This window comes from Homo sapiens, chromosome 10 (assembly GCF_000001405.40).
Source record: "Homo sapiens chromosome 10, GRCh38.p14 Primary Assembly".
Taxonomy (NCBI): domain Eukaryota; kingdom Metazoa; phylum Chordata; class Mammalia; order Primates; family Hominidae; genus Homo; species Homo sapiens.
This window is the reverse complement of record NC_000010.11, coordinates 117991142-118276654: the sequence shown is the minus strand read 5'-3', so window position 1 is coordinate 118276654 and position 285513 is coordinate 117991142. Positions and strand designations below refer to the sequence as shown.

Genomic DNA, 285513 nt, shown 5'->3' with positions numbered 1-285513 from the left:
TGCACGAGGTCACCTACAAGGTCAGGCCACCTCTTCCTGGGACCTTGCTCAGGTTTTGGTGTCTCAGAAGATGCTGCATTACCAACCTTTGAGGAGAAAACCAAATGGGCTTGTCACAAAGAAATACAAAGTGTGACTCAGAGCAGGGAGCAAGTGTGGAGGGAAGGGCCTGGAGAGGACAGTGAGTGGGAGAGCTGCCATTTGGGCTGGTCTGGCTTCAGAACCCTGCTTTGCTTTCTCTCCTTTTGGCTCAGGAGATGATTGCACATGTGGCTCACAGCTGACTCTTGCAGGATCTCAGATAAATGATGAGAAGACAGGTAACACCTGGGCAACTTTTTCTCATTCTGTGTGGATAGAGGTTGGGGCCAGATGGCCTCTCTCCTCCTCCCCCATTATTTATGGAAGGCTTCACTTACTTTCCAACAGGAAGAAGCAGGAAACACTGGGATTATGTGTTCAGGGACAGAAAACAGTGTGTACAAGCACGCGGGTTCTGGTAAGCCAATGAGTGTAGACATGGTTACTGCCCCCCAGTCGCCACTCTCTTCCAAAAGCCCTCGGCTTGGGTCTGATTAAGGACTCTTTGAAGGTCATCATAACAGATAACACTCCCACAGCATTTTCTCTGAGCCAGGCGCTCTTCTTAGGGCAACACACAGCAATCTTTTGAGGAAGGTGTGCTACTATTCCCATTTTACAGGTAAGGAAACTGAGGCACAGAGAGATTAAGAAACCTGCCCACGTGTATCCAGCTATGTAAGTGAAAGAACCCAACATGTGGATCTAGAGTCCATGCTGATAACCTCCACTCTCCAACACTCTGCAGAGCAGAAGGACCCTTGCGGTCATCTCACTCAGCGTTTCTCCAAGGCCACTCTCTTCTAAACCACCTTCATAATCTCTGCAATATCTGTAGTTCCACCTCTAATGTTATTTACTTAAATTTTTTCTTTTAATAATTCACTATGTTTACTTGAATTCATTTGTTTTAAAAGGAGTCTTGATATTCCTGCTAGAAATGAAAAATCAGCATTTGCCATAAATAGAAAGGAAAAGTCAAAACAAATTCAGTGAGAATAAGGCTATTAAATGTTTTCTAGATCCTGCTGCTCACCAATGTCCCAAAGCCCTGGGCTCCTAGAAGGAGGGATGAAAGAGAACAGAAAGGGGCATCGCACTTGCAGACTTGATTCCATGGTGTCCTGCGCTCTCTCTGGGACTTTGCAACTGCCTTGCTTGCCTCTGACGTTGTGAGGAAGCTGGGTGAGGCCAGTGCTCTCTTCTCATCACCAAGAAAACAGGCTCAGAGAGGGGAACTGCTATGCCCAAGAGCATGCTAGTGGCCAAGCCAAGACCAGTACTCAGGGCCCTGACTCCCAAGCCTTATTGTCCCCCACACCCATTTGTAGACATTTTCACACAGGCCTCACCTACAAGGTTACTCCTTGTAGGGTTAACTGGTCCCCTACATCTTGACTCTGGCTCGGCCACCTCAGCTTGCCCTTGGGATCCCACATTTCCAGAGTAATTATAAGCCCCTGCTGTCCCGGCTGTCACCACCCATTCTGCAGATAGCCCCCGGCCACGTGTGATGGGAGTGGGGCACTGACCTTGAAATCAGGACCTCTCGACACTGCAGAGGCTGCCTCTCACTGTGGCCTGAGGCAATTAGCTTCTTCCAATCTGCCAACCCATCTATAAATTGAGGCTGATTGCGCTTTTTCTGCATACTGCTGAGGGTTGGTGTTAGAATCCAGGTGAGGTCATCGATTTGAAAATGCTTGGGTAATAAACATGCCCTAAGAATGCAAGTTCTTATTCACTCTGACACTCAGTTATCTGGCATCCACAAGTGATGAGACCCATGAAGGAAGGAAAAAGGCATTTGGATAGACAAAGTAGATATATCCAAGTTGATCCATGCATTCCTGGGGCATCTTATCCTGCCACGTTGTGTGCCAGGTGCTGGCTGGGTGTAAGGAATACAACTAGGATCCCCTGTGGCCTCCCACTTGGAAAGATTCACAACATGTAAAACACAAATGCAGCGTATAAAAGTGACGTGCTTCTTCATGGTACACCCTAGCCAGACCCAAATCTAACAGGTTTGGTCATCTGTTTTTCTAAATCACATGACTTCACAGCTAACACATGAGGAGGAGGAAGAGGCTGTTTCTGGGGCAAGGCAAAACTGCCCTGCTAGAGAAGATGGCTGACTTGGAGGAAAGAGATAAGTAAACAAAGAGTCTGGACTTTGTGCATTGAAGTCTGGGGTCATTTAGTGGAGGGGCACAAAACTCCCACAAAAACTTGCAAACTTCATAGGCTCCGAGGTTTGCAGCTTTTCAGATTATAGTAACAAATAACCCATATTCATAACGATCTCCTGAATCGAGGGCTTTGCACTTGGTTTTCCCTCTGTCAGCCCGACTCCTCCCCTGCTTCAGGCCTGTACTCAAATGACCCCAATCTCAGTGAGGCCCATTCTGACCACCTTGTTCTATATTACACCCCACTGTGGCTCTAGGAGCACCTCTGTTTTTGTTTTGTTTTGTTTTTTCACAGCACTTGTTATCTTCTGACACACTATTGTTATCTATCTATCTATCTATCCATCATCCATCTATCCAGCTCTATCTCTCCTACCATCTGTCTGCCTATCACCCATCTCTCTATCCACCTATCATCTATTAATTTATCTATCCATCCATCCACCTATCTATGTGTCTATCTATGTATCTATGGATCTATCTATATCTATCATCTATCTATCTATCTATCTATCTATCTATCTATCTATCCATCCATCCATCCGTCTGCCTATTTATCCATCTATCTATGCTTTCATCCATCCATGTTTCTATCTACCCATCCATCTATTATTTATCCATCCATCTATCCATTCATCCACCCATGTATCTATCTATCTATCTTCCATCCATCCATTTATCCATCCATCTATCCATTCATCCACCCATGTATGTATGTATGTATGTATGTATGTATGTATGTGTCTATCTATCTATCTATCTATCATCTATTATCTATCATCTGTCATCTATCTATCTGTCATCTATCTATCTATCTATATCTATCTATCTATCTATCTATCTATCTATCTATCTATCTATCTATCTATCATCTATCTAATCATTTACTGTGGCTTTTGTGTGACTCCCTCACATTTTTGCTCCATGAGGGCGAGGATTTTTTTTTTTGTTTTTTAGTTTTTTTGTTTTTTTTTTGCCTGACAGAGCCCGTGGCCTGAGCATGACGTGAACTCTCTCATCTTTACACCTCTGCACCAAGCCAGGGTCTGGCACATGGAAGCCCCATTTCTTCCAGGCCTGGCCCCTTCTCAAGGATCTCTTGAGAGAATTTCCCACTGAAAAGCTTCTAGAAAAAACAGGATGAATTTGGTTTTTATTTTTTTTGTCATTTGTCCAATTTTCTTTGACTCTTTTTCTATTTCTTAGTGAATTCTTTACAAAGTCATTTACAAGATAGTCAGGATCCCTATGACATGAGTGACATAAAGAGGAAGAAAAGAGTTAGTATTGCAATTTACTCATCCATATGTATCTGTTTTAAAAAACTATAAAGGCAAAATTTAAAATTAGCAAACAAAAATGCCCCACATAACTTCAGCACCTTTTAGAAATACTGTTGCCATAGCAACTTGAGGCCGATCCTGGTGGTCACTTTGTGCCCAGTTCTATTGAAGCTGAAAATTACCATGGTCTTGTACGTATGCTCGGCCAGCACAGTAAAGACCAGGTTACAGAAAATTAAAACTTTTAGGTAGTGAAATTACTTTTTCGGGAAAAAAGGAAACCTCTCAAATCTAAGTGTTTTTCTTCTTTAAAAAAAAAAAAAGCATAATTTGTCGGACATTAAAATAACAAAAGGGCTTTGAGAAAGGATTATGGGTTTCTGATGTCTCACCACTAGAATAGATTTACTTTCTATCCGACTGATGTTGTAATCTTGCATTCTGAGGTAATGTTTTAGCTCTTTCTCTTCACATAAATAAAGATTTCCATGATAGCTCTTCATTCCTTTCTGGAGATTTCCTTTGGATTCCGCCCCCTCGGACTCTCAGACTTGTAAACTGTTTCACTGGGCCGGCGCACAAACTGGATGCAGAACTTGTCTCGGGCAGGGAACTCATTACCAGAGGTTTGTATGGCTACAAGCTTCAAATGAAAAAATGCTGAAAGTTTGGAGAGCTTGAATGGAGACGCTCGGCATCGGATGCTTTTCCTAACCAGGGGGAGGAGAAATTCAGTTTTTGAAATGGAGAGTTCAAAGTTCTGTTCTTAAACCAAAAGGCGCCTGGCCCTGGAATTTCTCTAAGCTCGAGGCTGCAGATGAATACTTTCTTGCGGGCAATTCCCATTTCAGAAAGAAAGCGCCTATGTTTACAACCCTGGCTTGCCTGCTAATCACATGCGCCTCTTTTCCCCCTTGGATCTCAGGCTGACTCGCCTGCAACTCTCTCCGGGCAGCATAGATTTAATTGGGGCTCAATCTCTTTAAAAATTCACATATATATTCCTTTCCATGTAAAGCAACTGCAGAAACTAGCTGGGCTTTGAATATCTTTTGAAGCCGAAACAACTGTGTGTAAATAAAGGGCTGTTATTTACCAACAGGGGAACAAAAAGCCCTGGGTACACCCTCAGCTCCCAGCTCGCGGAGGACTTCTCTCCCCAGCAACTTCATACTTATTAGCTTGATTGCCAACTTGGGTTTATTATTCACAAACTCACCCTGAGCTTGGCCTTTGAATGCAAAGAAAAAATGGTGTTTATGTTCCAGATTTTTTGGCTTTATTCTCATGACTGAAGTAAATGATGAAGTATTTTCTGCCTCAGCAGAAGCAGCAGGGAGGAAGTGCATGTTGTAATTACCTTAAACAAGCAGGCCATGGAGACGGCTTTTGGAACTGCGTGGAGGGGGCCCCAGAGGAGGTGGGGGACACCAGGCTGTTGGGTCTACACCCAGCCTTCTGTGTCTCTGCTCACTTGGACAGTAAAGGAGGGACTGCCTTGCAAAGGTGGCCTATGCCCAATTTAGTGACAGAAACACTTTCTCCAACCAGCAAAACACATCGTATTAATTGGGTGTTACTTGGGTTATTTTTAAAGAGAAATAAGATCCCAGCACTTTGGGAGGCTGAGAAGGGAGGATCACTTGAGGCCAGGAGTTCCAGACCAGCCTGGGCAACATAGCAAGACCCCCATCTCTACAAAAATTAAAAAATTAGCTGGCATGGTGGCCCATGCCTGTAGTCCCAGCTCAGGAGTTTGAGGCTGCAGTGAGCTATGATTTTGCCACTTCAGGCTAGGTGGCAGAGCAAAGCCCTGTCTCAAAAAAAAAAAAAAAAGAGAGAGAGAAGGAAAAAAAGGAAATGTTTAAAAGAAAATAATTTGTATTTGACCAACACAAAATGACAGGGGTAACTCCTCTAATTTTCCAAAAAAATTTCTATTACAAACTCATCACAGTAAACACAAATCTGAATCAAAAATATCTTTGGATAAATACTTGGATCAGAAAAAAATCAATCAGACAATTATCAAAAGTACAAGTAGTATTCAATGTTTGACCTCAACAATAATCTCAAATTCTGATTTGGAGTTTGGTTCCAATATCAACTTCCCCCATAGTCACTAAAAATAAATAAATCAACTATGTCTTCATTTTATTCTCAAAAGCATTTGCCCTTGGAACTTAGGCTTAAAAAAATATTTTTTACTAAACACAGCCTACAAAGCTTCTCTAGCAAATAACGATGGCTGGCTGGCGTTGTGCAGCCAGTGACGAGTACCGGAGACTTCGGCCATTGCTGTACTCCCCTCCCCTCCAGATGGTGCTGAACTTCGTACCCCAGTGCTCTCTCCTTGTTGTTTCTCCCCTTTGAGAGGGGTGGCAAATGTGTTTCTCTTAGTTCCTCCTCCACCAAGTGTGTGCGGTGTTCCTTCTACTACTAATTAATGTGAGAATAGAGAATCAAAGAGGGTATTCCTCCAAAGAATTGTTTTTGAAGGGTGACAAATTAATCCCCTCGGATATGCCTGGAGACAGGCAAGATATCTTCGGTTTTATTTAGCAAAATTCTGCAATTAGATGTGCAGAAGTTCCATTTTTAGTAAAGATTTTGTTGACAAATTTCATCCACTTCAGAACACACACACACACACACACACACACACACACACAGTGCCAGGGAACAGTTCTGGAAAGAATATATTTTTGGACAATTGAAAAATGACTGCACCAAGTTCTGCTTTTTGCCATGCCCCCCACTACCCTCTCCTACCCACCACCCCTAGCTGCCCTGGCTGCTGGGCCCCAAAGTGAGAAATGGGCTCAGGGACTCCTCAGGGTGAATGCTGCTTTAAAGACAGAATGCGGGCATCTTTTCCCTCATTTGAGACCTAAAATAACCCTGAGAGGTATTATTATTGCCCCCATTTCACAGATGAATAAAGTATGGCTCAGAGTAAACCACTATGGCACTTAAGTGGTTTACTCAAGTCACACGGAGAGTAAATGCTGGAGCCCGAATTCAAACACAGATGGTTTCAATCCAAATCTCAACCTCTTTCCACCGGTTCTCCTGACTTCGTGCAGATTTCATGGAAATGAGAATGAAAGTTGGACCTTGCAACTCAAAGATCAGTATATGGAATGGAAGATAATTACAGGTAATGCTTTAAAGTTAAATACCTCGTTTTTGCTTAATGCTCACAGAATTAGGACATTAGTTTCTCATAGATCAATGCCCTTCAATCAATTATGCTTTTAGAAATAAACCCTGGGAGTAAGCCATAATCAGGTGAGCTAAACATGCTAGCCACTGAGGTCTTTTTTCCCCACTTAAAGAAGGCAGCTTACTTAGGGCAATGTCATTGAAACTGGAACATCTTTGTGCCTTTCTTCCCACTTCACGTTGTGCCAACCGCCCCCTCCCCAACCTTCCTGCTACCGGTTCAGAAACTGGTGCCCATGGCATATAATTTGCTTTGTTTTTGCGCCAGTTCTTTAAATCACGATACTTTGGCCAGACTGCATCAAATCACATCAAGATGTGCTTTTTGTCTTGGAACCCTCAGGGGGAAGGGAGAGGAACCGACATCGCCTGGGCCTTCTGCACATCAGGCACTGTGTACTGAGTTAAGGTGCTCAATCTTCCCAACAGTGCTGGGTGGGAGGAATCGTGATTCCTATTTCATGGATGCACAAATCCAGTCTCCAGGAAGTTAAGAAATGAATGTGCTGAGGGCACAGAGTGAATGAATGCAGGACTGTCATACCCTTCCAGCCTTCCACACAGCCACCCTACCAGCAAATCAACAAGTGCATGCAATGAGGTGCTTGAACAAAATGTTCTCGAGAGAAGCTTGGCTGCTACAATCTTGGAAGACAGGCACTGTGAGCAGTAGTCACTAATCCCTTCGTCAAGCCTGTTTTTCAGGTGGGAAATCTGCAAAAAGGCAAGTGATATACCCAAGGTCTCTCTACATTTCCTTAGTAGAGAAGGCAGAATTCACGCAGTGGTCCCTTTTCTTTCATTCCATGCTCTTTACACGTAATACAGATTGAGCATCTCAGATTCAAAAATCCAAAATCCGAAATGCTCCAAACTTCAAAAGTGTCTGAGCCCTGACACAAGGGGAAAATTCCACATCTGACCTCATATGACAGGTCATGGTCAAAACTTTGTTTCATATACAAAATTATTTAATATATTTTATAAGATTACCTTTGGGCTATGTGTATAAGATGTATATGAAACATAAATGAATTTCGTGTTTAGACTTGGGTCCCATTCTCAAGATATCTCACTAGGTACATGCAAATGTTCTAAAATTCAAAAACAGTCTAAAATCTGAAACACTTCTGGTCCCAGGCATTTCAGTGAAGGGATACTCAATCTGTACCGTGTTTCTGTCAATATCATTTAAATTCATTACAGTCAGGTGGATTAAAGAATAACAAGACTATGGCTGAAAATGAGGGGTATCTATCCTATGAATCCAGCACCAGCAGAGGAAAAGGAAGATGTTTGCAGATCTTCACTTAACACTGAAGATTTAGTATCAGTTTCTCACGGATCAAAACATCAGTTCCTTCTTTTGTAACCAACAGTCCTGTTGAACACTGGCTGAGTCCCCACCTGCAGCCGCTAAAATTCTCTTAGGGCTTTATACATTTCTTTATGTCACATCGTGGGGTGTAATGCTCTAGTCTTCTGTTTTTTTAGTGTCTGTGTTTGAGCAACATGCAAGAGGAAGCTGACGGGGTACTTAGCCAAAGACATGACACTTTTCCAGGTCCAAGTTGTTCCAGGCTCAGCCAAGCCTGGACATCAGAGGATGACCGGAAATGGGACCAGAGCATTTATGTTGTCCAGTGGTTGCACTCTATCTTGTCGTGTTCAGTGAAAGGACAGTGATGTGTGGGAATGTGGGGCACCGCCTGGCAGTCCTGGCATCCATGCCTGGGGCATTTCTGCCCCAGTCAGGCCCCAGTTGGTTGCCTCTGACAGCCAGAATACAACTTGCAAGATTTGAGGTGATCCAGGTTTCTGTGTGATGCCCTTCCCTGTAAACCTTCTCAGATCCCCCTGGGGTCTCCAGAATTGCTACCTGGCCACACTCCAGTGTTTTGTGGCCTGGTCCTCTTGGGCTGTGTGAATACCAAATGTGATGATTAACAGCAAGAGCTCTGGATTCTGGAAAACCAGGTTTGATTCTTAGCCACTTAATTGCCTTGTGATCTTGGACAAGACACTTAACATTTCTGAATTTTAGCGTTCTCATCTGTAAAATGGAGATAATGAGACTACTTATCTGGCAAGGATTATGTGAGATCACATATATAAAGTACTCAGTGCCTGGCACATAGTAAGTGCTGAATAAATGCTAGATTATCATTTTTGTAAGCTGTTTATTTTGAATATATGGCTTAAAGAATATTAGGCTTAAAATTGTGTAAAGTGTACATGTTACAACATGGCGAACCTTGAAAACATTAGACTAAGTAAAACAAGTCAAACACAAAAGACCACATATTATATGCTTCCAGTCATATGAAATGTCTAGTACAGGCAAATCTATAGAGACAGAAAGCAGATGAAAGGTCTCCAGGGGCTGGGGGAGAGGAGAATGAGGAATGACTGCTTGATGCGTACAGGGTTTCCTTCTTGGGGGGTGAGGAACATTTCTGAAATGAGATAGAGGTGACGGTTGCACAACACTGTGAATGTCTTAAACGCTGTTGAATAGAATACTTTAAAATGGTTAAAATGGTAAATTGTATGTTATGTATATTTTGTCACAACTTTCAAAAATTGTGCAAAGCAGACCCACTTCATACATACATTTCTCTGATTCCCTCTTCTCTTCGAGATCACATTATTTTCCTTGAATTCATAGAGGCAGGATAAATTTCTGTATCACTTACTCGAAAGGTTAATGTATCAGAATACAAGGATTTTGAATTTTGAATGGTGCTTTATCCTTTATGCCCACATTAAACCATATTCCTCACCATCCTGTGAGGTGAGTAGCAAGTGACATTGTGCCTGTTTTGTAGATGAGAACCTTCAGGAGCAGAGAAGGTAAGATCAGTCGTGGTTGTTAGAAATGCTTTTTTTTTTTTTTTGAGACAGAGTCTCACCCTGTCACCCAGCCAGGTTGGAGTGCAGTGGCACTATCTTAGCTCACTGCAACCTCTGCCTCCTGGGCTCAAGCGATTCTCATGCCTCAGTCTCCCCAGTAGCTGGGATTACAAGTGCGTGCTGCTACGCTTGGCTAATTATTATATTTTCAGTAGAGATGGCGTTTCACCATGTTGGCCAGGCTGGTCTCGAACTCCTGGACTCAAGCAATCCACCCACCTCGGTGTCCCAGAGTGCTGGGATTATAGGCGTGAACCACTGCGCCTGGCCTGGATCAGTGCTTTTAACTTCATTTTACATGACACAGATTTCTTTATAGTGCATTTTATATTACATATATTACCCTGTTTCTATGTTATGTTGATTCCTGGCTGACTCACGGGAAGCAGAGATTGTAGCTGGGTAGAGGAGTTTGCATTTGGATTGGTGGCTTGCTTTGTTAAATGAAAATTACTGCCTTCACTAGGGTCCATTAGCACATCAAAATGGTGCTTGTTGAGTCAGGAAAAGTGATACATTATGCTTGCATTTATTCTTTGGTCCCCAAAGACTAATTGTTGGTTTGTGTTTTTAAACACCCTTTCAAGTGCTTAAAGCCCCTAATGAGTTAAATTAGCAAACCATTAGGCTTAAGAATAGTGGTGTCACTGTGGACACAGTGTTCCAATTATTGATGCCTGACACCAGGATGCCATGGTGAATGCAACACTACAAATCCCTCTATTTCTAATGCTACTGGACACTTGGCAAAGTGTTTACCCTGCATTGCTGTGTGGTCCATATGTCAATCCTTTGCCATTTTACAGATGAGGACACTTAGAAGCTTAGAGATGTGAAGTGGTGTGCCAACTCAGAGCTAGTAAGGGACATTTGCACGTAAGCTTTGAAACACCAGAGTCCCCACATTACCCTAGAGAACACCAGTTTTGCAGATGGCACTTGGTTTGGTTGTGGGCATACGCACACTTTTTGAATTTCTAATATAAACTGCCTGGGGCCCACCTCAATACTGGCTTGAAAGTGAGCTATCATGTTGCCTCTTAGAGATCGAACTTAGCTGCTAAGGACAATCTCTTCATGCAACTCAGGGACTCCAAGGAGACCATTATAAGGACCATAGGATGTTGTTAAAAGAGATGCCCCTAAAATCTGATGAGGTGCCCAGCTGCTGTCTTTGAATGGATGGAAACCCAACCCCATTGTGCAGGGATAATGCAGCTGCGACACTGGGAACATCCAGAGACACTCTCTAAGTGAAACTCTTCACAGGGCCCTAGCATACCTGTTTCAAGCTGATGTTACTAATCTTAATTATCACTATCATTTTAGCTTCCTTAATATTGGATGCTTAGCAGTTCAATTAAAACATTTTCTTAAAATACTTTAAATATGTATTTAAAACATCGAATCATCTCAACTGTCATATGAGGACAGTACTATTATTTTCCTGCCTTGCAGCTGAAGATGTTGAAGCTCAGTGCAGTCGAGTGGTTTTCCTGAAGTCAGAGTGGCCACTCCTCACACGGTCTCCCGGGGCACTTTGCCTGAGATGTCTCGGCTGGACCTCTCCTTTGGGTCGTTCGAGCTTTATTGCTTATCTTCATGATCTTGTGCAGTCAGGTGAGCCCCAGATGTATCAGATTCATCAGACCTTAGCAAGCCAGGACCAAAGCTTACCCGAGATGGCCAGCAAGAATGAGTCATAAGGAGGTTCAGGTCACTGACATGGCCTAAATCAACCACAAACAGCCCTTGTATTTTAGGACAGTGGGGAAAGGAGCCAGGAATCACTCAAAATCAAGGGCTTCTACTCTGTGGGACGTGTGTTTCTGTTGCCTTTCGTAAAATGAGTGGATCCTGTCTGAAGTTTTCTAACTAAAGTCTAGCTCCCCAAATTCAGCCTCAACACCACCTATCTGCTAGTGTAAGCAGCACACCGCTAATGGGAGCTGCTTGCTGCTAGGGGAATTTGACTTCTTCTTAATGTGGAATAATCACTATTACCTCTCAATTACTTAACAAATAGAGAAGCACAGGGCCACGTTATTTCAAAAGAGCCTCCTGAGAGTAGGGCTGGAGATCTCCAAATGTTACCCGGAATTAGCTAGGAGAGGGCAGGTGATCAGATCTTTTAATATCTACCCAGGGGAAAATGCACATATTATGTACTAATAACTCAGGCAGCGCCTTAACTATTCCTCACCCTCTCACTTTAAGCGTAGACCTGGGAAACACCCTGCTCCTTCTCTTCCTGCTAAGAAATAGTCAAATAGTAAGTAAGAGGATTCATCAGGTCCCTTCGGTTACTAGCAGTGGGGGTGGATGGGCTGTCTTCCTCTCAAACTTGGTAGACCCACTTCCTGGCTGGAAATCAAATAGCAGTTTGGTAGAGATGTAAAAAAATGAGAAGATGCTGACCTTCCCTCCACTATTGTCCTATGACCCTGCCAAATCCCCCTCTGTGAGAAACACCCAAAAATGATCAATAAAAAATAAATAAATAAATAAATAAATAAATAAAATGAGAAGAAAAAAAATCAGTAAATTAAGTAGTGGGGGTAAAAAAAAAAAAAAACCAAGTTAAATGGGTTGGTATTGTGCAGACAAAACCCACCACCCTGGGTTGTAAGCCATCTCCCTATTCCCTTTGGAACTATAGTGACTATCTTCTATTTGGGGGTTTCTCATAAGTCAATATTGTAAAAATTCTATGAAAAGCTGTTTTGGGTGAGTTAAACATAGTCCATTTTCTTGAAAAATACATTCTTTCCCAAGGCAATTTTTTTTAGCATCTTAAACCAGCATTGTTTCCTATGAGACAGTAGGAGCGAAAATAGAGCTTTAGGTTTATTTCCAAGATTTGATTAAATGTAATGTAGAATTGCAACTTTGAAAGGAGCTTCGGTTTTTCTGGTGGCATGAGAACTAAAATTAAATTTGAGTTTAGCTAAAAGTAAAAAAAAAAATAACTCAATGTGTAATGAGGATTAAATGTTAGGGACCAGTTTGCCCATGAGACTTTCGATTTCACTCTGTTCAGCATCTCTGAATGGTCGGAGCAGAAGGCATGCTTTACATTTACAGGAGCATGGAGACTTCAGGTATTCTGCTCACTAGCTTTGCGTGGGTCTTTATGCTGAGTGAATAACTGTGCATTTGTTGTAGAATCAAGGACTAAAGAAGTAAAGGGGAGAGGAGATTACCCTTTCAGAACCCCAATTCCCACTAAACCAAAGGTAAGCTCTTTGTAACTATTGATCAGGAAATAAATCCCCTTTTATTATTCCACAGATGCAGGAAAACCTTTTCTCCTTCTGCTATTTCCCAACTCTTTCTACAAATACATAGTTTATACTGACTTTGCATTTCTTCTTACAGACCTGCTAATTCTGAACATTTATGACCTCAACTGCTTAGTTCCACTCCCCGCCCCACCCCAGGAAAATGGCAAGTGGAAATACCCCAGCTGGTGAGTTAAACTTTGTCATCAAAAAATATTCCAAACAATTTACTATTTTCAATTCACCCAATAAGAAAAACAGGGCAATCTAGGTCAAGTCATTGCAGCCTCCAATATCTCACATTCGTCATCTAAAACAATGCTTTTAATTACATATGGGGAGTAGCGATGTAGGTACTTCAGATTTTTTTCTATTTGAATTTAGAGATTATGACTCTAGATGGGTTCTACACACTTTTTGAGGAAATATAATTTTTCTTATCAATGCTTTGCATAGCAGCACTCAACTTCGCTCAACTTACAATAAGTCTTTGTTGATGGTTGCTAGTGATCAACTACTGTAGGGGCTGGGGGATTGATTAGCACATATATGTTTTTGTTATTTTAGTAGAATATCCATATGCCATTGATAATGAATTAAGGTTAAATGACAATTTTTCTTTACAACCACTCTTGTCATATAGCCTGTGAACTGAAAACTGGATTAACCTTTAATTACCCTCAGTGATCTCTCAACCCCCAGACAACATTACCACTCCTACCAGTAGTATTTGCATATACAATTTAATGAGAGGAACATCTGTTTGCATATTTGGTATCATCAATATTATGCAGATGAATAGATATTCACAATGTGATAGGCATTTGTGCTAACATCTCATTTTCTTCCTTCATTTCTAGTCTTTCTTCCTCCACCCACTGATGCAGCTGAACTTGTATTAATTAGAATTAAGACTGTCTGGAGCCAGCAGTCTTATGCAGAATGCACAAATGCAATGTAATCTGTGTGCCTGCAAAGCCACATTTTTTTCAACTGGGGAAAAGATACAACTGCTGGGTCTTATAAAATGTACTCCGCATAGGCTTGCATGCAGTGTGTGTGTGTGTGCATACGGCCGTGCACTCTTTAAAGAAAACTATGTTTTCCACTCTTCACTTCAAATTTTTTAAACAATCCTTCATATGTCTATTTTTGGAAACACTTGCTTTCACACATAGCTTTCCCCTGATGGCTACATCAAATGCTTCCTACACAGAGATTGACAATTTCAGAGCTCTCACAACCCTTGAGAGTCAAGCCAATTGAACCTTTATTTTCCTCACTGAAGCCTGACTGGGTTAAACAAATTGCCCGCATTCGCCTAAGTGGTTAGTGGTCTGGGTCTGGGCATTTGCCTGAGTAGCCATGTCTGGGTCTGGGCCTCTGGACTCCAAGACTAGTGCTCTTTTGACTGAGCTGTGCTGCTTCTCTCTCTGAGTGAAGTTTGAAGACATTTACAGCAGCAAGTAAACTGATTTTATACAATTTCTTAGGAAATTTATGTGGTTACCAGTTAAAGCCATCATTTTAAAGGTGTACACATATGCATTGCACATACAAGATGCATACTATCTATACAATATTTATCACCAAACATTATATTTTGTGTACATGTGTTTTGATTCCTGCATATGCAAAGTTTTGACTTCTGCATTGGTTCAAAGATAATGACAGATTCCTTAGAGATTTTCAGGGCTTTAATTTCATGGTACATTTTTCAATACTTCTTTCAATATGAAAAAAGAGGGCTGCTTCTTTGTGCTGTATAAAGTAAAAAATTCTCAGTTCTAACTTAATTTCACCCCCTTCTGATCACAAGCCTTGAGCCAGGCACCACCACTTTTAGCACTTCCAGCTTCTCAGCATATGCCATGGAAATTATTTTATAGAGCTACTCCCCATGACTGTATTGTCTCATCAGAATGAAGAAAATTCTTGGCTTTCATTAGTGCATCTATCCTCATTAATTCAAACTAAATGGTGGTAGTGGTGAAGGGGCAGCCAGATTAACTAGCGAATACTTTGAACCATAGAAATTTTTTATGGGAATGTACTATTGTTACTTACGTGGATGTTCTATAATTAAAGCTGAGCCGTGACTCCAGAGGTCTTTAGGATACATGATTAAATCAATTGGTTTGTGATTTCATATCCATTATTTGTAGGCAAAGGTATTTTATGAAACTATTGGGAGCAATTTGTTCTCTGAGTATTTTCAACATCTCCTAATTTATACACGATTCATTTACATGATCTATAAAATAAAAAGCACTTCTTTAAAAAAAGAGGGAGCTAGCTCAAATAGCATCTGGGTTAGAATCATTTCCAAATAAGTAAGATTTTTACCATATTATCCAAGTAGAAATGAACATAATATGACAATTTGATTCAAAAAGACATTTGAACACCTGCTGTAGAAAGAGCACTGATCAAGGATTAGGTTTCTATCTGAAGTACACTTAATTTTTGCAATCACTTTAGATTCCGTCTCCTGCTACTGTCATGCAAGTAACATTTTAATATCAAATGAAAATGTGTCCCATCCAATTGTGACTATAAATTCTGTGTATGAAGCCTGACACACAGGAGGCATTCATTCGGTAACAGTAACTATTTGTTGGATGGATGGATGAGTGAATAGGTGGGTGGATGGATGGATGGGTGGGTGGGTGGGTTGTGGCAGCATGAGGCATCCTGACTCTCTTAGCCATTTCTAAAATCTCAAAGAATGCACTGCTGCCAATGACCTAAGTATAGATTCTAGTCCTAGGGCAAAATTTGCAAAGAGAAGTGTCACTCTAATTCATGGCTTCTAGCAGGAGTGGATCTATCCTGTATCTTGTGGAAATCCAATATGGGTTCCTGATCACTCTAGAATTGTCAGTAGACCTTGGGTAGTAAAGTTAAGAGTGTGCGTGTGTGTTGGGAAAATTCACAAAGAACTTATGGAAAAGTGAATTTAGTAGACAATTGGCAAGTACAAATTAGCTTCTCGCTTCATTGAGACATGTATGTTCTTATTGTTCTTTTCATTTTATATTAATTGACCTATATACATATTAATGTGACCTATAGGTATTGGTATTTTATTTATGGCTGTGTTCTAGGCTCTAGAAGCTATTGTATGTACTCTCAGGGGTGTTGACTTTCGGGTCATGAATGCATTCACTTCAAGAGAGGAGGGAGAAGATGTTAGAAGATGCAGGACCAGTTTCCCCTGTGGACAGAGGCCGTGGACGGCATGTCTGCTGACCCACTAGTTGGGACTGCTTTGGCTCTTGCTGAAATTGCATTTCACTTGTTTCTGACCTAATTAGGTCTGAACTCTTGGAACGTGGTCAAGCTTTTGCTTGCATGCGGGAGTGCAAACACAGATAGATGCCTTACTGAGATGGACAGGAAGAATCTCTGGGGCAGAACTTGGGCTTCCATGGGCCCATCAACTTTGGGGTGTTTGCACTGTCAACAATCCACTGGGATGAGAAGAAGATACTAGAACTTTTCTGAATATATTTTGGTCAAAACGGTCAGAAAAGGTACGAAATTAAAAGAAGCATGACTAGTACTTAATATATATAGCTTGAAATCAATACATGTATACAATTTAATCATGACTATTCATATACCAGGGATGATCAAATCATTTAGGGATGGGGATACATGATCAAAACAGTTTGACAACCTCTAGTCTATGGGAAGACGCACAGTGTTTTCCAGGGCAGCTGAGTAGAGCCCTTGCTCACCCTCCCAGAGCTGCTCCAGCTCCTTCCCACTCATTTTCCTGTATTCCTGGACAGTCTGGATATTCCAAACAGCTGCCAGCTCTCTGAATGTGCTCTGCTGTTGTGTGCCCTGGGGTCTTTTCACCTGCCATTTTCAACTTTGGATCTCTTTCCCTCTGCTTAGTAAACCTTTTTTTACTTTTGTAAACAGTTTACTGTACTTGCTGGACAACATGGATCTGTCAGCCCTATTACTCTCTCCTCATAACTCTGTTATTGCTTTACAAGTTTGTCACCCTTTTATTTTTGGAGCAGCTGAAGGATAAAGCTTGTTCTTTTACATTTGTGTATAAACGTCTGTAGAATGAACAAAAGAATGAAGTTAACAAACCTAGCCTTCATTGATGACTAGCTGTAGGGTTTACACCCTGAGATTTGTTTGGGTCACCAGGAGGGGTCGCTGTTGGCACTTCCTGTAATGGCCAGCGCCTGGCTGGTGGCTCTTTTCTGAGCAGTAGGTTCTCTCCCAATATAGCAGAGTCTAACTTATTACCTCCTTCCCTCACCCTTCCTCCACTCACTTTCTTGAAAAGGGGACAGAGGCTGAGCCTAGAAGACAGGACACAGCCTCTGACTTCATAATAAAACTTTGTGTGCGAGGGGTTCCCCAAGAGCCCCCAGGATGAACATGTTGCTGGATGGACTCACAAATGCTGCTGGGGAAATTGTTGATGCTACCTTGCTTCTTCTAGACCAGAGAGCTATTCTGGAACAAGCAACAGTACATAAAGAGGCTTTTGAAAATGTCAGTGGCTGAGAAACTGCAACCAGCAGCTATGAGCGGATTTTGAGGGGCATAAAACCACACAGCTCCTGAAAGCAGCTGGACGTTCCACTGGCAAGCTGGACAGAAAAGTGCACCAAACTAGGCGAGATCTTTTTATTAACCACAGTGTCAGAGAATGGCGAATACATGGCTATTTGACTGTAATTATGAAAGCACTGGTACAAATAAAAAAGGAGTACAGAATGTCTTAGTCCCATTCTTTAAGATTTCTGTTAATTTTTAAACTGTATTTTAATTTAAGGACATTTTTATACCTTAGTAATAAATTAACATTTCAAAAGTACTTTTACCTGCTGAGATGGTTCATTCCGCTAATATGGGTAACGCTGTGGACTCAAATAATTAGTGTAAATTGCCTTTGAATAACACAGAGCTGGGAACAACTTTAACTTGCTAGGGCTTAATGCCCCTTGCAGTACAGGATGAAGAGTCCTTAATGGGGCCTGGAAAAACAACTAATACCTACAAATCAAAGGAGAAAAGCCGTTTTTGATGCATTTGTCTGAGAGTGTGAGTTTTAAACTAAATTGTTAACACTTCCTCCCCGCTGAGGGTCATGGATTAGCTAGGCTGGGAGATTCTTTGAGAATCTTTCACACTGACCAGGGGAGGTGGGGGGTTCCAAATACAAGTGTTTTCTTAACCTTAATCCCTACCTCCCTGACCAGGACAGCTCTGCATTTCCCTCTAATTAGGTGAAGAATTAGGAGGTGGATAAATGTGTTCAGGGATGAGGATAAAGTGATTAGTTCACTCCAGACCATGATAGTGATTTCTAGGCGCTACTTAGTTCCTTTCAAGATAATAACTTTTCTCTTTTTTACAAAAACGTATTCAAGCAAACCTCAAACATGTATTTATAGGCAATGATAATTATCTCTGGGCAAGTTAGGGACAGCATATTGACAAACTATTTTTACTTTCTTCTGCATTTGTTTAATTTTCATAAGTTTTTTATCCCATAGAGGAATATCTAGAGCAATTTCCAATCTGAACCATGTATTGTAATTATTTGTGCAATCTGAACAAAATTTAATAACGTAACCCAAAAATGTATTCACATTTAAATGATCCTTTCAGTGACGAGGGGAAAAGACTTGTTGCTTAGTAGCTGTCTGAGATAAAACCATTTGACACATTTTCTGCATATGAATAGATTCTACTGTGTATGCATTTTTAAAAGGATCTTATAGATATTCCTTACTGACCTGTAATTTTAAATTTCAAGTTGATTAAAAGCAGTTACTGAATAGCTGTGAACTTGGTGATATTAGCAAACTTTAGCCAGGATGAATATCCCAGAACTGCCCTGACCTCTAAATCAGTTTCTACACAAAGAAACCCAGACAGATATCAGAAAGAACACGTTGTCTTTTGCGCTCAGACATCGGTTCCAGAATCGCAGGGAAGGTTTCCTCCGCTTTTGCCCTTTTAGCTCACTTGCATACCATGAACACATTGCTTGCTGGTCTTACCTAGTAAAGGTCTATGTGCTATGAACGCATAACTAAAATAACCTCAGGAAAAAGAAGAGTGATAACTACAAAAACAAAACATAATGTTCCTCCACCTCCTTTCCGAGGGCATTTGAAGGCCCAAGGCATTAGTCCTCTTGGTCCTTTTTGAGGGCTCATGTTTGGGAGTTTCAAAAGGCAGTGATCTAATTGTTAAATTTTGGAACAAGTTCTCCCAGTTTCATCCTTCTTGGACGTTCATCTCTGAGGATTTTAATGAGCCAGAGCAAGACAGAAGTGCAAACATGAAATGCGTCTCCAGGCTAAGTTGACCAGGATTAGACACTGCCATGGCCAGCCTCCTCCCTCTGGAAGGCACATCACATTATTATTATTTTAAAAATCAAACTTCTTTTTAGCTGAAGTAAGTTTCCTTTCTGCTCCTACAAATATCATGGCTGGTTTAAGGTTTGATGTCTGCTTAATGCCCAATTATGCTATACAAGACAGATCACACTACATTAGCCAGGATTATGTTGCCTCTTGATCTTATCAGCTTTGTTTCCTAAACTACAAAAAGATCTAACACAGTACTGGTTAGCAGTTTGGCTTAGACAATCTCTATCGTCATCCATCACTGTCACCAGTTAGCAGGAGGCATTAGGCACAAAGCTAAGAGACAGGATGCAGAGCTGACACTCTCTTCCCAGGCTAACACTCTAATTCCACATTTACGCCAGCTCTTCCTAGGCTCGCCCTTCCTTACTATGGAAGCTTTCTTTCCCTTGCTTATTTTTGGAAAAGGAAATCTATTCCCGTAAGTTGTTTGCTTGCTTGGTCTTAAATTCTTTGTAAGTATAGACAGGAGAGGGAGTAAACGCATAAGGAAAATTAAAATATATATTCCTCAGCTAAAATGAGGGTTGTAAAGTCAGAGATCTGAGGGAGAAGATGGAGACTAATGGATTGAATCTGACCGTTCCTACCTCTCAGGGCTGACTTGGGAAACTCCATGAACACAATGGGAATTCTCAGCGGCAAGGTACAGCTGGTCTAGCAACTTGTATTTAGCATTTTCTTTTCCATCATATGTGGGATGACTCCAAATGTGTCCATGTCTGCCTTAAACTCTGGTTGTTTTAAGTCATGCGGGATTACTCCCAATTTGTCCACATCTGCCTTAAACTCTGGTTGTTTTAAGTAGCACCAGGAGCAAGCCAGGACATCTGGGTTCTAACCCATTCTAAGTCAGAGCAGATACCATCTATACTGGGCACTTGTTTTAGTTCAGCAGCCTTCACGGGAAGCCTCACACAGAGACACGAAAGAGCGTGAGATTTCAAAACAGACTCCATTACCCCATTTGTGGTCAAAATCTGATAGAATCAAGAAATAGGAATCCCAGTAGGGATATCTATGTGTCAAGTGGTAAACTTGATAATCGTAAGAATACATTTAATGCAGCAGGAGAGAATACCAACCAGAAGATTAACATTTCTGTTATATAATTACAAGTTCAAGGAGTTCAGCCTCTTATCACTTTATAGTGAGCATAGGAAGTAGGAGTGATCCTCTTTAATTTGTAATTATTTAACTGCAATGTGAGGTCCAGCGGCCTTATTCTTACCCTTCTGGGCTGCAAGACATTGGTATGCAGAATCCATGCGAGAAGGCGCAGAACACTATCAGAAGAAGACATGTTTGATTATTCTTTAAAACCAACTAAGAGAAGTTAATCTCATTGAACTTCTTTTTATTCAACAAAAGAGTTGGATGTTTCCAAGTCTAATGTGACTATAATGTTCATTAAATGGACTTCTTTACACCTTTAAATGGATTAACTGCACATCTTTACAGTCTAATTATTATACACGTCATTCAAAAAAATCACAGATCTAATTCAGGGGATGATAAAGGCCTTTCTTTTGCGACTATGGAAGAGACATTGCAGTAAATGGATGTGATTTTTATCAGTGCCATATTTAAAAAAGGGCACATGTTGCTCCAAGGAGGTGGGAGGGAAGGACGGGACTGGATGTGCTGAATTTTTCTGCCCTGGTAATTTTATTTCAGAGATTTAGGATCTGACCATGCTGGTGCTTGCTCCTTCCGGGCTCGCTGTGCCAGGCACCTTAGAGGTTCCTCCCGCCTAAGCCTGCCCGGCTAATGACTTCAATCTGTCCAAGACAGCTCTTAGTCAGATAAGCGATAAATTATGGACAGCCCCCCTTCAGTCCCAGGCCTTTGGGGATCCTCTGAGTTCTTTTACCCAGACCTTTCTTGAAAACGAAAGACACTCTCTCACCACGCTTCAAGAACATACCAAATCAGTTTGTTTTTTTTTTTACAAATACATTTGCCATTATCTCTCTTTGGGCCTATACTTCTCTCTCTGTCTCTTTCTTTCTTTGCTGGGGGAGCATTACATTTGGCATGCGATGGCAGTTCGCTGTGTCCTGAGGATGTCAGAAGCCTTGCTTGGCTCAGGCATGTACAGATGCCCTAGAAGCTATTGAGAGATGCAAGGACATTTCTGTCTTTGGAGAAAGGAGCTCTTGAGGGGAGGACCCTGGAAGGCCCCCAAGTAATAATTCAGGCTTTTTCTGTTGGAAACTGAAGAAGGCACAGATTTGTCTTCATTCATTTCACTGATATTTGTTGAGAAGTTATTACAGGTCACATAGCATGTGTAGTCAACCAGATGCAGCCCAAAGTTGAGCAGACACAATTCCTACACTCAGGGAGCATTTGGTCTGAGAGACATTAACATAAAACTTTGTAAATTGAAGGAGGCTCCCAGTTTTCCATTAAGGAGGGGCTGAGAGTTGGCAGTCTAGTTAGAAGGCGTGTTTAGAGCTTGGAGTTTGTGCTTGCTCGGCAAACTTAAGCTATTTTTCCTGATGTTGAACCTACATGGGGTTGCTTTGGAGTGGTGAATGGGGACTTGAGGGAGGAAATGAAACACCCAGCCCGTCTCTGGACACTCCCTCGGAGCCAGTCAACAGTCCCCACAATCCCAGTCCTGGCTCCCCCAAGCGAGAGGCTAGACCACAGGCAGAAACATGAGGCGCCTCTGTCTTTGGAGTGTCCTCATGGCACCATGGAAGGCGTGCACATGGTGCCAGGCATGCACATGGAGCCAGGCAATGCTGTGTGGAAATGCCAGCACTGCCATTTCCTAGAAATGTGACCAACAACAAGTTACTCAACCTCTTTAGCCTCAGTTTCTTCATCTATAGATGGGGATAATTACATCCATCTTTCAATGTTCTTATGGGGACTTAGAAACAACAAATATATAAAGGGACTAGCACGATGCCTAATGCCTAATAAATAGTAAGTGCTTAATCCATTCTAGGCCCCTTGTCCTTCCCTATCAGTTTCCCTTTCACTGCCTGTCTCCCCTCCCCTCCCCAGTGTGCCATTCTTAATCCTCAGTCGTGTCCAATTAACTGGGACTAAGGTTTTACCTCATAAACAAAGTGTAACAGCTCAAAGCTTACCTGTACTAGTGGTCTTTGCCTTTTGGAAGGCAAATCCTAAAGCACTGAAAATCCTAAGGAGTAGTGCAGTGATGGCCAGTGGAGTCGGTATTTGGCACATGCGGACATCCCCTTGGCATGGGAAGCCACAGAACCACATGACCGTAGACTCTCTCAGCCAGAAGCCCCCTTTCAGGCTCCAGGGTCTCACTCTCAGCCTGGTGCCTGAAACTCCATCTCCAGCCTGCCTAGCATCTGTACTTCCAGTTCTGGATGATGCACAAGGCCTGGGTGGCAGTGGGCTAGCATGTGCTGTCCCTGTCTTCACCCGCCTTCTGGTCTCCTTCATTCCTTGAATTCCCCAGTGCATGGCAGCAACGGGCGAGGTTACTTTCAGAGACGCCTGTCTTGAGGCAGAAAACTCTTTCATAAATAATTTAAGGTCCATGTTGTACTAACATCAATTATCAGAATTAATTGCTCCTTAAAATGTAAAGAATTGTGCTACAAAGAGTCAACATTAGCTCGGGAACTGTAAGTCTCTTTCTCAAGTCTTCTGAAGGCTCACGAGGCAGGTACTGGGGTAAAGCAAACAGCAGCTCTTTGTGTGCTAGGTGCTATGTCCCCGTTTCCAAACTAATAAATACTGAATGAGTAAATAATTTTGTTTTCCCTCTGTGTTATAAAGATTCAGTCGTATTTGGCCAAGTAACTTCAGGGAATATCATTAAATACTTTTCAAATAGTGCTTTCTTTAAGCCATATTCTGCTCTTGGAAAATGTCTACAGATCCACTTAGAAAGCGGAGGTGGAAGGAGGCCTACGTGGGGTGTGGGCTCAGCTATAAAAGGCTCCTCAAGATTGAGACTTGCCACTCTAAGGAGAGAAACCAACGGTGGGAAGCGCCTATTGTTCATTCATTCACTCACCCACTCACTCATTTGTTTTCTTATTAATTCCAAATGGGCTAGGGAGTCAATGGTGTACAATGGAATATTAAAAAGAATTAAAATCTTACCCAAACAATAAATTTTGTAAATAATAAAAAGCCAGAAAAATTTAGTTATAAAGATCTGACTTCAGAATATTTAAGAATACAATGTTAATATTTCATTATCTCCGTATGCAGCATATACAGGGATATCATGTTTATAATATAAATGTGTTAATTATATATAAATAATATGCATGTTACATATGAGATGATGTTAATTCCAAAGGCATTAGCCATTAATATCATGTAGGAAGACATACATTATTACTTCAAGATTTTTCTCTACCAATGCACTCTGCGCTGATCCTATTTCCATCATAGAGTTATTTGATCTATGAGACAGGAAGAGTAGAACAGCCTCATTATTTTTTATATTAATTTTATCTGAGGCTTATCAGGTAATAGACAACAAGCATTTGTCTTGTTTGATTTGCACATAGTCAGAGACCTGACACTAGCTTCGGTGCTTGGGAGGGAAACAATCTTTGTTCAGAAAGTTATTTATTGGACAATTAACATGTGGAAACTATACCAAACAGAATGTGAAAATGGTAAGTTCACGTTGAATTTCCAAAGGGCGGAGGCTCATTCTTCTTGTAGCAAGACCGTGACAACTCTTGCTGATGGAATAAATGGGATCATTATATTTCAGTCTCCAAGTAATTATCAGAAATGAAGTTTTGTGAATCATTTCCTGATGGGGCCCCATCACCCTTCAGTCTTTTGTGTTTAATGGCATTTTGTTTTTGAAAACCTGGGCCTGAATTTAGCTCTTCCAAATGTTAGGGACTGTGTCCTGACTCCGCCCTATCTTGCTATGATGAATAGATATATCAGCTGGTTTTCCATCCTCCACCCAACATGTGATTTTATGTGTCCGAAGTGCTTGTGGCAGGTATGTAACGTTATAGCGAAGCCAGGTGTTCGACCATAATTGTTGGCTCGTTGGTGGATTTGATGGCTGACACATCCGTGGGGAGCGGGGGCTGGACAGTAATTTACTCACCACGGCCTCACCTGGCTGCCTGCTGAGACCCAGGGCTGGAGCATGGCTCTGTGCGGGCCATGGTCAGGAACCTGGGGCTTCCACGACCTTGCTCAGGCCTAAGCCAGAATGCCAGCTCCACATCTTCTCTGCCGGCAGTCTGGCTGCATGTGCTCGAGACTGGCTCTGAGGCCAAACAGAGAATACAACTTGGCTCCAAGGTTGCTTATGTGACTCATAGGCTCTCAAATACCCAGCTGTCTCCTGAACCTCCGGTTGATTATTCAAGATTTTTCTCTACTAAGGTATTCAACCACTGGCATCATAGATTTGCTTGACCTGTGATATAGGAAGCGTTAACTTCATTGTATTTTATGTTAATTCTGTCCTAGTCTTATCAAGTAATAGGCAACATGCTTTTTTTTGTACATATTCAGAGAACTGGCACCAGTTTTGGATGATCAGGAGGAAAAAGGATCTTTGTTCAGGTGCTTTCTAGTTGGACAATTAACATGTGGAAACCATACCAAACAGTGTGTGAAAATAGTAAGTTCACGTTGAATTTCCAAAGGGCGGAGGACTACCTGTTCCTTTTCTCACTGATCAGGAGGTTGTATTGTTTGGTTCAGTGATATCTTTAAATGGCCGATGTTCTTCCAGAGCACTGGGTGACCCTCCGGAGTGGCTGAGGCTTGGCAACCGCTAAAGATCCACTAAAGATCTCTTTTAGTGGGCAAAAGAGTGTAGACAGAGTACCAGGTCCATAAGGAAGTGGCTTGATAAAGTACTTTCATTAGATTGTGCCTTCTGTTGAGCTCTCTAAAACAAGGAGGGAAAAGCCTTGAATGTCTTTCTCATCTGAGTAATGATGTGAAAGTGCTTTTCAGGGCTTGGGGGTGAAGGTGGGAAATAATATTGAGTCCAAGTCCATGTAGTCATTGCACCTGGGCCGTCTGAACACCTTCCTTACCTGGGGAATTACAGTCCTAAATGTCTGTATGGATTGGGGCTATAATATTTCTGGGAAATATAATTTCACACTGTTTTGGACTTCTCACAACCTACTTTCTGAAAAATTCAGATTTGCATTAGTGTTGCAAATTTTAATCCATAATCAAAAGTGGTCACTACCAATACAGGAAGAATTTCCCAATACTCTTATATCAACAAAATACTTTCTACACCAAGCTGGACCCAGTGAAAGTACATGCCAAATTGGCATCTTAACATAGTTAAGTCTTGAATTCTCTTGCAAGTGATGGTTCTTTAGAAACATCCCCAAACCTCCTTTCCCTTCCTAAAGCTTGACAAGACACGGGCCTATCAACACCTGAATGGCTGACCTGAGCCGAGCCCTACCATCTTCATTTAACAGGTCATGTGATTCTGACCACAGCCCCCAAGTTGACACCTGTTGAAATAATATTGGAACCACTTTTGTAACTAATTGCAACCAAGATGTCAACTCAATTAATCTGACAATAGAAATACTCAGGAGAAGCTGCTCATGCCCAAGCTGCTGCTCCCAGTCAAGTCCGGGCTTGTTGTCTATTACCTGACAAGCCTAGGACCAAATTAACACTAAATATAAAGTAATTTAATTAACTCCTCCTATCCCAACAGGCAGGTCCCAGCACCCCGGGTGCCCCAGGCCTTCTAAAACGGAGGACTGTTGCACCCCCAGTGGGTAAACACTTAGATGGTGCTTTTATTACTTTATGTGAGTGATTTGCAACCAAAGATCTCCATGAAACTCCTTTGGCCACTAAAGCAAAAGCACAGCTTTTTAAAATCACCCTTAAAGACATGGTAATAAATTGCATGAAATTCACTCATAGGAAAACATAACTTTTAAGAGTCATTATCCTTCAAGGAATACATGCGCTTCCTGGACAGAGGGGAGAGAGAGGGTTGGGCAGAGTCGGGGGTGAAGAGAATGGAGAGAGAATCTGATTTAAAAGCAACAACAACAACAAGAGGGCAATCGAAAAGGCCCAAAAAATAAAGAAGCCATAATAGATATAAGAAAAAATACACTTTGTGGAATTGTCTTATTATAAAGATATTTCTTGAGCTGATATTTTGCAGGGACACAAAGGCATCTTTTATTTCTAAATTAAAAAAACAAAACAAAACAAACAAACAACAACAAAAAAGCACTGGCCCTTAACTTTCTCATCTTCAGTGAACTGAACATCAACCCATTTAATTATTCTTCCCATTTCCTCACTTTCCAAGATGAAACCATCATAAAGGACATAAAGCAACAGGTTGTAATCCTTATGGTTGCAAACCAAACTGTTCAGTCTGCAAAGGTAAAGTAGACAAGTGGAAAGGCTGCTGGGCAAATGAGACAGCTTATGGCTGTAAATGTTAGCAAGTGGAGTCCTTAACTTGTGAAGATTGCCCCTGAATGTCCTGGGGAGGATGTAAGCTTTTCACAGTCAGGTTTGTGGAGTGGGAGAACTGCCTGAGAACTTGTGCATGTTCTCTCCTGGGCCTCCTGGTGATGAGAGATGGCACAGGCTGAAGGCTGGCTGGGGCTTGGTTTGTGTGGTTGTGGGACAGAATTTTTCTCCATGTGAGGCCAATTAGATTAGACATCAAAATGATAAGGAGGTTGCAGCACATTTTCAAGTGTAGATGAAATAGGTACCTGGGTCAGGAAATACTAGGTCAATAAAAGCCTGCAGACATCATGAAAAGGCAGATCAGTGGGATGGACCAACACCGTGAAATGCTTTAATTTGCAGAAAGGAAATGAAAACTCTGGGAGAAGCCTGTAGCCAATGGAAGTGCCAGCCCAGGGTTCTCTGCTTGGTGATCTCGGGTGATCTTGGGTGTTCTGGGCACCAATTTCCTTGTCTCTTTCTTGAGGGAGTTGGAGTGGATGATCGAAATTTATCACAATTCCATTTAGTACTTGACAACTCAGCACTGAAGACAGCTTCAGCAGCTGCTTCACAGCCACAACTGCACATTAGAATTACGTAGGGACCTTTTAAATATCCCAGTGCCTAGGGTGCATCTGGACCAATTCAGTCAAGATCCCTCAGGGTGATCCCAACATGTTGCCAGGATCGAGGACCAACCAAGCTCTTGTTTTCCCCAGTAAAGAGGAACCAGGGACATTTCCCTGCCATCCTTGAGAAGATGGGGAGGGATCAAAGGACTTGTGCAATCTCTCACTCCATTTCCTGGAAAACAGCTCAGGACAAATTTAAATCAGTGACGGATAAGAAGTGGAGACAGCAAACATCACAAAGTCCTGCAGCTGCCCCCTTGGCTTGCTGGTGGACAGACCTGGAGAAAGCTGCGTGGGGCCCTCCCAAGCTGGTGTGTAAGGCATGGGTCATTGTGGAGCACCTAGAGCTTCTTGCTTCTTTGACTGGTGCTCCCAGCCTGCACTGAGACACAAGCAGTGCCTCCCAACCACGTGCTCTCTGCAAAGCAGCTATCATAGTGTACATAGGCCCTTGACCTCTCTCCAAGGGAATAGGGATGGGGGAGAAAACTGAGACCCATAAAAAATAGTCAGTGTGAAAAATAGATTAAGGGGTGCTCTTTTAGAAAACTGCCCTGGGTTGAAGAGTGTCCTCCCCCAAATTCACATCTTTCCCAGAATCTCAGAATGTGATCTTACTTGGAAATAGGGTTATTGCAGAGGCAATTGGTTAAGGTGAAGTCACACTGGAGGAGGGTGGGTCCGTCCTTCCTTCCTTCCTTCCTTCCTTCCTTCCCTCCCTCCCTCCCCCTTCCTTCCTTCCTTCCTTCCTTCCTTCCTTCCTTCCTTTCTCTTTCTTTTCTTTCTTTCCTCCCTCCCTCTCCCTCTCCCTCTCCCTCTCCCTCTCCCTCTCCCTCTCCCTCTCCCTCTCTCTCTCTTTCTTTCTTTCTTTCTTTCTTTCTTTCTTTCTTTCTTTCTTTCTTTCTTTCTTTCTTTCTTTCTTTCTTTCATCTTGCTTTGTTGCCCAGGCTGAGTATAATAGCATGATCTTGGCTCACTGCAACATCCACCTCCCAGGTTCAAGCAATTCTCCTGCTTCAGCCTCCCAAGTAGCTGGGATTACAGGCACATGCTATCACGCCTGGCTAATTTTTGTATTTTTAGTAGAGATGAGGTTTCACCATGTTGGCCAGGCTGGTTTCAAACTCCTCATCTCAAGAGATCTGCCCTCCTTAGCCTCCCAAGTGTTGGGATTATAGGCATGAGCCACCATGCCCAGCCAAGGGTGGGTCTTATAAGAAGAGATACAGACACACAGGGACAGTGCCATGTGTATTAGTCTGCTAGAGTGGCCATAACAAAACACCACAGACTGGGTGGCATGAACAACAGAGATTTATTTCCTCACCGTTCTGAGGGCTAGAAGTCTAAGATTAAGGTGCTGGCAGGTTTGGTTTCTCCTGAGGTCTCTCTCCTTGGCTTGCAGATGGCCAGCTTCTCACTGTGTCCTCCTGTGGTCACCTTCTGTCTGTTGTTTGTGTCCTAATCTCTTCCTACAAGGATACCAATCATATTGGATTAGGGTTCACCCTAACAACCCCGTTATAAATTAATTACCTCTTTAAAGGCCCTGTCTCCAAATGCAGCCACATTCTGAGGTATTAGGGTTTAGGACTTCAACACATGAATTGGGGACTAGGACGCAGTTCAGCCCATAGCACCATGTGACGATGAAGGCAGAGATTGGAGTGATGTGCCTGCAAGCCAGGCCTGCGCTTGTGAGCCCCTGACTCTCTGAAATCTGTCTCTGCAGCTCCAGCAGCTGCCTGGCATGGACAACCAGACGGGTGCTGGTTTATTCATTCATTCAAGTTACAAGTCGAATGAATGAATGAATGAAGGAATGAATTTAATGAATTCATTGAATGAATTGAATAAATGAATGAATGAATGAATTTAAACTGGGAAGTGATTTAAACTGGAAAGCAGCTCTCACAAGGCAATTTTGCACTCAGCTTTCACTCCTCCAGGTAGCTGCAAATCATGAGAACACAGCGTGTGCACAGTCCAGTGCCCGTCTGACAACACTGCTCGTAGGAGGACTCAGTTTAAGAAAGATTTCAAAATGTAGGAGAAGGGAGAGAAGGGGCAGAGTGCAGCAAGGGGGCTGCAGAGTGCAATTAGATCAGCGAACAGCAGGCAGCCTTTGTCCCCGGTGGGAAGCACCCAGCAAGGGACCGGTGGCAAGGAGCCGCTGAGAGGTGCCTGCTTTTTAAAGGGAAATGTAATTTGTAAACAATCAACATCTTAACAAGCTAAAAGCAATCAGCCCTGACTTCTAGCAGATTTACTGATGCTTCAGTGACTAAAATTCACAATGTTTTTCCCACCCAACTTTGTTAATTTGTGGCCCGTGTTCATTAGGACGATTCCCTGGGGATGGTTTCCAGCCCGGCTTCCAATGTAATGACGCCAAGCCAGGGTCCTGATCATTTCTCCAGCATGGGTGCCGGCCCAGGGCAGCCCAACCCTGTCTTTCTCCCTTTCTCACCGTGTAATAGGCTGGCCTGGTAACTAATAGGATAGGATATGTTTGTTTTGTTTGAAAATTCTAGCGTTTCAAAAATCACCCATCATTTATCACTCATCCGAGATGAGCAATTGTGGGTTGATGCTGGCTGGATGCTTTTCCTCTGAACCCCTCCTCTCTCTACCTCCTCCTACCTCCCACCCCCCGGGGGAAATCAAGAAAAACAAGATTCTACTTGTCCAGGCCCTCCGAGACTCCTCGGAATTGCTGGAATCGTCACAATAAGTGGTAGTAATAGAACCATATACAGGATTGTAAATACAAACTGCTGCATGGAGTGGCAAAAAATAATGAAGTAATTAGGTGAACTATTATCAGCACCTGTGACTGATGGGTACAAGCACGTTTCTGGCTTTATTCCATTGTTATTTGTCAGAAACAATGCAGATTCTGAAGTTGCCTAACTTATTGTCCTACGCCCAGCTTCCCTCTCCCGAGAGCCTCAGTCACCCCAGGTGGGTCGATGCCCGGGTCCAGCCTGCGGAAATGCACAGTGGGGAAATGAGAGTGCTACTTTGCAACCCATTAAGGGGTAATGCCATTTTAATTAGCAATTGATGTGAGCCTAAGAGGTGCTATTTCGTGCATCATTTCTAGGCTAAGCATGGGGCCCACGGACACACAGACCAAGCCGTGAGCCCATTTCGATGGGAGACAATTGAGGGGATGGGGACTTGCAAATAAGTCACCGTTGATTCTCAATGGAAGTGGCCAAACGCTGAGCCTGCATTCTTATACGGTGGATGGCCCTGTCTCCTCACCGAGATTTCTGAACGGAAGTGCCCACTTGCCAGAAATCATGATAATTGGATGATGATAATAATAAAACTTATCATATCAGTGTGCACCAGGCGCTGCTTTAGGCACGGCATTTGTACTTCCTCATCCATTCCTCACAACAACCCAGTGAGAGATACTCTCATCATCCCCAGTCGACAGATGGGGAAACCGAGGCACAGAAGTTAAGTGACTGGTCCTAGGTCACAGAGCTGGGTTTCCAACCCAGGCAGTTTGGTGTCAAAATGTACCCTTCTCATCTTCTGTTCACTGGTCCTGCTTGGTGTGTGCCTTCCAGAGCTATGGACCAAGGCATGTTGACACGGTGGCTGGAACAGGCTGAGCACCAAGAAGGGAAGTGAAGAAGAAGAAAAAGGGTTGTGCTAAAACAAAACAAAACAAAACAGAAAAACAAAAACAAGGCCAGAAGACGATCTCTCACAGGCTTACCCATGGAGTTGGGAGGATCCAGCGCCTTCCTGGAGCAGGTACAACCATTATGCACACGGAGGTATGGATCACAACTCCCATCATTCTCTAGAGAAATGCATGACGTGGACAGGGTAAATCCATTTGCTGAGAGCCACACACACACAGGCTTCTTCTAAGGTTCCTTCCACCCAAAACCTCTCAGGGCCCACACACTTTGACTGGCTGGTTCCTGAAGGATTTGCGTTTTAAACCAATAGAGTTGGTTGAATTGCTAGCAGGTGATTGTGTTTTGCAAGTTCCACTTCCCCCAGCAGCCTGGGTCTTTACTTCCCTCATCCAGTCATCATTTCCAGGCTGGACGCGGTGTCTCACGCCTGTAATCCCAGCACTTTGGGAGGCCGAGAGGGTTGGATCATGAGGTCAGGAGATCGAGACCATCTTGGCTAACACGGTGAAACCCCGTCTCTACTAAAAAAAAAAAAATTAGCCAGGGGTGGTGGCAGGCACCTGCAGTCCCAGCTACTTGGGAGGCTGAGGCAGGAGAATGGCGTGAACCTGGGAGGTGGAGCTTGCAGTGAGCCGAGATCGCGCCACTGCACTCCAGCCTGGGCGACAGAGCGAGACTCTGTCTCAAAAAAAGAAAAAAAAAAAAATTCCAACTTTGCTGGATGACCGAAGACAAGTTACCCAAACTCCTGCGACCTCAAATTTCTCATCTGTAAAATGGAAATAATGACCCCACCTGTGAGGATTAAACGAGTTAATGTTAACTGCTAATTATCATTATTTTAAACAAAAGGAGGATTGTCTGAGAAGCTAAGGAAGCTTAAGCTTCAGGGCCCTGTCTTGCAAGTTCGCTCCCTCAAGGCTCTGTATTCTGTATCAATAATTTTGTTTTCTTTTTCTTAAGGAGAGCATTGCTCCCCACCACCCCTCGGATTGTATAAGCTTCAGGCTCCTCAAACCTGGATCTACCCCATGGTGATTAAGGCAAGGAAGCACGTGGCTGGGCTAACCGCTACAGCTCTGCCTAGCTCAAACACGCAGAGCTTCTAGATAGTAGATCTGAAAACACGTGTGAAGGTCTCGGCTTTGTGAATAGGGGCACACACTTCTAAGAAGATGAGAAGCCATAGAAGACAGTATGTGCTAGATTCATTATAGGGTGACCAACTTGTCCCTGTTTGTCCGGGACTATACTAGTTTAAAAGCTGAAAGCACCATGTCTTGAAAATCTCTTCTGTTCTGGGCAAGCTGGGTCAGTTTATCACCATCCTTGTTGAGAAGCATGTCACTACTATTCACCACAGGGCTCCCGGCTAGCTGAGTGCTTGGCACGTGGTAGGTGCCCAGTAAATATTTGTTGAATGAATGGAGTGTAAACCAGCCATTGGTACCTCACGGGCTCAGAGGAGGACGAGTACACAGTGATCTAAGGTGGACAGGTAGATTTCCTGGAAATTTAACATGAAAAAATAAGCTTGTGATAGTGAAGTTGGATCAGAAAACCACCATTATTGAAAGGAAGGTTATGGAATGTGATGAGGGAATCACCCAAATGCAGGGGGGCTTCTTATACCCCAGGATCATTTCTGTTTACTTTTGTGTACCTGATAACAAACAGTATGTCTTCTATTAGAATTTCCACATCATCATTTTCTCAGCTTGGAAACAATGCCTGTGTTCAAGGCAGAACCCTGAATACAAGCTGAATCTGGTGTGTGTGTGTTTGGTGGGGGCGGGGTGGGGATAAATGGTGCCCCAGGCAGGTCGGCGGTGGGCTTTGGGCATGAGGGTGAGCTGCTCAGGACCCAATTCCACAGGCTGTGTAGACTCCAATTATCCGAGGACTTAGAGATCAAACAGCCCAACTGTGCCTCACAATAAAGGAGGAGGTCTTAATTTTACTTCACGCTACACCCTTCCAGCCAGATCTTGCAAAACAATGCATTGCATTTATGTCTTCCTGAGCCCCAAACCTCTCTGAAATTGTCTCAGGCTATCCCAGCAATATCGCTACAAAGTGGACAGAGGAGAGAGTTAGATGTTCTAAAGAATCATGTGATTTCTACTGGACTGGTCAGAATGTCACGGCAACCACAGATGGCTTGATCAAAATCTCACCCTTCTGCTTTGTTGAGGACAGAGCACTTTTACATGTTATTTATTTTTATTTTTAGGTATATTTGTAGTGACGACATGTTGGCTTGTGGGAAAATAGTTTGCATTAGTCCTCAGCTGAGCTTCCCATACGCACAGGGGACTCAATATATAGAAAACAAGAAAGCCCGGAAAATGCCAATGGCTAGAGACTGGAATTCTGCAAATTTTATTTTTCTCCACTCTCACAGTAAAGACAGGATTTGTAGTAAGGCACAATACTGCCAAAATTAGTCTGATTTTCTTTTTAACAATAACATCAGCTAATAGGTAAATATTCTAGAAAATGTAGTCATTTTGAACATTTGAGATTAAGAAAAGCAGAAAATCTGGAATATTTTTGTAGACATCTAGATATATAGGCAACGACAGAGACCCAAGACCGTAAATCCGGTTTATTTTTACATATTAGCATTAAAATATCTGTCTTGCTTTCAGACAATGAGTTTTTAAAAATTAAGAATAGTGCATCAAAATGATGAAAAATTTTAGGATTTTTTGATATGTAACTTAACCCACAGAAAACCAGATTATTCATCTTGCTACTTGTTTATAGCCCTTTTTAAAAAATGAATATTTCAGACACCTTAAATTGATAAATGTTTCTCTGAAAATAAATCGCTCTTTGATAAAGAGAGTGGAACATAAATGTTTGAGATGTAGCTGAAGCTCTATCACCATTTATGGATCACGATTATAGTTCAAAACGCAAAAGCTGGTATCTTTTGAGGTCGAGCATTTTATACTGAAAGCATATATTTATAATGGAAGTTAACCTTAACATGAAGAGGAAATGATGTTATAGGATTTTCTATTTTGGAACTAATAAGCTATATCATTTCTTATTTGATGGTCTTAAGAAGCAGTTAACATGACTTGAAAGCAACATTTTTCAAGTACTGTAAACATGCTACCATGGAAAACCAGAGAGGAAAAATTTTCCTGTCTGTGAGATTCCTAAACAACTTAATTTGAGTTGTTTACTCTCAAATACTGAATGTTCTTCCCACTGTTCCGCTGTAGTCCGACACAGTGTATTTAATGATTTTTTGTGAAATTTACAACCTAGTGACTTATCATCTTACTTTGAATTGTCTTGAAGATACTTAATGCTGATACTTAACACACACACACAAAAAAACCCCAAACTCTTAGAGTCCTCACTCTGTTTTGAACTAATTAACTTTACAGGAACAAACCTGGAGATACTTATTTTTTCCACTACTACTTTTGGATTTATTATTTCTTTTTATTATAGTAGTCCGAGGTTAGAAAGCTAAAAATTAAAATGGTTGATAATTGTGAAATATATTGTTATTCATGGCAAAATATCACGATTATGCATATGTGTAAGAATTAAGATGTCTTAGGAACTAGCACGGAGTGAGCTGGATGAAATGCGGCACCTGCCACAGAATCTTTCCCCTGTGCTTTTCGGTAATGCCAGGCAAGTCCTCCGGGTTGTAGAAGTCATGGCCAGGTCATGGATTTCCGCACACAGCGATGGCTTCTGTGGGACAAAAAGCAGTGAATATCACGCTACTTACCTTGCTTTATACCACAACCGTTGCAGGCAAGGGTGTCTCCGATGGCGTCTTGGTTTTGCTTACCTGTGTTCCAAAAGAAATCTTTTCCCTGACCAGTTAACTTCTTGGTTGTTCCTTAAGACACAGGGATTTTGGGAAAGACTGTGGCATGCTTTCCTCAGTGGTTCTTCTCAGTTTAATGCCTTAAAGATGGACAAATGTTCACTGGCTGCCCGATAGGCACTGAAATTCGGAGCAATCCAACTTGTTCCAAAAGCGTTTCCCACGGCATATGCACAGTTTCACGGATGGCCACTAGATGGCGTGTGACAACCATTTGTGTCAGCCACACGCAAAGGCTTCCCATTCATTCTCCATAAAGGTATCAAAGGCGTCCTCCAGCAATTCCTCCAAGACAACTTCACTATTACGTTGTTTTCATTTCGATCCTTAAATGGTACCGGTTTACGTTTTGGAAGTAGGGGGACATTTTCAGTGGACGAGCCTAAATCAGAATGTGTGCTGTTGTATTTACGCATCACCGTTAATAAACATTAGCACTTAAAGCTGAATTAAGGCACATCGTTAAATGTCAGTGTGTATCTACCCACTTATCTACGAATGTTTCAACAAACATCTATTAAGTGTCTACTACTATGTGCGAAATGTGACTCGTTCTTCTAAAATACTGAAAGGACGTTTTATTACCAGAAAGTAATACAAGTATCAGAAAATAAAGACATTTTACGTTGCACAGTTGGGTCATTGATATAATGTTAAAATTAAATACATTAGCTCTTTCTTAGCTGAGGTTTTGTTTTCTGTGGTTTCATTTACCTGTGGTCAGTTGTGGCCCCAAAAAATTAAATGGAAAATTTCAGAAATAATTCATAAGTTTTAAATTGCATGCCATTCTCAGTTGCATGCTGAAATCTCTCATCCTCTGTCCCACCTGGGAGGGGAATCTTCTCTTTGTCCAGCATATCCACACTGTCTAAGCTACCTTCCTGTCAGTCACACGGTAGCCATCTCAGTTATCACATAGACTGTCACCGTTTCCCAGTGCTTGTGTTCAAGTAACCCTCATTTTGTTATATAATGGCCTCAAAGCATGAGAGTAATGATGCTGGCAATTTGCATATGCCAAAAAAGAAGCCATAAAATGCATCCTTGAAGTGAAAAGGTGAAAGTTATCAGCTTAATAAGGAAAGAAAAAAATTGTATGCTGACATCTTTAAGATCTACAGTAAGAAGGAAACTTCTACCCACGAATTGTGATCAATTAGTTGTAAACACCACTGCACTTGGACCAGCTTACCCATGAATGGTAAGGAAAAAAAGAAATTCATGCATAGTATATGTAGGGTTTGGTACTATTGCAGTTTCAGGCATCCACTGGGGTCTTGGAAGAATGTATCCCCCATAGATAAGGGGGGAAGTTGTATGCTCCTGGAATTTCAGAAGCTTCTCCTTTTTTTTTTTTTTGAGACAGAGTTTCGCTCTTTTTGCCCAGGCTGGAGTGCAATGGCACGATCTTGGCTCACTGCAACCTCCGCCTCCCAGGTTCAAGAGATTCTCCTGCCTCAGCCCCCTGAGTAGCTGTGATTACAGGCATGTGCCACAAAGCCCGGCTATTTTTGTGTTTTTAATAGAGACGGGGTTTCTCCATGTTGGTCAGGCTGGTCTTGAACTCCTAACCTCAGGTGATCCGCCCACCTTGGCCTCCCAAAGTGCTGGGATTACAGGCGTGAGCCACTGCACCCGGCCCAGAAGCTTCTTTTCTTGATATAGAATAAATCTGAATGTCAGGGGGAAAAATCACATGAAACACCTTGCAAATTATCTTTCCCCTTATAGCAAAATATGATTCTCCTTGCCTTAAAGAATGTAAATTCCTATAAAGAAAATAAATTAATAAAACATACAAGTCCTATAGTGGAATCACTTTTTCTTTCATGTCCATTGTCACCGAGTATAGAAATGAGGTATTTTATTACATAATTTTTACAAATCCGTATTAAGACAAACCTTAATAGGAATGACTTTATCACAAAGTGTTCAGAAAGACATGAGAAAACATCCCCAAAAGTTAGTTCCATATCTGTGGAGAAAATGAAGCAATCTCTAAGATCATTTCCACTTTTAAAAGTCAGCGGTTTTAAAAAAACTAGTGGCATTTGAGTTATTTCACCCTTCTCAAAATAGGTGTGATATTTCTTCTAAGCCAATCTCTAACTGAAAGAAAAGAATGGTCTCATTTTTAGAATTACTGGCTGTTTGTTTGAACTGAAGAATTAGTTGCATTTCAAAATAAGGACATGCCTAATGAAATGATTAAAACATACAGAACATTAAATTATAAGCAGATGGGGGTGAAACCAAGGGAGGGGGGAGGTGAGTTTGCTGGAAACCTGAAGTCCAGGGAAGCTGACAGCTTTGGGTTTTCCTCAATAACACAGAAGATGATTGTTTAAGCAACAGAGGGTAAGAAAACAACCTTTGGAAGACAATCTCTCTCTCTCTCTCTCTCTCTCTCTCTCTCTCTCCTGTCTCTTTTTTGATAGGCAGCACCTTACAAGAAAAGCCAGAAAAGAAAACCCGTGTGTATTGTAAGAGTTTAAAGAGACAGCCACTCCAAAAGAAAATGGACATTCACATTGACGCCTGGAAAAGAACCAGGAGTCACCATGCAAATGTGTCATAGCAGCGAGAAGTCCTGTGAAAGCGAAGGAGATCAGCCAGGCTCCCGTGAGTCACGGTTCAGGATTCAGATCTTCATCTTCCTAAGACACTGATCTCACTGGTCCCAGTTATTCCTGAAACGCTGTCCCTCCTCCGTTTTCCCTGAAATTTATCAATTAAAGTACGGCTCTGTATAGGTAAAAGATAAGAGTTTGATGAGACAGAGTTTACAACAGCTAAAAAAGAAGCTTAGTGGATGGGAGTGGTTCACAGATGGTGCAAATTGTCTGCTAAGTGGCACTTTATGGATGGGCAGAATCCATGAGAGTTTTATCTTGAATTTCTATCAGGCTGCATTCAGCAGAAGCTGGTTCCCTGGAAATTGGCATTTTAAAAAAAATCTCTGTCGTGTGTCTATCTTTCCTGGATATACAATGGCAGTTTCGACCCATTCGAGCTGGCTTCCTGAACAGTGGCAGCGATTGTCTCTGAGTGTGGGTTAATGGATGTAGGTCTAGAGATAAAGGAAATAAACCCTCTAAGATGTTGTCTAATTTTTAAAAGGCATCTCGCCTTCCTCAGCTGTGTATCTTCTTTGTCTTAGATGTCTGCAAGGGAGAGGACAGCATCACTGCAGTGACTGTGGCTTGCACCCAGGGCCAGGGCCAGGCTCCAAGTGAGGGCGAGGGTCACCTTTAGAATGGAAATCGTTTCTTGCTTTAATAGCAGAAAGAACACCCTGGACATGAGTCGGTGTGTGTGCACACACGCACACAACACACACAGACACACACACATACACACACACAACACACATACACACACACACAACACACAGACACACACACAACACACACACACAACACACAGACACACACAACACGCACAGACACACACACACACAACACACATACACACACATACACACACAACACACACAGACACACACATACACACACAACACAGACACACACATATACACACAACACGCACAGACACACAGACACACACACACATACACACACACACACACATTCTTCCCATGAAGGAATTGTCTGCTCTCATTCTCTTTCAGGTAAGACCCCTCTCCCCATTCATCTAAGCTCCTCCGTGTGTCCACCGAACTATATCACATCAGCACTTCCACATCTGTCCTCATGGCACTGAGCACTTCTCTGGAAACTGACCAGTTATTGCAGAGCCTTGTTTCCCCAGCATCATCCTCCAAGAGAAGGTACAAGCTATTGATCTCGCTCTACCTCATGCCTAATTAAAATTCTCAGAGCCATCTCTTCCAGGTAGCAATGGCTATGTGTTCAGGAATTGAAGGATGGGTCTCCTTCCCAGATGATTTGCCCCATTTACCAGGCAGGTCGGGGTTCAATGGAATGCTTAGCTGCACCAATCACACTGGCAGATTAGGGAATAGTGTTGCTCCCTCCTACCTTCCCCACCCAATCACAATATGATCTTAAACTTTTCTCTTTAACCTTTAAGGTTCGTTGAATATGTCCTAATGTAAGCCTCTTTCAGTCTTTGGAAAGAAAATGGGCCATAAATATATACATTTAACACTTGTATATAAAAAAGTATAAGTAGCATCTACTGAAATTCCACCTTTAGGGATGCACTCTTTGGAGACTTGAAGGTATTCTCATCGCTTTATGAGAAAAGAACGTGCTTGGGGAGGTTATCACCCGAAACCTTTCTTTATGAGCTACTGACCAGAGTGGAAGCTGGGGGACCAGAGGCTGGAAGGGACAGGAAATTACTTAGCAGCCAATCAAAAGCAAAGCTGATCAAGGCGTTATGAGGAGATAAGACAGAACTGACCAAGGTGGGGCCTGGGGTGGGGAGAGTTGGAGATGGGGAGGAGTCAAAGGCACATGTGAGCCACTCTCTGTACCCATGTGACCCACACACTTTCCTGGTCTCTCCAGGATCCTACAGGAACAAAGGGATGCCTGTGGCTCTGCAACTGGATTGGAAGGAGCCAAAATTCTCCTGATTTGAGTTTCTGGTTCTGCTGCAGTCAGTCACACGTCCACAAAGACCTCAAATTTATGTCCTCTAAAAACTCATTGAGTAGTTGCCATCATCATCACGGTCTTCATCATGGTGGTAGAAGTTAACGGGAGCAAGTCACTCGCATTATGCCATTGAGACCTCCCCATCGCCCTGTGAAGTAAGCACCGTGTTCACCCCAAGCTCTGGTTGGAGCAGCAGTTGGAGCATAATAAGAGCTCCAGGAAGGGCAGTCACGGCGGCATTCTGTGCGCAGCACTTGCATGGGAACAGTCCCTTGAAAGGGAAAATAAAAAGCTCTATGGCCTTCTAGGTGCTAAGGAGTGATTAATCCACACTAGTCCATTGAGCACCTATTCCATGTCCTTGTGGAAAACACGGGGATGCTGGGTTTGTAGGCGAGGCTATACCTGGCATGCTATGTTGGGCATGTAAAGGTTTGCCAAGTCAGCTGATGGGGGTCTTGGAAGTGTGGATGGACTACCCCTTGCCCTTGAGAAGCTATCTTTGATGATGAGGGGAGGATTTGCAGCGTGGCACAAGGTATGAGGACGAGAAGCACAGAGCCTCTGCCCAGGACATCTGCCTTCCACACTCAGCTGCCAGCAGCGTTTCTCCACCTTCCCTGGCCCAAGGAGCACCTGAGGGAGGTGGATAAAGATGCAGACATCTGAGCCCTATCCCCAGATATGTCGCTTTGGTGTGTCTGGAGTAAGCCAGGGAATTTGCATTTCTACCAAGTTTCCCAGGCGATCCGGATGCTGGGGGCCCACAGACCTTCTGCTGAAGAACAAAGACCTAGAGGAGACAGAGATCCGAGTGGACCAGGGTGCTGTCGGCAGGGGCTGCCTAGAGGAGGGGGAGGTGTTGAGTGGGCCCTGACCTTTATCACAACTAGGACCATTTACCCCACTGGGGGCCCTGTACTTCTTCAGGACTGGGTGCCTAGAAGGGGAAGCACAGACAAAACCAACTCACGCATCCTACCTTGGGAACCCATGCTTGGGAAGATGAAACAAGCCTCAGATTAGCTCTGAGGCCCCCGGAGTGCAGCTCAGGGCCCTGAATAGCCAGGAGGAGGCTGAGGGGCGCCTTACTCAGCTTTGTGTCCAGCTGCCTGGATGGAAACAGCTGAACTTCAAAGGAAGCATGGGGTTTACCCAAGGGCAGCTTGGATGTGTGGGTGGGTGGGGCGCCAAGGGGAGCTGAGGAAAATACTGGAGGAGAGAGAGAGAGAGAGAGAGAGAGAGAGAGAGAGAGAGACTGAGATTCCGGGAGGAAATTAACAGCCTTGCATTTGGGTTTTATTTACGAGATGAGGTGGCTGTACTTGGGATTGTCTTTCACTTGTGTGTTTTAATCAGCACTGAATAGTAAACTCACCCTCATCATCTCTTGAATATCCATGCAGAGAAATTGTTTCATGGTAATTCCGTCTGAAATCCTTTCCTGCACGCATCCTTTAAGGACCACCATTAAAACTCCCTGGGAGCCAGAAGGTGAAGAACTTGGGGCATCCACGTCACACCCAGCGGATGCTTTTGTGAGTTTATTTTTTTCATGCGATGCAGTGATTTTAGAGAGTTTGGCTAAAGGATGTTGAAAACTTCAAACAAACAAAAGCGAGCCACTCAGGATTTGGAAGACTGAACGGTTAAGAGCCTGAACCATGTTCTGTCTCAGGAAGACAAGGGAAGACAGACAGGGCCCCCTAGCAGTTTCACAATAGGTGAGAAGATGTTATCGAAGGAATCGCTTTCAATGGCTTAAGTTACAGGAGGGAAAACATGGGCTCAGAGCTTGAAGAAGTTAAAACAAAACAAAACAAAACAAAAACCAACAACAACAAAAATCAGGGATTGTGCAGAAAAAAAGAACTAGCAAATTAAGGGAACGAACTGCCAAAAAAAGTGGAATTTCCATCCCTGGAGCTATTTTGAGTGGGAGGAGGGACCTCTTTATTACAGGTTGTTCAGAGTAATGAACTCTATCCCACCACAATGCCTGGGAATGAACTAAATGACCCAGGCGAAGTTCCTTCCAGCCCAAACAACTCCATAATTATTGACCCAGGTGGCCAAGGGTTTGTCTCATAGGATGAAGAGTCCGTTTTCCACTGACTTGCAAAGGCTCTGTTGCCAACAGTGCTTTGTCATTGACTGGATCGTTTTCAAGTCATTCCGTTCAGCGAAATCTCCAATGGGGAGTCCGTAGAGTAACCTGCTAAGCACTTGCTGAGGACTCCGAGGCCTCAGTCCTTTCTGGCCAAATCTAATTCCCAGTCGCATTGCGCAGACTCAGGAAAGGTCCTAAGGTCTGCTGAAGAATTCTGCATAATTTCTCCCAGGAGAAATGGAAGTAGCAAATACCCTCCGTGTTTTCTCTTGCTAGAAATTTCCATCTATTTGGCTCTAAAGCTGGTGGCTGGAGTCCTCCCACCCCCCAAGGATTGTAGAGCAGAGCCTACCTCCAACCTGTTTTCAGTCACATGGATGTGAAATTACTCTGCCTTTTGCCTCTTTTCTCACCCACGGGCTTGGCATGCGGATATCCTGTCCTCAAAACACAGTCAGAAAAGACTCCCAACCCATTTTCCACTTCTACTTCTCCCTTCATCTTCTGGTCTCAGGAAGGTCATTTAAAAAGGGGTTTTAGAAAACAGTTTCATTGTTTTACGTCCTTAGGCAATACATACTTTTTAATAATAATTAAAAAAAATAAAAACACGAGCCTTAATTTTCTCAGGCTTTACCAGCTTGAGGGAGCAAATGGCCCCACGCTAATGAATAAACCACACAAGACCTTGCTCCTGTCCCACCTACATAATACCTGGGGCCCCTCAGTGTGCAGCTCCATCTGGGGGACCTCAGAGGGTTTTTGAATGAGCTCCCACAAACAGACACAGGCAGTCCACTCTGGCTCCTCTCCCCAGGGGTCACTCTGAAGGGGAAATTCATCACTGTCCTCCACGGGCAGGACTCATAGTGACAACATGGATTTCCAGGCTAGAGCGCTTATTCTAGATGGTTCCTAAGTGGCCAACCCAGAGGCTGCAGCAGAGCTGTGATTCTCGGGCTCCTCCAAATGCTGACAACACAGGTTCAAGTCCTGCTGACACATGGTGATACGGTTTGGCTGTGTCTCCACCCAAATCTCATCTTGAATTGTAACTCCCACAATTCCCACGTGTTGTGGGAAGCACCTGGTGGGAGGTGATTGAATTATGGGGGCGGGTCTTTCCTGCACTGTTCTGATAGTAAATGAGTCTCACGAGATCTGATGGTTTTAAAAATGGGAGTTTCCCTGCAGAAGCTCTCTTTTTGCCTGCCGCCATCCGTGTAAGATGTGACTTGTTCCTCCTTGCCTTCCGCCATGATTGTGAGTCCTTCCCAGCCATGTGGAACTGTAAGTCCATTAAACTTCTGTTTGTCATTTACCCAGTCTTGGATGTGTCTTTATCAGCAGTGTGAAAACGGACTAATACACAAGGGGAAGACCCCTGACCCTCAGCACCCATCTGTGAGACTCAGACACCAGTCATGGGGCTTAGCCAAGGTGCTAAAACTTGGGACAGATGAAGCCCTGCCCATTGTCTTCCCCTACCAAGGATCAAGAACAAAATTCCCTCCTGTTTTGCACTCTCAGTGACCCCATCCACCAGACAACCAGATATGAATTCAGTTGTGCTTCTTGCAGTCATTTTCCAACTCCAGAGACCGTCATACTTTTTCTTAAGTTATGCCTGTTGACCCAATAATTCTGTCTGAGTCATTTTTTTCTAGGGAAATATTCTGAGTACAGAAGAGCTAGTATACACAAAGATGTGTACAGAAGCATCATGTAGAACAGTGAGAAATCAGAAATCACCAAAATGTTCAACCATTAAATAATGGTTGGATAAATTATGGTCTATCCCTTCAAAGGAATAGTTCATGGCTGTGTGATGCCTTAGAATGATCTTTTTATATCTCTCAGTTATCTAGTTAATAAGCTTTGGTCTTATTAACAATTCTTTATATTAAATTATCTCTGTTTAAATAGCTGGAGTGACTTCTGTCACTCAGGTAAGATTGCAAATTTCCAACTGCAAATACCCCTGAACCCTCACCATGCTACTTCTTTTACTTCACAGAAAAAGTAGACGCCTTCAGCTGAGAATTACCCATTTCTCACAATCCACACATATAAATGTACCCACATCTGTTCTCTTCTCTCACATCCTTTTCTGTTTTACAATAATTAAAGCCGTCTCTCCTCCTGTTTAAAAGGCTGTCCTAACTGTGTGCTTTTGAGTCCCTCTTCCTCCTGTCCTCTGAGCAAATGCACACTATTGACTAATATCCATTTCCTCTCGTATATTCAACATTTTCTCAAATGGATCCTGTCTATTGGATTTTAAATATGTGCAAATCTCACGGAATAAAAATAATCCATCCTGAATTCCCACCCCCCAACCAGCTACCATCCCCTCTGAACAACCAAACCTCTTTAAGAGATGTCCCTTGGGAGGCTGAGGCGGGTGGATCACTGCCAGGAGGTCAGGAGTTCGAGACCAGCCTGGCCAACATAATGAAAACCTATCTCTATTAAAAATACAAAAAAATTAGCTGGGCATGGTGGCGGGTGCCTGTAATCTCAGCAACTCAGGAGGCTGAGGCAGGAGAATCGCTTGAACCCGGGAGGCGGAGGTTGCAGTGAGCTGAGATCACGCCACTGCACTCCAGCCTGGGCAACAAGAGCAAAAAACTCTGTCTCAAAAAAAGAAAAAAAAAGAGATATCCCAACTCATTGTCTCCATTTTTCCCCTTTCCACCTAGTCCTCGGTCTACTGCAATCCAGTTTCTGGTCTTAGCAGTCTGCTCATGCACCCATGGGTCACATGCAATGGTTATTTTGAGGGAAGTCTTCAGTGTTTCTGCCTCTCTGGCTGCCTCAGACACTGTGGCTTGTGTGGCACAGGCTATCTCTAGTCAGAGACACTTCCCACAGGTAGGATTTTACATTTACACCTGGGGTTGATGGGTTGATGTTGGTCTCCCCACAAGTTGTATGTTCCAAGCAATCAGGGCGTGTACCTACCTTGCTCTCTGCTTCAACTCTCAGGGCCTGTCTCTTTCTTAAGATAGGTAAGCATTTGTTGAATGAGTGAATTAATGAGTTTGAACTGGGGACCACTGCTCTCGGGATGTTACTCTCTCAATCCCTTTACACCAAGTTTGGGCCATAATCCTGGAAGATATCACTCCAAACTCCATAATCCCAAATATTGGAATCCTGAAATATCAAAATTCCAGAAATACAATTCAGAAAAATAAAAATTTCCTTAAAAGATGTTCATTTACATTTTTGAAGGGGGATTTATTTGAGAAAAATATAAAACATGACAATACTTTATACACCACTTTAAACAGTAAAATAGTCAATAATAACATATATATTTTTGCAAGCATAAATATTCGAGTGCTAAAGACAGTCACATGGATATAACAGTTGCGAGCAGATGAACCATATTCATAAAGGAATAGGTCAAAAGGAAAATGTAAAAACCCAATTGCACCCAGCTTTGTAACTGCAGTCATCTGAAATACCTTGACAACAACCTAAGTCTTTGACAAGATCAAAAACCGCAAGGAATCACTACCGCATATGCAGTCATCTAAAGAGATGAGACATGGAGAAATTTCATCTTTCACAAATGCAGATGTACAAAAAAGACAACTCTTCATTTGTTGAGGAAATTTCAGTGTTTTTGCGCACATACATAATGCTTACACACAAGGTCAGTATCATGATGATGCACTTTCATGGAGTCAAATTTGCAAAAATTGCATAAAGCAAAGTAGAACTCTAAAAGTCTTTATAGAGTTTATACCTCCAGTATTGGAAATAATGCCAGGATGAAATACATAGCATAATGAGTTATAAAAAAAAATACCAACAATTTAAAATAGTGGTGGGGGGGGGGGAGGGACAAGAAAATAACACAACCCCTTTCCCCAAAAACTAAAAAGAAAATTTGACATATGCAAAAGTGCATTACAGGGATAGGTTATGGGCAATTAATTTCAGAGGTAGTCCATAAAAACTGGCTGGTGTTCATGATCATTGACAATATTTTGAAGGCTTATATCTTGATGAATAGCTGCTTTTTCCTTTTTAGGGCATGGGTCCTCAGAAAATATGTTCCCATCCATTTTCTATGTAGCATTGCTCTTTTTGAAATTCTTCTGTGATTCGATATACACTGACATGAAACTTCCCTATTACATTTTCCCATTTTTTGTTCTATGCTTCTATGTTGTTTTGTATGTATGTATCTACGCATGTGGAAATCCATTCCCCATGTTCTTGTATACAGGCCACAGATCTGGCAGAAACGATACAGGTGATGGGACGGCAACACCATTGGGAAAGTCACTTCTTATCCTACCAAACACATAATTATTTTCCAACCAGTTAGTAACTTTGTTGTCTTCTTCAGGCAAATGCAGCTTTAGTTCATCAGACAGCTCCCAGAACTTCATCAGTTGGAAGGAATGCCAATGCAGATAAATGATGGCATGACATCCCTTTGTTGGTTGAAGCAGTCATAGAAGCCATATGGATTTAACAGAAGGGAACAGTAATTCTACTTCTGGATGTGAGGAGGGCGATAAAAGCTTCACTTCAATGTATCATAATCAGCTACATCAGAATTATTATCTTTCAATGCTTTGAAGTATTTTTATTTTTATGTATGTATGTATGTATGTATGTATTTATTTATTTATTTATTGAGACAAAGTCTCGCTCTGTCGCCCAGGCTGGAGTACAGCGGCGTGATCTCGGCTCACTGCAACCTCTGCCTCCCGGGTTCAAGTGATTCTCCTGCCTCAGCCTCCTGAGTAGCTGGGACCACTGGCGCGCACCACCATGCCTGGCTAATTTTTTTTTGTATTTTTAGTAGAGACGGGGTTTCACCCTGTTAGCCAGGATGGTCTCAATCTCCTGACCTTGTGAGCTGCCTGCCTCGGCCTTCCAAAGTGCTGGGATTACAGGCGTGAGCCACCACGCCCAGCCACTTTGAAGTATGTTTTTCCTCAGATTTTATTTCTATTTAGGGTAAATACTGCCTATAAATATAATTGATCATTATACCATAGAAGTCTTCATGTTCTTACAATAACATCTAAAGATTTAATAACTCAGAAGTGTTTATAGCAATCACAGCAGGCCATTGAGATGGGAGGTAAAGTAAAAAGAACAGAAGGGGTAGCAATATTTTGTGATTAATGTGTCCTAATAGCTAAAATATAATGACTCCCAGCAAGTCGTGGACACTCAAAGAACATCTGAAATGGAATATTATTATTAGTGTTTCGATCTCTTCTGTTTTCATGATTTCTTCTCTGATGCTTCTTTTCATTTTTGAAAGTTGTTGGGTTTTAATTGGTTTATTACTCAAATATCATTCTTTCGTCTTACAGCTTTATCAGCCCTTTCCTGTATTTTTAAAAATTAAACTTTTAATTTTGAGATAATTCTAGATTCAAATGAAATTGTAAAAAGTCATATAGATACCTTGTACCCTTCGCCCAATTCCCCTCAATGAGAACAGTTTGCAAAACTATAGTACCATTTCACAAAAAGGATATTGACATTGATAAAGTCAAGATACAGAACATTTTTAACACCGCAAGGGTCCCTCACGTTGCCCTTCTATAGCCACACCCATCTCCCTCCCATTCCACCACTCCTTAACCCTTGGGAACTACTCAACTGGTCTCTATTTTTATAATTTTGTCATCAAGAGTGTTACCCAAGGGAAATCATAGAATATGTAATCTCTTGGGACTGGATTTTTTCACTAAACACAATTCTCTGGCAATTCATCTGGATTGTTGTGTTTTATGAGTTCATTACTTTTTATTGCCAAGTAATAGTCCATGAAATGGATGAACCACAGTTACCTGTTGAAGAATATCTGGGTCGTTTTCAGTTTTTGGCTATTACAGATAAAACTACTATAAACATTCACTGACAGGTTTTAGTGTGAATCTAAGTTTTTATTTCTCTGGTGTAAATGCCCAGGAGTGCAATTGCTGAAGATGGTAGTGCATGTTTCCTTTTTTAAGAAACTGCCAAATGGTTTTTCAGAATGGTTGAATGGTTGTACCATTTAGCATTCCCATCAGCAATGTATGAGTGACCCAATTTCTCCACATCATGTCCAGCATTTGGTGTTGTTATATTTTAATTTTAGCATTTTCCATCTGTATGTCCTCTTCAGTGACATGTCTATTCATGCCTTTTGCCCATTTTCTATTTTGATTGCTAGCTTTCCCACTGTTGAGTTTTGAGATCACTTTATATATTCTAGATATTAGTCCTTTGTCAGATATGTGGTTTGCATATATTTTCTCCCACTCTGTAGCTTGTCTTTTATTCTTTGAACATGATCTTTTGCAGAGCAAACGTTTTTAATTTGATGAAGTATAATTTATCAAATTTTTCTTTTATGGAATGTGATTTTGGTGACAAATCTAATAACTTTACCTACCCTAAATTCTGAAGATTTTCTCAATTTTTTCCCTAAGAAAAAACCCCTCAAAATCCATTTTGATTTTTAGTTTTACATTTTTAATTTTTGAGGCAGGGTCTTGCTCTGTTGCCTAGGCTGGAGTGCAGTGGCATGATCACAGCCCACTGCAGCCTCAACCTTCTGGGCTCAAGCAATTCTCCCACCTCAGCCTCCTGAGTAGCTGGGACCATAGGTGTGCAGCACCACATACAGCTATTTTTTTTTTAGATTTTTTTGGGTGGGTAAAGGTGGTGTTTCCCTATGTTGTCCAGGCTGGTCTCAAACTTCTGGGCTCAAGAAATTCTCCCACCTTGGCCTCCCAAAATGTCAAGATTATAGGCATGAGCTGCCATGTCTGACCTGGTTTTATCTTTTATACTTAAGTTAGTGATCCATTTTGAGTTAACTTTTGGATGAGGTGTGAGGGTTAGCTCAAGATTACTTTCCCCCTATGGTTATCCAGTTGCTGTAGTACCCTTCATTGAAAAGGCTGTCTTTCATCCATTGAACTGGCTTTTTCACCTTTGTCAAAAATCAATTGAGTATATTTGTGTGGGCCCATTTCTTGGTTCTCCATACTATTCCATTGATTTATGCATCTATCCCTCTGCATATATGACAGTCTTGATTATGGTAGCTAGATAAACAGTCTTGATATCTAGTACATTGATTCTTCCAAATTATTTTTTCTCTTTCAAATTTGTTAGCTGTTGTAGCCCCTATGCCTTTCCATATAGATTTTAGAATAATCTTTTCTATATCTATAAAAGTCCTGCTGAGATTTTAATATGAATTATGATAAGCCTGCATATCAATTTGGGTAGAATTGGCATCTTTGTTATGGTGAGTCTTTCAATTCATGCATGGAATATGTTATACCATTTATTTAGACCTTTGATTTTTTTCATCAGCATTGTGTAGCTTTAAGTATACAAGCCCTGTACATGTATTTTTACATTAACAATTCAGTATTTTATTTTTTGAAATGGAAGTAAATGGCATTGTATTTTCAATTTTGCTGTTGTTCATTGCTGCTATATAGAACTATAATGGATTTTTCCATATTTATCTGGTATCGTGTAAACTTGCTGAACTCCTTTATTAGTTCTAGGAGTTTTTTTTTGTAGATTCCTTGAAATTTTCTATGTTGACAATTATGTCACCTGCAAATAGGGACCGTTTTATTTTATTTTTCCCAATTTGTGTGCCTTTTGTTTTTCTTTTCTTGCCTTATTCCACTGGCTAGCAATTCCAACACTATGTTGAATAAGAGCAGTGAAAGTGGACATCCTTGACTTGCATTCAGTCTTTCACCATTAAATATAATAGCTGTAAGTTTTTTTTACTGATGTTATTTATCAAGTTGAAGATGTCTCCTTGATTTCTATTTTTCTGAGATTTTTGTTTTTATCATTAATGGGTGTTGAATTTTGTGAAATGCTTTTACTGCCTCAACTAATATAATCAATTGATTTTTCTGTCATAATAAATTACATTGATTGACATTCAAATAGTGAACCTGCCTTGTGTCCTTGAAATTATTTCCATTTGATCATGGTGTATAATTCTTTTTACATGTTGCTGAATTCTATTTGTCAATATTTTATTAAGGATTTTTGCACCTCTACTCATGAAGAATATTAGTCTATAGTTTTCATTTTTTTGTACTGTCTTTGGTTTTGCTATAAGATTAATATTAGCTTTGTAAAATAAATTGGGAAGCATTTCATTCTTTTCTATTATTTAAAAGATATTGTGTAGAATTGATGTTAATACTTAAAACATTTGGCAGAATTTTCCAGTGAAACCATCTGGGTTGGAGATTTCTCTTTTGGGAATTTTAAAATTATGAGTTCAATTTCCTTAATAGTTACAGGGCTGTTTAAATTATCTATTTCATATTGGGCAAGTTGTAGTATGTTTGTTTTTTCAAGTCATTGGTCTGTTTCATCTGAATTGTGACATTTATGTATGCAATGTTGTTGCTGTATTCCTTTACTACCCTTTAGATGTTTTCAGGATCTGTAGAGCTATATTCCATGTTTCATTCCTGATACTGGTAATTTGTGTCTTCTCTTTCTCTTTGTCAACCTTGCTATAAGTTTGTCAGTTTTATTTATCTCTTAGAGAGTCAGCTCCTTGTCTCATTGATTTTTCTCTGTTGTTTTTCTGTTTTCAATTTCATTGATTTTTATTCTTGTCTTTGCTTGCTTTGGGTTTAGTTTGCTCTTCTTCTAGGTCCTTGAGATGGAAGCTTAGATTATTGATTTGAGACTCTTCTTTTTTTTTGAGATGGAGTCTCACTCTGTTGCCCAGGATGGAGTGCAGTGGTTGATACTATCTTGGCTCACTGCAACCTCCACCTCCTGGGTTCAAGCAATTCTCCTGTCTCAGCCTCCTGAGTAACTGGGACTACAGTTTCACGCCACTATGCCCAGCTAATTTTTGTATTTTTAATAGAGATGGTGTTTCACCATATTGGTCAGGCTGGTCTCGAACTCCTGACCTCGGGTGATCCATTTGCCTCAGCCTCCCAAAGTGTGATTTGAGACTCTTCTAAAGTAGTCATTTAGTACTAGAAATTTCCCTCTAAGTTCCACTTAATCTGTGTCCCACAAATTTTGATACAGTGTATTTTTCTGTCATTTAGTCCTATGTATTTGTTGACTTCCCGTAAGATATCCATTTTGACCCATGGATGATTTGGAAATGTGTACTTTGTTTCCATGTATTTAGAGATTTTTCTTCTCATTTCTCTGTTATTGATCTCTACTGGTCAGAGAACACCCTCTGTTTGACTTCAATCTTTTAAATTTGTTTGTTTTATGGTCCAGAATGTAGTCTATTTTGGCGTATGTTCCAATGGGCACTTGAAAAGAATGGGAATTCTGCTAATGTTTGGTGAAATGTTTTTTAAATATTTATTAGATCGTGACAGATGATGGTGTTGTTGAATTCTTCTATATCCTTGCTAATTTTCTGCCTAGTTGTTTTATAAATTATTGAGAGAGGTGTTAATGTCCAGTGAAAATTGTGGATTTGCCTAGTTCTCCTTTCAGTTCTATAAACTTTTACTTTACATATTGCAGCTCTATTGTTTGCTGCCTATGCATTTAGGATTACTATGTCTTTTTAGTAGATTGACTTTTTCATTGTTATACAATGTTGCTCTCTGTCACTGGTAATTTTCTTCACTCTGATTTTCTTTGATTAATATTTGCATAAGATATCTTTTTTCATCCTTTACTTTCAACTTACGTACTTTGTTATATTTGAAGTAAATTTCTTATGGACAAGATATACTTGGGTGATATTTTTAAATCTACTTTGCCAATGTCTGGGTCTTTTAATTGGTGTATGCACACCATTTACATTTAAAATTATTATTGGCTTATTAGGCATTACATTTGCCACTTTATTTTATTTCTGATTCTCCCACTGTTTTTCATTTTTGTTTTCTGTTTCCTGACCTCCTGTGTTTCACTTGAACATTTTTTTGGAATTCCATTTTGATTTATCTGAAGTGTTTTTAATATATCTCTTTTTATGGCTGTTTAAGTGGTCACTCCAGATATTATATTATATACACATAACTTATCAGTCTACCTGTGTGATCTTTTTACTAGTTTAAGTGATGTGTAGAAACATTATTTCCCTTTATGTCCATTTATCCTTCCCCGTATAATAAAATTGTGTTAAATATTTTCTTTAGTATATTTGGGACCACATTAGACAGTATTACAATTTTTGCTCCAATCATCAAACATAATTTAAAAGACTCAAAAAGAGAAATGAAGTCTCCCATATTTTTGCTTTTCATAATCTTTCCTTCTTGCTGATAGTCTAAGAGTCCTTTATCATTTTCTTTCTGTTTAGAAAACTTCTGTTAGCTATTCTTTTAGGGTAGGTCTGCTGGCAACAAATTCTCTTAGTTTTTCTCCATCTGAAAATGTTTTGATTTTCCCTTCATTCCTGAGGAATATTTTTTCTGGATATAGGATTCTGTGTTGACAGTTATTTTCTTTCAGCAGTTGATCAAGGTTATGCCACTTCCTTCTGGTCTCCGTGGTCTCTGTTAAGAATTTCATTACCACTAGCATTGTTTTCCTCCTATATGTAAGGTATTGTTTCTCTCTCATTGCTTTCAGGATTTTAAAATCTATCTTTAGTTTTAAGAAGTGTGACTATGATGTGTCTTGATGTAGATTTCTTTGGGGCCCTTCTGTTTTGAGTTCACTCTGTTTCTTGAACATAAAATTTATGTGTTTAGCCAAATTTGGGATGTTTTCAGTCAGTCACTCTTCCAGTACTTTTTTTTTTTTAACTTCATTCTCTTTTTCCTGTCTTTCTGGAATTCCAGTGGCACAAATATTAGATCTTTTATCAGTGTTCCATATGACTCTGAAGCTATGCTCATTTATTTTCTGTCTAATTTTTCTCCTTTGTTCAGGTCAGGTAATCCTATTGTTCTATCTTCAAATCCATTGATTCTTTCCTCTTTTCCCTCATTTTGCTTTTGTGCTTACCTATAGAGTTTTAAATTTGTTATTATATTTTTAGTTATGAAATTCCCATCTGGTTTTTCTTTATATTTATTTTGTATTGCTTGGCCAAGACTCTATTTTTTTATTCATTTCATGTTGTTCATAATTGCCCAGCAAAACATTCTCATCATGGCTGCTTTAAAATCTTAGTCAGATAATTTGAATATCTTTATCATCTCAGTGTAGGCATTTAATTGACTTTTTTCACTCAGTTTGAGATCATCCTGATTCTTGGAATGATGAACCATTTTGAAGAGAGGGCCTCACCTCCTATTGGTCAGGTAGGGGTGGAAATCCAGTTCCCTCTTGGCCTCTGTTGATACCCAACTTGGAGGGGAGAGGTTCCTTGTTAGGGCTAGTATGTGTGAGAGTTCTCATTCCTCATTAGGCCACTATTGACACCCCAGGGTGTGGTGGTCTCCAATTCCTGATTATTCAGGTCCCCTCTGATACCATTCCAATGGAGTCAGGGAATAGGGGCATTTCATTACTCTTAAGTGGGGGCTAAAGTTCAGGCTTCCCATATGGCCTTCACTGATTTCACATGGACATGATGGGGTTGGGGGTGGGGGAGCTCCTTATCACCTGGCAGGGATGAAAGTCCCAGCTACATAGCCATCTCTAACACCACTCCAGTGGGGATGGGGGTGGATTTTGGGTGTTTTCCTTGCAGCCTGGTGGGAATGGGCCCCATCCCCATCCATGACAGCAAAGGCCAAGTGGTAAACCTGGACTTCCACGTTTTCTGTGATGCTGTAGCGGAGTGATTGTTCACCAAAAGTGTTCTTTCTTGGTAGGCCACCCCTTACCTTGTCCGTTTGCTAGAGACAGCAGGTTTTTGCTAAGGCTTTTTTGTCTGTACCTATTTGCATTTCTAGGTTGCTGGCTTTTCCAGCATTCAGTCTGGGATACATGAATCAAAAAGAAAATCCATATAGCTCATCATTGTGTTGTTCGTCAGGTCTCCTGGCTCCTGGCCCATCTTCCTCCCTCCCCATCCACCTTTCAGAGCTTTCTGATATTTGTTTTGTATATAATGCTCAGGATTTTTAGTTGTATTTAGAAGAAAAAATAGGGAAAAGTACATCTGCTTCATTTTTCTAGAAGCTGAAGTTCCCACTTATCTTTATTTTTAAAGAAAATAAATATTTTACTTTCAATAATAATTTCAAAGATGCAGGTTGCACAGAAGTAAAACAAATACAGCCAAAATAAAGTGAACTTAGATGTGAGGGATGGAGATAAATACTCAGCAAATTCTTTTAAAGAGGTCTTCAATCGTTAAGACTGTTTAAAACCCTTACTAAATAAAAACAATGCTCCCTTATATTTAGAGTTCTTTATAGTTTCTTAAGTAATTCCTCATCTGTTATCCTATTTGATCCTACTAGGAATCTTGCAAAGGAGGTAAGGCAAATAACCTTATTCCAGTTTTACAGAAAGGGAAATGGTACTATAAAAATCAGAGTATAACATAGGCTCTACTAAAAATTTATACTGAGCAATTGCTATATTTGTTTTCCTACTGTGAAATAAATAATTGTCTTTTATTGAAAATATTGAAAACTAATATTTTCAGAAGGCTTTCTTCCCTATCATCTAAAAAGAGAATAATTTACCTGCTATCATGTTTCTAGGTTCCAACCATGAGAATACTAGTTTGGAATCAATGAGATGATGGGAATTTACGGCTTCTCCACCCGCTTCAAAAATATCACACTGTAATTCCTCCAACCCATGAATCATCTTTTGAAAGCCTTGAGTTATATTCTGAATCCTCATCTGGACCCAAGCTGGAGAAATGGCATCTTCTTTGAATTTCAGATTCCTTCTGTGCAATGGAGGCCAAGCCCTGCAGTGTTTTCCCTACCTGCCTTCACATGTGTAGCATGCTGAAACATGGGAACCATTTTGAGGAACATGTCATAATGAAATGAGATGATACCTCTTCTGACCTTAAATTACAGACAAAGTACTTCGTAGCTGAATTTTTCTCGGGCACAAAAAAGTCTCACATGATGGAAAAATTCCTTGGACCTGAATCTCAACCATCTGCCTGAATAGTTCCACAAGTGGCAGAAAGCATAGAGGAACTAACTAGTCATAGGGCTTTCTCTTGGAGATGCGGCAGTTTAGTTAGGTTGTTGTGCAGATTTAAGAGATCTGCAGTAGATACAGAATCTACTAAAGAGGAGAGTGAAGCAAATATGCATTAAAATAGGAGATATCTTTTATAAAATCATGGTAAGAAAGGAAATGTTTGAGAGTAAGGAATTGAAGCGTGGCAGAGTATGATCCTGAGTTAAGTGAAGTGCTCAGTAATGGTTCCCGAAATAACTGAAGCGGTAACATGTCTTTAGCACCCACTTAGCACCTCCTCATCTTCTCTTCACTAGGTCTAGCCTCCTCAACTGGATTGGAAGCTTCTTGAAGGCAGAGGATGAGTCTTCTTGACCCCAAAAGTTGCCTTATTCAGAGGTGATGGGCAACAGGTAATTCCTGAGAATGAATAGGAAAGCCAGACCTTGGCCTAGTTGGGGAAATGGTATGGGGAAATGCTCAACAGATCCAAGACATTATGGCATGGAGAAACCATTTCCCCACCGAAGTCAAGGTCTGGCTTTCCTGTTCATTCTCAGGAATTATCTGTTGCCCATCACCTCTGACTAAGGCAACTGCTGGGGTCAAGAAGACTCAGCCTCTGCCTTCAAGAAGCTTCCAATCCAGTTGAGGAGGCCATACCTAGAGATGAGAAGATGAGGAGTTACTAAGTGGGTGGTAAAGACATGCTACTGCTTCAGTTATTTTTGGACTCAGTTGGCCCTATGAAGTAGGCCAGAGATGTAGAAGGGGAAAGAGATTTCAGCCAAGGAGGAGAAAGGAGGAAAAGCCGGTGGGTCTCCACTTTATTTTGAGGGACAATGAATGGAAATGCCTCTAGGATCACCACTAATAAGAGGGCTTTAGAAGGACATGGTGAAAAAGAAGGCCCAAGAGAAAGGACAGGTGAGACCAGGACTTTAGTTGGCAAGGAGGGAGAGCTCCTAATGGTCAGTGGGGGAAGAAGTAACTCACAGAAGGAAGTATTTTAGAAAGATGAATCCTGCAACGGAGTATAGGATGGGTTGCAAAGAAGAGACTTGTACAAAGTGGTGACAGGTCATTTATTTAGAAAGAAATGTTTCCTTTTTGTTTAAACAACAAAACTTCATAGGGGAATAATTAATTTGCATCGTCTTGATTTGTTTACAATAAGTATGGTCAAATAAATGTCTAAAATCCAAACTCAGCCAAGTTCAAGTTTTCTCAACCCTGGGGATTTCCCTGATGTAATTGAAAAGCTATTATTCAACATCCTCTGAGCATCTTCTGAATCTCTGCACTGGATTATACTCATCATCTAATTTATGATGCAGGACTGAGAATAAAAATCTTTTTACTCATCAAAAGGAAAATATTTCCCAATTTTGAAAAGCTACATTTACCCAAAATTATAAAAATTTGCTTCATGTTTGTGTAAACATGATTCAGATCCTTTGGGGCATCAGCTGCCTATGCTTGATGGGAAAAGTTAAATAATTCAAATGGTAAAAACAAAACAAAACAAAACAAAAAAAACCCACATCCAACTGAAAAGTTTACGTAAGATTCTATTAGAAAAAGGTTGGTTAGTTTTGTCTTAGCATTCAGAACTAGGAATGCCCTTTGAGACCACATTTTACAAACTTTCACTTTATAGGAGAGGATGTTGAGGACTAGAGGGGTTTCAGGGCCTGTCACCTGTCTGATGAGTGGCCAGGCAGGACTGTGCTGGACACAGCCCACAACTTCCCTTTTGATGTTCCCTAGGATGCATGTTTATTCTAAATATCTTCCATCTCAAATGCATTACATATTTTCCAGGACAGAAGAGGAATATCTTTTTTCCTTCCTCCTGGAAATCTGATTTAACAAAGTTTTTTTTTTTTTTTTTTTTTTTTGAGACGGAGTCTCACTCTTTCGCCCAAGCTGGACTGCAGTGGCGCTATCCCGGCTTACGGCAAGCTCCGCCTCTTGGGTTCATGCCATTCTCCTGCCTCAGCCTCCCAAGTAGCTGGGATTACAGGCGCCCACCACCACTCCCGGCTAATTTTTTGTATTTTTTTAGTAGAGACGGGGTTTCACCGTGTTAGCCAGGATGGTCTCGATCTCCTGACCTCGTGATCTGCCTGCCTCGGCCTCCCAAAGTGCTGGGATTACAGGCGTGAGCCACCGCGCCCGGCCTAACAAAGTTTTTTGAGAGGCTACTGTGTGGGAAGAATCATGCTAAGTGCTGAAGAGGTAAGTGAGAAGGGCCCAGCTGCCCTGAAAACAGTGGAAAGGGGAGGAGACAAGTACAAAGCTCTTACCGTCCTAGGCAGAGAGTCAAATATGGGCGAAATGCTAACCCAGGCTGATGCATGCCCATAGCACCAGGTAGAGTTGCCCTGGGAAGAAGCAACTGATTACAAACCAGCATGAATCTGGGGCACTTTACACCTATAACTTTTGGGTTCAAGGTTTTTGAAACCACTGTTTGTTTGTTCTTGAAATGCAGGCCACATCACTCCCCACTGGCAGCCACACTGGCCTCTCGTGGTACCCAGTTTGGGTTACTCTGAAGAGTAAAGACACTGGTCGAGTCCCATCCCAGGCTTCACTACAGTGAGTCTCACATAGGACACATGCTCCATAGTTCAAGTCAAAATTAAGTGAAAAATCTAAATTAGGTGAAAAATGAAATCTAAATTAAGTGAAAAATCTCTCTAGCCATTTTCTTGTGATGCTTTTGTAGAAATTTAATTTTATTTCAATAAATGTTTGTCCTATTTCTTTGAGAAGGAAGATTAAGGCAACTAACAATGATTCAATGGGATCACCAAAGTTAAAAAGCAAGTGTATACCTTTCCTAGGGCTGCCATAACAAAATACCACAAACTGGGTGGCATAAGACAATGGAAATTTATTGTTTTCTAGTTCTGGAGGTGAAAGTTAGAGACCAAGACATCAGCACAGCCGAGCTCCCTCTGAAGGCTCTAGGGAAGAATCCTTGCTTGCCCCTTCTTAGTTTTTGAGGGTTCCTGGCATCTTTGGCATCCCTAGGCATGTGGCTGCCCCATTCCAATCTCTGCCTCCGTTGTCACAAGGCCTTCTCCCTGTGTCTCTCTGTGTGGCCTCTCCTAGTCATAGGGCCCACCCCAACTTGTATGACCTCATCGTATCTAATTCTATTTTCAAAGACCCATTCCCATCACATTCTGATGTTCCATGCGAACAAACATTTTGAGGGGGGATGGTATTCAGTTCACTACAGTAAACAAGAACATCAGGAACAGTACAAGGAAAAGAGCTTGCCAAATAAAACCGAGGGTGCGCCTGGGCACAGTGGCTCACGCCTGTAATCCCAGCACTTTGGGAGGCTGAGGCAGGCGGATCACTGGAAATCAGGAGTTTGAGACCAGCCTGGCCAACATGGTGAAACCCTGTCTCTACTAAAAATACAAAAATTAGCCAGACATGGTGCTGGGTGCCTGTAGTCCCAGGTACTTGGGAGACTGAGGCAGGAGAATTGCTTGAACCTGGGAGGCAGAAGTTGCAGTGAGCTGAGACCACACCACTGCACTCCAACCTAAGTGACAGAGTGAGACTGTCTAAATAAATAAATAAACTAATAAATAAATAAAAATAAAAATAAATTAAAAAAAAAACCCACAAAGGTGCTATGGTCTAAATGTGTCTTCCTGAAATTTATATGTTGAAACCTAATCACCAAAGTGACAGTATTAAAAGGTGGGGTCTTTGGAGGTAATAAGGTCATAAGGGCTGTACCCTGTGAATGGGACTAATGCTGTTATAAAAGAAGCCCCAGAGAACCTTGTCCCTTCCATCGTTCGAGGACACATAGAAAACACTGTCTATGAGGGACGGCCTCTCACCAGACACTGAATCTGCTATAGCCTTGATTTGGAACTTTCCAGACTCAAGAACTGTGAGCAATACATTTTTATTGTTCATAAATTACCCAGTCTAAGGTATTTATTGTAGCATGCTGAATGGACTATGACAAAGGAGAAGGTTGATACTCAAGATGCCTGCCACAGGGTATTCCACACACGATTAGAAGGTAGGCTGCAAATTTGTCACGGCAATTTCTTACATAGTAAAGTTGCTATGATTAAGAGCTCGGCCATTTGCTGACTTGCTTATGGTTTGAATCCTGGCTGATTTCACCAGTGTTATTTGGAGAGAATTACTTAACTTCCCTGTGCCTCAATTTCTTCATCTGTAAGATAGGAATAATGGCTGGGGGAATAAAATTAAATAATACATGCAAAGCACTTGCCACAAGTCAGTTCTTGCCATGGAAATGTTCGGTATGCAAGGTCTAGAAGGCAAAAAGTAAAGGAAGCTTCAAAGTTATGGTGTGGGAGGGAATTTCAAATGAATGATAAAATCTGGCTAGGGAGTTTAGAAAAGGCTTCGTGCGAGGAGTGGCCATTAGAACAATTTGTACACTTGGAGATGGGTGGGAAGATGCTTTTTCCAGCCGGTCTGGTTTTGGGGGAACAGGGACCAGTCTAGTTTGGCTGGAGCATAGAAAACAGAGAGGAAGTGTGTGGGACTAATTGGAAAGATGGGCAAAGCCCACCTGCGGACATCAGGGTGAAGAGGCTAACCCAATTGGCACAAGTGATCGTGTCCTCTGCCCAAGTTCTGACATCTGCATTGGCAATGGCTCTCCCAGGAAGAGGGACATTCCCTGGTCTCTGGAGAAGCCTAAACCAGCCTATGCCCTGCATCTCTGCACTGCTCCACTGCTGTTCCTCCTCCTGTCTGGTGGTTTTCAACCTGCTGTAAATTTTGTGGTTCTGTTTTGATGTATCTCACACCACTCCTCATTGGTAGAAACAGAACTGCCCACTGTTAGGGTTTTACACTTAACTCAGATGTTTTATTCCAAACTTGGAGTTTTACAATCTTGTACTGCATGTCTCTCCACCCCCTCACTTCTTTATCTATATCCAGGGTTATATATGTGACTCTGTGTCTGGTCCCCCGTGACCCCTGGATCATTTCCATGCTGTCTCTGGGATCCACAGGCATTCTAAATCTTATCCTGACCTAATTCGCCTCTTCCTTCTCTGCAGGGCACTGCAATGCGCTCACATAGTACTGCTCTGTATCAGAGATGTGGCAAGCTGCTCTCCCCCAGTCACAAACCATAAAATTAAGAAGGGCAAGACTCTCCTGATTAATTTCATTTGTCTGTCTTTAAACCCATTAAAGAAAATGCCTGTTTCAACCATTCTTTTGCAAGCATATTTGTAAATAATACTTAAAAAACACTTCATCTAATTATTCTTACCACAGCTGAATGCTAACAAATTGAAGATGAGATTTATGTTTAGACAGCTTTAAGGTACTAATTTTTTCACAACAATAGGCGCTGCAATTGACAAAATTAAAAAAGAAGATGTAGACCAACAAAAATTAATTTGCACCAGGCTTAATAGTTTCTCTAAGTAAATCAGCCTCTCCTCGGCTGCCTAAGAAAAGCCATAAAAATTTCTGAGAAGAATCTGGAGTTTAGGATTCCACACTAATTGCTTTCTCTCCCCTTTTACGTCACCTCCTTTTCTTGTTCATCTTGACTGCAAGGGGACACGCAGTTTCTATATTCAAAATGCCTTCGGCTCTGCTGGGGTAAGGAAGTCAGGGGGAGGAGGGGGCAGGCCAGGGAACCACATAAATAAATGGGAATTTCTACATGGACATGAGGATTTTCTTCTTCATTTTAAAAAAATGAGAATAAGGCACGAGTATAAATTCCAAAAAGAGCAATTTATTTAAGTCTATCATTTTTGGCAACACAATAGAACGCAGTTTGGGATGAACAGTCACAAATCACTCCCCTTCCCACTGTCTGTTTTCTCCACCATATGTTGTGGAGAATACAATTCACATGCTGAAGCTTCGCCTCCTCTCCATGTGAGAAAGCACATTGTGCTATCAGCGGCCTGGTCACTGAGCCAGTGTTTTTTGGAGTGGTGGGGTGGGAATAAAGAGAAAGTAAGGAATACAGCTAACCCTCCAGTCAAATATTTTTCTTTTTTCTTTTCTTTTTTTTCTCTGAGATGGAGTTTCGCTCTGTCACCCAGGCTGGAGTGCAGTGACGTGATCTTGGCTCACTGCATCCTCCACCTCCTGGGTTCAAGTGGTTCTCCTGCCTCAGCCTCCCAAGTAGCTGGGATTACAGGCGTGTGCCACCACACCTGCCTAATTTTTGTATTTTTAGTAGAGATGGGGTTTCACTGTGTAGGCCAGGCTGATCTCAAACTCGTGACCTCAGGTGATCTGCCTGCCTTGGCCTCCCAAAGTGCTGGGATTGCAGGTGTGAGCCACCATGCCCAGCCACCAGTCAGAATATTTTTCAAAACCCCAAGAACTTTAAAAATAGTTTACTTGGCAGCAATATGGACTGGCCTGAGCTGGACTGGGTACTTTCGATGATAACTTTCATCAACTCTCAGAACTTCTGAGCAGAAGACAACTTGAGGGGCCACCAAGCAAGCAGGTGGCTTTGATGACCTATCGATCTCTTTCTCAGTTTGCTGTTTTATACAGAGTGGTCGCTCTGCTTCCCCAGAACCAGTGAGATGTGAATCGGAGGTATTTACTTAGTAGAAAACGTAGGTTTTGATATTTGCCCATGCCCCCCATGGACTCTCCTGGTCCTTCCCTGATGGATTGAAATGAGAGAGCAGTCATTGGTGAGATAAATTAAAAGTAACTGCCTGGCATACCAACTATTGCAAACTCATTAGTACTTTGTTGTAACCTAACAAGCTGACACATCGACAAGGCATCTATACACCCAGAGACAAACTAAAGCTATACAAGATCCTTCAATACCAGTCTCTTCATCACGACAATGACTGTTGGACGTTCTCTGTGCCATAACTTTCATAACTCCACATCCATGTACAGGGCACAGATGGCCCTGATGAAACAAGGCTTTCTAGAGACATTCTAAGCTGACTCAGTATGAGGTCAAGTATTTTATGAAGCCCTGCTCTTTCAGATGTTTAAAGAGGAAAAAAAGAAAAAAACCCAACCCTTGTGTTTTCATTTACAGCATGACAATTTTGAAACACTATTTTAACAGTGTTCTAATCAATTACAAAATGAAAGTTAACCTTCATGCGACGTTATGAAAAGCAAGAAAAATCTTGGGAGTTTTGAGAATCACAGGTAAAAAAGGAGATTTGACTCCTTAAGTTGCGCATCAAACTTTTCGTCTTGTCTAAATTAAAGTGAACAGATGTGGAAAAAAATGAGTCAGGGTCTCCCCATATAATTCCAAATGAGCTTTCAGGTTCTGCTTCCTACGGCCAATTTTAGCTTAAGCTGCCTTATTGCCTAAAATCTGCAACTCGATACTAAAAGCTTGTCAAAATTAAGTGCGTGCTTTATAAGTTTACATTTTTACAGTCTAACTGTTTTTCTTTGATATTTGACAGGGACACAGGTTCCCATGTCATCTGGCCTTGAAGTACTTTTAGAACTTTCTCCTGGACCAATCTGAGGGAGCTCAAGGTTGTGGTGAGTTATGGGGCCTTTAAGTTGCCTGCCCAGCAGCCGGCCCTTGGGCCCACACTTGAGGGCTAACACCTGCTGGCTGGACAGAGCAATTAATTTTTTTAAAAATGCGGTAAGCTGCCAAAAATCAAAGCTAGAGGATAAAAATAAAATTTTACCTCTTGAGCTTCCAGGGGTGGCCTTTGATCTCTTCCAATGCTTGTGTGGCAGGAGGCATGGATCTTAAATTTTCCTGCAAAAGAAGCACCTTTGAAAGACACCAAACACCAAACGCTGACTGCTGACTGTCTCTATCCTCCGTCCTATCACTCTCACATAATTACACTGACACCTAACCGAGATAGTCCCTCACAGCAAAAAGACAAATCTACCAAATGTCCCCTTCTTTAAGAAAATTATCATTGGAAGCTCTTAAATTATACCACAGTCTATCCCTCATAAGATCAAATGTTATTTCTCTAAGAGGCGATAGTTGGGTTTTCCGGTTGATGATTATAATGTGGCATTCGTTTCAGAATGCCTGTACATTAAATAGATAACTGAACTTCAAAGAGCTAAATACCAATCATGGGCTGGGGCACGGCCACACATACAGCCTCCCTCCTTCTCCAAACTCTTTGGTAGCCAAGACAAGGTCACTGGTCAGGGTAATTTGCAGGAAAAGTCAATTTCTCAAGTACCGAAGCAGGTGTTGTGGCACTCTATGACAATTTACTGAATCTAAATTGAGGAAGTTGAAAAAAGCAAAGGTCATGATCCACAGGAAGAAAGGAGGAAAGAAAATCTCTTTGACTGTATTTTTAACTCCTTTCAACCAAGATGCACTCACCAACCGAGACAATGAACGCTAAAAATAAATAAACGAAAACCGGAGTAGCTCATTCCAATCAGCAACTTATCTGATTTCTTTCACTAAAGCAGGGGATTTCATGTTTGCTTGAATTCACAAGGAAATAAGCTCAATTTATAACAGCTAAAGAACAACTCTTCTGCTTGTGAGTGTTTGGGTAGCAAAAATCAAACCAAGATATCAGAACTTTCTGTCTTTAAATCAAATAATATATATTATATAATACATACTACTTATCATAGAGTATATAGCATAGTTATAGAATAATATATGATAAACATATAGTATATAACCCTGGATATTTTATTTGAAATCCACACATTCCCCATTTCCCCAAAACTAGGGATAGGGAACACAGTCAAAATGGAAAATACTTTCAAGAAGGGAAAAGAAACATGAACCTTACAATCCATAATGTTGTTGATGTGGCAAGGAGATAATGGGATGTGGAATTAGAAGATTTGAACATGAGTTCTAGTTAATCACTAATTAGCTGTGTAATTAGAACAAATCATTTAATCTCTTCCAGTCTCCATTTTCTCATCTGTAAAACTGGAGGTTGTAAGGATTAGATAAACTAATATATGTGGAAGCATTTGGCAAATTAGAAATGTTTCATTATCACTGCCAACCCTTATGGCGTATTTTCCCGAAGGGTGAAATGCATATACCACTGGTATGCATGAGGTTGGGGTAGGCACTGAAAGTTTAAAAAAATGAGTCAGTGTGAAAAAAAGTTAAATAAATAATAGTACAGGTGGAAAAATATTGAAAGTAGCATGCAAAAGATTGACATTTGGGTGACTTCTCCAGATATAAATTCTTCCTGGGAGGAAGGGAAAAGAGATGGAACCACCAAACTCACTAAGGATGTCTCCAGTACAAAAAAAATTATTTTAAAATGTAGATAAATGGGTTACCTTTTAGTTAAACATTCAACCTAGAAAGAAAAAAATATATATGATTTGCTTGCATGCCAACTTCTCTTATTAAAAAAAAAAAACTCATGAAAACAACACTGTCCACATAATCCAAAACTGAGTTCTAGCTTGTAAGCTCAATATTTTCAAGCAATATTACATGCAATAAAATTGCATTTAATTGCTCTTCCAGAATAATCTGAATGTTCCCCCTTGGAATTTATGTCCTCTGTCTAACAAGGGAAGCTCATAGAGTGTTTTTGGTCAGAGTGTAATAGCCATAAGTTATCATAAATGTACACTAACCTCCTCATTTTATAGATAGGGAAACATAACTGGAGAAGGGCAGCCATTTGGTGACTCCCCATATGTTGCAGATCTGGAACTAGAACTGGCTTTGGGTCCATAGACTAAGTCCAGGGCCTCTCCTACTTCCTAAATGTCAAGTACTTAATGTCCAAGCAAAGTCAGGAGAAACATTTGACATTTAAATTCCCTCTGTTTATTTATTTATTTTTTTAATTTACTGGTGCTAGTGAAAATCCTGTGTCAAGCACAGAGGGCAACCTTAAAAAGCATTAAGCACTCAATACATTAAGAATTGAAATATATTACCTTCTTCCAGTCTCATATTCTTATTTGTTCTTAAATTTTATGGTTCTTCTATATTCTTAGTTTAGTTCTGAAGTTACTTTCCCTGTTTCTGTTATCTCCCCTTGAGTATAAAATATACTCTCATGAAGGTACTTCTTAATATTATCCAGGGTGTTTGTGAACCATCTACATTTATAGGAATATATATATTTTTTTCTTTTTGAGATGGAGTTTCACTCTTGTCGCCCAGGCTGGAGCGCAGTGGTGTGATCTCAGCTCACTGCAACCTCCGCCTCCCAGTTTCAAATGATTCTCCTGCGTCAGCCTCCCGAGTAGCTGGGATTACAGGTGCCCGCCACTATGCCTGGCTAATTTTTTGTGTTTTTAGTAGAGACGAGGTTTCGCCATGTTGGGCAGGCTGGTCTGGAACTCCTGACCTCAGGTGATCTGCCCACCTCGGCCTCCTAAAGTGCTGGGATTACAGGCGTGAGCCACCATGCATAGGAATATTTTAATATTTGGTATTGATAACTGAAAATTCAGCATACAAAAACACTTGTCTATAAGGAAAACAATATACATGTTGACACATATTATTACACTTGGAGTATTTAATGCAAAGGTAGTGTGCCTTTTTTTGTTGTTGTTGGTACTCCTTGTTTAGTGAAACATTTTCCAGCAGCCAGTCAAATAAATTGCTGGCAAATGAATAATATTTTAGCCATCAAGAGTCAATGATCATGTTGGCCTCCAGAAACCAAACTCCAAACATGTTGAGAGAAACATTCTCTGCCATGGCAGTCTCAAAACACCCTGGCATTTTACTGATACCTCTGGCACTATGCCTTCCAAAATCAGGCCAGCCCAGAGCCTCGCTTATTTTAAAGTTTCTTTTTTTTATCATTACATTTTAATTTTGAAATAATTTCAGGCATATGAAAAAGCTGCAAAAATAAGACAAAGAGCTTTCATATACCCTTCATCCAAATTTCCAAAATGTCCACATTTTACCACAGTAGCTTTAGCGTACTCTCCTTCTTTTAAAAGACTAATAGATCAATGGGTACATTTTTTTTCTTGAACCATCTGAGAATAAATTGTATGCATTATATCCTTTTACCCCTGAATATTTTAGTGTTGTAGTTCCCCCATATAAGGACATTGTCTTTCATAGCTGCAGTACAAAAATCAAAATCAGGAACTTGGAATCAATATAGCACTGTTACCTAATCTACAGACCTTATTCAGTTTTTCCCAATTGTCCCACTGATTTGGTTTGCAATACTTTTGATACTTCATGTCATCTTCTAAATGCATTGCTCTGCCCTATACATTGGGAATTCTGTAAGCCAGAAGCTCTTGTTCCCATACAAATAATTCAAATATTTTAAATTAATTAGTTATATAAATTGCTCAGATTGAAGGAATATTCATGTTTAAATTTGTATACCAGACATGTTAACACAACTTCTAGTGACTCACTATGAGTCACGTGATCATGCCCCCAGAGTGTGTTTCATGCTAACACTGTGAACTTGCCTGAGTGCTTGTGCTTTGTGGAGATGGGGTCCATAGCCATGGAAAGTTAACCATAGACCCTCACCTAAGTGCCCTGGAGAAATTCTCCCAGCATTAGTCTTGATAGCAGGCTTGATTTCCTCTTCTGGCTAATGGGTCACTTGAGATCTTCCCATCGCTTCATGATGTGAATTATATGAGATAAAGAAAGCATTAGGACAGGGGCTGGCTTATTAAGTGCCCAATCACTTATAGACATAATTGGTTTTATTAGTTGAATGAACTAACAGTCAAATACACTATGTTTTGCATGAAACAGGATAAAATTTATTTTCAATTTGATTTAAAGTAATTAGCACATTCATTTTCCACAGCTTTTCTAATCAAGCTAAATCCTAGGCCTCCTCATGGAAAAATAAATAAGCGCAATATTATCTTGAAATTTAAAAAGTTAAGACAACACATGAAAGTAACAACAGAGAATAGGGGTAGGAGCTGTATTATTTGTATATTGCCATGGATACTTTACTTACAATGCAATAGAACAACACATCCATACACTTTCTGTCAAATCATATTTCTAATCTTTGTCTAAAGTCTTAATATAGGAACATTTATTGGAGAAATGAAATAAAATTAGAAGGCTCCTTCTTTCCTTCTCTTTCTCCTTCCTTCCTTCTCTTTCTCTTTCTCTCTTTCTTTCCTCTTCCTTTCTTCTTCTCTCTTTCTCTTTCTTCTTGCTTGCTTTCCTCTCTTTCTCCTACCCCCCACCTCAGTCTTTCTTTCTGTCTCCCTCTCACTTACATGAAGGGACACATCTAGCTTAGGAATGTGGCACAGAGCTAATTAGCCAGGCAAATAAATAAATACAGTAGAATACACAAATAAAGGTGGCCACAACTGCAGGCACTCAGGTTGAGTGAGAGGGGCCCAGTCCTTCACAGGTCACACTGGCCTCTTTTCTACCACCACTGACTGTCCTGTAAGCACAGCTGACACCACTTCGCCTCCAGCAAGATCAGAGCACAGCGTCACAGAAACAGAGGCAGCATTGTCTTCATGTTCACACGGAAACACCGTCCAATGTGCTCTGATCAGCAGCTGCAACATGGCCTTCCCCATGGTGGCAGCTCCAGGGCCTCCCTGGAAAGCCATCTGCCTCATCCTCCAATGGCCACTTTTCTTCCATCAACCTGTCTTCCATAAAATGCCTTATCTTGGTTTTTTAAAACTCTTCAATCCCTCTGGGACTGTGAGAATTCTCACCTTCCCTATTTGTACAAATTGCCTTTAAATGAGAAGTTATTTGGCCTGTGGTGGGCACTGTCACCTGGAGCCAAAAGCTCAATGTGAGCTATGATTAATGAATTATAAAGCCAATTCACCGAGCCATTACATTAGTGGAGCACTGTTGTAAGCAGGAACTAATTCTATGTGGAAATAATCATTCAACCTGAGAAAGGCATTTCCTATCCATTAGAAAATACTACAAAGAGATAATACTTAAAAAAAAAATCCACATACTATTGGCCAAAACAAAAGATTATTCAACCTTTAAAAACAAATTTGAATTTTGGCTTAATTATAGGTTTTGCTCTTATAATAAAAGAAATGCTACTTGATTATTTGATTATAAGCAATTTAGTACATGACCAGTTCTTGAAAAAAAAATTTCTTTTAATTAAAATCCCTCAATTTGTGTTTTATTACCAAAAGCCTCCATAGGGGAAAAAATGTTTTTAAGACTATAACACAGGTTTAGGGAAAAATTTTGGTGATTATTGTTCATTTATTTTCCTTATTAAGCTAATTTAATTATCATTGAGACACAAACATTAGCTCCAGTACTGGGCTTCTCACATCTGTTAGTAAAGATTTGATTAGGGCTACACAAATGTGCTAGATTAAACTATCTAGTTGGTGAAATTCAAGCCACCTGGATATTTTAGCAACATCAATAAGAATAATTCTCTTTTTCAAAATCAGTAAATCCAAGCTATATTAAAAAGAATTAATTAATGAGTGCCAGATAGGCAAAACAAACATTTGACAATGAATCATATTATCAAAGGTTTTGAGGGAGATCCCTCTCAGCTTATGTTTAGATGTCAAATTATATTACCAAAACTAAACAATCTGTTAAGATGATGTCTTAATGCAATAAGTCTCTAGTGCCATACGGGGTTTTCTTGATTTTTTTTTAACTTCTTAAACATTGTTAGTGGAAAAAAAGATATGCTCTATTTACCAATGATAATCAAATCATAAGACATTTGCCCCCAAATGTTACCTTGGATATTTCCAAGAGCTGTTAGTCATTGAAATCCTATTTAAGATACTGTTAAAAGTTTAGTTAATGTATCACACATATGTCTTGATGTATGCTTCATAGGAGGGACTCAGTAAAGACACGGGTATTGAAATAATTAATATATAAACATTAGGGGTTTCATAAAATATATAAAGAATTCTAGAATTAGAAAGAACTCAAAAAATTATCCAGTCCAGGGCTGGCAAACTTACTCTGTAAATGGGCAGATAGTAAATAACCTAGGCTTTGTGAGCCTGATGGTCTCTGTAACAACTATTCAACTTTGCCCTTGTAGTCACAGACAAGAGTAAACTAATGGGCATGTTTGTGTTTCAATAAAACTTTATTTACAAAGGCAAGTAGCAGATGGAATTTGGCCCACCAGCAGTATATTGATAATCCCTCATGGAACCAAATTTCTGTATTTTAAAAACCGACACCTTCGGCCTCGTGTGGGATGGCAGCTTGCCCAAGGTTAAACAGCAAGTTAAGCAGGAAGTGGCAGAGTTGAAGTTGAATTTGACCCTTCCAGCTTCCAGGGAAGTGCTGGATTCATTGTAATGACACATGGATGGTCGGCTGTGTCCAGATGGAAAGTCTGCCTCAGTCTTAAAGCAGATCCGAAATGCTTCATGCGTTTGATGTCTATAGAATTGTGATGTGCGGATGGCTCCTCACATCTCCAGTGAATAAGTTGCTTTTCAGAGACCTAAGCAGAATCACAAATCATATTTTTTGGGAAAGGAACATGAACATCCTTACAGTTAACCAAGCATGAAAATGCTCGCCTGAAAAGCCACACATGGCTTGCTTCATTAAAGACCATTTCAGTCTTGAAAAACTGCATTTCTATTGAATATTTATAACAAATATGAATGAATAAAAAGAATTTAAAGTGGAAAAAACCCTATGTGTTGTGATTCCAAATTAAATCTTATTTTCATGGTTGACAGTGTTTTGTATTCCCCTGGTTTGCATGGTATAAAGAACCATCTTATTACAATGCCCTTTTCCAGCACCAAATCATAAGACTTTCTAGATTAACACTTGAGTCACCAACATTCATTTTCCAGTGGGGTTTTCCCCTTTCACATAGCTCATTCTTTTCATTTGGAAGGAAGCGGAAGAAATGAGTCCCTAAGCAATCCTAAATGGGGATGTGGGTCTGGGTCTTTCTCTGTGGATATCTGCATGGAAGGGCTTTGTAATCCTTGCCCTAAAACTGACAGTCCAGAAAGACATGATTGATGAAAGGGAACTGGATATTTGAGTCAAAATGGACCGTCATTAACTAACTGAACCAAGTAAATGAAATGGAGTTTCCAAGGGGCAGTGGGGCACATTCTTCTTGAAAACATGGGCCCAATGTTCAGGATGTGTTTTACTGAAGGGGGTGGGGGAGTGGTGGTAGCCATTACTTAATGGCTCCCAGCTTGCAAAGGTGAAATAGCCCATACTATATATGTAAATATATATATATATATATATACACACACTTATATGTATATATATAATCCACACACATATTTTTTTTCTTCAGCAGTTCTGTGTTGATGTTGATTTGCACATCTCTCACTGAACAGATGAGGGTACATCTTCTCCTGTGTCATGCATTTTCTGGCTCTGAAATCACAAAAATAATACTCATAGATGCAAATAAAATTATGCTACTGTAATTGTTTTCTAGTTTAGTTAGGTATTGTATATCAGCTTAGAAGTAAATTAAGCTGTATCTTTTCCTGCTTTATGTAATCAAACAAAAATGCACAAGATAAAAATCTTACATTTCTGTGAAATTATATTTTCATACATGGGCTTCTTTTTGATCAAAATGGTAGATTTTTAAAATAAATTGTATCATTTTTATAATACTTCATGTTAGAACTTAGCCCATATGTAATATCAAGTACAACTTTAGAATATAATAAAAATCCATATATTATTGAAATATTGGAGCATACAAATGTTTTTAAAATAAAAGTTCAACCTCTGCCCCGCCACCAGCCCCCACACAAAAAAGCTACCATATTGCTTTAGGTCATGGATAACAAAAGCATGAATGATTCAGATGAACACCTTTTGAACTTTTTTCACGAAGACTTGAGTGGTAAGATAACTTAAAGTCTTAACCATAATGCATGCAGGTGGCCCTTTCTCAGCTTGAAACATCTTGAAACAGTTTCCGTGCCTAGCAAGGAGGCTCTTGTGTCAGTGTGGCTTGCTCAAGAAGGATGGAAAGAGAGTATGCAAATGAGTGCATATTTATTGGTTCAGGAGTAAGACTTAGAGTTGAGCGGTGCAAAATCTCATTACCCTTTCTTAGAAGCTGGCCAGAGTTCATAAAGGGAATAAAAATGCGTTTTTCATTATGTTTTATTCACTGAAGGAATTTCTGTTTTTTTTGTTTGTTTGTTTTTTTGTAATAGATGATTAAAGAATACAGGACAGCATGTTATGCAAGAATAACAAAGACAAACAATTAGCAAGCTGTTGAGTTAGAGTGGATCTACTGTGGTGCATATATAATTGTAGGACTAAACAAACGCCTGTGCATTGTTAATGGGTGAACATATTGGCTGAGCTATCTGAGCTATTCCTGCTTATAAGATAGAACCTGAAGCAAGTGTATAAGACTTTGTAGTTTGTATTTTTATATTAGCCTTATTGTTTACTCCATGTTATGTTCTTACTTTTGTTTTTCTCCTCATTTATGTTATCTTGAAGTGTCTTATGTACCCTTAGAAGCTACTTTAGGTCCAATTTAGAGCTACACATATAGTTTGAATTTTACACAATTATGGAAATTTGAAGATGTTATCATTCACTGACGGGCACAAATTATTATAAGAAAAGCTGAAGTCATTAGCCCAAATAAAGGATTAGAATTAACAATGAAAGTGAACTTAGAGTATAATTAATGAATTCTCTAATTGCTCTTCCTGTGTTAGTTCATTAAGCCTGACTATTGAGTGGATATTCAGGCATCTGTCTCCAACATCTGTCATCTCATTGATTCCCGGGTTGACTCTGTTGAAGCCTGGGAGGAAGGGTTTGCCTTTCCTCCTTCACTGCTCTTTGCATTTCCCTCCAAAATCTGAACATGCTATGAAAATGAAAACCTTTCTCCAATATAATTGTCTGACAATGGGCAGAACCACTGTGAGAAAGGTTTAAGACTTCCATGGAAAGGTTGCAGATTATGCTCACTTCAACCTTTGCTGCCATCGATTGTGCATGGTTAACAGCAGAGCAGCCCTTGGCCATGTGTCACCTTTAGGCTCAGAGTTTTGCTGGTACTGAGATAGTATATGGGCAGATATCTGCTCAGATAGATGACATTCCCAACCCACAGACTCATTTGTTGGGAACAAGTTCACAGCCAGTGTGTGGGAGGCACCACACGACCCTCCCCAGCAGGAAGACTCACAATAGGTCTCACTGTGTTCAAAGACTGACAGCATAGAGGAGAAATGAGCTCATCCTTTTCTTGTCTGGTATTCTACTCCAACCTTTATTGGACTGGTGTTCTAGGTAACCCACTCACTAAAATTTGCAGGAGCAGAAAGATCTAGGTGGGGTGGAGGCACAGAAAGAGATAAAAAGTGAGTCACTATCTTGTAATCAACTTGTTAAGTTCCAGGACTTTGCATTAAAAAGGAACAGTTGCTTAGGCTATTATTAAAGGGAACAATAGCACTTTAGCTGCAGAGTAGCTGGCTAGCAAAAGCAATCCCAGGATAAGTTCAAAGCTGGAAATAATGTTGGTTGGGGGCAGCAGGCTGGGTTAAAACACTTTCTCTGCAGATACAGGTGGTGATTTACACACGCAGTTGAAATGAGTTCAGGATATAATATTATAAAGCTCACTGCTATTTTTAAAATAGGTTGGCTTCAGCTTGTACCTGCAGATACTTACATGTATACTTGTTCATACTTATATATACTTACATGTATACTTACATACAGATATACAGATACTTATATGTATACTTGTTCGTGACCATTAGTATTAACAACATATAACCTTTGGGATATTTCAGAGTTCCACACTTGACCTTACCCAAAAGATCTAGAAGTGATTGTTTTCAGAGTTCCAGTTGCATGGATTTATTAGAAAATGCTCTTCTGTATGGAAGATATGGCTTGCTGTTGTATTTCTCTTTTGCAGAAAAGCAAGTCCAACAAATCAGTGACATTATTATAGCCAGAAATTATCTATGGGGCTCCACTTCCCCAGGCTCTATTTCAAATTGGTGTGGGGCTATATGGAAGTTAGGGGGTGGAAAGACCATGGAATAATCAGGAGATTAAGTTTCCAGTCCAGGTTCTGCCACCAAACAGCTCCATAACCTCAGCAGGTCTCCTCCTTGTTCCGTCCTTGTGGAAGAAAGAGTTGAACTCACTGCTTTCTAAAGCTTCCTTCCAGGTCTTACTTGTTTGAACATTATGTTCTTTCCCCTCTGGAGAAACAAGGGTTATTCCCTGTGGGTGGTGGTCTGAGGAAATCACTCTCAGCGAGTAAACTGCCCTCTTCTCCCAGCAGTGGGAACCACAACTTCCTCTCAACTTAAGTTGATAGTGCTTTTGCATTTTAAAATTACTAAGATAAAAGATCATCAAGCAAGAGCCACCTGATCAATCAATTCATCCAGAAGGTCCTGGTTTATCATCTTATAAGTAAAGTACACTCATTGATTCATTGGTTTATTTGTTTATTCACTTATTCAACAAATATTTACTAAGTACTCGCTATGGGCCCGTCACTACAAAGAGGATAAAGCAAAGAACAGGACAGAGGAGTCCCTGTCCTTCTGAAGCTCATGATTGAGTGGAGGATGCTGATTTTAAAGCCTAAGTAATTACAATAGAGTGAAAGGAATAAAAATGTAAGTAGGTACAGAAAGCGGTGAGAATACTTAGCAGGGGAGTCCCAATCCAATCTAAGGGTCAGGGAAAGATGCTTCCCGAAGAGCTGGCATTTAAGCAGAGCCCTAAAGGATGAGGCATAGTTAGTGAGCTTAAGGGAGTCTTGGAGGGAGGGCAGAGAGCAAAAGTCATGTATCCATGCTCTGCAAATCACCTGACAGATGGAGGCACCTGCCTCAGGTGACAGGATCTTAATGGGCAGCTCAGGAGAGAAGGGAACCCTTTGAAACAGGAAAATATGTGAAGTCTGATTCTGCCCTTTGGAGGGACTGATGGATTCAAACAGGATGTAACACGCAGGTTCTTACTTACAAGCAGTAGAGCTTGACTCTAGAAGATATATGCACAGAAGGTACTTATATAAAAAGATATTGGGCAGGGCCTTTTACTTTCAATCAAACTGGAATAAGAGAGATTTATTTTATTCTCCTGAAAAAGCCAACAGAATATCTTCAAAACAGTTTTTGAGATACTGATTATCAAACAATGGAGAACACTGATCCCTGAGGGACAAGTTTATTAACGAGGTGACCCTAGGATTGCCCCAGCTTACTGCCTGGAGTGAGTTTCCAGGTGATGGTGCAGGACCAGACAACCTGGCAGACTCTCTGATTGAAGAGGTGGAACTGAGAATCTGGGGAGACCAAAGGAGCTGGAGTTCACAAGACAGGGTGCCAGGGAGGAGAGAAGGCACACAAGGAGAATTCCAGAAATCTGCCGAGGACGCCCTGCAAGTATTTAGCTGATGATTGCTCATTGCAGGTGTGTGAAGAAACTATCCAAACTCAGGTAAAAAACAACTGAAAGGATTAGAGGCAACAGCGTCCAGCATAACACAGGATCTGGAAAGTGGTGTGTTCCCACCAGCCACACTGGACAACTTCCTGGTTCATACGGCATTAGTTCATAGTGCATTGATAGTGGCGGGAAATTAATGTCTTTAGGCTGAGTACAGCTCTGCTACCACATAACAAATCTTAAAAGTAAGACCCAACAGTCCAAACTGTTTTCAAATAACTGAACTATGTCACAAAACAGCTCAAAAATATTTACAGGAATACAAAAATATCAAGCACCCAATAAGGAAACTTATACTGTCTGGCATTCAAGTAGAAATAACTAGGTATGCAGAAAAATGGGAAAATATGACCTGCAATGAAAAAAAATCAATCAAAAGCAACCTGGACTGACATAGATGTTACAAGTAGCAAACAAGAATACCCAATTATTGTATGTATTCCATATGTTTAAAAAATTAGGCAGAGACATACATGGAAGATATTTTTAAAATACTCAAATTGAGGTCCTAAAAAGAAAATCCACAATGTATGAGATGGCAAATACATTGTATGGGATTAACAGAAGATTAGAACTTGCAGAAGGAAAGATCAGTGAACTTGAAGATATACCCACAGAAACTTTCAAGATGAAGCACAGAAGGAAAAAAAATTTTAATGAAAACAGCATTAGTGAGCTGTGGGACTTTCGAGGCTTAATATAACTAGAACTAGAATTTTCAAAGAGCAGGAGGGATGGGGAAAAGAAAAAAAAATTTGAAGAAATAATGTCTGAAAAGTTTTCATGGAAACTGTAAATCCAGAGAGCCAAAAAGCTAGACATAAACACAAGCACATGAAACATGAAGAAAACCACACCCAGACACATCATAATCACATTGCTCAAAAGTAAAATTGTTTTAAAAACTTTTCTAAAAAGTAAAAAATTCTCAAAAGTAGTCACAGGAAAAATAAAATTATGCTGCATACAGAGGAATAAAGATATGGATTCTAACAGATTTCTTGTCAGAAACAATGTGAGAAGACAGTGGAGCAACATGTTTATAGAGCTGGAAAACAAATCTGTGAACCCAGAGTTCTGTACCATAAAAATACCTTCACAGACAAAGGTAAAATAAAGACTTCTTCAGAGTTTTCAGAAAATATAGATTTTCATCAAGGAATGAAAAGAAGAGGTTATGGTATCTACATAGTTAAATATTTTTTTTTCCTGGTTTTAAAATATTTTTAAACAATCATTGACTATTTAAACAAAAATAGTTACAATGTAGTATGGATTTGTAACATATGTGAAAGTAAAATTTGTAGCAATAGCCAAGGCCTAAGAAGGGAGAAACGGAAGCATCCAATAAAAAAAAATCTTATAACTTATGTGAAGTCATATAATATCACTTGAAGGAATAGTATAATAAATTAAATATATATACTGTAAACCCTAAATAAATTAAATATGTATAGTATAAACCCAATCATGAAGATGACAACAAAGAGTTATGGCTAAGAAATCAACAAAGGACATAAAAATTGAATAACAAAAAATATTCAATTAATCCAAGAGAAGACAGAAAAAAAGAGAGGAAAAGGGAGCAAATAACTGAAGGGATAAATAGAAAACAAATAGTGAGATGATAGACTTAAACATAACTATATCAATAAGCACATTAAATGTAAGTGATGGAAACACCTTAACTAAAAGCGGAAATGATAAGATGGGGTATGCTGCCTATAAGAAGCACACTTTATACATAAAGACACAAACAGGTTAAAAGTAAAAGGATGGACAATATATACCATGCCACACTAAACAAAAGAACGTTAAAGTGGCTATATTAATATTAGACAAGGTAGATTTCAGATCAAAGAATATTACCAGAAATAATGAAGGCCATTTTATAATTTTAAAAGGGTTAGTTTACTAAGGGACATAATGACTCTAAATATTTATGTACTCAATAACAGAGCTTCAAATTATATGAGCAAAACTGATGGTACTGGAAAGAGACATTTAAAAATCCAAAATGATAGCCACAGATTTGAATACACCTCTATTATTAATTGGTCAAAGAAGTAGACAGACAATCAATAAGAGTATAATATAGAATATCTAAATATTATCAACCAACTTGATTTAATTGGCATTTATGGAACACACCACCTAACAACAGCATAATACACATTATTTTTTAAGGACATAAATTATATTTACCAAGGACTATATTTTGGGCCACAGAAAGTGCTCAAAAAATCTAAAAGAATTCAAGTCGACACAAAGTATATTATTTGACCAAAATGAAATTAAATTAGAAAACAATGACAGAAAAATATTTGGCAAATCACCAAATATTTAGAAATAACATACTTCTAAATAAACCCCTGGTCAAAAAGAAATCAAAAAGGGAAATTAGAAAATAGTTTCAACTGAATGAAAATCTAAATACAACATATCAAACTTTGTGAGATGCTGTTAAATAGTACTAGAGATACAGTTATCATTAAATGCATACGTGAAAAAAGAAGAATCATCGCAAATAAATGACCTAATTTTTCACCTTGGAAAAGTAGCAAAAAAGAGCAAATAAAACACACAGTAAGAAGAAGTAAGAAATCATAAAGATCAGAGCAGAAACTAATAGAATAAAAACCAGAAAAACAGTAGAGAAAATTAATGAACCAAAAAATTAGTTATTTGAAGGTGTCAATAAGATTGAAAAATCTCTAGCTATGCTGATCAAGAAAAAAGTAGAAAACACAAATTACCAGTATTAGAAATGAGAGAGTTGGGTGATATCACTACAAAATCTACAGATGTTAAAAGAATAATAAGGAGATTTTATGAACAATTTTATGTCAATAAATTCAACAGCTTAGACAAAAGAAACAAATTCCTTGAAAGATACAAACTATTAAAACCCACTCACAAAGAAATAGATAACCTAAGTAGCCCTATGTCTAAATTGAATTTGTAGGTAAAAATCTTCCCACAAAGAAAACTCCAGGCCCAGGTGGCTTCACTGGAGAATTCTACATTAAAGAAATTAATAACAACAATGGTAAACAAAGTCTTCCAGAAAATTGAAAATGAGGGAATGCTTCCCAACTCATTCTATGAGACCAGTCTTACCCTGATAGCTAAACTAAACAAAGACATTATGAAAAAAGAGAACTGCAAACTAATACTGTTGTTAACATGGATGTAAACATTCTAAACAAATTTCAGCAAATTGAATCCAATAATATATTGAAAGGGGTAATACATCATGTCTATTATGTAAGGTTTTTTATGTAACATTAAAAAAGCAATCATAATTCACCAGACAAATAAACCCAAAACAAAGATCATTTGATGATCACAACACATGCAGAATCAGCATTTGACAAAATTATACAGCATTCCTGTTTCTTTCTCCATAAACATTCAATTCTCCTTAAACTAGGAATAAAAGGGAACTTCCTCACGCTGTTCAAAAGCATTTGCTGAAAACCTACAGCTAACATTATACTTAGTGGTCGAAAGACTGAATATTCTCCCTCCAAGAACAGGAATGAGAACAAGAATGTGTACTCTCCCGGCTTCTATTCAACATTTATTGGAATTTCTAACAAGTGTAATATGTCAATATATGATATAAAAGTCATCCAGATTGCAAAGAAGTAAAACTGTCTTTATTTGCAGAAGACATAATGATCTGAGCAGAAAATGTGATGAAACCTACCTAAACATTACTACAACTAATAAATGAGTTTAGTAAGCTTGCAGGATAAAAGATCAATATGCAAAAAATCAATTTTGAATATATATACACATATATATTTATATATCAATATAAACATACATGCATATGTTTATATATCAATATAAACATACATGCATATGTTTATATATCAATATAAACATACATGCATATGTTTATATATCAATATAAACATACATGCATATGTTTATATATCAATATAAACATACATGCATATATGTTTATATATCAATATAAACATACATGCATGTATGCTTATATATATCAATATCAACATACATGCATATATGTTTATATGTCAATATAAACATACATGCATGTATGCTTATATATATCAATATAAACATACATGCATGTATGCTTATATATATCAATATAAACATACATGCATGCATGCTTATATATATCAATATAAACATATATGCATATATATCAATATAAACATATATACATGTATATTTATATATCAATATAAACATATATACATGTATATTTATATATCAATATAAACATATATACATGTGTATTTATATATCAATATAAACATATATACATGTGTATTTATATATCAATATAAACATATATACATGTGTATTTATATATCAATATAAACATATATACATGTATATTTATATATCAATATAAACATATATACATGTATATTTATATATCAATATAAACATATATACATATATATTTATATATCAATATAAACATATATACACATATATTTATGTATCAATATAAACATATATACACATATTTATGTATCAATATAAATATATACACATATTTATGTATCAATATAAATATATACATATATTTATGTATCAATATAAATATATACACGTATATATTTATGTATCAATATAAATATATACACGTATATATTTATGTATCAATATAAATATATACACGTATATATTTATGTATCAATATAAATATATACACGTATATATTTATGTATCAATATAAATATATACACGTATATATTTATGTATCAATATAAATATATACACGTATATATTTATGTATCAATATAAATATATACACGTATATATTTATGTATCAATATAAATATATACACGTATATATTTATGTATCAATATAAATATATACACGTATATATTTATGTATCAATATAAATATATACACGTATATATTTATGTATCAATATAAATATATACACGTATATATTTATGTATCAATATAAATATATACACGTATATATTTATGTATCAATATAAATATATACACGTATATATTTATGTATCAATATAAATATATACATATATATTTCTATATCAATATCAAGATAAATATATACATATATCAATATATATATAAATATCAATATAAATATATATACATACACCCTAGCAACAAACAGGAATTAAAATTATAAAAACAATACCATTTATAATAGCATTAGATAACATGAAATACTTAGAGAGAGATCTGGCTGAAGATGTGTCCCTAACGAGAAGCCTGACTAATGCAGATGTGAAAGACCTGCATACTGAAAACTATGAAAACATGACTGAAAGATATTAAAAGAGACTTAAATAAATGGATATCATATGCTCATTAGTCAATAAGTGAAAGTATATTTTCACTTGTTTCCTTAGTTCATCTACAAATTCAATGCAATCCTAATCAAAATTCCAGCAGATGATTTTGTAGAAATTGACCAACTTATTCTAGAAGTTCATATAAAAACATGAAGGATCTGGAATAGCCAAAAGAGCTCTGAAAAAGAAAAACAACTTTGGACTACTAACACTGCCTGACTTAGGACATATAAAATTACAGTAGTTAAGACACAGTGGTATTGACATAAAGACTGAAAAAGAGACAAATAGAATAGAATAGTGTGCAGAGCTAGACCTTCACATATCCAGACTACTAATTTTCAACAAAAGTGCAAAGGCAATACTGTGACAAAAGGATAATTTCTTTTTTAAATGGATCAGAGCAATTGGATAAGTATTTGCAAAGATATGTAAAACTTTGAGAAAATAACACAGGAGAAAACTTTGTAATCTTGGGTTAGGCAAAAAATACTTACATACAATGCCAAGCTTAATTCAGAAAGGAGCCAATTGATAAATTGGACTTCATCAAAATTTAAAACTTCTGCTGTTCAAAAGACACTACCAAGAATATGGAAAAAAGAAGCCACGGACGGGAAGAAAACATTTTCAAATTACATATCTAATAAAGTACTTGTATACAGAATATATAAATAACCCTCAAAACTCAATAATTAAAAAAAGAAAAAATGGGCAAAAGATTTGAAGGATACTTCATTAAAAAAGAAATATAGTGATGAATAAGCACATGAAAAAAGGCTGACATCATTATACAATGGAAAAATGCAAATTAAAGCTGTGATGAGATACCGCTACAAATCTATCAAATTAAATTAATTAAAAGGCTGACTATACCCAATGTTAGTGAGGAGGTGAAGAAATTAGAACTCTCATACAATGGTATAATTGATGTGGAAAACAGTTTGCCAGTTTCTGAAAACATTAAATATCCACTTACTATATGATCCAGCCATTCCACTACTAGGTATCATTTATCCAAGAGCAACAAAAGCACATGTCCACAGGAAGACTTGTACATGACTTATACAATATGCTCATAGCATATTCATTTGCAATAGCAAAGATCTGGAAACAAAATGTCCATTAACAGGGGAATGAATAAATAAATTGGCAAAACCATACAATGGAATACTACTCAGCAATGAAAAAGAGAATGAACTATTGTTAGACACAACAACGTGATTGAATCCGAAATTAATAATGCTAGGTGAAAGAGTATCAACAAAATGAGAGTACACATTATATGATTTCACTAACATAAATTCTAGAAAAACTTAGTGTCAGAAAGCAGAACAGTGGTCACCTGGGGATGGGGAATGAACAAGTCAAAGAAAACTTTTGAGGGCGATGAATAAGTTCATTGTCTTGATTGTGTTGATGGTGTAGGTTCAACTTTGTCTAATTTTGCACTTTGTGTGCAATTTATTGTATTTTCATGAAGCTTTTAAAAAGCCAAACAAAAACTGGAAAAGTATATTTGCAACAGATATAAAAATTATATCTATAATAGATACAAAGTTAATATAAATTGACACAAAAACACTGATATTCTAACAGATAAACAGGCAAGGTCACACACAAATTTTAAAAATAATAAAAATATAGACTGGGTGAGGTGGCTCATGCATGTAATCCCAGCACTTTGAGAGGCCAAGGCGGGCAGATCACTTGAGGTCAAGCGTTTGAGACCAGCCTGGCCAACATGGTGAAACCCTGTCTCTACTGAAAATACAAAAATTAGCCAGGCATGGTGGCACCCGCACCGGTAATCCCAGTTACTTGGTCAGTCGAGGCAAGAGAATCGCTTGAACCTGGGAGGTGGAGGTTGCAGTGAGCTGAGATCACGCCACTGCACTCCAGCCTGGATGACAAAGTGAGACTCCACTTCAAAAATAAAAATAAAAATAAAAATAATAAAAATATGACCAGTATTTTAAATGAGAAAATGTTCATCCTCATGGAGAACTGAGAAAATGGAAATTAAAGCAACTCAAATATATCAATTTTTACTTTACAAATTAGGAAATATTAAATTTTTTTTTTAGAGACAGGGTCTCACTGTGTTGCCCAAGGTGGACAACCTACTGGTGCAGTAGCTATTCACCGGTGGTATCATGGCACACCATAGTCTTGACCTCCTGGCCTCAAGCCATTCTCCCACTTCAGTCTCCTGAGTAGCTGGGACTACAGGTTCATGGCTGGAAATATTTTTAAATGATAAAAACAATGTTCATTAAGGTATGATAAAATAGTCTCTCACATATTGCTAGTGAGCATATACATTTATATTATTCTTTTGGACAACAATTTGGCAATGTGGATTTCACATAACAAACAACCTGAGCCTTGAAAATGGACCTGATATTGATGCAGTAATTCTACGACTGGGAATCCATCCTAAGGAAAAAAGTTCCAAAAATGGAAATCCACCTTCTTTCCCACAAAGATATTCATGGCAATAATACTTTTAATAAGGTAGTCTTGGAAACAATGTAAAATTGAACCACAAGGGATCTTTATGTTATTGTTATATCAATTTCCTGAAAAATTATACAACCATATAAATTCTATTTATAAAGATTTCATAATAACTTGGAGAACTAGGGGAAAATATTATAATATTAAAAATAAAAAACAAAAAGTACACAAAATCACAGTATGATTACAACTGTTTTGTTAAGAAGTGTTTTTACAAGAAAAAACATGTTAAATAAAGATTACATTTGAATGCAGCAAGAAGTTGACAATAGTTTTCTTTGGGATTCTAAATGTATAGCTGAATTTGTTTTCCTTCTTTATGTTACTCTCACATTTCCAATTTTTATGTGGCTATTGAACTTTTGTATTAAGAGGAAAATAAATCTTTTTAAAAAAGAAGCAGAAAGTCTGACCAGTTCTTCACAGATTTTACAATTTGAGAATAAAAGCTTTAATTACATTTTTCTTCCTAGTTATTTGGAGACTGTTCAATATAGGCTGTTTCTACTCCCAAATTGATACTGGAAAGAATCGGTATTTATCTGTTTCCCATTTCCCGTTTTTTGTCATTTCTCATCTTTGTCACCAACCCTCTGTGTGACAAGGTATTTTGTTTGTTTGTTTTTTAATCTAAGTTTCTTCATCTTCTCAATGAGAGAATTGAACTGTTACATTCCTGCATCACATATTTCCAGAACATCTGCTCTGGGCAGGCCTTCAAGATGGGAGTAGGGGCAGCTGGAGAACCTATGAAGCTCCCAGTCCAAGATTCCCACTAGACAGCTCATGTGGAAAGCAGGTTTCTGAGAAGGGGTGATTTTCCATGGGCCATCCTCAGGGGATGAGACTGGCATCAGAGTAGAAAAAACGCACTCACCGAGAAGGGTGAAAATAGCTCACAGATCAGCAGGGTAAACGCACCCTGCTGGGCATGTCCACCTCTAAGCCAAAAGGACAAATAAGTTGGGAGGAAAAATTTTTTAAAGATCAGACAAAAACAAACTGTAGCATTTCTTAGAGTCCAGGTAACGTATCCACCAGCAGCTCAGAGATAAGCAAGAGTGTGGAGGTGCTTCCCTGGAGAAAGAGATGGCAGCGTGAGGGAATAGGTTAGGGAGACAAAAAGGCAAAGTGACAGTGAAATGTGTGTGTGTGTGGATTCACCCTAGATGCCAGGAACTTATAATGTGTTTATAACCAAGTTTACTTGGTCCCAAAGACTGGGGGTTTTATATTAGCCGAATGGGTCACAAGCTCTACTTTCATGGAAGGTTACATTGCTCCAGCAAACACCTTGACTTCAGAACACACCTTCCCTACTTCTACTCCTGCCTCTTTTCCATCCTGACTTGTGAATGTTGATGACTCCAGAGGAAGCTGACTGCTTCACACACTCATCAGGAAAAATGTGCTAGCTGCCTTTAGCCCGAATTAACATTATGCTTCTGATGTAAGCCTAAGAAAAGAGAATCTATTTTGACTTTCTTCTGTAAGCAAAAAGTGATCATTTGCTGATGGCTCCTTGTGCAATTCAAAAAGAAAATTATTAGATGTATGTAGGCAAGTACTGACTTGCAATGACAGTTTTTGCGAAGATGTAGAATGTATCAAGAATATATTGCTAGGAATTTTCTGTTTGTTTTCATTATCTAATGTGCACTAGGTTTGAGGGAGGTGAGTGTGTGTATATATGTGTTTCCATGTATGGAGAAAGTGCAAAGTTATTAACATTTTCATCTGCAGAAACTGATTGAAATTGTGTTCATTGACTCACAAGTAGGATCCATTACAGGGTGCTGGTTGACAATGTCTTCTGAAAAGCACATAATAAATGAGAAATTGTCATGCCCAAGGCAGCTGCAGCTGCTTCTTCTAGACAAGGGTTTTGATGGTCGGTTTTCAAGGGACCTGTCTTGAGTTGGAGGGCCCTCCAGGCTCCAGGGAAGGGTTTGATGATAGCCAATGGGTCACACTGTGGCTTATCACTTTCTCAGGAAAAGCTGTTCCCTTTTCTAAGTCCGCAAGGGACAAGATTATTGTGTAAGTGCTTCCAAGATGCTTTCATCTCGACTGTTTTTGTCTAAGGCTATTGGAAGGAGCTTTGCCAAGAAAAGCAAAGAATAAAATTGAAAGACACCCAGTGCTAACGTCCTAGGTTCCACAGGCATGGGTCTCAGGGACTGCAATTCTAAATGGGATGGCCTTCGAGAGGTCCTGGAGATGGGAGGAAACACATCAGAGAATGAGGCACAGCCAGGGGGACACTAAAGGGCCTCTGTGGCTACTTCTCTTGCCCAGGGCAGATCCTTCAGGCATGGGGGTTTTCCATTCTAGCCAGGAATGACAAATCCATCCAAAGGTTACATTTTCAGCCAGTGGAACAGTCGATTTTGTGCAAGTCCACAGGCTATGTGCATGTTGTTGACCACGCTGCCTCCCCTTAAGAGGCCCAATGCTTTCTCAATGTTCTTCTCTCCACTATAACGATGTCATGTGTTTCTCCGAGTCTGGTTTGCAGTCTCCCCGCTAGACCCTTTCCACTTACCCCTGTCTGTCCTTCACACTGGGACCAGGGGCACCTCTGTTTTGTATGAACAGACTCGCTTTTGTTGTTGACACATTCTTTGGACATCATTTTTCTATCCTTTATAAATTTCCATTCCAGCCAGGAGTGTCAGAATCTCTGCAGTGATAAATCCATCTAAAGGGTACATTCTGGCCAGGACCCACTGATGGCAAAATGGGTCAAGTGGGACATTTGTCTTCAGCATCTCTCTACCTCTCATCTGACAAACATCCTGTACCTGAGCTGCTTGTGGTATGCAAAGAACACCAAACACTTCTCTCTCTCCTTCCCCTTCTCCCATCAAAACCTATATATCCTGGGTACTAATCTCTCAGGGCCCTTTTAGGGGATGAAGTTAAAGGACAATAGCTTGTAAATAAGTGACACCTTCTCTACGGACACTTTGGTATTTAACAGGGGCTCTGAGTGCTTTGAGCTAAAATGGGAAGCAAAGTTGGCCTTTTAGGTTCTGAAGTAGATTAGAGTGGGGAAGAATTTTGGAACCATGGAAGGAGTGTAAGGGCCACTGCTTAGGATCCTTCATGTCATGCTTAGAGATGGATGTCCAGGAAACTACTGCCTTGAGAAATTCATGCTAAGTCCAGGACACTTAGCATAATATCTATTATGCTGAGAAAGCAGTGCAGCTTTTAAAAGTGGTTCAATAATTACTCTCAGACACAGAGTGTGTGTGCATGCGTGCATGTGTGTGTGCGTGTGTGTGTGTGTTAGCGTCACTATGCATGGTTATGCAGTTTGTGAACTGCAAAAGGGCTGCATGTAGGGGGGCACCATTCCTATGGCAAACATTAATGCATATCTCAGGTACGACAATCAACTGGCAGAGGCCATTTCTAATTGGGAGATGGGAAAGGTCAGTGCAGGTTTCAGTGAGAGACAGAGGCAGGTTCTAGCTCATCCCTCTTGGGCTCTCCCCTACTTCAAGGTCCTGATCATCTGCCCTATAACTTCAGGCTCAGCTGAAGAAGAAACTGCATCTTGAGTCTATTTCTCCCGCTCCTACGATTGCTTGCTCTACACCATCTTAATGGTCCTGTTCCTCTCACCGTGACTGAGACAGCCTGGCCTGAGACTGCCCACAGCTTCTCACCTCCTGCACTCCAGCCTTCCCGGCTCCTCTTTCTGTTCCTGGGAAATGCCACACACTGCCCCCTCCCACCCTAGAGCCTTTGCAATGCTGTGCCTTCAGACTACCCAGATCATATGAGAATATAACTTGACTCACACCCTTCAGCTACAAAAGAAAGAAAAAAGGGATGTCCCCAGTTTCTGATGAATAAAGTGTCAGACCCTTTTCCAGCCAAGACATGCCCAACATGCTTTGCCCCTTTCTAAGAGCATGTGGTTTCCTTTTCCTCTCCCCTATTGGACAGCTGGCTGAGGCTGTCACTGGGAGCTCCACCTTCTCTGAGCCACAAGGCCACCAGCTCCCTCGAAGCTTCACTCTTGGGAATTTGAACCTTGAGCAGAGGGACAAACAGCTGGATCCAACTAGAATTGCATCCTGGCCATGGCTGCCTGTGTCTGAGCTCGCAATTGGGGCAGAGCCTGCCCTCCAGCCTCCATGCTGCCTTAGTTCCTTCCTATTGGTGGGAACTTCCAAAATCCTTTCAATAAATTCCTCACTGCTGAAGCTACCCAGAATTGGCTATGGTCCTTGTTAATTATCAAAGAGTGTTCTTCATACCCTTGCCCTTCTTTTTCCTATTGCCAAATCTTACTCAACTCTCAAGATGATGTTGTGCAAATACTGCTGCCTCCACAAAGTCTTCCAGCATCTTTGCCCTCCCATCCCAGGCCAAAAGGAATGATCCTTCTTACTTTTTCTCTCCCACAGCCCTTTATCCTTCTCTGGCACTGTGTATCAGATAGTACCGTGTGTGAGCTCTGGATGAGGTCTTCGTTCATTTGTGGGTCCCAAAGGGCCCTTCACAGTGTCTTACACATGGTAGGTTCTCAGCAAAGCCTTGGTGGATGCATATTGAATTATTAACAGCTGGGGTGGCTGGGGCACATTATGTTCTCTCTGCTTCCTTGGCTAGCTCTGTGATTGTGTGAGTATCTCTTCTTGTTTCCTTTATTTTGAAGAAACGGAGGTATTCCTTGTTTACAAGTTTCAGAGAACTCTACCCAGTAGTATTATACTGGCTAGCTTTGATCTTGCAAACAGCTAAAAGAGTGATGATTTTAGGGGATAAAAATAAGCTGATGGCACAGAAATGTTACGGGCTCAATTGTACCCTGAAATGTAAATAGAGCTGGGTAAATGAGTTCTTATAATCTATGCCAGTTGGCAGTGGTCTTCCAGTTCACTTCCCACGCAGGTGAAGGCTCAGCATCTCACAGCTTCCCTTGCGTGTGTCTCTGTGATGCCAAGCACAGGGGCGAACAGCACCAGGCTGCTGAGGCTCTGGTGTTCAGTGCTCCAGGGCTCGGTGGAGCTGCTGAAAGAAAACAGCATCCATAGAGAATATGGGGGAGAAAGACAGAGAGAACAAAGCCTTTCCTGTTTCAGATTGAGAAGACATGTTTCAGGCAAATTGAGCAACCGAAAAGGCATATTTTCTTTCAGACTCTTTAAATTCTTACAGGAAAATTAGAGGAGACATGGAAAATTCAAAGCATGCCATGCCTCCATGAATTGAATCATGTTATCTGATTTGAAGACTGCAAGGTTATTAATACTTTTATTTATACTAGCTCATGAAATTAGTTGACTTTGGAATATATCTTTGTTAAAGTGAAGTGGAATGATGAGTGATCTGGGGACAGGCAGAACATCACCATGACTTTTGAACACATCACTTGGGTTTGTCTCATCTTGTCTAGTGCCTTGCATGTCACAGAACATTGAATTTGGAAGGAAACCTAAAAATTCTGTTATGTGTCAGAAACTATTTTATTGGGAAATTGGCCTTTTAAAAATTACAAACTTCACTTCCTTTCAAGGACATTTTAGCTTGGCGTTGGCTTTACTCATTCATATGTGTACTGCTACAAGAACATCTTGGGTATGGTAGAAAATAAATGCAATGTACACTTTTCCCCAACTTTCCATGACATATTGAAGAGCAATGACACAGTGTAAAGAAATTTAGATGAACTGTACTTCATGTCCTAGACCATTTCGGGAAAGACTATCCCAGAGTCTTCACAAAAACCTCAATAAGACATTGTTTTCAAGATGATATTGCCTGTTTGTGGTACTAAACTGATCTTTACTGAGAGTGCCTCTCATTGACCAACCCAATTAGAAACTTGAATTGTGATGATGGCACTTCAGGACCAGTAGGGCCCCTCCTGATCATCTTTCCTCATGGCTTCACATCGTCACTTGAATCTGCTCTTCTTCCAGTGTCTTCAGCTCAGTAAATGGCCTGCCTTTATCCCATTGCCAGCATGTGATCCTCAACGTTCACCTAACAAAACCCCCAGTCGAACTGTATCTTGCACCCATGTCTCCCTTCTCACTCTCATTCATAGTCCAAGCACCATCATCTCTACCCTAGACTATGGCCATGGCATCCCAGTTGCTGTCCTCATTTTTTTCTCTTCTTCCTCTTCCTTTCTCATCCATTCTACATACAGCAGCCTAGGCTATATTTTAAGACACCAGTCTTACTGTGTCTTACCCCTGCTTTTCACCCATCAGTGGATTCCTCTGTGATACTTTAGCATGGCCCCCAAGGCCCAGCATCTTCTGGCCCCTCTTTCGCTCTGTATCACATACCATGCATTCACTCTACCCATGCCTTAGCCATGCAAACTTTCGCTGTGTTCCTCAATGTGCCAAGACTCTGCCAATTCAGGACCTGCGTTTATGCTGTCCTTTCTACCTGGGACTATATAGATCCCGCTACTTTGCCTCAAGCCTCCAGCCCTCCACAAACTTTCCTGGATACCCCATTTTCAATCACTGATCTTACCTTAAATGCCGGTTCCTCAGAAATACCACCCTGAATACTGAGATTAGATTCCTTCTGTTAGATGTACCTAGAGGAGGGGCAGTAAACTTTTTCTATAAAGGGTCAGAGAAAAAATATGTTTGGCTTTGCTGGCCATACGGTCTCTGCAGCAACTACTCAACTCTGCAATTGTAGCAGAAAGCAGGCATAGACAATATGTACATGAATAAGCATGACTGTGTTCCAATAAAACTTTATTTACAAAACCAAGCAGTGGGCCAGATTGAGACCAGGAATCATAATTTGCCAATCCATGCCTAGAGCATCCTATCTCTTTGCATTGTACTATTTATAACAATAAGTAAGTAAGTAATTGTATTTGCATAATTATGGGTTAATGCCTGTCTTTGCTCCCCGGAGTTCTTTTTCATGAAGACAGATCAAAACTGCCTTGCAGCCTCCAGCAGGGACAGTAGACACCCAGATAAAACAGTGACTTAAGCCAAGCTAGTTTGCCCAGTCAGGCTTTATCCTAAGTCTTTAGCTTGAGCAATGGGAAAGGGGCCTTTATTCTTTCCTATAGAAGACAATAACTTGAGTGTATGGAAAAGCTGAGCTGCTGCAACGATCTTGGCATCAGTAGAAACTGAGAATGGAACCAGCACTGAGAAGTAGATCTGAGAAATTAAGAGAAACTAACTGGATTATTGCTATATCATTCAGGCCCCAGATCAAGCCCTATCTGACTTAATCTATCTAGTTCTTTTTTTTGAGACAGAGTCTCACTCTGTCTCCCAGGCTGGAGTGCGGTGGTGCGATGTCGGCTCACTGCAACCTCTGCCTCCTGGGTTCAAGTGATTCTCCTGCCTCAGACTCCCAATTAGCTGGGATTATAGTCACACACCACCACACCCAGCTAATTTTTGTATTTTTAGTAGAGATGAGGTTTTGCCATGTTGGCCAAACTGGTCTCGAACTCCTTACCTCAGGTGATCCACCCACCTTGGACTCCCAAAGTGCTGGGATTACAGATGTGAGCCACCATGCCTGGCCTTCTAGTTCTTGATTCTAAAGTTTCATGAGTCAACATATTCTCATTTTATTAAACACATTTTAATTAACATTTTCTGTGGCTTGCAGAAATATGCATAATATCTGATATTTTCTCATTTGTACAGTGGAGATAATAAAACATTAACTTGAAGGGCTGTTGTGAGCATTTAGAAATACACATAAAGATGCCTAACTGTATATTGCACACAGAAACCATTCATGTTTGTTAAATAAATGGGTAACTATTCTTATGAGCAAATACATATATTTTATGAAGCACTGTTTATCATAATATGCCTTTATCACACACCTTGCCCCATTTATGATTTTGATTATGGAAAGTTTTGACATTATTGTCAGTTGGTGAGCAATCAAACTGGAGCGATAATCTTAATATGTAGTACAAGGCACCATGAAAAGGAAATGCAAATTACAAAAATTGGTTTTAGCCACAATTTCAGGAATGTATACCGTATTTGTTTGTTTTCATGCTGCTGATAAAGACATACACGAGACTGGGTAATTTTTAAAGAAAAAGAGGTTTAATGGACTCACAGTTCCAAGTGGCTGGGTAGGCCTCCCAATCATGGCAGAAGATGAAAGGCATGTCTTACATGGTGGCAGGCAAGACAGAATGAGAATCAAGTGAAAGGGGAAACCCCTTATAAAACCATCAGATCTCGTGAGACTTATTCACTACCACGAGAACAGTATGGGGGAAACCGCTCCTATGATTCAATTATCTCCCACTGGGTCCCTCCCACAACATGTGGGAATTATGGGAGCTACTATTCAAGATGAAATTTGGGTGGGGACACAGCCAAACCATATCACATACCTTGTCTAAAAAGAGGCTCGCTGACCAAAGAAGATATTAAAATGGTGAGTAAGCATATTAGAAGGAGTCCAACATTATATGTCATTAGGAAGTTGCAAATTAAAATAACAATGAAGTATCTCATTGTTGCAAATTAAACTACACACCTTTGAACAAAGTCCCAAACACTGACAACATCAAATGCTGATGAGGATATGGAGCAGCAGGAATGCTCATTCATTGCTGATGGGAATGCAAAATGGATAGCCACTTATGCAGTTTGGCAATTTCTTACAAAACTAAACATGCCCTTACTATATGATCCATCTAGCATGCTCTTTGGCATTTACTCAAATGAAAACTTATGTCCATACAGAAACCTGCATATAGATGTTTATAGCAGCTTTCTCATAACTGCCAAAACTTGGAAGCAACCACATGTCCTTCAGTAGTTGGATGGATAAATAAACGGTGGTATGTCCAGACAATGGAATATTATTCAGCACTAAAAAGAAATGAGCTATCAAGCCATGAAGAGACAGGGAAGAAATGTAAATGCATTTACTAGTGAAATTAGCCAACACAAAAGGCCACATACTCTATGATTACAACTATATGACATCCTGGAAAAGGCAACACTATGGAAACACTAAAAAGATCAGTGCTTGCCAGAGGCTGGGGAAAGACAGAAATGAATAGGCAGAGCACAGATGATTTGTAGGGCAGTGACACCATTCTGTATGATACCATAATGGTGGGTACACATTATTTTACAATTGGTCAAAACCTATAGAATGTGCAATACTAAGAGTGCTCCCTAATGTAAACTATGGACTTTGGGTGATAATGATATATCAATGTAGGTTCATCACTTGTAACAGAGGGTACCAGTGTGGTGTGAGACAGCAATAGTTGGGGAGATATATGTGGAGGCAGAGAGTATAAGGGCCCTTTCTGTACTATCTGCTCAATTTTGCTGGAATCCTAAAACTTCTCTAAAAATAAAGCATATTAATTAAAACATAAAATGTATTTTAAAAAGAGGCTTGCCCATATCACGGTTCAAATAAGATGTATTTAATAATAAATTTTTTTCTAGGCACATCTCTTCAAAAAATTCTTCCCCCAAAGAGATTATTTCCGAAGAACCAGAAAAGAAAAAGAAGGAAAAAATAAAACAACCAAACCTCCACACATGCCTGAGGATTGAGCAAACTGTGTCTTTGGTACCAGGGTTTTAATGAGTTTGAAGAGAATAGAATTTGTTTGCTTTTGTCTTACAGCCCAGGTACATGAATAACCATTGACTGAAGCTTGCAGACATAGAAACAGTGAGAGTTCATCTGACTCAAGGAACAGTCATATGAATCAGTATGGAAGAAAGATGACAAGACCAAAGAAAAAAGCACCGCCTAAAATATAAACTGGAGCCAATTTTTCCCTATCCTAAGCCATTGACTGGCCCTTCAGTTAGAATCAATCCCTAAGTTCTTACCAGTACTGAAGAAGCCCTGTGTGAGCTGGTCCCAGGCTACCTCTCCAGTCTTCTTCCCCACCACTCCCTCCCTGCCACGCTGGCCTCCTGGTTGTTGCTGCTTCAGGGCCTTTGCACTTGCCTGGAAAGCTCTCCTCCTCTTGCATGACTTTCTGTCGCTTCATTCTAGTCTTTGGTCAAAAGTCACTTCCACAGAGAGCCCATCCTTGGTCACAAAACTTAAAATATAACCTCCTTCCAAACTCTCTATTCCTCTACACTGCTTGATATTTCTTCACAACATTAATCACTAGCTGATCCTATTCCATGTCGCTTTGTTCAATTGCCCCATGTCTGTCTTCCCCACATGTTTTGCATATGAGCTCCTGAGGACAACCTCAGCATCTGAGCTGGGCTCAACCTCAGCATCTTACCTCAGTATCCTCACCTCAGAATCTACAACAGTGCCTGATACATGGTAGCAACTCCATAAATATTTATTGATTGAATTTGGTGCAAACAATTTCTATGTGCCAACTTGGCAATCACATTAAGTTTATTGTTGGATTTTTTGACAATAAAAAGAAATAGCAGTTACTACAGACCTCCCTGGAACAGCTCACGTGTCTCCAATGACAGAGGCATAGGTGGCTGAGAGTGCAACCTACCTTATTTATTCCAGATCCAACTCAAACACTCATAATGTAAAGAATATCACATGCTTCCTTATGGCACTGAGACATACTTTTCAAGTGGATTAGCTTGTAAGAGTCAGATAATCCTCCTGGGTTGGATAAATAGATCTTATAGAAATTCCTGGGGCGCATGCTACATAAGGCCTTTCACTAAAATTAAATTAGCAACAAAATGAGCTTTACTTAGGGGTAAATTAATGTGTGTGTGTGTTTTTTTTAACAAGCTGTTTTAAATAATCACAATCTGAGAGGTAGGGCCTTTCTTAGACACACGTGGTGTTTCACATGCCTCATTGCAATCCCCGTGCCCTCACCCTAGGGAGTGAGGCAAGGAGAGGCAGGCTAGAGTTCTCCAAGGGGCATTAGCCATGTTTGCAAAGGAAAGCAGATTTGGGATTTATAAGAAAGAACCTAAGAATTGCAAGGTTTAGGAAAACGACTTGCTTAAGTTGGCATCTATAACAACATGAAACATGCACACCTCCCACCCCCTAACACACAGAAGCTGAGATTTTGATTATATCATATCTCAGCAGAGTTTGTCAATAGCTATCAGTGGGGCAGTGACCTTACCCAGGGCACATCCACAGAACAATACTAAAGTTTGCTTCTTTACTACAAAAATGTCGGTCCTGGTAAGGTCAGCCAAAGCACCTTCTTCTCCCTCAGGTGCAGTACTGTATCTACTCTTGACTGAATCACATAACTGTGCAAATATTTTACTTTCATATATCATCTGTAGCAAGTGTAATACTGAGATTTAAAGGTAAATAGCTGGAGAAATTGCAGTTGCATTGTCAGACTGACATTCCTATCATCGCAAATCAAATTTTGCTGTGTGCAGCCAAAAGCAAATAGTGGTTTTTAGACACAGCCTTTTTTATGGGCTCTTTCAGATCATATATACAAGGCTGTGGTTTTGGTCAACAAGTAATGAGGTAAAAATACATTTTGTAAGGATTATTCTCAGCTAAGGGGTTGAACTCTTCAATTTAGCATCACATTCTCTTCTCAACTAGAAGGAGTTAGAACTAAATTGGGGGGAATTAACATTCTCGTGGTGACTTAGGAAAAGGAAAAGAGTAGATTTAAATTGGAATCTTAAAGCATGGTTAGCTCCTGAAAGGAGGTGGTTTAACATGTCGTGTCTCTCATCTCAGCAGATGTCTCAACTGAAGTGTTCAGGCCTGGGCTGTCATTTTTCTGTGATGATGAGTGACATTTTCCAAATGTGAAGGTACTAATCAGGATGAAGAATCATTCATTGAATCAATTCATCCATCCATCCATCCATCCATCCATCCATCCATCCATCCAACCATCCGTCCATCCCTCCATCCATCCATCCATCCATCCACTCATCCATCCACCCACCCATCCATTCACCCATCCACTCATCCATCCATACATCCATCCATCTGTCATTTGAGACCAGCCTTGAGCCAACCTCTGTGCTAGAATTTGGGGATATAAAACATCCCCCCAACCAGTTATTTATGTAAGTATCAGGATAAATGACACATGGGCACTGATGAATATGAAGTAAATGTATTACACAGTTAACAGTAAAAGGATTCCCCGAGGAGAAAGGCTCAGGTCCAGTATGGAATGAAGCAAGAGCGAAGCCACATGGGCGATTTGAGGGTGTCACTAGGGTGGAGTTTCCTCAGCACTGTCTAGAGGCTGTGCTATTTGAAATCCACAGAGTGTCCAGGCATTTCTCTTATTGGGTCACACAGGTGATTGGGGAAGGGGCACACGCAGAGAGTGAACCTGGGGAGGTTGTCAGTGGCCAAATGCCAATCATGGAGTCAGCAGCTTTATTACACATGTTCAGGGTAATGTGATGTGGTGAGAGGTTAGGCCCAGGCCACATGCTTCATACTGAGCCAGGTACCAAGATGCTGGCAGCACATGAGCGGAGGGTGAGGGCAGGCTCAAGGTCATGTAGGCAATAAGGGCAGAGTAGCATTTGACACATGGCCCAGCTCTCTCCACAATCCCTGTTTTCCATATGTACTCAGTCCTGATGAATCCAGCTTATCATCTCGGTCTATCTGTCCAAGAAGAGCTAAAAGCATTGTATGTTGAGTTTCTTAGGCTCTGGCAACTTTGCAAACTTCAGAAGTTTGTAAGCAGGAAGTTTTGAATATTCTTCAATCTCCTTTCATATTCTATCCCATATAAATAAGGCTTTATTTTTACCCAACTCATACATGGATTCAGGAAGTAGCCAGGTCTTCCAGCCTGAAAAGAGATTTAGAAGGCCCTCAGCACTTCTAAAGGGAGTGATATGGGTGAGATAGTTATCTCTCCATTCCGTTCCGTTCCGTTCCATTCCATTCCATTCCATTCCATCCCATTCCATTCCATTCCATTCCATCCCATTCCATTCCACTCCACAAGGAGTGACTGAGTACCTAGTTGATTCCTGGCAGAGTGGAGGTTGCACTATGATTAAGACATATTTTCTGCTATCCATAGGGTAGGAAAGACATTCATCTATAGGGCATAAATACAGCATATGGTACAGATAACAACATATGAGTCTTGGTGCAAGACAGTCTGACTCCTACATCAGAAGGGAAAAGGCCAGACACTCATTTTCCCAGCCTCCCTTGAAACTATCAAGTGGCATATTGACCTAGACCCCAGTGGTCAGATTCAACCATCCTAGACTTTTCAACTCTTGGTTCAGACAACTAGGGACAACCAAGGATTCTTTCTGAGAGAGAAGAAGGTGAAGGCATGATGCACGTACCCACTGTAGTAATGACAATGATGTTAATGACAGCAATCAGGGCTAGGGGTTAGGTTGATGGTATAAGTGATGTCATCAAGTCTCCTAAATGAAGCAGTTCTGTGGCTTGAAATGAGGCACATAGATTACAGAGGCACATGTCATCACATATCTTGGTACATACATTAAACTGGGATGTAATAGTACATTCCAAAGATTTGAAGAACTGCCCTAAATCCCTTTTTTAAGTGACATTTAAAATCAGCTTTATTGAGATATAATTGGCATATAATACACCACACATACTTAAAGTGTACAATGGGACAGTTTGACATACATATGTACACCTGTGAAATGATCATTACAATTAAGATAAAGACAGACCTGTAAAAGTTTCTTCAGACCTTTGATCTTCTAGCAGATCAGCTGCATTTTCTAGAACTTTATATAAATTAAATCATACAGTGCAATGGACAGAGTGAATGTCTGTGTCCCTTCCAGATGCATTTGTTGAGATCTTAACCCCTAACAAGATGCTATTAGGACGTGGGGCTTTTGGAAGGTGAGTAATCTTGAGGGTGGTCGCATGTTCTCACTCATAGGTGGGAATCGAACAATGAGAACACTTGGACACAGGGCGGGGAACATCACACACCGGGGCTTGTTGTGGGGTGGGGTGCTAGAGGAGGGAGAGCATTAGGAGGAATACCTGATGTAAATGACGAGTTGATGGGTGCAGCAAACCAACATGGCACATGTATACCTATGTAACTTATAAGTGGGAGCTAAGCATTGGGTACTTGTGGACATGTACCCCAGAACTTACAGTGTAATAATAAAAAAAAATCATGAGGGTGGAGTCCTTGTGAATGGGATTTTTACTGTTACAAAAGGGATCCAAGAGAGCTCTCTCACCCTCTTTTAGCCATGTGGGGACACAGCTAGAATATGGCTGGCTATGAATCAGGAAGCAGGTCCTCATCACACACTGAATCTTCAGGCACGTTGATCTTGGACTTTCCAGCCTCCAGAACTGTGAGAAATAAATTTCTGTTGTTTAAGCCACCGAATCCATGATATTCTATCATAGCACCTCCAACTGACTAAAAAATACAGTGTGTCTTCTTTATTTGTCTGGTTTTTTCAGTCAGCATTAATATTTCAAGATTTATCCATGCCATTGAGTGAATCACTAGTTCACTCCTTTTCATTGCTGAGTAGTATTCCTTTATATGAATATACCAGTTTGTTTACCCACTCACATGTTGATAGACACACTTGGGTTGTTTCCAGTTTTGGTTATTACAAATAAAGCTTCTATAAACATTTATGTATACACCTTTCTATGGACATATGCTTTCATTTCTCTTAGGTAAATAGGAATAGCTAAATCATATGGTAAATGTTTAATGTTTTCAGAAACTTGCAAACTGTTTTCCACATTGATAGTACCATTTTACATTCCCACCAGTAGTGTACAATCAGTCTTTACTTTAGCCATTGTAATAGGTGTACAGTGGCATCTCACTGTGATTTTAATTTGTATCTCACTAATGACTGTTAACACCAAACATATTTTTTTTTCAACTTTTATTTTAGATTCACGGGGTACATTTGCAAGTTTGTTACCTGGTTATATTGCATGATGCTGAGGTCTAGGGTACAAATGATGCCATCATCCAGGTACTGATCGTAGTACCAAATAGTTTTTCAGCCCTTGCCTCTATCCATCCCTCTCCCCTCCAGTAGTCCCCCATTTCTATTTTTGCCATTTTTATGTCCACAAGTGCCCAATGTTTAGCTCCTACTTATAAGTGAGAACATGCAGCATTTGGCTTTCTGTTCCTGCATTAATTTGCTTAGGATAACGGCCTCCAGCTGCATCCATATTGCTACAAAGGATATTATTTCATTCTTTTTATGGCTGTGTAGTATTCCATGGTATATATGTACCACATTTTCTTTAGCCAATCCATCACTAATGGGCACCTAAGTTCATTTCAGGTCTTTGCTACTGTGACTAGTGCTGCAATGAACATGTGAGTGCATGTGTCTTTTTGATAGAATGATTTGTTTTCTTTTAGCTGTATGTCCAGTAATGGGATTGCTGGGTCGAATTGTAGTTCTGTTTTAAGTTCTTTGAGCAATCTCCAAACTGCTTTCCACAGTAACTGAACTAGCTTACATTCCCACCAACAGTACATAAACATAATGTTGAACATCTTTTTATGTGTTTATTTGGGTATATGTATCTTCTTTTGTAAAATGTCTGTCCACATTGTTTTGCCCTTTTCAATTGGGTTGTTTATTTTCTTATTATACAGTTTTGAACACTTTTTATATATACACATGCCCTTTATCAGACATGGATTTTGCAAAGATATTCTCTGAGTCCATGGTTTGGGTTTTATTCTCTTAATAGTATTTTCTAACAGCAAGAGTTTTTAATTTTGATGAAGTCCCAATTTAATCATTGGGTTTTCTATGGATCATGCTTTTGATGCATATCTGAGAACTCTGCCTAACCCAGAGCCACAAGGGTTTTCTATTTTTAAGGAGTTTTATAGGTCAGATTTTAAATTTGCACCAATGATCCATTTTGAGTTAATTTTTTAGATGGTACAAAGGTATGCATCGAAGTTCATTTCTTTGCCTATGTATATCCAACTGTCCCACCACTTTTGGTGAAATAGATTCTTTCCACTAAATTGCCTTTGCACCATTATGAACACGCAGTTTTTCACATATGTGTGAGTCCATTTCTGGACTCTCTTCTGTTCTATTGATCTATCTTTATGCCAATACACATTCTCTTAATTGCTGTAGCTATATAGTAAGCCTTAAAACCTTTTTTTCCAAGCTGTTTCAGCTATTCTAGGTTCTTCATATTTCCATATAAATTTTAGAATAAGTTTGTCAATTTCTACCCCAAAAAGACTACTTGGATTTAAATTAGAATTACATTAAATCTACAGATTAACTTGCAGAGAATTGCATTCTTAAAATTGTTGAGTGTTTCAACCCGTAAGCACTCTGTATCTTTCCATTTATGTATGTCTTCCATAATTTCTCTCAGCAATATTTTGTAATTTTCCATGTCAGGTCTTTCACATCTTCTGTCAGATTTATTCTTATGTATTTCATAATGTTGATGCGATTATAAGTATTATTTTAATTTCCAGTTATTTGTGTCAAGTTGTTTTAATTATAATTGCTATTGTTTGAATTATATAATCTTCAAGTAATTATAGAAATACTATTAATTTCTCTATGTTGATCTTATGTCCCAAGGATTTACTAAAATCGCTTACTAGTTTAGTAGCTTTTTACAACATTCCATTGGATTTTCTACGTAGACGATAGTGACATCTGTGAATAAAGAGCATTTTACCCCTTTCTTTACAATCTGGATACTGTTTATTTCTTTTTCTTGTCTCATTTCATTGTCTAGAAGCTCCAGTAAAATGTTGATTAAAAGTGATGAGAGACAAAGTGATGAGCAGTAAGACATCTTTGTTTTATTCCTAATCATAGGGTGTGATGGCTAGTTTTATGTGTCAACTTGGCTGGGCTATGGTATCCAGTTAGTCAATCAAAGACTAATGTAGGTGTTGCTGTGAAGGTATTTTATAGATGTAGTTAACATCTGCAAGCAGTTGACTTTAAGTAAAGGAGATTATCTTTGATAATATGAGTGAGACTAATGCAATCCAAGTTGAAAGGTCTTAAAGAGAAAGACTGAAGTTTCCCGAACAAAGAAGAAATTCTGCCTCAAGAATGTAGTAGCATCAGCTTCTGCTTAAGAGTTTCCAGTCTGCTGGCCTGCCCTATTCAAACTTGCCAGTCCCCACAATCACATAAGCCAATTCCTTGAAATAAATCCCTGTAGATATATATCTACTATATATCCATCTGATATATAGATACCTATGTCTAGATACCTGGCTGTAGATATAGATAAAATAGATATAGATATCTCCGACTGGTTCTGTTTTTCTGGAGAACCCTAACTGATTCAGTCTTTCATCATTAAGTATAATATTAGTTGTAGGTTTTCTCAGATGCCTTTTAATCAGAGAAAATGCCCCCTGTTTCTAGTTAGCTTAGACTTCCTGAAAAGGAATAAATGTTGGATTTAGTCAAATGCTTTTACTGCATGTATTAAAATAATCAGATTGTTTTCTTTTCAAATTTGTCATATGGTGAATTATAGTGATTGATTTCCAATGTCAAACCAGTCTCACATGGTGATCATGATGTGATATATTTTTAATATATTGTTGGATTCAATTTGCTAAAATTTTGTTTAGAATTTTTGCATCTAAGTTTATGAAAGAGATTGGTCTGTAGTGTTCCTTTCTTATAGTGTCTTTGTTTCGGTTGGTATGAGAGTAATGCTGGTCTCATAGTTGGGAAGCATTACATCCTTTATAATATTCTTGAAGAATTTTTATAGCATTAGTATTATTTGTTCTTTAATACAGAATCCACGGTTGAAGGCATTCAAGCCTCAAGTTTTCCTTGAGGGAAGGTTTGTAGCTACAAATTCAATTTCTTTAGTAAGTGTAGGGCTAAACAGATTATCTAATTCTTCTTAAGTGAACTTTGATAGTTAATATTCTTCAAGGAATGTATTCACTTCATTTAAGCTGTGACATTTATTGGCATAAAATTCTTCATATTATTACCTTACTATCCTTTTACTATCTGTAGATTCTGTAGTGATGTCACCTCTCTCATTCCTGACATTGGTAGTTTGTGGTTTCTCTCTTTTTTTGCTGATCAGTCTGGCTACAGATTTTTCAATCTTATTGATCCTCTCAAATGACAAATATTTGTTTTATTAATCGTCTCAATATTTTTTTCTGTTTTTATTTCATTCATTTCCGCTCTGAGCTTCCTTATTTCCTTTCTTCTCATTATTATGGGTTTAATTTGCTCTTCCTTTTCTAGTTTCTTAGGTGGAATGTGAAGCCATTAATTTAAGACCTTTCTTTATTCTAATATAAGTATTTATGCTGTTAATTATTACAGTTTTTTTGGTTAATTTGCGTTTGTTAATTTGTGCTCTTAATTGTTATAGTTTTACAGTATTGTCTTTGTGTGCTTCAAGGAGGGTATAGTGGAGCTGGCTTTTACTAGTCCATAAAAGCTAATTCTGTCTCTTCTCAACTCTATGTTCAGTAATGTCTCATTGGTAGCTTGAAATTGATCCATGCTGGGAGTATTTACACCACACAAATTGGTAAACACTGCATATTGGGGCTTTTTGTTGTTTTTTGTTTGTGTTTTTCTTACAAGTCAGTTTACCAGCACACCATTGGGGTTAGTTCTTCTTCATAAATGTTTTCTTACATTATTGTTTACTATTCACATGTATCATACCATAAACTTTAGGATATTTTTATTTAAGATTTCTTAGCATTGTATTCAAGCTAAATTTAATTTGGAAAGAATTCACATCTTCCATGACATTCAATCTCCTCATTCTGATAAAATATTCATAACTATTGACATACCTCCTCAAAAATGGTTGATAGTTTTCTTTGTATGGGTCACCTAAATTTTATGGACTACACTAGTAATAGTATTCTAGACTGAGATTGTGATAAAGTTGCAAAATGATTGACTCAAAAAGAAATGAGAATGAGAAAAAATATATGAGGACGTTCCTTAGAAAGTTGGGTTCCACGCTCATCTTGTGCCGACAACACTGACTCATCTAAATTCAAAGGAGCAAATGAGAAGCAATGTCTGGGATGCTCATTCTCAAAAAACTGAACCAAGAGATAGAAAACTGGTCCTATGAGGTAAAAGCAAAGGATCTTGATGCTTTGTCCTAAAGAGGAGAAGGCTAACGTATAATCTGATAAAAAATACAGAGAGTGTTCTAAAAATATGCTAAGGAGTTTATCCAAGAATGAGCACTTGCTGGAAACAATGAAGAAGAAACTTACGCAATAGTTACAGTTGAATGGATGAACTATTCAGGTTCTGCTAATTCTGATGGGCTAAGAGTTCAATTCTCTTTGACTATGGTGAACAAACAAGAAGAAGCTAACTGACATCAAAGTAAAAGACTCAGTTCAGTGTAGGGAGAATTCCAACTCTCTTAATGCAAAAGCAAATGGAGAACCAACAGAAACAACCAACAAAACACTGGAAAGGGGGTTGAAGGAGGCTGGGTGCTCTCCAACTCTGTAGACTGTTTAGCAGTTCTCTTGAATAGCTCAGAACAGTGGCAGCAAACTGGAAGATGATGGTCTCCGTTTGGCAACAGACATATTTTATTCATCTGGCAAGGTAGCACTCGAAAACAAAATGACACCTGTATGTCTCAGGTGCCTGGGGAAGGGGTACATTCTCCTATTTGCCATACACCTGCTGTCTACTGATTAAAATATTTTGGCTACAAGGTCTGCTGTAGTCATTTCTATCACCTGGTTGGCTCTGGGGGCAGACACATTTGAAGCCTCTGGCTTAAGCAGTCAGTGCTCTGAATTTTATATACTAAATCCCAACTTCAGTCTTGAAATTATAAAATTCTAAACATAGGATTTTAAGCTGAAAGTTATTACCACACCTTGGATTTTTAGTCTTTTTTTGATACTTGCTAACATGGATTCATGCTCATAACAATGATTCAAAAGTAGTATTTAGCAGTAGGTAATGTTTTCTGGCCTCAGTTGGAAGTGGTAACATTTTCACCTTCAGAGATGAGTTTGCTAAGCCATTATTTCAGTTGATTATTCCATTAAGTATTGAATGATGAGGCCCATACATCAATAGTGAGTAAACATTAATTTACATATTCTTAAAATATATTTCTTTAAAAATTCCAAATAAATAAAACAAGATACTTAAAAATACATTTCCAGATAATAAAATAATCTTTGTTTTCTACATATGGAGAAGTCTGGAGCCATTTTGACCATCACATTAAGAAATGGATAAATCAGAGTTCTAAAAGTTCAACTATTTTGAAGGCAGAAAATGGACTTCTAAAAATCCATCCTGATTTAGTAAATCACAATTATTGAACTTCTGACCATGGTTTCTGATCTTTTGCATCCAAGAGTAATGCAAATGAAAAGAAAAATAGCGCAGAACTGAGAACAGCAACTCCCCAGAGGTCTGCGTCTGAGGTTCAATCTATTTGGCAGGTTTCTTGTCTCTCTTGCCCTTATCTTCTTAGCTTCAACTTGGAATGAGAAAGTAAGGAGAGAAGAGGCCTCATGAAGAGCAAATGTCACACCCTCAACATGGCTTTAATATTTACTATATTGAAAACAATATAAACTGAAGTTAAAGAAACTGTTTTATTTTCTTTAGATGGAACAGCAGAATTCCACACACAGTGTTTTGAAATCCAGAGCCTCCTAAATAAGAGTTTAAAGTTATTTCTTGGTACTCGTTTAAGGAGTTTTGGACAGGGTCATATTTTGAACATATGTATAAGACAGCATTCCATAATTGATTTATTAACATATGAGGTCATGTTTATGATTTCTTTCTGAAATATTTAAAAGCAAACTATAACTGTATAATCCTATAAAATCTATTCATCACAAACCTGCTTCAAAAGTTCATAAAAAGCACAAAAAGAGCCAGCATATTGTATTTAGTTACGGTTGAAGTTTGTACTCCAAAGGATAAATGAATACGATTTGTATTTGCTATGGATCAGGCTGTGTTTTATTCACATTGTATTACATCTCAGGAGAGAGTTTGCTAAATAAGTCCAAATGGCAGAGATTCAGAAATCCAGAAAAATGCAAACATCACATTTTTTTTTTCATGGTGGACAAGACAGGAATGATTAAGAAATCCTTTAGAAACTATTACATTTTCAAATGTTTTCAAAAGGCCACAGAATTCCTAAAAGCTAAATCTCTTCCCATTCCATTCATCTTTAACTACCCTGTCATTGCATGTGATCTTTAGAAAATATAATGTGCATACTTTGCTCTGCTAAACCCTTTTAATTTAGGTTTCATGCATCCTTTATATTCAGATACATTACTTGTCATACCCTGCTGATCCCAATGGTTACCAAAGAAAACTAAGACCCTATGTTAGCTCAAAGATAGGGCAGGACATTTCTCCAAAAAAAGTATGTGTTAATAGCATACTTCTTTTATTGAGGGTCCCTGGAAGAGGTGATATATTGAATCAAAGTTACTCTAAGTTGTAAACATTTTTAGATCTCTTTCTGAGAAAAGTTTTTTACTGGAGCAGATGGCAGAGATCTGGCACTTCTAAGAGCCCTTAGAAGGAGAAGGAGAAAATTTGTAGAGAATGGGGTAAAATATCAAGAAAGGAGAGGCTTGGGGTATCAAAAACAATCAGCCTATTTCACAGATTTCCTGAGATGACTTAGGAAAGTAAAGGAAGGTAAAGAATGTGACTTTATCTGAGCACAACTAAATGCAGGGATAGTGCTATTCTACAGCTGGTCCTGTTTAATACAATTGTAATCTTCAGAGGCTATCGTTTTATCTTGTTGATATGAAAGCATAATTTTTAAGTGGATAAAATCATGGCACTTGTGCAAAGATACACTTGTTAAAGGTTTTATTTAACTCATTAGTTAATGAGAGAACGAGTCAGATGTAACAGATACAGGAACGATCCTTTGAACAGGAACATAAAAAAGCAATCAAGAGTGCTGAAATAAATTTGCTAATGGACATAAAACTGGTCAATATCCACATGGTAATAATCAGTTGCATCTCTACCAGGGTAAAGATCATTTGTATCTGTATGGACAAGAATCACCGGCATCATTATTAGTTTCCTGCAATTTACAGAGCTGTAAAATAGCTCAAACACCACAAAAGGTATAGAACCCAAAAGAATCAGATAACCTAGCTAGAGGATCTGTTCAGACCAGATTTCTCAATCTCATTTTAGTCCAGATAATTTTTTTGGGGGGGCAGTGGAAGGCTGTCCTGTGCATTATAAGGTGTTTCACACCATCCCCACCTTCTATGCACGGATTCCAGGAGCAATCCAAAATGTGACAACGAAAAATGACTACAGAAATTGCCAAATGTCCCCTAGAAGGAAAATCATCCAGAGTTTGGACACTGGTTTAAATAATGCTCAGTATTCCATTGAAAGGACACTAATAAATTCTGCCCATTTCCAGTCTTCTGCAGTTTTTCCAGGCAGAATGAGATTCAGAAAAGTTAAGTACCTTGGCCAAGATTCCAGAGGTGGTGGAATGGACTTCAAAACTATTTCCAACTCCAGAGCATATTTATTTTCATTCCACCATTCTGAAAATAGGAATTGATGACATGTAGCTCCTTACATGAAATGTTCTCTTAGTACTTATAATGTAAATAATCGTGAATCTTCTTGCTCTTGCCTTTAGAACCATTTTTGCTTGGTGTCAGCATTAAGAGAAACACAAATCTAACTCTAAAGGGCTAGAAAACTAATATCTTCACTGAAGTCTCTTAAAAAATGGAGGAAATTAGAATTTCCTCGCAAAGTAAATAGCAAAACTTTAAAAAGCCCTTTGTAGGCATCTCCCTGCTGAAAGAAGCTCCACTTATCTTTGTAACTGCTCCCCTAATATCTCTTTGGACTCGCTGAAACTCCAGCTTGCTTCTCTCACATGCCCTAGTCCCATGTTCCACAGAGAACCTATGCCCTTACATAAATCAATCTGGTCTCTATTTTTCAATTCACCTTTCCATTCCTTACTTCGAAGGAATAAAAAAGGGTAAAACTATAGATTTTTACATTTTTGTATTTTTTTATCCTAATGCAAAAGTAAAAAATTCTCATTTTTAAATGAGAAGTCAGATAACATATCTGAATATCTCTCTAATGAAAGAATCTAGAAACAGTGACACTCCAGGACCAATAAGCCCTCCTCGCACCCAGGTCTTGTTCTCTAAGTACCAAGTCCCTAAGTAGCAAGATCTCCACTGAAAGAAACGAGGATTCTTTAGAGAAATATACTGGAGTAGAGAAGGAAGAGGATGAACCTAAAAGTGCTCAAAAAATAATGGGAACATGTAAAAAAAATACAGGAGCCAGCTAAAAATGTTTCTGTTGCAAAATTTGGGACAAATTGAGCAGCAGAAAGAATAATGACAGTTACGAATCACAGCACAAAGAATCCATGAGTCTATAGTGATGCTGAGAACAAAATGAAAACCAAAAACCTTGGGGTGCTAGAAGGAGCCGGGGAAGGGAAAGATTTTCTTTACCGAAGAATGCCAACTAATAATGTAGAAGGAATAATAGAGTGATACGATAGTACCTGCAGTTTGCCTGCATGATTTCAATTTAGAGAATTCCTCAGTTGGCTATACGTATATATTTACAAGTCTCTCTCTCTCAACCACCTATCTATGTAGCTGTGTACATTTGGATTTCATATAAGAATGTTTAGATTCCCCAGCTGAAATAAAATTTAAAATTATTATTATACAACTTATTTTTTGTATCTCCTTCATATGTTTGCCTAGATTTCACTGCCTAGGTTTAAATTTTATTTGTTTATTTATTTTTGAGACGGAGTCTTGCTCTGTCTCCAGGCTGGAGTGCAGTGGCGCGATCTCGGCTCATTGCAACCTCTGCCTCCCGCATTCAAGCAATTTCCCTGCTTCAGCCTCCCAAGTAGCTGGGATTACAGGCACGTGCCAACAGGTCTGGCTAATTTTTTGTATTTTAGTAGAGACGGGGTTTCACCATGTTGGCCAACGTGATCTCCTGACCTCGTGATCCACCCTCCTTGGCTTCCCAAAGTGCTGGGATTACAAATGTGAGCCACTGTGCCCAGCCTAAAATTTTTAATTGTTAAATTTGTTCAATTGTTGCCAGCCTTTAGCATATTATGTTGAAACAAATATTGCTATCCATAACTCTCTGTGTATATTTCTACTATTTCCTCCAGATAAATGCTGAGAAGTGGAATGGCTGACTCAAGAGACAGAAACAGTTTCAGAACTTTTGGTATAGATTTCCAGAAAAACCATGTACCAGTACTTCCCTCCAGCAGTGGGCTTGTATGACTGTGTTTTATGAATACTAGCAGTCATGCTAATTTCCATTTTCCAGGCCTCTGCACTATGCCCTGCAGTTTATCGACATCCCTCATATAGTCCTCCCAGCAACACCCTGCAAGGTTGCTAACATTTTTCCGTACAAACAAGGGACCTGAAGCTCTGAGGTTCAGTTACCCAGAGTCAGAAAGTAAGGAACAAGGCATGGTAGAATTTGAACTCATTTCACAGATCTCTAGAGCCTATGTTCTTTCCACTTGACCAAGCTACTTTCCACAATGTGCTGAAAATAGGGTTGCATTTCCTGTGACTTGATGTCTCTCCATGTTTAAATTTCACAAACTACAACCTGCCCTTTACTCAGGAGATGGCACAACCTGCTCTCTCATCCTATTTTCTTTCTTTTTCCTTTTCTTTTTTATTGAGATAGAATCTCACTGTGTCACCAGGCTGGAGTGCAGTGGCACGATCTCACCTGACTGCAACCTCCACCTCCCGGGTCCAAGCAATTTTTCTGCCTCAGCCTCCTGAGTAGCTAGGACTACAGGCGCATGCCACTATGTCCAGCCAGTTTTTAGTAGAGATGGGGTTTCATCATGTTGGCCAAGATGGTCTTGATCTCTTGATCTTGTGATCCCCCCGCCTCATCCTCCCAAAGTGCTGGGATTACAGGTGTGAGCCACCACCCCCGGCCTCTCATCCTATTTTCTTCAATACCTGGATTGGATCCCATTCCCTAGAAGGCTGGCTAAGACTAACACTGCCTCTCTGCCCCGAGGTGTCATTCAAGAGTATGTGAACAGGACACACACACACACCCCTGATACCTCCAAATCTAATCCAAAATTATAAGATTATTTCTCTCCATTCTACCTTTGTTATCTCTTTTTATCCACAGTGAGGACCTTGGTCCCCAAACACATTGGATTATTTACTTATATTCTCAGTCCTACATTACAATATTTTAGAATAATATCAATACTCCTTTCAAACAACAAGCCTATTGAGTCAAGCTGAATTCCTTGCACTTCTCTTATGTCCTTAACCTATATCCCATTAAGGGCAGACAGTCAGAGGAATATGCTCAAAACTCACGTAGATTCATTCCTTTTTTTTCCTTCTGTGTGGTTATGTTAACAATTTCATACACAAATGAATTTGTTTCCATTTGTATTAACATTTAGCTCCTCCTCATCCTTTCTAATTTTAAGTTTGAAAAACATAAACATGATTTAAAAGTCAAAACTATATACTGATAGAAATCTTACTTCCTCTCTTTCCCTTCCACTATGTTCCCACCCACCTCTTGAAACTAGCCAATTGGATTCACTTCTTGCTTAGGCTTCCTGCATTTCTTTTGGGGAAAAAGATCTTATTTCTCCTTCTGTCTTACACACAAATAACTATATATATATATATCACTATATATTTTTTTCCTGTTTCATCTTGCTGTTTTTTTAACTTAAAAATATATCCTGAAATTATCTATCAGTTCATAGAAACCTTCTTTCTTCTTTAATTTTTTTTAACATCTGCATACTGCTCCCCTGGGTGGCTGTATCATTGTTTATTGAACCATTCCCCTATGCATTGGCAGTAAGACTATTTCCAATAATTTGCTATTATAAATCACAACTTGGAATAACTTTCTGCATAATTTTTTATATTCCTAGAAGTATATCTTCAGAGTAAATTCCTATAAGTTGGATTTCTGGGCCAACAGGTAAATGCATATGTAGTTAGACATTGATGACTAGTAATGTATAAGAGTGTCAATTTCCTCAAAGCTTCATCAAGAGTATGTTGTCAAATTTTTAACATTTTGCCTATCAGATTCATAAGAATTTATATCTCCGTGCAATTTTAACTGAGATTTTTCTTATAGTAAGTGAAATTAAATGTCTTTTAATATATAAGGGTCAACTGTATACATACTTATATACATTGTGTATATGTATATACACTTGCATTTTGTGTGTGTGAATTCTCTATCTCTTTTGCCCATTTTCCTGTCAGGTTTTTTTTTTCCTCTTATAGTTTTTGAGTTTTTGAAAATATATAAGGGATATTAACTCTTTCTCTGTGATATATGTTGCAACTCTTTTATTCCAGTTTAACAATTGTGTTTTTACTTATATTCTTTTTTGACAATTTTTAAAAAATTCAATGTTTTCTTTGCTACATCTGGATTTTGAGTCATAATTGGAAAACTTCTCCCCATATCCAACTTATATAATGAAATTCACCTGTGTTTTATTCCAGTACATGTATGGTTTTATGTTTTACATTTAAATTTCTCACCCATTTGGAGTTTATTTTTGTGTATGGTGTGAGGGAAAAGAAGATTTTAAATTAATTTTGAGCTGGCTGGTTGCCTGGCTTGTGATTTCTTTTAGGAGCTTGCTAGAATGTAAGACATGAAACACAAGTGGCATGAGGACAGAGGGCATTAAGGTGGCAGCACTGAGAATTCTAAAGCACGGGAGGCATTGTCTTGCTGAAGGGGCTAACCGGTCCAGAGCATCACTGTTCAGAAGTCTCCGTCTTCATCAGCTCTGTCAAGGGACATTTGAGTCTAGCCAAGGACAGTTAGAGTTTCTGCAGGTGTTTGGAAAGAGGGGCCAGGGGAACCAAGTAGCAGAGACAAGCAGTAGAAATCCTTTCCTCTAGCAAGGGAGTAAAAGGCAGTGACAGAAAGTCAGGGAAGGAGGAAAAACTGAGCTGGTCCTGCATGACTTCAGAGGAGAGAGAATTTCCTCTAGCTGAGCTCAGACAGCCAAGAAAGAGGACCATTCATGGAAGCAGGGCCTGGTTCCTGCCAAGGGCCAAAGTGGTAAAGACTTAAGTCAGGCAGGACATGAAGAGTGTCATGGGATGATTACAAAGCCAAACAGGAGGAAGATGGGGCCGGGGTCATGGTGTGCCCCTGCCGAGATAGCTGATGTTAGTCTGAGCTCTATGCTCTGGATCCAAGGTTTGGATTTCACCCAGTATTTAAAGAGATCTGTGTTCTCCAAACTTGGGGGTGGGAAGAGAGAAAGATCAGCCATCTAAGGGAGTTTTATGGATAAGCCCCATGAGCATTCAAAAATGCATCGAACAGAACAAAACACAACTTACAAGGATTTAGAGAGATTTCTGACTCAGACCATGAAATCTGGCTCACAGAAACATCCGTGAGTCAGGGGCATTGCTCTTAGTAAGAAAGGACTAATTCTGCTAAGTGAATTATTGCTGACTATGAGACCAAAGGAAAGTTAGTATTTAATTTTAGTTCACATAATTGCTGCCGCTTTGCCCGTCTTCTCCTGCCCTTTTTGTGGCTGGTTCCTCTAACACCAGGAAGCAGAGATATTTAAGAGGACATAAATGGCTGGTGGCCCAACTGGGATTCAGAAGGATCCCTGATCCTATATCCACATTTTAAAAGTTGAAGCCAATATATTCTGATTGCAGATGCAGAGCCCACTGAGATGGAGGTCTGACCATATTCACTTAAAAAAACTGGGCCCACCAATTGTTTTTGACCTGGAAGTGGATCCGCCCAGTTCAAAGCCATGTTGTTCAAGGGTCTCCTGTATTTTTCACATTGAAATGATGTCCATCAATGCCAGGAGTTATTGTAATAGGTTTAGTTTAATTTATGATGATGTGTTGCTAGCCCCATGAGATATTGAGATAGTTTCTTACTGTGTCTTTCCCCCACAGGTATTCATTACCAAGAGTCGTCCCTCAGTGTCTATGGGGAATTGGTTCCAGGACTCCCCTGCAGATACCAAAATCCACATATGCCCAAGTTCCTGATATGAAATGGTGTAGTGTTTGCATATCACCTATGCACATACTTTAAGTATACTTAAATTATGCTCCTGTATACTTTAAATCATCTCTAGATAACTTATAATACCTAATACAATGTCAATGCCATGTAAATAGTTGTTATACTGTGTTGTTTAGGGAATCATGAAAGAAAAAAGTCTGTACATGACACCATCATCTTTTTAAAAAAATATTTTTGATCTGTGGTTGGTTGAATCCACTGACACAGAACCCACAGATATGGAGGGTCAGCTGTATAATTAACATGGTCCTCTGCTGGGATAAAAATGCATGTTGGGGTTTCTTAATAAATATAACAAAAATCAGTCTTGCTATCTAACCCGAAATTAGCAACCATAAGACATAGCGCTCTTTTCAATCAGCATAGCGCTCTTTTCAATCAATTCTCCGCTAACAGCTCCGTTTTGAATGCACTGCTCTGCGTTGCCCATCAAATGCAGGACTGGGATAACAGATGTTTATGGAACTGTTAAGGGATATTCCTCTATGTCCTTTATGCTCGATTCCAGTGGTCCCCAACCTTTTTGGCACCAGGGACCAGGTTCGTGGAAGACAGTTTTTCCACGGACAGGGGCGGGATGGGAGATGGTTTTGGGATGAAACTGTTACACCTCAGATCAGGCATTAGATTCTTGTAAGGAGCGTACAACCACAACCTAGATCCCTCAGATGCGCATTTCACAATAGGGTTCCAGCTCCTATGAGAATGGAATGCCGTGGCAGATCTGACGGGAGGCAGAGCTCAGGTAGTAATGCTCCCTGGCCTGCTGCTTACCTCTTGCTGTGTGGCCTGGTTCCTAACAGGCCAAGAACTAGTATGGGTCCGAGGCTAAGGGGTTGGGACCCCTGCTCTATCTTGATGGCAAGTCAGAGCCCTGGGCTATAATGTAGATGTGCTTTCACTAAACAGTCCTCCCAATCAACAACTTGTCTACCTTTTAAATCATTGAAATTAGAAGCATCAATATAAATAACATGTCTGGATTGTGCATAGAACTGCTTTTTGATGAAACTCATTACCCTATTAAGTGTTATTTGATGCAGATGTGTACTATACACTCTGTTTAAGATTGAGTACCAGCAAGTTTTTTTACCAGACAATGAGAGATATGTGTCTTGCTAGATTTTCCTTCTCATCTTGGCTATCAGGAAGCTCAGAACTAGATTTAGCATCCAACTAATATATGTATCTAGTTACTATCTCTAGTATAATTATTTCATCTTCTATATAATTTCTGATCTTGTTCAACTTTATTTTAGCTGTCTTGTTTACAGATTGTTATAACTCAAAAACATCGAGATAAAGAAGTGTCACAGATATGGTCAGGCAGAGACTTCAACCTGGTTGCTCCAGAAAATGGATGCTTTTTAGAACAATAAACCAGAGACAACTGGCTTCTCAAAGACTATCTCAAGCTAACCGAACTCATAAATGACCAATAATGCTAATACTGCTAATCATCTTGATAGTAATAGCTAACATTTATTGAATTTGTATTTTGTGAAATATACCTGCAAGCAGCCAAAGGTATGTTTCCTAGGACAATAGAGTTTCTCAGTCTTTTGGGGATTGTCCCAGGTTAACCAAATTTAGAAGAGACCAGCAATGAGTGCTAAAAAAATCATAATAAGTGTCACCCACTTTGAGAAATACGCCTACAGGCGAGCAGCTAAGACAATCGGTACAGAATAGTGGTTGAAAGCATAGGGTTTGGACTTGGTTCTGAGATCAAAACCCAGTTCTGTTACTTACTCAGTGTGTGACTTTGGATAAGTGACTTCACTGTTTGTGCCTGCCTCCTCATGTGTAAAAGGAAGATAATTAGATTGCCCACTTCTCAGGTTTGTGTGGACACAATGGATACAAGTCATTCAACACAGGGCCGAAAACAGAGGAGGGGCCTAACATGGCAGTTGTGCTGATGAGTGCACACGGAGGTGATGATGGCAGCTCTAGGAAAAAATCCCTGTGTGAAACCAAGTCCCAAGTTGCGATCAACAGGGTAATCCATGAGCCAGGATGGATGCAAAACCAAGGGAGGTAAAATATCTTCACAAAGTGTCCTCAGCTCTCCGAGCTTGAGAAACCTCCCCATTCCTAAGGAGGAATGGGGCGCTTCAGGCCAGTGGAAGAACGGAGCCTCCTAGGAACAAGTAAAATTCCTAGGGGGAGTGTGTCCATGACACTTCTTTATCTCAGTGTTTTTGAGTTATAACAATCTATCAACAAGACAGCCAAAAGAAAGCTGAGCAACATCAGAAGTATATAAAAGATGAAATAATTATTCCAGAGACAGTAATGAGATACATATTTTATTTATTTATTTATTTATTATTATCTTTTGAGACAGGGTCTCACTCTGTTGCCTAGACTGGAGTGCATGGCGTGATCTCGGCTCACTGCAGCCTCTGTCTCCCAGGCTCAAGTGATTCTCCTGCCTCAGCCTCCTCAATAGCTGGCATTACAGGCATGTGCCACTATCTCTTGGCTAATTTTTTTGTATTTTTAGTACAGCTGGGGTTTCACCATATTGGCCAGGCTGGTCTTGAACTCCTGACCTCAAATGATCCACCTGCTTCGGCCTCCCAAAGTGCTGGGATTACAGGCGTAAGCCACCACATCCGGCCAGTAATGAGATACATATTTTTAGTTGCATGCTAAATCTAGTTCTGAGCTTCCTGTTAGCCAAGGTGAAAAGGAAAATCCGGCAAGACACATACCTCTCATTGTCTGGTAAAAAGCAATTTATCAGTTCTTCAGGAGGGGTAAACTTGCTGGTATTCAATCTTAAACAGAGTGTATAGTACACATCTTCCTCAAATAGCACTTAACAGTGTAACGCATTTCATCAAAAAGCAGTTCTGTGCACAATCTAGACATGTTATTTATTTCCTCCTAGGGAGGAATGGGGAGCTTCAGGCCAGTGGACGAGGCCCATGGAGCACAGCACATGGGTTCCATCTGCCCCTGTTGCCTCTGCAGCTTTCCTTGGCTGCAAGGTAAGCACAGTCACCGCCAGCACAGTCCCAGTGGACTGAGTCACTCACCCCTCCAGGATCAGATGTCCTTTCACAGCACAGATTTCCTCTTGTCTGGGAAAGAGGTTCAGAAATGTTGGCTCCATAACTTTTCCCCGATCACGTTCAAAGACAAGAGTGTTGTCACATATCCTCAAGTATCATGCTTTCTTTTCTTTCTTTTTTTTTTTTCGTGAAAGCAAGTTTATTAAGAAAGTAAAGGAATAAAGAACGGCTACTCCATAGGCAGAGCATGGAGCAGTTTCAGGATGAAACCGTTCCACCTCGGATCAGGCATTAGATTCTTCTTGTAAGGAGCACACAACCTAGATCCCTGGGATGCGCGTTTCACAATAGGGTTCCAGCTCCTATGAGAATCAAATGCCATGGCTGATCTGATGGGAGGTGGAGGTCCCCAGAGTAGCCCCATGCCATATTTTAAAGAGAGATTATTATTTTATTATTTTATTTTTATTTTTATTTTTTGAGATGGAGTCTTACTCTTTCACCTGAGCTGGAGTGTAGTAGTGCGATCTCCACTCACTGCAACCTCTGTCCCCCAGGTTCAAGGGATTCTCCTGCCTCAGCCTCCTAAGTAGCTTGGATTACAGGCATGCACCACCACGCCTGGTTAATTTTTGTATTTTTAGTAGAGACGGAGTTTCGTCATGTTGGCCAGGCTGGTTTCGAACTCCTGACCTCAGATGATCCACCCGCCTTGGCCTCGCAAAGTGCTAGGATTACAGGCATGAGCCACCTTTCTCGGCCGGGAGGTGACGTTAAAAATCATTTTGATTTTATCCATTTAATGTCAATAAATAAACCTCCCTCCAACCAGTGTTTGTGTCACCTTATCTTTGCTTTCTGTCCAATCAGGTGCCTATGTATTTCTTGTTTTTTACTGTATAATACGTTGCTTCATATTCTTTCTTTTTACACTTGGAAATGGGCAGAGTGTTATTATTTTAAAACCCCCAATCAATGGTATTTGTAAAAACCTATATCAAAAGTTTCTAAACAATGAGTGCACTGGCCAAGGGAAAAAATAATTTTATTAATTTTAAAGCCTCACACCTACTTGATGGTGGGAAAACGCAGAAGAAAGAGCAGCTGGTTTTAAAATAATAACAACAGCGATGACATCCACAGTAATACTGTGTGATTTGTCTTTGCAAATCTAAGAGGAAAAGCCAAACTCCAAGAAACCATTTGGTTTAGTGCGGAAATAAGTCATAGGTTAATTTCTCCTTTCAGTGAAATACTATTCAAACTGAGTATTTATATTCTTCCCTTCACCAAAATGCAATTGAAAATGAACGTGAATCTTGTGGGAATTTAAGCATTGCATATTGTCTAGTTGACAGAGTCATTTATAAAAGTTGGGATATTTTATACCCCATCAGGGCTTAATTAGGGTTTATAAAGATCACTGGCAGTTGAAACAGAAATATTGTATTCTTCCTTTCCCCAATGACTTTCCCTTGTTCTTTTATGAGGGCCTTTAAAACTCATTTAAGTCTTGCAGAAGTTAATCAGAAAGATAGATACTAGCTATTCTCCAGGGGAATCTACTCCTCTGAGTTCTCCCCCTTTCCCCCAAATGCCTTGGGCTGCCATAGGCAGAGTTAGCTCCAAATTCTGTCCCTTCTCCTAATAGAGTTTTGAAAGGAAATTTTCTTAAACAAGAAGGTGATAGTAAAGACACACAAAGCTCAAGACATGTGCGCTCAGAGAATTTTAGCTGACTTAGGCCAAAGGATTAAAAAGTGAACTGTTTGGTAACTCCACACAGCGGAAAATGCTGACAAATGGTATCTCTGCACGGGAGATATTAACACTCTGACTGCGAGGGTGCAAAGTTGAACAGATGGCACTTCTAAATGCAAGACTCATATAATCTATTTCCACTAGTGTTTTTTGTAAACTTTTATTTTAAATTTGGTGCTAAGAACAACAAAAAAAAAGTGTGTTAATGGCACCATCCAGGGACAAACTTGCAGCAGCTTCTCTTTAAGAGCTCAATTCATGCACCTCTAATTTAGTCTGTGATTCTCATCCTCTTCCTGTTCTTAAGTTTTCCTGGGAACCAGCAAAGGTGAGACTTTGAGGGAACTAGGCTGTCTGGCCAGATAATAACTATACTAACGGTTGTACTAAAACAGGACCTCTGAGTCACTTTACGTCAAAATAAAAACCCGAATCATTCTCACTCTGGCCTGTCTGCGTTACTGTGTCTGCATATCCGCGCTGAGCATTTTATTGAGCTGCAACTATGGGCAAAAGGTGTGCAAAAATCTTACCATGGATTGTTTATTTTTTTTAAAGATAATGGGTTGACCAAGGCATTGTTTAATTGTCAAAGCAAACTGTCAAAACATGTTCATCTTAAGTTAGCTGTTAAGTCTTGGGTGAGACTATAAAATGAGAATATTTTAGAGTGTTTAGAACCTACAAATTCCATCCCTCTGGTTATATAATATAATTATTTAATAGTTGTTTTTGTCATGTTGCTCACAGAACAGGTATTTGGGGAGCTGCATTTTTATGTTGACAAATGTACATGTCTAATCTTCTCAACCAAACCTTAAGAGCCCTCAGAGCAGAGGCTACATACTGCCTTGCATCCCCACTTCACCAGTTACAAAGACTGTATTAAGCACTCACTAAATGTGTGTCAACTGAGCTCTCTAGCCAAGTTTAAAATGAAAGTGGAAAGATCACAGTCAGATAATATACAAATATAAAAACTGTTTAGGAAAGTGAGTGTTGAAGAAAATCACTTTGTTAAAAAAAAAAGCCTCATACTCAGTAAGCTCTGGGTCTCTTCCTGTTGGTACACTTGAGTGTCAGCTACAAGAACATCATCATTTCTACAGAAGAACTGGGTGACCCCATAGGAGTTCGGATGCACACATCACCATCACTACTCTGCCCCGTGCTGGCCACAGACAAGCATGGCATCATTCTGACCCTCAGGTGCAAGGCACAGAAACTGGCACTAGATAATTTAATGATTACCCTGCAAAGGGTATTGGGCAAATCAGAGTATCTCTGGGAGACCCAGAAAATGTGTTTGGAGGTCAGGCAGCCAAGAACAAGCTTCAGATGATGCTGCAGAACTTGTCTGGTAGACACTGATGTGGCTGTCACAGGGCACAGACGCCATGATTTGCACCACAATGCCACCACGCCAGTACTGGATGTTAGATGTCCTCCCCAGAACCACTGCCATGGCAACCTCTGGAGGTTAGATGCAGCTGTCGTTGCTGTTTCCAAATTGTAGCCCCTGGGTAGAACCTGCTTCTGTGCTGCACGAGCTTTCGTTTGTTTGTTTTGAGACGGGGTCTTGCTCTGAAGCCCAGGCTGGAGTGCAGTGTGGCACGATCATGGCTGACCACAGCCTCGACCACCCAGGCTCAAGCAATCCTCCTGCTTCAGCTTCCCGAGTAGCTGGGACCACAGGTATATGCCACCATGCCTGGCTATTTATTATTATTGTTATCATTATTATTATTCACAGAGACATGCTCTTGCTATGTGTCCCAGGCTGGTCTTGAGCTCCTGGGCTCAAGGAATTCTCCCACCTTGGGCTCCCAAACTACAGGGATTACAGGTGTAAGCCACCACATCAGGCCCGCACCAGCTTTTGATTGGAGACTGAGGGCTCCCTCTAGTCCTAATGGTGGAGATTAAGCCAAGTGTTGTGCCCTAAGTGCAAGAGAAGCTGGCAAACCAGTCTCTAGCATTTTTGGCCTCTACAAAAGGAAGGCTGTGTGTCATACGGGGCTTGCCTGCTTAAGGAGATGGTATTTTCCAGGGATAAGAAGAGGCTCAAATGCTGAGTAGATAACAATAATGACAAATGTTCACTGCAGTCACCATTTCATTAAATCTGGGGTTCTCTGCAGGGCTGACTTTGTTCTTCAACAACCCATCGCTGTTAGCCACCATTCATTCCCTCACTACCTTGATGCTTTGTAATATCTGCTTACCTACCTATGCACTCATTAGCCCATAAGCTCCCTGAGGGCAACAACCCTGTCCCTTCACTGCTGTATTCTCAAAGCCCACCCTAGTCCCTGACACAGGGTTAATAAATGTTCCACTGATTCATAAAAGTTTGTGTCCTTGGAAGCTGGGCTCTAGGCAAGTTACAAAGAAGGGGCATTGGGGCAGTGGGAATGCCTCTAATCTGTTAAAATTTTTAAGCACCGGCTTCAGAGTACCTGTGAACCACAAGGAACCCTACACAAATGTTTGTGCACGTGTGTATACGTGCATTTCTCTATGGAGAGAATCCGTTGATCACACCACTTTCTCAGAGGAAACAAGGGCCCCTAATACAGACAGCATCTATTTATGTTTGATGCGTGCTTAAAGGAATACAGGCTTGCTAGGAATACTTTGAAAACATAGCAAAATCCCACTGTAGGGTGTTTCTGTGGAACATAGCAGCATGTTCCTTTCTTTATTTACATTTTTAGAAAGATAAAAATGTCAGTATACTCATGTTTATCAAAGTATAAAAATGTGGAGTCAATACAAGAAAAACAGCTTAAAATGAAAGTTTGGATTCAACTTCCACTGTTAGCTGTGTATCTTGGATAACTGGTCAACCTCTCTAAACCTTGCCTTCTTTGTGGATAGATTAGGGGTGATTCTTACTTCTGAATATTGCTGGAAAGATTAAATGAGATGGTTTGAGTAAGTGTTTGGCAACGAGCTGGAGCTCAACACACAATATGTTTTCTCTCTATATCCAAAATTTCTGACAGCCAGACAGACAAGATTTCTAAGTTAAATTTATTCCAGCTTTAGAAAGATTTTACTGTATTGTTCTCTGTCTCTGATTTCAGTACTTGGGAATTTGACGTTGGGATTCAATTCTCCACTTTCAATGAGGCCTAAGAAACAGAGTGGCATGCCAATTGACAGAGGAAGAAGTGTGATTTGTCTTATGGCATCACTGAGATGTTGGCTACTGAAGGTCCTTAGAAAGCGAGTGTCCCTGGGGTTCCTGGCTGAATGTTAACAAAGAAACAACCTGGGCAGATCTGAAACACAAACTAGAAGGGCCAATGGGAGAAGCACTCTCCCCACCCCACTTCAGAGCAGAGGATCCTCAAATTCTCTCCTCCAGAGAGGTCCCTACCATCCCTTCTTGTACCTTCCTCCTGAACAGCCCCCAACCTCTTTCCCTTGACCCAAATGGTCAACAGGTTCAAGAACCAGCCAGGGTTTTATAAGAAAGAAGAAAAATTATCTATAGTTTTGCCAGCTCAAATCATGACATATTCAATACTTTTGAAAAGTACTTTCATCAGAAAAGAGAAATAATAAAATGGCTAAAGGAGACTTAAAGTGAATCGTTCCTGTATCCATGCGGTATAGTAGAGGTCTCTCTACCTGTCAAACTGAGCTCCTAAAAATCCATGTGAAAAGAAACAGAACTGATCATGGCTTCACCACGCCTGCAAGAAAGACCACTACCACCTTAGAGAGTAAGAGTAATTTATTCACAGTTACACAGCTTACTGGTGATGGAATCAGGCATCAAATCCCAGTGTTTGGCTCCCTGAGTTTAGCCACTATGCCATGCTGCCTTTGAGGCTCTAGAGTGAGCTTGGGATTCCCTAGAAAGAAGCTTCCCTTTGCTGGATGGTACCTATTGGAAAATCCCATCCTATCTGTTTGTTCCTCCATGATGGAACCCAGTGCTCAAGAAAAGAGTACTACAACCAGGAAACCTGAGTCTTCCTCTTGCCTAGGGCAGACCTCTCAAGTGTAGAAAGATTCCAAGGACACTCATCTGCCAGAGGGCCTCACCCATCGCCTGAATTCTGACTGGAAGACCAGTATCTGTGCCCTGCCAACCAAAAAGTTCTGGGTACAAAGTGGAAAGGAGAGTTTTGTGCTATGTGTAAGCTATCAGAAAAAAACCTATGAAGGCAGGATCGTTTATATTAACTAAGGAGATTAGGTTTTGAATTATTAAATTTGTTCATGTAACAGTTCTTAGGAAGTGATCCAAAACATAGCATACATATTATGATACAAGTGAGATGATCTGGAAAAGGGTTTTAGATGTTATTTTTCATCTTCAAAGAAAAAGTTACATTTCAAAATGTCTTTGAAGAAGACTTATTGTGGTTTTAAAAATCCAAGAATTTTTAGAGTTGGGAAGGTCCCTAATGCTTATCAACTTCAATGTTCCTCCCCACCCATATATCACCCCCACCTTATGATGCCTGAGTTTCTCCTATGCACTCCTTCTGTCTTCAAGCCAGTCAAGGAACAAGCATTATTGTCTCCATTTAAGAGTGTTTTAGAAATCTTAAGCCCCACCTCAGACCTACTGATTGAGAATCGGCATTCAATCAGGTCCCTAGGTAATTCATACATACATGAGAGCTAAAGCAGTGCACTGCTTCTCAGCCTTAATCACACATTTGAATCACCAGAGAAGCTTTCAGAAACTACTGAAGTATAAGCCCACCTTCAGTGATTATGGGTTAATCACGATAGGGTGCATCTGAGCAAGGGGAGTTTTACTTATTTATTTATATAATTGTTTTATTTATTATTTCAGATTCAGGGGTATGTGTGCAGGTTTATTACATGGGTATATTGTGTGATGCCAAGGTTTGGGCTCCTAATGATCCTGTTGCCCAAGCAGCAAACCCAGTACCCAATAGGTAGTTTTTCAACCCCTGCCCTCCTCCTACCCTCTCTCCTTTTGGAGTCTCCAGTTTCTATTGTTCCCATCTGTGTGTCCATGTGTACCCAATGCTTAGCTCCCATTTATCAATGAGAACATGAGGTATTTGGTTTTCTGCTTCTAAATTAATTTGCTTAGGATAATGGGCTTTGGCTGCATGCATGTTACTGCAAAGAACATACTTTCATTCTTTTTTATGGCTGCGTAGTATTCCATGCTGTAGATAGAGCACATTTTCTCTACCACCGCTGACGGGCCTCTGGACTGATTCCATGTCTTTGCTATTGTGAATGGTGCTGCAATAAACATATGAGTGCAGGTCTTTTTAAAACAATTTATTTTCCTTTGGGTGCATACCCAGTAATGGGATTGCTGAATCAAATGGTAATTCTTAGTTCTTTGTGAAATCTCCAAACTGCTTTTCACAGGGGCTGAGCTAATTTGCATTCCCACAAACAGTGTATAATCATTCCCTTTTCTCCACAACCTCACCAACATCTGTTATTTTCTGACTTTTTAGTAATAGCCATTCTTGCTAATGTGAGATGGTATCTTATTGTGGATTTGATTTTCATTTATCTAATAATTAGTGTTTTGAGCATTTCTTCATATATGTGTTGGCTGCTCATATGTCTTCTTTCGAGAAGTGTCTATTCATGTCATTTGCCTACTTTTAATGAGGTTTTTTTTTTCTTGTTGATTTAAGTTCCTTAAAGAGTCTGGATATGAGACCTTTGTTGGATGCATAGTTGCAAATATTTTCTCCTATTCTGTACGTTGTCAGTTCACTATGTTGATTGTTTCTTTTGCTGTGCATAAGCTCTTTATTTTAATTAAGTCCCATTTGTCTATTTTTAATTTTGTTGCATTTGCTTTTGGGGTTATCATAAATTCTTTGCCTAGGCCAATGTCTAGATAAGTATTTCATAGGTATACTTCTAGGATTATTATGGCTTGAGGTCTTACATTTAAGTCTTTAATCCATCTTGAGTTAATTCTTGTATATGGTGAGAGGTAAGGGTCCAATTTCATTCTTCTGTGTATGGTTAGCCAGTTTTCCCAGCACAATTTATTAAAAAGGGTATTATCCTTTTCCCATTGTTTATTTTTGTTAATTTTGTCGAAGATAAGTTGGTTGTAGGTGTGCGGCTTTATTTCTGGGTTCTCTACTTTGTTCCATTGGTCTATATGTCTATTTTTGTACCAGTACCATGCTGTTTTGGTTACTGTAGCCTTGTGGTATAATTTGAAGTCAGGCAATGTGATGCCTCGAGCTTTGTTCTTTTGCTTAGAATTGCCTTCATCTATTCGCTCTTTTTTGGTTCCATATGAATTTTAGAATAATTTTTTTCTAATTCTCTGAAAAATGGCATTGGTAATTTGACAGGAAAAGCATTGAATCTGTAGATTGCTTTGGGCAGTATGAACATTTTAATAATATTTATTCTTCCAACCCTAGAGCAGGGAATGCTTTTCCATTTGTGTTGTCTATGATTTCTTTCAATAGTCTCTTGTAGTTCTCCTCATAGTCGTGTTTAATCTCCTCGGTTAGATGTATTTCTAGGTACTTTTTTTGTATGGCTATTGTTAATGGGATTGAGTTCTTGATTTGGTTCTCAGCTTGAATGCTATTGGTGTATAGAAATACTACTGACTTTTACACATTCATTGTGTATCCTGAGACTTTGTTGAAGTCATTTATCAGGTCGAGGAGTCTTCTGAGAAAATCTTTATGGTTTTCTAGGTATAGGATCATATCGTCAGTGAAGAGAAATAATTTGACTTTCTCATTTCCTATTTGGATGCCTTTTATTTCTTTCTCTTCCCTGATTGCTCTGACTAGGACTTCTAGTACTACGTTGAATAGGAATGATGAGAGTGGACATCTTGTCTTATTCCAGCTTTTAGAGAGGAATGCTTCCAGCTTCTGCTTATTCAGTATGATTTTGGCTGTGGGTTTGTCATAAATGGCTCTTATTATTTTGAGGTATGTTTCTTTGATGCCTAGTTTGCTGAGTTCTTTTTTATCATTAAGAAACGTTGGATTTTATCAAATGTTCTTTCTGCTTCTATTGAGATGATCATAAGATTTTTGTTTTTAATTCTGTTTATGTGGTAAAACACATTTATTAATTTGCATATGTGGAACCATATTTGCATCCCAGGAATAAAGCCCACTTGATCATGGTGAATTAACTTTTTGATGTGCTGCTGGATTCAGTTTGCTAGCATTTTGCTGGGAATTTTTGCAACTATGTTCATCAGTGATATTGGCCTGTAGTTTCCTTTTTTTGTTGTGTCTTTGCCAGATTTTGGTATCAGGATGATACTGGTTTTGTAGAATATTGTAGGAAGGAGTGTCTTCTCCTCAATTTTTGAAATAATTTCAGTAGCACTAGTACCAGCTCTTCTTTGTATGTCTGGTAGAATTTGGCTGTAAATCCATCCTATTCAAGGCTTTTTTTTTTTTTTGGTTGGTATGTTTTTTAAAAAAATACTGATTCAATTTCATTACACATTATTGGCCTGTTCAGGATTTATGTTTCTTCTTAGTCCAATCCTGGGAGATGGTGTATTTCCAAGAATTCATCCAGTTCCTCTAGATTTTCTAGTTTGTTTGCATAGTGATGTTCATAGTAGTGTCTGAGGGTCTTTTATATTCCTGTGGGACTGGTTGTAATGTCACCTTTGTCATTTCTGACTGTGATTATTTGCATGTCTTCCTTTTTTCTTTGTTAATGTAGCTAGTAGTCTCTCAATTTTTTCTTTCAAAAAACCAAATTTTCATTTTGTTCATCTTTTGTATGATTGTTCTGAGACTCATTTTCACTTAGTTCTGCTCTGATTTTAGTTATTTCTTTTCTTTTGCTAGCTTTGGGTGTAATTTGTTCTTGTTTTTATAGTTCCTTTAGGTATGAGATTAGGTGGCTAATTTGAGATTGTTCTATCTTCTTGATGTGAACAGTTAGCACTATAAACTTTTAACACTGCTTTTGCTACATCCTAGAGGTTTTGGTATGTTGTATCTCTATTTTCATTTGTTCAAAATATTTTTTGATTTCTGTCTTAATTTCATTGTTTACCCAAAACTCATTCAGGAGTAGGTTGTTTAGTTTCCATGTATTTGTGTGGTTTTGATACTCTTGGTATTTATTTCCATTTTTATTGCAGTGTGGTCAGAGATGAGAGCAAGGGGAGTTTCAAATGCTTCCCAGGGGATTCTAATATGCAACAACATTTGAAAGCCTTTGCTTCTTTAGCATATTCAACAAGTGGTTGCCCTGACTTTTAAAAAATATATTCAGAGACTGTCAAAGCCACCTATCCCATTGTGATTGTAAAGTGCCACTTGATGCCAAATTTGAAAAACTGCCTCTATGTAATGTGTACACTCCTGGTGTTGTTTCTGTCCTTAGAGGCCTTATGGAAAATGCCAAATCCCTGCTGAGGTGACTAACTCATCTGACTTGCTCAGGACCTTCTTGACTTTAGTACTCAAGATCCCAAGTCCTAGAAAACCCCTCAGTCCTGGGCAAACTGAGATAGTTAGGATAACGTCACCCTTCCAGGTATTTTCTTCCACAGGCTAAGTATAAATGTTTTTCTTCATTGCATTCACTGTTCCTTAAATTTCTAGGGAAACACCTAGATCTGTTGTCCTGCAATACTGCGTCTATTAACACAACCTAGAATGGCATTGAACCCTTAGGTTACGAGGTCAGAAAGGAATTATGATCACAAAATAAACTGGCCTTTGCAGAGCTTCCTTTTTAAAAAATTGATTTTAAGAGATTCTTCTTTGAAAATTAACTATTACCTGCTGGGAGCAGTGGCTCACGCCTGTAATCACAGCACTTTGGGAGGCAGAGGCGGGCAGATCACCTGAGGTCAGGAGTTCAAGACCAGCCTGGTCAACATGGTGAAACCCCCTTTCTACTAAAAATACAAAATTAACTGGGTGTGATGGAGGGCGCCTGTAATCCCACCTACTTGGGAGGCTGAGACAGGATAATCACTTGAACCTGGGAGGCGGAGGTTGCAGTGAGCCGAGATTGTGCCACTGCACTAAAGCCTGGGCAAAAACAGCGAAATTCTGTCTCAAAAAAAAAAAAAAAGAAAGAAAGAGAAAAGAAAGAAAGAAAACAAAAAAAGGAAAATTAACTATTATCAAATCTCTTTTCTATAATATGTTTGTGTTATTTTCAGAAATTTTAGGTGCCAAATTCTATGCATATTCATCATTTTGTTTCCCTATCATCTTCCAATGCAATCATTGGCCATAATTAAATTACCAAGAAAGCACAATAAATTATAAAATGAACTTTTGAAACGAAAAATAATCAATTGCAGAAGTCTTCAAGGTAATTATCTTAGTTTAAATTAATCTTTAAAATAATCCTAATAAATGTGTTTATTGCAATGTTACTTGAGATTGTGAAGAAAATTGGAAATAATGTAAATGTACAATAGTAAGGGATAAGTAAGTTATGGACTAGTCACTTGATAAAGTGTTAGTCTACAATTTAAAAATATGATTATAATGACTATGTAGCAGCATAGAAATAATATTAAATGAAGCAAAACTAAATTAAGTAAAGCAAAATCCATTCTCGATCACATGTATTAAAATCACAATTTCATGTGGATGGAGATTTAAAGGAAACATTTTATGCCATATCACAGAGTGTGGTACAAGTGCTGCTGACTTTATCCTTTTTTAAAATTAGGTTTCTGTTAATGTCGTCAAACTAAAATAATGACAGAGAGGGAGGCTCTCAAAAAAAGTATATTTGGGAATATGCAGGGGATAATAATTTTGTAATTTTGAGACATGCATGTTATGGTGGATCACTGGCATATATGGAGAGGTTGGAGCAAGAGGAAACTTCTAAAGGTAAAGAGAAGAAATCCACATAAGGTGCTTTGAAACAAAGTTCATTGGTCACAGAAGCTCATTGCTGGAGTTGGTATTAGCTCACTGGTAGATAGCAGGGCGGCTTATCTGGAATGCTATAATCTTGAGGAATTTATGGTGGTAAGTTATGTCACATGGTACATGTAGGGCATGCAGGACATGTGGGGTTTGTGGAATGTGCAGGGATTTGTTGTGATAAGGAAAGTCTCAGGCATGCGTGTGAGGTGTGTGAACTGGGGATATGAATTGGGGTATGAGCCACATCAATGTTAAAGGAGAGCAGATGGAAATCTAGGCAGCCCCACTTCTGGCTCTAAGCATCAAGCAGGGCCCCTCACTGGGCAGGCTCCTTTGATGCCCACTTAACTCCATTTTGTTAGGGTTTTGACATAAGTGACTTCATTTTGGTACTGGCAACTTTCACAATATTATTAGTATGAGAGAAAAAATGTATGCTCCCAAGCCTTGGTAATTATTTTTAATTCATTTGATCTTGTTTAATGCAACATTTCTATCCAAGAAAGATGGCAGAGGGGAGTGATTGCGAGCATGCACTTAACAGCTAACACCAACATCTCTGTCTCTCAGCTTCCTCTTCTGGGAAATGGGGAAAATACAAGCTACCTCATAGTGTTGTGTTATACTATGTGTACACACACACACACACCCACACACACATACTATCCCTATTCTGAAAATTCAAAATTTGAAATGCTCCAAACCCAAAACCTTTTGAGCACCAACATAATGCTCAAAGGAAATGCTCACTGGAGCATTTTGGATTTCAGATTAGGGATGCTCAGCCAGTAAGTGTAATGCAAATATTCCCAAATCTAAACCAATCCAAAATCTGAAATACTTCAGGGTCCAAACATTTTGGATAAGGGACACTCAACTTGTGTATCTGTCTAATTGTAATAGATAGAGTAGCTATAGATATATAGATATAGGTATTGATAGATGTAGAGTGTGTGCATGATTGACTTCTCAGTGTGTCTATTGTTGTGTGAGTCTCTATGTGTATGAATGTGCACACACACCTGTCTAAAGTTATCCATGCACTTGTGGATGGGACTTGAGAATCATTTACCAAATCCTTTCCTTTTACCAAGGAGGACATTATGGCCCAGAACTAGAGTGTGATCTACATCAGATCATAGCATTAAAGCTGAGCAAATGGGAATCTGGGCAGCCCCACTCCTGACCCTGAGCACCAAGCAGGGCCCATCACTGGACAGCGGCCTAGTGGTTGGGAGGGTAGGCTCCACGCTGAGATTGCCCAGCCTTGAGTCTTGGCTTTTCTGCTCCAAGCAGGTGGCTAAGCCTCGCTACTCCTCCTTCTCTTCACATGAGGACTGAGAACAAGAATGCCCATCTCATGCTTACTGTGAATATAAAAAATGAGATAATGCATAGTGCCTAACAGATAATGAGAGCCAACGAATGTCTGTTGTGATCAGAAAGTTTCCAAGGGAATCCAACCCACCAATGTCTTACCAACTAGAGAAAAAGCAAAAAAAGTGTAGATTGTCCTTATGTTTAATCTCAAAGAAATGAAGAGCAGTAACACTTATTAAATGCCTCTTAATGTGTACATAACTTTACATGGGCAATCTCAGTTAATTCCTAAAACTAGGAAAGGTACAGTATTAGGCTAGGCAGGCACAGTATTATTATTCTCATTTTACAGATGAGGAAAATGAGCCTAAGAAAAATTAACTATTCAATGGAAATTTATAACAGAAGACATAAAAATAGTTAATGAACATGTAATTAAACCTACTAATAATCAATGAGCTGTATATAAATTACCAATGAGATAATACTTTTCATACACCTATTTTTTTCCTTATCATTTTTGAGTAAGATTACTCAAGCTTGTATGGCTGGAGTGAAGTGCTGGTAAGAAAGTAATCTTGTACAACTTTTCTGGAGAGCAATTTGGCAAGGTGATTCATGAGCTTGAAATTCATGTTCATGCCGTTTGGCACACTATTTGAACATATTAAAATCTATTTTAAGGAAATCATCCAAAATGTAAATAAAGATTGATGCAAAAAGATGTTCATCACAGTGTTATTTATAATAGCAAAAAAAGCAACCATGTAAATGACCAATGTCAGACTAAGGTTAAATATATTACACATAATGTACAATTATATTAATGTAACTGTTTAATATGATGTTTATGAAGGCCTGGAAAATGCTGATATAATGACATTAAGTGGAAAGCAAAGTACAAAATTATAAATGCAGTGTTACCTCAATCATATTTTAAAAATCAGGGAAAATTGAATGATAATATACTTACATATTATAGTTATTAAACTGAATGATTCCTTTCTTTCTGCTTCATACTTTTATCTTCATTCATTTAATGTGTATTAATTTAGAATTAGAAAAGGTGAAATGAATATTGTCTGAGACAACACATAATGCAGGACAGAGCCTAGATGTAAAGCAGCCCATCAGACTCTGAAGTTACATTTATTCTACCTCATCAGGGGCCACAAACTCAGAAGTTACATGGCCCATCAAGTAAGGTTAATGAGCCAAGAGAGTAGGCTGTCAGTATGACAGAAACAGATATTTTTCTCTCTGAGTAGTAAATTTGGGGTACTAATATCTTTTCCCAGAATGACACTTTACAGGTTATATTATGTAACATATAAGTAAAGTTAGAATAAGGTTGAGTTCTGTATATCTAGAAAGACAGATGCTTGGTAAAATTCTAGGGGAAAAAAGTGAACATTCTTGCAAAACTGTTCACAAGACTATAATTAAATGCCTAACCCAGCATAAAAATGTTATTCTCCTGGGAAAATCTCACCTTCTACTTAGGCACCTGCTTTCCCAATTTTTGTTTTGAGTTCTAATTAAGGAGTTAGAATGGATTCCTTTCCCCCAGTGTGTAACGACGAGGACCTAATGGGTAGGCAGCTTTTTCTGTAACAGGAGAATGTCTTTGTCTATTTTTCATAGTAAATCTCAATTCACTGGCAGAGCACTTTGCAAACATTTTGTACACTGCAGTATTTAGGTGTTTTCCAAGATTAATTGTTTGCTAATATCCCAAATTACCCTCTGTAGGTACAGGCGGTTGTTTTTCTTCCTTTGGCATAGTCCTTTTATTTTGACAAGAATGTGACAAAGGATTAATTGGACCCATTTATTCTTCAAATGTTTGACTCTCAGGGAATTTGCTAGTTCTACTTCTAATCAAGAGCTAAACTGGCAAGTGGGTAGTTAGCAAAGTTGGCTGCACATCTGCAAATATCAAATGTCTGTGAACAAGACTAAGAACTCTCTCTCTCCTTTCTGGTCAGATGGTTTCATTTAAGATCCAAAGGGTCAAGGGTCACAGCATGACCTCATCAAATTAGACCCAACTGAGAGAGGTGTTTAGCACAACAGAAAGGAAATAATCTGAAGGACATTAAATGCAAATGAAATTGCCATCTGCAAACTTCAAAAAACACCTGATCTAAAAAAATAAATCTCCTGCTTAAAGCTGAAACCCTGCCTCCTTTTCCCCTCCAGAGTGGACACAGAAGTTTGTTCTCATAGCTGCCTGACAATCACTCAACTTGCCAAAGTCCGTTTGCATTTAAAATCCCCTCCTGACTTTTGCAAGTTAAAAAAATTGACAATGATCTCCTCAAAACACGAAGAGGAAAGTTCAAGCATGGATATTACTCCTTTGCTTCTTGTGCTTGGCTGGCCAAATTGGTCACAGAAACCTGTGATTTCCAAAACTAGAAGCCAATCACTTTGGGGCAGGTTTGCATGAACATGGATGGGAAATTCCATGGTGTGGAGTTATGAGATGAAGGTCCCAAGGGTGACGGGAATTGTAGTTTCTGTTTTATTTATTCAGAATAAAAGTTTTTACATGCCAGGGACCGTGCCAGGCCCTGGAGATACACTGCTAAGCCCGCCAAACATGGTCCCTGTCCTTGAGGAACTCAAAGACAAATAAACAAGTAATTGCCTTAAAGTGAAATAAATGCTCAGAAAGTGTGGTGCACAACAGTGGTCACTCTGGAATACCCAGGCACCACTCATGTGGTCTTGTCCTGCCCAGATCCAACCCAGATAGAAAGGAGAACAAGGCAGGTGGTAGCACGTGGCAGTATCTGAACCCTTGCTCTTCTCTGGGGTGCTGGAGTAAGACCCTTAGGGGACACTGTTGTCGGATCCATCAACCCTGCGACCAGGCAAGAGTGGTACACTTCACCTATCTGACCCTTGTTTCCTTATCTGACTAAAAACAAAGGCTGCCAGGTAGAAGTGGAACTATTCTGTTGGTGTAAGGAGTTTCTAATAACATAAACTTCGGGCAGAATTCGACAAGCTACTTTCTGAGAGGGTGAGATTCTCCCTCACAGACTCTGTTCCAGAAAGGGGTGAAAAACCACTAGCTAGAGATACTGGTGGGCAAATAGGGGTGGAGGAGTTGATGACCTTTAAAGCAAGTTCCAGCTCCAGCATCACAGAAGACCAAGAGAGGTTTATTTTCAGTTGTAAATCTCTCTGATTCTATTCATTTGAGTGAAAAATCACAGTGAACATTTGGCTCACGTTATATTATTGAAAAACTCTCATTTGCCAAAAAATATCAGTTGGATGGTGCTTCTTGGAGTCATTCAAGGCTAAGACCCTGAGTAGCTTAAAGCAAGCATCCTCTTTGACAAAATTTAAGTTTCCTGAAAAGACTGTGTATAATAACTTCTTCAGATGGCCATCAATGCCCTTTACAGAACCTGTGATCAGTAAACCACTTGTGATCTTCATCAAGGTCTGTGCGATTTCTCCTGATGATGTATGGGGTTTGTCTTTGTGGCACTCTTGTTTGTGGCTCATGAATAATAGCTTGTGTCATACACAGCAGTGGAAACTGGGAGATTTTGCACACTCTGCCACTTGCTGTTTTATTTTAGGCAAGTTCCTTAAGGTTTCTGAGATTTAGCTTTATATTTATAAATGAGGACTGTAAGAAAATTACCTACAAGGATTTTATACACTGTAAAGAACTATGGAAATGAAAGGGGCTACCACTGTCGTTTAACTGTGTTGGACACCAGGTATCCCATGAATGATGATGAAGAAATGTTAGGAATGGAAACAGGGATCTTCCCGCATCATGACTCTTAGGGGTCTTTTTGTTGCCAACATGAACCGAGGAATGAACTATGGGCAAATATTACTTCAGAGATAATAATTAGTTTGCAGTTCTGCTTCCAGTTTTCCAAGACTGTATAGGAGGCAAGTAGAGATCATAGCTCATGAGAAAAAGTAAAATTTTAAAAAGTAAATTTATTATCCTGAATAGTATCTTGTTTATCCATTGACTAGGGTCCACATCCATTACATGCAAGAATTCCTTGCTCTGAACTTGTTAATTTATCCTGTGAAAGCATCTGGGAGTCAGGAAGAGAGGGGCCAGTAACTTCAGAGGATGTGAGAGGTGGCAGTGGGGTTGGGGCGTTCATTTGATGATGCAGAGTCAACAGTTTTGGGTACCTGGGATACTGGGCTTAGTGCAGCAGCTTTCTCTAAGACCCATGGAGACACAAGCAACTGTGCATGCTGTAGAGGCACATGGAACAGTGGAGTGGAAAGTGGAAGAGAGGGCAGTGGAGAGGAGCAGAGGGGAGTAGAAGGAGGTGCGGACTAAGAGCAAACTGGACCTGGTGGCTCCTGGTTCTACCATTGTCTGTTGGCAGCCAGGTTTCAGGAAGTCAAGGGGCTCAGTTCACTCATCAAAGCAAGAAAAGAACTGAACCATGTACCCTCGAAAATCTTGGCAATGATGTAGCAGAAATTTTGCAGGATTTGGCAGTGGAAAGTCCCATCTTGTAAAATATACCAGTAAAACCTATCTCATAGGGTTGTAGAGAGGATTAAATGAGAGAATCAAGACGGAAATCCTTAGTACAGTGCTACATCAGCGTCATCAACTGGTTTACGGCTCCAGAAGTGAAAGGAAAAGAATGAAGATGGAGAAAATATGCACTGAAGAAGATAAATAGTTTTTCTCCAGCAAAGATGAATCTGAAATATTAATGGCTAATGCTGGCTTCCCTGGAGCTAATGCACTATATTCAATATTTTTCACCACTGAGTATTTTTTAATGCATCAATAGGTAAGAGAAGCCAGACAGAAACATTTAGATCCTGGACAAACAATAAGGGAACTGGACATTCACGATGGTGTTTTGGCCTATGTGGATGGAATATGGAAATTCATCTTGTATTGCAGGGATCCAGAAACTTCTTGGACCCAGTGGTGATATAGGATAACTTCATCAACTTGGTGCTTGCTAAGAAAGGAGAAGGAGGATTTGGGCATGAGGCCTAACTGTCATCTTCTTGGGTTTGGAGATGATGACACCTCATCCATCTTGTGTCATTTCACAAAATGGCCAATCGCCTCCCTGCCTTGGAATTGGGTCAGGGAGCAGCCGTCCAAAGAGGCATTTGTTAACAGTGAAGAAGCAGTCAGCGCAGGTAGCAGGGGATTTATGCATTTGAGCCCAGGAACGCTGGCTGTGGGGGCGCACATCTGGCCACAAGATGCTCTCTGGCTGCCTTTTGGATGAAGAGGCTTGGTCAAAGGAGGTCATGGCAGGTTCACTTGGATTGCAAATGGGGGGGCTACGGTGAAAGTAAACAAGCCGCTCTTCTGACTTCAAGCTTCTCCCGAACAAGGAGAAAAGAGGTGCGCTTGTGTGTATTTGCAAGATCACTGAACTATTTTTAAGCATTTGGAAACTCAAAGCTGACAAATCTCTCATCAGTCAATATTGAAAGTTTTGTGTGAGAACAATGACAATTAAAAAGCCACCCAAATCAAAAGAAAACTGTTCTAAAGTAATTACAAAAGGGGTTAAAGAAAAAAATACGTCCTTATGTGCTATTGGTTCTGCAAAGTAAGTCAACACTCTAGTCTACAGAATTCTTACACCATAACTTTTTCTGTTTTCCTCGACTAATTTTTAAAAATTATATTAATAAAAGATTTTCATGCATTTAATAAGGTTTCTTTCATTTGGTTTTATTCTTTCTGTTTTAAATTCAATATTATAAACTAGTAGTCAAGAGTATGAATAATAAAGACAGGAATTAAATTGATCACTCTGCAACTCTTCAAGTAGAAGGAAAGACATCCCCCAAAATGGTCAATGACTTGATTTGGGATTGAAGTTCCAAGGAAATCATTTATTTAATAAAATTTTTGCAGCAGTCACCAGTCTTAATGCCATATTAAAGAAGAAAAATGTGTTCAGCAACAAGACTGACTTTTTCCCATGTGCTTTAGGTTTTGAAAATACTGCTACGGAGATATCTTGATTTTGCATTCACTGGGCTTCACAGTTTGGGGACCCGTTTTTATATTCATTTTCTGGTGTAAAAAGTATACACCATGAGGGCCATATAAATCCACATGTGACTTCATTTTGACTTCTCATGGGGGACTCCCTCCAACCCCCATCCAGTGCCCCAGATAAAAAGACATGTCCTTGTTTCTTTTCTTCTAAGAACAAGATCTTTCCCTTCTAAAATTCCTTCCAAAGGTCTTAATTTCTAGCTTCTGACCCTGCTCGGGCCTTAAAACCCAAGGCCCCAGCTGTTAGGGCCTCTGTCTGGGTCCATGACCCTACAGCAGCCTCTCCACAGCTGGCAAACTTCTGCACTTGCTTTGCAAGTTTGCTATCAATTTCTGGCATGCAGAGATTTTCCTTTCTTTCTTTCAAGCTCAGCTATACATTTTTCAGTTTGTTAGATTGTTTTAATTTGTTTGCATTTTGCCCTGAATTTCAAGGGAATTGTAACAGACGGAGAGCTTCACATTGGCTCAGATCACTGAGTTGTTAAAACTAGAATCCCACAATAATGTTGATAAAATTCACTCTTCCAAAAGTTTCTTCAGATGGGTTTCTCATGAAATTGATTCTTATAATGTCACCTTATAATGCCATGTCTCTTTCTGTCACATGAATAATAATGTATTCTTGAAATTGGCCAGGCCTGATGGTGTCAGAGGAAGAATGTTGAAGAGGAGAAAGGGGTGAAGTATTACTCCTGCCCCTTCCTAGCCGTGTGACCTGGGACAAGCCACTGACCTCCATCTATTTGGTGGAGACAATAATGTAAGCTCCTCACAAATATGTGGGGGTATTAGAAAATTCAAAGACTGTTACTTCTTGTTTGGTTTTCACCAGTGGCCTTACCAGGGTTCCTGGCTAGGAAGCATGATGAGTCTAGAAGATCTACTAGTTTTGAGAACTGTAAAGATGAGAGTTATTCTGCAACATACAAGGAGTTTTTAGGGCAGAAAAAAAATCAATGTTCCCCTGGTATTTCTTGTACAGAAGTGTGGTTTTCTATGCTCACTATGAATTTGTGCAACACTTATCTCTCATGCCATGTAGGAATTAAGTCATCAAATGGAACCCCTATCCTAGGTCCACCCAGACAGATACCTGAATGCTCCATGCATAATTTCAGCCTGATTCATTTTCTTTTCTTTCTTTTTTCTTTCTTTCTCTCTCTTTTCTTTTTCTTTTCTTTTTTTTTTTTTTTGAGACAGGGTCTCACTCTGTCGCCCAGGCTGGCGTACAGTGGCACAATCTCGGCTCAATGCAACCTCTGCCTCCTGGGTTCAAGAGATTTTCCTGCCTCAGCCCCCTGAGTAGCTGGGATTACAGGTGTGCACCACCATGCCTGGCTAATTTTTGTATTTTTAGTAGAGATGGGGTTTCACCATGTTGACCAGGCTGGTCTCAAACTCCTGACTTCAAGTGATCTGTCCACCTCAGCCTCCAAAAGTGCTACGATTACAGGTGTGAGCCACCATGCCCAGCTCTGATGCATTTTCACTCCAAATAGTCCCCCTTGACCCTCCTTCATCAAGCTGGATGTGTGTTTGGAAGCAAAAACATTTTGTGTCAGAGTATAAAGCACATTGTTAATAAAGACAAAAGTACAATACAACCAAAGTGTAGGACCCAGAGTCAGAGCTTGGGATGCCAGAAAGAGTTGATCTCATCCACTTCCCCACACATGGAAGAGGAAGTGGGAACGTTTTCATACCATTGTTGTGTTTTCTTTTCTTAGGTGAACTTAAAAGAAAATGCCTTGGTTACCCAAGATTTTGGTCCAAGAGGAGAAAGTCTTCAGATACCTTCTAAGGAATCTTTCTATCTGGAAGAAGAGAAGTGTGTGAGAAGGGTTATCTTACTGAGAAAGACCCACTGGCTGGGCCATTCCAGGAGGGACAGTAGACCGCAGAAAAAGAAAGGGCCCATCCAGATTGCTGCGAATGCTTCAAATACATTCATGCTCTCAGAAAATATAGATAATTGTCATTTTCTTCTTCCATGCACTGTTTTATGTTTTCTAAATCTCCCAAAGTTAAACAAGTATTAAGAAAAACATTGAAATGGAGATAATGCAATAAGAACATAATCATTGTTGTCTATAATTCTAAACAACTCTTTAAAGAGACATTTGATTGAATGTCACTAAGTAAACATACAAATATGTAAACTTTCAAAATCTCTTATTAGGTCCTGAATGATAGATTTTCATCACAAAGATATATGAAATTTTTAAGCTCAAATAATTTATGTGTTTTAATTTAAGACATCTGCTTTTCATTTGACTAGTTTAAATACCTTCTGTACAATATTTAGATTCTTTATTTTTTTTACTCAGCATCATTTTTGTTTGACCATCCTTTCAGTTTGAGAAATTTTAAAAGTCCCAATACATTGAATACATAAATCATTTTTTAAAAAATACAAATTGACAACTCTGTCTTATCACACCACATTATTCCCCAAGCTGCAGGGTTAAGTTCTCAAAAGAGGTCATTCCTCATGTTCGTAAAATTGTTCTTGTCCTTGACAACAGAAGGAGAAAAGGAGACCAGTTCACAAAGTTACGTTTCCTTCCTTTGTGGCTCTTCGAGCATTTGCTCTACCTTTCCAGATTCAAGCACTTCTACTGAGGGCGATAACATTTAACCAACATGTGCAAGCCTCCACTAGGTACAAAGTGCTATTCTAGCTAACGTGGCGGATTATAAATAAGACACAGTTAAATCATCGAGGAGTTTATGATTTACTAAGGGAGACAGAGATGTAACTAATTCATCTGATTAAGGCAATATGTAGTAAGTGCCTTGATAAGGTGACAAAGAAAAATGGGATTGCAGTTCAAGAAAACATGAATTCTAAGTATGGAAGGAGGAGTGAAGGAGGGGGAAGTCATCCAGGCCAGGGTTTGAAGGGTAACTGGTAGGAGATGTGCACTCCAAAATGAAAGGCTATATAATGAGAAGAAAGAACTAAGCTGAGAGAGACAAGAAAATTTACAGCAGGTACAAGGAATGGCAAGAAGACTGTGTGGTTGGCTTGTGGAGGTAGGTTTAGGAAGGTTGCAGTGAAAGATAAAATTGGAAAGAAACTTTGAGTCAGACTCCGAAGAGACAGAAATAGCATATTAGAAGGTTTGAAGGTTTTTTTAGATGATGGCAGAAGATGGGCATTGAAGGTTTTTAAGCATGAAAATTACATGATCAGATCTGCACTTAAGGACAATAGCTCTGGCCAACAGTCAGGGAAATGCGTTAGAGGAAGAACACATCGGAGACCAGTTAAGAGGATATTGCAATGGTCCAAGTAAAACTTTAAAAATGACCTGAATTAAGACAGCAGTAGAGAACACAGGAGAAAAGGAATAGCTGTTTCAGAACCTTGAAGAAGATGGATGGATAACTTAGAGACCCATTAGATGCTAGAGAACGAGAGATCATAGCTGAACCCCAGCTTTTATACTTCAGGAACCAGAATGGTGGTTTAACTATCATCAACTTTAATAATTGGAATAACTGAGGCTACTAAGGAAAAGCTTCTAAATCTTGGAAATAAGCTTCAGAAATTACTGCATGCCTTTTTAATGTACTATTGGAGTATTGTGTCACAATATTGGACTCTAAGGAAATGTAACTTTGTTTGCCTTACTATTACTGTTGACTAGGACTCAGAATCAGTAAGGTTATGTTAATTTATAGACTTTTATAAGTTGCAAATGAATTTTGTATGGTACAGACACACAGGATTTCTGTCCAGTAGAAAATAGAAACCTAAAGGTAATGATTACATCGACCTGTGGGACATTAAACAATTTTACATCTGATTTAGCACTCTTAGGCCAGCATTCTTTTTTCATACCCTCTTAGAACCTGATTTGTCATTCTACTGGTTCCCTCATTAATGATTTGAATAAATACTTGACATATGCTCACTCTATACTATATATATTTTATTATAAATGTTTTTAACTTCTTGGTAATTATATATTGATAGGGCCTGAAACCAGTAATATGGAAATACCAATGCTTTCCTTGCAGTAGTAGGCAAATCAATATATTAAAAATTGTCCCAAAAGAGGATTTTAACAACCAGGAGACACTAAAGTATGTTTTGATTGAGAAGACAATGTATCCTAAATATTTAGTTGTCCAAAACCCTATACAAGGCTCACTAAAAATATTTCCCATTAGCACAATTTACTACCATCTGATAATATTGCAATGATGGTAGCTATGTCTTTGCCCACATTCTTAATTATTTAAATAGATAATTTATTTAATTAAATAATTATTTCTTAGATATTAAATATTATTTACTTAAATAATTAAGGACAGATTACCAGGATAGGATTGTCTATTCTAGGGATATGCACATTTTTCTAAGGCTTTTTATATGAACGATCTAATTCTACTGTAATCTATATTCCTACCAAATGGTGTATGTGAATATTCATATCCCTAAACAACTAGCATCAACTAGCATTATCTTTTCTTTGTTTAATCTATACCAATTGAATAACAGAATAATAGTTTTAAGATGTCTCAGCTGACAGAGAAAACCTCAGCCCCTCCAAGCCCGTTGTTTAAAAGCACGTAAAATATATCATCATAGAACGAATAAATGCATAACCAAGCCAGAAATTAGTCAAGGAAAGCACCTGGAAGCCAACTTCTCCAAATAGCAGCACTGAGTGAAAGCAGAAGCAGGGGAGCTCATGGGAATGGGAGATGGGCCTGGGTGGGGAGGGGCTCCAGAGTCCCCACCAGAAGGCAAGGGTAGGGTATAGTTCCCCATCATGCCCAGATATTGAATGATGCTGTGTGCATAAAGCCAGGAGAAAGAAAGAGTAGCCAGTTCCTTGTCAACTATGTGGGACTGTAAGTGGGAAAATGAGTCATCTCCAGGAACTAGAACAGGACTATACCACATACCAATGTGGTGTCAGACTCCATATACTCATTTGGTACAATAATTCAAAACTGAAAATTTAATTTAAAAAGTGACTCTAGAGCAACAAAGTCTATGGGTAGCTACAGAAATAAAAGCTAAACCACTGTGTGAGGATAATTTTACAAAATAGTAATGAGACTTCCAGGAAAACAACCACTACTGGCCGGGTGCAGTGGCTGACGCCTGTAATCCCAACACTTTGGAAGGCCGAGGTGGGCGGATCACCTGAGGTCAGGAGTTCAAGACCAGCCTTGCCAACCCCATCACTACAAAAATACAAAAATTAGCTGGGCATGGTGGTAGGTACCTGTAATCCCAGATACTCAGGAGACTGAGGTGGGAGAATCGCTTGAACCCAGGAGGTGGAGGTTGCAATAAGCCAAGATCATGCCACTGCACTCCAGCCTGGGTGACAGAGCGAGACTCCATCTCAAAAACAAACAAACAAACAAACACTACTAAAGATGATTTCACAACAGAAAATTACAAACCACATGGGGAAATAAACCACGATGGAGGAAGAGGAGACCACATAACCATGGGAATTATGCACTCCAAATACTGGATATAAAATAATAATTTGAAATAATCTTGAGACTATCCAAGGAGTTAAGGAAGTCAAAGAAGCCATAAGATATAAGCAGAGCACTATTGAGAGAGACAGAGAGAGACAGAGAGAGAGAGAGAGAGAGAGAGACAGAGAGTCAGAGACAGAGAGATAGAGAGAAGGCAGGTTTGAAAATAACCAAAAATGGGCCGGGCATGGGAGCTCACACCTGTAATCCCAGCACTTTGGGAGGCTGAGGCGGGTGGATCATGAGGTCAGGAATTCAAGACCAGCCTGGCCAAGATGGTGAAACCCCGTCTCTACTAAAAACACAAAAAATTAGCCAGGAGTGGTGGCAGGCATCTGTAATCACAGCTACTCGGGAGACTGAGGCAGAGAATTGCTTGAACCCAGGAGGGAGAGGTTGTAGTGAGCTGAAATCATGCCACTGCACTCCAGCCTGGGTGAAAGAGCGAGACTCTGTCTCAAAAAATAATAAATTAATTAAAAAAATAAATAATAAATAAATAAAAGTGAAAATAACCAAAGTGGAAATTTCAAAAACAAACCCATTCAATTTACAGGATAAATATTATATTAGCCACAGCTATACCAAAACTCATATCCAGAAAATTGATAGTGTAAAAACCAGTTATCTGATTATAAAGCAATTGAGTCATAAATCCAGTATAAAAAGATAGTTTCAAACATTGGAAATGAAAAAAAGGTCAATCATAAATCATCCATATATTATACAAAAAAAAGTCATAATGGAAATTATGAAATATTCAGATATAAATAATAGCAAAATTCTCCATATAAAAACAGGTGGGACACAACTTAAAGAAATGCTTAAGGTGAAATGTGTAGACTTAAGCATATTTATTGAAAAATAATAAAGGATGGGGATAAGCAGGAGCTATTTCATTTAAAAAGCCAAAAAAATAAAAAAACAAAAAGCAGAATTAATGAAATAGAACACCAAGGAAAAAGAATCAAGATTATCAACAAAAAAATTAGCTGCTTTAATAAATATTAATAAAATAGGCAAATATGTATAAAGATTGTTCAAAGCAAAAAGAAAGCACAAATAGTATTAAGAATCAAAAAAGTATGCACCTACAGATGGAGATATTTAAAATTATATGAAGATACTACAAAAATTATATGCCAACAAATTAGAAAGAAATAGATAAAATAAGTAATTTTCTTTAAGAATGCAAAGTATTTGAACATATCATACTCTACAAGCAAAATCCAAGGTACTCTATAGACAAATGATTAAAAGAAATAAGAGAGCTTAGTGGGGCTGTTGACTACAAGATCAAAATATACAAAAAAGTCACTTTTCAATATACAACAACTAACCAATTGGAATATGAAAAAGAACAAAATCATGGCATTTACAATGACAGTAAAATCTATAAGGAACCTGGGAATAAATGAAACAAAGATGTATAATAAGGTCACGGAGAAAAGGGGAGGCACCACTGAAGATTATAGAAAAGCTGTGATCAAGTGAAATCCATGTTAACAGATTCATAGACTCAATATTATAAAGATAACAATTTCTGATCTTCATCAAAACTCCAATGGGATATCTCAGTCCACTAGGGCAATCACTCCAAGTTCATTCAAAAAGTAAAGATCCAAGAATAATGAAGAAACTCCTAGAAGTGTAAGAGGGCGGGAGAGTGGGAATAATAAGAAGAAAAGATTTGTTATACTGAATATTAAGTCTACTGCAAGTTATAGTAAGTAAAACAGTTTGGAGGTGGTAGGGGACCTGTAAACAGATTGATAGATTGGAAAGCACAAAACAGAGCAGAGCATAAATGAGAACTTGGAATGTGACCAATGTGACATTGCAAACAGCAGGAAAATGATGGACTGTACAGTTAATAATGTTAGAGATAGCTGCATGTCTGTGTTATTAAAAATGATCTTTACCTCATGACATACACAAAAACTAAATTCAAGATAAAGAATGAACATAAAATTACAAAACTATACAAACCACAAATATAAAATATAGTCAAATGCCTTTAGAGTGGGAAAGCATTTCTTAATGACGAGTACAAAAAGCACAATATATTAAGAATAGGATAATAAATTTGGCCAAATCAAAAAATAAAACATCTACAAGACTAAAGACATCATAAACAAAGTTATAAGGCCAGCTTTTGACTAGGAAGTCTTTTCTATACATATGACAAGAAAATCCTTAGTGCTCAGAATAACCTACCAATCAACAAGAAAAAAACACCCTCCAGTAGAAAAAATGGCTTAATAATATGAACAGGCAATTCATGAAAGACGAAATTTAAATGGCCAAGAAACACTTAAAATTTTCCATTAACTCACTAGTAATTACAGAAATGCAAATTAAAATAATAATTAGACACCATTTCAGATTAGCAAAAATGTCAAAGTTTGACATATCTAAGCACTGGTGAGGATTTTGAGAAATACTGCTGATGTAAATTTAAAAAATCACTTTAGAGAGCAGTTTGTTAGCATCAGGCAAAACTCAAGAGGTCCATCCCCTAAGATCTTGCAACCCAATTTCGAGAGACACTCTTGCATATGCATACAAAGAATGTTCATTGCAGTATGTTTATCAGTAAAAGCTTAGAAATGACTAAATATTCACAAGTAATTAATAAATAAATTGTGGTATATTCATACATTGAAATAAAATCAAAACTAAAATAAATGAACTGTATCTAGATGCCCTGATATGGTTTAGCTGTGTCCCCACCCAAATCTCATTTTGAATTAAAATTCCCACAATTCCCAGGTGTCCTGGGAGGAACCCAGTGGGAGGTGATTGAATTATGGGGGCAGGTCTTTCCTGTGCTGTTCTCATGATAGTGAATGAGTCTCATGAGATCCAATAATTTTAAAAAGGGAAGTTTCCCTACACAAGCTCTTTTGTCTGCTGCCATGTGAGATGTGCCTTTCACCTTCTGCCATGATTATGAGGCCTCCCCAGCCGTGTGGAACTGTGAGTCCAATAAACCTCTTTCTTTTGTAAATTGCCCAGTCTTTGGTATGTCTTTATCAGCAGTATGAAAATGGACTAATACATGCTCCATTATGAATTTATCTCAAAAACAAAACAATAAGTAAAAAGAGGCAAGATCATATATTGTCAGATATAGTATGATAGCACTTATTTATGAAGTTTGGAAAACATCAAGCTGATACTCTACCTATCATGTTTTATATATAGCAGCTGTATAGTAATAATATTAAAACACAGACTCAAAGTATATGCACCAAGTTCTTTTTAATGGCTGTATCTCAGGAGCAAGGGACAAAGATGATAGACCTGAGAAGTTTTTGGTTTCATTTGTAATGTTCTTTTTCATACACACACATACAGAGTAAAAATGACAAAATGTTATTTCTGGGTGATAAATACATAGACATTTTTCACATTATGCTTTTTACATTTCTATTTTTTATTTTACATTAAAAATAAGCAAAATAGAATGTTGTTTTGATTGCACTTCTTTGCTTATTAGAAAGCTGAAAAGTTTTAAAATATGCTATCAGCCATTTCTACTTTTTCCAATGGAATTGTTTGTTAATATCCTTGGTCTCTCTTTTATTGGAGTTGTTTCAGGTTTTTTATTTTAACTCGATTGTAAATAATATTTTTTCTATTTTCGATATGGTAACCCTTTGGCTGTCATGCAGATTGAAAATATCTTTTCAGTTTATTGTTTGCTCTTACTTTTATTTAGGTTATTTATTGACTTTCGGAAACTTACAATTTTTATGTAATCACATCTATCAAACTTTTATTGTTTTCACAAGATCTTTCTAAACAGTCATCAAAATTCTCATCTCATGTTTTTATGACTTTAACATTTAAGTATCTGAAACATGATAAGCACTATATTGATATTTATTATTGGATAGAATCTTTAATATGGATAGAATTTAGTTTGATACATGTCATAAGGTAGAAAAAATAAATCTAAGTTTATTTTTTCAAACAACAGTTAGCAGTTCATTCAGCACCATTCATACCAATTTTTAAAATAGTGCTAATTTTTCACATGTACTATGTTCCACATACAGTCTCTTTCTGAGTTAGCTATTCTGTTTTATTTATCTGTCTTGCCTATTTTGGTACCACATTCCTAATTGTTGCAGCTTCACAGTATATTTTAACAGCCGGAAGGTCAACTTCCTCTTCTTTTTCTATCAGTTGTTTTTGTTTATTCTTAAGCATTTATTCTTCTAATGAATTTTAAATCAATATGTTAAGTCCTCCCACCCCAAATGCTGTTGGGATTTAATTGGAATTGCATTTTATTTATTGACTAACTTGAGAAGTGTCCTTATCTGTACAATCTTGCACCATCCCACCCAGGAACAAGGCATTGCTCTCCATCTATTGAGGTCTGTTTTAGGCCTCCCTTCAAGTTTGGTGGTTTTTCATCAAATAGATCCTGCATGAGTAAATATTTGTTTATATATATATATGTTTATATATATATATATATATACACAAAATATGAGCTTCTTTTATTATCCTTTCATAATAAATATTGCTAAATAAAGCAAAGCCATATTTATATTTGTTTTGCAATCAGGTCTCTTACTGAACTTAATTGTAATAGATTTTTCAGACTATTCTTTCAGAATTTATAAATGTGTCATTTATAAATGATGAAAATTGTTTCTAATGAACTCATTTTTAAAATTTTGTTTTAATGCACTAGCTAAAACATCCAGTGGCTATCTTTGTTTTCTCCCCTATTTTAATGGAAATGCCTCTACTATATATAGCACCATTAATATGATGATGGCTAGTGTTTCGGAAGAGTTATTAAGTATAACTATTGATTTTTGCCAGATTTTTTTTGGTATCTGTTGAGATGGCCACATGATGTTAATCCTTTGATCAACTGATCCACTCTATTATAGTCATGTATTTCTCAGTATTAAACCTATTATATATTCCTGGAATAAATTATACTTGATCATTTTTTAACATATTGCTGAAATTAAGGTTTTGATTTTCTTTACACCTCATAAGTTACTAGTATAGAACTTTTAATTTCAGGAGCTTATAAAAATTTTGATTGAAGCATTTGCTATTAATATTTTGATTTAATTGCATTGTAGCCAGAGGAGGTAGCCTATGCTACTTCTACTTTTAGAAATTTATTGATGTTTTCATTTAGGACAAATACAGAGTCAATATCTGTCAATGTTTTATGGGTGTACACACACACAAAACGGCATTCTTTTAGGTTAAAGTTCTACATATAGCTATTAAGTCAATCATATAATTACATTGTTCAGATCCCTAAATTATTATTTATATAAAATACTGAGAAAAAATATGTAAAACAGTTTCTCTACTAATATATTTATGTTCAATATTTCCTGTATTTAACAAGCTTTGTGTTATATCTTTTTATATATATACTTTAAGTTCTTTTTTCAAAAAAAGTACCCTCCTATTTAATGTTTTGTCTGTACTGAATTTTATTTTACATGACTCTTCTAGGTACTTTGGAGCTTTGGCATCCGTACAATCTAAATTAAGTTGCTCAGCCTCTTGCATGGGACTTGCAAAGAGGTGAGGAACAATGGACACAAAATTCCCACACATGCCTCTCTCCCGCTTCCACGCTTGTGATGGAACGGTGGTTCTCAAACTTCCACATGCATCAGAAGGCCCTGGAGGGCTTCTTACAACACAGATTGGGGGACCACCCCCAGAGTTTTTGATTCAGTAGATCTGCAGGGAGGCCTGAGAAACTGCCATTTTAACAAGTCCCCAGGTGATGCTGATGCTGGTCCCACGACCACACTTTAAGGACCGTTCTTATTTAGGAAAGGTCTAAGAAATCCTCGAGGTGACGAATCAGGGGTTAGGACTTCTTTGGAGAGAGTTGGTGGGGGTGCAGTTCACCCTCACCCCACGGAGAAGTGCTGCTCCTTCACTCAGAGGGTTGACTGGGACCCCTGTGTGCTTCCTGCCCAGGAAACACGAAGTCAAGAGCCTGTGGCTGAGGGTGCCTTTACCTGGCGGGACAGCCTGTGGTCAAAACTGTCAGGGGGACATCCTAAACCTCCAGACTTGGGCAGTGAACAGACATGGGCAGTGTGTTCCTGAGAGCCAGATGTGGACATGCAGAAAGGAGCTGGACTTGGGTCTTAGAGCAAGGTCGACTGAGGGACCAAAATGGCCCCAGCAGAGAGGGACAATTCCACAACCCAGGGAAGTTTTATTTGTGTTGTCTTTTTGTCTGTATGAACCATGATTTCTTTCTTTTTTTTTCCGAATAATTTGGAATACATATATAGAGCTTATTTTAAACATTATTAGCAGTTGTTTTAAAATTAAAAAAAACTTGACTGACCTCCTGTTTCTGGATTTTAATAATTAAACACTATCCATGGGTGTCCTCATTTTCCATCTTTATGCAGAATTAGGAAAGCAGCATATAATTAACTTCTTTTTTCTGCTCCAATCATTGTTTACAGTATATACATTTCCTTTCACAAATTATCACATTTGCATTTATTTGTAATTATATTCACAAAGTTATTTACTTTTAATGCAGTTAATTCATACCAATACTTTCTTATTTATGTGATTTATAAGTTCCTTTCTTAGATGTAGAACATCTTTAAGGTTCTCGGTTTGTTTGTTCCGGGAGGATTCTTCTGGGTTTGCTTTTGGTTTTTCAGGAAGGTTTCATAGATACATTAGGGACATCTGCACAAGAGGCCATCTATACCCTGGCGTTTGGTTTTACTTCTGTTTCTAAAGGGACTTGGCCCATCCTTTTACCATCAATTCTCTGTGCTTGAAATCTTTATTTTGAGTCATCTTGGTGAGCTAGATTTCATCATGAATTTTTTTTTTTTGAGATGGAGTCTCGCTCTGTCGCCCAGGCTGGAGTGCAGTGGCGCAATCTCGGCTCACTACAAGCTCCGCCTATCGGGTTCACGCCATTTTCCTGCCTCAGCCTCCTGAGTAGCTGGGACTACAGGCGCCCACCACCATGCCTGGCTAATTTTTTGTATTTTTAGTAGAGACGGGGTTCCTCTGCATTAGCCAGGATGGTCTCGATCTCCTGACCTCGTGATCCGCCCGCCTCGGCCTCCCAAAGTGCTGGGATTACAGGCGTGAGCCACCGCGCCCGGCTCATCATAAGTATTTTTTTAAGAGGGGCTCTGGGGTTCCAATATCTGCCTGTTTCCAGACAGTTTCGATGGGTGTAGTATTCATGGGTCTTTCTTGCGGTTGGATCATGCCGTACACCTTTCCATCTTCCTCTGGCAGTGAATCCTGCTGTGGCCAAGTCTGAGACTGGTTGGATTTCCCTCTGTGCCACTCCCACCCTGTGGAGAAGTTCTCCTTTCTTTATCTTTGAAATTAAGTAATTCATCCAGACAAATACAGATTCTCCATGATCTTCAAAGAGCTTTACTTTTATTAAATCTCTGAATGTTCTAGGCTCTGAACAGTACTATAGGTTGCAGAATCTCTCGCTTTTCCCCAACCACCTTCACATTCTGCTCTGCCTCCTACAAATTAGGGGAATCTGCCAAGATTTCCTCTGGCCTGCAGCACCTCTGAGAGGGAGTTGTGACTTGCAGCTTGCTTCTCTCTAGTCCCTCACTTTATGCCTAGCATAAGTTCCTTGAAGCTTGTAGCATTTCGACTGCACGTGTCTCTATCAGAATGAATGCAGGTTCCCCCACTGTTGCTTCCCTTTATGTTTTCTATTAGCTGACATGTTTGCTACAAACTTAAACTACAATATGAATATTCTAGCATAGCTCATTATTCTGTTGATGAGGTTTTCTAGACATTTTCTTCATTTCAATTTCTATTTACTCGCCATCTTTCAGACATTCCTAGTTCCAAATAAAAGTGAAAAAAAAAAGATTATGCAATTTGAATCTGCTTGCTATAAGAGAAGTTTTGCCCATTCATCTTATCTTTCACCCATTCATCCAACTGGGGGACACGCACTGTGCTAAACATTGGGAATAATAAGGTAAAACCCAAAACTTAGCTAAGGAAAAAGATAAATGCATTAAAAAATTAAAATACCACATGTTAAACTCTATCAGAGAATTTAAGAATTTTAATTTATTCTAAGAGCAGTGGGATTGTACTGGAAGGAGAGGTTCATTCTGTCTAGGGGAATCTGGGAGAAACGTGACATTTATTGAGTACTTATAATATACCAGATACTATATTAGCATTTTAATTTTATTATCACATTTAATCTTCAAATATGCCTACGAGACAAGTATTGTTACATCCTTTTTACAGCTGAGGAAACCAAGGTTTATTTAGGGGCAGTAAGTAATTTCAGCACAAATGGTTAATTGTAGAAAAGTCTTTGATTCCAGCTCCATCTGACTCCAAAGCCTGAGGTCTTTCCAATACAGAGATTGACTCATCTTGGAAGGTGAAGGGAGACTTTAGAGGGAACTCTGTGTGGGCACATGCACATGTGTATGTAAGCGGAGGTGTGGAGGTGAGTGGGCAAACCTGTGGTTTTTATGTGCTTGGTTATATTTGGTTTATGCTCATGTACAATTCAGAATTATGAATTTCATCTTATCTTAGAAATAAATGATGGGATCAACATTATTCCTTTAATGCATTGATCATTTACAAATTTTAGATCCACTCAGTGACCCTGGGAAAGAGGCTGGGTTTTATTTGTGTCTGAAAAGTTGACATACCTGGAATATGAAACCATGGCTAGTTTAGAAGACTGAATTCCAAATCCTGCAATTTAGAAGTATCCAGGATATCCCCTATTCTGGCCCCCAGATATTATAGGAATTGGTGGCCTGAGTGAGGAATGTTCACAGTCAGAATCCTGAGGAATGCAAGGTCCCCTTTTTTTTCAAAATGAACTACTTGAAATTAATTTCTATAAAAAGATTAACAACTTTAATTAAATCCCATATTTTAAGTCTTAGAATAATATTGTTTAAGAAATACTTAATCATTTTATTTTGTTGTGTTGGATTAGGTATTTAAAGACAGAAGACTCCAGGCTCCGATTAGCTGCTGCCAAAAATTAATTTAAGTAACCTAATTGACTACTTGCTTTAAGCTACATAGCCTTGGTGCTTAAATAATTTAATTCCTTGCAAAGGCAGGTATGAGCTTTATACCCTCTTATAAAACAATATTAGATCAATCTATTGCCAAATACTGAATATCTACCCAGTTAAGCTCTGCCCTAGCACTTGGTGTGCCCACAACACACATTGTCAGCTCTCACACAGGTGCTCCAGAAATGTTTGCTTCTGATTAGCGGAGGATACAAACAAAACCAAGACCCTGCCATGCCCTCAATAAGCTCATATTTGGGAGAAACAAGATCTGAAGGAGATATAAAAGGTAATATATAATTAAAAATTAAATGGATGACTCAGACCATGAATTCAGAGGAGAGCGAGCGAGACTGCTATCAATGTAAAGGTTGAGAGAGCTTCGTCGAAAAGAAACAAATGGATCAGGCTGTGTTTCTTGGCTTTGAAACAAGAGAGAAGGAAAGAATGGGAGGAGAGGGAAGTGAGAAAGTGGAAAGAAAAAATAATGTGCCATTTGGAGCTTAATACATACTCTCTTGTGCTGTTAGCTATTTTCTATATGCCTATGACTTGAATCTCCAACTGAAGGGAGGAATTGTACAGAACGGTGATGATGATGATGATGACAACGCTAACACTTACTGAGCTCTTACTATGACCTGTGGAGCCAGCCAAACACTTTACATATATTATCTCATCTGGTCTTCACAACAACTCTGAGAGGAAACATATACCAAATAAGCTCTAAGAGGTTCAGTAACCTCCTCTGATCACATACCTACAAAAACACAAAGCAGGAAGCCAAATCCAAGCCATCAGATTTCAGGGCTGGTAGTCTCACTGGCTGAGTGGTTCTTCTTTGAATTTCCTAAAGCTGTTAATATAGGGTCTTATACAAAAAGGTGCCTGGTGTATTTCCATCTGCTGATTTGCTGACTCACCAAAGTGAAGGATATTTGATGAAGAACAATACAGAGGGAAAGGAAAAGTCAGATAAGAATGGATTCTGGAGGGCTCTGAAAGCCAGGTCGAGGGATTAGAAAACAAGGAGTCTTCAGAGATGCTGCAGCTGAGTTTGGACAAAAGGCCACCTTTCAGGCCCTGGCTTTGTCATTGAATCGTCCTCTCTATAGATCACTCTTTGCCCCCATACAAAGGGAGCAGATCAAAAAAAATCTACTCTTGGTAAATAATAACAACAGCTCCTTTGGGTGGGGTGTCTCTTCCCAGTTTCCAAAGCGTTTCACTGCAGTGCCCTGAACAGGTTCCATCTCTGGCTTCTAACAGTCTGTTTTTTCCCCTAGATTCAATTTCTTGAAAAAGAGAGAAACTCTCCTACCTTTCTTTTTCTCTCATGGAATAATCTAATCACCCTCTGAGTTTACCTGAATAGTTGTTTTTTTCCCAAATAGTTTACAAGTTCGTGTTAATCATTTGGGTCACTTATTATTTCATTCAATATATATTTACTGAGGGCTTACTATGTGTCAGTTTAGAGACACAAAATTAAGCAAGAGAGACCCAGTGCTTGCTCTTGTTGAGTTCTTGGTCTAGCTGGGAATACAAGCATTAACCAAAGAATTACAATCTAGAGTGATGATTGTTTGGAAGCAGAAATGCAGGGGCACTGGGGTAGCTTATGATGGGAGGGGGACCAAGGAAGTTAGGAAGGAACTGGCTTCCTGCTGGAAGTGCCATTTAAATTAAACCATGGAGGAAAATTGAGACGTGAGTAAACTAAGGAGGTGTGTGTGTATGTGTGTGTGTGTGTGTGTGCCTGTGTGTGTGAGAGAGAGAGAGAGAGCGTGGTGAATGCAAGAGGAAGCTGTTTGAATGTTTGGAGGCAGAAGAAGTGACAGATGGAGGAAGGGGAAGGGAGGTTTTGTGTGTTTCAGGCAAGGAGAAAAGTCTGTACAAAGGCCCGAGCATGAGGTAGAGCCCCAGTGTGTTCAAAGGACTAAGAAAAGTCTAGTGATGGGGGCAGTAGGTGTGAGAGAGCAAAGGTGTGAGTGGTTTGAAAGTGTTTGAACAGGTTGGTGAGGCCAGCATCTACAGGGCTTATAAACCATGTAAAATGGGTTGGGCTTGATTTTCAGGTCATGGGAAGGCATTGAAGGGCTTCTGGCTGGGGTGACATGATCAAATTTGCAGTTTTTAGCATCCCTGACTATTTGAAAGGAGAATGGCTAGAGAAAGATGTGAATGAATGGAAACAATGGAGAGCAGGCAGGAGGCTGTTGCAACCATTCGTGGAAGAGACACTGGGGGCATAGGGGACAGAAAAAGTGGCTGGAGCCCAGGCAAGGTTAGGGTTAACAGGAAGTGGTGATAGATTATGCAGGAGAGGGGTCCCTGATATCTCCTAGATTTCTAGATCAAGGAACGGGCTCTTCACACTTTGCATGTCATCTCATTGCTTGTGTATCTTCCCATCTTCCTCCTGCACGCAGGAGAGAGCTACCCAGAAGCGTGCAGCAGGAAGATGGGCCATTTGCCTAAGAATTCATGCTTGCTGAAATATTAACTAGCTAGTAGTTTCCTCTGGTGATCCCTAAAAATTCTTATTTAGGAATTTATTATCCAGGAAATGAGAATATTCTGTACATTCCTTTCAAGGGACCCTCCATAAGGCAGAGACTTACTGAAAGCAAGCTTTATACATTCCTGGTGTCTTTCCACCCATTGAGATCAAAGTCCTCAAGAGTCATTGGTTTGGGTTATAATGATCATTCAGAGTTTAAGTAAAAATTAATGAAGCACACATTTTTATTCAATGTAAGGAAGGACTTTTCAAAAAGGAAATGAGCTGCCTCAGGGGCAAGCGCTGTTCACTCCTAAGGACTAAGCTCAAATATCACCTCCTAAGATGCCAGCCCAGAGTCCGCCAGGCAGAGTTCAACATTCCATTCTCCTTGCCCCTGCACATTGTTTATTCCTCCACCATCATGCTCACTTCCTCTTATTATATCTTATTACAAAAGAATGTGAATACAGTAAAGTTTTGGGAATTTACATACAGAAATAAGTAGCATTTCAATACCCCAATAACAATCTAGCAGAGGACCAAATTGAGAAGGCAATTCCAATTACATTAGCTACCAAAAAAATATATTTAACCAAGGAGGTGAAAGATCTCTCTAAGGAGAACTACAAAACACTGATGAGAAATTATAGATGACACAAACAAATGGAATAACATCCCGTGCCAAGAATTGGAAGAATCAATACAATTAAAATGACCATACTGCCCAAATAATTTACAGATTCAACACAATTCCTATCAAATTACCAATGTCATTTTTCACAGAATTAGAAAAAACTATTCTATAATTCATATTAAACCAAAAAAAAAAAACCCTAATAGCTAAAACAATCCTAAGCAAAAAGAGCAAAGCCAGAGGCATCACATTACCTGACTTCAAGTACACTACAAGGCCATAGTAACCCAAACAGCACAGTACTGGTGTAAAAATACATAGATCAATGGAACAGATGAGAGAACCCAGAAATAAAGCCACATATCTACAGCCAACTGATCTTAGACAAAGTCAACAAAAACGTACACTGGGGAAAGGACATCCTATGCAATACATGGTGCTGGGACAATTGGATAGCCATATGCAGAAGGATGAAACTGGACCCATACTTGTCACCATGTACAAAAATTGACTCAAAGTGGATTAAAGACTTAAAGGTAAGACCTGAAACTATAAAAATCCTAGAAGAAAACCCAGGAAAACTTGTTCTGGACATAGGCCTAGGCAAAGAATTTATGATCAAGTTCTCAAAAGCAAACACAACAAAAATAGACAAATTGAGACTTAATTAAACTAAAAACTTTTGCACAGCAAAAGAATCAGCAAGGTAAACAAACAACCTAAGGATGGGAAAAAATATTTGCAAACTACACATCTGACAAAGGGCTAATATTTAGAAACTACAAGAAATTCAAACAACTCAACAAGGAAAGAAAAACCAAATAACCCCAATACAAAGTGGGCAAAGGATATAAGCAGAGAGAAGATATACATCAGCCAAAAAACATATGGAAAAAATGCTCAACAGCACTAATTATCACAGAATACAAATTAAAGCAACAGTAAGATACCATCTTATACCAGTCAGAATGGCTATTATTAAAAATCAAAAAGCAACAGAGTTGGCAAGGATGTGGGGAAAAGAAAATGCTTGTACACTATTAGTGGGAATGGATAGAGTTCAACCTCTATGGAAAACAGTGTGGAGAATCCACAAAGAACAAAAAAAATAGAACTACTCTTTGATCCAGCAATCTCATAACTGGTATATACCCAAAGGGAAAGAAAACACTATATCAAAAAGTTATCTGCATTTGTATGTTTATCACAGCACTATTCACAATAGGAACATGGAATCAACCTAAGGTCAACCTAAGTGCCCATGAGTGCAGGACTGAATGAAGAAAATGTGGCATATATATATGAATACTATGCAGCCATAAAACAGAATGAAATCATGTCTTTTGTAGTGACATGGATGGAACTGGAGGCCCTTATCCTAAGTGAAACAACTCAAAACAGAAAATCAAGTACTGCATGTTCTCACTTACAAGAAGTGGGAGCTAAAGAGTGGGTACAAACGGACATACAGAGTAGAGTAATACACGTTGGAAACTACAAAAGACGGGAGGATGGGAGAGCAGCTGAGGGGTGGAAAAATAACCTGTTGGGTACGGTATTAGTCTGTTCTAACACTGCTATAAAGAACTACCTGAGACTGGGTAATTTATGAAGAAAAGAGGTTTAATTGACTCACAGTTCTACAGGCTTAACAGGAAGCATGACTGGGAGGCCTCAGGAAACTTACACTCAGGGGAAGAGGAAGCAAGCACCTTCTTCACATGACAGCAGGAGAGAGAGAGCAAAGGGGAAAGTGCCACACACTTTTAAACCACCAGATCTCATGAGAACTCACTCACTGTCACAAGAACAACAAGGGGGAAATCTGCCCCATGATCTACTCACCTCCCACCAGGCACTTCCTCCAATTCAACATGAGATTTGGGCAGGGACACAAATCCAAACTGTGTCAGGTACAGTGTTCACTATTCAGGTGATGGATGCACTAAACACCCAGACTTCACCACTATGCAATATATGCCTGGAAGATATCCACACTTGTACCCCCTAAATATATAATAATTAAAAAAAATGTTAAAAGACTGTGAATACCTATTTGTATCCACATTGTGCCCTGGCATATAGAATATTGTCAAATATTGACTCAAATATTTGACAATATATGAGTCAATATCACTCATATAGTCAAATATTGACTGTATGAGTGAATGAATGAATGAATGAGTGATGTTAGTTTAAAGACTGAGTGATTCCCACACAGCTGTGATGTGAAGAAATTCAAGTAACAGCTAAGGGGTTGGAATGATAAGACTTTCAGTATCTCTTTTATAGAAGCCAGCACCCTTCTTAGCCATGAGCAGCCTCCACTCTTACGTTGAAGCCCTCATCCCTTGTGATCATGAGCCAATGCCACAGAAACCTTCTCTGATCTTCTGGAACCTGAGCCTGAATCTTCCCACTTGCTGCCTCACTTGTAAAGCTTTCACTTCATAATCAGTTTTTATTACCAATTTGGATTTGACAATAAGGGCAGTCCTTTCTTCTCCTGCAGGTGGGTGCCAGGGACACTGTTTCACTCCTCTTTGCTCTGTACTTTTCAGTCAAGGACTGATTTCCCACACACACACCTAAGCCTGGTCTCAGCATACAGAACCCAGGTAAGAGCCCCGGCTCTCTTCTAAGAAAAGAGTTTAAATATGTTTCAGGTCACAGTCTCTGAGAGCTACATTAAAATGCATGTTGAAAATGTTTAATTAATAGTCAAGCCTCTAAGTCAAGTCAGTATGTTCCTTTACAAATGTTTTCCTACAAGTATTATAGGAAATTTCAGCAGAAGAAGCATTTTTGACATAACCAGGTGTATTAGTTTTCTGTGGTTGCTATAACAAATTATCACAAACTAGGTGGCTTAAAACAACAGAAATGTATTCTCTTACAGTTCTGGCGGCTTAAAATCTGAAATTCAGATGTTGGCTGGGCCATGTTCCCTCTGAAGGCTCTAGGGGAAAACCTGTTCTGTGCCTCTTCTGACTTCTGGTTCCAAGCATTCCTTAGCTTGTGGCTGCATCACTCCAATTTCTGTCTCCATGGTTGCGTCACCTCCTCCTCCCTCCATCTCAAAACTCCCTCTGCCTCTCTCCTATGAGGATACATTTGATTGCATTTAAGGTCTACCCAGATAATTCAGGATACATTCTGTCTCTCAAGATCTTTAACTTAATTACATTTTTTTTGGCCATACGTGGTAATACTCATGCTTCTGCCATTTAAGGTAACATTCGTAGGTTCCAGGGTTTAGGATATGGACATATCTTTTTGGGGGGGGGGGCACCATTCAGCCTACTACATCAGGTAACACTTATTTTACCCTATTCATTTTGGAGCATGTTAATGTTATTGTAAAGGCCACTGTATGTTAGCGCTTATGAGCCACTGAGAAAACAGGTGAAGAAGCTTGAGCCCAGGAAGGTTCAGGGACTTGCCAAAGGTTATACAATAGTACAGCTGGAACCAGAGCGAGCACTCCAGGCATCCAGTCCAGGGAACTTGAGGGTCATATGCAATAATCCCAGAAGCAATGGTATACATGTGTGCATGTAGTTCAGAAAAAATAATCCTTGCATCGTGTTTCTGTGGGTGACAGTGTGACCTTATGAGAGAAAAGCCACTGGAAACAAAACAAGTCTGAAGCTGTTTCACTTGTTATCATCCCTTCATCATTGGTGACAAATAAAAGAAAAATGGTCAGATATCCCACTCTATGGTACTTAAGAGTGATGTGAACAATTCCACAGAATAAATGTGTCCAGAGAAGCAGAGCTTTTTGTTTTCATAGAAAAGGGCATGGAGGGCTCTAGAAATAAACCAGCATAGGCTTGAATTATGGTTCCTCCACTCCAATGGTGGATCTCCAGTAAAGTGATGAACACCTTCTGCAAATGGAAAATATTCATCACGGTGCATTTCTCCAAGACTCAAATATAAAAAATGCATAAAGCACCAAGAACGATGACTGGCGTGTAGCAGGCCTTTGACCAGCAATGGCATCATCATCCCTATGTTGGTACATGGAAGGGGGAAAGTAAATCCTTTGTAAATAAGTTAGGTGTGCTTATCTGGAGAAAACAAGAAACCTAAGGCCAGATTTGGCAAAATATTTGGAAACTCATCTTAACAGACTATTTTCTTATTACCAAATCATAAAAATTTGGCTGGCTATTTTTAGAACTGAAATTATTTTAAAACTTCCTAGGTCTTAAGGACTCTTGGGCCATATTTGTTCTTCAAAAAAAATGTAACATGCTTATTTCAACAAAACTTCATTGAATGCTTAGCATGTGCAAAGAATTATACTCTGGGACTTATAAGTGCCAATTTTAAAATTATGTCGAGGGCAGAGAGCTATTCAACCAAATAAGCGAGAGTTGTAAGTGTGCCTAGATGTTCCATTTAAGGATAGAATAACTAACAAAATTGTCAAGCACATGACTTTTGTGGAAGTCATTGTTCCTGCTTTTGCCTGCCACAGAATAAGGGCAAGATCACTATATATTTAATAAAAATGCTGCAGGATCAGATGAGAATCTCAGGTTAAAGACTACTACATAACTTAACGTAGTGAAAAACAAATACAGCATGGTTTTTAAAACAAGGTAAGAAAATCAAAACAGCACAAAATTGGAAATCAATAGTTGAATTCATTTCAAAGGAGGCAATCTGAAACAGCAAAGAGCACAGCTTTGCAGTCAGGCATAGACAGGTTTGAGTCCTCTCTGTTGCTCCCTGGTAAGACTAAAGAAAAGTTACTTCTTCCTGGGCCTCATTCTCCTCATCAGTAAATGGAGATAAAAATGGCTGCTCCATAGGATTGTTGGGAAGATTAAAGTCGTGCTGAGGATTAGGCTTACTGAGTATCTGGTACAGAGTAAGTGCTCAATGAATGTTGTCAATTTATACAAATAAGAATTGGTAGCAAAGTTGCTTCATTAAAGGAAGCATCGCACCAATATTTGCGTCTAAAGAAAGAAAAGCATCTATCTTTATTATTTATATTGAGGTTTATTTTATGTTTCTATTTTATTTGTGTTAGTGCACATTGTTGACAGTTACAAGGATCTGTTTCAGTGTTTGTTTCATTTCTGTATTTATTTCCTACACACACAGAAGTATATATCCAGAAAGAGAGACTCACATGCTCACCTTTGCGCATGCCACAGCGGAATTTCCTATTAGCTCTTTGCACGAGAAACCAAACCCATCCAAATGTTAGGTCGAAAATACCCTGATAGAGCTCTCCTCTGACATCCTTCCATTTTACACCCAAAAAGAAGTCAGCCTACATTGTTGTTTACTGTAAATAAACCCTGACAAAGAGTTCAGAATTGTCTTAGAAGAAAACATGGTTTTTTTTTTCTTTTCATAGTTTGGGTTTTGTGGAGGACAGCCTCAATGTTCAATGCAATAGCTTTAGCTATTTTTTTTTTTTTTGATAGAACTACATCCCCAAGTGTGAGTTAATCTTTACTTCCCCATGGTCCTTGGACAGAAATAGAATGAATAAATCAACAAACTTCATTTTGACCCATTCATTATAACTACCACTTGCACAAACACTTATATTAAGGTTACTCAAAAGGAAAAACCCAGTTAACTTGAGAAACAGCTCTATCCATTTTGTTTTTATAACTGGTACCTATTTAATAATAAGAATTAGTAGCTTATTTGTATTTGGGGGCAGAGATAAAGGGAGAAATGAGTGTGTTAGAGTAATAATGTAATGGGAAAGTTAAAAAAGTTACCCCAGGGCCTTTGCTTTGAATAAGAGAGGAATAAATTGCAGACTGCCTTCCTTCTACCTGTGGAGGTAGGTAGACTGGTCAAAAATTGCCTAAGAACACAAACTAGAGCAAATGAGATGGACAAGAAAATTATAAAACTTCTGTTAATGTTTTGCCTTGCTAAAGGTATGGGATCTTTTGTATAGGAAAACACTTTTCTGGGCTTTCTTTGGTGGTTAAAAGTTTAGAAGGAGACAGTTGATACAAAAGGCCCAGATTACATTACATAATAAAGCTTAAACAATGCAGCATGGAGATGCTTCTCAGAAGCTGGAAAGCAAAGAAGCTCTGGAGAGGTGATTTCTCTTATCTGGGAGGAGAGGAGAGGGAACACCCAGGCAACGTGGTGATTTTTCAAGCAGACCCCAAGAAGGAACATGACCAGGGAGACATTCCTAGGAACAGGATGGCATAGGGGCTTTTAAGAAACAATGATGACTGCAGTTTAATTTTAAGCTGTTTCTTGTGCATAGGATTGCAATCCCCTCTAATATTTTCAACCTCTATAAACATCTATTTCATGCATCACCCTTAAGTTTGTGGTGCTTCAGAGAATAAAGAAGAGACAGGGACCAAACTTGAGGTTAGGTGGGTAGAAAGAAGATAGCAACCAGAAGAAGCAAGGTGAGAATTCAATGGGAACAGGAATCTGGAGGGAAAACCTAGTGCATTGTGGTTCTATAGGATGCTCAAGAAATGTTCATTGAATGAATGAATGCATGCATGAATGAATCAACTCCTGGAAACTTTGCGACAGGAATGCTTGACTTCCAAGAGCCTGTAGGATGGGAAAGTATTGAGCCATTTATTTGGATATTAATAAAAAGAATGCTCTTAGAAGCTTGTAGTACTTGGGAACATCCAGGCTAAAAATGGCTAAGACCTAGATGTTGGGAAATCGTCAATAGGAAGTTGAGGATGATTTAAGTTTGAAGATGAGAAGGATGAGAAGTTGTGATGCCTGTTCTAGCAAACTGTGCTTTGTATTTCTGCATTTTGCGTACTTGTTTTTGGAAGGAAGATGAGAACAATTTTTCTTAGATTTTTTTTTAAAAACTCTTAATTACATTTAAAAGAGAGAGTCCCACTTCCATTAGTAAGGACAAATACTCGATGACATTTTATTCCTCTCAAACAAAAGTTGTCATCACAAAAAAAAGGTATCATGAGACATCTAAGATAAAGTAAACAGAGTCATTAAATCTCATAGCTTTGGAGTCACGAGAATTTGGTTGGGCATCTGTTTAAAGTCATAAGGGCATTCCATGAAACCATCTAAAAGGGGAGAACATGGAAAAAAACAGCTGATTTGTCAACCCAACTTCTTCATAATGACAGAATATATGAAGCTGCCATGTTTGTTCTGTATCCTAGAACTATGGTACTTGGCTAACCCCAGGCCACTGTCTCAACAGAATCATGGCATTATGTTCCTTGATTCAATGAACATGATATTCTCAAACTAGCAAACACTGTGTTCTCCACTAAAATTCCCTCAAAGTAAAACATATGCAGGGTGAGATGAATTAATGGCTGACAGTATTAACTATTAAATTCCTAGATTCAAACAATACAATTGCCTAATTTTTACCTAACAAAAGTAGGCAATTGTTGTTTTGCACTCAAAAACTCAGAAGAAAGAAAACAAGACTTCCTTTAGCACTGTAGTTTTCAACCAGGGGCAATTTTATCCACCAGGGGACATTTGGTAATAGGTAATATCTGGAGACAATTTTGGTTGTCATGCTTGAGGGATTGCTACTGGCATCTAGTGGGTAGAGGCCAGGGAAGATGCTAAACATTCTACTATGCACACAACAGCCCCCACAACAAAGAATTATCCCCCCCTTTATGTCAATATTGCTGAGGTTGAGAACCCTGCCTTAGCACTAAATGCCTGAGGTGCTTTCAGTCATTCTTCACTTAACAAGCAACATTTACTAAAGCTTACTGTGTGTCTGATGTGGCCCAGGTACTGTGAGTTCAGAGTCCTGCTCTTGAGAAACTCACAGTCTCCAAGGAGAAGCAGGTAAGAATGGAGGCAATTACAAAGAGGAAAATGTGTTAGTAATGGTATATCTGAATATTTTAGTAACACAGACCAGGGAGAGAGAAGTTGACAATGAGAAGTTGAGTGTTTTTAGGAATTGCATTGCTACCATTAATTAATTTATTTATACAACAAAACTTATTAAACAGCCAAAATGTGCCATGCTTAGTGCTATCTCGTCATAATATTGTTCTGTGAGTCCCTGACTTGTAATTTTAGAGGTGGAGGAAGCCAAGCTCTCTAAACACATTTGATTGGAAACTTTATGTTGATAGATACAAAGTGGTTTTCCTTGAACAAAAATAGCGTTATTAAAATGAATTTCCTGATCTCCTGGGTTCCTTGGATTGGCCTCAGCACTGCCCAGGATAGGGGCAGAAGATGAAATGGATGCCAGTAGGCAGAATGCCAGGTCTCCTATCCTCACCTCTGCCACCTCACTTCAACAAAGCAGCTCTGCTTCTTACCTGTTTGTCTATAATGAAGCACATTGAGAGATCTTTTTTTAAAAAATTTTCAAGTATTGGTTTAAGGAATTCACATTGCCACGTTGGAAATCAAGAATGACATTGATTTGAGTTTTAAGGACAATATATTATAGTGGGAAGGATATGACACAGGCCGGTGGGAAGGCTGAGTGCTAGTTTAACTCTGCTGCTGATGAGTTGAGTGACCTTGGGCAAGGAGTTTTATCTCTCCAGGCCTCAATTTCTTCATCTGCAAAAGGTAATGATTATTCTAGATCATTTCTGAGGTCGCTCTCAGCTGTAAGATTCTGTTATTTATGTAATTATTATGTAATTACTACACAGGGTCCACTATTGTGTAATTGTATGAAACAAGCAGACTGAGAAAGTGTTACACACACAAGGGTAAATAAAATCCTTGACCTGAAGGTTAGTTGGAGTGGTGATGGGAGTCCTTTCCAAAGAGAATGGGAACTTCCAATTTGAATCCATGCAGTAAGTTGGCATATAAAAAGTTAAGACTTCCCAGTCTACCAAGTTCAGGGTCTGAGAAACATCCTTGGATCTTTCATTGTTCTCATTAAACATCCAAATGAAGAAAGAATTCATTTCTCTCAAGGTTACATGTAAGAGCCTAGTTCCCCTTCTCCTTTACCTTGACAGGCTGCATGGCTTCATTAAGTAATACAACTCTGCTTGCAACTGCATTGACTTCAGCATATCAGATAAGCATGTTTCTAATAATGAGAAATATCATCCCTTTCATTAATTCTTTCATTCATTCAGCAAAGATGTATTGAACACTTGCTATGAGCCATATAGGTTGTGCTCTCTTATTCCTATTATCACCCCTTAAAGATGAAGATGGTTTAAAAATGCTGATCACTGGTCCTTCCTGCCATCTGTGTTGCCCAGAAGCATTCCATTTTCTGAAACCACAAGTCACTGAACCTTAGCATTGCAACTTTCCCAGCATTTTCCCTTTTTGTGTTTTATAACTCTATGAAGTCACATCTCCCCCAGGCTATTGGAACACAGAGCTCAGCTGAGCCTGAAATCTACTGAGAGAGAAGAAATTAGAAAAGGAGGAGGGGGGAAGTTAATGGCAAAAGCTATTCACATGGCACCACCCCCACAGGTCCAACAGGTTCTGTGATATCCTTACAAGCCTGGTTAGTGAGGCATGCCGCCTTGGGGAGGTACTGGGACAGCCAGTTTCTCTAAAGGCCCCGCCAGGCCAAACTTCCTGCAGAAAAACTCACTATCCATAAAACACATTTTGAGTAACACCAAAGTGCACGGTGACCCATAGCTTTCTTCTTCTGAACAAATTGTTTAAAGACCAAGATGTGTTGGGGGAGATACCGGGCACTGGAGAATTAGCAGCAGGTGCTATTTATAGAGCCACTGTGCTCGGCAGAGGTCCCTCTGCCCAGGGAAAGCCATTAATCTTCCCCAGCAAAAGAAAAAAGAAGTAATAAACTTAATAATGATTTAGAGGAAAGGAGGGAGAGAAAGCGCTGAGGCTAATACCAAGGTGGATCTAAGCCAAGAGATTAGTTTCTCTCAGTGGAAAACAACATGCACGCTCACGCGCACACACACAGACACACACACACGTGTGCGTGCGCACACACGCACTCTCAGTAATGCAGGCCTGGTTCCCTCCTGCCTCCCAAAAACGGATCACTGCTGCTCAGCCTCTTAAAAAAGCAGTTAAATGGCTTTTGTTTTTGGGAGGCTGACAGACAAATGTCTCTAAATAGCGCACTGCTGCAAGGAACACTCTAGACATGCCATGCTAAAGCAGAAAAGTGGAGGGATCCAAGGTTTATTAAACCTTGCAACACTATCACTAACTGCTATGACAGTGAATTACTTCCTGGGTGGTGCCCTTTATCAACAAAAAGTGTCAAGATATATTTTTAAAGCATTCATATTTTAGCATAGTTTAACTCGTGTTCTGGTGGGGAGCCTTAAGAGGTCATGAGGAACTTGAGAAAATGATTTCTGTTTTCATACATAAAAGAGGGTCCACCTGGTATATCAGCATTCAAATTCCTATTCAGTAAAAGGTATTTTGCATTAGGAAATTCTCTCTTTCTCTTAGGGTTCTCATGGATTGCAAACATAAACTATAAAGAGCAAAACGCGCAAAAAAATAACTTTTTTCCAGGAAAGATGCATGAAAATAAATATGCTTCCAAAGGAAGTGACTGTCGTCATTTGGGTCTTTAACGTTCTCGGAGAGTGCCAGTTAGCGGGAAGTATTTTCATTGCAAACAATTCTGCCTTTTTAAATGTTAAGTATCCTTTATTCCTGGACACCAACCAGAGACAATGGAAAGAAAGAAGACCTGGGCATCCAGGCAGAAAACAGGCCTTGTAACACAGCCAAAATGAATTTAGAATTCTTGTGTGATACAATGTTAAGGCAGGAGTGTTGAGTAGAAATGTGTAATGAACTCCAAGTGGCTGCCTTTCAGATCTCAAGAGCTGAAACTGACTTGACGCCGGAGACCGCTGCTTCCCCTGCTCAAGTATTCAAGTGACTATGGCACCCAGGAATAACAATGAGAACGGCACAAAGACCACCACTTCAGAATGGCGTTCATGGATGGAGATGGGCCAAGTGTGCAGGGCAACAGACCCCCAAAGCACTTTGTGTGTGACAACTTCAAATTTTTGATAGAACTAGATGTTGAAATAAAAATTAGGGATGGATGGCAATTGAATAAGTCTATGTCCCTTTGGGGAAGCTCTCAGGATGTGAGAACACTAGAGCTTTCACATTAATATCGCATAATGAGAAGAGCATATTACAGGGTTTTATTAAGTGAAATTTGTCTTATTGGACATAGAGTTGTCACTTTGTTGACTCAATTCTTAGCTGTATGAAAAATATCATCCAATAATTTATGATAATAATGCCTATCATCTCAATTACTGTTCATCATGACACACTTGTAAAGTAGATCTTGCAGGTATTATTATCCTTATTCTGCAACAGGAAAACTGCAGTGTAGAGAATTAAGTGCTCTGTGTGAACAGGGTAGTAGCAGAACCCATGCTGGACCATTTTACTTATCAATATGTCATAGCAAATTTAACGTGGAACACAAAGTCTCTAAATGACTCTGACAGTCTCTAAATATAGTTATGGTGTCACTGGGCCAACTGGTTGGAACACAATGCTAATAAGGCAAAGATAATAGGAACTGTAGGCTGAACTGTAAAAAGGAAAAACTAATCTTGCTCCATTTCATGGCCACAGACCACATCCTAACTCCACTGAGTTACTTCACAAATATATACTCAGGAGTAAAAGTATTTGAGATAGGCCAAGAAGAAAGATAGGCTAGCAAAGACTCCTTATCAAAAATGGGGGAAAGATTAAAAAATCAAGATAATTTTAGATTATTTATAGGTCAATGATGAATTTTCATAATGGATGATATCACATCACCGTAAGGTAGCAAACGTATAACTATATTTGAACCTTTCTACCCATATAAGAGGACAGAACACCACATCAAGAATACAGTCACCACCTGCTACCACCCAGATTTTGTACTTCACACATCCACCAACTTACAGTTACTCTGGTTCTTTGCACTGTCACTACCCAAAGGATGGAATTCACATAAGGCAGAACTGTCTTTGTTCTCACGTAAGGTAGTTTAGAACTTTCTCCTTCTAAGAGTTTCAACAATGACAGGAACCCATGACCTAATTTTACAGTTAACATTATAGTGAGACTCCATCTATTTCTAGTTCACAGTGCCATTGACATCCTGTTCCATTTTTCTTTGACAGTTCTTTTATTTTCTGTGTAATGACCAATGCCTCTAATTTGCATTTTCCTGTTTTTGAAAATACCCTTTAAAAAACTTGCTTAGTAAAAAGAAACGTTCCAGAAACTAGTTAATGATGGGCAGAAGCATTTCCACGTTTACCTCCTCTGATAAAAAACGATGTTTCTAAACACATTTTTAAGGGCTATCAATTAACAAGCCACACCCAACTTCCATCATGTGGATTTTGTTTGGTTGGGTTGTGTTTTGTGGGCTCCTTTGACCTGAAGATGATTCTGAGCAATATGCATTTCACCTACTCAGTTCTGTGTGATGCCGGATTCTATTAGCAGAAGAAAGAAAAAGTGGAGAGGGATGAAATGGTAATACACTTTGGATACGAGAATTATATGGAATTACAGAACAGCTTTATTCTAGAAGAAAACCACAATGACGGTTCAAAATAACAACATAATGTATGAAACTTTGACAACTAATTTTTAAAATGTTCTATCTCTTCCTGGAGTATAAAATTAGCTACAGACAGTGAGCAGATTAGCCTCTATAGTTTTTAGTACTAAGTTACTTAACTGCTATGTGATATTGTGTCAATAAGGTTTTGTGACCATATAAAATGAATAATGTTTTGCATAAAAGTTTTCTCATTTACTTTTCAGAGTTTCCATCATTGAATTCAGAACAAAAAGTACTTCCTATGATTTGTTTTTGGGTCATTTCTGTGGATATTGGGGGAATCACTAGGCTGGCCATGAACATATGACAATTAAAAACACAATATAGGTACTACACTAAGAAGAATTCAACCTATACGAAAGAAAACAAGCTATTAAAAATCTGGATTCCATGTTAAAAGAATGGCTGAAACTAATGACATTTAATTATTGGTTTAATCTCACCGATTTTGCCATTCTCACGTATACATATCAACATTTGTTTTAGGTGAAAATAAGCAAGATTGCACATGACCATTCAATACTATAGTTAAGATTTGTTCCACGGAAGGATTTTTAAAATAAAATCAGTGAAAAATACTATCAAAAAATGCTTATGCTGAAGATATTCTGTCTTTCTTAAAGCAGGGGAAAGTCCATGATGTAGATTTTTTTTTTTTTTTTGAGACAGAGTCTCTGTCGCCCAGGCTGGAGTGCAATGGTGCGATCTCAGCTCACTGCAAACTCCGCCTCCTCGATTCAAGCGATTCTCCTGTCTCAGCCTCCAGAGTAGCTGAGATTACAGGTGCCCACCACCACACCCAGCAAATTTTTGTATTTTTAGTAGAGACAGGGTTTCACCATGTTGATCAGGCTGGTCTTGAACTCCTGACCTCAGGTGATCCACTGGCCTCGGCTTCCCAAAGTGCTGGGATTACAGGTGTGAGCCACCATGCCTGGCCAATGTAGATGGTTTTTGAATATTCATCTCTGGGTTGTTGTTGAGAGTTTGACATTACAAAGATGAACACCCTGCATGGAAAATGCAGCAACCTCAACGCACACACCTGACCAGGTTGTCAGTCCACCCACGCCAACGAAGGCTGAGATTGCATCAAGGAAGCCAAGTCCTCTACACAGTATGGCTACTGGGAAGTTATGAAACAGTTCATTTGGCAAAGAAGTGGCCCAGGTTATTCCACTTTGCAATCCTGGCCAGCAGTCCCAACCAGAGGAGCAGGCACAGCTGCATGCAGACTGGCAGCACCAGCATTCTTTACGATTTGCCCCCAGTCAAATGAGTGAGCGCCTGTTTGGAAGGCTGATTAATCAGTAATTCAAGGAGATCAAAATCACAAAATTAAAAGACAGAGTTCAATCATATCATGTAATAGAAGGAATGTCCTAATGGCTATGGTGCCCAACACAGGATATAAAGCGAGTGTAAAAGGCAAGATGACCCCTCCTCCACAAACCTGGAGGAAGTGACTTAGTCATTTTATGCCAAAGCCCAGAAGGTTCTCTACTCCAAATCTCCAAACAATAATAGTTTACCAAGTCTTCCCTGGCTGGTGCTGCCGAGTAAGGCTGTCATGCCAGCAAACTGCTAGGATTTACTTTTTTTAAGAATTGCCAGCCAGACATGTCAAAATGCACACAGAGCCTCCTAGCAGGGACACTTCAGATTTCTAATTTGGCAATGATCTCCACTCTTTCCTGACACTGACAGCTGATGCCTGAAAACAGGACTGCTCCGCAAAGGCTGCCCGGTTCAGTGAAAGTGAAGAAGCACACCTTCACACAGTCTCTCCCACAGGGGCGGTCCTCAGTTTGAGGACAGCCAAATTGAATAATCATAAAGACAGGGTACCAACTGGTCTCCATCCCATCTGAGGGCCTTCAGCTGCAGTGTTTCTTTGAAATCCATGTGAGGATCACTGTTTGGCAGAGGCCTCTCTGCTCACACCCTCTGGAAGCTGCGTCCTTTGGCCAGGACTCGGTGAAGCAATTTAGGCAACTGCTTTGTTCCCAAGCAGCTTTCAAAGGATGGGAGTTGGATCCTGAACCTTTTTTGCCATATATTTATGTCTGGCTAGTGAAGATTCTTTCATGACTCTATTGGAACAGACATGATCGCAACAATTCTGAACTTGACTTGATGAATCATGCAGAATATTCAACTTGAGTTTTCTTATATGCTCCCCTGAACAATACTACATCCCTCATAGACTCAAAGACCTCAAAATTTCCCAGTGATGTTACAGGAAGCACTTTTTAAAAATATGTTTTGCTCACAACTATATTCTACTGAGATGCACCACAGGTGTCTTTGCTCTGATGACTTCGTACCTATTTTGAATGAGAAACTAGATAAAGAAAGCCTATGAGGAATTACTAGATAATTCTACGTCCAGAAAAACATATTTGTTTTCTCTACCTTTAAGACGTTATTTTCTCCAATTTTTTTTTCTTTAGCAGGGTTGTATTATCCTTTATAATTTCCAGGGAATGTAGAGAACTCCAAGGACATTCCAAAAATTATTATTATTATTATTATTATTTTTGAGATGGAGTCCTGCTCTATTGCCCAGGTTGGAGTGCAGTGGCACGATCTCGGCTCACTGCAAGCTCGCCTCCTGGGTTCACACCATTCTCCTGCCTCAACCTCCTGAATAGCTGGGACTACAGGCGCCCGCCACCACACCAGGCTAATTTTTATTTTTTGTATTTTTAGTAGAGGGGGTTTCACTGTGTTAGCCAGGATGGTCTCGATCTCCTGACCTTGTGATCCACCCGCCTTTGCCTCTCAAAGTGTTGGGATTACAGGCGTGAGCCACCACGCCTGGCTAAAAATTGTTATTATTACTACATCCAGATGAGGAAACTGAGGACCTTTTTGTTAAAGGAAGCACAGCCTGCCATTAGCAGAGCTGGGGTGAGATCATGTGAAAATCCATCAGTTTATTATTAAAACCCAGTATAATGTGAGTCTGTCCTCATTGTGATGAGACCAGAGCCCAGCATCCTATCAACCTGACCCAAAAGTGAGAATTTGGTTGGTGGGTAAGAATTTTAGGGCAATTATTTCATAGAAAAACCATAGCCATACACTTCTACAGAAATAGCAAACTCTTCTGCCGGAACATCTCCCTATACTAGATGCTTTGATCTGGCATTTCTCATCTTTATCACTTCCTTAACTCAGTTGCTTTCAATTTCTTTTTGAGATAAGTGACTTTGGTAGTTGGACAATGGTAGATGGTAAGAAAATCAGGAATTAACTAAATAAGTCCAGAAACTGCAGTCCTCAAAATCTATACACACATATACATATTAATTAAAAACCAACTCAGTATTTAAAAAAATCTGTGTAGTTTCTTAGTAATTGAAACATAACACAAATGAATACACAGCACTCAGCACAGTGTCTTGCACATATTAGTGCTCAGGAAGTAGTTTTAATGAATCTCATTTTAAAGTATAGGATCTTTGCAAGTCTACATGGTGTGTGCATTTGGGGTATTTGGTAACAGCAACGAAAGAGCACATCTTTCTCTGAACAGAACTGTAGTCGCTCATGCTGATGTTCCTTTGCTTCTATTAGGTTGGTACAAAAGTAATTACAGTTTTTGCCATTACTTTTGCACCAACCTAATAATTTCATACCATGTCTTTTGCTCATCCCTAGCTAACAAGATCTGCTAGATGCTGTTTGTAAATTTTCATGAAATGAATATAATATTTAAGAAAACTGAGCAATAACATTTTAATGTAAATATTATACATATACTATGTAATAATAATATAAAACAGAAAGTCATGTTGCAAAAGAGAAAAGCAATGGAACTTATGTTGACTTTAGAGCTGGGTTAAAAGCCACCCTTAGAACCACAATCTGATGATCCTACATTTCCGAATCACTTTGGGGTTCACAGATGTTTCATGATCGTTGGCCTTTAAGGGCGCTTAGTTGTTTCAGCAATGGGAGCCCTGCTGACCCACAGCAGATCCCCTGGGTAGGAGGGGTAAGATTTTTCTGGTCAGAGGAGTTTTGTTCAAAATGGAAAATCCCCTGAGATACACTGATAGGAAATTTTAATATTTTTTAACGATTAGCTTATACAAGTGCTTAAAGTGAAAGCAGGTAGTCCTCAATGCTCCAATATATTGACTGAATTTCTTAATGGAAAAAAAGGAAGAAAAAAATTCCTAATTGTCTCCTGCTAACTGACAAAGCAGTAGCATATGCTGAATGATCAATTTCTTTGCAGTATTGTTGCTGAGGTAGAATTGCCTCTGTCTTTAAAACAGAATACGCATCAGCGAAATCATAAACAGGTCACTCATAGCAAGTCAAAGAGGATTGACTCTAGGGGAGTCTTTTTAAATGACCTTATTTCAAATACTCAGCTTTTATTGACATCTTAGTGTTCTCTCAGCAGACAGAGTAGCTCCTTGAATTGAAAGCCTGCAACTGTTTTTGTGACGGAACTATTGATTTTTTCCTTCTGATATAACTTCACATGTCAGACTGAGTTTCACACCCCATATCCATCAATACCAAATAATTTTTAGAGACCCCCTATAGGAGTCATCTGTAGGCCACATATGTATATAAATATATGTCACAGGTTTTTTTATTCCTAAGACTACACAATAACAAGGAGCATGTCATAATAAAGTTAATGTATTTATTTGATACAAAGTTTGCCTCTTTTATACCAGGTGACGTTCCTTCCATGCTGAAAATACCAGGAACTGCCAATCCCATGGGAAGAATGGACATGGGGACGTGAATTTCTCATTTGATTTTTTTTAATTGCATGTTCAGAGAATTTATTATTCCATTTTTTAATTAAAGAAGAGCCTTGCTATCAAAATGCTCTCCCACACATCCTTTTGCGTTAGGTAGCACGAACACAGTTTGAGATGGAAACAGGCTGCCCAATGTACTTATTAAGGAACTTTCCTGGCGAACCACTGAAAAATATCCTCAAGTGTGACCATCACATCTGCATCAAGTTATGAAAAAAGTAAGGCTTGTTAACCTGCTGTTTGGAAACCAGAACACTTTTATCAGTTCATATAATTGCTAACCCCTTATTCACTGCTCAACGCTGGAGAGTTCTTTACCTCCTAAGATCCCACTAATTGCTGACAGATTTGATTTCTCCCTGACAGCAGGAGTCCTGTTTCTGGCCTTTACATCAAGTAATTGCTTTATTTTTCTCCCTCTGCTCTAAAAAACGGAATTCCCTTCTCCCCTGCTTGAACCCCTTTAATGGCTTCTTTCTCTGTTATTAAATCCTTGCCATTTAAATCACATTTAGCGATGTTTTGAATAACTGATTCCAATTACTAAGGCTCTTACCAAGAAGCAGCTGAAAACGCAAGTCATTACTTGCCCACAGACAAGCGGCTACATCTTGCAGCCAAGTCTCTGGTGAACTGTATTGTATTTCTCCTCAGTACGGGGCAATTTATACTCACAGAAGGCTGATGTCCAGCAAATATACAGCCGCCGGAGCTGTCTGACACTATCATTTGTGCATAATGGATATTAGATTTTATAGTTATTTTATAAATAGCCTCGTTCCTTAAAGAAACCATTCCCTTCTTCCCGTAGCGGCCGAGAGAGGCCACGTGGAACAACAGCAGAGATGAGTAGTGACCGCCCCATGACCCACCGTTAGGGTGCTCTTCAAAGTCTAATAAAAGCCACGGCTGGGCCCAAACAAACAGAGCGATGGAGCTGCCGCCTCTGCCAGGGACAGCACTCCGCATTGTCAGAATTTGCTTTGACAGTCCAGTTTGTTTTCCCTTGACGTTGTGGAGTTTGGAAAAAAAAAAAAAAATCCCTGCCATCTTGTCTTCCCTCTCTTCCCATGATGTTGAATGTTGCAGTCCTTTTTTTATTTTTTATTTACTTGGCAAAGGGATGTATCTGATAAATTTCATGACGCAACCATATTTCTCCTATCATTTCAGGATTTAAGGCATTGCGTGGATCCTATTTCTCAATCCTATTGGCTGTAAGATGACCAAAAACTGTACATTTTGGTAAATTTCATCTGACACAGTGGTTTGGCCTCACTAAAATGATGCATTTTCTGCCCCATTTGCATTGATGAAATATGATTTTCTTGGGCATATTTAATGCAGAAGAGCCTCTGTTACCCAGGGTATGTTAGTAGGTATGGCATAATTTATACCTCTTCAGAATTTTTATTTTAAACATTGAATAACCAATTAATTGTATAAACACATGTATAATGTGTTGGGTTTCAGTGGTACATCAGGTAATCATGACACAGCCTGGCTATCATGGTTACCAGGCAGATCTAACTTAATGAACTGGCAAATGTGAAGGCAGAGCTCACCCTCCTAATTTGATTAACCAACCGTATGTCTCAGCTATGACTGGGGCTAAGGAAGGTTATCACTAATTTCCAACTTGAGGTTATCAGCAAAATTGAAATGTTTCTCAATTCTATGTATGACACACAAATGTGAAAAGAGTTTTGTGTGTGGGGCCGTATTCAGGAAGTTTAATGCATGACACCACTATCAAAATAAATTGTTCATGTGACAATTATCTCATATATTGTGCTACATTGTTCTCTACTTTTGTGGGGGTTCAACTGGGGTATAAGTAAATTCTGTACAAAATAGAGTGATGACTTTTCTTCCTAAATCCATGGAGATTTTGGTTTTCATCTTTTCATTAAAGTAGGCAGTTTAAGAAAGACTTTTGAAACTTATTATTCTATTATTTGATCATCTTCAAAACAGTGACAAAAACCACAAATGTCTAGAAGGATGTACATGAGGTGTCAGAATGACTCACGCTGCTTGCCATGTGCCCATGGAGATTCAGGAGAGGCACAGGCACAAAGAAAGAGAGAGAAGCAGCAAATTCACCTGGGATTTTGCATTTTCCATTTCTAAACATTGCCTCTTCAATTATTTATGTTTGATATTTGTGAAAAGTGCTACCTTGGATGGCCCAGAAACCTGAGTCTTATGTTTGTCTGTGGAGAAGGATGCCAGAGCAGTGGCACTGCCCATTCTGGAGTCTGGATTATTAATGTGTTTCTAACCTAAAGGCCAGTACCTCATTCCTTCACTACCAGGGTGGTGCTTTTTCATCCACAGAGACAAGAAACTTGTTATGATTCTGAGACTGAGTACATATAGCAGAGATGGCCCAGCCTTTCTCAGCATCTATTATAAATAGGTAGCCCTCCATTTCTACCCAACACCGTGCCTATCTTACCCCTCCTAGGCTCTTTGTTGAGAAGTCCATTTGCCAAGGGACTAACAAAACCTCAGAGCTTCTCTTAGGAAGGGTCCCAAAGGAGCACCCCAGGGCAAACAGTGTACTGGAAGGGTCGCCAAGACCAAGCAGCTTTCGGGCTTTAAATGCAAACTCATTTTATCAGACAGCTAGGGGGCAGGGGAGAGTCTTATTAGAGCTGTTTCAGTAGCGAGGAAAACAAGATAAATCAGCCAGGCCTTTACAGTGACAAAACTGTAATGTAGATGAATGGTCACTACAGTGCTTCAGGGCTCAGAATTTGGAGCCAGAAGGCATATATTTGAAATCTGCTATTTATCAGCTATGTAAACTTGGGCAGGTTACTTAATATCTCTCCCTCTATGTCCTAATCTCTAATAGGGATAACTATAATAGCATCTACTTCATAAGATGGAGGATTACATGAATTAAGCTTGGAGAACACTTAGAACATGCTCCTGACATGCTATAAAATCACCAAAAGTACAGCTTTCATGAGTCCACAACAGCACTGCCTCTCCCTGACCATTTCCCCTCCCTGAGTGATATTCCCTTCTCCTTATCTGCTAGTACCACTCAGAGTCCTCCTGTGTTTGCTTTCTTTTTCCTTTCCCATCAAAACTCATGCTCCAAAGCTTTATTTAGTTTAAGGGAGAAAATGTTAGTATCTTGGGTCATTCTTACCAAAGATATTTGTGCATTAATAGGGATATAAAACTAGGACAAATGAAATATAAATGGTGGCCTCTTAGATGGCAGCCAAGAGGTTTGTGGATATAGAGAGATAGAATGGGGTCTTCCCAGAGTTCTGAATTTATGCTATTCAGGGGGCTGCCTCCTCCATGTGTTGAAGGTTACCCTGACTGTAGTACACTCCTTGTGAACAGAGAAAGATGTTTATCTACTACTTTATTTTACAGAACAACCCCAACAGTCCACAGTGCTATTTGATCTGCCTGTCCTGCACTTAGAAAACCCTTTGAGAATGAGATTAAATGGGTGAACTGCTTTCTGGGCATGGAATCAGACTATCTCTCCATTGGTTGAAAAGATGTGACAGCATTCAGATCCCACTCAATGGAACTCTTGACAAGGGTAAAGGACAATTTGCAAAACGCTTTCACTTGCATTTCATTACTACAATTTTACAAATGTTTCAGCTTTCCATGTGACAAAGTTTCATTTTGATCCTGAATATCTCCACAGAGTAGTATAAACAAGGATGGAGGAACTTGTACCTCTTTTCAAAAGACAAGAGGATTTTGATGTAAGTGACATTTTGATGTGTTTAGTCTAGGAGAGGTGCTATGGCCATGAAAGAGCCAGTAACCCACTGTTGTTCCTGAGGACAAGTGAGCCATCCTTCAGATCTTGGGGAAAGTGACCTGGACTAAGATTCAGGAGCCTTGGCTTCACAGTGATGAACTGGGTGGCCTTTGCAAGTCCTTTCCTTCTGCTCTGAGTCTCCTTAGTCATAAAGAGTTGAACTAAGTGATCTTCACAAGTCCCTTCCATCTTCAACATTTAATGTTTTGAAATTAGTCAGTCTTCCGTTTCCGGGGATCTAGTTTTGGGTTGCTTAGCCTATTTATTTATGTCTAGGTATTCAGCTAGACAGAGAAACACACTATTATTTAACACATAATATACAGATATTAAAGATACAAAGTATAATATTATTAAAGAGTATGTTAAATACTCCAAATAATTCTATCAGGCTGTGTGTGTGTATACAGTGTACATATTCAGCCACAGTTATTCACTCTAAACTAGCTCTACTAAGACCATCCTTGTTTCTCTAGAGCTAGCCTTAGTAAAATACTTAAAGAGTATACGAGGGGAATTCCGAGCTTATCAGAGCAAAGTGCCTCAGAGGTACAATGTTTCCCTAAACATTTGTAGCAGTTTACAAGGAGACAAAACTGATGAGACTACTACATCTTTACCTTGGAGTTCTCCAAGGAGGCAATTCTTTGTAGCCTTCGTCTTTCAAACAAGCTTTAGATCTTATCAGGAAGATACTTCTTTTTCTTCAACAGTAATATTTTTTTGACTTGAATTTAAAGATAAACCAGATGTATAATATAGCATTCATTATTATTATAATATTGCCTATTATATTTAATATAAATAATAACAATATAGCATTAGTATGGACCAAAATAGTTGGGCTCTTGAGTGTTTGAAAGTTCTTTATAATCTGGTAAAACTATCATGAAATTCACTTAGAGCATTTTATTTAACAGACCACATCTGTGCCCTTAATGAATAGTAATTAAAACTCACAGCAGCATTCCCATTCGGTGATGAAGAGTTATTATACACACTCTCTAAAACAGGTAGGCTTTAGACCATGTAGTCTGCCCTTCTATGTGGATGTCAAACGCAGGAGGAAATGAAGACTTAATTTGAATTTTTCCATTTTTAGAGGACTAGGTACTTTTTTCCAAGTAAGTGTTAAGTCTGAGGATCAAAATTCTGATTTGATCATTTTCAGTATAGCATGGAGTGGTGGATAAGTACCAGTGGTAGATTCTAGTCCTGGTTCTTTAACTAAATGGTTGTACGATTGGCCTCTGGTAGGACATCTGCCCTCTTAACCTCGGTTCCTCATCTGCAGGACAGGATGGATTAAATCCTGACCAAGATCATGTTTGGCTCTAATAAGCAGTGAATTTCTCCCACCTCAATACTCCTGGCCTCAGCCCCAGGGGCCAGTGGCATTTGCTTGTAGGTTCTGAGCCTCTCATCCTCGCGTATCTTGCCTGGCCTGTGGCTCCTGACTCTTCAACGGACAATGGATCTTCAACTGCCTCTGTCATCAGTGTGTTCTGGGCCCAATCTGCTGTCAATCAGCAGCTCTGACCTACAACTTGCAATGAATTTCTTGGCTATGGTGAGACTTCATGGGTCTGAACACTTTTCATCTTCCTGGTCCTTTCTTTAGTTCCCTTGGTCCCTGGTCCTGCCCCTGCAGGATGTTGCTATTCCCCAAGATGACCATGATTCTCTCTGCAAGGTGCATCTTGTTCAGCTTCCTCCAGACATTGACTTTGAAACAAGGACTCTAATGCAAGTAGTTTATTTGGGAGGTGAAGGAAACAGGAAAAGGGAAGTAGAAAAAACAGACAGGGAGGTAATTTAACCAAAACATGGAGCATTATCAAGCAGGCTACCATGACCATGGTGAATACCTGGACCTTAATGCCAAAGGGAACTCTGGAAGCCAATGGAGAGCATGTGCTCAGCATTACGGCCCTGACGGGTGAGGGAGCTGGGGTATTTATGCACCAACTCACATCATCATCCAGTGAAAGAGAGGGTTTTTAATTCTCAGGCACTTCCTACCCACCCATGCTTAGACAGAGTGGATTCTGCCCACCAGAGAAGACCCTCAGGTAGAGAGGTGCCAGGGTTGGTGACAAAGAGCATGAAGGCCAGCGGTGAGATAGAAGGGATATGTGCAGGCTCCCCCAGCACACCTGGGGTCAGATAGAGCACCTGGGAGGCCATCACTTTAAGGATTCTAACCATCATGTAAAAGAACTCAGTGATGAAAGCCATCTGTCAGACTCTTCTGCACCAGCCCATGTACCAGCTTGGCCACCCTTCCTTTCCTCCCAGTGTCTCTCATTCCTTTAGCTATCTTTCCTTCTTGTGACCTTGCTCTTCCAGCTCCCAAATTATCACCTCTTTTCTCAGCGGATGACCAGCCTTTGTCCCAGAGCTGAGTTTTCTGCTCCAAATATCTGGTATTTCACTGCCATTTCTGTTTTGGTTCTCTCTGAACTGTCCTATGAAAAATCCAGTGACGAGTCAGGAATGGGAACATTCCAATATTTCTCTGACTTTTCCTAGTTTGGCCTCAGATAGGAGTAAGGTCAAAGGGGTCTGATCATGTAATACCTCTTATTTATAGGGCACTTTACAGTTTATAAAGGAATCTCATGGAACCTTATTAAAAGGGCATGGAGGTTAGAATCAAAGGCATTGCACTTGCATCTTGGTTCTTTCAGGTACTAACTCTGCCCAGTGATGTTAGACAAGTCATTTCTCCATGTTGAGTTGCTTTCCTTGTCTATAAAATTGTAATAATCATGGTGATACCTGTTGTTCTCACTTCCCAGAGGTTGTTGCCAGGTACAGCATGGCCACGGGCCCCGGAGAACCATCCAGAACTCACTCTATACCTCAGTTTTCTGATTTTTCGCAATTTTAGTGTTCACAGCAGCCTTGGGAGAAGGTAAGTGAGATTGTTTTCATTGTTTTAAGGAAGCAGAGAAGCTCTTCTGAGTCAACTGCCAGAATCTGTAGTTCTCAAATGCATGCAAAGAATTATTGTAGCTTCACATCAAATCATATTTAAAAGACATTTGTAATGTTACATTCTTGAAGAGAAAAGCAAATGCATGACATTCTTTGAATAAGTACAGTCACAAATCTGAGATCTTGGAACAACTGAGAGAGTATGATACTTGAGTCGTTTAGAAAAAGTTTTACTCTCCCTCTTAAAATTAGCCACATAGTTAACAGTATCAGTCATTTGAGATTCTAAAAAGTATTAATAGGGCTGGCTGAGAAAGCAAGAACTATGTACTTATCTGTTATTGCCCTTTTTAAAAAAAAAATCTCTCCAGTGATTTTTAATTTCCTAGATAGGGGGCAGTCAGCCTTTTGAAGAAACTCATTTATTTCAGCATCACTCTGAGTTCCTAATGTAAACGTCTTTGGGGGCTGATTTGGAGGAAGCAGGACAAGATATACGAGACATTTCCACTATTGCCTGGAGGCAATTTGCATCTCTTAAAGATGAAGAGGCAGAGGTTAAACATAAGCTGAAACTCATCATGACTTATATACCATGAGATTTTTTTTATATATCATTTCACACAAATCCATTTTTAAAAGTTGAATATGTGATTTTTAAAGTCAAATATCTGCAAAGGAAATTGGACTGACCCGAAACCGCCTTCAGTGTTTAATGGTAAAGGATGTTGTGAAATCTGAAGCAATTTTGTTTTCCATGCACACACTCTTTTTTAGGAAGAAAATCTTTCTTTGCTCCACATTCCTCTTTGTGCCCACAGAAATGCTTGATTTGGTTTGGTATGAGTCAAACAAACTATTCTCATCACAAGTGGAGCAAAGAAAAAAAAAGAGCTTTTCATTCAAGTTATGGGTTCTGGAAAAAATTGTGTAAAAGCAGGCTATGTAACCGTAGTTGTTGGCCACTCTTCTGTGAGCTATCTGTAGAATAGTTATTTTTTCCTGCACCCAACAGAAAATAAAGGGGCACAAAAAATTCAGCCTATTACAGTTTAGGGAATATAGAAAAGTGCTTATAGAACTCCTTTTTTTTTCCCTATCCTATGAATGTTCATGCATGTCTACGGAGAATTCTTTCTCTTCTCTTTCCATGCTTCCCCCAAGATTGTGCTCTGTCAGCCTAGTAGGTTTAATAGGTGAACTACAAGACAGGAACAAGACAGCATTAGATATGGTTATATCTAACACTGAATTTCATGTGATGGCATGCACTACCTATTAAATCACATCTATCACTTGTGCTGTGATTTGGTTAGCACATTGTATAGGAATAATTATGATTCTTAGATCATAGTATTTAAAGGTGGATGTTTAGTAAGAAGGAAGTTAAGATGAGCCAAAGATAGGAATGGCATGATTAGCTATTCCCTGTACTGCAGAAAGCTTCTTAGCAAATGAAAATAAAAATACCATCAATGATCACAGGGAAATCAAACTAAAACCTCCACAAATCCTCCTAGAGGTTGTTAAATCCAATCATCCAGGATAACAATTTGGAGAGAATGGAATAACTTCTCCATGCACTAGGACACAATTTTGGTCAACTCTGAAGCTCTTTAAAATATCGAGTGTAAAGGCAAAGCTGGGATATGAAAATGAGAGCTGAAATAGGCCTGAAAAATCAAAGGAGATTGGAACACTAGGGAAGAATCTCATGGTTTCATTGATGGTGGAGTCAGCAGGCCAAGGGAGCTTCGTGAGTTCCAGAAAATGACTTGGGAAAATCTCTTAGGGTCCTAAATCCAGGAAGAAATGGAAAATGCCATTCTGTCTGCCCACCTGCCTCCAAGCAAGACCACACTAAAACTTTTTTAAAATCCCGTGGAGTATCCACATTGCAATTTAGTAGCATTGTTGTGTAAGAAACCTTGAGAAAAATTTTCCCTTCCAATAAACCAACATTGATCTAAAAAGAATTAGTTAACAGCTCTAAAATCATCACTGATTCTCAGATGGGAGTTGAACAATGAAAACACATGGACACAGGGAGGGGAACATCACACACTAGGGTTTGTCGGGGGTGGGGAGTAGGTGAGGGATAGCATTAGGAGAAAAACCTAATGTAGATGATGGGTGCAGCAAACCACCATGGCACATGTATACCTATGTAACAAACCTGCACATTCTGCACATGTATCCCAGAACTTAAAGTATAATAAAATAAATAAATAAATAATAAAACATTGTACAGAAGAGCCGGGCACCATCATCTGCAATGCCTTTGGAAATGAGTTGTGGATGTTTTGTCATACTGGTTTGAGATCTTGTTGGTAGAAAACACTAACCAACAAGTAAATGTCAAAAGATGAAAAAAGTTTTCCACTATGTTCTGTTTTCATTAAAAAAAATACATTTAATAAGTTGCTAAAGGAGAACAGGATGGCCATGTTAGAACACTGCCAAACTTATAAACTTCAACAGTCCCACATACTGAGATGAACAGAAAAATGCATTTCACAAGAAATAAAATACATTTTTCATCTTCTGGATTTGTTGAAGAAGAAGAAGAAAAAAAACCCACATCTGTCCCAAATTTCTTTGAAGAAACTGAATGCCATTCAGTTTTCCTAAGCCAACAGGCTTACCCTTTCTACTGGGTTACCGTAGATGGCTTTGTAAAAATAACTTTAATGCTATAATCCAACAAAATCAAGGAGACAAATTGAAAAATCTTCGTCTCTACTAACATCTTGGGAATGGAAATAACATTTTTCTTAGACGTAGGAAGAACATCAATATAAGTAATTAAATATTTATAGGGTTGTTCACCAAAGGGTTGCATACCATAAATACAGCATTTTATGCCTTTATAGTATCATTTTAAAAATGGGGATAATCACAGCCATTTCATAGTTCTTATGAAGATCATGTAAATTAGTGTGTATAGCTATACAAATATAAGGTGCATTTATTGTTATTCAATTTTATATTAGATTATGGCAGCATAAAGAAATGAGTAACAGCATGGACTCCCGAACAATAGGTTCAAATCTTTGCTGTTTCAAATCTTTGCTGTTTCTCACTGTTCAAATCTTTGCTGTTTCTCACTGTTTAACCTTGGGGAGGTTTCTTAACCTGCTTGTGCCTCTGTTTGCTCATTTGTAAAATCGGGATAATAAGAAAATCTATCTCATCTGGTTGTTATAAGAATTAACTGAGTTAATATGGGTAAGCACTTAGTGCCTGGCATGTAGTAAGCATGTTATAAATTATTTCTCGTTCTACTATTGTTGCTTCTGCTTCTGCTGCTGTTGTTATTGTTGGTGTTGTTTGTGTCATTGTTCCATTCTAACTGTCTCCCTGGGGACAGGCTGCAGCAACCTAAGTGGCCAAGGTTATCGACGAGGGTGTCTGAAAGTAAATCCCAGGGCTCACATTCTCCGGATTTCTAAGTTGGAGATTAAATGAATGGGACTGCGTTTATCAAGTCCAAAGGGGAGAGGAAAAGAAGGACTATGATTTGAGTCCAGGAAGCTCAGGGAAGCCCATGGGAAGGCCCAGTCTGGAAGTGATTCCTTACCATGCGGACCAGCAGTGCTTGTGCTTTGTACCTGGTTCCTAAGGCTGCTGTCCAGGGGGTGCCCTGAGGACCTAAGGGCAAGACACTGGGAACAGATAAAGGCCATCACTTGACCTCCTTCTGAAGGATTTGCTGCTACAAAATAGCAAATATTGAAAATGTTTTAAAGTGGCTCCCTAAAATGGCAAGGAAGTCAGAATTTAGTGTTCAGATAAATAATGCTTTTTGTGGGTGTAGATATAGCAGTCTTTCCAGATAAGATACACCTTCTGGTCTACCAAGAGACTATGTCGGTGAAGCTAAGAGTGCTGATTCAGTAGAGAGTCTCCAAACCATATTCATGAAGGACTGGATCTGTGTCTGCTTAGCTAATTCAGTAAATGCCGTAGAAAAATCTAAGTAAAATCATTGAAGACATCAGTAAAACAAAGGGGCAGTTGGCTTTATGTAGACAAGAGGTCTGAAGTGTTGATTTTCAACCACTAGCTGTTTTCTGCATGGATAAAAGAGAATATACTTTTCTTGTGCCTGAATATAGGCCTTTTCTTCTTTTAGGAGAAGATCACTTGAAACTTAGTGGTACTGCTTATTTTTACTTTTAGTTTACTTTTCTTCTGAGAAAAAGAGTTACGGAGAAATTTCCCTTGGATAGTGTCTCTCAAACTTTAGCCAGCTTTAGAAATGTCCAGTGTACTTGTTTAAAAATGCCGATTTCTGGGCCTCACACTATGAATGAATCAACATCTTTGACCTGTGGGGGAAAAGCAAAAAGGTACATAAAAACATTAGGATGAGAAATGTCTTTCAGAAAAATTAATGATATGTGGACTACACCTCTTCATTTACAAAGTTAGAAAAGGAGTCGTGGTGAAATATGTGTCAGATTTTTTGATATAACTATCTCCAAATCTAGTTCCAAAATTTCACTCCATATGTCTTTTTTGTTTATTACATTTTATTATGTTTTTGATTATATGTTTTGTTTTTCGTATAATATAGACTTAATTTGTTTCTAAAGAAGGGCATAGTTTTATGGTAGGCAGTTTGTTTGGAATTAATCCACATATAAATAAAGGAATAAATGACTAGGAAAAAATTACAAGAAGTATGAGTGGAAAAACATTAACTGGAGACACGACGTTCCCTCCTTTTTTAATATGTATGTTTTACATAACAGGAAATCCCCCGGTTTATTTTTAAAAGTATGTAACATACATGCTTAAAGAAATAACCATAATCTGCTCTTTCATGAGAATACAGATAAGACCTACTGAAATTCCTAAATACTACATTTTCTGGAAAGCTTCCAGCAATCACAAAGATGGCCTAGTATGAACAAAACTAACATCATCAGAGAAGAGCTACCATGATCTTTAAATTCATAATCCCCATGTATTCTATGACGTGAGGTGAATCTTCTGAAGAGTAGGATATTCCCTGAATTAAAATGGCCCTTCTCTTCTACTTTCTTTTTTTTTGTCTTTTTTTTCCTTTATTATTATTATTATACTTTAAGTTTTAGGGTACATGTGCACTTCTACTTTCAATAAATAAATCCAACCTGATGTTTGCACAAGGATGATAGTTTCTGTGCACCCAGGCACTCTTCTTTATATTTTTGGCACCTGTTCTCTCTCCCTCTAGTTTATATCCGAGTTTTAAGGACGGTCTCCCTCCCTTTCCTTCCCTATTATTCCCCAGCCATTAAACACTTATCAGCTCTCTGTCTGACTGAGGAAATCTGAGCATGGTTACATTCAGAATTACTTACGTTTTTGTTTATATGATCAAAATGGATGTAAATGTGCTCTATTCTGCAAAGAAAATTGAATACTTGGATGATATGGTTAACTAGAAATGATACTAATATGTCGTTTTGTTTGAAAACAGAGCCAGGTTAACTGTTATTGTATAAAAAAGTCATTATTCTTCTTACAAAAAAATCCATAAGAGAAGTCTTTCCAGATATCATATATATTACATTCTAAACAAGGCATATTAGTAGCACTATTACCCAAGAAACAATGAGAGCCACAATCTGATTGATGCAGAGGACATTTACTTAGATACATCTAAAAGCAGAGATGGACAGAGAGGAGCAATTATTGGAATGAATATCTGTGTCTTTATTGATCCAATACATTCATAAGAAGGCTAATCAATGAATTAGTAAACCTCATGTCATCTGAGGTCATGATTTCTATTTACACTGTTCATAGATTTCAGACTATATAGCAAGGAAAAAAACTTTCAGGAGGTCTAGGTTCTAATTCTGACTTTATGAACAATTAGTTCTATAGTATTGGGCAACTAATTAAGTTCTGTTGGATTCAGTTTCCCCTTTGCAAAATAAATGGATTGTACTAAAGAACCCTAAAATCACCTCTGGTATTAGTACTTTAAAATAAGCATGAGTGTTTCTGTGCGTGTGTGTGTGTGTGTGCATAAAACTAAGACATCCTCATTTCTTTCTATACAAAAATTCCATATAAATGCCTTTTCTCCATGCCTAACAATAAAACTAACAATAAGTAGCTGAGTAACCAATGACATTTTCAACTTGTCCATTTGAATTATAAACAAAACACTATGCAGATCTCATTGTTTCAGAGAAGCCTTCAGTTTGTAGGGTATAGGAATGGAACAGCAGAAAAAGTGAGGTATCCATCTCTCAGTCAAACCAAAGCTATCAACAAAATTAGGTTGACATAAATGATAAAGATCTTGGAGCTGCCTGTTAAAAAAGCTCTGGCTGGAAGAAGTGGGAGCTGTGTGCTTTCCCCGGAAGGTCCTTTGCAACAAAAATGGACTGTTTACCTTGAAAAATTACTTGTATACTTCCAAAGTCATTTATATAACCAAGTGAAAATATAAAGAAATGCTCTAGCTACAGAAAGAAACTAAATGAATAATGGAGGCAATTTTCCAGATATGGGGTCAGGGGAACAGAAATGCTGGATGTTTGACTCACTGAGATTGGCATTCAAACTGAGTGATCCATATACTCAATTCCTTATTGCAAAAAGAAGATCCTTGTGTTCTTTAGTGCCTTAGAGAAAGTAAAGAGAACCATGCCAGCCAAGAAGCACTTTAAAGTGCAATAAATGTTCCTTTTGAACTAAATGTACGTAAGAACTTGTGTGGTGGACACAGATATGCTACTGCTATAATAATTTCTGTTAAATGCCCTAAAAATGATGCAATATCCTTCTTACTATTGCAGAAATGCTAAAAGTTTATCCATCATCCTTGTTATTTTCTTTTTTCTATAACCTCTAACTCAACTAGGCTGCTGAAGGCCTCAGGAGCTTCCACTCCAATGTGTCCATTGGAAGGTACCAGATTAGCCCTAGGATTAATGAACTCTAGTCAACACCCATATGTACTTCCCTCCTTGAGAGGTGTGGTCAATATCCTCAGGCACCTTCAAGAATTAATTGATCTATTACTAGTTAGATAGGGAAGCATCATGTAAAGGGAGGGATGAGGGAAGAGGGAGGGCAGTTTGGAAGCACTGCCTTCATCAGAGGCATCGCCATGCAAGTAGGCAGTCATGTCCTCCTCCAAGACGACCAATAAGTTCTCAAACTCAAGAAGCGCCACCCAGCCTAGCAGTGCATAGAGTCTTGCTTGTATCCAGTGAGGGAGCTGGAGGCAATGTGTTCCATTTATTACATAAATGTAGCTCTGCGGGGCACGTAAGCTGACTTTGTACGTCTGAACCACACTGAAGCTGAGATAGTCCCTGAGCAAAAATAAACACAACTAGGGGCTTCTGGAAAATAGCTTAGAAGTTAGAGAAGCTTGGATTTTCTCTTTTATTTTAAAAACAACTGCCTTTAAAAAAAATTTATATTATCCTTATTAAAGTCCAATAATTAGTATCCTAAGAAACTGTTAGCACAGGCAATATGAAGAGAGGAAAAGTTTGGTTGTTTAGGGAAATATTAGTTAATCTGGGTGCTATAGGTAAAAGATACACTAAGTAGTAGGCTACTTTGTCCGATTTATTCATTCTATATTATCTTTTCAGTCAGAAAGTGGAAAGAGTTGTTTTAGAAGCCTTGCCATCTTTGTTTTTGGTCATTGGACAACAGTCTTGGTATGTGCCAGATACAATTTCTCCAGGTTTTATTCTACTCGCTTTTGTTTGAAAACATTCAGACAGTGAACTGTTATACAATGAAGTGTATCAAAAGTTCTGAATAAAAAGTAGTTCTGTAAGCAAATTATTCAACATGGGACAACTAATCCTTGCCCTTGACACATAACCTGAAAATGCTTGTCTTCCGCCCTTTGCTTAAGCTGTTTCTTCCACCCAGACTGCCCTTTTGATGATATTCATGGCTGCATAAACAAATCACATTATTAATTCTATCATTTATTCATTCAACAAATATTTATTGAAAGTATACTATGTGCAAGGTACAGTTCTAGATGGTGGGCAATGAACAAGACATAAAAATCCCTACCCTCATGGAGCTTCTATTCTATTGGAAAGAGATGAATAATATCAACTTTAAATGGCAGTAGCTAGATAAGCCTAGGTGAGAGGAAGTCTGTGTTATTCTTCCCCTGTTGAAGATCCATCTCTGCCATCACGTCCTCTCCCCTTCCTCTCCTGACCTCCCATTTTCATTGACCCATTGCACCAGCACTAGGTAGCTAAGGAAGGGGGTGGCCTGGAAACCCCAGGACAGGAAGCAAGAGAAGGAAGACATGGTTAGCTTGTGCATGGACAAAGCTAGCTGAACCCTATATGTAACAGTTCCCCCAGAGCAGTGGCTGGAGTAAGAAGTGGGGCCCAGATTATTTGAAGTAATGTACAAAATATATCTGATAAAGCTACAGAAGACAGTGTTTTAAGGAACAGGAACAATCAATTGCATCCAATGCTGCTAATAAGACGAGGACCATCAGCAACATTGGAGGTCATGGCGACCTCGACAAGAATAGTTCTGTAGTGATGGGAGCCGAAGGCTGATTCATCCACCTAGTCTCACTCCTTCTCCAAATGACTATGAAAATATAAAACACAAGATAGTAACCCCATCAGCTTCTGCCACATAACCTTCAAATCTATCTTGGCAATCATCCTTTGTTTTTCCTTTTAGTTTCAAGGGATGTGGCAGTTTCCTTCATACGGATCTAAGGGCTATCCTGCTCTCTCCCAGCTTCTCAGAATCTTCAGCCTCTTCAGTATTCACTTTTCCACCTAGGTATTCAATACGTCCTTCTCTTTTGAGTTTTTCCCATCCCAAAGCCACCAGAGAGCCTGACACAGACTGCCTTCCCAATTTATGAAACAAAGATGTGGAATCCACGAGCACAGGAAGCATTTCAACATGCTCAGGTCTTCCCCAGCTCCACGTTCCCTTCCAGCTAACACTTTATTTCCCATCCCCTTCTTACCTTGAAAGAACTTCCAACTTCACTGTTTCTATATTCTTACCTCTTCCTGTCACCTCCTTGCTGTCTGTCCTCTACCTCCACCATCACACTGAAACTGCTCTTGCCAAACTCATCAATGATGTTGTTGCTGCTCCACCCAAAGAATCTTTCCTTCCTTCTCTTTCTAGATCTCTTTGTGGCACAAGACTCCTTTGACCATTTCCTTCTTCCTGACACACTTTTTCCATTTGCTTCTTTGACATTGAGTTCTCCTGGCTTCTGTCCTTCTTCTCTGCCCTCCTTTTCTCACTTCTTTGAAGCCTCTTCTTCCTCTGCTCATGCATCAAGGGCTGGTGTTTCTATCCCTGGCCTTCTTTACTCCTGACTCTGTGGCTTTCCTCTGGTGCACTCATTCCCTCTCCTGGCTTTCATTACCTGTCCACATGCTGATGATGCCCAAAACCATATTGCCAGCCCAGCCCTCTCCAAGGCCTAGTGGATATTTGCACTTACAGGTCTGGAACACTCCCTTTTTTGAGACAGGGTCTCACTCTGTTGCCCAGGCTTCTGGAGTGCAGTGGTGCAATCATGGCTCACTGCAGCCTGGACCTCCCAAGCTCTGGTGATCCTCTCACCTCAGCTTCCCAAGTAACTAGGACTACAATCGTGTGCCATGACACCCAGCTAATTTTTAAATTTTTTGTAAAGATGGGATTTTGCCATGTTGCCAACGCTAGGCTCAAGTGATCTGTCTGCTTTGGCCTCCCAAAGTGCTGGGATTACAGGCAAGAGCCACCACACCTAGCCTGGACCACTCCTTGAATTCAGCTTGACCCAAATTGAACTTGAAACTTTGCCCACCTCCTCTCGGCAGACCTACTTGTCCTGCTGAGCTCCTAAGTAATAAGGCAATCCATAAACAAATCTTGTCAACTATAACCTCTCAATTGCTCTAGGACCTATTCAGTCCTTCCTAAGTATACAAGCAGATTATATTCTGTGGTCCTGTGCCAGTACATTTACAGTAGTTGTTGGAGCTAGCATCCATTTTGATTGGCCAGTGACCCTAGAGCACTGATTACTCAGTATTATTAATATCACCCCTGTTTACCACCTCTTTCTCAGTAAAGGCTGCCACCAGGTATTGCTTGGAATGGAGCAACACACCCTATGCTACTTACCTTTAGTCACTAATCCATTCACTACTCATCAGCCAGAGTCATGTTTCTGAAATGCGAATTTGTTTATATCTTTGTCCTACATAAAACCTATTGGTGGCTCCTTATATTCTAGATATCTAAAAAACTCTCTTCCTATTTTTTTTTTTTTTTTGGACTGGCTGCTGGCTAAATGGGGACTCAGCCTTCAGGTCTCAATTCAGATGTCAGTTCTCCTGAAATGTTTTCTTGTTCCCTCCCCACCCAAATCTTGGCTGCTCCTGTTTTCTCTCATAGCATGCTGTACTCCTTGATTGAGACGTCCTTTCTGGCACTCTCTCCTACTTTACTGCATATTCTATCTGTAATCCATGCTGCTAAGCCTTTCAGCCCCACCATTCCAATGACACCACACATGTAAAGGCCACCATATTATCACACCCAGTGATGAGTCTACTATTCTCATGTTCCTGGACTTCTCAGCAACATCTGACACTGTTGGTCACAACTTCTGCCTTGAAATGCTGTGGCTTCCAGGACCACAGTGCTGTCTTAATTTTCTTCCTGCCTCCTTTTTAGGCAGGAAGACCTTTTACAAGACCTCTGGACTTACTATTCCAGTAGGGGATTGAGTTGGTGGCCCCCAAATGATATGTTCATGCCCTAACCCTAACGCCATGCATAAAGTTAATATGACCATTAACTTACTTGGAAAAAATGTCTTAGCAGGTGTAATTAAGTTAGGGATCTCTAGATTAATCATCCTAGTTTATCCAGGTGGGCCCTAAATCTAATGACAAATGTCCTTAAAAGAAACAGGAGAAGACATAGACACAAAAGAGAAGGCCATGTAAAGATGGAGGCAGAGATTAGAGCCATGTTGCTACAAACTAAGGAATGTCCGGAGCCACTAGAAGCTGAAAGAGGCAAGGACGGATTCTCCCCTAGAGCCTCCAGAGGGAGCGTGGCCCTGATGACACCTGGACTTCTGGCTCCTAGAACTGTGAGAGAATAAATTTCTATTGTTTTAATCTACCAAGGTCAGAGTAATTTGTTACATTAGCCCTAGGAAACCAATATAATGCTCAAACGGAATTCTTAATTTCCTCTCCCAAGCCATTTTCTTCCTGGTCTTCCTCATATCAGTCAAGTGTGCAAAAATCCACAAGTTCTTCAGGCCTAAAACCATAGGATTTATTCTTGGTTCCTCTCTTTTTCTCCCACTTCACATCCCATGCATCAGCTTTATCCTCTCTATTTAAAAAAGTTACCCAAATCCTGATTACTCCTCACTGAATCCACCATTACTACACAAGTTCAAGCTACTCCTCATCTTTCTTGTAGACTGTTGCTTCAACATGCTAAGTAGTTTTCCTGCTTCTTCCATTCTTAACAATTCCAGCCAACTCTTAAACTCAGATCCCATCACAATTCTGATTAAAATCTTCCAGTAGCTTCCCAAGTTCTTGGACTATGGACTCAGGGCCCAAAAGATCTAGCCCCAGCCACTGTCCAGCTTCCCCTCCACTACTTCCCTTATGGTGACCTCTTGGGCTGCCTATCTGTTCCTCAACATCCCCACGCTCCTCCCTCTCACTGGCACTTCCCATGACATCTGGGTCTTCTGTGGCCAACTTCTCTCATCAGTTAGATCTTTCCCTTCCAGAGCCTTTCCCTAGCCATCCAATCTAAAATAGCCTTCCATGTCTTTTCATCATCTACCCTGCTAAACCAATTTACTTTCTTTGCAGCATTAATGATCTAAAATTGCATTATTATGTATTTACTTGCTTGTTGATTATCTTCCCTACTAGAATGTAAGCTCTGTGAGAGAAAGTGCTTTGCCTATTCATCAAACAACCCCCAGAGTCTGGAACAAAGCTTGTCATGCAGTAGACCCTCAATATATATTGTTTGAGTGATCAGATGAATGCATTTTAACTGCCTGCTTACCCTCTCCTTCACTGTTGTGTATTCAGTGCTTACCATAGTACCTGACTATGTATATGTGATAAACCAATGGGCATATGAATGAGTGAGTATTTTCTTGATCACTCCAGCTGAAAGCAATCTCTCCTACCTCTGAACGTATACACGCTATTGCTTTAATGTTGACACATGATTGTGCCTTCACATTAACTCATTTCTCTATGCCATCTCTCTTTCTCACTATAAACTCCTTTAGCTCAAGGTCATGATCTCTCTCATCTTTATTTCCCACACGACATATTTTGCCACATGTTACAGAGAGCAGCACTTCAATGGATATTTGGTGATTGACTGACTGAATGAATAAATACATGAATGATCACAAAGGACACAGTCTGGCAACTTGTAAACTTCCACTTGCTTAAGACTGTTCAATCCATTCCTACTTGTCCCAGATTCTCTATAGCTCTCCACCAAATCCACCACTTGATATATCAGAGGATCAGAAAAACTTTACTTCTTCCCTCTGAGCAGTGAATACAAGAGGCAGCATGTAGCAAAACACTCATGATACCCATGGGTCTATTGGACTCTTTTTTGGCCACTAACTCACTTAATTTGGTGTAGTTTAGCACATTACAAGATTGTTCAAGAGTACTATAAATGATGTCAGACACCATCAGAAACCACTTCAGAAAATCATTGCCTGTAGCTGGATCAAACGGTGAACACCTGGAAACTAGCAATGCTAGGAAAACAGAATAAATCATGTTTTCTACTCTACCTCTTAGAGATTTACACCTTTTTGCCCTAAAGGATGTCCATATTTTTAAAACTTTTAGGCTACTATAATATGTGTATAAGTCATTTGTACAATAATAAAACATTTGGGTACCTGATTGAAGAGGAATTATTCTGGCTTCTCTCACTTCTCTGCAATTATTCTGAGCAACTTTCAAGTCATTTTATTTATTCTGGTCATTTATTCAGGTTATTTTAATGTGGTACTACTTTCAACAAGTTAAACAAAGACAGCCATATGTATCCAAATAAATAGATAATAATAGTGACATTTGAATGTTCAATGGATTATTGAACTTAGAGTATTTTTAAATGACTTTAAAAAGCAATATGGTAGTATTTAACTGCTTTAAGCACACTAGTTTAAGCAAAATGCAGAGCTCAGAACAATAATACTTTTCTTTTTTTTCTATCTCAGAGCAAGTTGTAAAAACAGGTTGATAAGACAGTTCTTGTGTGAATGATAGTTAATGCACCCCAATTTTAATCCAATCATTTCTTTCTTTGAGTGTTCAGTCGCTCACTAATGCCTACTTTGTGCCTCACAAAATGGTAAATGTGGTCAAAATGACTCCACCAGGAAAAGATAACTTAAACTAAATTATGAATAGATTCAGCCACTGGGCAACAGTGTGTGTCTCCACAGCAGCAACCCTTGTCAAAGAGACAGCAAAGCTGAGCTTCCTTAAAGTAGTGTGGGAAAAAGAAAGGAGATGTGGGAAAAATTAAGACTTTTGGTGGGGGGTCATTTTTATAGCTTGAACGTGGTTTATCTGAAATTTTGTGAACTTGATATGCTATTGTGTTCTGGGCTGCAGAGTTCAAAAAGAGATGGTTTGTTTGAAATTATGGCACCAAAATGTGTTTCTACTTAGGATTTTACAAAACAAATGCTTTGGAGATTCAGAGAAGGGGGCAGCATGGAAAGAAATAACTTTCCAATTTTATTTTAACATTAGTTCTTGGCACCCAGAGTAATTTGGTCCCAGTACACTATGACAATCACATCTGTCAAGCCCCTCTTGGATTTATCTCAGACTTGAATGGAACACACAAAAATGCCCAGAAGGATTTTGTTCTTCTAGAAAATGAACCTGCTTCGCTTTGAGGACCCTTCTTAAAAGACTGTTACTTCATTCAGCTGTTCCTAGACTGAAAATATTATGAACCATACCCTGGGCTTCCATGTTCAAAAAATGTAAAATCACAGAATTAATCAACTGAACAAAAATGTCTCCAAGTAGACAGTTTTGTCTCAAGATTTTTTTTCTGCTATATTGAATGGCCTGCAATATAGTGGATAAAGAAACTGTGTGTGTGAGTGTGAGTGTGTATGTGTGTTTCTGTGTGTGTGTGTGTGGTGCGTGTGTATTGGGGGCTGCTTTGTTGTGGCTGTTTCCCCCTTCCTTCTTTGGACCTGAATGAGCTAGGAATGCCTTACTGGAGTTAGTTGTTCTCAGCCGTTTCCTCTGCCTCCACACCATGCAAAGTCAGAGGGAGCTGGGAAGGGAATAGAGACCTGTCAGAATGTGTCAGTGGGGAGGTGAGCAGGGAACATGCGCACTTTGAAAAAGTCAGTTCTGGCAAGAATTCACCCTTATCCTTTTCAGGATCACTCCCTTACACCGGTAAACTTTTAAAAAGCTGAAAGATAAACCTACAAACAGAAGGTCTTTTTAGAGATATATTTCCTAAACTTGTCATTCACATACGATCTTCATGATTTTAGACATATTCAAGGATCACCACCTATGAGTTATTTAATCCTTGTTAGCAAATTTGACTCTTAAAAAAATCTAAATTTATTTATTTTGTTAAGGGGAAGTTTCTTTCACTATCATACATAGATGTGCTGGTTACATATATATTTATATATTTATCTTAAAAGTACATTTATATATTATGTATATATTATATATTATGAAATGTGAATATATAATGTATGTATATTATATGTATGATTATATTTATATATAATACATATTTTTCTGAAACAGTATGTATGAAGTGTATACAGATATATTTATTTTTATTTTTTATTTTTATTTTATTTTTGAGATGGAGTCTTGCTCCATTGCCCAGGCTGGAACCCAGTGGCGTGATCTCAGCTCACTGCAACCTCTGCCTCCCAGGTTCAAGTGATTCTCCCACCCCAGCCTCATGAGTAGCTGGGATTACATGCATCAGCCACCACACCCGGCTTATTTTTGTATTTTTAGTAGAGACGGGGTTTCACCATGTTGGCCAGGCTGGTTTCGAACTCCTGACCTCAGGTGATCCGCCCACCTCGGCCTCCCAAAGTTCTGGGATTATAGGCGTGAGTCACCACGCCTGGCCTGTTTTTTTATTTTTTGAGACAGAGTCTCGCCCTGTCATCTAGGCCGGAGTGCAGTGGCACAACCTCAGGTCACTGCAACCTCTGCCTCCTGGTTCAAGTGATTCTCTTGCTTCAGCCTCCCGAGTAGCTGGGATTACAGGCATGAGCCACTGCTCCCGGCTGAGATACATTTATATCTAGAAAAATATTTGCCACCTAAAAGCCACTCACTTTTGGAAACATTGGTTTGAAGTATCCCATAGTTGAATGATTTTGCAAACAAAGATGAAAGGCTCAGACATTGACATGGCACAAACCCACTTATCAGGAGTATATATAGCTGATGCTGCCTTTCTTTCCTTGGTGACTCTCTTCTCTTTTTCTGTTCCCTTCTGCTTTAAATTATTCCAGCATCCCTTCCCACTGTCATGTTTTCCTCTCCTTCAACCCCTTACCTTGACACACTCCACAGAGACTATATATAACCTTTGTTTTCCAACAAAGCAGGGATAATACATTCATGTCTCCCAGGGAGAGTAAGCAGTCAGTTCTACAAAAGCGTGGTTTCACTGTGAGAAAGGGACCCCGATGTCCCCACATCCTACCTAAATTCACATTCCTCCGTGAAACTGCATGTTAATTACATGAGGTCACCAAAATATTGGAGGCATGAGATCCTATTCTAAAAGTAAAGACTCTAACATAGTAACTGAAATAATGAATTGAGGCACAGTTTTTATTAAACAATGATAGGAGATACACCTGTTAACAAAAAAAAATAAAAGAAATTCTAAGACTATATTTTATGACTGGGTGATCTAATTTGAATATATGTCCCTGCCAAATCTCATGGTGAATTGTAATCCCCAGTGTTGGAGCTGGGGCCTTGTGGGAGGTGTTTGGGTCATGGAGATGAATCCCTCGTGGCTTGGTGCTGTTCTCATGATAGTGAAAGAGTTCTCACAAGATCTGGTTGTTTAAGTGTATGGTTCCTTCCCCTGCTCCCAACACACACACACACACACACACACACACACACACACACACACACTCTTTCTCGCTCCTGCTTTTGCTGTGTGACATGCCTGCTCCTGCTTTGCCTTTTTCCATGAGTAAAAGTTCCCTGAGGCCTCTGTAGAAGCTGAGCAGATGCGGGGCCATGCTTGTATAGCCTGCAGAAATGTGAGCCAATTAAACCTCTATTCTTTATAAATTATCCAGTCTCAAGTATTTCTTTATAGGAATGCAAGAATGGTCTAATACAGAAAGTTGGTACCAAGGAATGAGGAATTGCTATAAAGATATCTGAAAATGTGAATGTGACTTTGGAACTGGGTAACAGGTAGAGGTTTGGAGGAGTTTGGAGGGCTCAGAAAAAGACAAAAAGATGAAATAAAGTTTGGAATTTCTTAGAGACTGGTTAAATGATTGTAACCAAAATGCTGATGGTGATATGGACAGTGAAGTTCAGGCTGATAAGGTCTCACATGAAAATGAGGAACTTATTGGGAACCGGAGCAAAGGTCACCTGTGTTATGTCTTAGAAAAGAACTTGGTTGCATTCTATTCATGCCTTTGGGATCTGTGGAAGTTTGAACTTCAGAGTGATGATTTAGGCTATCTGGCCAAAGACATTTCTAAGCAACAAAGCATTCAAGATATGACATGGTTGCTTCTAACAGCATACATTCAGGTGTGGAAGCAAAGAAATGACTTAAAGTTGGAACTTATATTTAAACAGGAGTAAGAGCATAAAAGTTTGGAAAATTTGCAGCCTGGTCATGTGGCAAAGAAAGAAAGAGCTTTTTTAGGAGATGAATTCAAGGAGACTGTGGAGCAACCACTTTTTAGGAGATTTGCACAAGTAAAAAGTAGCCATGTGCTAATAGCCAAGACAATGGAGAAAAGACCTCAAAGGCATTTCAGAGATCTTGGAGGCAGCCCCTCTCATCACAGGACCAGAGACCTAGGAAGACTGAATAGTTTCATGGTCCAGGCCCAGGGACACCCTCCCCACTCACACCTGCACCCCTACCCAACCCCCTCACCCTCCCCCCAGCTTCACACTATTCTGCACAACGTTGGGACAATGTTCCCCACATCCTGGCCACTCTGGCTCCATCCTCAGCTCAAAGGGCCCCTGATATAGATTAGGCTGCTGTTTCAGAGGGTGTAAGCCATAAGCTTTGGCAGCTTCCATGCGATGTTAAGCTTGTAGGCATGCAGAATGCAACAGTGAAGGAGGCTTGGCAGCCTCCATCTAGATTTCAGAGGATGTATGAAAAACCCTGGGCACCCAAGCAAAAGCTTGTTGCAGGGTTAAAGCCCTCACAGAGAACCTCTACTAGGGCAATGCAGTGGGGAAACGTGTGGTTGGAAGCTCCACACAGTCCCCACTGGGGCACTGCCTAGTTAAGCTGCGGGAAGGAGGCCACCATCCTCCAGACACCAAAATGGTAGATCTACTAGCAGCTTGCAGTCTGTGCCTGGAAAAGTTGCTGGCACTCAACAACCTATGAGAGTTGTTTTGGGGGCTGAACTCTGCAAAGCCATGGTACAGAGGTGCCCAAGCCCTTGGAGCCTACCTCTTGCACCAGTATGCCCTGGATGTGGCACATGAAGTCAAAGGGGATTATTTTGGAGCTTTAAGATTTAATGACTGCCCTGCTGGGTTTCAAAATTGCATGGGGCCGGTAGCCCCTCTCTTTTGACCAATTTCTCTTTTTTGGAATGAGAATGTTTACCTAATGCCTATGCCCCCATTGTATCTCGGAAGTAAATAACTTGTTTTAATTTTACAGGCTCATACATGGAAGGAACTCATTTCCAGATGAGACTTTGGATTGGGGACTTGGGATTTTTGATTGAGTTGATTCTAGAATGAGTTAAGACTTTGAGGGACTGTTGGAAAGGCATGACTATATTTTGCAATGTGAGAAGGACATGAGGTTAGCAGGGCCAGGGGCAGAAAAATATAGTTTGAATGTCCCCATCAAATCTCATGTTGAACTGTAATCCCCCGTATTGAAGGTGGGGCCTGGCGGGAGGTGTTTAGGTCATGTGGGCAGACCCCTCAATGGCTTGGTAGTGTCCTCATGATAGTGAGTAAGTTCTCATGAGATCTGGTTGTTTAAAAGTATGGTACCTCTCTCTCAACTCTCTCTCTTGCTCCTGCTTTTGCCATGTGATGTGCTTGTTCCCACTTTGCCTTCCACCATGAGTTAAAGCTCCCTGAGGCCTTCCTGGAAGTCAAGCAGATGCTGGGAGCCAAGCTTGTACACATTGCAGAACCATAAGTCAATTAAACCTCTTTCTTTATAAATTGCCTAGCCTCAGGTATTTGTTTATAGCACTGCAAGAATGGTCTAATACACTGGGCAACTGCTCAGCCCCCCATTTCATTTAATTTGAGATAGAAAATGATGGCTGGATTTAGAAATCCAGGTACAAATGCAGAAAAAGAAAAAGAAAGGAGTATCATTTATTCCGTGTTTTTTCTTAATTCAGTTAGAAATGGTTATACGATAGAAAACAGAAACTTTTTGTTTTGATTGTATTTTTAAAATGAATATTTGAGCCAAAAGATATGTCAAAAGCAAACAGTTTTAAAGTACTTAATACTTTTAAACTTAACATTACTTTCTGCTTGGCAGGTTCACTGACACTTTGATGATTTGATGCATAATACAGAAGGTTTTAGTAGGATACAAGGATCTTATTTTATGTAAGACCTAAATAAAATATTCTGCTCATGACAAAAATTGTAATTCAATCAAAAGACAACTGATCCTACCCACTCTGGTCTTATGTTTCCCCATTTGTAAAAGGAGTGGGTCCAATGAGAGGGTCTTCAAGCCCCCCTTCTAACTCTAAAAATTTATAATTCTGAGGTCCTGCATTTCCCAAAGATATAAAATGCTTGATCTTGGTGTTGATCAGATAACCAAAGAAGCAAACACGGCCTAGTGCAGTGGCTCAGGCCAGACGTGGTGGCTCACGCCTGTAATCCCAGCACTTTGAGAGGACGAGGCAGGCGGATCACTTGAGGTCGGGAGTTCAAGACCAGGCTGACCAACATGGAGAAACCCTGTCTCTACTGAAAAAACAAAATTAGCCAGACGTGGTGGCACATGCCTGTAATCCCAGCTACTCGGGAGGCTGAGGCAGCAGAATTGCTTGAACCCAGGAGGCAGAGGTTGCAGTGAGCCGAGATGGCGCCATTGCACTCCCGCCTGGGCAACAAGAGTGAAACTCTGTCAAAAAAAAAAAAAAAAAAAAGAAGAAGAAAACACAAGTTAAAATATTAGAAAAATTATATACTTCTGAGTTTATTAACCAAACACACTAAATATTTGTGTATTCACAATTTCCCTATCTTAAAATTATCTAAAAGTCCAACATCCAGCCTGGTTAAGTGTCATTTTTTATATTTGTAATTAAAAACAAAACAACTACTCAATGTTATCATGTACCAAAATTGCATGTCAGGAACAAAACATTAGTGAGTTGAATTGCAGTCATCGTATATGTCATATTTCAGTGCTTGATTCTAGTCTGAGACAGAGACATATATGGCTCCATATCTCTTTAAAATTTTTAAAAAATTGCACGTCTGTCTTTTTCTGATTTGATGTAAGGCTTTAATGTTGATATGCTATTTTATAGGCTCCTTAAACTAAAAAAACTAGTGTAGATAAAAAACAAACTATATGTCTAAGAAATTTACCCTGAACAAAGGCTGAGAGGGAAAAAAACCTTCATTATTTTAGCTGAAAAATGGCAGATTAGTTCATTGAGTTTTAACCAAGACTTAAACCCAGCATAAGTTTGGGGTGGGATAAGGTCAGTAGGTACGGGTGTTGGGGGGGCGCCTACAAGAGCCCCTTATGGCCCAGCTGAGGTCTCATACTTCTTTACTTTTGAGATTATTTCTAAAAGAGATTAAATATTCTGTTATTCTATTTATTTTGTGCTACACGCAATAATTTATAAAATATCATTTGAAATACACTAACATTTAGGAAATCTGATTTTGCAATTTGTTCATTTTTTTAATGTATTCAGAAGCCTTGAGAAATGTAGCGGACTTGATGACTTGATTGTGGCTTCATTATTGGTTTCTAGAGCTGCTTATTGGTTACTGACAGAATCTAAGCTCCATGAAACATGGGATGTTTGTCTATTTCACTCATTGCTGTGTCCCCAGTGCCCAGAACAGTCCCTGGCACACAGCAGGCACTCAAACAAAATTTGGCTAATAAATAAAGGACATTAGTATATTTGTGATTTCTGTTTGCAAAATGTCCATTCTCGAGTGAGAGAGAGGACTTTGGGGAAGCCTGCAGGAATTAATTGATAAATAATGTAATATTTCAATCTTTCTATGGGATAGCCCTCAAATTGTGTTCTGATCCATTCTTTAAAACAAGAAAAAGTGAATAAGCAAATACCCAATAAAAGCAGGCAGCAGTAATAGATAATACAAACGAGGATGCAATTTTTAGTTACTTTTCAAACTCTCTCTCTCTCTCTCTCTCTCTCACTTCAGGCTGTTTATATTGGTCAGAAGAGAATTGGATGGATGGATGGATGGATGGATGGATGGATGGATGGATGGACAAATAGGTAAGACTGGGAAAGACTGACTGCTTTATCTCCCCTTTAGAAACTTGATAATTATAGCAATAATAGCTAATACAGGGCATACATGGTGCTTATCTTGTGTCAGGCTCTGTTCTAAGGGCTTTATATATACGATATATATCAATGGAAGTAATTCTCACAACTACTCTGAGAGATATGCCCTATTTCTGACTCCATTTTGCAGATGAGGAAATTGAGGTGCAGAGATATTGACTTGCCCAAGATCACACATTTAGTCAGTGGTGGAATCAAAAGTTAGATCACAGTGGGGTCTCTGGAGTCCACACTCCTAACCACTTTGGTGTAGTGCCTCTAAGACTCAGTAAAGAAACATCTCTACCTCTCTTTAACCCACTGTTCCCAAAATTATTTGACCACAATGTACCAGTCAATATCTTTAGAACATAATCTGGCAAACGCAGAAGCATGATATTTGTTTGGTACCTTACAAGTCAAAATGTTTGACCTTGTAAATAGGGAAATGAGTTATAATCAGAAATGTTCTCCTAATTTTAGGAAAGAGTTAGCATGAATTGAGTTTGAATTCTCAGCTTCCACATGCCATATAACTCACCTATGAAACAACAGAAGGAGGCAAGATATTCTTTGCCATTTCTTAAAAATGAAACAACTTCTTTGATTGATATTCGTGAGTTGCAAACCAAACAAAACTATGTAAAAAAGTGCATAGCTGGCAAAATGGCATGACAAATGATACCACGAAGTTCATGAGGAAAGAAAGCTAAGAAACGTTCCATTCTCCAAAGTAATTGAAACCTAGGCTTTACCATTCACTCATGAACCATTCCAGCTGAGAGGTTCTTCTCACAGCCACCAGCAGACCCTGAGTGAACCCTGGTGCAAAATCTAACGTAGAACACTGCTGTGTTGTGCATGCCTGCATAGGCCCTCAGGAAGGGGAAATAGGTTTGGCTAGGTAAGGATATATTTCTTAGGGAATAGGAAAGACAAGCTTGCCCCTCTCAAAGGCACACAATCCAGGTCTGCCATACAGAAGAGGGAGCTTTGAGCATCTTTATTTTAGCTGCATTGTGAATTCCTGCTCCCATCCACCAATATCAAGTTTAAGGTGGGGAAGGGTGTCAGGTGGGAATGACAGAAGGGCAAGACCCACAGGTAGAAAAAGAAGCTGCCAAGTCACTCCATTCTCACCCCTTGTCACCTGGGGTGGACATCAATGGCAGCTTTGTCTTAAACAAGAGCTTTGGTCAAGCAAAGGCCTTTTGCAATACGCCGACAGCTTTGGTTTAGTTTTACCACTAATCAGTGCTGAATGGAACGTGGATTCAATACACTCTCAAAAGGAAAGCGCTTGGTAAGCTGAGGCTTTCTGGGTTTTCTCTGGAACTTTTTTATTAAAATTCTGATTATTGCTGGGTCTACAAATCAGATAGTAAAAGAATCCAGAATATATGGCCATGCTTCATAATGCATAGCATATGAACTAACTTGCAAACCATGCTCTTTTAAATAATGAGTAGAGGAAAACTGGCTTTTAATTATTTTACTGCTAAGCTCTAAAGTTTATTTTACTAAATATAACTTTTAATGTTATTAATTAACATAACTTTTGAACAAAGGAAATATCCTATGTTGATGACTGTAAAGAATCACACGCATATCCATTCTCATAGTCTTCCAAAGTTAAAGGTACAGTATGAGATACATCATTCAAATACATAATGGAATCCTTGAGTGGTTCAATGGATGGCTTGAATTAATAAAAACATAGGGAAATTATTCTTTAAAACCATGAATTCACAACTACAAAGCCTATTTTTGCTTTGCTATTATTAATACAATAAGAGGTTTGACTTTGACCCTGAAATCACAAACGTGGAAAACATTAACAGTATTATATTGACATGTCTGAGCCTCTCTTTTTCTGTATTAAACTGAGGCTTCTGATAAGTTTGAAGGAGTCCCTATGGCACCAAATAAAACTAAACAATTTATACAGCCTAAGATCAAGGAGGTCTAGTGAACCAAAAGATCCCAGCTCCCTGATAAAAGGAAGTCTATTTGAAACCACTGGCAATTATTAACGTTTTAAAACTATAATTTAAGAAATCATTCTTGTTAAAAATAAATATTAACCTTTTGGAAAATCTAACCTTTCTAATAATCTATATAACAGGCTTTTCAAAAACATTTCAGATTCATGTTGATAAAAATGTGTTCATATTATTAACCTAGCCTTTTTCCCTCAACCATGATACATTTAAACTAAGAATGAATTAGAAGGCTGCAATTGTCTTTAATGTAATAGCATATCTATTATAATAAATTGTCTTTTGGAATGTTATGGCTTTTCCCCAGAAGTATTTAATTTTTTTTTTTTTTTTTTTTTTTTTTTTTTTTTTTTGAGACGGAGTCTCGCTCTGTAGCCCAGGCTGGCTCTGTAGCCCAGGCTGGAGTGCAACGGCGCGATCTCGGCTCACTGCAAGCTCCGCCTCCCGGGTTCCCGCCATTCTCCTGCCTCAGCCTCCGGAGTAGCTGGGACTACAGGCGCCCGCCACCACACCTGGCTAATTTTTTGTATTTTTAGTAGAGACGGGGTTTCACCGTGTTAGCCAAGATGGTCTTGATCTCCTGACCTCGTGATCCGCCCGCCTCGGCCTCCCGAAGTGCTGGGATTACAGGCGTGAGCCACCGCGCCCGACCTCATAAGTATTTAATTCTTAAGATTGGGTTTTGGTAACAAAATAAGATGGGATTTTTGTCTTCCAGATCATCACTTAATCTCCTCTGGGGTAACAGAGCAGCAGTTTGTTATAACCTGTGAGTTCTGCAGGGTTACTCTGTACATCCCTACCAGGGAAACTGCTGTGGTGTCACAGATTACAGTGGAAGACACATGCTGCCTTTCTCTTGTTTTCAATCTAAATAGGCCAGTAGCCATGAGCCATGCTTGAGATGGAACATACTCCAGAGATAAGCATATAACAAAGTGGAGTAGCTAGGAAGCAATTGTCACTCGTTGTGATACTTCAAATCAGTATTCAAGACTAGCTTACCCCAAGTGGGATAACAGGCCTTTTGTAGCCTGAAAAGAATGTGCATGAATCTGAGTGCCTATAAATATTGTTGCCTACAGCTTGGTGGTTCTTTGGACGTCATGTTTTCTTTGACTTTCTATTGAAATTACCACTTTGGTAAAGCTTGCAGGATAAACCTTATTTCCAAAAATAGTTTTTGTCAGAGAAATAAAGCAAAAAAAAAAAAATTGTGAATCTTAAGAGGTCATTCCTTTTAATCCTGGTTAAGTATAAGCAATTTAGAATATTTAAATGTAGTGATATTTACAAATTGTTAGAATGGGCATTAATCCTCTTTAATCTTTAGCGACATTACGGAGGCAGTGCTCTATTAAGAGAAGGAAAGTACTGAGACCATTTTTTAGCTGAAAATGTCAGTCAGTGAAATTGAGCTGTGTCCTCAAAACAACAAAATGCAGTTTAAATTGATCTTCAGACTCTCAAAAATGATGTCTTCATTTCAAATATATATATGGTTACAATAATTAATGTGTTCTATTGATTTGCTTGACAACTATTAATATACCCCATGTTACCAGGATAATCTGAGTCCTTTTGAAACTCCTTAAATGGAAGTATTTTTGAATATCATGAGCTGTAGTTGATGCCAATTTTTGGTCCTATAGAGTAGCTTAGTATTCCCAAAAGACTGTTTCTCAATTTGTTTTTGGTTTAAACAATTGGTGTTTAATTTAACTAAGGAAAACCTTAAACTTAAGATTCAGTTGTGGCAACACAGAATGAAATGGGATTTTTGTCTTCCAGATAAATAGTCATTAAGTTCAGCTCACAAATCTCTTTAGTCTGTATATAAGTATAGCAAATGTTAATAATTATTTTTAAGTGCGCTTTGAATAATGTTTGGTCTCATTAATTAAACACTTTCAAATATTTAAACTTTGTTTCTAAATTTAATATATTCTATATTTTAAGTACTTCAATTATCTAAATTATAGAAATTACAGCAGATATTTAAGAAGCTGTTTTATATCTTGTACATTAAACCTGATGACACTGAAGTTCTTTTAAATGGTCCAATATTGTATATGAGCTTAGTAACATTTCAGTTTAAAATCTCAAGTCTAAATAAAGTGATAAACCATCCCTAACTGAGGGAGATGTCTGGTATACAGAGCTTTCTATTTTAAAATGAAGACAATTCTGAGCAAATCAGGAGAAATTGGTCGCCCTAAGTCAAAATCACACAATTACAAATTTTCAACTGAAGTCATAAGACTGTCATTCCAAGAAGACAAATTTGTAAAATAAGAAATATGAACAGCTTTCTTCTTAACCACCAAATATTATTACTTTCATTTTAATTATTGCAATCCTTCCTACACTTAATTTTAAATCTCCCCAGAGCTAAAAGATTCTTTCCCACTAAAGGAAACCTGTTACCATGCCATGTAATTTAGGTCACATGTGCATAGAGATTTTGGCCCACATAGGCACTAGACTTGTTAAAGACCCTGATGAGTTTCACTGAACTTTGTTTCATGGTTGAAATGTCATGGACTTCAAAATATGAAGGTGAGCTCAACATCACTAATCATTAGGGAAACGCGAGTCAAAACCACAGTGATATATCACTTCATACCGATTAAAAGGGCTACTATTAAAAAAAACAGAAAATGTTGGCAAGAATGTAGAGAAATTGGAACCCTATGCACTGTTGGTGGGAATGCAAAATAGTGCAGCTGCTATGGAAAATAGTATAGCAGTCCCTCAGAAAATATAATTACCATATGATCCAACAATTCCACTTCTGGGAATATACCCAAAAGAATGGAATTAGCTGGGTGTGGTGTCACATGCCTGAAGTCCTAGCTACTCAGGAGGCTGAGGGAGGAGGATCACTTGAGCCCAAGAGTTTCAGGCTGTGAAGTGCTAGGATTGCACCCCTGCACTCCAGGCTGGGAAACAGAGAGAGACCCTGTCTCTGAAAAAAAAAGAAAAAGAAGAGGAAAGCCGAATCTCCAAGAGACATTTGTACAGCCATGTTCATAGCAATATTGTTCACAATAGCCAAAAGGTAGAAGCAATTTATGTGTCCACTGATGGATGAATGGATAAGCAAAATGTAGGATATACATTCAATGGCCTTAAAAAGGAAGGAAATTCTGATACATACTACAACATAAGTGAACTTTGAGACGTTATGGTAAGTGAAACATCATTCACAAAAAGACAAATACTGCATGATTCCACTAATGTGAAGTACCTAGAGGAGTCAAATTCATAGAGACAGAAAGCAAAATGGTGGTTGCCAGGGGCTGGGGATGCAGGGGAATGTGGAGTTTTTTTTTAATGGGTACCGAGTTTTAGAGTTTTAAGATGAAGAGTTCTGGAGAATGGTTGTACAACAGTGTGAGTGTACTTAACACTACTCAACACTACACTTAAAAATGGTTAATATGGGCTGGGTGCAATGGCTCATGCCTGTAATTCCAGCACTTTGGGAGGCCGAGGCAGGGAGATCACCTGAGGTCAGGAGTTCAAGACCAGCCTGGTCAACATGGTGAAACACGTCTCTACTAAAAATACAAAAATTAGCCAGGTGTGGTGGCGTGCACCTGTAGTCCCAGGTACTTGGGCAGGTGAAGCAGGAGAAGTGCTTGAGCCCAGGAGGTGGAGGTTGTGGAGAACCAAGATGGTGCCAATGCACTCCAGTCTGGGTGATAAAGCCAGACTCCATCTCCAAAAAAAAAAAAAATGCTTAATATGGCAAAACTTATGTGGCATGTAGTTTATCACAATTACAATAATTTAAAAAATCAAAAAGTTTGGTAACAACAAGTATTGATGAGGATATGTAGAAATTAGAACTGTCTCATACATTGCTGGTGGGAAGGTAAAATGGTGCAGCCACTTTGAAAAATAGTTCAGTCATTCCTTAAATGATTAGATGTAGAGTCATCATATGACCTAGCAATTCCACTACTAGGTATATACCCAAGAGAAATGAACACATATGTTCACGTAGAAACTTACACATGAATGTTTATAACAGTATTATTCAGAATATTCAAAAGGTGGAAACAACCCAAATGCTTGTCAATACGCAAATGGATAAACAAAATGTGGCATACAATGGAATATTATTTGACTCTAAAAACTCATGAACAAACTTCTGGTTTCTGGTTCTAACCTGAACCTGATTCCCAGGTTCTAACCAGAAACTGGTTTCCAGGTTCTAACAGTGGAGATAGAGAAAAAACCCCTCATGCTTCTGGCAGGGGGAGGAGAAAAGGAACTGTTTTGGAGTATGCAGAGCACTCTGTTCTTCTTAATAAGACCTGCCCTGAAAAGAAACTATTTTACCAGAGCCTAACCAACCTAGGTGTAGAGAAATGCCCAACTCCAGCCCCCTCTATGGCACTATGGCGGGGGAAGTTTGGCAGGGTTACTGGGAAGCATTTGTGAAGTTCACAGCCCAGGGACCCAGGCTCACTAAAAGACCAATGCTGAATCATACATGGTACTATAGAATGCTTTCTCTCCCCTCCACACCATACTATCACATTACTAAAGGCCTATTTACTGCAGTTCCTTGTACCCAGTACATTATCTCTAGCTTTCAAAAATTGCAAGGCATACTAAAAGACAAAAAACAAAACAAAACAAAACAAAAACATAGTTTGAAGGGAAAGAGCAAACATCAAAACCAGACTCAAATATGGCAAGAATGTCAGAATTATCAGCCTGGAAATTTAAGACAATTATGATTAATATACTAAGGGCTCTAATGGAAAAAGTAGACAACACACAAGAATATGTGGATAACGTAATCAGAGAGACGGAAGTTCTAGGAAAGAATAAAAAAGAAATGATACAGAGCAAAATACTGTGACAGAAGTGAAGAATGCTTTTGATGGGCTCATTAGTAGACCGGACATGGCTAAGCAGAGTCTCTGAGCTTGAGGATGTGTCAATAGAAACTTTCAAAATTGAAGAGCAAAGGCAAAGAAGACTGAAAAAAATGGAATAGAATATCAAAGGATGGTAGGACAACTATCAATGTAACATGTGCATGATGTGCATGACGGGAATAGCAGAAGGAGAAGAAAGGAAGGAACGGAAGAAATATTTGAGGCAATAATGACTGTGAATTTCCTTAAATTAATGTCGGACACCAAACTACAGATCCAGGGAGTTCCAAGTACACCAGGCAGAATACATGCCAAAAAGAATACACCTAGGCATATCATATTGAAACTGCAGAAAGCCAAAGATAAATAAATCTTAAAAGAAGCCAGAAGAAAAATGAAGTATTGATATGTGCTACAACATAGATGAACCTTGAAAACGCACTTAGTGAAATAAGTTAGTTACACAAGACCACATATTATATGACTTCATTCATTTGAAGGTCCGGAGCAGGAAAGTTTATAGAGACAGAAAGTAGATTAGTGGTGACTTACGGCTGGGGGGAGAAAGATGCAGTGATAGGGGACTGGTAGCTATAGGGTATAGGATTTCTTTTTGAGGTGAAAATGTTCTAAAACTGACTGTAGTGATGATAGCATATATCTGTGAATATACTAACAACCACTAAATTGTATATTTCAAATGGATGAATTATATGGTAAGAGAACTATATATCAAAAAGGCTATTAAGTTTTTTAATGTGAAAGTAGTTGGTCTCAGAGTTCACATTGCCTAGTTCTTTGTCTACCCACAGAGGCCTGTAACTCTTACCCAGTTTGAACCCTTGCTTGAATTTTGCGTTTCTTTGACTTTTAGGATGTGTCGAATTCTAAAGACCTTTGGCTCTGATGAAGGCCTTAGATTTGCAAATGTATTTTCTATCTGACCTGATGAAATCTTGCATTCTTTTATAGTCTTAGGACCACCCAGCCCTTAGGGATATTTAAAATGATATCCAAAGAATTCTGGAGACCTCTTCTAGCTTGTCATCACCACATGCAAGACCTTTCTACTGCCAATTGTGATACTGGTGAGGGTATGACTATTCCTAGCATGTTTTTCTATGGCTGAATAATTTATAAATAATAAAAAGTCTCTGAATCACCAATTTGCCAAATTTATAAAATTTACTAAAATTACTTGAAATTTGATGATTTTGCCTAGCATAAAGTTTATGTAAATTAATCACGGGGATGATGATTTATCAGAGATGTTTTTTATAGCTTAACAGGAGAGTTAAATTTGTCAAAAGCTAGAGATCATAAAACTATTCAGTCTTACGAATAATATTTAATATTCAGAAAAGGAACCAAAATTTTCAGCAATTCATAATAAATCAGTACATAGATACAGGTAACTGCAGGATTTATGACTTTTAATTTACACAGGAAATTTGTAGTTCATACTGTTATGAACTGAACTGTGTCTCCACCAAATCTGTATGTTGACGCTCCAATCCCCAAGGTGACTGTATTTGAAGACAGGGCCTTTAAGAAGGTAATTAAGGTTAGATGAGCTCAAAAGGATGGGGGGCTCTAATTTACTAGAACTGGAATCCTTACAAGATGTTGAAGACACATCAGAAATGCTCACACAGAGAGGAAAGACCACGTAAGGAGACAGAGAAAGCAGACCATTCACAAGGCTGCATGGGAGGTGTCACCAGGAACCAACCCTGCTGGCACCTTGAACTTGGACTTCCAGCCTCCAGGAACTACAAGAAAATAAATTGTTGTTTGAGCCACCCAGTCTGTAGTATTCTCTTATGGCATCCTAAGCAGACTAATACACTACCAATTTTTCAAAATGATTTTTATGCCATTTTCTGTTTCAACAGACAAAGAGTCTGTTGAAAATGCTAAAGAAGCATTTTTTAAGATTATTTCACCAATTTCCCAAGTGGTATAGCAACTTCAACTTATTGTTTTTAATAAGTTAGAGGCCAGAATTTAATTTGCAATATGGTAGCTCCTGTATCTTTCTAGTTATTTTACATTTGTGTCTTTATTCATCTTATTGCATTCCTCAGGGATTTGCAACAATTTTACTCTTTCTTGCATAATTCTTTATGGCTAATGTATTTCAAATTTGAAGTTCTATTTACAGTAGGTATGGTAATCCCTTCTCAGAATCTTCATTTCACTGCTGCATGTAGAACATGCTATCAAGAAGACATAGCCCCGGTTAGAAAGCAAGATTTCAGCAAATTGTGTGGCTGAACTGTTCAATAGTTATCAAAGTGTTGGTTTTAGTTCAGCTTTAGTTCTGCTGTATTCTTTTCACTCTAGTCATTTGTAGTGGACTTGTCAGTTCAGTAAAATGTTAAGTTCATGTGCATTTACTATTTGAGACATTGGGCACTTCTCAAATGTTTAAAATGTGTACAAATGTTCATATTGAATTGGGTTGATTAATTGGTAAATTAAGAAAGTGCAGAAGGCTGGACTAAAAATATGTTGGAAAAAAACCCATCCCATTGTTTATATATCATAAGACATTCAATACATTTGTAGTTGAAAATATTTACTTTAAAATTTTTGATTTCCCAAAGTCAGAGTATGATAAAACCTGTGATAGTCTAGCTTGGCTAACCACTGGGCTGCAGAAAACTGAAGCTCAATGAAAGCTTCAAGAAAAGAGTCCCTATGAGTGTTGCAACTATCTCATGCATCATCGTTACTGATTATATTAGACAACATTAATGGAAGCAATGTGATTTTCAGCAAATTACTCATTCAACAAATGGATTTTCCAGCAAGTTGATTTTCTCCTCTCCCTTTTTGAATATATGTGTGCCACAAATACGCATCCATACAGAAGTTTTAGCAGTAAGGTAAATTCATTCAGAAACTGAGTTTTTTACAACATGTTATTTCCATAGTTGAAACAGAGGAAACAACCTCTCTATCAACTAAGATGATACATTTGCCATCTGAAGAGACAACTATCAAGTTTGCAAAGTTTTTACGCTTAACTGAGGTTACTAGTGACAAATTTAATCTCATTGGAAATCTTTTTGGTGTTCTATCCTAACTAGAAAGATGGCTTTATTCAGCTGGACATTTTAAAGCACTTAAGAAAACGGCTACTTGACATTTAACATTTTTCCCTCTTGAAAACAAATTTATCTTTATAAGAGTTTGAAGTGATAAATATACTGAATGTAAATGAATACTTCACATGGTTATCCACCCTGCTCCATTAATGTGTAATAAATAGATGTTTTAAATATTTGCTCCTAAAGGTCTCTTCTTGAACTTAAGCATAAGTTATCTAAACAGTTGAAAAAAGATTTATAATTATGAAGAGGCCTATATGTCAAGGAAAGTTTTATGATATGTTCTATAATAAATTAGCAATAAATGGATACAGGTGACTGTGGAATTTATGACCTTTAATGCTTTAATACTGCACTAAAGAAAAACTAATTATTAAGGTCCTAAAGGGTAATAAAAGAATACCATATACAAATTGTCAAATTAAGCCATTAGTGCTAGGTATTTGAGGTGGGTGCTTTTTATTGTGGCTCAGCTGGAGAGGTAGATGCAAATAAATGCAAGAAAACTCAATGCTATTGAGTAGTAGAAAAGTAACAACAGTCAGGTTTTCCAGCTGAAACTAAAGGATTCCTTCTCCATTTTTTTTTCTGCTGCTTAAAAATAATCATTCAGCACTTTAGTGAAGTGCTATTTTTACTGCAAAAAAGAATAATTTTATTAGATTCTCACTTGGCATTTGAGTATTTTCTCCCAAGTGCCCATGAAGATGCTTGAATACAAGAGGTCCCAGCAAAAGTTATGTGACAAAAAAATCAAATTTAAGTTACTTGCAGGTTTTAGAACTGTCCTTTCTGTAAGAAATTGCAATTAAAGCACTAGTTGTAGTGAGGCATCTCCACTTTCATCTTTAGTTTTTCATAAGAAAAAAAAAAGAACTCACCCGTTTATTCCTAATTTGAACCTCACCAGGAGGTAGATGAGTTTATTTCCTAGAGGGAAGAGGCTATTGTGAAAGTCAGCCTCTGAAGTGATCTTCCAGTTTCCAGTCTTTCACCCTTCTAATCCATTCTCCACACTAACTCCAGAATGGTCTTTATTGTCTTTATTTTTAGGGGAAAAATGTGATTATATCACATCCCTACTTAAAATCTTTTGATGGTCTCCAACTGCTTAGCCCCAACTCCTTGGCAAGGCGTTTGTTGCCCTTTGTGATCCAGCTCCCACCTATCTCTCCAGCCACATTCCCTCCCATAACCCTCTGTTCTGATGCAGGAGACCACTGGCCATGCTTGCAGGGCATGCTCCTGACTCCCAGTGTTTATAGCCTTTGTTTCTGCTGCTTAAACGCCCTTTCTCCTGATTCTCCCTTTTCTTCCAAGGAACAGCTCAGATGTCACTTCATGTGTAAAAATTGTCCTGTCGCAATCAGTTGCTTTCTCAATGCTTCTGTAGCACTGCATCCCTTTCCTTACATGTGGTTCATTGTGTAGGTCTCTGTCTTGTTACTCAATTGAAAATCGTGGATGGCAGGGATTTCATTTTCCATCTTTTCATTCCTAGCTTCTAAGTTTATAGAGACATAATAGTGCCCAGTAAAGGTTTATTGGATAAAAAAGCTGGGGAAAGGGTATTAAAAGGGGGAAAGGTGATGGGAGATGGACTGTGAGCCTGAGAGATGGGTTGGTAAACCTTTCTTCCTCTTAGGTGGCCAGGCAGTCAGCATCATCACCAGAATCTTCAAATGTTAGAGTGGCTCTCTGTGGCTCAAAGCCTGCCTTCCACCTCTCAGAAAATCCCATCCACCACCTTCCGAGTTTAAATGAATATGTTTACGATGACTCTATTTGAATAAAATAAATGATTTAAAACATACAATGTAAAGAGGTACCTCAGCGAGTTTCTCTGTGGTGATGGAACAGCTCTGTATCAAATAATGATGATGGCTACATGAATCTGTCCACCTGGTTCTCTCCCACCCACTACTAGTCACATGCAAGAGACAGGAAGCTTTCCAACAGTTGGATATGCTACAAGCAGATCTTACCTACGATGGTTTAAAGAGGATAATTGTATCGAGTGAAAGATTAGACTAGCTCAGTGATTTTTAAAACATATAGACTCTGCTAGTACAATACGAAGATTTCAGATGTCTGCTGCAAAATGAGAAAAGAGGACAACAGAGTAAACTAGTCATTTTAAAGTTGATCTATCAATTTTAAGAAAAGATCAATCTTTTATCCTGACATTATGTCCTCTGAATTTTGTTTGTGCATGTTGAACTTCATTTATAAACCCTATTTTTGTTTTGCACTGCATTTTATGAAATAATGATGATAGTAAATGATTGTCTAAATTTACTTAGCAACATTTAAAACTGGCAATTCTAAGGCCCCTCCCCATTGTTTCTTATAATTCCACCAATTTCTGAAATCCAAAATCCATATTAAAGCATATTAACTATGCTTTAAAAATTCTAATAATTTTTCATTCACTTAGTCATCTATCCAGGGCCTATTATTTGCAAAGCACAGTCCTCAGCAGTATGGGATTCTGCCTTCTAATAACAGAAGATAAGACAGGTACAGAGTATGAAGCAAAGTAGAAAGTGAAAAGTGCTGTGTGAAGTTTGGAAAATGAGCTGGAAATTTATTCAGATACCTGCAAACATGGGTAAAGCTGGAAATGGTGAGGACCAAGATGTCAAGTGGCATGGGAGTCACTGGCTAGACCTTTCTATAGAAAAGAAGCCTCATATCAAAACTGACAAGAACGGAGGCTGGGAAAAGGCAATGATTATTAAGCTTGAAATAAACATGCACTATACTCAAGCAACTGCAAAGGGACACAGCCAGGAACCAGAATACATGTCTCAGGGGAGTCTGCAGAGCACGAAGGAAATAAAGTCATTTATCTTTGAGCAGTTTAGCAATCAAACTTTTTACCATGCTGAATCTGAAAAACTACTGAGTCTGACCAAATAATTATTTGATAATACATTTTTTAAAGCTGAATCCTTAGTCAATACCCTAAAAAAAAAAGTAGTACCTCATTGTATGGATTACATAAATGATGAGCAAAAGGAAAAAGTGAAGAAAGGGAAAGAACGACAATGTGAAATAAAAGACAATCACAGAAGTGACCACAGCAAATAGGGGGAAGGGGGAAGGCAGAGAAAGGATGGTGATGGAAGACTCAGAAATTCCTCCTGAACAGAAGGTTTTGTTTTCTCACTTTATATATATATTTATATATATATATATATATATATATATATATATATATATATATACACACATACATATACACACACACACATATATATATAAATACATATCTATATATAAATACATATATATTTATTATACTTTAAGTTCTACGGTACATGTGCACAATGTGTAGGTTTGTTACATATGTATACATGTGCCATGTTGGTGAGCTGCACCCATTAACTCATCATTTACATTAGGTATAGCTCCTAATGCTATCCCTCCCCCTCCCCCCACCCCACAACAGGCCCCAGTGTGTGATGTTCCCCTTCCTGTGTCCAAGTGTTCTTACTGTTCAATTCCCACCTATGAGTGAGAACATGTGGTGTTTGTTTTTTGTCCTTGCGATAGTTTGCTGAGAATGATGGTTTCCAGGTTCATCCATGTCCCTACAAAGGACATGAACTCATCATTTTTTATGGCTGCATAGTATTCCATGGTGTATATGTGCCACATTTTCTTAATCCAGTCTGTCATTGTTGGACATTTGGGTTGGTTCCAAGTCTTTGCTATTGTGAGTAGTGCTGCAGTAAACATATGTGTGCATGTGTCTTTATAGCAGCATGATTTATATTCCTTTGGGTATATACCCAGTAATGGGATGGCTGGGTCAAATGGTATTTCTAGTTCTAGATCCCTGAGGAATCACCACACTGTCTTCCACAATGGTTGAACTAGTTTACAGTCCCACCAACAGTGTAAAAGTGTTCCTATTTCTCCACATCCTCTCCAGCACCTGTTGTTTCCTGACTTTTTAATGATTGCCATTCTAACTGGTATGAGATGGTATCTCATTGTGGTTTTGATTTGCATTTCTCTGATGGCCAGTGATGATGAGCATTTTTTCATGTGTCTGTTGGCTGCATATATGTCTTCTTTTGAGAAGTGTCTGTTCATATCCTTTGCCCACTTGTTGATGGGGTTGTTTGTTTTTTTCTTGTAAATTTGTTTGAGTTCTTTGTAGATTCTTGATATTAGCCCTTTGTCAGATGAGTAGATTGCAAAAATTTTCTCCCGTTCTGTAGGTTGCCTGTTCACTCTGATGGTAGTTTCTTTTGCTGTGCAGAAGCTCTTTAGTTTAATTAGATCCCATTTGTCAATTTTGGCTTTTGCTGCCATTGCTTTTGGTGTTTTAGACATGAAGTCCTTGCTCATGCCTATGTCCTGAATGGTATTGCCTAGGTTTTCTTCTAGGGTTTTTATGGTTTTAGGTCTAACATTTAAGTCTTTAATCCATCTTGAATTAATTTTTGCATAAGGTGTAAGGAAGGGATCCAGTTTCAGCTTTCTACATATGGCTAGCCAGTTTTCCCAGCACCATTTGTTAAATAGGGAATCCTTTCCCCATTTCTTCTTTTTGTCTTTCTTCACAGAATTGGAAAAACTACTTTAAAGTTCATATGGAACCAAAAAAGAGCCCGCATTGCCAAGTCAATCCTAAGCCAAAAGAACAAAGCTGGAGGCATCACGCTACCTGACTTCAAACTATACTACAAGGCTACAGTAACCAAAACAGCATGGTACTGGTACCAAAACAGAGATACAGACCAATGGAACAGAACAGAGCCCTCAGAAATAATACCACACATCTACAACTATCTGATCTTTGTTTTCTCACTTTTTAAAGTCACTTAGATCTTCATTTATGAAACATATAAGTAACTGTGTGTTTAAAAGCTCTAGAGTAGATGCTGTATTTGTTTCAGTGTCTGCACAGGTAAAATACCAATAACCAGACTCATAATTAATTATGCTAGGTGTTTTATGCAATATAGTTCTAGGAGTTTTAAAGCTTGATCTAATAGTTTTCCCCAGTTTCTAATGATTTTCTCTATTACAGTAATAATATAATAGTAAAATATTGAGACTACATTTTAAGAGCTAGAAAAACATGAGCATTTTCTGTATCATATAGTATTATATGTATTACTCCATAGCACATTTTTCTAACATGATTATAGTGCCAAAGAACTAATACTTCAATCTCTAGTCCATACTATTTTTGTTCCTAATGATGTCTATGTATATTTCAAATGTGGGTGCTATATTAGTTATCTATTGCTGTGTAACAAACTACTGCAGACTTAGCAGCTAAAACAATACACATTTACTACCTTAAAGCATCTGTGGTTCAGGGGTCTGTGCATAGCTTATCTGGATCCTCTGTTAAGAGTTTCACAAGGCTACAATCAAGGTATTGGCTAAGCTGCATTCTTATCTGGAGATCCGACTGAGGAAAAATCTGCTTCCAAGCTCCTTCAGATTGTTGGCAAAATTCATCCCCTTGTGGTTGCAGGACTGAGGCCCTCAGGTTGTAGAGGCCACCCACTGTTCCCTACCACATGGACCTCTCCATGGGCAGCTCATACCATTCCAGCTTATTTCTTCATGAGCAGCATGAGAGTGAGAGCTAGTGAGTTGGAGCCTTATATAATGTGATGTAATCATGGGAATGACAGCCCATCACCACTGTTGTGTCCTAATAGTTAGAAACAAGTCACAGGACCTGCCCACACTCAAAGGGAGGGAGTTATACAAGGGAGTGGACACCAAAAAGCAGAGTTCATTGGGGGTCACTTTAGGGTCTGTGTGCCACAGGTGCTAAAGTAAACTTTTCATATTTGGGGTACCTTTTCATATGCCAAAAATAGACATAATTTCCTCTAAATATATGAAGATAAAACTTAGACATAATTTTGGCCAAGCACAGTGGCTTATGCCTATAATTTGAGCACTTTGGGAAGCTGAGGTGTGAGGATCACTTGAGGCCAGGAGTTTGAGAGCAGCCTGGGCAACATAGTGAGACCTTGTCTCTACTAAAAATACAAAAATGAGCCAGCATGGTGGTGTGTGTTTGTAGTCCCAGCTACTCTGGAGGCTGAGGTGGGAGGATGGCTTGAGCCCAGGAGTTCAAGCTGAAAGTGAGTTGTGATGGCACCACTGCACTCCAGCCTAGGTGACAGAGTGAGACCCTATCTCTAAAAAAAAAAAAGAAGGATATAATTTAAGAGATGAAGGTGATAATGCGAAATAGCATTCTAAAGGGAGGGAAACATTTAAAATAAAGAGAAAAAAGTTATAAGTACTTTTTGTCAACTCAGAATAAAATAAATAAAATTCAAGCTTATGTTTTAAAATTATTTAAATAATAATTAATGTGGAACTGAATAAGTAAAATGAAAACTAATTAAATAATTTGTGAACTGAACGAATAGTTAGCTGGCTGCTTTATTGAAATTTTAAGTGCTAGCAATATTGTTACACGCTAAAACAGGATTCAGAAATAAAGCTCAAAAAAAAGCAACAGACTGGAAGAAAATATCTGCCACATATTTAACAGAGACTTAATATCCAAAATACGTAAAAAGTATCAACAAGTCACCAAAGAAAAAACAAACAACCCCAAAGAAAAATGTATAAAAAATGGAATAGGCAATTCAGGAAAAAACATAATTAGTAAATAAAGAAATAAACACACAATTGACCATATAATTAAGTAAATAAATATTAGAACAATAATGAAATATAAATCTCCACTTCCACAGCTAGAAAGATAAAACAAAAATGTTTATAATGTCAGGAGCTTTCAAGGATGTGAGAAAATAGGTATGCTTATATATTTAATGAAAAGATAAATAAGCTTTTTGGAAGGCAATTTAGTAAAACCTATAACACTTTAAAAAGGCTTACTATTTGACTCAGCAATTCCATTTCTGGGAAGCTATCCCAGAGAAACACTGTCACTTTTTTAAAAGTAATATACAAGAATATTCATTGTAGCACTTTTATAACAGTGAAACCCTGAAAATAAATGTAGTAAAATAGGAAACTGAAATATGACATAACCACGCTATGAAATTCTATGTAGCCAGTTTAAAAAAAACAAAAAAGGTGACGTGTTTAAAAAGAGCTCATGGCATATTGAGTGAAAAACAGGCTGAAGCACAACAGATAAATTATGATCTTATTTATGTAAACAATATATGTACAGGTTTGTAAACATATGTGTGAAATCCATAGAAAAGACTGAAAGAATGCACATCCAACTCTTGACTATCATTTCTTTGGCAAGACATAGGAGGGAGTCAGAGAGACTGTCATGCTGTGTGTGTGTGACTTGATTTGTTTGGCTCATGTGTGCTGAGAATGCACAATGAGAATAGAAATAAATGAAGTGGTATCATCTTTGTCTTTGCCATTCTAAATGGAAAAAGCACTTGAAAAATAAAAAAATTAACAAGTATTTTTAAAAAATCAACCACCTAAATTACTTTGTGCCCTTCCTTTCAACTAACTAACTGAGCTAATTTTCTGGCTTATGATAAATGTAAAAAAACATTCAAAATTAACAAGAAACTTCTCTCTCTCTCTATCTATCAATCAATCATCAATCTAACAATTCTCTAACCCTGCTATTTATACACCCTATTTGTTCTTGATAGTTTATGCTAGTTCATTCTGGTCCTAAAATGTTTACCTTTTCCCTCTCAGAAGGTTTATTTTCCAAAATTCATGACATAACAAGAAATAGAAGACCTACGTCAATATAGCTGAGGATTTTAGCATCATCTGGAAAACCTTTCTAGCCTATGTTCAGCTTCGCCATATAAAAGTTGCCAGTAGCTCTATTTTCTTAGCAAAATGATAACAAGCTGTAAAGGGTTTACCACACAATTCTGATTTATTTTGTCACAGTGAAGGACTTTTTAATGCTATCTTGTGTCACTTTTTGCTGATATGAGTGTTACAGTAGTCAGTGCATTTTATTATAATACAAGTTTTATGGAAAGCAGCAAGTATCTTTTTTTTAAAAAAAAAGGTTAATCATACTTCTTTTACATCAAAAAAGCAAACAAAAGAGCTTAAAAATTTAACCAAAAATTAAAAGCATATGGTATGGGGTCTTTGCATTGGATTGGGTAAATGTATATATAAATTATACTTCGACCTGAAGGGTCTCCTTGCCCATTTTTATTTTATGATTACCTCAAGTCAATGTGGTGCTGTGTAAAAGCTCACCTATGCTGTAGTCATTCCATAAACTCCATGAAATAAAACACATCTTTCTGGCTCAATGAAGTTCAGAAAGCTTGGGTCTTCACTCCTATAAATGTATCATATTCCATTTACTGGCTAATAAAGTCTCCAAGAACAAGATTGCCGTTCTTTTCACAACTTGATCCTTTACAAATTTACAAATGTAATGCTTTAACCTACTTGAACTCAACTCTGGTTTACTGAGGAAGATGGAACCAAGGGAGGGTGTCTGTTCCCAGTTAGCAGGGCTCCAGCAGCCAGACCAGGAGGGGCAGCGTCATGCTTGAGGGGTGTGCCTGGCCTCTGCTAGAGGTTTGTGTAGCCTGAGTTAATGAGGTTAACGAACCAAGGTCAAAACAAGAAGACAAAAGGAGAAAGTGGGCACTGAGAAGGCACAAAACAGGGACCTGGTACCAGAAGGCTAGGTCACGAGGTAAGGGCGAGATCTGTTATCAGGCTGGAAGCCAACTCCCTGAAAACCAAACAGAGATAAGAGCTGAAGGACAGGTAACATTCTTTAGACACTAGGTGTTTGTTCTTTCTTAGGCATCAAATGGTTAGAGGAAATTTCTCTGCAGAGCTTCTGTATTTAAACATTCTTAGCCATCCCACCTGAGGAGGTTGTGACAGTCAAGTGGCCTAGAGGTTCTGCAATAACAAGTTCTTGCTCACTCAAAGCCCATTCAGGGAAATTCATTTTAATTTATTTCCTTAAAGGATATAGTTTAGACATAGAAGCTCCAAAGGTGGTATAAATATGTAAGGAAAAACTATAACAACTTTGTAGGCAGTAACTTGAATGTGACGTTGAATAAAAGTTTTTTTAATCAAACAATAAAATGTTTTGTCTACATAACTCAGAGCGTTCTGAACTAGGAAAAGCAAAATAAGTTTGTGTAGGAAGGAGAGGGTGGGTGGAGAAAAGACTAAAGAAAAGAGAAGACTTAAGAGGTAGTAGGGAGGAGGGGTGAGGGGTCCCCTCTGAGCAGCAGGGCTGCACACTTCACTCACAAGGTAGAAGAATCTATTCCCATTGCAGGCTCAAAGGTTTGAAAATTATCCTCGTGCAAAGCTGGATATTTTATGAATGTCCTGGATGTTTGACATTGAGTCTATTAACTTAGTCGAATGGATAAAGTTGTTTGCTAAATAATTCAGAGAATTGCTTTAGTTTCAGTGACAACCACAAAAATACCAAGCATACATGATCTAGGTAATTTCAAATCAAGGCATTTGTGCCTAGAGTAATTGCCTCGTTTTCCATTTCACTCTGCTAGTTGATCTTCACTGGAAGCATAGAACAGATGGCTTTTCGAGTCTGAAATGTGTATATCCCTTTTGTATCGACGTATTTACCAGGGACGACACACTGACTACTAGTGGTTAAAGCCACCTCTACCTGCTTCTCTGCCTTCCCAAAGAAAACACAGACCATGATCCCCACCCAACTGGTGACAGTAGAGTCTGTCACTGTTTCCTGAATCGTCTAAACCACTGAAAGCACTCAGTGACCACTGGCCACCTGTGCTCAGTTCCACCATCTTAAAACAATTTAGAATCTTATTGAAAGCGAATCATTTTAATCAAAATGGTGGTAGCTCTGGCTCTCCTTAGATGAATGTGGGAACCTAAGGAAATAACATTGTGTAAGGTCCCCACTTGCTAATATTTTTATCCAACTGAAAAATCAAGTTACATGACCCTTTGTGGTAGCGCTAAAGAATAAGAGAAGGGCAGTCTGAAGGTGGCCTGTGGAGGTCAGGAAGGTTATAGAGAACGTTCTCAGGAAAACAAATGCCCTCCACCTTTCTCCACTTCTATTCCATACCCTGTGATATAAGAGATGAATTTTTTTTTTAAATAAAAACATATATGAGGACAATCTCCACTATTTCCTGAGTCACTGTCTTTGTTTTTACGGTCAGGGGATTGAAACAACCATCTTTAACACATAGAACTGAAATGCCAATTGTTCTGTTTCTGTAGTCTTATCTTTATTTCTGATGCAGTTGAGACACTGCTATATACATACACACACACACACACACACACACACACACACACACATACATATAAATATGAAAATAAGAGAAAAACTTCACAGTGAAAAACGTGTTTGCAGTGGTAATATGCTTGCCTGAACATTTTGGGAAATATTTGCTTATTCTTCACAACAAATATTTGGCAGAGCAACTGTGCCTTAAATAGTAGCTAAAATTCTGTAGTGGAGACATTGTTACTGGAGGACTGGCAAATATTCAGTCCAGTTAAATGGAGTATTTGGGCCTCTACTCTGTGCTTAGCATTTCTAAGTGCTGGGAGATACAAAAGAAGTGTAAGAAGCACTTCCAGCTTTTCTCAATATTTTTGAAAAGAAGAGACAAAGAACTATGGAAGAGAGTATGTAATTAAGTACCAACATGCTTCATGCCAAGGGCATGTTTTTGTTTTAAGCCCTTAACAGAAAAATAAATTGTATCAAAGCTCTGCTAAGAAAAAAGGTTAAGTTTTCCTTGGAGTAGTGGGTGTGGGGGGAGATGAGAAGGGAAGACTTTAAAGTTAGATCGTACCAACACAGGTAATCAACGGGGCAGCAAATATCTCATCCAGATTATCCTTACACAGAGCTGAGTTTGAATTCTGACTCCTCCACTCATTCATTTTGTGATCTTGGACAATTTTTTAACTTCTTTGAGCTTCCAATTCCAAATAAAGGTAATAATGTAATTTATTTATCTCAAAGCCTCAGTGAAGTGGGGGTATAAATGTAAAAGAGCTTTATTTTTGTCCAATCACCACTTTTAGCACTGATTTGGGCAAATCTGCTGTTCTCATTTGAGAGCTAAAATTCTTATCATTTCTTGTCCCTGTGTTAAAACAGTACTGAGATCAGGAATAATTCTCTCTCCCTGTGTTCAACAATACTGAGACCAAGCAAAATAACATGGCTGCTTGATCTAGAAGAGGACTGTTCTGAAAGAGAGTACTATAAACCAGTTCTAGAAGGTGAGCTGTCAACTAAACAGTTTACAGATTAAGACTAGCAACTTCCTCAGAGGATTCACTTCAAGCCCCTAACCTTGCTTTAAACTGATCAAAGCTATTATGTCACACTGCCCAAGCTCATCCAGTTACTCCCACCCCTGCCTTGCAATATCTACCTTAAAACAACCAACCAAGGTCCCAGCACCTTTTCCTCATTCCCTCACTTTAAGGTACCACTAAGACTCTGCAGATCTAATAAACTTCTTTTCACTTGATCTACAGATTTTTCTGTTTTTTCTTTAAGAGGGTTTATGGTAGACACATCCCTTAACAATATCTTCAACAGGTTTCATAATATTCTGAGCACACTGGAATTAAAACACATACATATCTGTTCAGGCTTACAAAGTTCAATTTATATCCTCTCGAAAGCACTCGCCCAATCTTACTTCACCCTCGATGGGTGGCTCAAGGAACTTGGAATGGGGAGGTAGCGTGGTCTTCTCTTTAAATGGGAGTGGGACAGGAGGTGGAGGGGATATTTGGTTTGAGATGACCCTACTTCCTTTGGAGACCTAACACTTCCAGGGAAAAGGGATCTTCTTGGGTAACTGGTTACTTAATTGTCAGCAGTGTGGAGGGCTGCTTTTTCATTTGGCTGCTCTGGCTGGTTCCATATGTTCTTAGGTCATAGTGAGCATCATGCTGGCCTCTCCATCACTGATGGCTCACTCCTTTTTTTTTTTTTTTTTGAGATGAAGTGTTGCCCTGTCGCCCAGGCTGAAGTGCAGTGGCATGATCTTGGCTAACTGCAACCTCCCCCTCCCAGGATCAAGTGATTCTTCTCCTTCAGTCTCCTAAGTAGCTGGGATTACAGGCACCCGCCCCATGCCCAGCTAATTTTTCTATTTTTTTTTTTTTTTTTTTTTTAGTAGAGATGGGTTTCACCATGTTGGCCAGGCTGATCTCAAACTCCTGACCTCAAGTGATCCGCCTGCCTGGGCCTCCCAAAGTGCTGGGATTACAGATGGCCACCACGCTCAACCTGATGTCTCACTCCTAAGGGATCACCCTCTCCATCAGTTCTTGCCTCTGAAACCTTTTCTTGGTGCAATGTTGCCCCACTCTGCCCCCTCTTATAAACTCTGTGCTCCTTTCTATGGAGCCACAGGAACTACTGAGGAAATGAGACTAATAACGGAACATTGTAGTGAGAATTAAACACACTACTAATATATGTGGCACACAGGCAATAACTAGTAATCTTCTGTCTTCCCTATTACATGCAATGCACTATGTTAGTGATGGTACCTTTGTAGTTAGGAATGAAAATATGAGTATTTTTTTTAAGTATATAAGAAAAGGTTCACAAACATTTATACTTTAAAACCAAAATCTAACGTACTATGATTTCATTAAACTACAAACAAATGTGGATTTACCATCAAGTCTTTTAAAATTCTAGTCAAGACCAATAAGGAACAAAACATTGATGCCACAGTGACAATTCATTTTGACTGTTTTTGTTGTTGTTGCTTCTACTTTTTGTTGTTGCTGTTGTTGTTTCTTCTTAATAATAAAATAATTTTTAATTCAGCATCTGAAAAGTAGATGCTTCATTATTGATGAAACTAGGCTCCATTCAAGGTGTGAAATTAATATGTACCCACACAAAAGTGGGACATTTCTCTTAACATTTTCCGTGACATGTCTTAAAGACTATTGCCATTTAGGGAGATTCAAAAGAGCAGAGTGAGAAATATTTATAGCATATGAGTGTAATAAAAAAAGTTTAGTCATGAACTACCAATACACCAAACTGGCAGGACAGAGTTTACATTAGATCACAGGAATGAATATCAAAAATACAGGCATTATCTTTGAAAAAACAACCAGCAGTGAAAAATTTATTTATAACATAAACCAGACACTCCAAAATAATTTGTGGTTTACTTAATTCTTACTGTTCATCCTATATTCTTTTGAATAAGCTGAAGGAAGGCACCCAAGTAACTACCTCAGCTGTTTTTGATTTTGATTCTGAATTTTCCATGAGATGAAAACTCTAGTCTATGTAACAAAAAAAGATGGCATGTCATTTTTTTAAGTTAGATTTTTTCCCTCAGTGTAGATACATATTAAAAAGAAATGTATTACAATAAATTACTATATTTCCAAATTTTCTCATTATTTTTGGGCAAACAATAATTGCATACAAATTCTGAGTAAAGGAATATCACATTGCATCTTATGTGTTCTGCAATATGCACTCATAGAAAATCATTATAGTAACAAAACCAGCTGCATGTAATAGAAAGCAAATGATTTACAATGTTACTGTGAGAAACTACTTTATTTCATATTATCATAAAAAGAACAGAGCTGAATGTTTGCATGACAAACAGAAAAACCCAGAAATTCCAAATGCAACTCAGTTTTTTTAATTTAAATAGGTATTAATGTGGAAGGTGATTTGAAAAGCCTTCCACTCCAGAGAATATTAGCAATTATAATTTACAAAGTCATTATTAGTCCAACAATTTAAAGAAAAAAATCTACAAACATTAATATAGAAAAAATGGAGTGATATGTGCTTCTATCATACAGCATCTGTGTTATAAGAGCTTATACTTAGTGATTTTGAACACTATATTTCATTTAAACTGAGTAGAATGTATTTTTGTTCTTAAATGAAGATTGACCCTGAAATTTGAACCACATCAGAAGCTTTCAATGACTATGTTTTAATATGTTTTATATGTCAGTCATCACATCTGCCTACCACAGCTCCATTCACGTGAACTGGTCCCGCCCACATCCCTAAGTAAAGGGAAATCCTATGCAGATCTCAGAGCCCTAGCTCTCTCCCTCCACCCAACCACAGGTCACGGAGCCAGAGCTGCTATGATATGTCCTGCCTCAAGAAAAGCTGATGCTTCCTCTCAACCATGGAAGTTAAGGCTAAAAGCTGTAAGTCAGTGCCACAAGAAATCCTGGCAAGAAGAAGGAGCATTACGAGGAGGAAGCAGAACAGGAGTAGGCAGGGGCTGGGAGGGAGAGCCAAAATACAGAGCACTAGGTGACAGTGAGGAGATGGAGACATAGGGAGAAGGAGCGAGGCACGTCAGGAGTGGATTACCTGTATAAGCCGTGAATTCCTGCTGCCAAGACCCCTCAAACTCCCGCTAAACTCCAGGACACCTAGGCCAGGACTGACTCCTAGGCTTAAATATCCATGAAATTCCATACCTCTAATTTGCTCCACATATATCAATATAACAAAACCATTCTAAACAAATTAACTGGTATGAGTCTCAGGTTCCTGCAGCCAAAGAATATATAAATTATATACATACATATAAAATTCAACATATTAACTATATATGCCTATAACATAATTAGTATATATTGTTTGTGATTATGTTATATATTTATGAATTATATTTATAATAGTACACAATGTATACCACAATGTATTTATGTTTCTAAGAAGTTTACAATACTAAACATAGAAATTACATATAGTATGTTAATATTACATATTATGTGTATAAAATTGTAGGTTACTATATATATCACAAAACCAGAGAAAAGTTCCAAGACTCAAATATTTATGCCTGAAGTCCCAGCTTCAAATCCCTTGTTACAGCTAGTAAACTAAGAGTGCTCTTTAGCGATCATGCTTTTTGGAGAAGCAGCTCATTCAAGTTATCTAATAAATTTTATAGTGGATGCACTGAATGAATAGAAAATATATTTTAAATATAATTGAAAAAAATACATTAAATAAGCATAGTAAGCCAGCTTTGGGGTTAAGTCTTTACTACTTATCACCATGAATCATAATGACACTAAACTATAATATACAAAATATTACAATAGAACAGGCCATCAATCCAAACCTTGGAGTTCTCCTAAGATGTCCTGCTTTATAAATGTAAACACTCATTTTACCTAATCCATAAAAAAATAAGCAACAAACTGTGTGAGGTGCTGCTAATTGGCCAAATAAGATATGGACTGTGACAATGTGTAGCCGTAGAGGGGTGACGACAAAAATCTGATTGATGTATGTTCGAGAGAAAAAGAGCAGAAAGAGAAAGTAAATATGAACAAGTTTTTCATTCAATAAGTTTTGCTCTAAAAAGAAACAGAAAGGTAGCTGGAGGAGGTACAGGGGTGTATGTGCAAGTTAAGTTTTTTTTTTAATATGAGAAATACTAGATAATATTTGTATGTTGATGACATTGATCCAGTAGAGAAGAAAACAACTGAGGATACAGGAGGGAGAAAGGATAATGGCAGATGCAAAATCCTTGAGAAGACAAGAAGAGATGAAGTCCATTACCTGAGTCCTCAGATGGGAACAAAGATGGGTGATCTATTGTAACAGGAGAGGAGAGGTAGGGCAAGTAGTGGGGCACCTTCATGAACTATATTTTTATTAGTTCATCTCAAATTTGCATTAATTTTACAAGCTGCTACACCACAAAATCAATGTCTACTGCAGTGAGAATCAACCAAGATCCTGTATCTCTTCCCTGTATGTTGTTGGTAGGTCACCCAACCAAAATGCTCTTAATTTTTAAGACCAAGTTCACTAAGGACATCACTTCAGCTTTATGTTAATGCATTTGGAATATTTAGTCCTAATGTACCACCACAAGCTAATCATATAGGGGACCCAAGACCATCTCATCACGTCATAGAAGGCTCCTCAAACCCTTGGGCTCTGGCCATGACCTCACTTTGCTTACAATGTATGTAGCAGGTACAGTATTTCAGTCCATATACTCAGATGATAGGCAAGAACTGTAACTCTATTTCCCTGTTACTCAACATAATCTCTATTTTGATTCCCCTAGTTCTACTCTTGTCAAAATGTATCCAGAAAATGTCATATCTGCATAAATTCAGGTTTTTAAACTCAGGTAAAATTTCCATCTCCCTATCCTTCTCCCTGAGACCAAAACTAAGTTCTTAACGCTGGACTGAAATTGAGGCCCCAGGGAGAAGCCCAGGAAGGTCTATGGCTGTCAGCATTGACTCCTATTAGCAAGTCATATGAAGTAATAGGTGTAGGTCCTATCATGGCCAGTCCCTGGTTCTTTATCCATGTATATTCTGAATTTTCCCAATCCCGACCTGGAGGACCCTAGTTTATCAGCCCTCTCTCAGTCACTTTCTCACCTTTCAGGGGGAAATGAAATTTTTAGAGGTTCTCAGGTACCTCTCGGATGGAAGGAGGCTCAGGGAGTTGCCTGTAACAAGACCGTCTTGGCCTTGAGTCCCCCTGCTCTGCTATTCTACTGCTACTGTTGCTGCTCCAAGCCAATGTGGTGCATGGGATTAGGGAGCTCTAGGAGTTTGCTTACTTTCAAGGTCCTTCTTGAGAAACAAGATGCAAGTGACAATTACTTTTAGATGCCAAAATTTATCTGGATGGTCTATCATCCATTTGCCCAGCTCCCATGCTCAACAAGTGGGGAGGCGAGTGGAAAGGTCTTGGAGACATTCCACCTGTCCAACTATCTTGATCTTCTTTACAAGCTCCCTATTCTTCACTTCGTCCAGTGAAATCCTTGTATAGTGTAGGTCTTTCATTAATTGCATTCTTCCCCAATTTTTTCTTTACTGCATAAATTTTGGCTTTTGTTATATCTTCCCCTATTGTCTACTTTGAAATGGAAAAGCGGAGAAGTGACTCTGTTGCATGCCTTGGCCTCACTTCTCTGGAGCAGTTAGTCTAGCTCTCCTAGCTACTGCCTGAAACTAGGCGGAAGGTCATAAGGAGGCCAGCAATTACTAGGAATAAGAACAACATAAGTTATTATCAAGATATTATCAACCTTGCAACCACATGAGCTTGTTAAGGCATGTTTTTCCAAGAAGGCACTAGGTTTGCCATTGCACAATACATTTAAATTTAGTCTGTTTTATTAATACAGTATATTGTCCTGTAATAATCAATTTGACTCATCACATAATTTATCTGCATATATTTATCTTCTTAACTATCAAATTTTTATTTATCCTTCACATGTTCCTTAGCTTATAAAGTTGAGTTGGATTTAACATAATTTGAATGATGGTAAATTAGAATTCTCTTGCTTTTAAATGTTCCACTGTTATTTTAAGCAACCTTTGATGCTAGAAGAAAAAAGTGTGCATGCTAATAGGTATACATTTAATAGATACAAGACTAAAACCATAATAAAATTTCATATTTGTAAAATTCTTTACAGTTTACAGAACGATTCTACGTGCATTATTGTGTTTTATTCTCTAGCAAGTGTCTACTGTAGGTTGAGTTAGTGTGTAAGTCCTGATCTCCCGAATGAAAACTCAACATTTTTCCACAAGGAACAGACTATTAGCATTTTGACATTTGGTTATGAAGGCAGAAGAGTTCAGTGATATCCTAGGTCACCCTTTGTCCGTGCATAAAGTTTATTACTATATTTCAATTTCTCTGCAGTTTATGGAGGCCAAACACCACAGTATATGTTGCTGCTCATCGAGTATGTCATGCGGCACAAAATAGATCAATTATCTTTTGCTTGTCTCTGAGCTTTCACTGAAGCGGTGTTAGGACCTGGCATCATGTCAAGGATGCTCTGATAATGCTTAAAGCCAACTGAAGTACAAGAGTTGTCCAAAGGATATGAAGGATCTGTTTCTCAAGTGTCCTGATGTGAACAATGCCTAAAGAGAGTTCTCCCACAACCTCATCTCCTTTGTAACAGGATAGGAAAAAAAGTGGTAATGTGTGTATTGGCTGTTGCTTTATCTCTTTCAAATTAAATGAGATTGAGATGTTAATGAATGCAGTGTAAGGCATGTCATCAGCAAATGTCAGCTATTATTATTATTAAAATTGAGATAACAGAGTTAACATTAGAGTAGCAAATGGAAGTTAGAAAATATTGGTTAGCACCAAGGTGATAATATTGGGAGGCAGGGCCCCTGGCAGAGCCCTCTTGACTGGGATTAGCACTTTTATAAAAGAGACCCCAGAGAGCTGGCTCATTCCTTCTACCCTTGAGGACACAGTGCAAAGACTGTCATCTAGGAGGAAGAGGGCCCTCACTAGACAACCATTCTGCTGGTACTTTGGTCTTTGACTTCCCATCTCCAGACTTGTGAGAAATACATTTCTGTTGGAAGGAAGGAAGGAAGGAAGGAAGGAAAAGGAGGAGAAGGAGAAGGAGAAGAAGGAGGAGAAGGAGAAGAAGGGGAAGGGGAAGGGGAAGGGAAGGGAGGGGAAAGGGGAAAAGGGGAGGGGAAAGGAGGAGAGGGAGAGGAAAGGGAAGGAGAGTATGGATACACTGGTTAGCAGAATGTTTGTTGTAAGATTCACAGGACGTTATATTTTTGTTTTTAAATTTATCATAATTCTCTCTGAAGTGAAAATCTAGAATATTAAAATACTACCTGGTACATGATCTACTACATAAATTTCCAATTTTGCTACGTATAGGTATATAATGTAAGGAGTTATTTTTCTTCAACTCAAGGATCTGATTCATTTTTATAAAGTTGTTAAAATGATACCTAGAAAGTCATTATTGAATTTTAAAAGAAGGTTTGAAATACTATTAAGGGCTTATTCTATGTTACTTTTGTTTAGAAAAAGAGTATCCAATAACATTGAGTTTGGCTTGAAACAAAAATAACTCAGGGTCTCCATTGCTGGGTTACAGGGGCACCTGCCACAGCTCAGGATCCTTAATTATTTGGTGAGGAACAGTCCAGACCAATTGCTGTGTAGCCTTTGCCTTCAGATAGGAGGAAAGTAAGTACTTGGAAAAGAAGGGACACATCATCAAGCCAACAGCAACAAGCATCTTTTGAGCACTTCCTATGTGTCAGGCCCTCTCTGTACTTTTACCTGATTCCCCTATTTAATCTTCCCAACAACCCACTTTGCAGATGAGGAAACCTAAATTTGGAAGGTTTACACAATTTGCCCAAGGTCACACTGTTATTAGTGCCCGGGGACAAAAATCTACCACAGGGTGAATACTCAACAGTGTTCAGTGTCTCCATCCAAGGAACTTTGCAGCAAATCTTGTTTCAGAAAGCGTTACAAGCCCTTGATTCCTGAGGTGCCTAATTCAGAAGACTTCACTTTTACAAAGCTAGCTTGCTCAATTTTTTTTTCCAATGTCCAAGTGTAGACAGAAAGGAAAATGAAGACCATCAAAATTATAAAGGTGATCTGGGCAAAACCTACCTTAGAAATTCATGCAACACACTTCTTACTCGGAATAGGGTTCTTTGAAAAACTTCCTTAATTTTCCTGTGTTAAAAGAACATAGTTATGGGCACAAATTGCACAATCCATATACCTTCTCATCTTGCATAAACTTGATAAAAAAAACAGTAAAATGCATTTTCTCATTGATTTGAATCTATTGGGAAGCCATTCTGGATAACCCAAGATCCAAGTTTGGAGAGAGAAGAAATGTAAAATTCACTGTTTTCTGGAAGAGGACTTTAAGTTGCTCAAGGTCATATACAACATTAGTTTTTTAAGCCAGAAGATTTCTGTCCACTATACTACATAATTCCTGAAATGAGGTATCTCCTTTAGGTATACATTGCTAAGCAACATCTTATGCTCAGTTTTGGCTGTACAGATCAGCCATGATCATTCCAATAACCAGAAAATGATTATAATACATACTGGCAACAACCTATAGGTGCACTGAAGGTGACCTAACCCAGAATGTGTAAAAGATAAGCATACAGTTCTAAGCCCAAAGTGCTTTTATGATCAGATATCCAGATGGACTAAAACATTGTTCAGGTCAGTTGAAAGTTGCTTTAGGAGAAATGTTTAAAATCTGGCCCTGGAACAAGAAGAGTTGGATCTATCCTTCAAAATGTCATTTTCCCCCAGGCTTTATATCAAACACACAAAATATAACAAATAAAACAAAACACAACAAAAGCCCTTTACTTTTTTTAACATAGATCAAATAAGTAGAAAGGCAGAGAACAGTCGATCTCACATGGGGGAAAAAACCACCACCACAAAATGTTTTTGCCATCCGCCCACCGGTTTAATGCTCTCTAAATGAATGTATTTCCAGAAATATTATCCCAGAAATTTTATGGATTCCAGGCCGTCCTAGAAATATTATAATTTGAATACCCCGTTCTTTGTTTAAAAAATATCCCTGTCTTGGATTTTAATTGAACATAAAAAATTTAGCAGATGTTTACAAAGTACAAATATGATAAGTTTATATAACTCTGCTAATCATTGCCTTCAGGAATAATCAAAACTCTCCAGCCCTTATTAACCCGCACCTAAATCTGTAGAAGCAGCAATGTTCTGGAAGATTTCAGAAAGACTCATGATGATGAGACAATTGAAATTTGAAGACAAATACCAAAGTAGTCACAAAATCTTCTTCCAATAGCAATAATCTCTGCTTCTCAGTAAATATAACAAAAGGAGTTTGAGAATTCTGGATTTGGAAGGAGTCCCTGAGGCACAGACAGAATATGGCTTGCCAGGTCTATAACTCCTTAGTTTGTAGAACCAGGATTAGAATTCAAGTCTAATACTCAGGCCCATGGGTGTTCCATACTCTCATTCACAAACTCCCAATAATTTCATCATCAATTACCAAAACAAATCCCTGCATATGTGCATAGGAGATATATAGATGTTTATGCAGCATTGTTTATGATAATTGAAAAAGTGGAAATAACTTAAATGTCCTTTGGAAGGAGAAAAGATCAAATGGGGCTTATTCATCTCACCCAATGCCATATACCAGTTAAAGTTAATCAATTCGTGTTCTATGCATTAATATGCATTTTGTTGTAGGAATAAAAATTATACAATGGAATACTATGATACTATGAAAAGGAAATTGAAAGATGTTCCCATACAAAACCTTCTTATATGCAAATGTGTATTTTGCTCCGTAAATTCTTACCAATCTCAGCATATTTTCACAGTTCAAAAAAGCTACAAATAATACAGATAGAAGTTATAAACTTATTACTACAATTAAAAAGTTCAAGGCTGCTCAAAACCACTTGCACATACATGCAATTTCTTCCAAATCTTGAGCTGTTGGTGTCAATTGCCTCATGCAGAGCCTATTAATAAAACTTATATTCACTTGCTTTCTGTGATCATTAATTACCTTCATTTGGGAGACAGAGCTGTCAGGAAATCTTAAAAAATAATTTTTTTCTCCTGAATTAGAGAATTCTTTATTAATATGTTACATAAAAAGGAAATCTGCTTTAGTATATTGACCAAATTCAGTTAGATAATTATAATGCAATTTGCTTCTTTGCGTTGTGGATATACTATGTAGAATCTTTAAATGTTAGAGGATCCTTTGGTGGCTGCTATAAAAGTCTCATTTTACAAGACAGCCCAAAGAAGAAAAATGACTTCCCTAAAGAGATGTAGCTAGTAATAGGCAGCCCTGGGATTAAGACCCAGGCTGCTGACTAGAGCTCTTTACACTACATACCATGTTACTTCTTGGGCATCACAAAATGTATCCACACACTGCCCAATCCCAGAAGAGAAATTGATCAGTCCAGCGATGAAAACAAAACAAAACAATCCCCAAAAATCCCCAAATGCCAGTTCATTGCCATAATAATTTCAAGTCAATTTGCCAAATACTCTTTCACTTTTCAACCGATTACAAGGAGATTGATCTATCTATCTATCTATCTATCTATCTATCTATCTATCTATCTATCATCTATCTATGTATCTCCAATATAACTCTGGGGCTTTGTCATATGTACATATATATGAATTTTACATACCTTTCAGTTGTGTATATATTTGAGGTGTGGTGTGTGTCTGAAGTCTAAAGACTATAATGATACCTTGGGGAAGTTTCTTGTTGTCCTTATGTTTCTGAATCTCCATCTGGAAAATAATTAATATCCATTACATAATGTACATGGGAGCATTAACACGCTTGACCCAGTGGGCTATTTAAACATGAGAGCATTATAATTGTTCTGCAACAGATTTGCAAGATGTGATTTTAGAGATGCCTTTGTCCAAAGGGAAAATCTCCCCCAATGTCTGGAATAGGTCTCCTTATGGGACTTATTCTTTATGGGACTGAAAGGGGCAACATGTAGTAAATATTTTCATCTGTGAAATCCTCTACTCATGGGGAATAAATATTGACTATTTTAACTTTCTGGTCAAAGCATTCTTATTCATTGCTGTAGGCATTGTTAACAGTTTAAAATTAGAATGTTCAGCATTTTCCTTCTAAAATATATTATTTTCCCAAGACTTTGATTTTGGAATTGTACCATACATTTCCGGATGTATCATTAGTCATAGGATAATTTTTTAAAAAGTGACTCTCTTCAATTCTGGTATGTTGTCCTTACACACGCAATCCTTTCCTTTTTAAATTGTTGTCCATGTATATCTTAGAATTAGTCAAAAGAATTTTTAAAACTGTAAAACAATAAACATTTTGGGAGAAGCACTTTGATCCCAGATCTTATGTAATTGTCATTATTTTTCACTATAAGCCAACCATATCTTTGACTCCACTGTCATATTTTTATTCTCTTAATATAATCAAAAAAGGAAAACATTCTATAGGAAGTCATTTCCTTATTATAATGCAATCCCAGATTCTATTTAGCTCATTTGGTTTGTTTGTTTATTTGCTTTCCCCGGGGGCAAAAATATGTTATTTTCTTATTCTGGCTTAAAAAATTTTAAGTCATAATTTCTGATTTCACCAGTAAAACTAAACAATTTTGGCTCTAGCCAGCTGTTGGGAAAACTCAAAAGAAATTTAGGTGCTACAGAAAGAGAGGTTAGTAATTCCAATTGTTCAGCTCTTGCCTTTAGAGTATTCTCTGAGTTGTGTTGGAGTATGTTATTGAGTTGCTGTGAACTACTGCTGCCAACTTCTACCCTAGAGATGGCTATATTTCAGAGATGAGTGAAATTATATTTGTAAACAAGTTTATAATCATTAATAAAGCTTACCAATTTAAGCTCTTCAGAAATACACATCCACTATTATAATTTTCTATTGTTTAATTACAACCTTTAATAGAGACATGAAGACTTTTAAAATGTATAAGAACTCTAAACTTAATTAAATTTGATTTCATGATGTTTATTTGGTTTTTGTAAGTTTCAGGTGTCAAATTATTTCTCCTTAGAGATCCTGGTGAAATTCCACCATTGACTGTTCCAACGTACTGTTTAAAAATCCCTAAGAATATTTTTCTTTAAAGTTGACAACTGTGCACTCTGGGATCCAGATGCTATATTCGCAGTACGATGATTTTGTTCTGTTTTCCACACATGGCCTTTTCATACACTGTCTCCCAGGGATGAAAAATTCTGCCTTGAATGAGAAGTTTTAAACCTTGCTTGAAAATAATAAACACGATACTTTACATGTTTATGGCCATTTAAGTTAAAAAAACGTGCATTTACATGTATCATATTGTTTTACTCTCAAAATTAGTCTTGTAAAGGGAAAAAAGGCATTAAGTAATTCAGTAAATTGTCTGCTGCATGCTAGCCACTATGAAGGGACTGCATGATAGACAAGGCAGTCCCAAAACTTAGAATTTCCTTGGGAAGGTAAGACACGAACAGAATTAACAGCAATGGGGTGGTACATAAGCGTCTCTTCCAATTGAGAAATAGAGGGGCAAAAGGAGATTTATGTGCCGCATTGTGCTAGGAAAGGCACATGTATTATCCCCTGAAACTCGAAACCCGTGTTTGGGGCATGGTCTCCACATGATTTGCACAGTCCACCACAGTGTGAGTCCCCACGGGGGTCCTTTTGACGTCGAGCCCATAGAGTCGTGATGGAGTCTTAGACATGAGGTAGAACTGGCTTTTTTACTCGTGAAAACACTGAGGCTCATGGAGGTGAAATGACTCGGCCAAGGTCACACACACTGATAGCGGCAGAGGCGCGGCCGGAACCAGGTCTTCTGATGCCAGCCCAGTGCCTCCCTACATCTCTACTCCCTGTGGAAACTATTTGCTTCCCTATCGCCCTTCGTCTGGGTGGGGGATGTCATTTTCAGTCAATTTACGGACTTTTCAAAAAGAGAAGGGTGGATAGGAGATTGGAGAAAAGTTTCCTTTCGGTCAGTGAAGAGGCCTGATTCGTTCCAACACCATTTATGGACCTGCTCCTGCCAGGCACTGGGCATCCAGGACACAGCGAACACAGATCCCCTGCCCTCAAAGACGCCCTAGTTAGGGGCGTCTCCGGGTCTTTGATGACCTCCTCTCACGAGCGGTCCCCAGCCCTCCCCAGGGCTCACCTGCCGGCCTCTGCAGGTACCCACGTCCCTAGGACCCGCCACTGGGCCAGGCCCAAGCAGCATCAAGCCCCGGGTCCCCGCCATTGCGCCCGCGTCGCGCGCCTCCAGTCGCCACGGCAACCAGGGAGGTGCTGACCCCTGACCTCGAGGCCCCGCCCCTTCACGTTCCCGAGACCAACATGGAGAAGGCCAACCCGGAAGTGCCGCCGCAGCCGCCCGCCCGGTGTTAGGAGCCGCCGGCCGGGCCAGGCCGAACCAAGCGCCCGCAGCCCTGCAGCCCGCTGCCCGCCCCACGTCCCGCCGGCGCCGGGGCGGCCGCGTTCCCCGCCCTCCCCCACTCCACCCCTGGCTACCCGCTCCCGCCCGAGAGGAGGAGCTGAGGCGAGGGGGAGGAGGAGGAGGGAGAGGTTTGCGAGAGGGAGCGAGGCCGCGTTAGCCGCCGGCGGTTCGTATTACCGGGGTCGGGAGGAGGAGCCGGGCCGAGCCTGCGGACGAACGCCGGGCGGGCGGGAGGCGCGGAGGCAGCGGAGGCTGCTCGGCCGCAAGGAGGCAGGCGGGAGGCCAGGGGTGCAGAATTGGGGCGGGGGCTCCCTTCACCCCCGCAGCCCTCCGCCCGGGTCCGTGTGGCCAGGCCTCACGTGCCCCGCAGGCCTGGGGAAGGTGGAGACAGGGGCGGGGGTCCGCGCAGAGGCCTGCACGGCGCGGCCAGGTGATGGTGGGCCTCTGTGTTTCTCCAGACGAAAGGGGACCCCCGGAGCGGCCGTGCCCCTGGGCTGCCCCCGCGAGGCGTTTTGACATCAGCCATAGGGAAGTCGGGGAGCCCTGAGCCTGCCTGTTTCCGTTAAGTGTCCTTAGGATGCAGTGATTAAGGAATTAGGCTCTCCCTCCGGGAGGGGCACTGCCTGTGCTAGGGAACTCGGGGGCAGAGAAACAGGACAGGATGATGCTGTCCGAGCAAGCCCAAAAGTGGTTTCCAACCCACGTGCAGGTCACAGTGCTCCAAGCCAAAGATCTGAAGCCAAAAGGCAAAAGTGGTACCAATGACACATACACTATAATTCAGCTGGGCAAGGAAAAGTACTCCACCTCTGTAGCTGAGAAAACCCTTGAGCCAGTTTGGAAGGAGGAGGCCTCTTTCGAGCTACCTGGATTGCTAATTCAGGGAAGTCCAGAGAAATACATTCTTTTCCTTATAGTTATGCACAGGTCCCTGGTGGGTCTGGATAAATTTTTAGGGCAGGTGGCAATCAATCTCAATGACATCTTTGAGGACAAACAAAGAAGGAAAACAGAGTAAGTTATGTAATTTATTTTGAATTTGGGGGAGTTTATATCTTATTTATGGTTTTTCTGTTCTTGGAAATTATCCGTATACTTCGGGCGTTGGTTTTTGGATTGAAATATGATCCAGTTTTAAGCACCATATTTGCATGAATCTGAAGTAAAAGTAGCACTCGTGATGAAATATTTTTTAAATGGAATCATTAATGATCCCTTATTCTTTCTGTTAAACATCTGTCAAATAATTGAATATTTTGTGGTGGATTTTAAGTAAGTTAACATTGTTTCAGTATGAGGACTGGATCACAGTATTGACCAACTAGAACTTCATATAAATTGTTATGGATTTTAAACCTTACAATTATCAATGAAATGGAAGATGAGAAATTAAATCTGGCAATGTAATGTTGATGTGTCGCACTTTGTAGCTGTCAAAAGATAAATCACCAGATTTAGAACTCAGTATTTCGTTTCAGCGTTATAAACACAGCTTTTATTTTAGCTCAGCCATTTTTCAGGGTCAGTGTGCCTTGATGGGAGTCTATACCTGTTAGAAAAAAAAAAAGTTTTAAAAGTATGTACAGACATCCTCAACTTCGAATGCACTTACATTTTCCTTTGAATTTGCAATTACATCAGAGTTATTGTATTCAGAATTGATTTTCCAAAGCTATTGTGTTTAGACCATATTAAATGCTGTAGGATGGAGAGAATGATAAATTTTTGTGATGAAATGATTTGATAACATCTTCAGTGGTCTTTTCAGTATGACTTTTGAGCTTGAGTTAGATACATTTTAATTTAAAAAATCATAATATAAATTAACACTAGGATATTGTGTCTTAAATTGAAAAAAAATATGTTTTTAGAGTTAAGTATACTCACCCCTTCCATAAACTTAAAAGGACATTATATTAATGAAATTAGTGAGAGAAAAATACTGGTTGAACTTCTAAGAGGACTTTCCATTTCCAAAATAGTGTTGGTGTTTTGTTCAGTTATAATTGAATTTATTTACTCTTTAAAAAACTTTCTTACAATGATATTTTTCTTGAAGTTTATGTTAATTCTTTACATTTTAAAACGACTCTCTCTTGTTCTTTTCTGTACATTTCTACTCTCAGGCTTCTCTTGATTGGAGTTTTTTTGTTTCATTTTAAATCAGGTCTTAACCTAAGATTTAATATATGTGGAGTAAAAGTGTAGAGAGATCAGAAATACTAGGAATGCAGGAGGAAAAATGGTACCATTTAATTGAGATGAAAATATTTTAGAAGGAGAGAAAAAGTTAAATGTAAAGTTTAATATATATCAGTGATTTGAATAATAAAATTATTTGATACCTAAAGAGTGGCATTCAGTTTCCTCCGAGGGATTCTTTATCAAATTGAAAGTGAAAAATGGATAATTACCAAATAATCTGTTTCAAATTGCCAATTTTGGGTGACACTTAGTAAATATTTAACGTGTTTTGAATGTAAACTATTAAGTATATTGCACCTTCAAATTCCTCACTTCATTTATAGTACTTTAATATTCATGGATCATGTATTTCAGGCCTTCTCTGAAACATAAATTTTCCTAGTGAAAGTAGGACCAAATGTGAACCCAAGGAGTCTGAGGATGAAATAACCTTTTACAATTTCTTCTTGTTTTACTCCTAGTCCTGGGCAACATCACAGTTACAATACATTTGGTGTGAGCAATACTCTAATATTATGGTCTCTCCTTATAGAAATTCTCTACTGGCTATTATATAAAATTGATTAGAACTTTAGGGGTAAAATGCTTTTAAATGTTATCAACAGGGTTTGTGATGTTATTGCATTCAAAGTGATTTTCATATATTGCTAAACCCTTAACATTTTATTTGTGGATAAATGGGGACCATGTATTTGATGAGATATCTTTATTGGTAATATTTCTAGTTTTTTAATATATTTAATAGCTTCCTTTTCTAGCACAGCTGTACCTGTGGCCCAGTAAGAGACAGACTTGAGCCGCCGGTATATTTCAAGGAAGATATTTAATATTCTGCACATTGCTAAACTTTTTCAGCATATTCCCAAGTGCTTTTTAGAAAACTGTTTCGAGTGATGAGGACTACCAGCTAACTTAGATGTCCTATGAAACTGCTGGGTGTGACACTTTTTACATTTTGACACTGAAGACATATATTTACAGCTTGTCTTCCAGTTGTGTCATGATAGATAAAGAAGTATGACAACTAAAATTATTACTTTACTTATTTTCTTACCTTGAAAATATATGTCTTTTTTCTCTCTTAAGGAATGGGGAAAAAGGGTCTGAGCCAGAACCCTTTGAGTGGGCCTGGGAAGAGAACTTCTGTATCTCCTCCTTTAGAGGATGTCTGGGTTGGTTCTGGCATGAGATTTAAAGAAATAATACAATGTTTAGTAATAGAATGTTAAAATCATTGATGCTGTTGTGTAATATCCATTGATTTTTTACAATAGAAGTAGGTGATGTTGACTTTTTTTTTTAATGCTCATGAAAAGTAATAACAACCAGAGTCTGTAGAGTTAGATGTGACTCAGACATATGCAGATTTTAGGACGTGTGTGTGTCTCAGCGGTGCACCTGTGTCCTGGCCTCTGGCACCCTTACTGCCAATTTTGTCCCATTTCTGACCACACAGCACCAATTGCTTGGGAATAGTTCCCATATGTGTGCTGGTTTTTGAACATGGACCTGTGCCCACTAAAAATTGAACAGAGGCCATGTACAGTTTAAATCCAGTACTCCAGAGGTGAAAAAAAGTCAGCTAATCCAGTAAGCTCCAAATGCTGTGTCTTCGTTTTATCTTTCTGAAGACTGGAAAAACAAATGCTATCTCTGAAATGATTCTTGAAGATCTCATTAAGACTTCCCTATTATGTCATTTTCAAAACAAAGCAACTAAAGTTATTTGTCATTGCTACATTTTCAATGAGTATATTTGTAAAAGTTCTTTGCAGTTTTTTTTGGGGGGTGGGGAATGGACATTATAGTGTATTTACAGTTTGTAGTCAAATACTGATTTGCTTTATTCAGGTTTACATAGGTCTTTACAGTTTCCTACTAAAAAAACAAGACAATGTAAACACATACACACACACACACAGTTGTAGCTTACTTGTAAGAATATAGTTCTAGAAATAAAAATTGAATAAACATTTAATGCAAGGCAGACTGCCTTCCAGGAGCTTATACTCTAGCAGTAGAAAATTTGCATTGTCTTTCTCTTCAGCTCTCATGTCTCCTTATTAAATACAGTGTCCTGCAGTATGTGCCAGCCATGTGGTTAACCTTATTAACATATGTGGTTCATCAAATAAGAAAGAGCTTCTATTTTCCTGCAGATGTTATTCATCAACTTTAGATTTTTTTCTTTATTGACTTTAATCTGACATTGGGAAGTTACATATCATTCCTTGTGCCTCAATTTCCTCATCTATGAAATAAAGATGTTAAAGTAGATGATTTATTGGTCTTATCTCTAAAAGTCTGTGAATTTCCACTACCCCCACCCCCTTCCATTTTGGGGGTAATTAATTTTTTTTTACTCATATTTGCTTTGATTTGTTACATACGTGCTCGTTTTTGTTTGCAAATTTTTGGTACATTTTTTGCAAAGTATATTCACCTACATTCTATAAAGCCTGAGGTACTACAGAGTATTTCTGAGCTACTGTTCGTCAGATGTGTTTCTCTCCCTATTGAAAATAGCTCTGTTTTCCAAAACTTTGAGTTAACTGGGTATATAATCTGCTTCATTTCCAGGCTTTTTGAGTGCTCAATTGTATGTTATTTAAGGTTGTCTATTTCACAGAAATCGCTGTCATTTCTTATTTCTAGCCCCTGTTTCTTCAGATTTTACCATTTGCCTTATATAAGGGATTTTCTCAGTTTAAGGTCTCAGGCTAATAGTATTTTAAAATATTGATATTCTAAGAAATGGCTAGTTTTGATGCAACTATATCTGAATTGATTGAATAGCTCCAATTTAGTTAATCAAGAAAATATTTTTCTTCCATGTTACGTGCAAAGATGTAGCTGGTATTTATATCATGTGCCAGTATTTCAACTTGATATACAGTAAATGTAATCTTCTCTTGGCATATCCAGTTGGTAACAATGAGAGAAAGAACTAATGTAAAATTAGATCAGAGTTCCTTTGTAGCTAAGAAAATTTGTTACACTCGATTAGAGCTATATTTAAATAATAACCTGTGTGCAGGAATGGATATTATGCCTCATTGCTAAGTTATGTGAAAACATTGTAGAAACTCTTTCAGGCTTGATTTTGTAGTTTTTTTTGGCTGTTTTCCCATAGAATGACCACTTGTGACATGGCCAACTGGAGAATTTCTCATGGATAAAAATACTATAAAACCAAAATATTGCTTCTTGTATATCATTTAAATACAGATAGTGCCATACATTGAAGGGACTAAAACGTAAGATTTGGCTTCATTTTCAAAATAATTTTTATTTGGTATTGTCACAGTAGCAATAGTAAAATGAAGCAAATAGATTCAAACAAGAAGCATTTTAGGTTTTTTTTTTTCCTTTTGAAAACTTCACAAGATTTATTTTTTGTCACTTCTTGCATTTTACTTATTTTTTGCATATTTTATTCAGGAGTAGGCTTTGATTCATTTTATGTCAATCTAAATGACATCATATGCTGTTTTAATGATTAGCAAGCTATATGCAATGATCTCCAATGTTAACAAAATTCTTTTGCTACTTTTACGTAAGTAATATTTTGGGATGGGGCCAGGTATTTATTATTGTATTAAAATGTCATGAGATTCATTTTATAATGCTCAAAAATAATTTGTATTGGTGAATTCTTTCAAAATCTCTGCCTCAATGTCTTTTAATGTTAAAAAAAAATGTCCTTAGGCCGTGAGCAACACTTAATCCCATATGGAAAACTTCTAGCATTGATAAGAATTTTTGATGATGAGTGATTTTCAAATTACAAAAGAAAAGATTATCTGAAAACATTTTCAAACTTGCCAAAGACCTATTCATTCCTTCAGTATATGTTACATCACAGAGACAATGATCAGTTTTTTAAACTAAATAATAAGTAAAGCCCGAAATACTGTGGCTGACAGATTCTTATTCAGAGCTTAGGTTGCCTTGATGTATAGTTACTTTACCTAAAAGGCTATTTGTATGTAACAGAACTCAGTATCCTCTCTCTATTATGTGTTACAGCCAATTTTTTTTTCTTCTCTTTAAGGTGGTTTAGATTAGAATCCAAACAAGGAAAACGAATCAAAAACAGGGGTGAGATAAAGGTCAATATTCAGTTTATGAGGAACAATATGACCGCAAGTATGTTTGACTTATCAATGAAGGACAAAACCAGATCTCCTTTTGCAAAGTTAAAAGATAAGATGAAGGGTAGAAAAAATGATGGAACATTTTCTGATACGTCTTCTGCAATCATTCCAAGTACTCACATGCCCGATGCCAATAGTGAATTTTCAAGTGGTGAAATACAGATGAAATCCAAACCAAAAAAGCCTTTTCTCTTGGGTCCTCAGCGACTCTCGTCAGCGCATTCAATGTCTGATTTATCTGGGTCCCATATGTCTTCTGAGAAACTGAAGGCTGGCACCATAGGTCAAACACATCTTCTCGGACACCAGTTAGATTCCTTTGGAACAGTTCCAGAAAGTGGTAAGTGTCACATTCTTGTGTACTCATTGGTCTGAACTACCCTTTTAGTTTTTAAAGTTTAATTTCTAAATTTAGTAAATCAAAATAGCAGTTGCTTTGTAGTATTTTCCAAATTTTGTCATTCATCAAATATTGAGTACCTACTATACCTCAAATTGGTAAGTTCCTTGAAGGCAGAGCTTGTCTGCATTTGTATTTATATTATTAGATGATAATAAAATGAGTGCCAGTTTCCTTTTATGGCTTGGCTGCCTGTTTTACTGCTGTTTCTGCTATCTCAAAACCCTGAGCATAAATGAATGTTCCATTTCATCATAAAGTCCTTAGAAGAAAACTTTTATGTTCAGAAGTAAGAAAGTAAATTTAATGCTAATGAAAAAGTCTCTGAGAATTTTTAACATTATCATGCCAACCAGAACCTCTAGTTTTGACATCATAGTTTATATGATTGTGAGCTGAATACATTACTAATGGTCTAGCAATATGCTAGTTGTTATCAGCCTCGATGCTTCAGACTGCTACACCTTAGCATTTTAAGATTGTTTCCTTGATTTTTTGAAGGTTAATACATTTAAGTGGCTAATTGCTCTCATTCTAAAAGCAGCAGAATGCACACAGACTGTGTCAAATAGTGTGATGTAATGTGTCACTGATTATGTACTAACTACAAAATTGTTTGTAGGAAGTCTCAAATCTCCACACAGAAGAACATTAAGCTTTGATACTTCTAAAATGAACCAACCTGACAGCATTGTGGATGAAGGTGAATTGTGTTTCGGAAGACAAAATGACCCATTTACAAATGTGACTGCTTCATTACCCCAAAAATTTGCAACACTGCCAAGGAAGAAAAATCCATTTGAAGAAAGCAGCGAAACATGGGACAGCAGCATGAATTTATTTTCAAAACCAATTGAAATAAGAAAAGAAAATAAAAGAGAGAAAAGGGAGAAAGTTAGCCTGTTTGAAAGAGTGACTGGAAAAAAAGATAGCAGAAGATCTGATAAACTTAACAATGGGGGATCTGATAGCCCTTGTGACTTGAAATCACCTAATGCATTTAGTGAAAATCGCCAGGACTATTTTGATTATGAGTCAACCAATCCATTTACAGCAAAATTCAGGGCTTCAAATATAATGCCATCTTCAAGGTAAGCTTAATATGGGGGAAGTTCTACTATTTGGGAAAATCTTGTACTTGAAGGTATCAAATATTTCTTTTAAATGCTAGAATATTTTCAAGTCATTTTATTTTATTTGAAAAACATTTTTATTTGTATAATTAAATTATAGAGCCAGGCAATGTTGCATATATTTTTGGAACTGAACTTTTTTATCTTAAGAAGATAAAAGACTCTTATTCTCTATCCTGGTCTACTTCCACTTATGTGAGCCAGAAATTCACCAAAACTTAGAAAACAACATGGCTTGTGATGAGACATGGCGAGAGTGAATTGCCAGTGGGTGTTAGTTCAAGCCAGAAATTTAGGTGATAATGTTTCTAGGGATTCGTTCATGGGCTACCTGGAAAGGACCAACAGCAGCCCATGTGCTATTCTTTAAAAAACGCCAGCTTCAGTATTAATGGCTTTCCTAATAGATGTTAATTATCCTTATTAAATGGCTATTTAGAAGTGGTTTTTATTTGAGAATGCTTGTTATTGGAATTCAGTAACCCTCATGGGTTCTGTAGGTATACCCAAGGGATCTATATGATGATTTATAGTCAGAAATAATCACTCATGAGAAAGATTGGATTTTCCAACTTTGAGTTTTCAGTTATATATATAATGGTGCTTTTCTTATTCCTTAGTATATCTAAATTATATCTATATATCTAAATTTAAATCTATATCTATATAAATTTATATCTACATATATAGATATAAGTGTAGATATGCTAAGGAATAAATTTAAATATGGTTATGGATTTTACAGAAGTAAACGATGAAATAGCTGATTAAGGAAACCTCAAGCAAAGAAAAGATAAATTTATTCCCATCTTAAGTATAGTTGGCCCCCCATATTTGCAGGTTCTGCATTTTTGGATTCAATCAACCATGGAGTGAAAATATTTAAAAAAATAAATAAGAAATAACAATATAGTAATGAAAAAATAATGCAGATTTAAAAAACAGTACAGTGTAACAACTGTTTACATTGGTTTACATTGTATTAGGTATTATAAGTAATCTAGAGATAATTTAAAATATATGGGAGGTTGCGTATATGTGCAAATACTGTACCATTTTGTATAGGGGACTTGAATATCCCTGGATTTTGGTATCCTTGGAGTCCTGGAACCAATCTCTCTCAGATACTGAGAGATGACTGTAATTATCTTGGAAGAGCATGCTAGAGTGTTTACCACGTAATAGAAGATTTTCTTCAAGACAATATTATAGAGTGTACAGACCTGAATGGGAATACTGGCTTAGAAGTGCTATGACCTCCATAAACCTCAGTATCTCCATCTTTGAAACAAGGAAAATAATCCCACTTGATAGGATTCGGTGAGGATAAATGAAAGTACATAATACAAAGCCAGGCCCCAAATAGGGAATCCATAAATGGTGACTACAATTATGTTTGATGTATCGTCATGTTATATTTTACTAAAAAACAGTGCTTTGTTTTGTCCCACTAGAAACAGCAAATAGAGTATTAACAATCAATCACTTTTAGGCTGTGCCCTCTCACCTCTCTTATGTATCTTCCATGATATTTTAAAAATTTGCATTTAAATTTTCAAAGTGAAGTGTACTTTTTTTGTTTTCTTTTACCTATAAATGGATATTTGCCATGGTTTAAAAGAGTATTCTGTTCTGTTTATAAACCATACTCCAGAAGAATAACATTTTTATCATATGGTATCAATATTTTATTGAAGAGTTTATAGTTTTGATATGCCATTCAAAAATATTTTGGTATTTTACATACTGTACTTCACATATTACATTAAATCTTATATGGGTAAATAGAAATATATTTGCTTCTTTCCCTCTTTACTAAACTTTTTTTTACAGAAGGTTGTTGGAAACAACTGTCTGAGGTAACTTGGAGATGGGGCAATTTAGCTAATTTTAGAGTCAGAAGAAAAGCAAGAAAATGGAAAATGATAGGAAAATAATGTTTTTACATTATGGGTGCATATGGAAAAAAAAGCTTATTGAGTATTTGCAAATCTTTAATTGCCCTGTATTTGAGTTGTTTATGTGGGCTGTTACGGGTTTTAAAAGTGCCTGTGGCATTTTGACACATCCAGGCTTTGTTTTCAGTTACTTTATTATTATTGGCTGTTTCTAGCAAAATTAGAGCTGTTTTATGATGTATGAAATGATTGCAAGTATGTAAAAAAAAATAGTTGTTTTTCATTTTATGACTTTCTCTTCTTCATATTTATGAGATGCCAGATATGAGGACAGAACATTTGTGGATTCCTAGGAAGTTATTCTTTTTGCATCACAAACCATCCGTGTGGTAAATGTAAAACATTTGCAGTAAAGGGGTAGTTCTAGTTAATCTTATAAAAAAGAAGAATTGAATATAAATAGACCCAAGAAGAGTGTGCAGTTCACACTTTTGGCAAGCAGCTTTATCTTGAGTGGAATTTGGGAGGATATTGCCAAGGTAGTGTTGTCTTTACGTAACAGTATAGTTCTATTTTTCCTCCCAGTATCAACCCTCAGCTATCTGGGACATTTTAAATTTCTCACATTAACATCCTAACCGAATGCACTTTTGGAGCTATGGGCTCACATTATTAAGACACGTGCTGTGAATTTTTTTCAGGAGTGCTAAATAGACCTATTTACAGTTTCCTGGACTCTTGTGGCCAGTGTTTGTGAGAATGCTGAACAAGGTTAAGGGTAAAATACATAGCCATGGAACTGCATTTTCTTCTTGGTGAGTGAACTGGCTCACTTGTGATTGCTGGTACCTAGGAACCATATTGTTACCCTCTGGTTGAATAATGTATATTATTAAAACTGGAGAATTTTCTTTATGCCCAAAATTTTAAAATGTACTAAGGCACACTTTTTTTAGAAGTTAGACTTTTTATTCCTTAGTGTTAAGTAAAGTCCGCCTGAAGAAAGCACTTTGGAAACCACAAAAAATACCACATTTTGATCCTGTCCTTGGAATAGGTCCCATAGTTTTACATAAAACTGATAGAGGAAGTTAGGCATTATCTTGGGTTACTTCAGCAAAGAGCAGGGCTCTTTGAAACACTTTTCCCCGAAGTTACTAATTTGCAGTCTCTTACATGCCCCTATTTCTTTGAAGCATTTCCTGTTCTTGTAGGGAGGGGTAGTTGTTCCCTGTGCTGCAGCATTTTCTTACGTAAGTCTTGTCTTCTGTGGGCATGGCATTGTTCACTAATAGCTTAGTCTCACTTTTTTTGCCCACTACCATGAAGAGTTTGATAGCAGGGTCTGCATTTCATTCCTCTTTTTGCCCTTAGTCTCCAGCGTGATGCTTGGTAGGTAGCAGGTATTAGATATTTTGAATAAACGCACACAGTATAGCAGACCAGTTTCTTAATGCACACAGTGTAGCAAACCAGTTTCCTAATGCACACAGTATAGCAGTTTCCTGAAATGCTACTCTCATTCCGTTAGCCTCCTACTTCCAGCCCTGCTTGCGTGGGCTGTGAAGATCTTTCTAATAGACTGAAAACAGATCCATAAAGCCGTATGTATGCATTTTTATGTACAACTAAACATTGTTAAAAATCTAAGTTTTAAAGGATTACTAAAATTTAATATTCAATCTAAATAGCACATTTCTGGAGACTATTAAGAACTGTGTATTAGGGTAGGTTGTCAGCTGTAATAACCACGGTATCAGTGGCTTATCACAGCAAAAGTTTATTGCTCACTCTTGTCACAAAGGAGTTCACTGGAATGGTGATAGGAAAAGTGAGTGCTTTGCTCTATGCATTCATCCAGCTCTGCACAGTCTCTCAGGAAGCAGGCTTCTTCCTTCTTGTGATGCCACCATTTAACACATGGCCTCCAAGATCAGTGCAGCGCAGGAGGAGAGAGAGGATCAAAGGAGGGTCATTTCTGTGTGCCAGGCCTAGTGCAGTATGCATTACTTCCACATATGTCCCATTGGCCAGAGCTCACCCGTGCCCCAGCCTCACTGCAACCTGTGAAGAACTGTGACTTAGCTGTATACGCAGAAGGAAGCTGAATTGGGTTTAGTGAGCTTACAATATTGTGTGTGCCATTGATGCCTAATCAGCTTGCTACTAAGAAGTCGGGATGCTGTCCAATGCTGGCATGCTGCAAAACTCCTATGACACATATACAGTAAGTAGTGTTGGAGTTCTTGTAATCTTCAGGAGAATGTTTTCTCAGTTTATTACTGGTACTAAGTTGTTTGTATTTTATAATTGCCACTAGTCTTGTTTTTTAATTGTAAGTCACAGGTTGTTTAGCATCATCAGTATCAACTAATTTTTTTCATGCTTTATCAAATAAATTGTCAACTAATTTATCATTTGGTTTATCACACAATTTGCGAAGTAATCCTTCTTTTTATCAGCAGTATATCATTTGCCAAAAACAAATATGCCTGAATGTTTGTTATACCATTTTTAATTTGTTCACAACAAATTATCTTTTAATATATTATAAAATCACAAATAATAAATTGTAAATAATGTTACCACCAGGCTGTTTTTCACTTAAAAGTGGAAATGATGGGTGTGTGTCTTCACCAAGCCAAATTTGTTCATTTCATTTCTTTTTTTTTTTTAACTAGGACATAGCAAGTTCTGGCTTATTTAAGAGTTCATGGAAGAGATGTATACCACTTTCAGGTCTGGCCCATGGAATGTCCTCTTAACACTCTTAACACAATCCTCCGTTTTGCCTCTTCCTCCATATCCTGGACCAGGGATTGGCAAACTAAGCTTGGAGGCCAAATCTGGCTTGCTGCCAGTTTTTGTAAAGTTTTGTTCGAACACAGCCGCATTATCGTCATAATTGTGTACGGTGGTAGCGTTGAGTAGTTGTGACAGAGACCATATGGCCCACAAAGCTAAAACTATTTATTGTTTGGGCTTTACAGAAATACTTTGCTGACCCCTGCAGTAGCTGAATGGAGAGGATCTTTGAGATGGGCAGAGCTGTAAGTAGGAGCAGCCTGGGTCTCTGCATGCAAGTGGAAGGCCCACCTGACGAGGAATAGCCAAGTGGCCCTTGTCCAAATGATAAATTCACAGGATATAAGTTACTGAGATTTATATATATATTTATTAGAGCACTTAGCATTATTTATCCTACTGAGGAGGGCACATGGGCTGTAGTACCTTTCGTTGTGTTTAAGAAAGCCCTAGTCAAAAAAGTTTAAGAACTACTGGTTTGCAACACCAAATCCAAACTCCTCTTTCTAACGTTCTAAGGCTTGTTGTATTTTAGGCTTTTCTTAACCTTCCAAGTTTTCTTTTACTGTTCCTCACCAACCTGTTCTAGGTAAGTTAATTTCCTTACTGCCATGTCTCTACACTGAGGTCCTTGTAAGCCATGCCGTCTTCATTCCCGGGCTCAATTGTGGGGTGCACTCTCAACTCATCTCTGAGTGTTCTTTTTTGAGTAATAACCTCGTGTTTCCCTTTGGATTTCTGCTGATATAGAAGAAGTAATTACTATACAATGTTTATTGTACTAGGTCTTATATTAAGCTGTGTAAGCTTCATAACAGTTGTGCAGAATCCTCTTTCTTGGGTGCACCACAGCACCTAGATTTGTGCATGACCTCAGTGCTGATCATCAAGGGCTCCTGGAGATTATTTTTTTTTAGCTACAATTTGTTGGGCCTCCCCTCTGACTGAATTAGAATCTTTAGTGAGTAGGCCCTGAAATGAAAATCAACATTTTAATAACTTCCCATTGACTATCGGGTTTAAAAATTGCTAATCTATATTATATCACCTACAGTGGTCCTCCTACTCTATGGGGATACATTCCAAGACCCCCAGTGGATTCCTGAAACCAGGCACAGTTCCGAACCCTATATATCCTGTGTTTTTTTTTCTATACATATATACCTATGATAAAGTTTAATTCATAAATTAGGCACAGTAAGAGAGTAACAATAATAATGAAATAGAACAATTACAACAATATGCCAGCATCACTCCTCTTGCACATTGGGGCCATTATTAAGTAAAATAAGGGCTACTCAAACACAAGCACTGTAATACTGCAATAGGCGACCTGATAGCCGAGATGGCTACTAAGTAACTAATGGGCAGGCAGTGTAGACAGTGTGGGTACACTGAACAAAGGGACTGAACAAAGGGATGATTCACATCCCAGGCAGTACAGAATCGGATGGCCTACCATGTCATGAGGCTACTCAGAAGGACACGCAAATTAAAACTTAGGAATTATTTCTGGAATTTTCCATTTAATATTTTTGGACTATGGTGGTTAACTGAAACTGTGGAAAGCAAAACCACAGATAAGGGGATGGGACTACTTTATTTCCTAAGCTTTCAGTAAGTATTCACTGTGAATGGAGATCAGGAATTGTGCTGGCAAATGCGTACTTAAATTAGACAACTTAGTCATATTAGCTCTGCTTGCAGGTCCCTAACTAAGGTAGAGGGTATAGTAAGGAAGTTAGCTTGGCTAAAACAGAGATATGGTGGAAAGGAGTAAAAGATATGGCTGAATAGGTTAAACACACACACACGCACGCACGCACCTAATGCACACACACACACCCTAAATTATAGTGAGCATTGAAGACCAGGCAGAAAAGTCTATTAAATATTTATGGCATCTATGAATGAATTGTTTCTCAGGATTGAGGTAAAACCTGAGAGTCAATAGTGATGAATGACGCTTAAAAATATGCTTCTATTTGTATGCTACCCATGGTAAATTGAGGAGAAATTCCATGATGTGTATTCTTTGAAGGAGGTGTAAGTTCCTTGAAAAATTTCAGGACCACAGAACTCCACCTACTGAAGGGAATTCTGCTTGAGAGAATAAGATTGAGAGAGTAAGATTTTCTGTCTGTTAGAGAAAATTGCTTATGTATGTCTTATTCTGAATTTTTTTAAAAAAATCAATATAAGCCTACTACTCTGTGTGATGAGTTTCTGTTGTTTGATGTTAGGGGGGCAGCTGTTCTGAGAGTAATAATTTAATGGGAGATATTTTTACCAGAGAATTTTGTTTGGGGACCGACCTTCTATTTGTGACTCATAGAAAGAACATGCTTTCACTCCATTATTTTCTGCTCTACTGTGGTAGTTGTGAATGCCATGTAGCAAATTCTTAACTACTCCTGAATAACTAAATGGTATGTTCTGTAATATTATTTCTAGTATTAATTGATTTTCCAAAGCATGTATTTCCATTTTTAATGTTTGGTGGAAGAGCCTCCCTCCTTTTTAGCAGATGATCTCACGCCAAATAGTTATATTTTAGGATGGTACAGAAATAGTATCTAAGATGCAGACTTGTAATGTTTTAGTGATTTTTCATGGCAGTGTGCCTTCCACTTCTGAGGTCAGGTCTACCTGATTCTCCCCCTCTTCCTTCTTTCCTTCCTTAATGAGTCAATTCCTGTCTGTGCTTGTATCATACCTTCCTCAGGAGGTACAAAAAAATTGGTTACCTGGAATGTATATTTAAATGTCTTTCTAATTTTCAAATCACCATAAGCTTGTAAGCATGTAGCCATTTTTATGAAATTGTGTAACATGTTCATTAAAAGTCAAAGACTGTTTACTGTAGAATTTACATTTTGATTTTTAAAAAGTATAGTAAATAAATGATCCTAAAGAAAAAGAGCCTATTGATAGTTTTTAAACCTTCATTTTTATAATGTCCCAATGGACTTTTTTTTCCTGAATGAGTTTAAAGTTCAGTCGTTGGCATCATAAACCTTAATATGCAAAGGATTTGTTTTAATAGCAATATTTACTTTTTGCTCATATTTGTCTAGTGTTAAAGATAATTTGCCTGTTATTCATGGTAGGCTATAAATCTTTTACACACTTGAAAATTTGTGGCTTCATTTATGAGACAGAAGACAAAAACTTTTGAGATGATTTTTAGACCCATTAATCCATTAGTGCTCAGAGATTTACAGAATGTATCCAATGAAACAATGACTATAAACACGAAGTATGCAACGTGATTAGTTCCCTTAACACTAACTAGAACTTTTATGTTTAACTCCCCAGATACTACTTGAAACTTTTTTACCCTTTGTCATCCTAATACTCATTATAATAGCTCTCATTAATTGGTGTATCTCCCAGTGGGTTAATTTGCAGATACCAGCGATGCCATCCTTGTGCTAACTCTAATGCAAATTGATATTTAGAGTCTTCAAAATTGAAAACAAAAAAAGCTCTGTAACAAAAAAGACAAACTTTGCTGGTTTTTTTTTTTTCTTGAGAGATTGAGATATAGCAAGATTCTGAGAGAGAAGAAAACAGGCCAAAAAAATTCACAAAAACTAGTGTAGGCTAATAAACTGATGTGAAAATTTCTCAATTTACAGCACTTGACAGGTGCTAAAAGAAAAGCATCTTTAATTTTAATGTGTTGTTAGGACCTCTTTAGAGAGACTGTACAAGTTATTAACAAGGTCCTCTGAGACAGGAGACGGGTAATTAACAAGACCTATGGAGATATAGTTTAGGTAATTAACGAGCTCTTAGGCACTGGACACTGGATAACACGTAGCGAGTCCAATACTTAAAGAGAACAAGTTGTTATGATATGATCAAATATAAGATACAGCATGTAAGCCCTCTTGAGGTTTCTGATAGGAAAGTAGTAAGATTGTATTCCAGTGACCCCAGTGCACTGACTATTGTAAATCAGCATGTAAGGTTTTTGGTTTAACTTTTAAGGTAGCATTTGAGAGAATTATTTTTAATTGTTGTTACATGTAGATTAATAATCTTTGCTAATTGCCATTAATGAACATGTGTATTTTGAGAAAAATGCATTGGAAGCACATCAGTTGTATGATTCTAAATTGTCTTAAACATTTATTTTCAGTTTATTTTTTACCTGTGACTTGTCGGCTAAAATTGCCTATTGCAAATTAACCTTGCTTTCCTTGTCTACTTTAAAACAGTCAGGATCTAGGCCAGCGAGGAGATGTGGCCCTGGCACCAGTTTGGTTTTTACATGTTATGCCCAGGTTCCTCCAGTCATGCCCCTATGCTACCTTCAAGTCTGAGATTTTATATTCCCAACTTCAAATATTTGGTCCAGTTATTTCCTGTGTAAATTTGAAATTTCTGAAGTATGAATCTTGAGTTTTGGCTCAGAAAATTCCCACATTCAGCAAACATTTATTAAGAACATGTTATACTCTAAAGGTTAAGAATATAAAGAAGGCCCTTGCGAGGCTCCTGATTCATTCTGTTACCTGCTGTCTCAGTGGTGCTACTCTAGCCCATCAGGATGATTTTTTTCTGAATTTCAGCTCTGAAAATCAAATGATATTTTCATTATTATTTTTGGAATATTTGCTGTATATAAGGAAATCATATTGTTGAGATATAAATCCTGCTCTTTGTGCTCATAGAAAAAGGTGTGTAAATATCAGGTCTGAATTTCATATTAAGGGTTGGACATTGTATAGACACTGGGGAACCATGAAAATGTTTAAGTTGGTTTGTGGTATGATTGAATTAATGTCTTCTATCATGAAGTAGCTGTTGAGGACAGAGGATGGGAAAGGGAAGAAGGACTTGAGACAGGGAAACTAGTTAGGAAGTTAATATAATTGTTTTAGTGAGAGTTGATGGAGGTCATTTGGCAGTGAGGAGGGAGAAGAAGGGAACATCTTTGAGAAATATTTACCCATTATGGGACTTACCCATTCTGCTTTTGGGTAGGGGGGTATTGGGGGGACTGGTAAGGGAGAAGAGACAATAAAAACTATTCCAATGGTATGTTTTCAGCTGGTGTCTTAAGTTTAATGAAATGTAACATTTTTAAAACCCATTTAATTTAGTACAACAATGTCAGGTCTATAGTCTTTGAATCAAACTTGGGATTGTAGTCTTGATAGAAAGGTTTGAATTTTTTCTTTTTGTTTTTTTAATGAGGTGCTATATTATTTTAGTTTTTTTTTTAGAGACTAGGAATTAGGTGTTTTGAATTGTTTGAGACTAGCAAGTTAGCATGAAAACAATAGCAGCTTTTGAAAGTTTGTTTTTTAGCACTGAAACACTTTGGCTTCTTTGAACACAAGAGTGGAAGTTTCAGTAACTGGTTGTGAAAGTATGCATTTAAAGTGTTTCTTTCACCTTAGCATTGACATTACTAAATATATTTCTCTCAGGTGGTTTTGGCTTGACCAAAGCTTGTCTCTGTTGGACACTTTTTGTTAGTTTCTCACTAAGAGGATAACTTCTATTTCTTACATAATTAGCCCTCACTTCTGTGGACACTACTTTTCCAGGCTTCTATGTTTAGAACATTTCCAGTTGGGCCACTATGATCACCTCATCTGTGATTACTTTTTTCCCATGACAATAATGCTTTAACTTTTGAAATACAGGTAGCATTCCTGTATATTTAATTTATGGTGGTACAGTTACCTTGTAGCGGAGGTGTTTTAAATAGCTGCTGGTGATACAAATTAACTATGAAGTGATTTTTCTTACCTGCATGTAACTGGTATCTAAGACTATTAGGATCCAGACATTTGACATTTATCTCTTTGAACTTATATTTTAAGGATTAATTCTTGGTCTTTGACATGATATATTTAATATATTTCTATGTAATAAATACTTATAAATATTAAAATCTTATATATTTAATATATTATACACCAAACAAAATGTCTTTATGTATTTTATATATTTAAGCTTAGAAATCTTGGATAAAAGTACTGATACCACTTAAAAAGCAATTAGTTGAATCAGCTTGGCCTTCTTAGAGTATACCTTAATTCAAATTGCTATTAAGAAAAAACTGTTTCACAAATGTTGTGTGTAAAGCTCTGCTAGGGCTGGAGAGGTATGGGGGATGACAGTCCTAGCCACACCAGCTATGGAGAGGGATATGTAAGAAATAACCTATAATCAAAGCAGAATAAACTGTGTTAAACAGAAGTACATGGAGTTTACTGTGGAAAGGTAGATGAAAAGAGCAGTTCAGTCTACTGGAAATTGGGAAGTGCTTCTTCAATGGGGAGAACTTTGAGCTTGATCTTGACCATGGAACATCATTTTGTAAGTTGGGGCATGACTAGATAGACAACTCTGTTTTAGTAAACGGCAATAAAGCTCTTTTTGAAAATTATTAGATAAGTTTTGAAGGGATAATTTATAAAAAGTGACTAAATACTATTATATCATTAGCTGTTTATTAACAGCTTAGTAATTTTACCATTTCTTTTCTAGTTGGAGTCATGGAGCTATATTCTATGTCATTCCCTGACTGGTAGGTTCCTGAGGAAGTATGTTTGCTGCTTTAGGCTACCAAGGAGCCAATTAGCGGGTGTGCCGCAGCAGCAGCTCTGCATGAAGTATAATGAACTCTTTGTTACAGAGCCTGGTATGGGAATGGGGGTGTTCCAGTTAATCACATATTTTGTTTTCTAGAAGTATACAATGCATTTGTTTCATAGAGACTTTTTATCTTCAAAGAAATTAAATGCTGCAAATAATTAAAAATGAAAATCATACTGAACATAATTTAATATTTGATTCAGAAAGTACATTTGATTCACTTCTTTCAGTGAAAGGTTTTACAGTATAACATGAAAACATTGAAATACTAATAATAGGATATTCTGAAGGGAGTATAGGATAAGTATTAAGAGTTCAGATTTAGGAGTCAGGTCTGCGTTTGAGTCTCTGTTAGCCGCGTGGCCTTACTTAACCTTTCTACACCTCATTTTTCCAACTGTAAAATGGAGATAATAACCTTGGTGTAGGACAGATTAAATAATGTCTTGTACAAAAAGTGCTGAGGGTAGTGTTTTACACATGGTGCATCCAGAAACGATAGCCCTTGCTAGGATCTTAATATACAGCATCTAGAGAATACTTAACAATTGCTTTAAATAAATTAGGTGGAATTTTTTTCCAAGTAATAATATCTTCTCAACTTAAAAAAAAACTTAAATAAAAGTAGAATTTAGAAGCTTCTGGTTTTCACCAACTGATAAAGGACCTACATTTGGCAGGAAGTAATAAACTTGATGGTTTTTCTAGTATCTTTCAAGACATATATTCAGCAATAATCTTTGATGAGATAAAACTAAAACCACATTGAAATTAAGTAAAAGTATTCTCTGTATTAAGTAGAAAATTTATAAGGCAAAGCTATTATGGTGAATATTGATGTAAAGTCTTATGTTCAGAAATTCTTTCATAGTACTAATAAGGATATTGCAGGATAGATATCTAAGCTGTGGCTTTCCATTAAGGCATGGTGACAATTTCATAAACTCAGATGGCTGAGCTCAAATTAGATTGTTAAAGAAGGCAGTTCAGACTGTGATAGTAAGAAAGATAAAGGCTGCTTATTGAAAACTCCTCAGAACATTTCAGTCCCCTTTGGTAAAAAGGGCACTTGCCTTAGGAAATTCACACAGGCACTGGTGTCTCTCTTCCAACCAAGATTCGGAGGTTGGCTCTTTTATTTCTGTGTCAGAGCAGGTGCCCTCTTTGTTTTTCATCAAGAGTATAAAATTCTACTCTAGTAGTCTCTGAATTCAAGGTTCTTTAATATATCAGAAATAATATTCATTGTATTTTTAATGTTTTGTCATCCTGGTTTTAAAAAATAAATATTCTTCACTTAACAGAAAAAAATACATAACCAAAATTTGAATGTTAAGTATTGTTAGACTGTCGTCACGTCATTTTATGGAATAGTATCTCTTGTACTTACAGAGATGGATAAGATCTTATAATGGCAACTCTTTGTGCCTCCCATCTTTAGACTACCAGACAGTGTATATTAGGGTGACATTCTAAGATTCAGATGTTTATTTTTGAATTTGATAAGGGATGGAAATTTTTGCTTTTCCTTGGTTATATGTATTATTGCTGTTCTTTCTCTGTGAGGGTTATGTTGATACTCTGATACAAAGGATGCACAAAGCAAAGTCTCTGTCTTTAAAAGTATAAGCAGGTAGATATAGAATGTGTAATTAATTGTCCTAGTTGTAAATAACTGTCCTGGGTGGTACAGTTGGTAAGTGCTGATAGAGATAAAAATTATAGATTAGATGGATAAGGTTAGGCAGTCTAGGCATTACAGAAAAGGTAGAACTAAAAGTCTCGAAGGATGGATCTGTGAAGACAGAGAGGTAAAGATAAATGAGAAAAGGTAGAGAGGTAAAAATGAATGTGTGAAGTGGTTCTCAGGGACCTAACCTGCCTAAAACTGTTAAGGGTTAGAAGTAGTAGTGAAGATGTGACCTTATTAGTATGAATTTAGCATACCAGAATGAAGAATTTGCATCTAATTCTATAGAATGTATGAAGAGTTTTCCATATATGACTGATGTGATGAAAATACTATTTTAGGAAAACTCAGAGAACAGTGCCATTGCTGTTATATACGTAATAATGCCGGAATCGGAAGAGGTGCACATGAACTCAGAAAAACTGCGTTTCTAAGTGTGATTTTAGATTCCGAACAAAAACTTCTTGTAGTGAAACATTTTAATGATGTAACTTATAGAAGCAGGACAATAGTGAAATTATTGTGGCATAAGAAATTTGCAGATATTAATGTGTATTAGAGGTACACTCTTTAAATCAGTGGGCACCTGTTTTAGCTGTTCTTTGAATAGTTTATTTTTTTTCTTCACGCAGAAACATTTTTAAAAGCTGACTGAAAGTTGGATAGGATAATGTACAATTTCTAATAAGATCATTGTATTCATCTGTTGGGGGATGGCCCTGGAAATTTTATTTTACACAAAACAATATATTCTTTTCTGGCAAAAATTTTATAATTTAATAGCCCCACTGAAACAAACTCTTGACTGCCAAGAATGTTTTAAGGCTGGGCTTCTCAGCTTGGGTTGCAGAGTGGTGAAAATCCCCCAGTCATGCCAGCAGTTGCTTCTAAGAAGCAAGTGTAGGAGCCTGTGGCTTGCATCACCCAACTGGGGGGCCCCTGGAAGTCTGGCTGCCTTGATGTCCCTCCTTGAAGCCTCTGCAGAGATGGCTGGGGCTAGGAAAGTGGGTGCTTGCTGGCCAGGGGCTTCATTGCAGGCTGTTCTTAAACACCTGAGGCCTTCCTGGTAACCAGAGGACACCGTGACTTCTCCAAAACATAGCTTTGTCATAGGCCCACACAGAGCCAGCTTGGGATGCTTTTGGCCAGGGTGTTGTGGGCCGTCTGTCTTTTTTCACCTGCTTCACAGGGACCAGGGATGCCTTGCTTGCACCCTCATGGAAGAGTCACATCTCTCCACATTATCCTTACACTCCCTCCTTGCAGGAAAAGCTTGATCAAGACTGCTGGGTCTGTCTTGATCACGTAGACAGGCAGAGCCTGTGCTGGGTTTGGCCCTGCAGGTGCCTTGCTGTCATCACTCCTGCCCACTGTTTTGCTGCTAAAATGAACAGGACTTGTTTACACACACACACACACACACACACACACACACACACACACACGATGATGATGACTAATGGATACGTAGAAGGTGGCGGGCAAGGGTCTACTCAGGGGAACAGACCAAACGCAACACAGCTTCCCAAAGTGACACATTTCCTAAAGATACAGGGAGAAAATACTCATTTTATATCAAGAGACACATGATTATATTAGTAAAATGCAAAAATTCATCTGAGTTTTTAACTTGAGATGTCAAATTGTATGCTTGTTGTTGGATTTATTCTTATGTATTAGAATATTAAAGAGAAAAAAGGGTGAGAAGCTTAGTTTTAAAGGAATGGAGAACTTTTGGAATCCATAGGCTTTATGTTGAGATTTGTGGGTTGTTTGACTGTCTTTGAAATAATTATTTCTATTCTATTCTTTTTTTTTTTTTTTTTAAGACAGAGTCTCACTCTGTTGCCCAGGCTGGAGTGCAGTGGCGTGATCTCAGCTCACTGCAGCCTCCGTCTCCCAGGTTCAGGCAATCCTCCTGCCTCAGCCTCCTGAGTAGCTGGGATTATAGACACATGCCACCACATCCGGCTAAGTTTTGTATTTTTTAGTAGAGACAGGGTTTCACCATGTTGGCCAGGCTGGTCTTGAACTCCTGACCTCAAGTGATCCGCCTGCCTCCTCCCAGAGTGCTGAAATTACAGGCGTGAGCCCCTATTTCTGTTCTTTACCAGGAGAAATGTGTAAGTTAGACTTGATTGACTATTATAATAGTCAAACCAAGCCTTAATTTCATTGATGTCTTTAAATCCTCAAGTTCTAGGACTTTCACCAACAACATATTCATTATTATTCATTATGGAAAAGCAGCTAGGTCTGAATTTGCTGTCCGTGATCTTTGGTGTCACTGACCACAATTTTTAATTGTCTTGCCTCTGAGAGCTCATAAAAGATACCCCATGAGAATATTAATAAGTAAATTACTGTTAATCCCCATAGACATTTATGTATTAGGTTCTGTTTTGTCATCGAGGTTTTGGTGTACATGCCCAGTCCCAGGAGACAGAATGTAGTCTTTTCATCTGTAATATCATTAATTTGATTTGGTACTGAGTTTTTTGCTTTTTTCTAAAAAGAAAGAAAAAATATTGAGTTTCGTCTTGCCTCTTAAGGCTTATTTGCATGTATAATGAACGTAATTGGAATGTGCTAAAGATTCCAATGAAATCTCTTTAGTGGAATCTCTTTGGGCACTTCACTTTTTTAGAGCTTTGGAAAGAGCATTATTAAAGAACATTAAAAAACAAAAACTTCAACATGTAACCTCTGTGGAATAAACGTTTTCAGGATTTACCAGAAAAATCTCTAATTAATCTGTATTGTGTCAAATACCTATCCTGGTAGACCTAGTTGGTATACTCGATAAACTGGCTAATTGAATTGATTCTGTTGGCAGTCCACCAGTTTGAAAATGTGTTTTAATTCCTATTGACTTAAATATGAGAATAATTCTTCGTATCTTAAAAAGAACTGAAAAACACTCCACTAATGTATCATCAGGTATAGATATAAGTAATCTTTCTTATTCAGGAAGATTATTTCTTCCACTCTTTGGGGACTTGGTATCTTGTTGGTGGAACTTATATTGCCCTAACATAGATGTACTCAGTCAACTCACCCCGGTTTTTACACATTTTTATTAAGTACTGGTTATTAATGTATTCAGCATACTTTTGTTAGGAATTTTTCATGCTGGCACTGTGTCAGATGCTAAGAATGAAAAGAGGAATGAGATATGGTTCCTTCCTTTAAGTGGCTTGCAGTAGAAAGGGAGGGGATCCAGGGGTAAGATAGATACACAGAAGCAAACTTTTATACCATATATTTGAAAAGCACTTTTGTCAAACAAACCATTTTCATACTCATTTCTTTTAACCCTCTTTTAATTCTACGAAATAGATGGTAGCATTTCTGTTTCTTAATTTGAAATTTAGAGCAGTGAAGTAGATTGTTCCTTGGCATTAGGGGATGGGCAATAAGTCTGGAAAGGTAAATTGGATAAAATCCAGTGGACTTTGAAAGCCAGTCTAAGAAATTTTGTCATTATTCAGGAGGAGGTTAGAGGTCAAAAGTTTTTTGACAGACGAATAATGAGGTTAGACTTGAGCTTGAGAACGCCATATTCAGTATGCATAGGCTGGATTGGACAAGGAGGGATGGGCAGAGACTGTGAAGAGGCTGTTGCAGTAGTGTCAGCAGAAGACAGTTTGGTCTTATGGTCAGAAAGGTAGCAGTAAAAATGAGCAGGGAGGAAACGATGAGAGTTCTGTGGCAGAGGCTGAATGGTGAGAACATGGCAGTTTATTTGTGAGGCATGTAAGCTGAAGACTGGAGTGAAGGGTGTCTCTGAGGCTTCACCTTCGGTGCGCAGGAGATTGGTGGTATGAGTAGGAAGAAAACCAGACAGAACTGTTCTAAAAGACATGATTGGTCTTTCAGGGACAGGTAGGATATTCGATCTAAGATTTTGATCAGACATTTGTAAGCATGACATTATAAAGGGTAAAGAGATTGGTAGTTGAAAAGATTTACTACTCCTCCATCCATATAGGGATGGTAGTTGGTGGTGAGAGAATATGAAATCTCCGAGGTAGAGCGGAAAAGGCCTGAAAACAACCTTAAGAAATATCCAGTGTTTCCCACCTAAGGGTGAAGAGGAAGATAACAAGGAAAAGGAGTGATTGGAAATATAGGACAAAAGTTAGGCTACCAGATAGCAGGAAGAGTGAGTTTCAAAAAGGAGCACCCATTTGGTATCACATGGAGCTGAGAGGTTAAAGAGTGAGGTGATTTTAGTGAAAATAGTTTTTTGGTGACCTTCGTCAAAGAAGCAATGAGTATTGGTGGTGGGAGTTGTGTTTCAGATTAAAGAATATGAATGAGTCAAGGTAACAAAGTCAGCAAGGGCTACTTGGTAGGGTTTAGAGATTGGCAAAATAAAAATGGTAGAATGTCCAAGAGATAATGGACTGTCGACGAGTCCTAGTGAGTAAATACAGGTGGATTAGGAGACAACTGGGATGATAGTGGGAGTGCACCAGCAGGTCTCTAGGAGAGAGGGAGTGTCAGAGGTGAGATTGATCAGATGGGATTCTGATTGTATGAGATTTTATGGTATAAGATTTTATTGATTACTGTTCCTTTGGAAACATGTTCAGAGAAATTCAGTTTGTGAAAATGTCTTATAAATTGTAAGGCAAAATGTAAATATGAGGTGGTATTATTCAAATCCAAGTCACTTGAAGTAATTACACCATTTTACATACTGCAGGAGCAATGAATCTTTAAAAATGCAATCCTAAATGGAAAATAATTTTGAACACAAGTACTCCAGCTCTGTGAATTGGAAAAGCATATTGTTAAATGAAGGCCAGGAGTTTGTGTGTGTGTGTATGTGTAGGCAGGGTGGGTTGGGGGAGGCTAGCAGTGAATTATCATTTACAAAGTAAGAAGAGGCTATGCATATTTTGAAAAAAAAAAGTTAAAATAAGTAGTTATGGAGCATACGCCAGAAATTGAAGGGCAAAGGAAAGTATAGGTAATTCATATGAGTAATTATTTTTCTTTGGTTCTTTCTTTCTTTCTAATAGAGAAATAGAACAAACCTTTGTCCTAAATTATTTTACATTATTAAGTGAATGGTTTATGGCATTTATTTTATATTCATGTATCAGTTAAGAACCTAATAGGAAACAAATGACACACTCAAAACGAATAATTGAGGGAAGTTTAGTGGGGAGGTGTCTGCAGGGTTAAGGACATCAAGAAGGAATAGTACAGCACCAGGGACCAGCATTGCATGCTTAGCTGCAGCTGTGGCTGTAGGTAGAGATGCTACTGCAGCCCAGCAGGGAGGCAGGGGAGCGGTGCTGGGATGGGGCTGGGGGAAGGGGAGTAAATACCCTGCCTCCTATGCTTTCAGTGCTCCATCCTCTTGGAGGTGCCTCCCGGTGGCAGAACATAATAAGCCAGTGGGCAAGCCCAGGTGATACACTCTCCAGAGGTCAGTATCCTGGGGTGCAGTGAGGGTCAGAGTGGAGCAGGAGGGGCAAACAGAAAATCAAGAGCACAGTTATTTCCAAACCTGTTGCATTTCAGCCATTATTCTGTCTCTTTTAGACTAAATCTAAGACTTTTCTGAATCATTTCTGATTGGAAGAAGCCTCATGAAATTGCCCTGGACTCATTGAAACCAGCCAACAGTGAGCTCACAGTAGAACTGACAGTTTAGAGCAGCTCTGTGGAAGAAGCAGAGTTTATGACTAAAGAGTTTGGACTGTGGAGTGGGGCTGCCTTTCTTTCATCCTAACTGGGCCACTTACTAACTGTGTTACCTTGCACCTTACCATCTCTGTGCCCATTTCCTCATCTGTAAATGAGGATAAATAGAGCACTCAGGTCATAGGATTGTTACAAGGATTAAGTGAGTTAACATGTAAAGTGCTCAGAAAGTTACCATGGTTAAAGTCCAATAAATACAATTGCTTTTAGGATGTTTTTCTATGCTTCATTATCGATGAAATACACGGGGTGTTTCTCTTTTCCTCCTTTTAGACTCACTGAAGATTTTTGTTATATTATGTCACAGTTCTCAGTATATACCTTTGTCATGAAAGTGAAGCCCCAAGTCTCTTTTTTTTTTTTTTCTTTGAGGCAGAGTCTCGCTCCTTCCCCCAGGTTGGAGTGCAGTGGCGCGATCTCGGCTCACTGCAAGCTCTGCCTCCCGGGTTCATGCCATTCTCTTGCCTCAGCCTCCCGAGTAGCTAGGACTACAGGCGCCTGCCACCACGCCCGGCTAATTTTTTTTTGTATTTTTAGTAGAGACGGGGTTTCACCGTGTTAGCCAGGATGGTCTCGATCTCCTGACCTCGTGATCTGCCTGTCTCGGCCTCCCAAAGTGCTGGGATTACAGGCATGAGCCACCATGCCCAGCCGTGAATCCCCAAGTCTCTAGAGCCCACTTGGTTAAGATCAATAGGACACACTCCTTGGAAAATAGTTAATGTCAGTTCTTCTGTGATAATTTGAAGTTATACTTATTTGCCATACACAATAAGGAGTTGACTGGCGTTTGAGAAAGTTACTCCTGTCTTGCCCCTTCCCTCTTCCTCCTCTTCCCTCCTGCCAGCCAGGTGGCACACCTCCTGGATTTCACATTTAATTTGAATTCACTTCTTAAATACAAAATGAGTCAAGGTGTAGGCCAAAATGGACTTTGCTTTGTAATTCCAGCAGTAGTGGGGTTTGGAAAGAGATATTATGGAAGGTGTAATAATACTCTAAATACTTAAAAATACTTATTTTTAAATGCCCTCCAAAGAGCTTGTTGTTATGTGACTTCTCATTGAAAGATTTAAAATCCTAGAACCAGGAATTTATGGTTTACATTGTCTTATAAAAGCACTCTTAACCAGTTTTAATAGATCTTTGTTCTTATGTAGGGTTTTTTTTTTTAATCTTTGCAAGCACTGTACACTTTTTACTCTGAATAGTTTCTCCTCCTTAGGTATTCTTGTTCCAAAAGAATATATATGTTTAAGAAAGAGAAACAAACAAAAACAAAAAAACAAAAAAAACCCACTTTGATCTCTGCCACATGCCGTAGTGATTACTGTGGTGAACAGTTTTTTTGCTCTAATGATTGAGTTATTTTCTGGCCGATATATGGAAGGTTAGTCCATAGCACAAATTAAAGGACAGTTTCAAGACCTCACTGATTTATTTCTTATCTCTTTACTTATTATTTATTTTAACTTTGAGGTAAATTAACAAGTGATATTGTAGAAGAGATACTAGTGATTCCTAGAAATATTTGAAAACATTTCAAATTTTAGAATTACAGTTTACTGGGGAAAATTCTTTAATATTTGGAAATATCTCAAAGTAAAACTGTTGATGCTTTTGCATAAAAACTTCAGAATGTTAAGGTAAGTCATTTTATTTAAAATAACTTTTAAAATACTAATTTAAAATGTTTAAATTCTGTAGTTTCATTTTACATAGACTCCTTTTTAAATGTGAGTGTATCTAGGTTTATTTTGCACCTGATTAAAAACACCATTTTCCTTAACCTGTCAGCAGCTCGGCTGAGCAGTCAGACCGGATTATTCGATATCTTGTCTGACATGAGGACGGCAGTCCAAAGAGAAAGATATCACAAATTGGTGCCACACTTCAATAAATAGAGACATTTTATTTTTCACCAAGCTAATTCAATCCAGTTCAGTTAACTCTTTTTTCCCCATTAAGGACAGATCAAAAAAGGCAGCCATGAATGACTGAGTTCGTCAAGTGTTTGACACGTCAGTGTGTGAATATAAAGCAGACCACAAGGGAGGGGTTCTGCCTTTAGACTTCAGACAATACCCAGTACAAGAGCCTCTCACTCAGATCTGCACTGTGGGGAGCTGGAGAGAGTGGCTCAGATCACTCAGGTAGAATGGGAAGTAGCCGGGCTTGCCGCACTGCAAACCCTTCCCCTTAGAGTTGCGACATTTTCAGCATTCTTAGGAATTCTCAGGCATTTTTGAGCAGCCATTGAGTTGCATTTTAGTTTTATAAGCTGTGATTGGCTACTACATATGGTTAGTTTTGTGATTTTGATAAAATCTTTGTCCTAAATGTTGTTCCTTGAAAACCCTTATTGCAATAAGTATAATACCGATATTTCTGTTTCTTAGTTCAGTGATTTTTTCCTGAGACATATACTGAAATTTGTATAGTCATAATACTGTTCAATCTCAAGGATACAATGAGATGGATTATGCCACCAAATATAAAATGTTTAAATATTTACAAGAAAAGATTAACATTGTCCAAAGCTTACCTCCTGCTCTACGGATTGGGCCTGAGGAATGCGTCATCAGAACCTTTATGGGCTCCTGCCGACCCTGCTGCCTCGCTGCCAGTCTCCTCCGTGTCCTGCAGCGACACTACTGTCTGACAGCCCCAGGCCACGCCATATGTTTGCAGAGCCCTCCTTGTCTAGCCTGCCAAACATATCCTTCATGTCATTTTAAATCCTGCTTTTTCCATGAATTAGGCATTCCTTGACTAATTGCTGTGATAGAACATTTCATTTCTCTATGAGGTCTAAAAATTTAATTATCCGGAGTGCTCTCCCCCACCTCCCACAAGTACATCTCTACCGTGTGCCTTCTTGAAATGCAACATTGTTATTCTCTGATTCATCTATGTGGCCTATATGTTCAGGGCTTCCGCAGTGCAGCCAGTGCTCACTAAGTAAATCTGTATACAGGGAATGGGGCTAGGGCTGTGTATCATAGGAGGACGCAGTCTAGAGCCACACAGCTCCACCAGCTACTAACAGAATGACCACACGCAAGTTACCTAACCTCTCTGTGACTTGTTTCCTTACCTTTAAAATGAAGATGTGGAAGATACTGGGCCGTAAGACTACCGTAAGGATCATGAAGATTAAATGAGTTAATTTTGGTAAAGTGCTTAGAATAGCATCTGGCACACATTAAGTGCTATGTAAAAGTTTATGAAATAATTATTTCATTATTTTATTTATGAAATAATGTTCTATCTGGTAGTCACAGTGCTAAGTGTTTTCCATGTAGTTAACTCATTGAATCTTCACAGGAGTCTTATGTGGTAGATACTGTTGCCATCTCCATTTTACAGATGAGGGAACCAAGACATAATCAAAGTTAGGTAACTTGCTCAAGGTCACAGGGCAGAAACAGGATTTGAATTCACACCACCTGGCTCCAGCCACTTCTCTGCTTGCAAGCACCTTGTATGCTGTCGGGCCTGAGTGTATATCATTTTGTTTTTTAGAATATCCCAGTCAGATGGGAGATGTAGCAGAATGTGTTTCTTGACCTATTAGAAAACATGCTGTGAGATAATGGGGTAGGAGAGATTAATCCCACTGGACCCCCTGTTGGCTACCTTGGATCGAAAATCAGAGAGGATGGAAACCACATGTGTTAGCAGCTGCTACCACGGCACTCTAGGCTAAGGTGGACTATGTGAGAATGCTTTTTGGATTTAGTTTTTGTCTTTTAAGCCACTCCTTTGTGGGCTCTTGATGCTTTGCTGGTATAGTGACTTGAGTCCAGGACCATGCAGAATACCATAAAGATGTTAAGAAAATGTGCCAGCCACACAGGCCTTTAACTGGTGCTTTGTAGGTTTTTAAAACATGTTTCACTCTCTCTACATGCAACCCAGCTCTGCTGAAATACTCAATTTATCCTCAGGAGTTCTAGTTAGAAAAGGCGAACAATCACTTCTGGAAGCTAGTACTTCAAATCTTAGTCATAGCCAGTGAAATCTTGGTTACATGGGAAACTCTCTGGAGGTGGTTGTACATGTGTGCCCTGTACATCTTAGAGCGTAGGATTTGTACACGTAATTACAGATACTTTACCAACATTATATCCAGTGTCCAGACTTTTTGTCACACAATCAAAAGTTTTAAAAGTAAATTTCTTAAATCTTCAAAGGATGCCAGTTATTTTACTGGCAAGGGACAGATAATGAAAACATACATATTTTACAGTTGTTGTTTTGTGCATGGAATAAAAAGGTTCTTAGGACACTAATGCTTTGTGAAGGTTTTAAAGGCTAATACCTTTAAGTGCTGGGTAAAAATTAAACTTGAATAGCACCGATGAAATATTTACTCATCAGATGGCTTTGAAGTTTAGCGTCTTTTGGTTGCAGTCCCATCTAATGGACATGTTTCAAAGAAGAAAATAGTTATAGCATTCAGCTGTGATGTTTTCTTCTCTGCATGGGAGAAATCTGTGTTGTTTTGATTCGTTTCAGTATTTAAATTTTCAAGACTAGCTACTTAGAAATCACATTAACGAGAGAAATGTTTCCCACAATTCTGAATTTATTCTTATTGATAGGGTAATGTTTGAAAGCTGAGTTTTCTAACACTTATGGCATTTTTAAACAGATTGCTTTAACTCTTTTATTCTATAATCTTTCCAACCTAAATTTACTTAATTCTCCCTAGTTTTATATCAGAGGGCCTAAGGTGAGTGACTGTGTGTAAATATAATGGGAAATCTCTCACACAAATTAGTTTTGCAAAATATCTTGCTGGATAAAAGTGCTATGTTTAAAGTTGTTTAGAAACTTCCTATTTCATTCTTCAGTTCTGATAACTAAAAAGTTTTCCTTCAAAGTTTGAAATTGTAATGATGCTTTAAGAATGTTGGGGAAATACTGGATTTTTTTCTACTTCTTGGATTAAATTTCACTCCTCTGAATAATGTAGGGCTTTAGAAATTTGTATTACAATGTTGGTTAAAATTTTTCTATTTTTATGTTTCCTCCCACATGAGTTATGACACTTTTAACATTTGTTTGTGTTTTATTAGTTTTCATATGAGTCCAACAAGCAATGAAGACCTCAGGAAAATCCCGGTAAGTTGCTGAAGGGGTTAGAGGGTTGTCAAAGAGTAAGCTGGTCTTTTTCTCTGGCACACATTTCTAAAAATGCCTTTGTCTTCTTGCCTTCTGCCTCACTTACCTAAGAATTGTAGCTTAGCGTAGTAATTTTAGGAGAAAGAAAGAAAGTAAAATACAATCTTTGCCTTTAATATACAATAGGGTGTGACTCGTATGATCTATGAAAGTTCAAGCAAAATTGGTTATAATTGAAGCCAATTTAGAATATACATATTTTGTTTACAGACTTTTGAAATTAATATGCAAGCTGTATGTCAGGGTCAAATTTGTGGTTATGAAATAAGAGCACGTAGAAAAGACTATTTTTTGTTGTTGTTGGGACAAGGATTGAAGAAAGAATAAAGCTGCTTGTTAACATTCAACAATAGAAAAGCATCCTGGCAGGAGAGCCAGATAACCAGGAAAGTATTTGAAAGAACAAATACTTTAGGACACTTATCTTTCTCGTCAGAACAAAACCAAATATGTTAACAGGATTGGTAGCGACCACCTAAATCAACTCACGTATTTTGCAAGGATTATTCAGATAATCTGAACTTTATTGTAGTATTTGAAGTCCAGTATTTAATCTCTGTTCAGAGTTCCATTGCATCTGCAATCAATTCTAACTATATTAAACGTAGAGAATAAATTACTTTGCCAAAATATGGGCAAACGTTCTTGGTAGAAAACTAAATTCTCACTGAATAACAGAAATAGAGGCTTTATTCCAAGACACTGGTGGTTGCTGTTTCAACCATCTGTCCTTGATGTGTGCGATCCAGATGTATAGTAAGAATTTTTTTAGGCAATCCCATATCACATATCACTATTTTTTAGGATGTGACATGGCTAGAAGAAGCTAAGGTGGGTTTAGGGTTTATTTTCTAAACCATTCTAAATGCAGTTGTTTATCTTTAAAATTGTGGAAACTGTTACAGAAGCACAGGACTTTGTACTGTGTTTTTGCTGTTTTATTTAAACGATTCGTAAGTTTTGATGTTTTATAAATTCTCAAGTCTTTATAATATGGCAGTCTGGCGAGAAATGTGAGAAAATATGAAGTCAGCCTTTGATCAGATAGTAAAATGAATTCTATCAGGCGGTTACTTAATCTCAAACAAAATGCAACATCAAAAAAATCGATTTAATGTGTAGCTATTGTTTATTAAGTAACCTTAATTACAATTTCGATTGCTTGTAAATGTACTTTTCCAAATCTTGTAATTTATTGCTGTAGAAGCATCCTTAGAATTCTTTAAAGAAATAAAATGTGAAAATTGTTTTAGTTAAAGGATTTAAAGGTGATAAAAGAATCCTTGATGTGTGATTATTTTTCTCTGGAATACTAACTATTCTAAATGACAGTTAAAGGATTACTAGGTGTTGTTAATTTACTGCAAGATACAATTAAGAGGAGGAAGCGCATCTTCGTACTGATCATGATTGAAGAAAAGCATTCGAACAATTTTTATGTTGAAGATTATAAGATGTTTGAAGTAATTTACATTAAGTTCTCCAATAATAGCCATCCACCAAGTTATTTTTTCTCCCTCTGGACATAGTATTTTGTAATTAAGTTTGTATGTCTTATATGCTAGTGCCAACACCTGTCTGTGAAAGCACAGTGTTTAAACAGGAGCAGTAGCCAGTTGAAAGGGCAGTGTGAGCTCTTTAAGGCCTAATTAAGAACTGAAAGGGAGATGAAGGGAGTAGGACAAAAGATGTGAAAGTAGCTGAGATGATATTCCCAGAGCAAAGTTCCTCATTAGAACAATAATGAGATGATCAGAGAATGCCAAGCCTTCATTTTTTTTTCTCTCTCTCCTCTAGTTGCCTTGGATGTCAGTTAGTACCCCACCAATATTTGGTTACCAGGACAACCTTTCTTTAAATCTTCAGTTATTTTGAGTCTTGATAATTTGCTTTTGTTTAAATTTAAATATTGTAAAAAATGTACATTTCCTAGTTTAAAAGGCTAGACTGTGTAAAGCAAAAATAGATCACTAGCAGTTCTCAAAATCTTATGCAAAACTGTATTATTTAAAATTCTGGGTTAGAAAACTTCATGTAGTAATTCTAATATTTTCTTACCAGTCCACATCTTCTATGTCTGCATATGGACATTTTTAACAGAGGTGGAGTAGAAATGAGAAAAGGTTGGTTGTAAAAGGGGAAGAGAGAAGAAAAATTTACATTAAATTTCAAAATAAGAAAACATCTTAAAAACATAAGTGCTGTCTGTATGGAGTACTGTAAGAAAAAATATTGAGCACTTTGGAGTAACCATTGTAAGTTGCATTTGGTCTTTGCCAGTTTAGAGAGTTATGAATTTTGCAAGTTTTTGCAAGAATAATCTTTCGAAAAAATAATTTTTATATTTACCTGAGAGTTTTCCTCTCTAAAAAAATAATTTTTGTAATGAGCATATGTTTTAATTTTCTATTGTTTATATTACTTAATCATTATTTTATTTGGAGTTATATCAACAAACAGAAATATATATATATATGTGGAGTATATCAGTCAATTTAAGAATCTCATGCCTAAAATTAGAAGGTTTACATTGTTTTCAAATATCAGATAAAATCTGGAACTCAGCATGAAACTGTTTTTAATTATTTTATATTCTTTTCCAGAATATAATTCATAGTACATATGTTTCTAAGATGTTTTCCTGCCTAGAAACTTGATGCTAAAATTTGAGGTGAAATTTTCACATAAAAGGACAAACGGAAAATTTATTGAAAAGGCCAGAAATGTATTTCCAGGAAATCTGTCTACACATTAGTGTTAGATTGTTGTAAGGAAAAAAAAAATAATCCAAATAACATATCTGTGTATTCTAGAGTATGGCTATAAAGTATGACCAGTAGTCTGAAATAATAATTGATTATTTTGAAAGATTAAACTATTAATTTATATCATGGCTTTAATTTATATCAAAACACAAATTTTTGAAACGTTTTTCATCTTCAGTGTCTTTAGAGAAATGTTACAAAAAATTTTTAACTACATTAACTGGTAATAGTGTTAAATATAACAGTGCACTTTTATTTTAACTATTTCATAGCTTAATTAGTTTGGAGAAATCAGTTTATATATGTGTAATTTTATTAAGATTAGAGAGACTTGAATAGATGCTTTTATTATGTTAAATAAAGAAAAAGCATAAAGCAGTCAACTAATCAGTAATGAATCCCATTTAGCTTCCTTTCATTAATCCCTGCAATTCTCACAAGAACATGAATTTCTCAGTAAATGTTTTATTAGAAAAGTGAAATCACATTAGTTAGAGTTTATTAGTTTTTAAAGTGGGGTTTAGAAAAATCACTTGGTATACCAGACAATTTTAGAGTTGAAAGGGACCATGGAGAACATCTCATCTATCAGATAAGGAAAGTGAGACCCAAGTTGCTTTCTCTCTCAAATTTATGCAGAATTACTCGAGTTGAAGTAAGACACTTTAGCTTATTTTTAAGAAATTTCAAAAGTATACCGAACTCTACACTATGTCTTCTCTTTACTGTAGAAAACGGCTTAACATAATCTTTTATAAGAATGTAATTAATACTTATGTATCTCCAAACTATATATTATGACCAATTAAACTAGTAACTACGTGCATGAGAGTGTGTGTGTGTGTGTGCGCATGTGTGTAGACTTATAAAAGATTAATTGATCTGAGAGAGGAGGGAGAAGTAAAACAACACTTATCTCTAGAATTGTCCTTTAATGGTTTTAGAACAATATTTGAAATGTTTTTAAGGATGAAGGAAATATGACTGAAACTTACATCTGTTTCCAGTTTCTAATGCTAAAATAAACTAAGTTGTTTTAGACATATTTTATAGAATTTAAACTCACTTCCCTTTAATATCCTCTCTATTCATTCTTGCTAACTCTGGTCTTTCATATTTCAATAGCCCTATACCTAATCTTAGCCCCTCCAAATGATTCCACTGTTGCCATTTTACTTTTCCTGGAACATAGCTTTAATCATATCCTTTCTCTGTTTAGAAACCTTCAGTGGCTTCCTATTTTCCATAGCAAAAGTCTAAAAATTCTTTATACTACCATTCAGCATTCTTGGTGGTCTATTTCAAACCTTCCATTTCGGCCCCTGTCTGCTCGCTGTCCTGTACAGTATTTTCCAGCCATGCTCTACAGAGTACCTGTTATTGGATTACCTGTTGGCCACTATGCCTTGAGCCTTGTTTCCTTCTTTGAACAAGCAGAGTTCACTGCTTGAAATGCCCCATTACGCATTTCTGCCTGCAAACTCTTGAAGGCCTAGCGCAAGCTGTATCTTCTCCACAAAGCCTGAGAGATTCTATGAAATTGGAAAAGTTTTTCAGTCCTGAATGTTTTCACTTATCCTGGAGAAGTGGGTGTGCTTCAATGACCCAAGCATCAAATTGGTATCTGTACTCTAGCTTCTCTTTCTCTGGTCTGGTAAAGTCCTGGTTCCTTGGGCTGAGAGGCTGGGGAAGTGGTGAGGGCCAGTGAAAAGTTAAACTTTGGCTTTTCTCATGAACACCCCCAAATACATAGCACTATTAAAGTAGATCCTGAAAACAGGGAAGGACAGTTTAATTCTTATTGGGGGTGGGGGTCATTCTGCATTCACCAGTCCCCATTCCCCATCCTCCACTGAATAGATTAGATAGTATTCCTTAACAGCAAGAAAACCAATTTCCTCAATATTTTAGTTAAGTTTCCTTAAAGCCAAATGGAAATGTTTTAAAAGATAGTGATGAAAATTATTTTAAATTGTTGGGCTTAATGAGAGAACTATGATTTAAAAAGAATAAAAAATTGCTTAGTTGTAATTGGGCATTATGTTTTACAGAATGAAAACTCTTAATGCTATACACTATAAATAAAAGATTATGTTACAGGGCCTTGATTAAATTCCTGAGAAATATTTTTCTTTCACTTTTGATATAACATTAATATTAGAATGCTTTGTAATAACAGTGAATTAATAAGTGTCTTTTAAAAAAGATTTTTGGTTATATTTATGCTTTTGCCTAAAAAGAATTTTTGTCAATAGAATAAAGTTAAGTAAATAGATGAAATGGGAGAGAATGCAAATATACTAACCGTAGTATTAATATGGTTGAACTCTTGAGTTTCCTGATAACCAGGGTCAAAAAGGGAAAGAAGATAAATTAGATATTATTATAGGAGAAAGAAATAGACCAGTTACTCAGGGGAGGAAAAGTTCTGCCTGTTTCTAAATTAAAACAGAAGTTACTCACATGGGGCTTCCTGTAAGGATAATCTTTGATTTAATTCCGAGTGCTTCCATTTTCATAGCAAATTAGAAAAGATTTTTGCTGTAACCATCTTCACTAAGAAGCCAAACATATAACATTAAATCACAGTTCAGTGGAAGCAGTTTCATAAGGACACAAGTCCAAGTGTATAGTTTTCAGTTACTTCTTACAGTTCCTCTGAGTTAACTTTTAGAAATCTTTAGTTTTCATCTATTTTAGTTGTATTTATTATAGAATATTTCATCTCTTAATGTAATCTTACATGATATAACCAGTCTCAGATATTAGGAAATTGCCCACAATGTTAGAAAGGGTTTTAGGATTTAGAGTTATAGTCAAAACTTTGGTGCATCTGCCCTAGTTCTTGCCTCAGGACTGGCTAGCCAATTTGTGAACTGTCACATTCACTTTAAGCAAGGCTAGCGAAAAACTTCATCAGGGTTTGAAAAACAAAAAGTCGAAGTTCCAGGTAATTCTTAATGTTTGTCCCAGATGTTATATCTATGAAAGTGACAGTCTTTATCCTGTTCTAGGACAGCAACCCCTTTGATGCCACTGCAGGGTATCGTAGTCTGACCTATGAAGAGGTTCTACAGGAGCTGGTGAAACACAAAGAACTCCTTAGGAGGAAAGACACCCACATCCGGGAACTCGAGGACTACATCGACAACCTCCTTGTAAGGGTAATGGAAGAAACGCCCAGTATTCTCAGAGTGCCGTATGAACCATCCAGGAAAGCTGGCAAATTCTCTAACAGTTAATAAAGCCAATTGTATTGTATTGATAATTGGACAAAGAGAGAGAAAGAAAGAAGGAAGGAAGGAAAAACTTGTTACTGAAAGAGACTACACTATCAGGTTTCATTACATATTCTCCTTTATTGTGAAGAGTAGTTTTACCTGTAAATATTAGCAGGGACTATCAAGAGTGACCTTTGAAGCAAGCTAAATCATTTAAATGTTTAAATTGAAAATGGGCCAGATTCTCAATGAATAAGTGGTTCCTTAGGACTCACTCAGGTGCTGGTACTGACCCACTAATCTGCCATAGGCCCAGAAATATCTTCAGAAGTACGTGAGTTGTTCCTCAGGAATAGATTTTTCATAAAGCAGAATTGATCCTGTGGCTGGTTTCTCAGAAATCAGTTTGTAGAAATATTTAGCTTCAGGAATACTGCTCGTTATAAACACTACTAAAAAAACAGTTTATATTTTATATACACATATGTACATGAATATATATATATTCATGTATCTTGTATATAAAATATAGGCATATACCTCATATATACATGTGTTTTTAGAACATTTAGAAACAATTGATTGCCTCTAAAGTTAGGCTACCAATTTCTTGATTTGAAAATGTGTGTGCTCTATTGATGCAAGACAAGTCATCCTTCCTACTGTCATGGTTTGTTATAGAGAAGCTGCTTCAAATCACTCTTGACTACATGGACCTTGGTTTCAAAGTGAGCTGCTATATATTATTCTAGCATCAAAGTTTTTCTCTTTCCCCAAAAGTGATGATCTCAAGTCCTTTTTTAAAGAATGACAAATTTTAGGAGACTTCATTAACTTCATAACAGCATGAATTTATTTGAATTAATTAACATTTGAGTTTGTTTAAGGTATAAGCAGAAGATAAGCTAATATAGCTTGTTTTGTTGAAATTCTGCATGCCTTTAAATCACTAGCAAAGCAAATATTATAAAGTTATATCTGAAAATAATTGTGGGAAGTATGTGATTGCCTGGTGTGTCTGATAACCCAAAGCAGCGGGCAGATTCCAGGAATGAAGAATTAGGCTTGGTTTCAGGTTACATAAATAATAGAGCAGATGGTTGCCTTTGGGTCTTGAACCAAAATAAGACTTACTAAAGGAAGAGTGAGTTTTTAGAAGAGAACTTTACGAGCGTGACATTATGCATTACTCCACATCCACCCTTTAAGAATTGATTTATTACAAAATTATGTTCTATTTTAAAGTCCACTCCCCCAAAATACTGATTTCTTCCATGGATTATTTTTATATGATTTGTACAAATTTTTTCTGAAATTTAAATTGACAAGCAATGTTATAAAAATATTGCTAATCTTCTGCTTATTTTTCAGCCTTTAAAGTCTGAAATACTATAAAACACTGAGAGTATCTATGTCTTTCTGAATTTAAAATGAAAATTCATGTCCATATGGAGACTTACATATTCCCCAATCTTTCCATGAATTGCATTTTTTTCTAATACTTATCTCTGTTAAGACTCCATTGAAAGTTAAACAAAAAGCCGATATAATAGTTTGGGTTTTTTTTTTTTGCTTATTTTAGTATTTTGAATCAGAGAATACTTGGCCAAGCTCGTATTTGTAAACTAAAACCCCTTGTTATTTGTATCTTCTGCATTTCAGTTTTACTGTAAGAACATACATTTTGAAATTATGAACATTTTTTTCATAAAAATTAAATGCTTTAAGAAATGGAGAAGGAAAAATAGCTTTTATCAATTTTTTTCTCCTCAAGATTCTGTAATAAACCTCAAAGTCTGGTGTAGAATGGTATTTTCCCGTTTGAGGTCTTGGTAGTTTTTTTTTTTTTTTTAAACATGGTGCCACTTTTAATTAACTAAATGTTACAAAATTCTCAGCATTTGTTTTTGTCTGGTAGTATTATTGAGTCTTTTCATACACTTCTTAAAATGTGAAAATCTATGTTTTCAGTATTATGACAGTATCTGCAGATACTATAATAATATGCTTTGGCCAAATTTGCTGTTTATAGAGTGAACCAAGATGTCAGTTTTGTATTGGGGATATGTTTTACATAAATAGAACTCATTTAAAAGTATGGTTCAAGTACTGCTCTTCTTTTTATGGGGAAATTGATTTTTAAGGAGCGATTCTTTTCCTATATAAAAGCTATTGAGGCTTAGCTTTATTCATACATGAGTGATTTGGTTATAACTCAATCAAAATTTTTATCTTTAAATCTGAGACAAGTATTATATTTAAAACTAGATCTATTAATACATTCATCACTGCCTGAAAATTTGCTGTTCTAATGTTTGTGAATTTTCACTCATTACCTAGAGTAAACTTATTGCATATTTTCATAATCAGTCAAAATAATAAAACTAAAAACAAAAAGTAAAAATTAGTTCCCAAGTAAATATATCAGTGTTTCCTGTGTTTGGGCAGAAGTGCAAAGTAGTTTTAATTTCTCACGTTGTAGAAAAAGAGGCCAAAAAGGTCACCTTAGTTTATTTTTCCAAAACATAACTTTAGGTATTCTAATGTATTTTGTTAGTTGCTTAGAAATGGAAATAAAATATATGTGCTTATTAAATAATGCACAGTACACTAGATTATAGAGTTTATTTTTGCTTTTATGCTTTAAAGAATGCATGCCCAAAACACTACTACCAACAAGAGGATTTTTTAAAATCACAGAATTGATATTTATCTCAAGACTATCTTAAGCTAATGTACTTCTGTTACATAATTAAACTATTTCTGCTATTATTTTTAAAGCAGTATTATTTTATAACCAATTCTAAAATTCAGCTTTAAAAATATTGAACATACCTTCCTACCACTTACGCTTCAAGTTTCATTTATTGAATACCAGGGTCATATCTTAGAATTGTATATAAAACAACATGTAACCCATTCATGAAAAACGTTTTTAAGTATTGCTTTTTGCTGCTATGTTCTGCATTGAGCCTAGTTTTGCCATTGTCCCCTGAATGTAGTATTATCTATAGATTATACATAACTACATCTATTGCTTTTGGTGGTAAATCAAGATTTAGTTGTAATTTTCCAGCTGTGAAAATGTTGCCTTGTATTTAAAAGGGTTTCATGAATGGAAACCTAAGTAAAACTAAGCTCATTAGTGACAGACTTGTTTTCTTCTTGTTATTCCTCCAGCAACTCCCTCACCACCACGCCTCCCTGCCTACCATCCCCGGAAGGGTGCTTATTCTTTAACAAAGAGAATCTAAAAAAAAAAACAAAAAACTGTTGTCTAATATATCTACAGTAAATGTTACACTAGAGCTTTTATTTTCCTCTGTAGCTTTTCAGAAGAAGCAATTTACCTTGGATTTGTAAATCAAGCTGAAACTTTTTTGATGTTCATGTACTCATATGTCTTGTAGGTGGTAGGTGTCACTTGTGTGTATGTGTAAGTGAAGTATGATGCATGCTCATTCACTTGGTCCCTTTGAAATAAGGGAAAGGATCACAGTGCTGCTGGGCCATGATGGTATGTAGAAGGGTCTGTCAGCACACATGGAAAGCCCCCATTTGCACAGATGTAGAACTTTAATAATCCAGATGCAATCATTGGAAGTATTTAATATGCAATTGGTAGCACCTTAGCTAATTAATCTGCATATGAAGCATTTTCTGATATATTTAATAAGAGGTATAGAAGCTCTTCAAGCATTAAAATAGAGTTGATGTTTCATTCCATTTGTTTTATCCATCAAAAAATGCACTCTCACAGTGGAGTTGAAGTCTAATACATGATACATGTGGGCCTGTTAGTCTTCGAAGCTTCCAGATGGTTTGTGTTTTGAGGTACAAAAAAATGCTGCAGATCTAGAAATGCATATATTTAGCGGGTATTTGAAAGATAGAAGCATTATTTATAACTGAAGAGTATAACACTTATCTTCTTAAGTAAATGCTCTCATAACTTGTATACATTTTTGCAGGTACAAATTCAAAAGTATGTAAGCATTGTATAATGTGACAATTGTATAATTTATGTAATCTGATGCATGAATCAGAATTTTTATATAATATATGATTATTGACTTATAGTTGATTAAAGTGTTTAAACTTAATTCAGTTGTCAACATTTATTACAGATACAGCGGTGTTACCATAATGGATTTATATATGAGTCCTCCTTGTTTTTTAATAAATACCTAGGATGCCTCTTATTTGGTGTATTGTAGCACATATTCTGTAAGACCTACAAACTTATTTTACTATGAAGATAGTTCTGAAAAGTCATTCAAAAGAGTAGTTTTTAAGTACAAGTGAACATTCTTCAACAAATGTGTGGATGCCCTCTACATATAAGACATCCCCTCATAGGGATGGAGCTTACGATTTAGTAGAAATGATATTTGAGTATTTATATATAGGCTAAGGTCTCTGCTGAGTACTTCCTATTTATGCTTTATTTTATTTCTCACAACAACCCTGTAAGGTAGGGAATGCACAAGCTTTCAGAGGAAATGTAAGAAAACCTTTTGTGGTACTGAAGAAAGTAGAATAGGGTTGGTACAGCCGGTAGCATTTTTCACCACTTCTTATCCTCCAGCATCTACCAGAAGTCATTAATCAGTCACCACTTCCAGTCCCCTCAACACAACAGTCTAAGTGCATGCCCCTCCATCCGAGGTATGGGTACATTTTTATGGCAGTGTATTAGGCAGTTGTATTCTAGATTATGGGACATGAACCATATGTAGTCTTAGACATAAATCATACATATTTGGCACAAGGGATTTCTCAGCAGACCAGAACGCCTTTCTGTTCTGGAATTGTAGTCCCTTCTGGAGGCCCGTTGAACCTGTCCCTCTACTTCTCCCAGCACATCTCCTTTAGATTCTTCTTTCCACCTGCCCACAGCATGCACGTTTCTTTTTCCTTACTCTGCTGAGGCAAAAATATTTGGAGTAATTTGGAAGTGGAGAGCTGTTATGAGTCTGTTAAGGTGGCCATTTTTCATGTAGGGCTTGTGACCTAAATGCCCAACATTTGACATTTTTCCTCAGATAATTTTGCATGATACCACAACTTCATACTTTTATATTTTTATGATTATACAGTTAATACTTATAAGCAATATTTAATTTTGTATTTATGTACCTATAATTACATGAACTAAAAGTGCTTAATTTTGATCTTACAGTCCTCACACCCTAAAACTTGATTCTTAAATGTTCAGTGGTTTCATCATTTGGCATACTGAAAAGCGAAATTTATGCTAGGAAGCACAAAATCAAATTTCTCTGTCAGAGGATTTCAATTAATGGTGTGTTGTGTTCAGATGTAAGGTATGGTATGGTTGGTCACTAACATTAGTACCAAAGTTTGCGCGTAATTTTTTAAAATTAGAACAATGTAAAGATTATTGCTATGATAGTGTTACATTCTGTTATGCTCTGGCAAATGATGGAAAAGTGTGTTGAGAGTGAGACTGGGGGTTATGTGCAGTTCCCAGCAAACTTTCTCATTTGTGCTGCAACCCTTAGTGCAGGAATTGCAAACTCAAACATTTACAGAGCCAGGAAGGTACAGTGGATGATAGGGCAGGTGGAGTGGAAAAGAATAGGGATTACTGAGGACAGTGGCAATCTGGAGAAGCTCATTTTTTTTCCACTAAAAAGGAGCAACAGCTGTTCAGCTCCAGCTCATTGTGGCCATTCGGAAATGAATGTAAGTCCAAGATTGCTAAACCTGATCTTTCTAGAGAAACTGAAAGTAATACAGATTTTGTGAAATATGATTTCCAAATGTTGGCAGTTAACTCATTTTCTTTTTAACCAAAAAAATTTAAGGGCCACCTGTTTGCAATCTCTTTTTTTTTTTTTTTTTTTTTTTTTGAGATGGAGTTTTGCTCTTGTCGCCCAGGCTGGAGTGCTGTGGCTCCGTCTCGGCTCACTACAACTTCCACCTCCCAGGTTCAAGCGATTCTTCTGCCTCAGCCTCCTGAGTAGCTGGGATTACAGGCGCCCACCACCACACCTGGCTAATTTTTGTATTTTTGGTAGAGACAGGATTTGACCATGTTGGCCAGGCTGGTCTCGAACTCCTTACTCAAGTGACCCATCCGCCTCAGCCTCCCAAAGTGCTGGGGATTACGTGAGTCACCACACACGGCCTGCAGTCTCTTCTTAGTGAGTCAATATTTCTGATGTAACATCAGTTACCATTGTCATCATGGTAAGAACAGTTTGGAGGAGGGTTGTCGTTTACTTCCTCCCCAAGTGATTTTGTGTTTAATCAAAAACTGGGTTGGCTGAGGAGCATGTGGGGTGTGTGTAATATGTTAGACTGAGAACAACCCGCCCAGGACTTCAGGGATGATGGGGGGTGGTGTTGAGGGAGGAAATAGAGAGTAACTACTCAATGGTTATAAAATTTCACTTAGCACCATGAGTAAATTCTAGAGATCTGCGGAACAGCATTATGCCTGTAGTTAACAATACCATATTAGACACTTAAAAATTTGTCAAGAGGGTAGATCTCATGCTAAATGTTATTACCACAATTTTTAAAAATGTAATTTAAAAAAGACTTTCTCCAGTATACTTGTCTCTGAGCCTGACTACAGTGACTTTTCAGAGAACAGTGCAGGTAACCAGAGGTCCAGTCTGAGGGTCACTGCTTCTAATGTTTAAAGCGTTTTCAAGTGTTATCCTGGGATCTGTCACATACTCTTTTGTGGTAGTTTTGACTTTTCAATATCTTACTTATGATGATCTTGTCTTTTTGGTAAAAATTGTATAAAAATTACTGGTGTCCCAAAGATCACTGCACGTCTGTTGTGCTAAGGTCAAATCACAGCTATTGTATGACAATTTTCAGTAATAGAAAGTGAATAGATTTCCATGTGACTTTTAGGGCATTAAATACATATTTCAATTAAAATATAATGGCCACTGATTTCATAGTTTAATCTTTACATCGGCTATTTAAAATTCACTCATGCTTTTTGATCCCAGCCCTGACACTGGTGCTCACAGTGTCATCCCCAGGGCAGCAATGTCGACGTCACCTGGAAACTTGTTAGAATACAAATTCTCAGGCCCTACCCAGACCTACTGAATCAGAAACGCTGAGGGTAGGACCCAAAAAGTCATTTTCACAAGCTCTCCCAGGTGGATCGAATGCATATTCAGATTTGAGAACCATTGAGATAGGGACCCTGTCCACTCTTTTCCCCCCATAGTTTAATGTAGTTTGGAGAGAATACTGTTTAGGGTTTTTTTTTTTTTTTTTGGCTTAATGTAACTTTCCTTGCCAATTTGTTTATAAACTGATTTTTAAAAAGTTTTTTGATGAATATATTTTAAAGAAAAACCTCATGTATGATGAAACTTCATATACGTAGAATGTTCATAAGATAAGTACAATGCCCTATGCAGAGTAGATACATGATAAATATTGTTGATTATTGATATATGTTTTGTTTGTGCAATAAGATTTGGTACTGTGATTGAGAAGAAAAAAATACACAATGGGCCTTAATGTAAAAGTGCCAAAATAGTCTTCCAATTGGTCTGACTTGACTATTCAAAGTTTGGTTAAGGAGGGCATCTTTCTCAACCTCACAGAGGCCGTAAATAACGTAAAAGATACTAGTGTAGAAAAGGAAATCAAGAATGCAGCCACACAGGGAGTGTGAGAGAATAGTTTTCAATGTATGCCTGAAATTGTGTAATGGGCCTTAAGATAACAAATGAAGCCCACTTGTGACTTTAGGTGAGAGGTTTTATTTAATGCATACTTTCTAGTTTTTTTTTTTTTTTTTTTTTGAGATGAAGTTTCACTCTGTCGCCAAGGCTGGAGTGCGATGGCGCGATCTCAGCTTGCTGCAGCCTACACCTCCTGGGTTCAAACAATTCTCTTCCCTCAGCCTCCTGAATAGGTGGGATTACAGGCCTGTGCCACCATGCACGGCTAATTTTTGTATTTTTAGTAGAGGCAGGGTGTAACCATGTTGGCCAGGCTGGTCTTGAACTCAAGTGATCCACCTGCCTCAGCCTCCCATCAAATAACTTGTTTATTAAAAAGCTTATGTTCTTTTCACAGTCAAAACGGGGTTGAGGTTTTGTTTCTAGGGAGATCTAGAATGAAATTGGAAAGTCTTGTTAGGTCTTGCATCAAATATTAGAAACCCTAAATGATTAGAAAAAGATCATTATGCATTCAGTTAAATAACGTAATTTAAAATAAGGGTGGGGTGAAAGAAAACATCCAAAAGGGAGAGTATTTTATTGGTTTTTATTCCTCAGTGGACTAATGTCTGAAACACTGACACTATGAAATGACTTCAAAGGTATCTAAACAAGGCAGAAATTGTTGCGTTTGATTTGTTTTTGTGTTTATTTGTTGCTTGTTTTAATCATACAAACCCTCAATGAAAACTTCAGTGCTAAACATTAGGTTAGCCTGTGGTACAAACTTAGTATTAGGAAACTAGAGAGCACCGATAATTAAAACCATAGCTAATTCGGAATCCTCAATTTGAACCTATAGTTTCAACCTCTTTCATCAAAATTTTGCTACCGATAATCTAAACAGTAACAAGTTGGTTTATGAGTTTCATCTCCTTTCCTAGTTTTGCAGGCAAGGGGGAAAATGGCAGAGAAAACTGGGAGTTGGGTGGAGAAGGGAAACGGTAGGCCTGGTTCACTGGGAAACTGGTTGTCAACCTCAGATTAATTTAGGTTATAAGAGACCATACAGGACAAACACCTCTTTTAAAGAAATAATTCATTTGTCATGACCAGTTGACTGATCCAGTAGTTGCATTTAATGTTTTTATGTTTACATTGAAGATTTTTTCACTAATGTACTGTTATTGAACATCTTTCATGAATTATAAGCTGTAAAATATTTTAATCCTTGACTCATTTGTTTACCAAGCTATTCATTTAATGCTATATAATATGTAGCACTTGAGACCATCTGTTAGGGAGTATTTGAATAATACGCACACTGTGAAGATATGCACAGCAAATAAAGCACAAAACACATGAAATATTCAGGAGGAGTTTGCGATGAAGACAATCCATGTATTTTAATTTTTTAAAATGTCTGAAATCTAGCAGTAAGTCTTTCCAAAAATGAAGCTCTCTTCTTATTCTGGGCAAGTTGCTATATTGAGATGGCATTAAGGTGTCATCCTAACTTTAAGTGAGCAGATTTTACATTAAAATATTGGAATTAATGCCAATTAGAATTGTGCTTCTAAGAGCTCTTCATTAAATGGGACAAGGTATCACAGAGTAACTGCAGCAGTCATGTGGGAATCACAACAAGCATTCTGTTTTGTGAAGCAAGCCAAAGAGGAAGGCTGTGATTAGGGGATGACTTGGGTGTCCTGGGGTCATCCTTGGAGGCAAGTATTTGAGGGGAGCACCAGGTTTCATTTGTAGTCTTGGAAATACTAAGTTCGGTGCAGTGATTGGGCTACAGAATCCTAGGTATTGAAAGGTCCTTTAATCCCATTGGAGGCTGAGGCTATGTATTTCTCTCCTCTGACTTGGTGGAGGGTCAAGAGGAGGTTAACATCATGCGCAGGTCTCCCAAAGCAAGGGACCTTCTGGAAGATCAAAAATTGAGGTTTCCTTAGTCAGCTGCATATAGACACCTGGATTCTTAGACCTATCCATCTCTCAGCCCTAACTGATTCTAAGGAGCCTCACTCACCCCTGGCAGACGTGTTGTCCAGGGTTACACCACTTGATATGCTATAGCCTGTCATGATGCCTCCTGTGAGAATGGACCAGGATGGTGTATACATGGGACAAAATGTGGTTCCCGCCAGACTAGGGGGGATGTCTGGCCAATTACAGTTCCCAATCCTAGTATTCACTCTTTAGCAGTGGCTTCCCTAACTGCTTTCAGCTCTGGTGTTTTGATGCCCAAACCAGACCCCCTTGGAATTAAAAACAGTCTACTTTTTTAGTTTTCGTTACTGGTCTCACAATAGCAGAGCGATGCCACTCGTGGGTGTCCCTCAAGCTCCCAGAGCACATCCCTTTGTTAAAAGCCATAAAAAGACCACAGCAGCGAACCAGGCCTTAATTTCTGATGAGCTGTTCCGTATATATCACTGTTATTAGGATACTAGCATATTATTTCAACCTTTCATCTTGTCTTTACTCTTTCAGCTGTGTTACGGTCTCCATAATATTTGTTATTATCCACTAATTATTCCTCTCTCTTGATTCCCACAGACCGGCCAATCATTTTATAAATGCCTTTCAGTTGTCTTTACACTTAGTTCTTACTTATTGGCAAATTGATGCATTAAATGGGCCTCACTTGTTACTCTTCAGTTTTGTGTTTGGCATTCCCTAGTAACTAAATGAATTTCAGTGTGCATCTCTAAATGGTGAATATACTCCTACCTTTATTATCTTCACACTCATATTTCCCTTTGTCCTGACTCATTTATTTCGTCATTTTAATTTGTATGCATTTTTGTAAATTCCTCAAATCTTTTGTGGGATGGGCCATCTTATGGATAAATGTTTTAAATCTGGCATTGCTTCCAATCCTGCTTATTCCATTCCATCAAACTTGCATCTGATCTTTGTTGACCTCCAGCAAACTCCCTTGTGCTTTTTTTTTTCCTTGCTTCTGGGTCTAATAGTTATTTTTTAAAAAATAGACTAAGAATTCCTTGAGCCTCTAGTCATTGTGACCCCAAGATGGACACTTAGCATAGTGCCTGTAATATTGTTGGTACTCAATAAGTATTTGTTGTATAAGTGATCAAATTATTTTTATCAAGATCTATATGAAAATGTATTGTAAACGATGTTATCCTATAAAGGAACCCCCTTTGAAGTGATTAAAAATAGGGGTTTTTAACAGGCAGTGGGAGTTGGCACTAGAGGACAAATGATTGCTACAGAAAACATTGCAGAGTGAACTGGGAAAAAGCAAAAATAAATGTTCATCTCAAATCATAGGCAGTCTACCAAAATTTGATGAGTATCCTCCATCAACTTCTTCATTCATTCCTTCCTTCATTTTACTGAGGACTTGTCATATCCTCCTGCAGATATTTGTTTACTTGTTCATTTGTACACATTCTGAGCAGAACAAAATATCTGCTTACTAATGCTTCCCTACTGCTTATAGGTCACATGTCACATTCTAGGTCCTCAGTAATGCGTCTTAGGGAAAGGAGTGGAGGGAAGAGCTTAGAGGCTGATTCTTTGAAACACAGTGTAAGAAGGTTTTACTTTTTTGTTGTATGTGATTTGGATGGCAGCATGCTGAGATTTTAATTATCTGTACTTTAAAATATTGCAACCATGGTTATTATAAAACACTTCCCATTGTCCTTGATAAAGGGAGGAGTTTCCATTCTAGTTTGACTTACATTTGTAATTAATGAGAAAGAAAGAAACCTTGAGTGGTCCCTAATTGAAACAGGGTGTACATTGATCCACTTTTGTTTAGGAGTCTTATAGAAACTCTAGACATAAAAATAGTTTTCTTAATTATATCATGATCCAAAAATAAATATATTATTTTGATGAGAACATTAAGCAAGATAGGCTTTTCCACCCGAAGTCCTTTATTTAATATACATGTCTTTCATTGAACAGTCTGCAAGAATGAGCCCAGAATAAAATCTCAGTGCAGCATGCAAAGTAAATGTCATCTTGAGTGTTAATGGATTGATCAACAGTTGCTGCTGTGTTCTGGAAATTGATGAGATTTCATTTGGGCTCTCATTCATCCATCAATCCAATCCACCATCCATACATACATCCTTCCTTCCTTCTACTCAACAAATATATATTGAACATCTGCTATGTGCAAAACACTATTTTAAAACACTGCTGGTACAGAGTTGAATAAGATGTGCAAAAACGTGCCATGATTAATGATGTCTACCAAGTGCTCATGAAGTTCATGCTTCCCCCCAGCCCATTTTTTTTGAGGAGCAATTTTGAATCTTTTAAGGCCTGTTCAAGTTAAAGTGACCAATTAAGTACTTGAGTTAATCATAGCAGCAGCAACTCACAGAACTTGAGTGTTATGTTCTGTGAGGATGAAACTTCATATCATCTCACCAATGCTGATCTTAGACGATGAGGTAATCTAGATGCACCCTGTAGCATGAAGAACTAATGATGAGCTCACATGAATTTTTTTCATGACTCTCTTAGTTAACCCATGGGTTTAATTTTGGAAAAAAAAATGTAGGTGAAATATGGGAGATGTTTCTAAGCAAGATTGAAAGAATGCTGAATTATCTTTACTACAGGGACAATTCTTTAATAATTTAAGTAATAATGTAAATGGACTGTTGTGATCCTTTTCTGTATTGCAGAAAACTCACTACCATTCTTCACTTGGAATTGCAGTCATATAATTTAGAAATGAAACATGAAGTAAATTTTATTTAAGAAATCTGCATCAACGTTTATAACACATGAATTCTTTGGAGAAAAATAAGTACCAGATTGCTGAATGGATTGAGAATTGTATGTAAGAGGACGTTTTCAGTAGCTTCTAAATTGAATAATACTAGCCGAAAATTTTTCATACCCAAAACCTAATGATGGCTGATTTAGCCTTTTTTTAATTGAGAACAATTACCTTCATAAGATAAAATACACTTACCATCAAAAACAAACATTGAATCATGGGGAAAGATGTATCAATAAAAAATCTTGAGGCAACTAAATGCTATCTGGAAAAAATATAAATTCATATCCATACCTCAGTCATTCCAGCAAAAGAGATTCAATATGGATTAAAAATTTAAACATAAAAATGACAAGTACCAAATAAAATGTTGGATTTTTTGTTGTTTTGTTTCTTAATAATCTCAGAATAGAGAAGACCTGTCCATTCACATCATAAAACCTAAATTCTGTAGAGAAAAATATTGATATAGTTGACAATATAAAGTTTTTTAAATGTTTGAACAACAAAAAAAACTATAAACAAAGACAAAGGCAAATGACAAAATGGGGAAAAGATTACAACACATATGACAGACAAGGTCTAATTTTTCCATTATATCAAAAGCCTTCATGTACTAATAAAGAGACAAACCCTTAGGAAAATATTCAAAAGACAAAAAGGCAAAAGAAGAAGCCAAATAACCTTGCAAATATTTGCAAATTAGAAAAAACAAAGAAGATGCCACATTTCACCCATCAATCATGTTAATACACAGCTTTGCCTGGAGATAGGGACGTGGGCATTTTTAATACATCGTTTGGAATGTAAATTGAGACAAGCTCTTTGGAGGGCAATTTTACAATGTTACTAATATTTTAAGTGCATACTTTTGACCCAGCAATTTTATTCTAGGAATTTGTCCTACAAATATTTGGGACATGTATACAAACATACACTTGCAGCATTGTTGATAATAAAAAATTGGAAATAAGCAACTAGTCAAACGGTTTTTGGTATCCAATTGAATACTATGCAGCAAGTAAAAAGCATGAGATCTGTATTGCTGATGTGCCAAAATACCCAAGATACATTGTTAAGGGGGAAAGAAAAGTCAAAGAAAACTATGTGGAGAGCATTTCAGCAATTTACATATTAAAATATGTGGATATATTGATGTGTTTGCTGGAACATTCCTGGAAGAATACATAAGACCAATAGTGATTATTTCTGAAGAATAGGACTAGGTTTTTGCATAGGAGACAGATTAACTTTTCATAAACCTCTATGGTCTGTTTTAGTTTTTCGTATGCATGTGCCATTTTTAGAATTAAAGATACATCTTTTGATCAATTTCAGGACTGTTTGTCTAGTTATTATCCGGTTTTAGGCTTTAGCCATTCTTTCTGTATATAATTTAGTTCTGTATTTGGAAAATAATATGTATAGAGCTTCAAGTAAACCACTGCCCTGCAAAGGTGAGTGGTTCACCATCTGGTCAAGAACAGGAGTCAGGTTCCTCCATTTTCAAAACTGTCAGCTTTCTCACTGGAACTTCTGGCATCCAGAACCCCGGGGGTCACCCATCCAGCCCAGCACAGAATCCCTTCGAGCCAGGCTTTCCATGAAGACTGATGCTGCCTCTGCTGGGGAACCACAGTGCAAGGTGCTGCCCATCATGTTTTTTAAAGTGATAAATTCCCTGTGGAATTTAGTCCAGGAATTTCTTTTTAGATTTTTCTGTGTGAGTTGAACAGTTCTAGAATTTGTGTTTTTTTACCAGATATTTTCTTTGCCTGGAATCTTAGCATCAAATTCAGTGGTCAGTATATAACTGGGTGTTTAATAATTATTTTAACGATCTGGTTGTGATTAAAATATATCGTAAATCTTTTTGGGGGAGAAACCACAACATCAACATAACTTGTAAAGAAATGAACAAGCTTAATGCTACTCTAATGAGGACCTTTTGTTATATAGGGGAGACATATCCCTTTGAGGTATGACTTCCTTCTAGGAAAGGCAGTATCTCCTATGTTGTATTCTTGACCAAGATATTTAATTTTAATCTAATCATGAGAAAACAATCAGACAAATCCAGAATGTGCCACATTGTAGCCCATTGGGTTCAAAAACTTCAGTGTAATGAAAAACAATGAACCAGGGATTGTTCCAAATTAAAATAGGCTAAAGAGACACACTAAATGCATTGCACAAATATTATTGGATTCTACATTAAAATAAAGGCCAGAAATATTTGGAAACAACTGAGAAAATGGAATATGAATTATAAAATAATGTTAATTTTCCTAGGTATATTGATGGTTATGTAGTAGGATGGCCTTACTAGGAATTGCATGTGAAAGTATTGAGGATTGGCTGGGCGTGGTGGCTCACACCTGTAATCCCAACACTTTGGGAGGCCAGGGTGGGTGGATCGCTTGAGCCCAGGAGTTCAAGACCAGCCTAGGCAACAAGGAGAAACCCTATCTCTAAATAAATGAATAAATAAATAAATAATAAAAAACAGAAACCTGACATTTATTTAAAAAAACAAAAAGTGTTGAGGAGTGAAGTGTTTTGATGTTTGCAACCTACATTCAAATGGTTCAGGGGAAACAAAAGGCTTTAGCTAGATAGTGAAAGCAACTGTAGCAAAATGTTAACCATCAGGGAGTCTAAGTGAAGGGTAGATGGGCAGAGAGTATTTTTCTTTCAATTCTGTAAGTTTGAAAATTTCAAAATGAAGAAATGGGGAGACAAGAAAAATCCCATTTGGCTTTCAAAAAATCATATCATTAGTAAATGATAGCAAAAGTTTTTTTTTTTGTTTTAAAAGACCTTTTAGGTTAGGCTCCTCTCCTTTCTGTTGCCCTTCCTAATTTGACTTCATCCCTTGTTTTACCCAGGTGAGGACATGCTCTTGGTTAACTGTCAGTGTCATGGGTTTTTCCTAGTTCTTGTGACATCTCTGGACTACAGCAGGCTGCCCCCTCTGGCGCCACCATCTCTGTGCTCTGGTTTCTGGAAGCCTCCTTGACCCGCCCCTTACATATCCTGGGGGGAGTGTTCCATCAGGGGTCCCAGGTGGCTTGTTGACGCCACCTTTGCCCCTGACCCCCACTTCGCTTTCACTCCCCAGGTGTCTCTGCTTTCAGGCCACACCCCACCCCCAAGCCTTTGTCTAATTAAACTGAAGTGGTGCCACCTGGCAAAGTCTGCCTTCCTGGGTGGTTTTTTTTTTCTCCTTTTTCCCCTCTGGGGTTGTCAGGAGTTTCTTGTCAGCATCTTTGGCCTTTCCTGCCCTCTATTTCCCTGAACTGGGTCTGTGGTTTCCCCAGGTGTCCAGTTCTTAGATGTCATGTGAATTGCTGATGGCTCTTTCAGAAACAAGGAAGGCCCCGTTAAGACTGCCCCATGCCTTTCTAGACAAAAATTCCAAAGATAGGTGCCCTGGGAGGTGTTTTTCAGTCCTCTGCCCCTGCGCTCTCTATTTGGGGCACGATCTGGGCTTGCGTTCCCCAATTCCCTGCGGCCTGTGTGCCTGGAAGGGGTGCTGTGGTCCTGTCCTCAGCAGGGTCCCTCCCCGCTCCTTCCCCTCACCCTTGCCTTTGACTCTTTCACACTTTGAAAGTTGATGCCAAAATGTTTCCTGTCTTTCCACCAGAATCCCCAGAACCCTCCAAACAACTGCCAAATCAAATCCTAAAGTATTGAGGCCAATTTAGTGATTTATGCTCCCGGTCTGTTCAAGGAAGGAAGCAAAAACTCAGGGATCAGTTTTTACCTGAATTTCCCAGATTAGAGCTGTGATCTGTCTAATAGAGTTGGACTGTTAATACCGTGACCATAGTATAAAATATACTGAGAAGAGAAATGAAAGCTGTCAAGCACTGGCAAATTGTGTGAACCAAGGGACAGTCTTGCTTTGGGCTAGAACATGGCATCTACAACAGATTGCAGACCTTCGTTAATACTCCAGCAAATTAGCCTGATACACAGAATACAGATATTAGATAGAATTGCACTACCTTCTTTTAAGTCTTGAGTATTCATCCCGAAAGTTTCCAACATTTGAGAAGCAGAGACTAAGAAAGATAGATGGAGAACCAGAAAACCACTTGTACCTCTGACCTACTTACTGATGAGCTTTGTAATTTTGTTCGAGTTAGTAAATGTGTTTGCTTCTATTTTCTCTGTTTGTAAAATGAAGAAGTAGGTTGGGTGGAGGTGTCAGATTTGATCTCTACAGTGTCCCCCGGCCCTAAAACTTCATGATGATAAAATACAGTGGTCTGGGGTTTTACATTCTTCGATGATTTTTAGAAAATGCCCTTTTAAACACTGAGAAGAAGTCTCTGTATTTTTTGCAATTCTAGTATTTGGTTTTGAGCACAGTCAAACCTGATCTGAACCCAAAGCCAGGATAATATGAAAAGAACTGTGTGGAAATCTAAGACTGGCACATGGAAGACACCTGCAGAGTATCAACACTGAGGGTCTTCCTCATTGATCGCAATCTCAGAGGAGCCACTCCACAAACACCCTGGACGCCCTGCCTGCGTCTACACTACAGAGCCATGTCTGGTGTCATCACCTGTCGCTAAGTGTTTGATGCTGGTACCTTTGATCTGAGCCCGAATCCCCAAATCAAAGTGATCGTTTGTTTAATATTTGTCACACATCCGGAAATTCTAAAACCCCAAACAGAATAGAAGGCACACTATAACAAGGATTTCTCTTTCCAGCCAATTAAGGTCATTAAAGAACAGTTTCCCAATTTAAATACTTGCCTAAGCTTAGAATTACCAAGTTGCCCCAGCAACAGGTTACAAAAGGGCATACAAAATCATGGTGGAGAAGAGAAAGAGAATGCAAGCGTGTAAGTAAAAGTATTCAAGTAATTCCTTTGACAACAACATAGTTTAATCTAAACAGAAGGCAGATTTAAAACATTGATCTAAGCAATGGAATGAATATTAAAGTTAGCTGGAGGGATATTTGTCAAGTTTTACTCTGATTACTACAAGAATAGAGTTGAGAATGTTAGCCCTAGTGGACCCCTTTATAGAATAATACAACATATAATTTTGAAACAATATTGCCCACATTTTACTCCATGGTTATATGTTTTCAGAGACAGGCAACAATTTCCATTCTGCTCCCAGAAGTAAAAGCATTGGGGACACTTCCTCCTTCCCTCTGCCCCTCTGCCCCTTCCTCATCAGGAAGGGCGTGGCTTACCTGATTGGTGGGTTTGGGAAAGGAGGCAGCTTGTGCACAGGATGCTTGCATCCTGGGATGTCTGGGTCATGGTCATTTAGTGAGCTTGGACAGGTGCAGGGGGACTGCTAGTTGTCAGAGCTGCCCATGACTGAGGGGTCAATCCCATCTAATTCAGGATGAAGGATTAAGAGGCATGCTGCAGCCATGTCTTCTAAT

General features: G+C 38.5%; 1 protein-coding gene and 2 long non-coding RNA genes across 9 annotated transcripts, besides 8 other annotated features; 1 reads left to right on the top strand and 2 right to left on the bottom strand.

Annotated features, from left to right (window-relative positions):
• Positions 9959 to 10622: an enhancer, noted in NCBI's record as "NANOG hESC enhancer chr10:120025545-120026208 (GRCh37/hg19 assembly coordinates)". NCBI's record gives its function as "activates a minimal SCP1, AML or CMV promoter by ChIP-STARR-seq in naive H9 embryonic stem cells {active_cell/tissue: H9 hESC(naive)}" and the evidence as "EXISTENCE:reporter gene assay evidence [ECO:0000049][PMID:30033119]".
• On the bottom strand, positions 28781 to 35150 carry LINC02944 (long intergenic non-protein coding RNA 2944). Of its 4 annotated transcripts, XR_946349.3 has the most exons (5): positions 34973 to 35150; positions 34769 to 34872; positions 31221 to 31307; positions 31022 to 31109; positions 28781 to 28956 (listed from the first exon to the last, which is right to left on the bottom strand). It is a non-coding gene; the product is annotated as a long intergenic non-protein coding RNA 2944 (long non-coding RNA). The 4 variants fall into 4 exon arrangements; XR_001747602.2 differs by having other exon boundaries at positions 28781 to 31109; XR_428818.4 differs by lacking the exon at positions 31022 to 31109.
• Positions 61663 to 62862: an enhancer, noted in NCBI's record as "BRD4-independent group 4 enhancer chr10:119973305-119974504 (GRCh37/hg19 assembly coordinates)". NCBI's record gives its function as "activates an origin of replication core promoter dependent on BRD2, P300/CBP, MED14 and CDK7 cofactors, and independent of BRD4, by STARR-seq in HCT116 cells {active_cell/tissue: HCT116}" and the evidence as "EXISTENCE:reporter gene assay evidence [ECO:0000049][PMID:35650434]".
• Positions 66502 to 229834, bottom strand: CASC2 (cancer susceptibility 2). Of its 3 annotated transcripts, NR_026939.1 has the most exons (5): positions 229552 to 229834; positions 227038 to 227143; positions 224459 to 224524; positions 70034 to 70133; positions 66502 to 69219 (listed from the first exon to the last, which is right to left on the bottom strand). It is a non-coding gene; the product is annotated as a cancer susceptibility 2 (long non-coding RNA). The 3 variants fall into 3 exon arrangements; NR_026940.1 differs by lacking the exon at positions 70034 to 70133; NR_026941.1 differs by lacking the exons at positions 66502 to 69219; positions 70034 to 70133 and adding an exon at positions 176519 to 178459.
• Positions 67104 to 67398: an enhancer, noted in NCBI's record as "tiled region #3281; HepG2 Activating DNase matched - State 9:DNaseU". NCBI's record gives its function as "activates a minimal TATA promoter and a strong SV40 promoter by Sharpr-MPRA in HepG2 cells {active_cell/tissue: HepG2}" and the evidence as "EXISTENCE:reporter gene assay evidence [ECO:0000049][PMID:27701403]".
• Positions 71348 to 71932: an enhancer, noted in NCBI's record as "OCT4-NANOG-H3K27ac hESC enhancer chr10:119964235-119964819 (GRCh37/hg19 assembly coordinates)". NCBI's record gives its function as "activates a minimal SCP1, AML or CMV promoter by ChIP-STARR-seq in naive H9 embryonic stem cells {active_cell/tissue: H9 hESC(naive)}" and the evidence as "EXISTENCE:reporter gene assay evidence [ECO:0000049][PMID:30033119]".
• Positions 71933 to 72517: an enhancer, noted in NCBI's record as "OCT4-NANOG-H3K27ac hESC enhancer chr10:119963650-119964234 (GRCh37/hg19 assembly coordinates)". NCBI's record gives its function as "activates a minimal SCP1, AML or CMV promoter by ChIP-STARR-seq in primed H9 embryonic stem cells {active_cell/tissue: H9 hESC(primed)}" and the evidence as "EXISTENCE:reporter gene assay evidence [ECO:0000049][PMID:30033119]".
• Positions 128811 to 129055: a silencer, noted in NCBI's record as "fragment chr10:119907111-119907355 (GRCh37/hg19 assembly coordinates)". NCBI's record gives its function as "represses an EF-1alpha promoter that drives an FKBP-Casp9 reporter gene in an ReSE screen in HepG2 liver carcinoma cells {active_cell/tissue: HepG2}" and the evidence as "EXISTENCE:reporter gene assay evidence [ECO:0000049][PMID:32094911]".
• On the top strand, positions 229714 to 271739 carry RAB11FIP2 (RAB11 family interacting protein 2). Of its 2 annotated transcripts, NM_001330167.2 has the most exons (6): positions 229714 to 230844; positions 236090 to 236532; positions 237215 to 237683; positions 242614 to 242673; positions 261545 to 261590; positions 267430 to 271739. In NM_001330167.2, the coding sequence occupies exons 1-6, from the start codon at positions 230492 to 230494 to the stop codon at positions 267655 to 267657; spliced, it is 1599 nt and encodes a 532-aa protein (NP_001317096.1). In that variant the 5' UTR covers positions 229714 to 230491; the 3' UTR covers positions 267658 to 271739. The 2 variants fall into 2 exon arrangements, with proteins under 2 accessions (NP_001317096.1, NP_055719.1); NM_014904.3 differs by lacking the exon at positions 242614 to 242673.
• Positions 229787 to 230276: a silencer, noted in NCBI's record as "silent region_2863". NCBI's record gives its function as "represses an Ori minimal core promoter by ATAC-STARR-seq in GM12878 lymphoblastoid cells {active_cell/tissue: GM12878}" and the evidence as "EXISTENCE:reporter gene assay evidence [ECO:0000049][PMID:35858748]".
• Positions 240835 to 241028: a silencer, noted in NCBI's record as "fragment chr10:119795138-119795331 (GRCh37/hg19 assembly coordinates)". NCBI's record gives its function as "represses an EF-1alpha promoter that drives an FKBP-Casp9 reporter gene in an ReSE screen in K562 erythroleukemia cells {active_cell/tissue: K562}" and the evidence as "EXISTENCE:reporter gene assay evidence [ECO:0000049][PMID:32094911]".
• Positions 271740 to 285513: the final 13774 nt, after the last annotated feature.

Excerpts from the sequence above, each read along its gene's own strand:
- RAB11FIP2 (NM_001330167.2), top strand. The coding sequence starts at position 230,492 with ATGATGCTGTCCGAGCAAGCCCAAAAGTGGTTTCCAACCCACGTGCAG. Across the intron at positions 230,845-236,089 it reads AAACAAAGAAGGAAAACAGA|GTGGTTTAGATTAGAATCCA; the intron begins GTAAGTTATGTA and ends CTTCTCTTTAAG. Across the intron at positions 261,591-267,429 it reads AAGACCTCAGGAAAATCCCG|GACAGCAACCCCTTTGATGC; the intron begins GTAAGTTGCTGA and ends ATCCTGTTCTAG.